The following is a 267983-nucleotide window of genomic DNA, read 5'->3' as shown; positions in this document are numbered from 1 at the left end:
ATAGGGCAGACTCTGTCCCAGCTGCTCCGAGCGGGGCTGGGACGGGAGGAGGGCAGAGCCTCCTGCTCACATCTGATTTCTGGGTGTCTGCCTCTTCCCAAGCCCCACATCCCTGAGGCAGCAGAACTTCTGTTCACTCCTGGCTGCCTTGAAGATGTTTTGCCTCCCTCCCTTTTAGAGGCAAATCCAAGTATAAATATGTTTATTTTAGAATTGTGCTGAATTTTTTTAACTGCTGAAGCCACGTGGCAATACTGAAGGGTTCCCACATGGTGTAAAGAGCTAGGAAATTCTTCCATTGTCTTTAGCTTCCATTGTCTTGTAGTGTACAAAAAGATGGTTGCTGAACTCTTTCAGTAAAGGCTTCTAAAGCTTTGGATGTAGTCAGGCAGTAAATTTCATATTATTTTTGTAATAATTACTTTGCATTACATGAGCAGTGAATTTAAATGAGTTCAGCTATAAAGACCTGATTAGGAGCACACATGAACAACATCATTTTATTAGTCCTGCCAGTCCCCCTGAAACACCTGCCCTTTATGTGCTCTACCATTATGAGGTGATGCTTAGGTCTTAAATTTTAATAACAGAATTTTCAGGGATTTCTGGCTTGGATTTTTAAGGAAAATCTGTTTGCTTGTTTGGCTTTTTAATTTTTTTTTTTTGTCTGATAATCTCTTAGCTAACAGGTGGGATAAAGGTGTCTGTATCTCAATCTGACAAAACCATTTATAGTCTCTCATCAATTTCATGGCAGAATGACAGGAATTGAAGCAGGCTGCATACTGGAAATGGTTGTACAGATTTCACTGACAGAATGAGTCTGATGAGGTGATCTGTGGCTGCCTTTACCACCCCATTTAGTGTTCAGAGCCCTGTGAAGTTTGTGGTGTTGTCCCTCACTCTTTACCCTGGCAGGGTGGCTCTGCAGGTGGGGTCTTTTTGGGAGGATTTGCAGGATCAAAGGGCCCAAAGGCTCAGAAATTGTGGCTCGGTGCCCACGGTGCCTCCTGGGGGGACAAACTGCAGCCTCGCAGGGAGGCTGGGGTGCCTTGGTCCATAAACCCTGCACGGCTGGAGGAGCTGCCAGGAAATCAGGGGGCAGTGCCTGGTGGAGAAGGGTCTGGAAACAGAGGTGGCATTTGTCACCTTGGTCATTCATACAGGCCAACTCACCTATTCAAGCATTTCCAAAGAACACTTGTAAAACTGTCAGATGTAAAATTTGTCTTCCAGCTGAGAGGAGAGAAATGTGTACTCTTTGTTCTGCAGGGTGCTCCCAGGAGTGGGATGCAAGAGCCTTCCCCAAATCCTGCAGATTTTATCAAAACACAGTGGTGACTTGAAGCTGCTTGCCAAAACTTCCCGTGAGTAAATGGCTGTAATTAAATGTATCCCCTGCCTTCCAAGCACTGTCTGTGCACTGCTCAGGCTGTTGGATAAGGCTGGGTTGAGCGCTGACACCTGGGCTATATATAGAAGGTGACAGCTTGCTGCTCCTGGAAACATTTGGGTTGTTGCACTCTGGTTTGTGACTTTCATGAAAGAATTGGAGGAAGAGGATAATAGCACAGCTCCAAAGGGCACTGCCTATTTGGAATTGTTTAACACTACCTTTTTAAAATCAGTTTTATCAACAGCAAAACACAATTTTTCTTTCTTTGGATGAGATACAGGGGTTCCTTGTCAGAGAGAATTTGAGAAAGAAACAAAGATGTATTGCTTTTGAGGCTTGAGGATGTTTGAACCTTTAGGAACAGTTTAGTTGAAAGGAAGTGAGGAGTTGTTAAAATACAAGCAGAAAAGAAGGACAGAGGGCTGAATCTGTGTGGATTTATAATCTGTGATCACAACAAATGGGAAAGCTGCCAAAACAGGGAAGGTTGGAATTGCTCTGTGTCTAGACAAAAAAAAAAAAAAAAAAATAGAGAAAAACATTTGAGGAGGGCAGAGAAAAGTGATGTTTAGAGCTTTTGGCAAAAGAAGCTAGAGCTGCAGAACCCAGCCCCAGGAAGGGCTGTGTGCTGAGCTGCTCTGTCAGACCAATATAGATCTGAGCTCTGAGGCAGCGTGAGCCAAATCAAAACTGTGTGTCCAGGCACTTGAGATTTTGGGTTCTTTGAAAACCAAGTCCCAGATAAATAACTGGTCTGCCTAAATCTCTTTGCAGGTTTATTCAGAAAAACATCTAAAATGTCATTGTCCAAACAGTTGCTTAATACCAAATGTTCTCTGAGAACAAAACCAGTAAGTACAAAACATGTATAAAATGATACTCTTTTGTTCCAGGGGAAGGAGAGGGGAAGTGGAGCCCTTCCTCTGGAAGGTGTGTGTTTGATTTGGTGCTGCTGGGATGCCATGGCTACAGGCACTGCAGAAAACAAACCCCAGCACCAGGGGCTCTCCCTCTGCTCAGTCTCCATCTCCTGCCCACTACTGACATTCCAGCAGGAGATGCAGCAGGGTTGAAGGCTCATGTGTTTCAGCATTAAAGAGGACCAGAGGTCAAAATCTTTTCATTTGGGCCAGAAAGCTGAATTTTCCCATCACGCTGTAGGACTCTGGTGCTTCTCTGGGGGATGCAGTGTGAGCAGCAGTTTTGGTTTGGTTTCTCACCAACAAGAAATGAAGGAAAGGTGAGGACAGCACACTCAGTGGAGACCTTCTCACAAACTGGGTTTTCTCAGCTGTGTGGGACAAGCTGGGATCCACAGCTAAACCCTCCTGCCTGGGCAGGCACTGCTGTGCTCTCGTGGTAAGGAGCTGGGTGTCACAGCTGGGTGTCACAGTGCCACAGCCGTGCTCAGTGCCTGTGGGTGCTGCACTGGAAAAGTGGCAGAGGCACTGCCACAGCAAAGAACCCACCTGTTTGTGTCCACAAGATCTGAAAGTCCCTGGCACGGGCTCCAGTGTGTTCAAGGAGGGAGGTAATACCCGAGAACTCCTGTGGTGCTGCCAGCACTGCAGGAATCCCTTTTCCCAGGGCAGGCAGCAGGGATGCAAGCATTCTGTTTGGGAGGGGAAGAACAAAAAACCCACGGCCAGACCAGAGAATGCTTGTATACATGTAACTTTTTTCTTTCCTGATCTACTTGTTTTGCATGACATGGATTACGTTTGCATATTTTATTTTCCATGTGGCCCATGTCATTTGCATCAGTTAATTTTAAATGCATGTGTGTGGCTAAGTTGGAGGGGTCATGGCTAGGCTGGCCAAGGAGAGCCCTTCCCTGAGTGCTCAGTGGGGCTTCACAAATTCATCTGGGTGACCAAAGGGGACAGAGAGAGTTTATGCATCCAGCATTCACCCATCAACACTTGCTCTTCATGTAAGACCTGGGTCTCATAACATGTGAATTATAGGAAACTTGAGAATGTAAAATTTGAGGAGGCTTTTTCAGCTGAATTGGCCAGTTAGGCAGGGAAACTCCTGCCTTGAGAAACACATGACCAGTTCTCCCCTAATGCAATTCTGGAGTTAAATTCACACTGCCTGAGTGCAGAATGGAGGGAGGAGTGTCTGGCAGCAGACTCCATCCTGAGAAACTCAGAAGATTCTGCTTGTTTTGAATGTACTTACTTGAATTTTACCTATGATACAAATTAAAGTGCAAGAAAACATTGGCTTGATTCAACAGCAATGACTGACAGCAAGAGCCCTGATTTAGGGAAGATTTGACAGTTCTGAGAGGTCAGCAGATGCTCTGGCCTCACAGTTTTGTTCTCCCTCGTAGCCTGAATAAGAGTTGTTTGGTCCCCTTCCCTCCTTCCTTTGGCCCTTGCCTCTCTGTACTATGAAATGAATGACTGCAAAAGCTGTAAATTGGTGTGTGACTGTATAAACCCACAAAAGACAGATGGAAGTTGTTGGTAAATTTTGCTTTTATCACCTTTCCCCCCAAGGAACCCCGAGAATACTTCTCCCTTATTTGTGTAGCTGTCTTAGGTTAGAAATAGGAATATTCCATTAACATCTGTCAGAGCTGGGCAGTTCTCTGCTGTCCATGGGGCAGTTTTCTTTATCTTTCCCACAGCCAATCCTCCCTCCAGCAGATCTCTGCTGTCCATGGCCACTGAGTGTCCCTGCAGGGCTGATCCAATTCCAGCATCCCATGGGGAGATGCTGTGCCCAGAGCAGGAGCCAAGCATTCCTACCTGGATACAATCTGAGCCTGGAACAGCACAGCAGCCTTTGCCCACTGCATTCCCAGAGGAGCAGCTTTCTCCTGCCCTGCATTCCCAGAGGAGAGCAGGCCCATCTCCAGCAGCCCTGGAGCTGCAGAGGAAAACTGCAGCCTTGTGCAGGATCCCTGCTCCAGCAGAAGCACAGCTGGCACTGCAGGAGGGCTGAGCCCCCATGGGATGGGACTGTGCCACCACCCTGACCCACAGGGGCCAGGGCATGTTCTGACTCTGGCAGTAATTGGTTTTTGGGTGTGGGGTTTTTTAAATTTTGTTTGTTTATTTGGGGGGTTTTTGTGTTTGTTTGTTTGTTTGGGGTTTTTTTGTTGTTTGTTTGTTTGGGGTTTTTTTACTATTACATTTGGGTTGTTTTATATTTCTTTGGTTTTGTTTGGTTGGTTGGTTTGGTTTGTTTTTTGTTTTTTGTTTTTTTTTTTTAGTTTTCCTAGTAAAGAACTGTTATTCCTATTCCCATATATTTGCCTGAGAGCCTTCTAATTTCAAAAATCATAATAATTCAGAGGGAGGGCGTTTACATTTTCCATTTCAGGGGAGGCTCCTGCCTTCCTCAGCAGACACCTGTCTGTTCAAACCAAGACTATAGCTCTTGATAGAACTAAACAAAACCAAACTGTTCTTGGCTGTCATTATAACAACTTGCACATCAGCATAATGTTTTTGTTGCATCTTTTAAAAAGCACAAATAAATCCCAAGGTGTTAAAGCAAGCAGGTACATATTGCTGCCTGTCCTCCCTGGCAATGCAGTTCTTCTAGCAAAAAAGCTGACCAGTAAGGATTTGCAGGGAGGAATGATGCATCTGATTCCATATTCTCAGAAGGCTAATTTATTGCTTGATGGTACTATATTATATTAAAGAATACTAAACTATACTATACTATAGTAAAGAATACAGAAAGGATTCTTTATACTCAATGCTAAGAAGATAATAATGAAAACTCGTGACTCTCTCCAGAGTCCTGACACAGCTTGGCCCCAATTGGCCAAAGAGTGAAAACAACTCCCAGCAGAATGCAATGGAACAATCACCCGTGGGTGAACAATCTCCAAACACATTCCACATGAGCACAACACAGGAGAAGCAAATGAGATAAGAATTGTTTTCCTTTTCTCTGAGGCTCCTCAGCTTCCCAGGAGAAAAATCCTGGACAAAGGGATTTTTCCGAGAATGTGAATGCCACAGACAGGTAATGATTTGGTTGGTGTTTTCTGTTTGCTTTTCTTTTTAAAGGGGTTTGGGGAGTAGGCTGTAATTTCAGCAGTAGAGGAGTGGTGCTGCAGGGGAGGGGCAGGGCTGGGAGCTGAGTCCTGAGTAAGCACGGAGCAGCTTTAGGGACTCAGGGGTTGCACTGTGATTTGCTTTGCCATGGGCTTTTGTGCCAGGGGTGACGCTGGCGCTGCCTGTGAGGATGTGAGTCACTGCTCTGCTCCCTGCAGCAGCAAAGGGCAGGGTGTCCTCTGCCCCTGAGCCAGCATGGTCCCTGGGGGTACCAGTGCAGCTGGGGGTGCCAGGCCCACTGAGGCCTCAGGATTTTAGCTTTTGTATTTTTCAGATCCTGTACTGCATTAGTGCATAACTCCATAGCCTGTCAGCTGCTGCTCTCCTGTTCTATTCAGAGAAAAAAATTCCTCTCTGGACCTGAAACTCAAGGACACCTCACTGCCTCAGGCACCAAGAGATGTGAAAAAGAATGAACTGGGGAGCAAACTTGGAGTAAATTACTTCATTGGCTGAAGCTGTAATTGTAGAATTAACCCCTGATATATGAATGGACCAAACTTATAATTGTCTGAAAAACTGGTGCCCATTGTCCAGCTTAGGTGCAGCCTCTGTGAGGCTGTGACTGCCCAAGGTGTGGCTGTTGAAGGCCTTCAATAAACACCCACTTTATTCTCTTGGTTTTATCTAGCCTCTGTTTTAGGTAGCCAGCCCAAGGCATCCCCACCAAGTGTGATGTGGGACTGCTTTGCCCTTTGGGTCCTAAAACCTTCTCTTGGAGACCAAGAACATTCAGGAACTTTCCAAATTCTGTCACTTTATGTAAAGCTTGCTGGGAAACGAAGGACACCCTGGGCACTCTGCAGAGGTACCCTGAGGCTCCTGAGGAGTCTTGGGCTTCACTGAGTGGAAGTGTTGGCTTAGTAAGAAATGCTGATTCAGCTGAGGGATTAATGAGTGGAGGCTTGCAGCTGCTCGGAGAGCAGCAGCTTCTCTTCTGGAATAGAGGTTTGCTCCAGAACCCTAGATTTTGGTCAAAAGCTGTGTTCTCACTCATTTTCTGACCAGTTAATCAACTTCTGTGAATGAAGAGAGAATCAGGACCGGGTTATGTGTGCAATGTAGTCTCAGGCTCCTGGTACTGTGCAGGCATCTGCTGAGGGTCTGTTGAGCAGGGAAAGAACCTGAGCATGTTTTTTGGAAAGTGGAAGTGTGTAGGCAGTGTGTGACCAGTGCTGGGGTCAGCCATGAGTGATGAGGCCTCCAAGGCTGGCTGTAAGCCCCAGGTGACATTGGCAGGCCCAAAGGAGGCCAGTTTTCTCAGCCTGTGTGATTCAGTTCCTGGTGAGATGTGTGGCTGCTGAGGACAGCCTCTCCCCACTGGTGGCAGAGTTTGGTGGGGCTGATGTGTCTCCTCTGGGCTTCCCCCCTTGCACACTCTGTGGAACATTAATTACAAAACCTGCTGCATGGTGACAGTGGAGGGGGTTTCATAGTGACTTTGCTCAGCACAGGCTGGTGAACTTATTTTAGGGTAGGAAGATTGAAAGTCTGAGGTTGTATTGGTGTGTGTGTCAGTCATGGATGGCACAAAGCCCAAAACACAGCCAGGCTTCCACAGGGGCCATGAGGAGCTGAAACCCACTCAGGCTCTGGGGGATGCCAGAAATGTCCTTCCCTCTCACTGGACCCAGGCACATGGTTTTAAAGATGCTTTAGGCTGTGTCTCTCTGGTGATGGTTTTAAATTCGGCTGCTGTGCCTTGTACTCAAACAGTGCAGGAGCTCTGCAGAGTTCAGCTGAGGTGCCTGAGTCTGTGCGGTTCCTGAATTGGCCTGGAATGCATGCTTGAAGATGCCTTGGGTCTGAGCTTTCTCAGATACAAAGAAACTGCTCTCCTTGCTTTCTGCTAATATTTTAGCCAGAGACCAATGCAAAAACTGTAAAACCACAAATTGAGTTAATTTTACACTTAAGAAATCCAAGGCCAGAAGGGATTACTTAATATAATTATTTGTATGTTGTTGTTTTACTAAGTAGCTTTTGTTTGTAACCAAAGCAACTTGTATTTGCTTCTGGAAATATATTCTGTCTCACTTGACATTAAAAGAAAGGAAATTAATTACTTCTTCTGGTGTCTAATTTCAATCCTTTTACTTCTCATGTCAAACAATCTGGACCTACTGCCTAGGTCTTGGCACTTAGGGCTCTACTTTATTGGATTAAAAGACTTCTTGAAGCCATGACTTCCTCAGCTAGTAAGTGAGCTATAGAACATCTGTGTAATGCAACATAGGCAGTGTAACTAATCAAATCACCCTCACTCATCATCTTGTTTAACTAATTTAACTCAAGGCCTCATGCTCTGAGATGTATTTTCATGTCTGAATGTTTTATGAACCAGCTTGGATATTTTTTAACCTCCTTAAAATGCAGTGCAATGAATTTCACTTGCTGAAAACTATAGTGAAATGCTAATGTTGTGTAGGGAGCTAAAATCTCCTGGAAGCAGAGAGACTCTTTTTCCCCTTTGCTTTTCCTTTAGCTTAGCTCATGCAGAAGCCTGAGAGGCCCAAAGTGGACAATGTAGAGACACTATCCATTTAGATGATTGTGAACTTGGGAATTTGCTAGAGGATGCAACTTGGAACTGGGCATCTCGTGCAGAAAGAAAAAGAAATCTCTTAGGAGGCAGAGGAAGGGTAGGCCTCTGGTTAAGACAGCTGGATTAGTTTGTGAATCCCTGCTTTTTCCATATGACCTTGGAACCATTGTGCTCCTCTCTGGAGCAAGATGATTTTCCCTCATGTCCTGGATTGAAAGGTAAGTGTGTGTTCTGTCAGAGCTGGGCAGTTCTCTGCTGTCCATGGGGCAGTTTTCTTTATCTCTCCCACAGCAAATCCTCCCTCCAGGAGATCTCTGCTGTCCATGGCCACTGAGTGTCCCTGCAGGGCTGATCCAATTCCAGCATCCCATGGGGAGATGCTCCGCCCAGGGCAGGAGCCAAGCATTCCTACCTGGATACAATCTGAGCCTGGAACAGCACAGCAGCCTTTGCTCACTGCATTCCCAGAGGAGCAGCTTTCTCCTGCCCTGCATTCCCAGAGGAAGAGCAGGCCCATCTCCAGCAGCCCTGGAGCTGCAGAGGAAAACTGCAGCCTTGTGCAGGATCCCTGCTCCAGCAGAAGCACAGCTGGCACTGCAGGAGGGCTGAGCCCCCATGGGATGGGACTGTGCCACCACCCTGACTCACAGGGGGACAGGGCATGTTCTGGCTCTGGCAGGGTTGTTTTGTATTACTGCATTGGTTTTGGGGGTTTTTTAAATTTTGTTACCTAGTTAGAACTGTTTTTCCCACTCCCATATCTTTGCCTGAGAGCCCCTTAATTTCAAAATTATAATAATTCGTAGGGAGGGGGTTTGCATTTTCCATTTCAGGGGAAGCTCCTGCCTTCCTTAGCAGACACCTGTCTGTTCAAACCAAGACAACTCCCAGTCCCATCCATACTGCCTTGTGTGTACCAGGTTAAGCAGGGATGGCCCAGACCATGGCCTAGGCACACCTGACAGGAGAGGTGCTGCTTGGCCCAGCTGTTTTCATCTCCAGAGAAAAGAGCAAGTTTGAGAGTGCTCCAGCAGCTGGACACAGATCTGTAAAACCTGTGTGTGTGCAGGGTGGGGAGCAGCCAGGACTGGAGAGCTGCTGCTGTGAGAGTGCGTGCAGAGCTGTGCTTGGACAAGGGGCCAAAAACTGGGAAATCCTGAAACTGGGCTCCAGCAGCTGGAGCTGCCAAGCGTGGATGGCCCCTTGGGGCTGTGGGGCTGTTATCTGAGGAGAGTTTATCATAATGTGGCAAGGCTCTGGGTGCCAGGATTCACCAACACTCACTCCAGCACTTCTCATAGGAATGAATCCTCCTTTTTTGAGACATTTTGATACCGTTCTGCTAACAGCAGCATCTTGGATGGATAAAAATGTAAGCTGTGTTACAGACAGGAACCAAGTGCCTGCTTAGCAGAGATCTCCTGTGTGGTGTCTGTGCACCCCCTGGACCTGCTGCTGAGGCCTGTGCCTTTAATTGGAATGGAGACTGAAACATTTCTTTGGAGAGGGAGAGGGCAGAGAGCTGCCGGATACTCGCCAGTGGGAGATGAAAGAAGATGCAAGTTGATTGGTGTGATTTAAAAGCTTGGTCTTGCCTCCTGGCCAGAGGCTCTGATAAAAGACCTGGGACATGTTGTCAAGAGGTTGGGAAGAGGTTTGAACTCCAAGTCCTCCCAGCTGACCTGGTCTGACAAGGAGCATTTTCCCCTGTAACAGGTGTGACTGACATGCAAAGAGACGGGAAAACGAGCCCTTCTTTCCATTATTCTCCACCTGAATATCAAACAAGAGGAGACCTGTTAGTGTGCTGCCTCTCTCTCCTGTTCCAAGGCAGTGCACTGTCAGATCAGATGGTCTGTTTGTGTTACTCTGGAATGGAAAAGAGTAAATGCAGTTTCTATAAAGAAGGACTTGAAAAGGCTTCCCTGGTTTTTCATCAGAGCTGTTGGAAACTTTCCTTCCCCACACTGCCCCTTCCCCAGTCCCACCCCCAAAATCCTCACCTCTTCCTGCCTTTGTCACGCAGGTGTCAGATTTGACACCTTTGCAGTAAGGTACAGAAATGCAAATGGACAAATCCAGCAACACCTAATCAGAGGATGTAAACTTTCTGTGAACCTAATTTGTGGATTAAAAAAAAAAAAGGCCTTATTGCTACCACATTTCTAAAATGCTTTTGACACTATTGAAAAATTCATCGTAGTGCTGCTCTGACCTGGCTTTTCTTTTCAGCCAGTACAGCACTGGCAAGTGCTCGGGGGAAAAGGGCTGGAACCCCTCTGCTCCTCCCAACCTCTCCACTCAGGACAGCAGCTGTCCAGGTGCCCTCCAGCCCTGCTGCCTGCTCTTCCCGCAGCAGAGGCCAGGGGCTGTGCCTGGGAAGGCTCCCCTGACTCTGGAAGGGCACAGCACAAGCAGGCCTGGGGAAGGCAGCAGGTCCCTGCTTTGGCTCCCACTCTGCGAGGGCAGTTGAGGGAAGCTGAGCACCATATCTGCAGGGCTGCTGGGCAGGGATGGCTCTGCTCGAGCTGCCCCCAGCCCCTGCTGAGCCAAAGCTGGCACTTGTATGTTGACTCTGGGCTGTGTTTTGCCACCAAAGCGTCAGGATTTGCACACAGGAGCATTACAGAGAGCCCTAACAGAGAGTCTTCAGCCCATGGAGATGAAGCCAAGCCAAGCTGCCTCTGGTGCTGCTGCAGCAGTGGAGAGGCTGCTGGGGCCAGGATCAGCCCTGCGTGGCACTGCTGAAGGCACTGAGCTCAGGCAGAGTCTGAGTGCTGCTGTCACGCTCAGGAGCTGGCCTGTTCCAGCCACTGGCCACGAGAGTCTCGGGCTGAGCAGGATCACCCCACGGTGAGGGGCTGTGTGTGCACTGCCCTTGGAGCGACAGGCAGCTGAGCCGAGAGGAGAGTGATGGATCAAGCGAGGTGTGAGACCTGAGAGAAACTGGTATAAATAAACCTGGACTGGGGCTGGGGCTAGAGAGGTGCAGCCTTGGTCCCAGAGGTCAGCAGGTGTGTGGGGTGTTAGTTTTAGTGCAAGTGACCCAGGCCCCATTTCCACTTCAAACCCCACCCTCCCTCCCTAAAGCAGAAAAGTCACTACAGACGGGCTCTCACCTCCTCTGGCTCAGCTGGGTTTTGCCCCTCTCCTCCAGCTCAAAGGGAATTGAGCACAACAGGGGCTGAGAAGGACCAAACATTGTGAAGGACAGCTTTGAACAAGAACACCCACCTCAGGTAAAGAAAATGACAAAGGAAAGGCCTTGCCAGTGCTTCAGTTTCTATTTTTATTATTCCGTGTGGTTATTAACAAAGGTACATGTCTGGTCCCCTGGTCGGTGGGTTGCTTCCTTTCTTGCTTGTTCTATGTTTGGGAACTTCCACGTATTAAGACACTTTACAATCCTTTTTTTCCTCTTCACAATGACAGCTCTCTGAAATGTATTGTATCACAGCAAAAATAACCTGGCATCTCCCCAAAGCAGGAACCAGGATAAGAATGCCAAGGGTCCCCCTCTGAGCCCCCAGAAACATTAAAGAACACCTTCCAAATAAACTGCACTCTCCATTCAATTGAGTCTTTTTTTGCTCTCCAACACCACACGCACAAAAAAAAAAAACAACCCAAAAACAAAAAAACCAAAAAACACCCAAAAACCAACCTAAAAAAACCCCTCCAAAAACAAAAACCAGAATGCAAACCAGCCTCCTGTGAAGTTATGCCCCAGGACAGGATTTGCCTAGCACGTCTGAAGTTGGGCTGTGCATGTGAGAGCACCGCCTTCAGATGGCAGATCAAGTAGAGCAGGCTGGAGGCTGGCATCCAGACCAACCTGCCTCAAACTCTGTGGCCCAGCACCAACCTCAGCAGTCTGACCTTGCTCATTCAATAAACTTAAGTGTCACTAGAATTAAACAAAAGAAATATTTGAATTCCAATAGCTAAGTTAACAATGCTTAGTACAAGAATTAAGTGCTTAATTACCAGCATTGTTTCCATGATATACACACACTGGTGTTAAGAGCCAACAAGAGGGAGCTGTATTTTTAATGTTTTTGAAGGGGTTAGAAACACACACGTTACACAATATATGCCACGTTGTGAATTCAGGTTTTTTTTATTAAAGATTAAAAATAAAAAAAACATTTGACACCCGAATATACATAAAGTCACAATAAACTCAAATGTGCTAAAAGCAAAATGTGCATAAAGACACTCATTTCTAAAAGGCACCCTGCCACCAACATCTTTTTAAAATGTTTGTCTAATTCCACCAGGTTTCTAGTTTTCTCTCCCTTCCCTAAAGGTGAGACTTTAGGCTGCTATCAGGTATAGACACCTTTCAGGGGTCTGTGCTATCACTAGAACACTTGAAACCGTGCATGCAGACTCAGCTCCAGCTTCTCCTGGAATTAACTATCGTGATTCAAAACGCACAAGGGCTTTTTCTTAAAAGGTAGCAGTGTTTGGGCCGCTTCTAAGGGCCAAGAAGAAAGAGACAGGGTTATAAAATAACTGCTGTGTCTCCACCAGAGAGCTTTGCTACTACAAACCACTTCCCTCCTCCCCCATCCTCTCGTAAGAGCAAACCCCAAAGTTACAAAATGCCACACACGCACGGGGATGAAATGTTTACGCGGTCGCTATTAGGCTGCCAGGGGGTGACAGCGACAGTGCCCGAGTCGGCAGTCACAGCGCTGCCAGCCGCGCACACAGACACCCACAGACAGACAGACGGACGGACACTCACACGCAGACAGACGGGCACTCACACGGGCACTCACGCTCAACACACGCGTGCGCGGGGCACCCCGCCCTCGGCACGGGCCGCTCTGCGCTGACTCCGCTCCGCCGTTACCAGGGTCTCCACATGGATCTGGGCGAGCCGGGCGAGGGCCGGCCCCGCGTCTGGGGCGCGTCCAGTCCGTCCGTGGGGGTCTGGCCCGGCCCGGCCTCCGCCTCGTCCGACTCGGAGCAGCTCTCTTCGCTGGGGGCGGGCAGGGCCGGGCCCGGGCGGGCTCCGGCGGGCCAGGGGCCGAGCGCCGGCTCCGCCACAACGTCCGTGACCGAGTCCGGGCAGCCGCCCTCGCTGAGGGGCATGGACTCCAGCAGGTGGTTGAGCAGCTCGGCGGCCGTGGTGGCGTCGATGCCGGGGCAGCTGGAGACGAAGGTGTGCACCTCGTGCATGCACTGGATGTAGCCGGCGGCGAAGCGCTCGCTGGCCTCCAGGAGCCGCCGCCCGCCCCCTGCGCGGCGGGGGACAGAGAGGGGCGCGGGTGAGGCGCGGGCCGGGCCGGGCGCCCCCCGCCCCCCGGGCCGGCACTCACCGCGGGCGCGGCGCTCCAGCGCGGCCCGCACCCGCCGCACCGTCCGCTCCAGCACCTCCGCGTTCTCCAGCTTCGCCTGAAACTGACCCGGGGCGCCGCGGCCGTCAGCGCGGCCCCGGGCCCCGCCGGCCCCCGCCCCGCCATGCCGCCGCCTCACCTCGCTGTCGGCCAGCAGCAGCCGCAGCTCCCGCAGGCTCTCGTTGATGCGCGCCCGGCGCTTCTTCTCCACCAGCGGCTTCCTCGTCTGCGGGGACAACAACGCCGTCAGCACCCCCCACCCCTCCGGGCCCGGCCGCCGCTGCCCCCGCCGCTCACCCTCCGGTCGCCGCGGGGCCCCGCGCAGCCCTCGCCGTGCGGCGAGCGCTCCCTGCCCGGCGCCATGGCCGCGCCGCTCCCTCCGCTCCCGCCCCGGGCCGCCCGCTTTATACCCCCTGATTTGCATGTCAATGAGCCCATTGGCCGCGCCGCGCGGGCAGCGCCGAGCGTTGGCCGAACGGGCCAATGGCGGCCGCGCGCTTTGTCTGCGGCGGGGCGGGGCGGGGCGGGGCGGGGCGGGCGGAGCGGCCCCGGCGCTGGGCCCGGCCCGGAGCGGGAGCGTGCCGGAGCGGGCCGGGCCGAGCCGAGCCGAGTCGAGCCGTGCTGTGCCGTGCCTTACCGAGCTGTTCCGGGCCGGGCCGGGCCCCCGCCGGCAGCGCGCGGCTCCGCGGGGCGGCTGCGCCGTCACTCAGCCCCAGTGACCCCAAGCCCCAGCGCCCGATACGGGCTCAGAGCCTCGCAATCCCCGTGCGTGCGGCTCGGGTGTTGCGGGAACGGAGGGCACAGTGCGGCCGGCCAGCTGCCGGCGGGGCGTCAGCACCGACCGTCCGTGCCCCTGAGCCGTGACCGGGAAGCCGCGGGGCGAAGCACGCACAGCAGGGCACGGATTCGCCCTTGTCCTGCCCCGTGCTGCGGGTGGGGCGGCTCTGGGCCGGGTCCGGCCCGGCAGGACGCGCTGGCCGTGCCCGTGGCTGTGCGGGCCCGGCGGTGCAGCGCATCCCCGGCCGCGGGCAGCTGGGCCCGCAGAGCTCGGTGCCGGCCCCGGCGCGTCCGCCTCCCCGGCTGAAAGAGCGGGCAGCTTTGTGCGGGTAACTTGATGCTGATGACAGTTGGCAGCTGCAGTTCCCCCGGCAGACCGAGGCAAATAAAAGCATTAGGGCTCGTCCCCGAGGAGAGCGACAGGTGTTCGCTCCCGCTCCTTTGTTTCGCTGCTTTTATTCTCCTCGCTAATGCATGTCATATTTTTGCCGCCCGAGGAAACGGGAGACGCGTTCCCCGCTGGAAGCGGCGCGGAGCCGCTCGCCCGCCTCCCTCCGTGTCCGGCAGAGCTCCCCCCTGCTCCGGCTCCCTCCCGGCTTGTCTCGCCACCGAAAGCCCTTTGGCCGCGGTGCTGCTGAGGTTTTCTTGCGGAGAGCTCTGGCGTGAGCCACAGCTGGGTCGGTGCCGGTCCCGTGCGGCCCAGGCTACCGGAACGGGCTCCGGGAAGGGCCGGGCTGGCTCTTGCTGTTGTTTAACGCTGCTTTTCACCCTCTGAGGGCCGTGCAGAGCCCCGTGCCTGCGCTGTGCTAACCCATGGGCGGCAGGAGGGCGGGCTGGCATGGAGAGGTTCGGCACTGCCTGCCCCAGGCCGTCACGGAGTGCAAAGCCGGTCCGTGGGGTGTCCTGGCTGGAGACCTCAGCTCAGGCCACCCTTCGCTTCGTATCGCAGCGGACAGCAGCTGTTATTTTCAGAAAAGTGTTTATGGTGTGTTTTTTCCTTTTATGTTGAAGCATCAGTGCTTGGGTTTTGTCAGTCTCTTCAGGTGTTGACAAGTTTCCCTGCAGCAGGCAGGAGCAGAGTGGGATGTACTGGGGGCTGGATGTCTAAATCTGTCCTTCTGCTTCTGATGCACTGAATTCTCCGTGTGACACAATGTGGCAAGCAGCTCATTCTTTTCAATGATATAATTAATGCTGGCTAAGCAGACATGCTGTGGACCAGGCCAGATACAGAACATTTTTGTATTTAAGTAGAGACAACAGTCACCATTCTGTGCCTGGTTGATGTGTACTTAGCCTACCTAAGTGGCAGGGGAAAACTATGATTGTATGCATGCAAACTGCAGCAAAGTATTGGGTGCAATTTTGAAGGACCATCTTCATTCTGAACCAAAACTAGGCACCTAAGGTCATCAGAGGTGTATAAAAACACACAAACGCACACACACATTTGGGAAATGTGCAGTAACGCACAATGTATGCAATTCTTGGTAAAATATGAACTCCAAGCCTTTGTGAGCTTGTTTTCTCTTCAGAGAAAGCTCAGCTTTTCCTAGAATGGGGATGTGGGCAAGTGGGTGCATATGGTTGCTGGCAGGGGTAAAACCAAATCACACAAATATTCATGTATTCGCTGCTCAGTGGGGTTAACACTGCTGTAAATCGTGTGCAGTCCCCAAAGCTGCCAGGCCTCTTCACTGCAGGTGTTTGTACCAGCTGTGTGTCAGAGCTAACTTGGGTTTGAGGTGCTGCTTTGTTCATGCAGGGAAATGAGAGGTGAAGGAGCTCCCAAATTCCCCCCAGCTGAGGTTCGGATGTGTCAGGACTTGGGTGGTGAAGCTCTGCTGGCTGCTGGACAGCAATGATCTCTCACAACCTCGATGTGAGTTCTTGAGCAGTGAGGAGCTGGAGGCACAAGGTGAGCACTTCAGGATGCACGAGGAGACTTGAGCAGCAAATCTTGGCTAAGAACGGCCAGAGAGAGCTGGCCATGGCTGGAACATCCTGCTTCTGTTCTGACTGGGCAGGTGCTGATGGCAAGGCATTGTACACATTGCTGGCTCTTGTTCTGCAGCATGTCTTTTTGTATTTTCTTTGAAAAGCTGCAGGTCAAATGAGTTGACAAATGCTGCAGCTGTTTGTGCAGGGCATTAAAAATGTATGTGCCATAAATATCAGGGCATCACTAGAGCTGCCATTCTGGAGGAGGAAGTCACTGCAGGCTATCTTCTTTAGCCCACAGGGACAATGTGACATTTTTGTGCTACTTTAAACAAGTTCCGTCACATCAGGTGAAGCGAATCATGGTAACCTCATGCATTTTAATGGAAATGTCAGCTGCAATCTAGTAACAGAAAACATTCCTTAGATACCTTGTCCAATACCTCGGTGCTTGTCCATGTGTGGTGGTTCCTGAAGATTTCACTGAACCCATCTACTCATCTGTATTTTATCCAGGTGAGGCCCATCCTGCTCCCTGCTGAGGGATGTGTACAGGCACTGCTTCCTCCTGCACGAAGGATGAGAGTTTAATCTTTGCTAGACTAGGGAGCTCTGTCCTGCCAGAGACAGGCTCCTACACAAGCTGTAAATGGCAGTTTGGCCAAGGAGCAGCATTTTAGCAGAGATAATGGCACCCTTGCTGCATGTGTGCTCCTGCAAGCCTGTGTGTAGAGCAGTATAACACAGCCTATAAAACAGGCCTTCATTCTTTCTAGATGCTGCATGAGCACTAATGCAGCTGTGGTGACAGTGGCAAAGGCAACTGTGGGAGGCCATCCTGCAGCCTGAGCTACGTGCCGTGTGTTTTGGAGGCCCAGGTAAGTGGCAAATCCTCATTTCTGACACGTCATGGCCTCACACGCTTCTGTGTGAGTTGGCAGGTGCATTTGGAAGGTCTCTGGCTCCCAGAAGAGCATTCACAGAGACATAATGAAGCTCAAAACATTTTTGAGTACTCTACAGGCAAGTGTGCTGCCATGCATGCCATTGGACTGGAGTCAGGAGGTGACCCAGGCTCAGCGTGGACAATACAATCAGGGCACGGGATAAAGACATGATGAGCATGCACAAGGTCCATTGGAAATGCTTGAGTAGTTTCTTTCATAAATGGTATAACATCTGTTGTCACTGGAGGCACAAGTTCCTGTCAAAAAGACACGTCACCCTTATAAATATTAATGGTGCATATAAATGGTGGTGGGTGTGAGCTGTGGATGCGAGGTTAATGGGTGAGCTGCTCTTTAGGCATCAGTTGGCTGCCATCAGACTTATTTCTGCACTAACAAAAACAAACTGTTTAGCTGGCAGAGCAAGCAAAAAGCTTTCTTCCCCCTCCTCCTCTCCCTGGGGTCCAGTCACAAATGAAATGTGTACTGTAATTAGTCTCTTGCCTTGTCACTGATGAAGATTAGTCCTGCTTGCAGAGCTGAGGAGCAGAAGAGCGGGGCTGGAGCTGGAAGAGCTGAGGCTGTAGGTGATAAATGGAGCAAATGAGGAAGGCTGTTGGGGGAAGGCTGCAGCATTCCCCATCAGCTTGATCCTAGCTGCCCCCAGTGCCATTGATTTCTCTGCTGTTAATAGCTGATGTTTAAGAGGAAAATAGGGTTGAATATCAGCACTGAGCTGCTCTTGGACTCCAGTCTGTTTGTTACTGCAAATTGTGTTTGCTGCCTTGAGCAGTGAGTTCCTGCTGCCCTTTTCAAAAACCATAAGGCTTTTGCTATCCTTATTTATTTATCAGCAGACTTGGCAGCAGTGCTAGTGTTCATCAGCTGGGGCACAGAGGAACAGTTCATGCCAGCCAAAACACTAATGAGTAGCATTCAAAAGGGTCTTATGTCCATTCACAGAAGAGCCCCAAGACTGTGTTTGTTCCTGTGAAAGCTGGGGGTCCCCTTTGCATGAGAAGATGGGCTCAGCCTTCTGTCAAAGGTACTTTGACTTTCTGCCATTTCAGAGGTGGTGATTTCCAAATGGAAAAATGGTGAGGGGGCTGTGCTGAGCAAGCAGAGAGGAGAGCAGAGCCTCTCCCCAGTGGTGAGGGATGGGTGGGTGCTGTGCACGGGAGGCACTGCCCCAGCAAAACCCCCTGTGCCACGTTTTTTACCTCGTCACCCTGTTGGGCTCCTGCAAAAAGAAGCCTGAACTCAGAAAGCTTCAGCTCCTGCCATTTAGCTGTGGTCTGTCATGACAGGATCCTGTACCCCCGAGGTTACAGAGAGTGTCACCTGGGGCACATTACATTTGTGGAAGGTATTTCAGGGAGGTGAGAATAATTGTCTGAAGCAAGTACAGAGGGGTTTTTTCAGCTGGATTAAAAAAACCCCAGAGTCTGCCTGTGTTGCTTCAGGGAGCAGTAACGTTGTGTTTCCAGGGAAGCCTCTTGCATTTGGTTTCTCTAATATTTTTGGTAATTGAAAGTTATCTTTATCATGGGGCTGTCTTCATCACAGGCTTTATGCTATGTTTGTAACAGGGCTGCATGTATCACAGTCCTCCTCTGCAAGATATTTATATTAGCTCCTAAATGCCTTACAGGCATCCTCATTAAAGTACATTTGCTTCAGAGAAGGCACTGAAGCTCTTAAACACAATCCTGATGAGGGCTGAGAGCTTTTAAAGGCTGTGCCCTTCAGAGAGTATTTCCTCTGACATGCAGTGTGTGCCCAGGGTAACTCCCAGCCTCCAGTGTCACTCTGGCTGTGACACTCCACATTTGTTGACAGGACACAGGTTTTATTTTTATCAGATTAACATGTACATAATCAGGCTCTGAACTTTGCTTCTGTGTGTTCTGTGAAATGCTCTGGAAAATGCCGCCTTTCACTGTCCCTCAGAGGTTTGCATTCACTTCACAAATTGCATAGCTGGAGGTGGGGAAAAGTCCTGCTCCCTAGGGGAAGTCTGTGAGATCCTTTTTGGCCACGACAGAATACACTTTATGGTCAATTTTGAGAAACACTGGTCTTTTCTAAGTCAAAATATTTTAGAAGCAGAGACCAACTGAGAGTCTTGGCACCCCATTTTGTGTTTTGCACAAATACTGTGTTTGATCCAGCTGCAGGGGAAGCCTCAGATGGAACAGATGTGTTTTCTGGAGATACCCATCAACAACCTGGGGCATGGCCACAGCAACAGATATTTGTGGATCTTGTCCTAACTGTGCCATACTCCAGCTCTAAGCTGGTATTTCTTCAAGGAGGTGACACTCTGTAACCCAGGGTCCTTTAAATGGTGTGGAAAAAGGAACCTGAGGGCTTGGTCTGCTGTGTACTATGGAAGAGGGTGTTTTTTAACCGCTCTGAGTTTAGAGTGGATTTTAGCCTTGCTGCCCAGCACAGCTCATCTATTTGGCATAGTGCTCACTGAATTTATGCTCGTGGTTGAGTCCCCTAAGCCTCTGCAAGAGCTCCTTGCACCCATTTTGGTGAGGACCATGGTTAAAGAGCTGCTGGAAGGCATGGAGAGGTGGTTGTGTGAGGGAAGCTTAGCAGGCAGCTTTGAGCCAGCAGGTGAGTGCTGCCATTCCCTCCTCTCCAGATGTATTTGTCCCTTCTGGAGGAGCTTAGCACACTTTAAGAGGAGATTATCTTTTTGAATACTTGCACTAAGAAACTGCTCTGGAGCTTGAGCATAGGGAAAGATGAGCTCTACAAGGTCTCAAGAACACAATGCAGGATTGCAGCTGGCAGAGGGGAACACAATTCTCCTGGACTGTCATTTTTCTGCCTGGATTCTCTTTTTTTTTCATGTCTTTTTTTAGTGGGACTCAGGTGTTTGCAGACAAATGAAAAATGTCCTCCTGCTGTTTTCCATGTGCTGGCTTTTGGTCCTGTGGGGCTGCTCAGTTCTTCCACTCACCTTTCTGCTGTCATGGAGTGCTGATGGAAGGGACCTTGTGAGGTGCTGTGCCTCCAAAATCTGTAAGGAATGAGGGCTGCTCCCATGACTCTGCCAGTGTCAGCAGGCACAGGGCATTGCAGCCAGCTCACCTGGCTAGTCACAAATCACGGATGCAAAAAGGCTCAGGAAAGAACAGTGCAACCATGGAGAGTCAGGAACACCATGTTAAGTCACTTTGCAGAGTGACTTAAAAAAGTGCTAGTTCATATTAAACCATGTTTTTTTAACAGAGAATTAAAAGTGCCTTTTTTTTTTTTAAAGTCTGGAGAAAGGGCAGCACTATCCCTGCAGCACACCTGGTTTAATGGGGCATGTTGGGAAGGGGTTCATTTATTGCATGAATTCAGGATCCAGTTTAACTGGACTCTGAAATGGCTAGTTTGGGGGGTGAAGCCATTTTATTGGCTTCTGGGGATTACTCAATGTTCTATAAACTCCAGTAAAAATTTCTTAGCACAGCCATAGCTTCTGTGTCCTTGTAATTAATAGAAAAGCAAACACCAAGTTTGCTCACATGAACAAACAGGGGGTTCTGAGCAGAGTGGTAGGACTAGATCCACTCAAGCCTGGTGCACATTGTGGGGCAAATCAAAATCCCAATGGTCCACGGGCTAAAACTGTGATTAGAGGGCAGGTCTGAAAAACAAGCTACGTGCTGAGAATGTGGGCAACTCTGCTGGGCTATTCTTTGCTTCCTTCCCTGCAGCCCTGCTGTGCAGTCTGCCAGGGCTGTGTGAGAGCTGGGGTGGCTTGTCCCCAGGGCTGCTGAACTGCCTGGATCCCCCAGCAAGCTCGTCTGACTGCTGTGCCCTCAGCTGGGAGCAAGAGCTCTGGGGCTGTGACCAGCAGCTGCTAAGGGGCACAAGGGGCACCTGCTAGAGGAGGTGCAGAAGGTGGCCCTGGCTCCAGGAGGTCTGTGAAATGCCCCTGGTCTATAGGGGTATAAACACAGTACAAACTTTGTTCGGAGTATTGTGTCAGGTCCTAAAGGGAAATCACTGAAGCTTGCCCTTAGAGACACCTCAGCTCCTGCCCTGCTGGCCATCCCCTCTGGCTCCTCCAGCTCCTGCCCTGCTGGCCGTCCCTTCTGACACCTCCTGCCCTGCTGGCCATCCCCTCTGGCTCCTCCAGCCCCTCCTGCCCTGCTGGCCATCCCCTCTGGCACCTCCAGCTCCTCCTGCCCTGCTGGCCATCCCCTCTGGCTCCTCCAGCCCCTCCTGCCCTGCTGGCCATCCCCTCTGACACCTCCAGCTCCTCCTGCCCTGCTGGCTGTCCCCTCTGGCACCTCAGCTCCTGCCCTGCTGGCCATCCCCTCTGACACCTCCATCTCCTCCTGCCCTGCTGGCCATCTCTGTGGATGGATGGAATGTAGGAGAATAGAGATAGTGATGAAGGTAATCTCACCCCTAAGGAGTTACAGCTGCACTAATTACCAAGAATTAGGAGCAGGCCTGCCCTTAATAGGCCACAGCTAGGTCCAATTAGGATGTGTATTATAAAAGAGTAGGTTGGCTCGTTGAGAAGTTAGAGTTTGTTGGCTGTGCTGTGAGGAAGAAGGAGTTAGTACTGTGAGGAGCTGCCCATGAGAAATCACCAAGAAGGAACGGAACTTTTCAGATAAGACAACAACACATCCCCTCTGGCACAGCTCCTCCTCCCCTGCTGGCTATCTCTGGCACTTTCCTGAGCACTGCTCTTCAAGGCTTTCTGGACAGACTTGAGGATCAGGGAATAAATCACCCTGTTAGTGCCACAGCTCTGTGCTGTCTGGGCTCAAGCCATCCCCTACAAGCCCGGCCCCAGCAGCTGGCCAGCACCAAACCCACATGGGCCTGGTGTGAACTGAGCTCTCTGCCTGTCTCCAACCTGTAATTACAGGCAGCCTGGGAGAAACAGGGCTGATTCCTTGAAGAGCTCCTCTGGAGGATCAGGAAGGATGGAGCAGATGGTTTCAAGCACAAGCTCTGAGGCAGGCTTAGGCTGGGTGGGGCCAGCCCTCAGGCCTGACCTGATGTCGATGTAAACAGATCCTCTGGGCACTCATTATGGAAAGCAAGGGCAGCGCTGCAAGTCCCCACCTGCCAGTGCCTGAGGTTCAGCCAGGCCAGGCAGGGCCGGGCTGCCTCCTGCAGCTCTCCGGGAGCAGCTGGGCCTGGCCTGCCATGAGGGCTGGCTTGTCCTGGGGCATGGCAGGGGCCTGGGGGCTGCAGGGTGAAATAAATGGGCAGGAGATCTTTCTCCTTTTTTAATGCCTTTATTAAGAAGAATCAGCTCAGGTGGGGAGAAATCGACGGGTCGCGCCCACACCGCCATTGCTCCCAGGCATGGCATGGAGGAGGAGGGTGATGCAGCTTTGTCCGCTGGTCTGCAGACAGAGCTGGGGACTCTGTCCTCACGGGAGAGTCGCAGATTCCTGCTTTTTTGTCTAACACCCCGGGGTGTCTCTTTAATCAGTATCTTTTCAGGTCAGGGTGAGAAACAAAAAGGTCCAAGCAGGTACGGGACTATGCTCCCATCCTTAGACGTCACTTAAGTCACTTGTTGGCTCGTGATTTTAGGGGTTTTTCTTGTAAAAACTGTAAAACTGTAAAAATTCAGGGCGCAATGCATTTCTCATCTGCATACTGGCTCTGATGTCACTGCCTATTCACTTTACCTTGGAGGGTCTGTCCTGGTGTCTTCTTGGCAAGCGGCCAGCATCAGGGAAACAATAGTTAATCACCGGCCATTAACAGGTATTTGAAGAGCTTTTCTTCGGCAGGGAAACCAAAGAGGCCTGACTTGTTTTTTAACTCTGAAACTCAAAAAAAATACAACTTTCTATTCATAACACAGGGTGGGACCCCAGCCCAGCCCCTGGGGCACAGAACGGCTGGGCTGGGCAGTGCAGGGCCCGTGTGCTCCTGCTGGGACACTTGAGCATCCTCTGGGAGGGCCCCACGGCGCTGGTGCTGCTCCCCATGCAGCACGAGACAGGACCTTTGGTCTGGTGTGGCACTGCCCCAGAGGAGAGCCCTTCTGCTGGGATGGGGTGTGCCTGCCCCACAGCCGCCCTCCTGTCCCTCTGTGAGGAGCAATCAGCCCAGGAGGGCAGGAGGTGACACATGGCAGTCAGTGGATGGCTTCTGAAGGTGTTTCTGCCTGGTAGCATCCTGAATGCCTTTGGATTTTCACCTTTCTTCCTCCCAAACAGCTCTGCACCCTCTGGAGTTGGCTCAGACAGATGCGTGGAGGTTCTAGTCCTGCTCTTTTGCTGCTTTTCCTCAATCATCTGACATTCACGTGTTCCTTAGTGTTCTCTATACTGCCAAAAGCGTGTGGTGCTTTTTGGGGAAACTCTCTGGTGATAAATATAGTCCAAAGTGCAGGTGGAAGAAGCTGTCATGAGTTTCTCTTGGCTCTCATGTGAGTAGTGTTTAGCAGGTCCTGCAAGTGCTGGAGCATGTGGTTTCCTTCAGCATCTCCCCACAGCTATGCTGACCCAGTCATCTCTCCTAGAATCCTTCCTGTTTTCTAGGATTTTTTCTTCTAGGTAAAATTCCTATATAATAATGACTCTTTGGTTTTTATGTGTTCATTTATTTCTTTTTGCTTTTTATAGGAGAGAAAGAGTTGAGCTCTGAGAAGGAGCCTAAACACCAACCATCTAAACACAGTGTGAGACAGCCAAGTCTCTTGAAAGAGACCTAGGAAATCCATATTTTTATCAATAAGCTATGTGGAAATTGTCAGAAGACCTTGTGTGGGTGTGTATGAAACAGTTCTAACCTCTGGAGCTGATTTAGGGCCTCAGACAGGTGCTCATGCACCCTGGACCTGGCCCACCTTGTGAGGGTGGGCAGGCACAGGGCTCCTGGGCAGCACTGCTTGTACCAGGACAGGGGCTGCCCTTGCTGTTGGGGTCTCTTGGCAAGATCTGTCTGGCATCAAGCATGAGACTTGCTGTCAATTTTTCCTTTTAGGCCAGACAAACTCACCTTTTGGGATTGTGAAAGAGAAAAGGGAAGGGGAGCGTGGGCTGTGGGTTAGGGGTTAAGAGAGGGGAACTCTGGTTTCGTGTCCTGGCTACAAGGCTGCTTTTATTCTGTTTGTGTTGGGTCCCAGGAAGAGGCTTTACAATGTTTGAGTTCAGGCCCATGTGGGGAGGGTACCTGAATGATTTACTGAGTGTGCTCTGCCTCTGTGCTGTGTCAATAATGGTGCTTGCACTGAATTCCTCTGAAGGAGGAAGCAATCTTGAAAGCTTCCAAATCAGAGTTTCCTGCTCCTTCTCCAGACAGAGGCACTACCTGAGGCCCCCCAAGGCAAGGCGAGCCCCATGGTAGTGTGGGGTGAGTCTCTGGGAAGGGCAGGACAAACCTCATTCAATGTTTGTAGCAGCAGCCTGAGCAGGGCTGGCACCCTGTGCCTGCTGTTTTACACTGAGCAGCTCACTACTGCAAGCTATTGAAAGGTCTCAGAAGTCTCTTTTCACCCTGAACTGCTCAGCAGGTCACTGCAACACCTCTTCCATGGTCCTGCTGCATGGAATTTATCCATGTCAGACTGCCTGGCACCAGGCTGCTTCACAGCTCCAGAAATGCTGAGTGCTGGGCTGGAGCAGGACTCCGGATCTGTGCAATGACAACTGCAGGAACGCCCAATCCTGGGAGCCCAGGGTGAGCAGGGTGGGAGGAGGAGGGGTCCAGGAGGGAACTGCCAACCTGGTCAGGACCTGGGGAAAGGCTGGTCAGGAGGAGGCTGAGGGGAATCTGCTGCTGGCAGTGCAGTTACAGAGCTGGTGGAGTCAGGCGCTTCCTTCCCGTCAGTGGCAGCTCCAAGGGGTCCCACAATGCAGCTTGCAAGGCTCAGATCAGGCATTGGAAACCCTCTCTCCCACAGGGCTGGTGCAGCACTGCCACAGGTTGCCCAGAGAGGTCAGGGAATCTCCCTCCTGTGTGGCCTTTGAGGCTCAGTCAGATAAAGCTGCAGATACCCTGACCTACTCCTGGCAGTGGCTGTGCTTCAAGGAGGTTTGGACTAGAGACCTCCACCTAGGTCCCTTCCAAAAGGCTTTTCAGGCACTCTGTTCACTCTGGCAAGACTACCAGCACGCTGTCAGAGTCTTCAAGAATTTTTGGATCAAAGTACCTGGTGATTTTCATTTGACACAGTAACCCAGATCCAGATGGAGGCTGTCTGCTCCAGTTTTCCAGGGCAGTATGATCTCCATATGAAGATTATTGGCCCAGGAAGGGGAATAGATGTGGAAAGGAATCACTTTTGCCCCCTGACCATGAGGTGGGTGTGAGGGAGAGAGCTATTCTGGCATGTCAAGATGGCTGGAATTTTGTTTGAACCCACTCAGGATTTTGGAATAGAAGCAAGACAAGGTTTTCTGGGCAGAAGCAGGCCTGGTGCAGTGTGTGTAGAAGACCCTGGGGCAGCAACAACACTGTCCTTAGCATTTGTGTGACACAAGTAGCCAGTGAAAGAGAGGAGGGGCGACATGAAACTACCTTTAATATATTTTGTGATGTACTGTGAGCATCCAGGAGAGAGTCTCCTCCTGCACTTGCCACCTAGGGAGCTTCTCTGGGAGTTGTGAATCCTGATTCCCTGGGGCTTTGTGCTGTCTGGTTGGGTCCTCTCTCCTTTGTGCCCATCCTTTGTGGCTCTGCATCGCAGCAAAAGGAAACCCCCCCTTGCAGGACCTCTCACTTCAGCCCAGATGCCCATGTTGACAGAATTTACATGAGCTTAATTTCCTCATAGTTTCTTTCCTTCCTTGTTCCTTTGTTAAATTTATCTGGGAAAGTTGAACATTACTGGGAGAGGGTTGACTGAGGCTTGTGGCAGGATTTTTTCCTCAGGGGAAGAGAGTGAAAAAGGGAGTCCAGGGAACCCAGCAGTTTATCCATGTCCTGTTATCTGCTGATCTTGAACTTAATCATCACAAATATGTCATCATTGCTGAAGTCATAATTAAGTTCAGCATTTTACTGTCAGCCTAATTGTAAGATCCATCTTTGTGTCTTGGTAAGTCTTGAAATACAGTCTCTTCTATGGGCTCTCTGCCAAGTTATTTAATTTTAATGCTTTGGAATCAAGTTTTTAAAATGCACCTCAAGCACAGCAAATACACTGCGTTCCCAGGGCCTGCCTTGTTTCTGTACATGAATGAGATCAGCTGAACAAGCCAAGCATGAAGATGTAGTGCAGCTGAGCCTTTCTGCAGGGCTGCACTCGGTGGCACTGAGCCACCTCACTGTCCCCTGGCTCTGCTGCAGACAGCTCATGACACTCCAACTTTTTTTACAGGAAGACCTGTAAAATTTCCACATTTCTTTCTTAAAATCCAGGTTGCCACAAGAGGTTTGTCCTCCAGTGAACTGCACTTCTCCAGCCTAAGTGTTTTCACAGCACGGCCTTTTCTTAGGGGGGTGAAGCAGAAGGGCAGCTGGCCCTGCAGGGTGCTGTGGAGAGTGTCCTGGGGGACAGCAGAGGGACACCCCAGGACAGCCCTCTTGGCCCTCTGCTGCTCGGGAGCTGCTGTGGGCTGTGATTTGTCCGGGCAGACTGGTGGCTGCCCTTGCCAGCAGGAGCTGTAGCTCAGCAGGGAGCTCTTCTGGCAAATGCTGTTCAGTGCTAATTAGCCCTGCTTGGCCTCCAGCCCTTGCTTGTTTGTTTGCTTGTTTGTTTTTCTTGCACTGGCTCATCTTACTCCTAAGATACAGCAAACACGTCATGAGCTGCCTGTTCCAGGCATCATCCATGTTGTTGCTGATATAACCATCCCATAAAGAAAAGAGATACAATTCTCACCTTCCCCATTGATGCCTATCTGCTTTCCAAATCCTTCAGGAGCTGGGTTTGTAATACAGCTCCCTCTGATTCCCCCTTTACCTCAGACAAGCACCCTGGTGTGTGGAGTGTGTAGAGGAGCTGAGGTGCCAAAGAAAACCCCTGGCTGTATTCCATCCCTGTGTGCTGGCACTGTGAGCAGGAGGGATGTGCTGCTCTTCTGGGCCTCAGACACCTGAGGAGCAGCGGTGGCAGAGTGCTGAGCGACCCGAGTGTGGTGTTTGCTGAGGGAGTGATGCTCCAAAGCTGTTCTGGCAGCAGCACCGGGCAGGGAGGTGAGGCTCAGAGCAGTGGGCAGTGCCAGCCCACTGCTGGCTGGTCCCGTGTGCTCCCCTTGCTGTGGCACTGCAGCACAATGGCCTCTTTTGTGTGACAGGCCCAGGAGGAGCTGCACTGTCAGCCCACAGGCTCTCAGAAACAGCATCTGTTGTTGCAGGAGATGACAAGAGGGAAAGAAAAGCAGAGGTAACCTGCACTTTCCAGAGACAGGACAACACCCCTGAACTACTCATGAGCCATGTGCTTGCATTGGCCATGTCCTGCACCGTGTGGGAACTCCTGGAGGTCACACCAAGCAGGTGACCTTTCAGAAATGTGATGTGAATTAATTGGGACACTGATCATCTGACTGAGTGGCCTTCTGCTTGCAAGTGTGTCAATGGTACCTGTGAAACCTTATTCTCTGCCAGGGCTTCTGTACAGCTTGATTGCTTTGTTAGAGCAGAGAGATGGCCCCTCTTCTGTCTCACAGCAGCCTTCTCTTCCATTGGGTGACCTGTCAGCTGCTGTCTGTCCATCCTGTCAGTCCATCCCCTCTGGAGAGCCACTGCATTCTTGTGGCAGTCACACCTCTGCATACACGATGCCACTGATAAATTCCAGTCTGGCTCAAGCAGGGGGCATGGTCTTTAGACAGCCCTTTTGAAGGTCTTCCACGATGTCTCCCTGGCAGCTGGCCCAGGGATATGCCCTGCATTAACAACCCTTGATCTGCCTGCTGCTTCTGACACTGCTGACCGCCGCGTCCTTGTGGAATGCTCTGAGCAGATGGTGCATCTGGCTGGGGCTGCTCCAGGTGGATTCAGATCATATCTTGGGGAAAGCTGCTCACTCACACACTCCATTCCTTTCAGCAGCTTTCTGTGTAGTGGGACCCTCCCATTTCAGTGCCCATTGATTTTGGCTGAGCTGCTTGCTCCTGGCTGCCTTCAGGCACCCCCTGCACTCCCTGCTGCTTACCCAGCCCTCATTCCAGCAGAGCAGGGACACATCTGCAGCTCTTCTGGGGCTTTGTCAGTGCAGGTGGTGTTGGCCTGGGTGGATCAGTGCCCTGAGAGACCCAGGCAATGCAGTCTGTCTCAGGAAGGGCTAGGTCTGAGTGTCCTCCCTGTGCTCATGGCTTCAGATGTGAACACCTGCCTGGTAGTGTCCCAGCTGCCATCTCACCACAGTGCCAGACCTGAGCTGGTGACTGATTTGTTGTGCCAGGGCCTGCCTCTGCTGCTGGAAAGCCTCCAGGGATGCCTGTCCCTAAGGTCACTGCCTGATAGAGACACAGCAGCAGCCAGGCTGTGTGACTGCTCACTGACCACCTGCTTGTTGGGGTAGCATGGGGGAGTTTTAGGCTCTCCATCCTATTTGGGTGCTGCTCTCTGCTACACCATATGCTTCACTTTAGGGTTAAGGTTAGGATTAGGTTTTCGGGTTAGGGTTAAGTAGTAAGTAGTAGTAGTAAGTAAGGTGATCACTGATCACCTGCTTGTTGAGGAGTTTTGATGTGAGGTAGTTTTAGGCTCTCCATCCTATTTGGGTGCTGTTCTCTGCCACACTGTACACATCAGTGGTGTGGTATTGACAGACCAATGCACACCTTTGTGCTTTACATGTGTGACAGCTGTGGCCAAAGGAAACTGTATTTTCTGAATACAGCACACACAGGTTACTTGGGCCTGAGTAGGCCTGTTATGTATAGGACTTTTGTTCTTTAGTTTGCAAACACTGTCATCTGAATTCTTGTTCAGACTGGAAGACTTAGGTGGAGAAATGACCCAGCTTCCTCTAAAGTCACACGGCCAACAGCTGGCAGATGTAGGAACAACCCAGCCCTGCTGGTGCCCTACCCACCAAAGTACACTGCTCCTGTCCTGTTCCTTCCACCATGTTCCTTCGTGTACATCCCCCTCCCTTGTCCTTTCCTTCCTTCCAGCCTCTGGGGTGAGGTGGAGCGGGGCTGGGTATGGAGAGTCTGGGTTGCTGAGCTCCATCTGGAAGGCAAAGCTGCACAACTCCCCTCCTTGCAATCAATACTTCATTCAAGGAGTGCAACAGCCAAGCCAGCTGGTGACAGGAATAAACTTGGCCAGTTTTTAGTAAATTTTTACCATCTCCAGATCTGGGCTAAAAATCCATCTTCTCCCCAAAGGGGACAAATGCTGCCAGTTGTCCCACCTTGTGTCTGCACCACCCAAACCCTGTGACTCAGCAGTGACCCCAGGCTGGAACTCCACAGGGTTCCTCATTGTGGGCTACACATTGCACCTGAACTTTACCACCAGCAAGGCACTCCTGGCCTGCCTGCTGTTACATTCCCCACCTGGAATTCACCACACAAGTCAGAGCAGCACAATAAAAGCCAACAGATGAGCTGCTTTCTTAGCTTGGCTTCAAAATGGGACCATTTGGTGCTTTGCTGTGCTCAGGTCAGAGCTCTGCTACCCATATTGGAGTTCCAGCTGCAGTGAACCCCACACCATTATGGGTGCCTGATGGTTTTACCCTTCATGGAACCCTTGTGTTGGCTTTTTTTCTTTCAGTTCATCCCAGTTTTTCTTGGTGAACTGTGTCTGCTGAAACTGCACTGCAGGTACACACTGAAATCAGCAGATCATCTTGGTATTTTTGTGCGAGAGTTCTGGCTTTAAATTAGCTGTTGTCCCATGGAAACCCAGGCAGTGTTGGTCATGCCTCCCAGGGGGATGTATTTTATCAGTTTTACCTGGCCTGAGTCTAGTTCACTAAATTTAGCAGGGCTTGTGTGGATTAAGTGCTGTGTGCTGTGACTTGGCAGAATCCATCTGCTCAGAGCAAACCTGGGCCATTTCTGTCTATTGCTCATTTTCTTTAAAGGTACCTGTGCTGCTGGCCCCTTGATCATCTGAAACCAGGAGAGGGCCTGGTGCTTGGCAGGCTTGCCTCTCACACCTGATGCAGGGTGCAAAGGAGGATGGGGGAGAAACTGATCATTGCTCTGTTCTTGAATTACTGTGTGTCTCCTTTCTCCAGATCAGACACCAGAATAACATCTGCATGCAACCCCTCCACCACAGCAGCTCCTGTTCTGTGCAGGCACCAGCCAGGGCTGTGTGTGCCCACACTGCCCCTGAGCAGCTCACCTGGGCTGGAATTTGGCTTTCCTCAGCCTGTTAGAGGCCTCCACTGCTCTTGCAATCAGTGTTTGTTTCTAAGTTGTGGCTTTGTTTCCTAGAGCTCGTTCAAGTGTGATTTCAGAGTTTCACTAGGCTTTTGCAGCAACACACTTGAAGGAAAGAAGGAAGGGATACAGCTTTCAGAAAAGAAAGTACTGTGGGCTTCAGTGTTTAGGAACCTGTTCCAAACCCCCGTGCCTGTCCTTTCCAGAGCCTGGCAATGGTACCGAGTGTGTGCTGAGAGTTTGGGGTTACCCTCCATCAGTCCATTTGCCTCCCAGGAGTTCTGGGGTTTGGGGGCACGCAGCAGCTGTTGAACTGTGGTGCTGTACAAACACAGGGCAGGTGCTGCTGGCATCATCTCACTCCTGTGTCGAGTGTCACTGCAGGAGCTGCCCCGTTTCCGCCAGCTGGGACAGTCCCCGATGCTCCTGGGGTATTGTGTTCCCATAAATATAGATTGTCACAGCAGCCTGGAATGCTGTCCCAGCAGCCGTGGCTGTGGTGAGCCCCTGGCTGCACTCTGCTTTCATACCCCAGCAGGGAGGTGTTGCACACCCTGCCCATGCTGCTCCCAGCGCATCCGTGTGGGCACGGGGAGCTGGAGCAGAGGGTTGCAGACTGGTTCCCCTCTCCAGTCCCAGTTTGGAAAGGGCTGCCTGTGCTCAGAACCTCGGCAGGTATCTCTGATTTCTGAGGTTGGGATGTGGAGTTACTCAGCAGGTTGTTTCCAAGTGGAGCGCAACCTGTCCAGGACAGTCTTTGTCGATGGCAGCTCATTCCTGTACCTGTTTTTCTCACAGGTGCGATGTACATGTATTATTTTTGGCCCCTCAGAGCAGGTTTGGTGGTCATCCATTCCAAAGTTACATGTGAAATGAGGTATTTCCAAGAGACCAACATGGAGTTTCTGCTCACCTGGCCTGCCTGTGCTGTGTCTCCTCCAGAGACACTTCACCTCTTTCTCTGCAGCTCTCTGTTCCCCTGACATGGATTTGGTACCACCCAGAAACGTGGGTTTCACCCACTGGCTGTGTTGTTGTAGGCAGTGGAGCAATTGTGACTCTGGTATAAAAGGATTGGTTGGGCAGACTTTGGAACCAGATCAGAACCCAAAATTCCCCTTGACTGGGGAAGGGGTGGGCTGCCAAAACAGCTCTGAAAACATCTTTTTTTCTCAATGAATAGCCACTGCTGCTCACTGCACTGTGAGCTGAGAAAAGCTGGCAGTCCCTGGGCAGACAAGGTGAGATGTGCTCGTCTGGGTCAGGTTTGCAATGGAGGATGGCATGTGGGAGCACGAGGTGTGGTGAAATTCCTGGAGAAAATGTTTTCCAGTAATCCAAGCAGGAGTTCCCGCTGCAGGCATCAAAGCAGCCCCCCTTGTGCAGGTGGGAGCCTGGGCTGGTCCCCGTGCCATCGCCAGACTCCACATGCCTCTGGTTTTGTTACTCACGCCTTAATCTTTTTGTTCCCTTGGGGAAACTCATAAAAGTAATTGTAAAATCTCTGGCAAGGCGATGGGAGGAGAGGGAAGCGCGGGGCGATCCCTGCCCCGGCTGCTCTCTGGGTGCTGCAGCCGCCTCGGGCTGAGCTCGCCCCTTCCCGGGGACACCCATGCAGGGACCCACCCGTCCCCTTCCCCTCTGGCCTGACCAAAACCCTCCCTGGAGAGCAGGGAACCACCGCAGTGCCCAGCACCTGCGGGGTCCCCAGCCCGGGCTGCTGAGTGACCAGCAGAGGACACCGGGCACGGGACCTGCTGGAGCGCATCTCCCGCACTGTGAGGCGGCTCCGCCCTCGGAAAATGGGATTAGGGCAAGTGTTTTGTTGTGTGCCGCAGACAAGGGCACGGAGCTGCTGGGTATCTGATACATCGGCGGGATCGCTCTCTGCCCGCCGCAGCCACGGGCAGCTAAGCCCCGGCGCTCAGCATCAGGAAATCCCTCACAGCACCGCAGCCTTTGAAGGCGACTGTGACCCTTTGATTGGCAGCCCTAAATCTGACTGGACTTAAAATAGAACCTCAACATCAGCTCTCTGAAATTCAGCTCTCCTCAAGCTTCATTTTTTTGGCCCTGCTTAATTCTGATTTCGACGTACAGGCATTATAATTAGGCAATTTGCAAATGGAAACCATAAAAAGAAAGCAAAATAAGGCTGTGCTATGGAGTGACAACCCTGTGCTTACCCTGTTAACTCTTCCCCTGGGCCATCAGAGATGGGATGCTGTGTTGGGTGGGCTCCTGCTCTCTTATGCTCTGGTTTTGTAACAGGAATTTTGAGCAATGGAGCAAACAGGGGAATTTCCAGTCTCTGACCTGGCTGACAGACACCAAACACTCCTGCCCAGGTGTGTCCCACAGCTCAGAGGGGTCTCCAGGCCAGAGGCCACTTACATCAGTCTGAGAGTAATGGTGGGTGAAGCCTCATTCTAAGAGCTCTCTTCTGCTCTTCTGCCCTCATTTCCAGCTGCCTACAGTATTTCTGATTGCTTACCCCAGCCAAAGAACAGTGAAATCCACATATACTTCACCCAGAGCTGGGAGTTTCTCACCAGTAATTAAACAGTCCTTTGTGCCTGCTTTGCAGAGCACCTCAAATGAGACACCTCACACTGCCAACAGCTGCACAGCACAGAACATTCATGACAAAGATTTGTTTCTTTGTTTGATTTTAATTATTCTGCTTCACTGCAGAATCCCTTCCAGTTATACCAGTATAAAAGCTCTGGGTAAACAAAGCTGATTTTGCTTGTCTGATGTGTTGATGCCACTGGTGGATTTTGCTGTGGTGGGGAGTTTTGCCAGTATAGCTGCACCAGCAGGACTGGGTAAGGGCAGCTGGCAGGAGCTGGATGAGTATCAATTGATTGGCAGCCAATACTCTGCATCTCCTGGCTCAGGAGCATGATGAGTGAGGGTGTTGCTGCCTAAGCCAGTATCCAGTGTGTTGTGAGCAGGGCATGGCTGATCCCTGCTCGTACTAGGAATGTGTGGTGGGCTTCCCACCCCTGCAGCAGAGCGTGCCAGGGAAGTGTGTGCATGTGCTGTGGGCCTGCGCCCACACTCCATCACACCTTGAGGCTGGGGGATTTTCCTCAGGGCACCCCAAAGTGAGATATTTCAGCACTCTCAGCCTGAGCTCTGTGTAAAACCCAGGTCCCCAGGCAGGCAGGGAGCCTCAGCTGGGGCTGTGCCCTGGAGGTCTGAACGGGCTGCTTGGAGGAAAACCTTCTGACCATTTCTGCCACCCTGACTTGCATTCAAACACTTGAGAGTCATCTGCTGAGGAGCTGCCAGTGGCACACTGCTGCTCTTTGGGTCTGGGTCATGCACAGACACGCAGGGGAAAGAATTCCTCCGCTCACCTCCTTATCTCCCCAGGAGGAATGCAGAGCAGCCTTCATTCAGTGTACACACACCATGCTGTCTCTAGGAATAACCTTCTGAAATTACCTTTTTGGAGCTTGGGAGAGGGGGATGCTAAAGAGGAGTGGATGGTTTTGAGGGAGCTAGAGAAAGAGAGGAGCATGGAAATAAGTAGCATTTCTATCCGTCTTTTTCCTGAAAGTGGTGGTTCTCTTGCTCTCACATCTCTGAAATATCCTTTCAAAAAAGGAGGCCCCTTCTCCACAGCAAACAAGCTGTATGATCTTGGAAACCATTTCATCCTGCTTGTGAGTGCAGTAACTCTTTGGAAGCCCAAGGTGAAGTTTCCTGTCTCTGCCCTGTGTCTGAGGGGCACACCAGGAGCTGAGCTGTGATTCCTTCACAATCCCTGGGAATCAGAACTCCCAAAAAGTGCCCAGCAGGACTCTGTTGGCAGTGTGTACAAGCCAATTTGCTGCTTGCCTTGTGCACTTCACTTCCCTGTCTGTGGTTGTTTGTCTCTGCTCTGCTGTTGCAGTTTCACTGCTGCTTTGGGCTGGTTCTTCTGCCTCAGTGGTGTTGACTTTATTGTGGAAAAATGTGGGGAGGTGCTCAGAGAAGCAATTATTTTGTGTACTGGCTTTAGGCTCCTCATGTTTTGCTGCCTCCTTATCTTTCTGTTTCCCAAGAAGTCTTACAGATATTTCTTTATGTGTATGTTTAAATGCATGCACACCCATATATATGTATATATATTTATGTATATACACATGCACATGTGGTGGGCCACAGAAACTGTTGTTGAATTACTGCAGCGTCCCTGAAAATGAGTGTGTATTCCCTTCACGTGTTTATTGAGAGGGGTTTTCACATATATCTGAAGGAATTTTTCCAGATGGCAGCAGGGTAAGCACAGTCACCAGGTACCACACAGCACTGAAGGTGTCTGGAACACAGTTCAGCCACAGATATTTCATGATCTGAGGCAGCAAGACTCCACTCCTCTTCAGCCTTTTACCTCCCTGTGGAGAGGTGACAAGGTTGAAAAGAGCATTGTTGAAGCCATGAAAGACCTCTGGGACAAGGACATCTTGCCTTTGAGGAGGTGGTTATTGTCCACTTTGCTGTGGTTTCTGTCCCAGCTGTGGAAGGACCTTTGGCTGGGGATGGCAGAGATTTGGTGCTGGAGTGGAGCTGCTCTTGTTGTAAAACACACAGCAGGTGTGCCTCTGTCCTGGCTGGTCATTTTCACTGATGGCAGCCACTAAAACCAGCATTTCCCATGTGACTGGAGGAGGTTCTTTCGAGCTGGCAGCAGCTGGTCTGTCTGAGGAGCAGCCCCCCTGTGCCAGGGGTGTTTTGCTGGTGGCTGTCTGGAGCTGTCCCTGCTCTCTGGGGATGCTCCCTGGCCACGGACACAGCCAGGGAGGGGCCCATGGGTCCCAGCCAGCTGCTGGCAGGTGGGCACTACCCAAAACCACCTCAGGAGTGTTTGCCAGTGGCCCTGCATGCAGGGGTGTGCCCTGGGCAGGCAGATCCCTCCTGCCCAGACCTGCCTCTGTGCCCAGGAGCGCTGCGGGCTGGAGCGCTGCCCACCCGGGTTCAGGGCAGGAGAGCTGTCTGCACGCTGGGCGAGGCCCTCTGATGTGCATGCCAGCAGCTGGAGACAGACACAGACAGCTGCATGAAAGGTGAAAGGTGTGTAAAGTCCCCCCTGGGGGCTAGGATTGAAGCTGTGAAACCAAAAGCTTATGGAAACACTTAAGGCTCCGTCTGGGGTAGCCATATTTCCCTCCAGAAGCAGTGGGAGTTAAGAGATCATAGGCTCTGACTCTACTGGTGTTTCATTTTGGAGCAGCCATGTGGTTTTGAAGCAAATTTTCTAATTGTCCTCACTCTCTGCATGCTCCGTGGGCTGGCGGTGCAGTTTTTTGCAGACAAACTGGGTTCATTCTGGTGGAAACCAGATCAGAAGTTCTGCCTGAGCTTGCACCAGATGTTCTCCAGCTGTGGAAGAGGATGTGGTGGATGAAAGCAGCAGCTGGTCCTCTGGGCAGCTGGGAAGGGCATGCATGTCTAGGGGCTTGCTCCAGGAGATTCAGCCCAGCTGGAAGTGCCATCCTCAGGCAGCACACACAAGAGGTGTAGGAGCCTCAGGACCAACTGCTTCAGCCAAGTGATCTCCTCTACCACACAGAATTCTCTGCTCTTGTAGGCACTGCCCTCGAGCCTATGTGACCTTGAGCCCCCGTGAGCAGTGGCCTCAAGTGGGTGTTGAAGTTTAGCTGCACAGGTCACCTCGCTCGTGTCCTGCAGCTGCAGCGTGGCCTGTGCTAGAGTGTTTGCAGCCTTTGCTCTGCCAAGGTGAGGGTGGAGTGTCCCCCTTTGTGGTGGGCCAGCATGGGCCATCAGGAGAACGCTGGCTGCTGTTTTACACAGTAGGTGTTTGACAGAATGGTTTTCTTCCTCCCCTTCTTCTTGCTGAGACCTCCATCAGAACAGATGCTGGATATTCCCTGGGGTCCCTGTGATCTGGAAAGTAATTGCAGCCACCCTGGGACACCTTGGGAAGGCCCCTGCTGCCTTCTGCAGCTGTAAAAGCACCTCTGCTGGAGGGGCCAGGGTGTGGGAGGCCCTGGGCTGGCAGCTGCAGCCTCCTCGCCCGCTGCTGTGCCCTGGCTGTGCTGCACTGCGCTGAGCAGCCCCAGGAGCACTCCCAAGCTCACCACCTTCAGGCTCTGTCCCCCAGCTGCCACTGGCCTGGGCAGGGCAGCAGAAGCAGCAGGTGAGGGCTCAGAGCAGGGCCAGTTTCCTGCAGCTGTTGGAGAACAGCTGGAACACACAGCGGCTCTTTCCAGGCTCAGTGCCAAAGCTTCCCGCTCCTCCTCGTCAAGCTGGGGCATCATCTCAGCCCACACTCTTCCTGCATGAATCACTGGGGCCTGCAGTGGCCAGGCACCACCTCCCAGGAGGGAGCAGAGCCTGCTGCTCTGATAGGGACATCCCCTCCCAGCCAGCTGGTAAGGGCCAGGATGGGGAAAAGCCTCTCATGAAAGCAACAGAGGGTCACTCCTCAAAAGCAAGTTATCTCCCAGCCACAAACTAATCTTCCCAAGCACAGCTTGGTGCTTGCACGATTCCTTTGTGTTTGCTGTTGGAGGATGAGCAGTGCCTGGTCTGGGGGGCACAGCCCCAGGTGGGGTGAGCTCAGGCTGTGCACAGAGTGAGCTGGCTGGGCGCTTTGGGTCAGGTAGGAGAGCTGGGCTGACAGCACACAAGGGCAGAATGGCAGGAAAGCAGCTGGGTGTCCCACGCCTGGTGGGGAATGAGCCTTGGAGGAGGCTGGGAGCAATGGGAAGGCTGGGCCAGGCACTGCCTGCCCTGGGGGAAAGGCTCCAAAGGAATGTTTGCACAGAGGGACAGGGAAGAGCCTGGTGCTGGAGTTGGGAATACAGTGGAGAAGTGATTCATGTGGCAGTGGCTTGGAGAGGTGCTTTTCAAGTCCTGCCTCATCTGTTTAATCTGCACAATCCCTGGCATCTTGCTGGTGCTTTTCATCTAGGGATCTCTGAGATGAATACAGTCATCACCCCAAGCAGGAGGCTGGAAAAATTCAGGTGCAGAGCAGGTGGAAGTGAGAGTCAGGACTGAAACAAGAGCAGCTGCCCCGCTGTGTGCTGCTGAAACTGAGCCTGCTCTGGAGAGCCACGAGGTTACTGACCAGCCCAAGGCTGTGGTGAGGTCAGCTGTGCTGCTGAGCTCAGGGCTCTCCTCTGGTGCCTTGGCTCTGTGCTGGAAAGTGCTCTCTCTCTTTCTGTGGGTTCTGATGGTGAAGGCAGGACAAAGCCCTGGGTCCTGCAGGGGTTTTCTAACAGGTGTGTTTGTGAGGGCAGTGCCAAACCATGGCAGATGCTGGGAGCCACTGGTCTGCTTTTGCCCAGAGTGTTTTGACAGCAGTGTGTCTGGTTTGGAGAACCTGTCTGTGCAGGTGTTGCCTTCGTTGTGTTCAGTGACCAGGCTGTTCTTCTATCACACCTATCACAATAACATCTCAGCACTTTTGAGGAGTACATGAGTGATGTGATTGCTATCCCGTGTGGAGTGCTTGTTCTCACAGCCTCTCCAGTGGGAACAGTACATATTTTAAAGTGCTTTGCTTTGTACTTTAATACCCACGTAGGCTGAGGAGGGCAGGGCAGGGGACAGAGAGGTTTGAGGTTATGTGGTTGTTCCTGAGTGGTTTCTTCCCACAGTCCAGAGGGACTCAGGAAAGTCCCAGCTCCTACACAGGGATACTCTGCGCTCGTTTTTGGGGCTGCTCTGTCCCAAAGGAGCTCAGCCATGGCTCCCCTGCCTCCCTTCACCATCCTGCCCAACATTTGCTCCTCTCAATGTGTGGAGGAGAAACAGCTTGAGCAGTGAGAGATGGTGCAGGCATGGGCAGGTGCTTCTGGAGCTGCCAATTAGCCACTCTCAGGTTATGTCAGTTGGAGTGAGAAATTGTCCTTCAGCAGACTCCTGATGCTGTGATGGAGGAGGAGGAGGTAGCTGGGAAGGGAGAGAGGCAGGGGTTTGGAAGAGTTCCTAGTAAAGGAAGAGCCAGCCTGGCTGTGGTTTCTCTTACCCCAGCAAGGCATTCTCTGCTGAGCAGCTTCCCAATAACCACCAAAGCCTCTGTGCTGCCATTTTCCCTTGCCTCTCTGGAAAGGATCCTGGAGAGGAGATATCATTCCTGTTTCTCCTCAATGGCATTCTGCAGAGCAGCATGGACAGTCCTTCAGCCCTGAAGAAGAGCCCTTTGAGCTGTTTCCAGAGGACCCAATCTCTTTGTGGCAGCAGATGTGGGATTGATTGAAGAAGTCCATTTGCTTGGTGGTGTTAGATGTGGAAAGCTTGATGGAAATGTTCTAATGCACTTTTCAATTCCAAATATGTGGTAGGATTTATGCAATTTATGCTACCTAATGCAGGAGCCATGGGAGAGCCTTGGAGCAAAGTGTTCCCAGGCTCTGGTAGGTCCGTGGTGATGCCTCCAGCCATGTTCTCACCAGGACTTTGACTTAGAGATTAAATATCTCAGCAGTGCAGAACAGATCCAAGGCTGGCTTCAGCTTCTGCTGCATTATTCATGAGTATGTGAAAGCTCTGGAAAGTGTGACAGGCTTTGGGTTAGGTCCTCAACACAGCATTGCTTCTCGTGAGATGAAATGTGAGCATGTCCCTCTGAGACAGGAATGCACACGTTGAAAGCTGTGGGAGAATGGCATATATAAAGGGAAGGTGAAGTCTTTGCTGTTCTGCTGGTGCTGGCTTTGTTTCCACTTTCCTCCCAAGAGCATCACTTCTTCCAGTGACCTGCAAGCACCCACAGCCATGGTTCAGAACAGTTTGAAAACATTTGAATTGCTTTTGCATGGGGTTCTGCAAGGCCAGGTTTTGTTGGGAGTGCAGAGGATCAGGAGCCCCTCCAGGCCCTCTGGAGAGGCCACACTGGCAGCACAGAGTCTCCTTTTTGCCAAGGTTCCTCAGCAAAGAGGTCAAGTGAAGACACAGCTCACATTCCCTTTTTCTGCCCTGTGCTCAGCCCACTGATGTGCAGGGGCTCAGCACCACTCCTAAATCTCTGAAACATTTTGGCCTTGTCACTGAGGGTGGCTGTGGGACCCTCAGAGTGGGAGGGGGAGCGAGGGAGAAGGCAGGGATGCTCAGAGGCCCCAGGGGTTGTGTGTGTCATGGGGAAGACAACATGGCAGGGCCCCAGTTTCTCTTAAATACTGATGAAGCTCTGGGCCCCAGTTTCTCTTCCCTACTCACAAAACTCTGCACTTTACCAGTGGGAAAGAGTTTGGTCCTGTTTCTGAGAAATAAGTGAGAGTTTTCCTCTTGGTTTGCATGAGAGCAGGTCTGGGAGTGAAGTTTCCATAAAGGGGACTGTTGTGCACATGTGGGTGTTTTGTCCACCTGGGCTGATGTTGCTATAAAAATCAGTAATTGCTTTGTACTGAAGGCTTGTGAGGGTCCTGAGGCTCAGGTCCAGCCTTCCCCACATCCCTGTGTACACAGCAACTGATCTCTGCTTTTTAATTCTCCATTCACAAACACATGCCTGGAACAGCACTTTGGCAAGGGACAAAGCTGCTGTCCCAGCCCTGTGTGTGTGCTGGGGAGATGTGCTGCATCCAGCAAACAGGTCTGTCTGGCCATGCCTGACCCAGGAATCTGGTCTGGGTGCTGGTGCTGGCTGTTTGTAGCCTGCATGTGAGGTGTGTGTGCCTCCAACCCCTGTCTGAGCCTTGGGAACACAGCCCCAGCTGGGAATGGGGTGCAGCCTGGAAGGGGCTGGGGATGCACCCCTGGGCTGTGTTCTGGCACCTCTGGCAGCCCAGGGTCACAGGCACTGCTGCCTGCTGCAGATGTGAGAGCAGCATCTGTCTGGGCTCTGCTGCTGTGTCCAGAGCCTGTGTGAGTGAGGGGCAGCTTCCACCAGCAGCTGCCAAGGACAGAATTCACAGAATCACAGAACCACCAGGCTGGAAGAGACCTTCAAGAACATCGAGTCCAACCCAGCCCCAACCCCTCAGCTAAACCCTGGCACCCAGTGCCACATCCAGGCTTTGTTAAACACACCCAAGGATGGTGACTCCACCACCTCCCTGGGCAGCCATTCCAGAACTTTATCACTCTTTCAGTAAAAAACTTTTTCCTGATATCCAACCTGTATTTCCCTTGGCACAGCTGGAGGCTGTGTGCTCTGGCTGTGTCAGTGCTGCTGGAGACAGAGTCCAGCCCAGCTGAGCACAGGCACCTTTCAGGAGCTGTGCAGAGTGATGAGGGCACCCCTGAGTCTCCTTTTCTCCAGGTGAGCACCCCCAGTTCCCTCAGTGGCTCCTCTCAGGGTTTGTGTTCCCAGCCCTTTGGTGCTCTCCACTCTGCACAGTCCAGCTGGCAGGAGGAGCTGCTCCCTTCCTTCTCCTGGGGAGAAGATGGGAGCAGTTGGCAATGCATTTTTGGGTTGTCAGTGGAGAGGTGCTTATATTGAAGAGCAAAATATTATTGCTCCTGTACAGTCCTGGCTTTGGTGAAACCAGATGGGTTTGAAATAAATATGAGTTCCTTTGTCAAATGTAATTAGAAGCTGGAATTCGTGTGTTTGAAGTGCTGTGAGTAATCCTCTGCTTTCGGAAGAAACTTCCTTTTTTTTTTTTTTTTTTTCTTTTTTTTTTTCTGAACACTAGTGACTCGCAATGGATTCTCACAGTACTGGTTGGATAGAGGACAAGGAGGTCATATAAAAAGTCACCATTGGTTTGAAATGAAGGTAATGAAAAATGAGTGCCTTGTACCCAAAGTGTTGCTGGATATTGTTGGGCAAGTATTGCAGTCTCACTTTCCTATTTTTAAAACTCTCACCAGCTGTGATGTGACCCTTCCCTCCACACCCACAAGAGAAAAAAAGCCCTTACTGATTAGAAACAGGAAATAATAAAACTCACTAACCACAAAGTATTTTCAAAGACACAAAATAAACAAGTAGAGATAGTGGGAAATAGATATTTCCCACTGATCTCCTTTCAGCACAGTAACCATAGCTAATAATTATAGTCACTGAAGATTTACAGATTTTAGAGGGAATGTATGCTTTTAAGATGATGCTGTCAAACTGCAGTAAAATATTCTCATTAGAGTCTTTCCCAGAATAGCAATAAGTGGCCACAAGTGTCATGAGATGCATTGCTGACATCTTTTAGAAGTACAAGAGCACTTCTGGGGTAGGGAGCTGCTCTCCTTGCTGGTCACACTGGGTGAAGTGGAGGTTCCCCTGGTGGGTGCAGCTGTGGGGGCTCTCATGGGATGGGTTTTTATCTGAACTCAGCTGTATTTGTGACAGTAAACTGGGAAGATCTTTAATGTCTTTTCTCTGGCAGGATTCTGCCGTTTTCTTTGCCAGATTGGTTTCTCTACCCATGAGTATTTTGTGTGCTTTGCTGACGTGGTTTGCTTGGGTTGGCTCCACCTCCTGCTCTCCTCTGCACCTTTGCAGTGCCATGAGGATGATGTGTATTTTTCACATTGGTGCTCATTCCAAAGGGCCCCATCAGGAAAGGGGGAAGTCTTCATTTTCAGCAGAGGGCAGGAGCTGAGGCTGATGTCTGTGCAGCTCTGTGTCTTCACCTGATGTCTGCCCTGCCCTGTCTCCTTGCAGCCAGGTGTAGGCCGGTTGTTTCTCCTGCCACCCTCATGCCACTGCTCCTAATGGCACTTGGAGAGGGCTGGATAAAAGGGAAGGCTTCCCGGGAAAAGACGCTGAACCCGGAGGTGCTGGCTTTCACTCCTGCAGCACCTCATCCAGTAGATCTCTGCATAACGAGCCCCTCGAACCGTTCATTAGTATGCTCCGTGTTTGTGTAAGAGCTCCCTGCTCTTTTATTGCTGCTGTGAGCAACCTCTGACTGCCTTGGAGATGAAAAACGGGCACCAAATGTTGCCAGCAAGTGAGCAGCTTTGTCCCAATCTCCTCGGTCCAGTTCGCAGGGAATTTCACCCTCTGCCCTCTGGATGATCTTTGTGACTCCGTTATCAGTAAAAGCTAAAGCATCTATCCAGGCTGATAAACCCAACTCCCTCTTTCCTTCATAACCTCTAAAGTGTTCCTGTGACCCAGGCAAGGCTGGCTGTGTGTGTGGGGAACGCCGCTTTCCTACAAAGTGTCAGGGGCAGCCCCAAACCAGCCCCTTCAACTGCATCGAGGAAAAACTGTTTGTGAAAGAAGCAAATAAAAGCAGATGCTCAAACACTCTTTATTCAGAGCACACAGGACAAGGCTGGGAGAAATGTCAGTCGTTATCTTCAAAAGGTTTATTTAGAACTTTTAGTTATGGAAACAAACAAAAAAAAATCCCTAAATATAACTATATGTAACATATATATATATATATATATATGTATATATATACACACATATGTACTCACAAGCTTGAGAGAAATGTCAGGCTGGGAACAGCAAAAGCAGAAAGCATTTCTAAACAGCCTAAAAAGTCCAGACCAAGTCTCTCCCTTTCTCTCTCTCTTTTTTTCCCTCCTCATAATTGCAGCATTTTAACAGGAATCTCCTACACTGCACAGGAATGACATTAAAAATAAAAAGCAGTTGCTTACCCTTTTATCCAACAAAGGGATCTCAATGGCTTATTTGAGATCTGAAGGTAAATTTGATGCCAGAGAAGTTTGTTGCTTGTTATCTTGTATTTTTATTAATAGAAAGTTAATTATTTTAGAATGCAAGACAAGAAAACTATATAATCATTATACACTAAAGAGCACGAGAGGATTCTAGACAATAATTTAGATGTATTAAATAAATAAAAAATAATAGCAGCCTTCTACAATGCAGGCTACACATAGGTTTACTTCGGCTTGAAGTACCCAGGTCTTTAGTACACCTACAGGAACAGATTTGCTCCACAAGTGTTTTAAAGAAACATATCTATAAGATACATACATAAGAGTGTCTAAGGTTAGGACAAAATTTGAAAACGCACTTTACCATGGTCTCCACATATCTAACGACCCCATTCTGGGGTTGTTATGGGAAAAATTTGGCTGCAGAACCTGTCTGGGAGGTGCAGCATCGCCCTGGTTGAAAAGCAACAGCGAGGGCAGCTGGAAGGAATTTTTGGAAGCTTGCTTGTTCTCCGCAGGGCAGAGGCGCTCCTGTGACGGGTTTGTGCCTCGAGCGCTGCCCTTAGGGCTCAGGGGGCCTTTCTGCGTCGGGAGAGGCTGCAGGGACGGGCTCGGGGGCCTGGGCGCTGCCTTGCTGCTGTCCTGCCCCGAGCGGGGCAGCGACTGGAGCAGGTGGTTCAAGAGGCGCGCCCCCAGGCTCTTGTCCATCCACTCGCAGGTGAGCAGCAGGTTGTGCACCTCGTGCATGCACTGGATGTAGCCGGTGCTGTACCTCTGCTGGGCCTCCAGACCCACCCTGGAGTCAGCTGTGCGGGACAGGAGACAAAGGGGGAGCGGGGGAGATCACCGGGCTGGTCACTGCCGAAGCCCCTGGGCTTTAGAGATGCTTTGTTTGAGGGGGAAGGTGAGCAGGGGGTGATCCTACTGCCCGGTGCCAAGGCAATACTGCACCAAAAGGCAGAAATCGGCTCTGGAAGGAAAAACGCCTTCCGTGGATTGAGCAGTGCCCGGCTCCATCTCCCCATCTAGTGGAGAGAGCCAAGGCCGGCGGCAGCCGGGGCCCGGGCGCTCTGAAAGGCGCTTGTGCCAGGGGATCAGACCCGCTGGCAGCGGGTAAGGGGCACAGGGCAAGGGACCGGGCACTCACCCATCATCTTGCTGCTCTGGATGTTCTGGAGGTGCTTCACTGTCATTTCCAGGATGTCTGCTTTTTCCAGTTTAGACTGCTGATAGGGAAAGAACGCAGCAGTTAGAGGCAAAGAAGAGTTTGCACCATGCCCAGTTTATCTAAAGATGAGGCATTTCCCTTCCTCCCCCCACAACTCAACTTCCCACCAGCAGAAGGACAAAAAGCAGCGTAAAACGAGCACTTACATCCAGGTGAAACGCACCCACAACAGTCTCCTTCAGCTGGTCTAAGCAGTTATTAATCCTTTCCCTTCGCTTCCGCTCAATGAGGGGTTTCCTTAACTGGCAAAGAGAAGGAGCAGGAAAAATCTCAGTTGATATTTTAATTTCCTCTCCCTGCTGCACTCCAGCAATGCCAGAGATCCCTTCCCTGTGTGAAGCCAGCACAGGGTGACACAGTGCTCAGCAGGGACAAAGTGTGGATGGAGTGTGTGCCCATCCCTGAGGTGGCATCACCTCTCCCTCCTCCCACTTCCAATCCTTTCAAACACAGAAACTCATTTCCCCCGTTAAAAATAGAGAGGAGGCCTAGAAAGGAAGCAGAAAACCACCCACAGGAGTTAAATTCAGAGAAAACATCTTTCTAATGGGAGAAAAAGCGTTGTCCCCTCCCCGTGTCCTGGCAGCAGTGGCCCGGCAGCCCTCATCGACATGCCCAGCTCAGGGACACTTACCTTCCTCTCCTCCTTGCTGCTGGCGACCTTGTGCGTGCCGGCGGTGGCTGTGGCCGTCATCCTGGTCCAGGACGGGATGGGAAGGGATGGGATGGAAGGGATGGGAAGGGAAGGAGGCGCTCGGGCAGTGGCTCGCTCCCCTTGCAGATGGGCTCTTTGCTGCTCGCTGCTCCTCGGCTGTATTTATAACCCCAAATTAGCATTTGAAAGGCAACTTTCCTTGGCGGGACTTCTTTTCCCACACGAGGGGTCGAGCCCGGAGGTTTGTGGCCATCAATCAAAGCTGACAGGTCACTGCTTCTTTTCAATGGCCACGCCGGCCCCCCCAAACGGCGACAGATGTCCGGCTCCGACGCTGGGCTTCGGAGGGATCCTTTGTTCGGGAAGCAGGGGAGGAAAATGGGCGCGCTCGGAGCAGCTTGCACGGCTCCTCGCTCAATTTGCACAGATTCCCAGGGAGGGACACAATAGCCGGGAAGCGGTTGAATTACACCTGGGAAAATGCCTCCTACACATCTTTTTCTCCTCTATCTCCTTGAAGAGATGCCTATTTTTACCTGCTAACCTGACCCCAGTCGTTTCACATCACTGTAACAGCCTCTTAATTTAATAATAGAGTACTTCAGCTAGGAGTCCCTGCTCCCAGGGATTCGTATTACAAGGAAATGATGATCGATTAAAAACTGTTGACAGCAGACACCCGAAGGAAGGTTGTTTCCATCACAGAAATCCTCTTGGGAAAACACGGGAGTTTTATTTACCTCCTGGGAACCTGAATTATCTGTTGCACCTGGGTGGACGTAGGTGTATGTAACTCTTCTAGTTTTTGGCTGCTCTGCAGAATTTAGTATCAAATTTACACGGTATTGAAGATGCTAACAAACCTAGAGGTGAGTTAGTCCTGTGGAAGCTTTACTTCTTTGGGTTTTTTTCCCCCAAAAAAGTGAGGAAGGGGGTTTGTCTGTCTGCTGCTCTGGAATGCTGGGGCAGGGGATGAGGGGCTTTTTGAGGAGGCTTGGTGTGGGGTGGGAACACACTTTTATACCTCCTCACTTCTGCCTGGCTTGGGGGAGAGCATGAAGGCGTTTTCATGACCTTGCATTTACTTTCTGAAGCTGCTTTGCTAATGAGCAGGATTTGGCAGTGTCCTGTTGAGTCCCACAGGTGAAGCCCTTTGGATTGGTGTCGAATGTGTCACCTTATTGAAGTGGAGAGGAAGCAGCTGCAGCAGTTCAGAAGCACTGTAAGCCTTCCCAACGCACTGGGGGGATTTCGCAGCTCCTGGGAAAAGAAATATTTTTATTCAAATAAATCAAAAATAACATCATTCTACAATGCAGGCTCCACATAAGTTTAATTTGGCTTGAAGTGCCCTGGTCTTTAGTACTCCCACAGGAACAGATTTGCTCCACAAGTGTTTTAAAGAAGCATGTCTGTAAGATGGATGGTGCTGTGGCTGCAGAGCCCTCTGCCCCTCCAGCTCTGGGTGGGGATGTTCCCAGTGACAGCAGTGAGGACATCACGCTGTTCCTTGCTCAAGCACCACGTGGGTGTGAGTGTGTTTGCTTGTGTGTCAATGCAAACATACCTGCAGCGTGTCTGCACGCGCTGCTGCCTGGGCTCATCACCAAAACATGTCCCCAGCCATGGGACCTGGCAGGCAGAGGCTGTTTGTCTGTCACATGCAGAGCTGGGTGCAGTTCCTTGGTTTTATAAGTGCCCTACTTTGGCAATGGCCTGGGACGAGCTGGGTGATGGTTGTGCTGGGAGGGGAAGGTTCATAACCTAGCCTTTGTGCCAGGTAAAGGGGTGGGATTTTATCTCTGGTGTGCTGTCTTCAGAGACAGCAAAAGGAGATCCCACCACCCCATGCAGGAGGGCCTCACATCAGCCAGCCCAGGCTCCTCACCCGTGAAGGCTCTTTTGGTTTTCCAAGCTTTTTCCAGTCCAAGGAGATGGATTGTTGCTGATATTTGTAAAAGGTGTAGCTGAGGCCACATGATTCCAGCAGCTCGGCCTGGAGGAGGCAGGGCTGGCCTGGGGCAGGGGGCACAGAGCACACTCTGTGTTTTGTGCCCAGGCTGGCAGTGCCTGCCCATCTCCCTCCACCTTGTGCAGAGAGCAGCACCTTCCAAGGCACTCAGGGCAGCAGTGAGAAGCTGAGATCACGTCAGCTCCTGGCCCAGCTGAGCACGGCAGGGGTGTCAGCAAATCCAAAAGCTCTGAAAAATGTGTCCCGTGCCTGCTGGCACTGCTGCAGGGTGCAGTGTGTGCCCTCCTTGTTGGTGGCACCGGAGGCTGGCCAGCCCCCGGTGCCTCCAGGAAAGCTCTCTGAGTGTCTGTGATGGCAGCACCTCCTTCCTCACCCTTTCTCCCTTCCTCGGTCCCTGCTCGTGGCTGCTGCCTTGCCCTCCCTCCTGCCCCTTTGCCCTGCGAGCTTCCCCGAGCTCCGGGGCTGTTCCCCGGGACCCCCGAGCGAGGCGGTGGCCCGGGGGACAGCGGGCTGGCAGGTGGCCCCGGGTGCCCAGCGCCAGCCCGTGCCCAGCCGGGCATCTGAGCCCCTTGGCTTGCTCACGGGCATCTGCTGCGGGCGAGCTCATTTCAAGGTTCATTTGTAAGACAGCGCCGCAGTGAAAAAGAAGAGCAGCTTTGGCTGTAAACAGTTATTTTACACCTCTCAGTCACGGCAGAAGCCTTTATTTCGGAGGCGGGGGAGCTGCCCTGGCTTTGGGCAAGGCTGACATCTGTGCTGGGGATTGCAGGGACCCAACAGCCCCATGCTAATGAGCATTACAGGAGCTTTCTGCGAATTCCCGCTCTCCTTTTGCGTTGCCACTGCCAGGTTTCACTGAAAAGAGGATTCTCCTTTGTAAACAAAGCCTCCTTTTTTTCCTGGGCTTTCAAAAAAAAAAAAAAAAAAAAAAAAAAAAAAAAAAAAAAGAAAGGAAGGAGAGGGGGCGAGCGCTCCTTAGAGTTTTCTCTTTTGCTATTTGTCTGCACTTCACACTCCGGAGAAAGAAAACAACTTTTAACATCTGTTCCTGCAGCATTTAAGAGGGAAAGAAAGGCTGCTGAAAAGGGGGAAAGTGTGGCAGATGTTGGCAGGTTCCCCCGGCGCAGATGTCCTGCTCCTGCAGGATTTCCAGGGGCTCCGCTGCGGCTCGGGACACGCGACTGCGGCCGGGCGGGGGACGTGGGAAAGCGCCGCCGAACAAAGGCGCTTATTCAAACAAACCCCAGAGCCGTGAACAATCGCATCACCAGCGGAGAAATGGTCAGCAGCCCCCGGCCCCGCCACCGAGGGCTTGGGGGCAGCCGGTGGCCACAGGCGAGGGAATTTGACCGGGCTGCAAGCGGAGCGTCCCTTCCTTGCCCCTGTGCTCCCTCGGGCATCCAGCACGGAGCTGTGGCAGGATCCATCCTTGCTGAGGTGCTCTGCAGCCCGGTGCCCCGCGCAGCAGCAGAGGGAGGGAGGGCAGGCACCTCTGGGCAGGCCAGGGCTGCCCCACACTCGGGACAGGGCAGCACCAGGGGAGGGACTGTGGGATATCTTTGATTAGGCTTTTGTAAAAGAGCTTCTACCAAGATAATAATAAGAGAAGAATAAGAGTAAGAATAAGAATAAGAATAAGAATAAGAATAAGAATAAGAATAAGAATAAGAATAAGAAGAAGAAGAAGGAGGAGGAGGAGAAGGAGAAGGAGAAGGAGAAGGAGAAGGAGAAGGAGAAGGAGAAGGAGAAGGAGAAGGAGAAGGAGAAGGAGCCTCCAATCCTATTGATTACATTTAGTTGAAATAGCCTTGTAAAGCTGACTTTGGTAAGGAAAAATGTTTATTTTAATGGAAGCAAAAATTTTGAGAGAACTTTTCATTCCCCTTCTTTCTGGCTGATAAAATAATTTAAAATAAGATTTTTCCATGAAAGCTGGTAATATTTCTGCTTAAGGACTTTGTAGGAAACAAGTGAGAAGCCCAAAGAAAAAGAAGCAGAGGCAAGCAAATTCACTTAAGAGAGTAATTAATTCCAGTTTGATGTTAAAGCTGAGGAGCTCTGTGATTGTTCCTCTAATTTCTGCGATTTTCAGCCTGCTTCATCTCCGCCCCACTCCATTTTCTCTGGGTTCTGGGCAGGGCAGAGCTGCTCCTGCCAGCAAGGCTGCCGTGTGCCAGGACAGCTCTTCCTCTTCCCTGCTCAGGGCTGGAGGGCAGAGCCAGGTGAGTTGAGCTGTGTTGCTTCTTTGGAGGCCAAGCATGGAGGCAAGGAGCCCAAACCCCTGCTGGGGGCATCAGCTGTGTCCCTGCTGCCAGCAGAGCCCTTTCTGCATGGCAGTTGGGAAGCAGGAGGCATCTCAGCTGGATGAGGAGCTCCACGCTGCAGGAAGGATGCTGCACGTCCCCAGAGACCGTGCACCCGCCCAGGCTGGTCCCTCCTGCCTCCTGCAGCTTGGGGTGGTACTGTGGGCACCGACTCAGAACCTGGCAGGGCTAGCAAGGAGGCTTGTGCAGTACTGAGGCAAGCCCAAGTCCAACCTTGACCCTGGCTGGTTAATGAATGGCCTCGTTAAGGCAGCTCAGCCTTTTGCTGGGATGGATTTGCTGTGGGAGAGTGGGAGGAGAGCCGGGCAGGTTCCTAAGCACTGCTCAGTCTGCAGTGTGGGTCGGAAGGACTGTTTGATCCCCCTCGTTTTCCAGGCTGGGTTTGTCCCCAGTTAAGAGACTGCTTGCAGCTGCTCTGGGGTGTGTCTGTGGGCTGGGTGTGTGGCTGTGGGTGCCTGGCCCCTGCAGTGCCCAGTCAGAGGCAGGGAAAGGGGTCCTGCTTCAGGGTCCTGCCCCACTCCCAGGTGTCTGTGGGTTTGTGGGGCTGGTTTCTGACAGCAGCTCTGGGCAGTGAGGAGCAAAGCGCAGGGCTGGCAGTGGCAGGGTAAGGTGGGACAGTGGCAGCTGCCAGCACAGGCTGTGGGTTGGCCCTGGTACCCTCTGCACCCTCCCTCCTCCCGGGCTCCAGCCTGCCCTGCCGTGAACAAACACTCTCCAAGGAGAGGCTGTTTACAGGGGCTTTACTCATGCCGAATAAAGAGGGTTTTGTCCAGCTTTTTCAGAAGGTTCTGCCTCGAGGTTGAGGTTTTAAAAGGACTAAAGCTCTCCTTCAAAACGTTTAAATCTGGATGTTTCTCAGTAGCCACAACCCCCAAGCAGCCTGTGCTGAAGCCCTGCTTCACCGGGGCTGTTTGGCCGCTGAGCTGTTCCACCGGGGAGGAATGTGAGGAGCAGCAGGACGTGCCAGCGCGGTGACTGGACACGCCGGGTCCGGAGGGTGCAGGCGGTGCCGGGGCTGGCTCCCGGCACTCGGGCACCTCGGCCGCAGTCTGCCGGGGATTACTCACTGCTGGATGGCCCGGGGGCACCCGGGCTGCCTCTCCTGGCTGGCCTCAGCTCAGGCTGTTGGACCTGCCATGGCCCATCTCAGCCCTGTGCAGCAGTGTTTGCAGGAGCAACACGCGTCCTGCAGCCCATCCAGGACAGGGTGGTGCTGGAAATGGGCTGGTCAGAAAAGCAAAGGATGATTTATCTGTTCTTGGGATGTGGAGAAGAGCATTTGCTGTGTTCAGAGCACAGTCCCAATGAGCAGACCCTACTCACAATGGGATATGGGTCCAAGATCACCATCAGAGCTTGCAGAGGGAGGCATGGCTGTGCTGGGGAAGGCTGCTCCAGACACTTCTGTGCTGGGATCCTTGGGATGGAGTGACACTGTGTGTACCAGGTCACAGTTACTGGCCGAGGGCTGAGAGCTGATGGGGTTTGTGGCTAGGTGAGCACTGTGTGGTGAGTGGGGAAGAGGCACAGGGCATCTGGCAGATGAGTTTGGTGTCTGTGGTGGCCTATCAAAGCCTCTGAGTTCACCACGGTGTGGGCAGGGGAGGAGCGCAGTTGGGAGCTCACCTGCTGCTCCTGCTACAGCTGAAGAGAGAGAGGTCATACCTGGCATTGGACAGTGCCACATGAAGTATTTTCATCACAGAGAAAGCCCAGCTACAAAAGTAGCACTGAACACCTGGAAATTCTGTTGACATCTCTAAATTCATCTCCTTTACCAAGGGCACCAAACCTCTCCAGCCCCAGCTCAGCCTCCTGGGTACCAGCTGGCTCTGCCATCTTTGGGAGTGAACTCCTGGGATAGGAAATAATTACAAGGCTGGTACCAGCTGAGTAATTCTCAGCTTTTCTTTCACACACCCCCATGCAGCCTTGGTGTTAAGGATCAGCTGATGCTCTTGCCATTGCTCAAGCTGTCTCCTGCCTGGCAGGTTAGCAGTGCTTCAGGCCCCACAGGAAATCTTATCTGCTGCTTCTCAGTCAGAGTGCTTGAAACACAGCTCCTGGGCCAAAAGCACCTTATAGGAAGCAGAAAATCTGATAAGCTGTGTGGGTGGTGGCAAGCTGTAAGAGTTAGCCCCTTGCCTGTGCTGAATTTTACATGGCCTTGTTATGGAGGAGCCAAAACAAGTTCAAACTTTACTTTTCTTCTTCCCAGACCAGCCCATGGAGCAGCACCCACCTTCTCACAGCTCCTGGTTGCTCTACATCTTGTCTGGGCCATGGTTTTTCTACCCCAAGGTGACTGTGCCCCAAGAACTAGCAGGACGTCCTACGCCTTTTGGTTCCTCCACAGGAATGAGAAATGCTCATCCCTGAAATAAAGGAGTGTCTCCTAGATATACCTGAAGAGGGGTGAAAAAGTGAAGAAATTCAAGAGGAGAGTTGGTTTAAAGCAGACAGTATTCATGAACAAAAACAAAATAGTATAAACCCTTTTGCTTTAATTGGTAAAAAATTAGTTACAAACATACAGATTAAAAAAAAAAAAATTAGAGGACATCATGAGTCTTTATCCATCATCCAGGATGGACTTGGCTCACACAGACCAGAGACCAGGCTGCAGAGCTCCCATAAGGTGGTACAAGGAAGAAGAGCCAAGCTTCACGAGGAGAGCATAGGGGACTTTGAGGGACCTTTCAAGGAGAATACTTGAACTTTGTTTATGCAGCATGCCTTGAGTTCTTTCATTCAGGAGAGCAGTGCTGGGTGTTCTCACACTCTGTGTGTGTGAGATGTTACCAGATATCACCTGATAACGAGCCTGATCTGTAATGGAATAAACCAAGTGCTTGGTTTATTCAGTAAGCTTCACTTTGACAGCGGCATGGATGCCTGACTCCCCCCACGCTGACCCCTGGGCTCAGCACCCTGCACACCCCACACTGCAGCCTCTGCACTTCCCACACTGCCTCTTTCTTCTCAGCTTCTCAGTTCTTGGGGCTGCAGAGTGATGTGGGTTAAGATTCATATTTGTAAGAAAAATATCTCTTCTGTGAGTAAATGTGGCTTTTGTGCCAGCCTGACCACACGCCAATGCCTGCTTTTTATAGTCCGTGTGTCTACGTGTGCTGCCACCACATCCTGAGCCCCTGGCACAGCACACCTTGTCAGCAGAACGGGGCAGCCAGGCCAGCCACAGACCTGTGTGCTGTCCTGGGCCCTGGCTCTTGGGCTGCCCAGGGGGCACTGCCCTTACCAGCAGCATTCCCAACCTGCTGCCCGCTCCTCTTGCTGCAGGGCTGGGATTGCAGCACCTGAGGAAGTGGGAAACACTCACTTGGTGTTTGGTGCTTTGTGGTTCTGTCTTGGCACAGCCTGGCTGCTGCTATGACAGTGGAACACAGGAGGGTTTATGAGGGGAAGGCATGAGCTGCAGGGTCTCTGGTCTGTGTGAGCCAAGTCCATCCTATTCTCTAAGATTTTTTTTTTAATCTGTATGTTTGTAACTAATTTTTTACCAATTAAAGCAAAAGGTTTTACACTATTTTGTTTTTGTTTATGAATACTGTCTGCTTTAAACCAACTCTCCTCTTGAATTTCTTCACTTTTTCACCCCTCTTCAGGTATATATATATATATACCTGTGATCAGCTGGGTGTCTTGTTGTGTTTCAAAGATGATGTTTCACCCCCTCTCCCCATTCCAGGTGTGTCTATACACACATGTGCAGACAGCAATGCCCTCTCACACCTGCACACAGACAATTTTCAGATGATACAATTTTGTAGCCCTTTTCCAAAGCAGTGCCTGCCTTTGAAGGTTGGGACAGCAGAGCTCTGGAGTTCTCTCCTCATTGGGAGCCAGGGGTCCCATCAGAGCAGGAGGAGAGGTGCAGAAAAGCTTTAGAGAGTCTCAGGAAAGGTCATGTATGTGTTTGCTGGAGTTGTCAAGGGGTGTGGTAAGGGCTCCTGTGCTAGCTGAGCCTGAATCCAGCTGAAGGGCAGCACTAAGCCCCTCAGAGGTTTCTGCTGTAAGAGCTAATCAATTCATTTCTGCAAAGCCCTTGGAAGGGGTAAAGGGGTAAGCAAGTGCACAGAAGTGTTATCCAGAGGCTGTGAGCTTCAGAGTTTAACAGGCACTACTTAAATATGAACCAAGTTAGTCACCTCGTAATTTCTTTAAAATGTAAAAGAAGAAGGAAAGCATCTAAAAAGAATAACCCAACAGTGATTTTCAGCAGTGTTCACAGCCTTGTGTCTTTCTGCATGATTTTGGATTCTTACTGTATTTTCTTCCAGTTATATTGAATTAATGGCTGTATTTGACTGGTTTTTTGTGTATGGTGTTTTGCTTTTTGTTTTTAGCTCAGGAAATACATTTTACACTAGTGCTATTTCTTGTGGTGACTTCTTTTACTTCTTTACAATTTTTACAATGCCGATAGAAACATGGTTTTGGCTTTAGCAGTAGATCCTCTGTGGAATGGATGCTGTGCTTTACAGATAACTTTCAATTGTTCCACAGTAATAAAAAGTTCATTAAAATTACTTGCTCTCCAGGAAAGGGATTTGCAAGAGATTTTTTTTTATGATTGTTCAGGTAATTGTTTTTTCTTTTCTGACAATGTTTACATGCTAACCCTTAGTACTTGTGGTTTGCTATAATGTTTTTAAAATGTGTTCTAATTCTGAAATGGAACCTTGAATTAAGGATAAATCATGGAATGTCCATGAGGAAAAAACTCCTAACTGATATGAAAGACAATTACATTTAATTTTCTACCGTAAATAAGATTTTGGGGGTATGAGTCTGCTTGTCTACTCATTTCTTTTTGAAAAGCTTTAGGAGTCTGCAGTGAATGTCTCCAGGCAGTAATGGGTGAAATGCAGTTTCAGGAGCTGTCACAGGCACTTGTGAAACCTGGTGATTAAATTCAGCCACTGCAGCTTGGTTCAAAGTCCACGGAAAGACTCAGGATTCTTCTTCTGACAAACTTTAAACAGAAGAAATTCAGCATAACTGCAGTTGTCCCTACTTCTAATATTCCCTCCCCGAAGCCTTTTCCCTGAAGCTCCTTGTGAGGAGCCAGGAACACAGGCTGTGCTCTGGGAATCACACCAGCCCATGCCCAGTTAAACATCACCTTATGTTGGTTCTGTTCTCCCCTCCTTGTGTGCTCCCCAGACAGCTGGCAAGAGACTCCAGGGTACATTTTGCGATGCTCTGTGCCAGAAGGCCATGGAGGTCCAGAGCCCCTCCATCCATCCCACGGCATGGGTGACACAGCCACAGCACAGAGTTACCTCAGGGCTCCCTGCCCTGCTCCCAGCACGGCTGGAGCTCTGGGGCTCCTGCTGGACGCCTGTGTGACACAGCTCCAGCTGTGACCCACCAGCAGAACGTTGGGCAGTGACACCCCAAAGGGCACGGCTGGCTGCAGGGGCTGGGGCTGTGAAGGACACCCGGGGCCTGGGGGGACGTGAGGGCACCCGGGGCCTGCTGCCTCGGCAGGAGACAGGGAACAGGAGGGGAACACGAGGGGAAAGGGCGTGTGTGTGTCATGGCAAAGAGAAGACAGAGCAGGCAGTGGCTACAGGGCCTTGTGGGGAGCTGGGCCAGCCGGCCCGGGAGCTGCCATGGCTCCCCAGGAGGGGACGGCCATCCTGCGTGAGCTGCGGGCTGAGGGGAGAAAGGAGGGCAGCTGCTTGAAGGAGGGTAATTTCACAGGCTGACATATTGTTTTTCCTCAGTTTTGCTATTTTTGCTGGATGGTGATGGGAGGAGTCAGAGGTGAGCTGTAGGATTCCCTGGGCCTCCCACCAGCAGCAGGAAGCCCCAGGATCCCATTCAGCTTTATCCTTCCTAAGCAAAGCACCTGCATGCTTGCCTTTCTAATACCTTTTCTTTCCCCCAGTGAAGTAACTTGGATTTTTTTAATGTTTACTCACTTCCTAATTTGCAAGGATTAATTAATTCACAATGGCTCTCTCAGTCATGGCTGTGAATTAGCAAATCATTAGTGTGCCAAGAGCCCTCTCACATGCTGTATTTAATCCGTGTGTCTAAGAGCTTAGGAAAATCCTGCTCCCTCTGCTCAGGGATTTCTCTGCAGTGTGCAGGGATGGTGATTGCACTGAACCCATTTCTGGCCTGGTCTCTTTTCCAATGGTCATTTGTAGAGCAGTAGTGTCTATCCTCCAGGAGCTGATATTGAATCCCCTTAACAGTGCTCGCCTTTAGCTCCTCCTCTTCTCTCCTCAGTACCCTGATTATTATGTTTAAACTTGAATGGTTTTAGCCTAAGTATGGGTTAACGATTTGAACTCAGATATACACACCCTTTCCATGTTGGCTTTGAAATCAACTATTCCCAGCTCACAAGTGGGATAAATGAGCTGCCAAAATTTTGCTGACCACATGCTGTGAGTCGAGGTCCCATCACCTCGCACAGGCACCACGACCTCTCCTGCTTCAGGTCCAGTGCTGCTGCATCTTGTACATCTTCCTACAAGAGCAAGTAAATATTTGAGGTAGCTATAAATAATATAGCAGGTAGAGATAATAAATATTAGGAATAAATGTAATAAATATTAGGAATAAATATAATAAATATAAATAAATATAATAAACATTAGGAGGTAGATATAAATAAATGCTATGCATGCACACACACTTGCTTATACCCCCATGTCCTGTCCCCTGGGGTGCTGAGCGTGGCAGGATTGGCTCCAGCGTGGTGCCAGGCTGGACCTGGAGCCCGTGGTACCTGTCTAGGGAGGTGTCCTGTGGAAGAAGTGCTGCTGCAGCTGCTCTGTCCCTCAGCCCAGTGCCAGCCCCTCTGCTCCCCTGCTGTTGGATGCTGGGGTGGCTGCAAGTGTGCTCAGATGCATTTTTCCCTGTCTGAGCTGTAGCACACAGCTGATGGAGACCCCCCAAGAGGTCAGAGGCAGCTCTGCCCCCCGACATCTGAGGGAACTGTGACGTGTGGAGCTCAGAGCAGCAACAGGCAGGAAAGCACCAAGAAACCCAACCCAAACCCTCCCCAGCAGCGAGACAGGGGGATGTGGAGACAGGTAATCAAGAAGAAGCTGAAGATAGAAGCTGTTGGCTCACGAGAAGCTTATGGACATTTTGGGAAAGCAGGTCCCACCTGGCTGCATGCCGGTGCTGCATCAGACCTCCTGGGGCAAGGTTTCACCTCGTGGCTTGTAAGAAATTCATGACCTATTCCATTAAAAATGTATTTTCTGCTTTAAATGTATTATATCTCACTAATGGACAATACCAACTTGATCTGTGCTGGGAGAGGTGTGGGCTTTTCTCCATCCAGGCTAACTTGCATTTGTCACAGGGCCAATAATAGATGAGTATTACATACAGGGATGGAAAACCAGTCTGGAGTGCTTCCATGCCACCTTGGGGACTGCAGGAAACCTCCAGGCTGTAAATCACCAGCACCTGATGCATCAGGACAATCAGACCATGTCCAAGGCATGATGCAGAGTTCCAACCCCACACTGGAGCCCTGAGGGTCCCGGCATGGAAAAGAAGTTTTGTGACACTACAGAGGGTGTAAAGGGTCTGCAAAAGGGCAGGCAGAGTGGGGGTAAAAACGATGAAAAGAATGGTAAGCACAAATAATAAATGAATAAATACCAATAAATGAAATTTAAATAGTAATTACAAAGGCAGTTAACTACTAATAAAGAATAAATGAATAGGTTGCACCTCGAGTTCTGCACGCAGTTTTGGGTCCCTCACTTTAAAAAGGACATTGAGGCGCTGGAGTGTGTCCAGCGAAGGGCACCAAGGCTCGTGAGAAGTTTAGAGCACGTCTGACGAGGGAGCCGGGGTGTTCAGTCTCCAGGAGCTCAGGAGGGACCTCCTCGCTCTGTACAACTCCCTGGCAGGAGGCTGTAGTGAGATGGGGCCAGTCTCTTCTGCCATGTCTGCAGTGAGGGGACCGGAGGAAATGGCTTTAAGCTGAGGCGGGACCATCAGATTAAATATTAAAGCATATTTTTCCCTGTTCGGGGGTTCAGGCATCAGGACAGGTTGCCAGGGAGGAGTGGTGGAGTCCCCACCCTGGAGGTGCTCGACAGACACCTACACTGGTGCTGGGTGATGGGTCTAGTGGCTTAGGGGTACAGTGGCAGTGTGCCATGGTTGGACCGGATGATCTGAAAGGTCTCTTCCAGCCTTGGTGGCTCTAACAATGACGAAAAGCACCGTGAACAATAAAACGAGGAAATAACAAAACACGCGGCGGGCTCTGCAGCGCCCCCGGTCCTCCGCGGCGGCAGGGGGCGCTGTGGCGCGGCGGCGCGGGCGGAAGCGCGGGCGGGAGGGCCGGGCCGGTGCGACGCCGTGAGCGCGGGGCGGGGGGGACGGGCCGGGCGAGCCGGGGCCGCGCCGCCTCTGCCGCAGCCGCAGCGCCGGAGCCGAGAGCCGCCAGCGGGCGGGCGGGGCCCGCCGGACGCACAGGTACCGGGGCGGCCGGGGCTGCGGGGGGCGAGGGCCGTGGGCATTGTCCGGCGCGGGGCCGGGCCGTGCCCTGAGGGCCGCGGGTGGCGCGGCCCGGCCGGTGCCCGCCGCGCTCCGGCCCGTTTGTCCGCCGGGCGCTGGGGCGGACCGGCCGAGTCTCACCGGCCTGGGCAGAGGGCAGGTCCGGGGATAGCAGCCGCTGCTCCGGGAGTGCCGTGCGGCACAGCCGGGCAGCCCGAGGGGAAGGGCACGGCCGGGGCTGCGCTTCCCGTGCGGCAGCGCCCCGGCCCCCGAGCTGCCCGAACGTCGAGCCGGGGAACGATCAACGTCCAGCCGCGCTCGGAGCGAAGCGCAGCGCCCGGGCCGCTGCCGAGGCGGGCGGAGGGGCAGCGGCCGGGCCGGGCCGGGCCGGCCGCCCCGCTCTTTGTTCGGCCCTGGCCGCACGGAGCGGCCGCAGGCGCGGGGCCGACACTGCCCTGCGCGGCCTCTCGGGGTCCCGCTCCGAGGCCTCTTCCTACAATTGTTGTTGCTGTGGGTAGCCCCGATAGGCCTCCGCAGCGGCGGCTGTGCGGGAGGGCTGCTCAGAGCCTGGTTTCTTTGCGGACTGCCCCGCAGACAGTGTGATCTCTGCTCCGCAGGATAAGAAAAGTTTTGTCATTGTTTTTTTTCTCTGCAAATCGGTTGAATGCTACCGGTACTGAAGCGAGGATGTATCCGGTTTTGGTGTTTTAATTTTTTTTTAAATTTTAATTTCTGGGGAGGGATCATGTAGGTGCCCAGGATTTATTTAAAACCTATATGCTGTCTTGTGGGACTGGTGTGATTTAATTTGCATGATGACTCAAAGATTAAATTACATGACCTAGGCTCTTCAGTTTCAGTGAGGCAAATAACAATGCATGGAAGAACAGTTTCAGTGTCGATCAGAAATGAAATTTGATTAACATAAAATTGTTGTAAAGTTTTGTCTGCACATGGGGTTTCTTTTTTAAAACGAACCTGTCAGAAACTCTTAATTTAATATCCTTAGCAGTGTGGTTTATCAGGAAGTGTGCCTTCCTTTTTAACACCTAGAGCTCGTGTAGTCAGAGGAAATTGAACGTCTGAGCTTGCACCTTGGTATCCAAAGTTTTACAGAATAGATTTTTACTGTTTAAAACACTGTGTACCTTTAATTAATAGCTGTTAACCTAATACCTGTTGATGTGGCACATGCCTTTAACTGCAGAAGAAAAAGGTCACAGAATATTTTATGAAGTGGAATAAGTAGAATAAGCTATTCTGGGCTCAGGAGTAAGTTGATTTTTTGTTGTTTTCAGTTGTCCTGTAGAAATTGGCAGCTAACCTGACCTGTAAGTGTCATGATGGTGCCTTGATTGGTTTCTGCCTGCCGTGGACTGGCTGCTGTAAGAATATTGTATTTCACAGTCAGCTTCATGGTTTTCACGTGCTGTGGGAAACTATTGGGTCAGCCAGCTAGGATGCCTTTGGCTTGAATTTATTTGTATTTTTTGTGGATCTCATTAGCAGTGTAACACAGCTGATGTTGGGGCTGCCCTTGGTCAGACAGAAGCACCTTGGAGGAGGTCGTGCCTGGTGGAGTTGGGACCCAGCAGGGCAGTCTTAGAGTGTGAGCTTGTACATGTGGGCTGGCATGCTGCTGAACTTTTCTGAATGCTGATAGCATTGATTTCTTTCTCAAAAGTTTAATGACATCCTCTTCTTTATGTTGACACAAAGTTGTGAAATTTTGATGTGTATTGTGTGCGTTGAATGCGCAGTTGTGTAAAACAGAATTTATATCTTTGAAAATATGTGTTTACAAATAAAAGCAGCGGTTGAGTAATACTTGGTGACAGTATGTCTTTGAGAGATAATTATACTCTTTGAGTATTATCAAGCCCAGAAAAATGTATATTCCCGGTGGGGTGTGATAATATTAAAACTGCACCTCTTGGAATTCCTTGATTGGCTTATTCAGGAGGGAATGGTATCTATTTTGCATTCTGTCATGTAGCTCTTATTAATTAATGGCTGGCAGTTGAATGAGACTTGACTGTTGCCCTGTATGTGCTGCACTTCCTAAGGTTTTTTATGGTATTTTGGTGGATATGGGAATTAATGGCCAGTGTCTTCCCTTCTGAATAATTTCTTTGTTCAGTTTTTGCAGATTTTTTTACATGAATTGTTTGCAGCCTATTTTTTTGTGTAAAATATTTCTGAAAGCTGATAATCTCTGTATGTGCTTTAGAGGCTTTAGACACTTGCTAAAACAATGATTTTTGGTTTTTTGTTGGAGTTTCAGAAAGGTGCTGTGATAGCTGGTGCTGCTTTGAAGCAGGGGGCAGGAAGAAGCCTGGTGGCCTTTTGAATTCCCTTCTGGCCCTGCTTTTCTGTACTTGTGACACTGTGTAATATGGTTTAATTACAAGAGCAGCTATTAAAGTATGATTATCTTAGTCTAATTGGAGGCATCTTGCAGTTACCTATCAAAAATAAGATTTGACTCATCTGCTCCTTCAAAATTAATAGTTCCATAACAGCCTGCAGCTATTTATGTAAATAATGTGTGAAGGAAAAATGTGAGTTGAATATTTTTCAACTATTACCACTTCTGCATTGTACAGTTGAAATTTTGTATGTTTAATTCTCTCTTTGCCCATGTTTTCTCTCGATACCGTGCTTCTGGCACCACGAGGTGCAGAGGTGTGAGCCAAAGGGAAGCTGAATGTCTGCAGTGAGAAGGTGAAACTTTATGCTGAAATCCCTCCCCGCCCCCCAAGTGCAAACACAAAGGTTAAATTAGAAGATGAGGCTGTCTTGAATTATTTTAAAGGGCTTGAGCTGGGCTGTTAAATGCACGCTCAGGAGTACCTAAGGCTTACACTGCTGTCATGTGAGTTTGGGCTTTCTTTAGCCCGAGCAGAGTTGTGTGCTTTCCTTATTGCACCTTGTGATAAAATAACACATTCATTTGCCCCTGTTTAAATACTCCTTATAAAGGCTTGAATTCAGGATTGATCCAAACCCGAAGCAGCCAAAATGCTGTGTGTTTACAGGAATAACTGTGGTCGTTCCTCAACAGCCTTTGTGGCCTCTTTTTTTCAGACAGTGTTAATTTAGGAAGTAAATGGCTTAGGTTTAAATAAACAACTGCAATTTGCTTTCTAACTCCCTTGGTCTGAGTATTCTAGCTATGCTTGATATAATCAAAAGACACTACAAAAGTTCCTGACTGTTGATTTCAAATTTGCTAAAAGGAAGCAAATATTAATAATATCCACAAGGGCATAAAATTCTGAGGGATATTACTGAATGTTGTAGCTAATCTTTCTGTTTATTGAAATTCTGCTACTTGTAGTTAAATTCAAAGTTCCTTTCTAAAGATCCATTTCCTCTGTAATCCTTCCCTCCTCTTCAAACACTCAGAGAATTCTTCACCAAAAAGTTAAATATAGCAGGACAGTTCAAAAACTGGCAAGTTATTATTAGTAGAGAACTGTAGTTTTAGTGTAAGATGTTTTTCTAAGTTCACAAACATCTTTGGATGAAGATATTTATGGGTTACTATATAGACGTTTAAAACAGTGGATATTTTAAAGCATTCAGGTATACTGCCAAGTGTGGGAAATGGCTGCATCAGTGAAAAATTATTCTGTGCTGCTTTTGATCCTTGCCCCGTTGTGTATTTTTTTAGTCAGTCTTTATTGATAACAAATTGTTTTTTCTTACTAAGAGAATGTAACAAATTGTTTTAACTGCAAACCCTGCAAGATTTGAAACATGAGACTTAAAAATAGCTAAGATAGAACTTGGCTATAAATTAAACAGAATTAATTTGTCAGCCTTTCAGGGAGTTGAATGTATGTGACTGTGAGAACAGTACTTATGTTCAGTCACTCATGTGTGAAATGCCTTATCTCCTTTGAAGTTTATCTGTGTTAAAACACAGAATGAAAAATGGAGAAGCGTTTCCAGAAATGTGGAATGCGTGATCTTTTTCTGGCTGCTAAAGCTGCCCAGGCAAACAGCTTGACATCTGAAGAAACACCTTTCTGAAAAGTTTTCATTGTTTTATTTACTGGCTTTGGAGTGAAGCATGGCAGTGCATAGATTTGGGAGGAGAGGCAGCTGCACAGAGTTGTAGAAGGTCCCTCTGACACCCCAGCTGGCTCTTGCAGCCAGCGTAGCTGCGACTGTGCAACTTCCTCTGTCATTTTCTCTTTCATTCCTGGCCAGGTACACCTGGGAAGCTCCTCATGGATGGATATATTTTTCCAAATATTCATTCACATAGCCACAGCAGTTTCTCAGCTCATCTGCTGAGGAGCTTGCTTTGAGAAAAAGTCTGTAGACACTGAGTTATGAGTGACAGCACGTATGGGGTGGTAGATGTGTGTGCTGATCACACCCATTCAGAGCATCCTGCTGCAGGGGAGCTCTGAGCCCTTCCCCTGCCTAAGCAGTTTCAGGTTTTGCTACACTTGTAGAAATGAGGCAGAAGTTATTGGTCATTATATTTTACTTTTGACTGTTACATGTGAAGTTACTGCTCTGGCAGATGATACTCCTTTTAATAGATGTCAGAAGATTTAATTTTTTTAATGTATTGCATAATTTATAAAATTAACCACTATATGAACAACCACATAACATTGACTTTATTGAATATCATGTACAGACAAAGAATAAGCAAAGTCTGTTCACAGAGACACAAAATTTTAGCAAAGAAAATGTGGAAAGTTTTATTGTAGAAGAGACCTTAGGGATGCAGACATGCACTATGTAAGACAGGGATGCCTGAGAAGTCTCTCCCACACGGTTTATGAATGCCTGGCTCTTCTAACCTGTCACACCTGCTCTTCAAGTCCTAAGTTTCTTGTGACTGGAGTTTGGTAGTGATGGAGAAACTTCTCAGGAGAATTTAAAGAGATAACCTTGGAAGAGGTCACTTGAGGCACAATTATTGATAAAGACTTTGTATATGCTTGGTACTATATTAGACAAATGTTGAGAAAGCAAAGTTAATCTCTCAAAAATTAAAAGAAATCAAATATCCTGAACCTTGCTTCACTTATACTGATTTGGTACAAAATCCTTATGTGATTGTTTCCAGGTTTTTTCAGCTCCCTGCTCATAACATCCTTTGAATGTACTTGTTTGGTTGCATTTGGTCTTTTGCTTTAATGCAAAAGAAGACAGGAGGGTCCAGGTCTTTGGGGGTTCTCACAGATACTCATGTCAGTACATTTCACAGTGTTCTTCAGCAGCATGGTGCTTCTCCCCCCTTTTTCCAGGGAATGATGCTTAAGCACAGAGAATTTCTTCCTCTCTTTGGGTGTGTGATGTGTGTTGTGCATGTTGTCTGGTGGAGCACTTGAGAAACACTTCCTAAACTTTTTTCAAGTGACATCCATTTGCAATGTGAAATACAGTTGCCTAAACATAGGTCTGGTTGTATTTTTGGTACTCCAAAGCACCTGCCCTGGAGGTTTGTGATTTTCTGAAAGGCCAGTTGAGACCAGCTGTGCTGTTTGAGAGCCTTCAGGTGGTGTTGGTCCATCAGGCACCTGAACTGGTGCTGTCATATTGCTTGTTAGCCTTGGAATGTCATTTTGGCCTTCCAGAAGAGAATGAACACTCAAGCAGTGACCATGTTATAGGCACCTGGGTTTTGTGCTGCTTAATGAGAAAGGAAGATTTGGGATCAAATTCTGCTGCCTAAGTCTTGTCCAAGAGACATGTTTTAGCTGCCCTCTGCCTTGTTGCCTGCTTTTCAGCTTTAAAAAAAAGTTCCTGTGGAAATTTTCATTTTATAGTCTAGTATAGTTTATCAGTGGAATGAGTGAAAGTTTCTCCTAAGAAAGTACAGCTGAGGAAAACTAAAATAATCAAGAGAATTGGAAAACCTCAAATCAAGCGTTGACTCTTGGATTTGAGGGTTCAAATCTGAACCTGAGAAGTTCAGTTTGTCTTAAAATATGGCTGAAAGCAAACACAAGCTCCAGTCACCAGGGCAAATAGTCTTTTTCCATGCATTGCAGAGGTAATGATTGACAGCAAAGACAGCTTCTTCAAAACAGTATATGTTGGCTAAACAGTGCTGTTCTGGAGGTGATTATTTAGATTTGTAATCTCTAAGAAAAGCAGTGGATTGACTCATCAGAATTGACTAACAGAGTTCCGTTTTATGTCTGTAATTGACATTGAGCAATACCCAGACTGTACTGACTCTGTAATAGGGTGGAGCTGGAGTAAACAGTTTTTCTCTGAGGAACTGCATCCATTCATGGAGCAAAATTTTGGGCAGAGTCCTGGCATAGCTGTGCTGTCTGACTGGTGTTGCCCTTAACTCGTGTTATGGTGACGGGTTTAACATCATTAGATCCAAAAGAGCCTCTTCATTACAGGGTTATGGAATATTTTCCCAGAAGGTCACAAAATCTTCAGGGCATTTGTGCATGCTGACAAACTTACGAATGTATTTAAGTTTTAAATTCTCTGAGAGAATTGCATGCCAGTTTTCTTCATTCTTTTACCCTGGAAAAACCAAACAGACTTCAAGTCCCCAGCTTCTTAATTTGTGATTGTAGTTATTACTTCCTGCCTGTATATAGATTTTTTTTTTTCTCTTGGAAAGAGAAATAAACTCTCTTTAGTGAAATTTCCTTCTTGCTTGGGAACTTGTGTGTGTGTAGATATGTAAAAATAAAGATAAACCTGTTAACAGCCATTTGGGGCTGGATTTATAGTTTACATCCAACAAAGATTGATTGGATTTTTGCTTTGAGGCCGGCCATGCAAGGCTCTTTGCCTCCCTTAGGATTGTACTGGGTTGGGTCTCAGAGTTGCTGCAGTAGGGTCTGAATAGATCTGCTCTCCCTTTAGCACTGGCAGTCACTCCTGGTGTTGATGCAGGTTGAGGGTTTAACACTATCAAATCTGGGAAGAAATGTCAAATCTGTGTTTCAGAAGTGGCTGTTCTTGAGCCCTTTAGTGAACAAGGAGAATGATTGTTGGCCAGAAATACAGAAGCTTTTCTCTCAAAATCAGCTGTTTTTAACTTTCAGAATTACTAGCAAACATTGAGAAATTTCAGTAAGCACAACAGAAGTTTCTACACCTTGTCTTGTATTCATTATGGTACTCTAATTTCAGTGCTGTGGATTGATGCTTCTGAGATTTATACCAAAACTCAGAAAATCCAGATTTTGAGCAAGTCCTTAAATTAGATAACCAAGCTAAACTAATTTTAAAATTACTGTGAAGGGAAAATTAAAATCTGTATTTTAGGAGCTAAAAGGGATAGTTTGAAAATCCATAAATTACAGGGTCTCTCACATTGTTTATTTAGATCTTCTTTGACTTAGTAGCAAATAATTATTTTAATAGATTTCAGTACATCTGAATTCTGTGCAATCCCCTTATTTACTTCTGTTTCTAATGGATGGTTGGTCACATTCCAAAACTGTCACTGCATGCCTTTTATTTTTGTAATTTCTGGGGAATGTAAAGGTTGCATTACAGTTTATGGGCTGCATCACAAGCAGTGAGGGCAGCAGGGCAAGGGAGGGAATTTTGATTTCTTGACCATTTCATTATTTGATTTAAGAGCTGTTGTTTGATTGAAGCCTCTTAGTGATATAGAAAGTGATGATATTGTACTGTTGTACTCCTACTTAAGTAATTTTTGTAATCCCTAATTAAATAAAATTGTGTTAAGCTGGTGCACCAGTTAATAATTTTAAGGGTTGTGGGGTTTTTATTTCGTTTTTCTACATAGTCCTAAGGATTCTGACGTAGCTGAAATAAGTAAAAATGCACAGTGTTAGGAGTATAGGTATCAGCTAAAATGCAAGTAGTTCCACCCAAGCTTGGTGTCAGCCCTTTAGAAGAGCTACTGTCCTGCAGAATGGTTTTTTCAGTCATTTCAGGTACAATGTGTGATCATTCCTTGGGTAAACTTGTAGAGATGGAAACTTCTTATCTAGTGGTCAAGTTTCTCTTGGTAGCATTGCACAGCAATTGCATTAGAGGAAAATTGGGAGTTCTTGTTTTAGTGTTGTGAAACAATTTGATAGTTCCCTTTTCCAGTCCAGCTCTTCTTAGCAGATGAATTAAGGGAACTGCCCCTCAGAGGTGCTTCCCACCATGTTAGCTGACCCAATATTAGTCCCATGAGTCCCATCTTGTTGCAGACCTTGTTTTTCGTGTGCTGTCTGCAGCCAGGTAGCTCTCAGGCAGTTTTTCATCCTTGGCCCTGTCCGTGTGTGTCAGGGGAGTGCTGCCTCCTGTATGGACAGATCAGCAGTGCTGGTTTGTCACATCTGTGAGCCCTCAGGGCTCTTCTGCCTTGGAGAGTCCTACCTACAGCAGCTGTTAGCTGCTTTGAAGTCCAATCAGTTGGGAATCACCTTTCCTTTGGAGGGGTGTCTTTCTGCTCTGTGATTCCCTCCAGGTTCCTTTTTCTTTAAATGCAAAGCTGCTTTTGGAAACTTTTGGTCAACAGCAAGCAGGAACTGTAAAGTACTATCTTGTGAGTTTTGGCTGGAATAAATTTAGATGTTAATCTTTTAATGAAGACTTTCAACCTGTCTGTTCCAAGGTTGGCATTTTCTTGTGTTTGTTGCTCTCATGGAAGCAGAGGTTTGCTCACCTTGATGTGGTCTACCTGGAAAGAGAACTCAAGTGTCCTCAGAAAGTGGAAGACCATGAAAAGTAGTATGTATCAGCACAGACATCTGACACATTGTTTATCTTCTGTTTTCATTAATATACAATAACTTTGAGTAACTGACACTCTCAGGTGGTGGCAGGAGGGAACAGGATTTTGACCTGGGTTTTTCAGGAATGGCTGGCTTTCCAGAGTGTGTATGCTGAAGTATCCTGCTGTAACACAGATCTTTGGACTGGTGTCTTGTGAGTCATCAGAAGGACTCTTAATTAGGTTGCCATGGCAAGAGCTTGAGCACATTTTGGGAGCAGTCTAGATCATTCCCCCTTTTTGATTCCTGAGCTGCAGAGGATTTCATAACATGGAGTTCATGCATTAGCTGAAACTCTTCTCCCTCTGCCTCAAAATCTATAAGAGTAAAATAACAATGACATGGTGTCAAATGTTGTGACTGTCACCTCATCTCTCCTGAAGGTTTGTGACTTGGATAGCTCTCTTAATCCTGGGATGCATTACCTCTGCCATTAAACATAACTTTCTATGCTCTGTGCTGCCCCTAAGAAGCACACCTATCTTGGCAGTTGAGATGTGGTGCAGTTCATGTATCAGGAATTGAATTCCATTAGTGACTTTGGAGATTTAGACCAAACATTTAAACTGGCAGGAGAAAGAGAGGTGATTTAGGGGAACTGTGTGAAGTACACTTTCCTACAGCCACTTAAGGTATATTGTGATGTTGAAATTATTTATGTGAAATTTCTGTATTGCAGTGGCTGGTTCTTTTCTTGGAAGAACAAAGTGAATTATCCTTTGAGGTCTAGTTTTCTTCCTTGCTTGTTTATTATCTTGGTACAAAATCTGGTCACTTATTCAGTAATGGTTTGTTGTTTAGTTTTAAACAACAGATATTGTTGTTTAAAACTAAATGGAGATAATGTTATGATAGAATCATTGAATTGTTTGGATTGGGAAAAGACCTTGAAGACTATCCAGCATGAGACAGCTTTCACCAGACCAGATTTCTCAGAGCCCCATCCTTCCTGGCCTTGGGAGTTCCAGGGATGGGGCATCCACAGCTTCTCTGGGCAACCTGTGTTGGGGCCTCTCCGCCCTCACAGGGAAGAATTAATTCCTAATATCTAATCCAATCCTGACTGCTCTCAGTTTGAAGCCAATCCCCCTTGTCAGAAGGCCTTGTCAGAAGGCCATCTGCAGCTCACTTGTAGTCTCCCAAGATCCTTCTTCTCTCCAGTCTGAACAACCTCAGCTCTCTCCTCCTGTCTCCATTGCAGAGGTGTTCAAGCCCTCTGATCATCATTTCAGCCTCCTCTGGACTCGCTGCAGCAGGTCGGTGTTCCTCATGTGCTGGGGGCCCAGATCTGGCTGCAGCGCTGCAGCTGGGGGCCCAGAGCTGGGTGCAGCTGGGGGCCCGGAGCTGGGTGCAGCGCTGCAGCTGGGGGCCCAGAGCTGGGTGCAGCTGGGGGCCCAGATCTGGCTGCAGCGCTGCAGCTGGGGGCCCAGAGCTGGGTGCAGCTGGGGGCCCAGAGCTGGGTGCAGCTGGGGGCCCAGAGCTGGGTGCAGTGCTGCAGCTGGGGGCCCAGAGCTGGGTGCAGTGCTGCAGCTGGGGGCCCAGAGCTGGCTGCAGTGCTGCAGCTGGGGGCTCAGCAGGGTGGAGCAGAGGGCAGAATGCCCTCCCTCGCCCTGCTGGCCACGCTGCCCCTGATGCAGCCCAGGACGTGGGTGGCTTTCTGGGCTACAGTGCACATTGCCATGGCACTGCCATGTCATGCTGAGCTTCTCACCAGTCCCCACCCCTGAATCCTTCTTGCCTAGTAGAGCAGGGGTGCTGTCAGTCCATTCTCTGCCCAGACTGTGTTTGTGCCTGGCATTGCCCTGTCCCACAGGCAGCCCTGCACTGCTGGGCTTGTTGAGCTCCATAAGGTCTGCATGAGCCAGGTGTCACCCTGTGCAGACCTGGGGGTGGTGTCCCTTCCCTGCAGCGGGCTGGCTGCAGCACACAGCCTGCTGTGACCAGCAGCCCTTGCTGAGGGTGTGCTCAGTCCCACACATCTGAACAGTCCAGTCCAGCTGTGACCCCTGGGGAGCACTACTCCTTGTGGGGCATAATACATTACCAAAGTGTTGTCTCTCTCCTGAGCCCTGGACATCAGGCTGGATTTTAGCCTGCTGCCTCTCATGAGTTCATTTCTCACTCTGGTGTCTTGGTAGCAATGAGAAGTGTGCACCTGAATATCACAGATGTATTGTGGCCTGTAATGCATTGATTTATTTTTTTTTCCCTTTTGTCTTTCAAGTGATGCCCATGAATTTAATTCTTGGTCACGAGTAATTAGAGGAAAATACCTCCTGGCTGTCCTCTGCTCTTGCTGCTCTTTGTGATGTGTTCCCCTTTACCACATTGTCCTTGGTACAGCATACCCAAGAGGAAGCAGGGAGTCCTGTCTGAGGATGAGCTGTGTGAGAGTTCTGTACCAAAAGGCACCTCCACGCAGCTAACTTGGGAAAATTGGACACTTGATTGATGGTGTACTGATTCTGGCTGGCAGTGTGAAGGAAGGAGCACTCTTTATAAAAGTACTTAAGCAGTAAAGCCCTGGCACAGTTGCAGTTATCACGGTCAGAGGTTGTGGTTTTTACTAATCTAAGCTGTATCTGCACTGGTAGGATTTGCTAGCAGAGCTGTGTCAGTAAACCCTTTGTACTGTCATCAAAACTGTCTTTTAAGTGCCAGGGACCATGGCAAAAAAATAGTGTGGCAGAAAGCAGATTTGTCAGATGGATAATGACATGTGGATCAGCACAGATACTGCCTGTGCTTAAGCTCCTACTACTAGGTAAGAGATAATTGAGGGAAAAAGCCCTGAACAACTCTTTTCCTTTACTGAATGAGGATGTAATGAACTAGAGGGAAAAGATTGCCAGTAGTGGTGGTGTCATGATTCTCAGTCATTTATTGATTGCCCTCCTGCTTTCTCTGTGAGTCAGTACGTAACTCCCATAGGTTATTTGTCAGGAACTCCCTTTTGTAGAGGAGATATGGATCATTGGATCGTGCACCAAATTGTCTTGGTTTTATGTAGCAAGAATCAGCTTGCATTCATGAGAATTGATCTCCCAGTGATTTACATTTTAATCTTTGTGTCACTCTATTGGGACCTCGCAGTTGAGGTGACAGTGGCAGAACTGAGGAGTCAGCTGTGGTCTCAGCCAGCCCTGTGGACTGTGACCAGCTCTTTGCAGTGCAGCTTGCTGTGCTTCTTGGGTTTCACTTTCAGCCCTACTTGTGCCCAGCTGAAGCACAGGAGTGAGCCCAAGTAGATAAGCTGTGCTTGATTGCCTGTCATCCCAGCTGGTTTGTTCCTCATGGAGCTGAGGTGAGCTCCACAGTAGTCTAACATAGAGTCTTATTGTGAGCTCCCAAATGGATTCTTTTGGAAGGGAAGATTCCTCAAGCAGAGATGGATGGAGTTCATTCCATGCTGCCTATGGTAGGGGCCAGTAGTAATCACTGTGGGAACAGGGATACTCCTTGGAGTGTCTTCCCAGTTCCTAAGTCAGTGTTTTTAGGATGCTCCTGAGCTATGTCTCGGTCACTGTTCTACTGCTCATACTGTTAGTGCTTTAATATTGTTTTTCTTTAAGTGATCTTATTTTGTAGGTTATGTTTGTTAAAAAATGTTGATCTTAAGGTAAATCAGATTAAGAGCTATGTTGTGTTAAACTGTAATATGGTCTCCAAAGGAAGTAAAGAAACCATGGGAAAAATACTGTTGAATTTCTTTAAAGGTAGTTTTAAAAGTGATGCACTTCTTATTGAAATTGTATTTGGGTAAATATTTTCATTATGATTTTTTTTCCCCTAGATTTGTTATTTCTACAACTCCCTGAAAGGTGGTTGTAGTGAGGTGGGGGTTGGTCTCTTTCTCCTGGCAGCAGCTGACAGAACCAGAGGACACAGTCTCAAGCTGCATCAAGGGAAATATAGGTTGGATATTAGGAAAATGTTTTTTACTGAAAGAATGATAAAGTTCTGGAATGGCTGCCCGGGGAGGTGTGGAGTCACCATCCTTGGGTGTGTTTAACAAAGCCTGGATGTGGCACTGGGTGCCAGGGTTTATTGAGGGGTTGGGGCTGGGTTGGACTCGATGAGCTTGAAGGTCTCTTCCAGCCTGGTTATTCTGTGTTTTCTGTGAATTTGTGCTACTAGAGAATGACTTTACTGAGTGTTGGTTTTTGTTTGAGAGAATATCCTCTAAAGAAAATTGTGCCTTAGAAGATTGTGGCTGGAGCAGCCCCAGACCCATTCTTGCAGTTTCATTGTTCTCAACTTCTGTTCAGAGCGTGCCAAAAGCACACATGCACCTCCCTTGTGCTGGTACTTGGGATTCTCACCCTCCTTCTTCATGTGACCAACTCATGTTTAAAGAGATGTTTTTCCCCTGCCCATTGCAGCAGCTTTCTGGTTTGGGCTCAGTGCTGATGTGATGTGGTTGGTGCTGATGCTGTGTGTGGTGCTGGTTTCCTGTCCTTCACCTGGGGGGTTTTTCACACGCAGCTGATTTGAGTTCTTGGAAGGTGTGAACTGCAGGCTGCATTTCACAATGTGAAATAAATCAGAAATGAAACTGCAGCATTCTTCTGCCTCCACTTTTGACACTGCTTCACTCTCAAAATTGACCCTTAGATCTATATCAGAAAATCTGGTACAAAGAGAACCTCTGGAAAGGAATGGAATAATATATGCAAAGGACTAGAAATAGTTACAGAGGCAATTCTTGCTTTGCATTTTTGCTTCCAAAGGTGAGTAGAATGGCACATACAGAATTGCAGCATTTTGTGTCATGTAACAAATATTCTGGGGTTTGTGATGATGCAGTATGGGCAACTGAGCCATGGGATTGACTGGATACCAGGTTAGGAGAAAATTGTTTCAGCTTCTGCCTGGGCAGAAGTGAGCATACTGTCTGACAGCTTTCCTTGAAGCTTCAGGTAAGTTCTTTGGTTTTTTGTGCACAGTGTGCCAGAGGTAGTAGTTGCTTTTTGTGATGGTAGAATTATTACTGTTTTTATGAATTTTAAAATGTACTTCCCAAGGAATGGGTGAGGTATTCACATGCCTGTCTGTATACCATATTGCAGTATAGCAGCAAGGTTTGTGGGGAAATGGATGGGTGGGGTAACTCTAAACAGCACACCAGGGAAAAAAGCTGAGTCATAAGATTGCCTTCAACATGGAGAGAGGCTGGGATCTCACATTTCTAAGCTTTGGTATTAACGAGCTTTTCTGCTTCTGCTGGATCTCTGAAGCCCCTTAGAAGCAGCAGTGCTATTTAAAATCAGTTTCTACTTAATGTTTCTGTAGCTTTGTGTTAAACTGCAGTTTCTGTAACAATGTCCAAGTCACAGAGTATAATGTGGTTTTAGGGGCTGCGGTGAGCCAGTGGAGCCAATGGCAGTGGCTGTCCTTTTCTTTTTCCTGCATGGTGCAGGTGTCTGCTGAGAAGGAGTCTCTGGGGGAGGCAGAAAGATCAGTAAATTAATTGAATGGCAAGAGGGAAGCCTGCTTAATGAAAGGAATTAGATGGCATTTGGTGCTAAAGAAACAAGCAGGACTATGAACTGCCAGGGTTTTAATTGTTTGGAAATATTCTGAAAGTAAGAAGCTACGTCACATTATTAATTTCATGTTTATGTAGAAATTTATTTTCCAGCGTTACCTTTTTTTTTAATCCATTGAATTAATTTTTTTTTTGTTCACTTCACTGTTCTTCTTTGTAACAGGAGGAAATTTTTTCTTTATGATTTTAATTTTCCCCTGAATTAAGTTGTCATTTTTAAAGAAGGAATTTTTTTCCATTTTAATCTTTAAGTGGGTCACACTACAAATAATTCTGTGATGCAAAGTTGTGAAACTGCTTTTGAATCACATTATAGCTTTTGTGTGCTGCAGACTTGAATAGTGAATTTTAAGAAAGATTATAGTGTTCTGTGCTGGGTGGGACATGCCAAATATGAGATGAACATGCCTGTCCTTCAAGAAAACTTGTATATGTGAAATATATTCCTCACAAAATCATCACAATAGATCCAAACAGATCATTGGTGTAATTCTTTTATCCACGTTTGAAAGTTATGTTGAAAGAAATACTGAAAAGGTGTGTGGAAGTATTTAGAGCATAGCAAAAATGCCTTAGACCTGGACTGTACTGTTAAATTTTGCCAGTAATTACCATTTACAAGCAGAGCCGTGCTCTGCCATGGAAAGCCATGGTTACACTGAACAGCTCCTGCTGGAGCCCTGAAATTGTGGTGTGGCTCCTGCTCTGGATCAATCTCATTTCCTTTGTGCCAGGAAGGTTTTGCAGGTGAGCCTGTATTACCGAACTCTGCTACTTAGACACTTGTTTTGGATGAGAGGCTGTTGAGTTTCAATTCATTGAACATACCCAAACAAAAGTAAAAAACTGCTTTGCTACAGTATTGAAGTTCTGGAAATCTTTTAATCTAGTGGGAACCATATATCCAGAATGAGAATACTGAAAGGTCTAGTAGAACCCAGCACGTGATAAATGTGCAAGAATGTTTTAATGAGGAATGTGAGTACTCATTAAATAACCTACTGAAGGAAGTGATGGATGCTGCCCTCGGTCACTGCACTGGTGCAGTCAGAAGTGCTAAGGCCTTTCAGGAATTGGTGCTGTAGGCAGGAATTTGCAGTGGTGAGCTGGCAGCAATATTCCAGATGCTTCCCATGGCACCTGGCTGCTGTCCTGCTGTCCGTGTCTGGGGCAAAGCACACTAACAGAAAGTACAGGCAGGAGCTTCAGCTGCCTGAATACTCTGATAGCTGCTGACATTTCATAATCTTGTACAAGAGGGTGAATAGCTAATAAGGTGTCACTTCTGGCTTTGAAGTACTCAATTTTTTTTCCCCCAAGGAGCATGGTAGCTTACATAAAAAATGGTTCTTGGATCAAAGGCATGGCTGTCAGTCTTCCTTTGGGATGCTGGGCATGTCTGAGAGTGAGACAGTGTTCTTAAAAATGCATAATTTCTCGATCTGTTCCTGGTTTTATCATTCCAACCAGACTTCACAGTGGTGAATTCTAGCTGAGCTAACAGCCCCTTGTAGCAATTACACCTCAAGAAAACTGATTTATGTTATTGTTTTCAATACTGACTTAATGATCCCTGTTAATCAAGAAGCATGCAGCAAAAGAGTGAGTTCTGAAGGAAATCAGGTCTATCAAGACAAACATGAGCTTGCTGCATTATATTTTTTTTATAACAGTGTGCCCCTTTTTAACAAGATGCAACATGTTGTGTCAGTACTAGGCTGATAAATTGTCAATTAAAAATCCACATGCAGTGCAACCCCAACTGTTTATTGTGAAAGTTGGTATTTTGCCTTTGTAGACTGATTAGTTTATTTAAGTGTGTTTGCTTAAGCCATTCTCCTGTGTGTTATTAGCACTGTGGAAGGTAATTGACACATGAGATGATTCCAGGATAGAAGTTGGCAGCTTCCCTCTACCAGGAGGCGGAGGAGAAGCTGCTGTGTCCTTCCCTCCTGCCTGCCTCAGCCCTCTCTCCTGCCTTCCTCTGGCTGGGTGTGGCTCGCAGCTCAGGGTGCCTTGTGCTGGTTTGTCTGTTTTATTTATTGCCTCTTGTTTTTGTTGGCTTTTTCTTCTGCCATTTTGGTCGGTTCGGTCAGCACGCTAGGCACCAGGACAAATATCAGGCTTCTCAAAATAACTGATGGAAAGTGACCTTGCCCCTCCAACCCTGCTGTTGATTTGGCTCCAGCCTCACCATGAAGTGCTCTTCTGGAGAGATCAGGAGCTGAGGGAGCTGATTGACAACCACTTGCTGCTCAAAAGGATGGTTTTTCTACATTCCCTATACTACTCATTGTTTATTTTCCTTTTACCTGTTAGTTTTTTGGTAGCTGGGTGAGTGGCTCAGCTCCTGGACGGCCAGCTGGCCCATAAGACAGGGGGAAGGGCTGTGGTGCTGAGGGCAGAGGGGAGTGCGACCTCCCCATCAGCAGGGGCAGCTCTGGGGTTGGCTCCTCTGCTCGGGGGAACCCTACTGGTAATTATTTGGCCTTACTAAAATTATGTTGGTATTGTTTGATCTGCAGCAGTTTTCTTCTTAATGTGCACATTAAATGGATGTTCCATGGGCTCTCTCACTAGGCTTGAATTTTTTTAACATGTGCAGTTACAGCCAGGAAGTAGTTGAAGGGTTTTTTCCTCATCTTTTCCTCATTAGGAGCTTGCAAAAGCAGTCACCTTAAACTCTTGGTGTGTATAAACAAGGCAGAAAGATGCAGCTGAGGAGTTAATATAGTGCAATTAAATGGTGAGGGCCATAAAAGAATAAGGATTGAGTTTATTGCACCTGTTTGTTTGACAAAATTGGAAATGTAGGGCTTTCGTACATTAGTGAAGTAGCATTTTGCATGGGTGTAGATGGTGGTTTGCTCTCTGGAGCTGGAATATGTGTGGATACTTAAATAATGCTTTATTAATGGATTATACTTTGTGCAGAGAACAAAAAAGTTTAAAATTTATGTTGTGGTAAATTAATAGTATTCTAAAGTAAAAAGACTTGATTGAGTTTGTGTCCTTGCTTATGGTGCTGGTATGGCTTTCCATTCAATTTAATCCCAATCCCTTCTTCCCTTTAAAAGTCCGTGCTGGTGGGACTTTGGTGCCACAAATTCATTTGTCTGTGGAGTAACTACACATGTTAGTGCAGTCAGGAGTGTAATTGTACCATTTCTTGTACCTATATTGTTCAGAAAATAGTAATACAGGCATCTCACAGTAACAAAAACGTACTACCTACAACAGAAAAAAACACTGTTCTAGTAAGTAATCAGGGTTTAAATGGTGGCTCACATTTCTGTTATATAGGTAGCATATTTTCTGACCCTTCAAACAAAGAAGCTCAGCTACATGACAGATCATAGTCCAGGCTAGTGTATCTGTTCTTTAGATCTTTAGAGAATTTAAATTAATTAAAGGAAAGGAATTTGTTTATCATGCTGTGTTTTGGTGTTTTTTTTTTTTTTTTTTTTTTTTTTTTACTCAGTAGACACTAAAATCTTATCTGTAGAATGCATTAGATTTAAATTGGACTTTATTGATTGTGTGGTCAATACAGTGAACAAAAAATTACAAATCCTTATAGATAAAGCAAACTGCGTGGATGCCTGGTGCATTGACAGAGCTGGAAGTTATATACTATCTCGAACAGTGGGGTACTATCTCTGGTTTTCACAAAAGCCCCAATGTCCCGGAGTGCCTGAGTGTGCCAGTGGAACTTCAGTCTCTGGGTGTCTGGCTGTGTGCCATGTTGTTTGATGGTCCACTGGCATTGATAGCATCACTTCAGATTTCTATTTGTGCTGTGACCCCAAGGCTTTGAGGACCTTACATTTTGCTACCTTTAACCTGCTTGAATATTGGTAAAATAAAATGCATGCCTGAGAAAAACTGAGGTTTGTATAATATTGTCCATGGTCTCTTTTAACAAATGGATGAACATGAAGTTTCTGGGAAGGGAGGATAAAGCAAAGCAGCCCAGCAGAGCACAGAGCTGTCCATGGACTGGTGGCAGTTGAACTCTTCAGGAATCCTATGATCCTTTGTTTAGCCACAGTCAGTGTTTTATCCTGAATTTGCAAGGCAACCAGGTGCTAGTATGGTGAATCAGTTATCATTTGACATGATGTAAGGCCTATTCTTATTTAGAGAAAATGTCATTTGATGTTGTTCCCTTTTTTTGTTGTGTTGCAGATGTGGTAGTGGCAGCTCTTTCCGATCCCACACAGATGTTGTCATTGTCTATTGTGCCCAGAGTGCTGCTGGGGGTAGTTTTGCTGGGCTGAAAAAGGAACAGCCTGTCTGTGTTCTCCTGCATGAAGTACAGCTTTGAGACAAAGCACTGCTCCTGCTTGCCTTTTTTTTTTTAATTTTTTTTTTTTTGGCAGGATGTGGCACAGGTTTTTCAGTAACAGAATTTTGCTTTGGGGTTTGTGGGATCTTCAGTCTTGAGGCCCCAAATGATTTTCCCAGCAGTGCCATTGCATTCCTTCCAGTAATAAAACTGAAGTGGCATAAACAGTGTATTTCCTCCATTTATATAATAAAAGAAATACCTTGAAGCAGAATGTCATTTTCAGTAATCAAGGATGTAGATTTTCCTTCTTAGTGGTACTGACAGTCATTCCTGATTTTTCTAAATTGCTTCTGAGAGGTTCATACAGGAAATTACCTGGATTGGGAGAAAATGTTTCATATGAATGCATGCTAGTGAGCTGTTATTAATTGATTATTTTCTACTGGGTATGCCAGTATATAGAGTGAAGCTTTTGCATGACTTGAGTATGCATGTGTGTGTATCTGATTTACACAGAAGCTGGAAGGTTTTAGGAATAAATCAAAGTTATAGACTGTTGTTAATTTAAAGAAAAAATTGGGCACTGTCTAGAAGCAAATCAAGTTTTGCAGACCTAGACCTTTGGCACACATGAGGGCAGTTGTTTATCAATATCCTATATCTCCATAGGTTTTATCCATTTCTCCATAGGTGCTATCCATGTAGTCTTTTAGACTTTGGGAGTAGCATAGTTTTGATCCAGAAATTGAGTGTGCAGGGTTGTTTTCTTTGGTTTGATTTATTTTATTTGTATATTGCTGTCATACCAGATTTTGTGGTTTCTTAAGTTTTTGTTCTCTCAGCTGTTTTGATTCCTAGTGGATTTGCTTCTGTTTTAATGCATAATCCAAGGAATTCAAACTGGCAATTTCTCTTTGGACTGGGATATATTTTATATATTTGTACATATGTTGTCTGATTGTTAGTTTCAATTTTGATCACAGGTTTTTGGATGAGCCAGTCCTTCTGTGTTACATGGGTATAGCCATCATCCAGAATGAATAGGCAGAGTAGTTGTAACTATCAGTGATGTTATGCAAACATGAGAGAATCCAGATTTGTTTTCAGGGCTCATCTTAATTTGGCAGAGTAGCAATCAAAAGGAGATACAAAGAGAACATTTAAAATGTTGCTGTGATGCTCGAGGTGTGTCATCTATGTTGTGGGGAAATTGTGCTTATTTTCACAATTTATCTTTCTAGGAAAAAAATCCTGTGTGAAAATACCATAATTTTCTTTAAATATAGTGTTAAATGTAATTGTATTTTCATTAAATAACAGTCAGTAGTGGTGCTTTTCATAGCTGTAGGTTTCTGTTCCACTAGATGTGATACAGTTTGAGGCATAAAATTCTCTTGTCAAAAGAAAGACCTGTGAGCACTTTTTGATCTCTTTTTATCTCCTGGTTTTGTAATTTCAGTGTTACAGACCCTTCTTTATGCAAATTGTGAATGAGAGATTACTATAATGAAACATACTAGAAAATAAATGCAACAAAAAGTCTTTGTGGTGTGTTAAAGAATGGAAATGGCTGGTGGAAGGTCTTGTTTCAGCCTTCCTGCTGACACTTCTATCTGGAAGCAATCTAATTAAAAACTACCTACCTTATGCTTTAAGTCAGTTCCAGGCATGGAACTGTGAGTGTAGGATCTCTGTCACTGCTAACCTGAAATCTCTGTCTATGGAAATGGATCTTTAGCCAAGTAAATTTCCCTAAGTTCTTCTGTTCTTACCCTTTAAATTGTTACCGTCGGGCCAGCCAAACTTACTTGTTTGAAAAATAAAAATAACTCAAATATAGCATTGCATTGGGATTTTTCATCCCTGATCAAAGCTGTTGAGGAAGATCAGGAGGAAGATTTTGGAGTTCCTGGTGGGTGAGCTGGTATTTTAATCAAGGAGCAAAGTGCATTGTGTCAGATAAGAAACTTTAACATGTACTGGTTAGAGTTGGCTTGTTACTCACTACACAGACACTGCGGAAGATAGAAATTGAACTTTCAGGGTGATACCCCTTCTTTGGAATGACAACGCAGGCTCTGCTCTGTTCTGCCAGCTTCAGCTGTCTTTTGTGTCTAGCAGAAGTAACACTGTCAGCATTTTTAATGGAGGATTTCCTGTTCTCTTCCGTCTAGATTCGAGTTGTAGAAGTATACTTCATGTAATTCACTTGTAAGAAGGTTTTATTATTGTTTAAATGTCAGTGTATGTGTTTAGTAATAAAAGCTTCAGTACACTCATTTATTCCAGTAGTACTTTTCTATTTTGTACACAGAAGAGAGTATATATATGTGTGTGTGTAAAAGTAAATATGTGTAAATATACAGAAGAATTTGGATTCAAGAGCCAGTTATTTTTAGGGAAGGAAACTTTCTTTTTTAAGATATATTTTATCTTTTTGAGAAAAATACACATCAAGTGTTGGTTTTAATGTTTTCAAGTGCTGTATGTATCTCTGCTAGGTGTCAAATTTTATTTCCCATAAAATGTGTGAGGGCAAGACTTTATTTCAATATGGTTACAGATCTGAGAATGCCCAGCCATGCCAGGTATGTTGACAAGAACAGGCTGCTGTCTGTAGCCTTGCCCACTTCGTGTTTGTGGGTCCTGCACTAAGGTGCAGATTTTGGGGTCTGCTTTGCATTTGCAGATTCATTATGGAATGAATCTGGGTAAAAGCATGTACATGTGCAGTCATTGCAGGGCGCTGAGACACGAGGAGCTGTGTGTCAAACACCTCATGTGAGAAGGCATTTGGCTTGACAGCGTTAATTGGAATAATTGATCCTTGTAAGTCTTGCCCATATGGGGCATGTGTGCAGTATGTGGCTTTGGATATAATTAATGTACTCTTTAATTTGCTCTTGAAGCATAAGATGATGATCTTAATGTGAGTTCTTTGATGCGTATCTTGTATTTTAAAAGAAATAGAAATACAAGAATTTGAGTTTGTCATGGCAAGCTCTAGTTCACCTGTCAAGGATCATTTGTTCCATGTATGAATACCTTTGCTGCTCTCTCCTGATCTTTGTGTGTGTTATGCAGAGCTCAAGTTTCTATTTTTGATGTACTTTCTTTCTCCTCCTTTTCCAGGTGAAGCAGGAGCCACAGAAAGAAGACCTTGTGGTTTGCAATCATGCCATTCCCCTTTGGCAAGTCCCACAAGTCTCCTGCAGACATAGTGAAGAACCTGAAGGAGAGCATGGCAGTTCTAGAAAAACAAGACATCTCTGACAAAAAGGCAGAAAAGGTACAGTTGTGATGTTCCAGTTGCTGAACTGTATTTGAAAGTGAGGGAAAGGGGGAATTTACAGCTGTTGAAACTGAAACAATTAGAAATTATTTTGGTTTATACTCTGATAAAGGGTAATTTATGTACCTTTGAACAGGTGTGTGTCTTATTGGATGGTTGGCTTACGCCACTGGCAGCTGATAATGATATTTAAACTATTTGGCACTATTTGACATTGCATTCTTTTAATAAACAGCTCTCAGCTGTACAGTGTGCTGGTCTTGTGACCACCACAGTGCTTTCACTACTGCACAAGTAGTTCTGTCTCTGCTTGTCCATGCAAATCTTTACAGAGCAGAGTGTCTCTCTTCCTGAAGCTGAAGAACTTTTTCTTCATGAATAGAGAATATATTTTGGCTTTCCTGTCTCTTCTTCAGCCTGCACAATGATGTGAGAAGTTCCTGTGCTGGTGCAGTTTCCTTTACATGGATGTCTTGTACTTCAGGCTGTGTACCTGTTCCCAGTCATTTACTTCTCAAATGGGACACTGGATTTTACAGCTTTACAGGGACTGACCTCAAAGTTCAGCGTGTGTGCAGCTGCATTCCACCTAGTGAATTGTGTGGCAGAGGTTTAGATGAGCACCTTCCTCGGAGCCTCTCCTAGCATTATTTCACTATTCTGCCATTCTTGGCATCCACTGAGTCCCACGTAGGAGTTAGTCACAGTCTTTTCATGTTCACCTATATTTTTAAACAGTGTGGCCAGCTCTTCTACATTCAGTTTCACTTAGATTTGGCACTTAATTAAATTGCCATCTTAGTTCTGGTGTTATTTAATAATTAGCATCTTCTACCACTTTGCCACCATGTGGTATGTTCTAGGTGTCTTGTAGTGTACCAAGACTGGTGCTTTTACTCTCCTGTTATAGAGAAAAATGTTACATTCTGTTCTGCAGGCTTGTGTGAAGGGTGGTAGGATTTTCATTTGCTGCTCCTTTTCTTCTGTCTCCAAAAGAGCTTTCTGTCAGAAGAGGAGGGATAGGTGCATTCTGAAGAGTCTGATGAGACGTGGCACTGCTTCCTTTATCTTGGCCTCATTATTAGTTCCTGGAGATGTGGCCTGGTCTTAAAATCTGTGTTCTTTTGTGTTCTCTTTTTGCTGGGACCCCTAATGGGGGACAGTCCAGCTCATCCCATGGTGTGTGGCTGTGTCCTATAGCACGTGCCTGTGTTCTGATGCTGCAGCTGAAGGTTGGTATTACCATTTCTACTTGCTGGCCTTTAGTCCCCCACCTCCCCCTTTTTGAAAGACCTCGTTTCTGTGAGGCTGCTGCTCTGACAAGAAGCAATATGCTAAGCCTGTGGAGTGGTTTTTGCAGTGTCAGACAGAAGGTAACACGTTGTTCTTGCAGGAGAACAAAGGCAGCCCATACTCACTAGGTTAAGTGTGAGGAGGGCTAAATCCTGACATCCAGGGGCTGTGGATACCTGGCTGTGGTACTGCTGTTCCCCATCATCCTTGCTGTTCACAAGGGAGCTGATGAATCCCAGCACTCACACCACCAGTGGCCACATCTCCATGCAGAGATTCTTCAGGAAGTGTTTCTTTCCATGGCAAACCAAGACTTCAGGAAGGTGACTCTGGTTGTCACTCTTTAGCTCAGGTGGTTTACTGGTTTGATGGAGAAAGTTCTTCAGTATATTATGGACTAGTCATCAGATCTTTGAGGGCACAGCTCTGTGCAGACACCCTGAATTTGTGTCCTCTTCCTGTCCAGTCTGTAGAAATTACTGGAGTGAATTTGGAGTTAAAAGAGAGGTCTGAGCAGTAGCCTCTATTAGAAAAGAACAAACACTTTCTTATGCCCATATCTCAGTATTTAAACATATTTTTCTCTTTCATTATCCCTTTTATTATGGTGATCCTTTCTGCTATATAACTTTTTGGCCTCCTTTGGAGAAGAATTCTGTGCTGGTGGCAGGGTGAGTTCTGTGGCTGGTAGTGGAACAGAAATAGAAAAAGTCACTCTACATGAAGCACAGAAATTGCTGCCTGGTATTAAAAGGGGAGAAGGATGCAAAAGTTGTTCTTGTTTGTATGACTTCACTTTATTAGTGATTGGATGTGTATAAAATACAGTGTGTCTCAGTAATTTTGTCATTGTTGCTGTTTGATCCAGGGGTATGCTTTTGCAGCCTGTCACGTATCAGTGGTGCAATTTCAGTGCTGGGTCAGCATGCTAAATGCTCAGTATTGGTTATGAAAGTATCCAGTTGGGTTAAGGAACTACCCACTTTTCTTACAGGCTTTCATTTTTCTATAATATTGAGTTTGCTACCACATGGAGAATGCTCTTTAACAATTTTGTTGCACAATTGGACAGATACAGATTGATAAGAAAATTTGACAAATAATTTTCCCTGGAAGTTATAAGTTTAATTATGCTTGAGCAGAAGTCCTCATTTTTTCTTCAGTGCTTAGGCTGAAATGTAAAACCATTAATGTTTTGTGAGTAGAAACAAAAAATCAAAGGCGGTAATAAAGATTTTTAAATCATGGACAGTGTGTGTCCATTCTTTATAATCAAAATGGAAGATATTCTTCAAAGTAAAAGATGTAAAACAATAGTAATATCTTGTTCAGTTATGAAACATTTTGCCCTGTAATACTGGAAAATTTATTTTATAATCAAAAATCTAAAATTCCAGTGTATCCTAGTTACATGTTAATCTAGCTTTTGAGCTCAGTGAAGACTGGAGAAAAATTAACCAGGTAGTTCTGCAGGTCATTTGAAATGTTCTTTAATCATGTGCTGCTCACTGGGGAGCTGGGCTGTGGCTCCCTTGTCCCACCTCCCTCTGTGCCCCAGCCCGGGTGCTTGCTGCTGCAGTGCTGTGCTTAGCAGTAGGCCATGGCTGTCTGTCAGTATGGGGAAGGGAAATGAGGTGGCAAGTGCTTTATAACTGAAGTGTGCTCATCATTTATGCTGTTTGTTCTCCACTGCCTGTGCTCTCTCAGAGGGGGAGCCTGAAGGGAGGGGAAAGGAAACCTGTTTTCCCATAAGCAGCACCTACCCATGGCCTACTCCATTAGTTAGTCTTTATTGACATCTCTTCCTCCTCTGGCTGATCCCAGCATTTTTCTCATTACAGTTCACTTGGTGTGTGGCACGCATTTACTGTCGTGCAGGTAAATATTTACTCGTGCAATCAAGTTGTTCTTCACTACTCTCTGACCTTGGCTTGACCTGGTCCCAGCAGCTCCCTTTGGGCTGCTGCTGGTTGTTGGAGCCCTGCTGTGATGCCAGGCAGGCTGGCCCTTGCAGGCATGGTTGGCCTCTCTCCTTGTGTCCCAGCTGTGTGATGGCAGCACCATGAGCTGCTTGGCTCAGCTGTGCCAGGGTGATGCTGTGCCATGCTGCCATAGGTCAGATTTCATTCAGGGAGTTAATGCTGTCATTCACAAAGCAGTAAAATCCTGGATTTGTTACGCATGTGTGTACAATTAATCTGTGGTGAAAGAAGGCTAAAGGTTAACTAATGTGCCTGGCCTGCAGTGTGGGGCTGTTACTCAAGGGGTAAAGATGAGCCTTTTTTAGGAAGCAGCAGGTGAGACAACATGCTTCTCTTCTAATTGAACTTAGCTCTTCTGTGCTGTCTCCTTGCTAAGTGTTCACTGGAAAATCATGCAATAAGTTTTGGCCTTTTGATGTGCTACTGCACTGATGTAGTTACTAATGCATTTATGGAATTGTGTGTTTTTGTAAGCGTTTTGAAATCCAGCCAATTTAAGTAGTTATTAAAGTGATGCTTTTCAGTTGTGATAGATACTGCTTTAGACTGCTGAAATTGTTCACCCAGTAGAGGTTCAAAGCTATATCTGGTTTATCTTTTTGATGGATGTTTTCATTAATAGTGTGGTCTCTGTAACTGCATTATCCCTGTGTAGAGAACCCCCAGGCACTGGGGTTCCATGGGTCTGGAGACTGCCAAGCTCACTGGAAATATTTCAGGACTGGCCATGTGTTCTTTATCTTTTTCTACTGTTCATAAGCCCCAAATAATCCAGCTGTACAGCTCTAGATAGAATATTTGGGGTTTGCACTGCTTACCATTTAAGGAAATACTAAATTTTAGGGTATTTCACTGATCTTTCCAGAGACTGCAATAAACCATAGCTATAAAGACGTGTAGCTATTCTGGTGTAACAGTCATATGTGTGACTTCATGGTGTCTGCTTTTATTTTTAAATAATATCTTTCCGTCCTTCATAAACATAGAGAAGTAAGTACTTTATTTTTCTTGCTTTACATTTAACTTTTATAGTGTGGCTTGTCCTCAGAGGGTAATAATTTTCTGGCACCATTAAATTTCAAATATGACTTGCCGTGAAATTTTTCTCTAAAATTCAGGTTGCTCCTAATCAGTGTTGAGAGCATATAAATACAGATGTTAATACTTAAAAACTAAAAATCTTAACGTATAAAATATATTCTGTTTTATATATTCTTATATAAAATATATCTTCTGCTCTCTATAAAATACATGGAGAGTATAGATGTTCTGTATGTATAAAGTACATCCTGGTCATATATTGTACTGGAGTATATTTTATATATTTGTACATATGTTGTCCGATTGTTCCACTTTTGATCGTGGATTTTTGGATGAGCCTCATTGTGTATTTTGATCTTTGTCTAGAGATTTTTTTCCCCTCTTAAAAGAGAGCAGTGCATTAGGCAGTTTAGATCTCAGTATCTTAGAAAAATCTTGCTAGTAATGCTAGCCAAGCTTCTCTTATTTTCCTTGATTTTATTTGTTTTTAGTGTTTTTTTAAACTTGGCTCTTCACACCAATATTTAAAGTAGCATTATATTTTTCAGTGTAACTATCTAAATTCCATTCTGCATCTGAAATGGCAAAAATAGGTCTGCACATCTTGTATTTGGAATATGTCTGAGAGTTCATGGAATGTGCAGGAGTAAGGAGGTTCTAGAAATTTGTCCCAGTTCATTTCTAGTCCTTTGGATGTTGAATTTTAGAGCAGAAGTGTAAGGATATTCTATTTTATGGAAGTGTAGTGCATTGATAGACATTGATTACTGATAAAATACTTCCAGAAAACCTTAGTTTCCAGAAGATACCCAGAAATGAGGCCGGAGTGATGCAAGGCAGGTGCTTTGGTGCGTGGTGGTCATACTCTGGTACAGGTTGCCTGGAGAGGTGCTGGAGTGTCCATCCACGGGGCTGTTGGAGCATGGCTGGCCATCAGCCCAGTCAGCTTGGCAGGGCTGAGGTGGCTCTGCCTCCAGCATCCTGATGGCCTCCTGAGGTACCTTCCAGCCTAAGCTGTGCTGCTTCTTAGGGATGTGGTTTAGTGCAGCCTGAGCTTAAGGGACTTTCCCAACTTCAGTGATTCAATGGTTTTGTGTCTCTAAGTGCTGCTTCCCACTAAATCTTCGTGCCATGCCAAGTTCCAGTGAAGCACATGCAGGTGGTCTTGACAGCTGCGAAGAGCACTGAGGTACTCCTGTCTCTTACTGAAGTTCCCCAGCTCTATGTTCATGTTGGACTAGAAGGCTTTTTGGTTTTTTTAAGTGCTCAGTGTTTGGAAACACAGCATTATTTTCTGCCTGGTTTGCAAGCCTTCCCATTGCTGGTGTCTGTCTTGGGCTGGTGGTGAGGGAGAGCTCTAGTGTGATTATTAAAGTTTTGGGGTTGGGAGGCTTGTCCTCTTCCCTGGCATTTTGCTAGGACAAATTCTCCACTCGCCTTCTTAATTACAGGCATGCCCTCAATACTGCCATGGTTTTAGCTGAAATAGGCAGTTACTTGAGCTGCCTTTCTTCCTCTTTCATCTTGCTTTCTACATTAGTATGCAGGGACAGACTTTGCTTCCTCTTCCCTTGGTAGCCATCCTTCAAAGATATCTCTTCATATCTCCATGTCTGACAGATGTCCCTGTTCTTCTGCAACAGAGCTGTTTCCTCTGAATTTCAGAGAACAATTGTGTGGTGAGCTGCTGTTCCCATTTCACCTCTTCAGGAGCTGGTGTGAATCAAAGTGGTCTTAACTGAGCACGTGCTTCTTGCTGACTTACCAGCAGTGCACAGAAAATCCCCTGGGATTTCGATTGAGGAGGAGACAACTATGACTAGGAACTGAAGTAACAGGAAGAGGGAGGCAGCAGGGAGTGGAAAGTTGTGGAGGAGCTAAAAATGATACAGAGCCTCCTTAAAGGTCATGGAATCCTTGCTTGCATACCTAGCAAAGCTGGAATGGCTTTAGCTTGAATAGTGCATGGGTCATGCTGATCCCAAGCCTCTGGATAAAAAGCACAAATGAGAAATCTTTTCACACAGCCTTTACAAGACTGGCAATATCCAGAAAGTGGTAATTTTTCCACTTTATTAATTTTCCGTGAGCTATCAATCATGAATACTTTACATTAAAGTGTATGCATACTTTGTTGGCAAGTTCATCTAATTACTAAAAATCAGTGCACTTACAAACCATTCAGACTTTTTAGGCATGTGAAGAACCATTATAATTAAACCAGCTATTTATGCATTTTCAGCATTTTGCCCCCAAGCTTAGTAAACATACATATTGAAAGGAGTAGTCCTTTTTTTGGTCCAATACAACTACGTTTTAAGATTCAGACGTGGGTGCTTAGAAGTATTCTTGTTGATTTGTGTTTTATTTGGTTGTGAGATAACTGTGTTTCCACTGCTAAATGCTGCTCTAACTCATCCTGGCTGCTTAGGAATTCCTCACAAGTGACAAGTCAGACCTGTCTGGCTTCTGTAAAGTGGGCTTCAAGCAGGGAAGGATTTTAGATGTTTAATTGTGTCCTTTTGAATGGATCTCTTTCTGGGTCTGTTGGCCAGGTTGTTCTTGTGTGCTGAGATAACCTGAAAGTTGGAGCTGGTTCCCCTTGAGGTTTTGTTTGTTGGAAAGACTTCACCCACAGTAACTAGAATGGGAGCCTAGTATTTGGCAAAACCTGATGTGTGCAAAATCTGCAGGAGGGATGTGTTTGGTGTCTCTGAGCAGTTCCCTAGGCACAGGCATAAGGCTCCATGTCATGTTTTCCACTCTGATCCTACACAACTGTTTTACTGAATGGAGATTTTGTCAGATTCTTTTCATTCTATTGCTGTTCTTTAGGGGATTTTTGAATGGGAAGTTAAAAGGCAGTAAAAAGGAAGAGATTTTTACCTTTGGTAACTAAATTGTGTATGTCTTGCCTGTGCTTTTTATTGTTTGGTTTGGTTTTTTTTAATACCAGTCTCATAACAGTCTTATTTGCAGAAAGAATATCTATTGTTTTTTTACCAGATTGTCATTTCCTGATTATTCCTCCCCCCAATGGAAGTTTGCAGATGTTAAGAATAAAGGAGTGTGCAGTCAGACAAATGACATTGTTCTCTAACTGTATTGTTTTCCCATTTTCTTTAGGCGACGGAGGAGGTCTCAAAAAACCTTGTTGCCATGAAAGAAATCTTGTATGGCACAAATGAAAAGGAACCCCAAACAGAAGCTGTGGCACAGCTTGCTCAGGAGCTATACAACAGTGGTCTTCTTAGTACCCTAGTAGCTGACTTGCAGCTCATTGATTTTGAGGTAAGAGAGAAGGTTTGACACTTCTTACATTCTTTGTGTTAAAATGAACATATCTGAATTCCTGCCACTTTAATTGATTAAGATATTTCAGTCTTCAGCCTTTATTCTGTGGTTATGAAACATCCATTAGAGACTGTTCCAAACTGCACAGCAGATTGAGCAGTTATGGAAGATGAAGTCTGTCAATTTAGACATATAAACAACACAGATTTGAAGCAGATAAACTTTCAATCTGGTGGTACAGTTCTGTTAAAATTATGGAATAATTCTGAATTGTTGTGTACACAGAAGGGTTAATCTCTTAGTAGTAATCCCATAGCAAACACAAACCTTAATACTGCAAGATGTATCTATATGTTCATCTTGCTGCATCAAATTGCTAGGAAAAGTAACAGAATTATTGTAACATTTATAAGAAGTTTAAATACATAATTTAAAGCTGTTAATTTTATTAATAGTCCAGTATTTCTCTCTCTTTGTTAGAAACAAGTGGTGCAACCTTTTTGGTTTCCTTGTCTTTTTTTCTGTTTATTAAAAAAACAAACCCAAGTTTTTATTGATCAATTCAAAATAGCAATACTTGCTTGTATTTAAAGGTATCTCTCCACAAGCCTCTGTGGCATTTGTCACCACATCACATGGAATAATTTAGCACCATGGAGAAAAATCTTATTTAGGTATGAGATGTTGCAGTACAATTGGATTTTTCTCTTTTCCCTGAGGTCTCTCAAGAGGCATGTGGTTGTCTAGGAAAGGAGCCAAATCCATGCATCTCACTCACAGCCTCAACCATAAAGATCATCCCTCTTAAGATTGCATAAAAATGGGATTGTTCATAAACAAGTTGCTCACAATATAAACACAACAGTTTAAAGTCCTATTGTAATTTGACATTCCAAAAACAATGGCTTTCTTCCCTGTTCTTTCTTCTCTCCCCTCCACCCCACCCATAACTCCCTCTGATTTGTGTTTAATTGTAATACAGTGGTATTTTTTCCCTACCCACACAAGTGTTTATACCATACATAAAACATTCAGGTTGTTAAATAAGCAAGGAAACCTGGGAAAGCTGAGAGAGAATGCTCAACTGGGATGGCCTTTAATTGCTGAAGAAAGGAAATCATGAAACGTCATCTGGATTCTGCTGACCTCTAGATTGGTATCAGCCTGGTGTTTACTGAGCCCAGTTATTAGCAAAGGAAACCTTCATTATCTTCTGGTAATGAAGAATGGGAAGGATTTGCACAGGCTTGCTCTCATTAGGGAGAGCTGTGCTTTTCATTAAGAGGACATGGAAAGATTGTGAGTTGTTTCCTGCCTGTGGCTCTTGTGCTGCTTTGTTTCAGGAGGATGTGATGGTTCCCCTTGGAGGGAGAACGAGTCATTCACTGCTTTCTAGGCTGGACCACATCTGCTTTTTATGGCTCGCAGCTGGCACTGTCCAGCTATTGCTGTTACCTAGAGTTAATGTCAACACACCTGTGCTCCAGATGTGCTCCAGATGTGCTCCAGCTTCCCAGCTGTTACAAAGCCACTCAGATGTTGCCTTTGATATCCCAGATGTCTGTATGGGTTTACTGCATTTGAAGCAATTATTCCATTACTGATCAAGATACATATTTGATTTTCTGGTGGTTTTTAAACTTGAAGAGTGGGTCTGGAATTTTTTCTTTCTGGTTTCCCACCACAGCTGAAGGTTATTCAGTGACAACCTAAACTTTTTTCCCTTTCAGTCTCACTTCTGAAGAAGGTTTCCTTGTAGAACAGGAATAGACAGGGATTGTTCGTTGTGTCTTTAACTGTCTCAAATCTTGTGCTTGAATCTGAATTGCTGTGGTGAAAACAACCCATAGAAAAGTAAGAAGTAAAAGCTAGAAAAATGACAAATTGGATGTTTAAATGAAGAAAACTGTAATTGCCCAGTTCTTTCCTTGTGCCCAGGCCTGTTTAAAGTGTTGTCCTTCCCTGGAAGCTTGCTTTCCATTAAAGCAGTCAACACAACCATCTCCTTACCAGTCCTAACGCTTACCAGTTATCTCCTTGCTGGTTTGCACTGATAGAGATGGTGCCCCTGGTGAAACTGCGTGTCTTGTTCTGTTGTTTTGGGATTCTTTAAATGCAGAATTAAAAACCCACCCAGAACAAAACTGCCTTTTGCCCAGGGGAGCTGAATCCTTCTGCTGAGAGGACAATACAAGCACAGTGTGCCTCTCACCTCTGGCTGTTGTGACTGTTGGCCTTGTTGGGCCATGAGGTCACTTGGCAAGGCACAAGAAAGTGACAAAACCTGGCTGTGGGGTTGCAGTGTGCCGCAGGCAGCTCAGGGAGGGATAAGAAGGAAATGCTGTTCTTGCTGGGACTGCGAGGCAAACGCAGCGCTGGTGAATGGGAGTTGATGATTATATTATGTGGAGTTTGAGTCAAGCAATTCCTGCAAACAGTGCTCTACTCATTTCAGAACAAAGAGTTCTGGTGTTGTTTTGGGCTGGCTTTCAATGGAATTGTAATTGAGAAAACAAGGGTTTACAAACAATCTCTTATATCCTGAAAACAACACTCCAGCAAAACTGTCCATGGTAATTCACAAACATGCCATTTGCAAAACTCCAGTCCTCCTACGTTTTCATAAACACTTCATTTTTTCTCATGCAGTCTTTTTTACACTGATTAGAAAACTGAAAGGATTTTAAATAATTGATGATGTTTTTAAAATTCTTGCTAGTTAAATAAGCCCTGCATTTTACTCAAAAGCTTCCTGGTGTTACTCAGGAGATTTACAGCACAGCTAGAGCCTGTCAAGAAACATTATATACATCTAGGTTTGGTGTAGAACATTCAGGGAACCTGTAGGTGGAGTTGCTTAACAGGCCTTTATTTGCAGGTCCAAGTTTAGTACAAGCTGGCCTGGTCTTTTTCTGGAGTAGATCTGATAACACATAATCCTGAAGGTCTCTTTGTGCAGTCCAGAGTGGACAGCAGTTAATTGCAGAAATTTGGCTTTTAAATGGTGCATGTGAATGAGAGTGGAAGTTGTTCATGTTTATAACCACCTTTTTGTTAGATGTCTACCAGTTTGTCATCTTCAGAGGAAATAAACAGGAGATGTGTATTTATTCAACAAAAAACATTTCCAGTTCCTTTGACGCTGTCTGGCGCTATGCTTGTGAATTTTTTTGTGTATAATTTGTGCTGAATTCCAGCATCCTGGTCTTATTTATACTGCTGCTGTGAATTGAAAAATGTGAGACTTGCATTTTAGGTCAGTGGATGATTTCTGTGTATATTATTCACTCATTTATTTATTCCACTTCCATAAGTTGCAGTTCTAAGTTGGATGTTAACACTGCAGTTGGAAGCGCTCTGCACACTCTTAATGGTGGCATTGTGTGTCCCTAGACAAGGGGAGAGGATAATGGAATGTTGAAGAATACACTTCCAGGCAAGAGCACAGTTAAAAACTGTCATGCTGTTAGCAAAATCAAATATCAAATAAGCCCAGGAGATTGATGCTACATCAGCTGGCTTTACTTCTGAATGTAAATTCCCCGTGATCTGCCTGCAACATGGTGTCATGTTTTGAGTGCTTTGGCATATTTGAAATGGGCATAAAGAAAAAGAATCTGGTCAAGATCAGAGTATGGAGGCTGCCTGAACTGCAGAACCCCCAGTACAGCTGCACGAGGTGATGATAATGTTTCATTGTTAACTTGCCTGTGGACTTCCATATTTTGTGTTTAACTGCTGATGTTTTTGACAGGGCAAGAAAGATGTTGCGCAAATTTTCAACAACATTCTCAGAAGACAAATTGGTACAAGAACTCCCACAGTTGAATACATCTGCACTCAACAGAATATCTTATTCATGCTATTAAAAGGGTATGTGCACTGTGAAGCATAAATGTGCTTTTACATGAAATAAGGGCTTTTTAAATGCACAGAGAAGCAGTGAGTTCTGACATGTTTGCTCTTCCTTTGCTATATGCTTAGTTTTGTTTTCTTTTTCTTTGGTTTTGGGGTCTGTAATTTCCCTAAGTAAAGGAAAATTTAAGTAACAGAACCCCAGCCATCTACTTTTGCATGAAATACAACTGAAAATTCTGAACTGTTAGTACTCTGAAGTGCTCTTACTGGGCTAGTAAGATGTTTTCCTTTCTGTATGCTATTTGAACCTTTTTAAACTATTCTCCTGTGATCTTACTCATTAACAGTTGAAGGCTGTTCTTTTTCCTTTTAACCACAATAATTTCCAGTTTGCTGGCCTGTCTTAGACTTCTTATTCGTAGTGATTTATATTGCTGTATTGACACAAACACACCACCACAAACCTGACCAAAAAAAGAATGATCCATGGCATATTGTGTCAGACAATTGTTTATTCCTCTCTTCTTGGAATATCTGGAGTGCTGGATATTGGAGAGTCCTGCCATACTGAACATATGTAGAACTGCAGCTCCCAAACATGAAAGCAGAAAATAATTGCTTGCATTTCTAATAACTTTAATTAAGAAAGTTCTGAAAATTGCAATTCCACTTGGATATTTTGGGATAGACAAGCTCATCAAACATTAATAAACAATTTTAAAAAATGCAGCTATTAATAAATCTGACTACTTCTGGGTAAGCTTGCTGTAGTTGAGGAGCACTTATTCCACTTACTGGGATAACTCAAGGGTTTATGAAAGGGCCACTCATCTCAGTGGGATATGCCTGTTGGTGGCATTACTTGCCTGTAATGTCATTTAAATGTCAGAGGGACAAAAGAAAATATTAGTTGTGACATAATGCAGAAGAAATTATTGATTCAGTGTGCCTTCAAAATAATTTACAAAAGAAGGCAAAGATACTTGAGGTGCAGAGAGAGAAAACTGCTTTTTCAGCATGTTCTCATTGGTAAGTGGTTGAATGGGGGCTGCCACAGATTGGTGCTCACTTTTAGTCTGTGTTGTCACACTTCAGAGAGCTATATCCTCACAGGGGTTATTGAAACTCATATAAGTCAGGATGTTTGAAATGGGCATTTAGCAACTTGCATGTTACATCTGATATCCAACTGAGACAAATTTAAGTGAATTAAATCTGTGGCATGAATTGCAAAATGTTCAGTAGATTTTCAAATCTCCATGACAGGATGAATGGGAGAGTATTGCAGGATTTAATGAAAATTATTTCAGGGTTTTTTTTAATAGGGTAATGTAGTTAATGCTCAGTATGCACAATGATACTTTTCTCCTCAAATTGTGGGGAATTTGAATTAGCTTCCACTGGTTTAGGAGGCAGGATTCTGGAGGTGTGAGGCAGGAAGGCATGTGAGAGGCTGTGACTGCTCCAGAAGCTGGAACCCATGATGTGCAGAGCAGCAACTGGCGCTGAAAAATGGTTTAATGGAAGAGGAGATCTGAATTTATGTCCAGTGTTGTTAACCCCTCATGCTCACATGGAAGGTTTTGTGTAAATTGCTGTCATGTTTAAGCATGCAGCTTTCAAGGCAAATCATTTACTGCTTTTCCAGATGTCTGCAATCCCACCAATGTGGAACAAGAAAACTGATTTTGAGAGCAAAAAAAGTATTTTTATTTAGTTGTGTAAACAAAAAAGTACATGTATTATTTATAATAATATAAAGTATAAAATATAGTATGATATAAAAAGTATAAAATATTTTATAATAATATAAAATACAATTACTTAAAAAAATTATTTAGTTTGTGAAAATTCTTTGAATTTGCTACAATTGTAACCGGCAGCTATTTCAGCAGTATTTAGTTGAAATATTTTAAAATGGAGTTTAATGCAGGAATAAGTACCTCTCATTTTTATGGGTTTGTTTACTTGATAGTACTGAACACTCTAATTAACAATGTGGTGCTGCAGTGCTTACTTGTGAAAGTTTATAAATTTAATTAAATGTAAATTTTTTAAATTTATAAATTCATAAAGAATCTTTGCTGGGTTTTGTGACTAGGTACGAATCTCCAGAAATTGCTCTGAACTGTGGGATAATGCTTAGGGAATGCATCCGGCACGAGCCACTAGCTAAAATCATCTTGTGGTCAGAGCAGTTCTACGACTTCTTCAGATACGTGGAGATGTCGACGTTTGACATCGCGTCCGATGCATTCGCCACCTTCAAGGTAACGTCCTCAGCCTTGGAACTGGTGCTTCTGGCTTGATTTTTTAAAGATTTTCTAGGCCTGTTTTACGTTCTTGTAAAATTCTTTTATGGAGGAGGAGGAATTTGATGGACTGTTGGTTTGTCCAGTGTCATTGGAGAGGTGGCACTTTCACCCTCCAATCTACTGTCACTTCTAGAAATACAATAAATGCTAGAGTCAGAAAATAAAAAGCCTTTTTTACCTTAGAGCAGCGAGTCCATGTTGTGTTGTTTCGTGTCCTATAGTGACACTTCTGTGTTTCTCTGCCTTTTGCACCCAGCGCTGTGGGTGGTGTTCTTGGCAAAATAAGCCTTGACAGGGGGGAAGAAAATAGGTGTGATGTGGATGGGTGAGCTGGACACTGTTCTTCCTTATTTCTCAGAATGCAAAGCACACCTGTGCATACACACAGTACCTCTGATCCCCAAAATCTTGTTCTGGAGAGTAAGCTGTATCATGCATTACCTGAATGCAGGTGTGCTCCCAGTCTGTGTCTTCAGCTCCTGTGCTCCTCCTGAGGATATCTGATGCTGTTGCTTTGTCTGGGGAAATTTTCTGTGGCCCAATTTTTGTGTCCCTAAAATAATCAGTTGTGGGGACAATAAGCATAATATTAATCAAGATTAAATGGTGGGTCTTAACCTCAGTTGTGTGTAGTTGTGTGCAGAGTGTGGTCTTGATCCATAAATAGCTCCCTTCAGTGATAATTTCACAGGCTGTCTCTCTGAGAATGAAAGTAACTCATCACAGATCTTTCCTAAGCAATGCCAAGATCCTGAGCAGCGTCCAGGTAACCAGCAGTCAGGTCCTAAAATAGCGTGTTTAATGAAATAGCAGAGTTTTGGATTGAATGTCTTACGTGTGTGAGAATGTCTGTGTGCTGTTTAAATACTTTTAGTGACAGTACTGGGTTTGTGCTTTCTTACAGGATTTGCTTACAAGACACAAGTTGTTAAGTGCAGAATTTTTGGAACAACATTACGATAGGGTGAGCAGACACCTTTTCATATTTAGAGCTCTCTGGTGCTGTGTATTTTATTTGAAGAAATCTGTTTTATTCCTTGTTTAGCTCTGGTTTTGGGGATTTCCACACAATATTAAATCAACTGAACTTGGGGTTCAGTTCCCCCCTGCTAAAGCCAAAACAAATAATGTTAGAGAGTTTCATTTATCCTGACATTTTCAGCTACATGACTTAAATCCTTTTTGCCTTTCAACAGATTATTTGGAACCAGTTCGACATTTAAGTGTTTAAATCTTACTCTGGTTTTAAAACTCACAGACTTCACAAGCAATTAAAAAAAAAAACAAAACAAAACAAAAACAAACCTGACAAACTTGGAATCACATTGATTTTTAAAGGTTTGTCTCCAGGCATGTTCACTAAATCACAAATACCTCCTCTGAGTGACTCAGCTTTAAACAGGAGACAAAATTATTCTCTTTTTGACTACTTGCTTTAGCCCTGGAATATCTACTTAATAATGCTTTAGGCACTGTTGGGAAACCAGTTAAGAGGCTCTGAGAAATTAGATGTGCAGAGTTGATACTTAGCTCACCTCTTCATCTACATTGAAGCAAATTTCTTCTTGCTGTGAAATCATATCTGAAACTTTTAAGAGATTTTGATAAATGTATTTCTAAAAAGTCAAACTGTATTTAACAGTGTTACTGCCATGAAACTTAGACTACTCATGAATAGTAAAACTTGACAATATTAAAAAACCCTAAAGAGTGTGCAAGGTAAATGTTTATTTTAGTCCTGCCTGACTCGGTGATGTCCTCACATTTTGACACACTGAATGGCAACTCCACTTGGTCACTTGGGCATTTGTAAAAAACCCTGCACAAACTGAAAAATCAATTTGCTCTGGTGAGTGCAAGACATCAGTCTTACTCTGAATGTGGTTCTGTGGGAGCCAGCCTGGCTTCTCCTCCAGAGGGAGCCCGTGCTGTGCTTTCCAGGGTGTCCCTGGGAATTGGGAATTGGGAGCTGTCCCCTCAAACACTCCCTGGTCCCACCCCCTGCCACGGCACCGACAGCAGATTGCTCACAGCTCCATCCAGCCTGGCCTGGGACACCTCAGGGATGGCTGTCTCCCTGATTTAAGTTTTTCTAAGCCTTCTGATGTTTACATTCTTGCAATGAACTTTCTCACACACTTTCTGTAAATAACTTATTGTTTTGCATTCTTTTATGGAGGAGGAGAAATTTGATGGACTGTTGGTTTGTCCAGTGTCATTGGAGAGGTGGCACTTTCACCCTCCAATCCACTGTCACTTTTGGAAATCTATAAATGTTGGAGTCAGAAAATAAACTTCCCTTTTTTACCTTGAGAAGGCAAAAAGCGTGTCCGCATCGTGTTATTTCATGTCTTATAGTGACAGATGGGGCAGCCACAGCTGCTCTGGGCAGCCTGTTTTGGTAGTAAATAATGAAGAAACTCCTTCCACTGCCCTGTGGTCTAAACATTAAAGTCTCTTGAAAGAGTAAATACATATTTTTTTAAAGCTTATTCAGTGTTTAACTTTGTATGTGCTTTAAAAGCCTAAGTAGTGACAACGTAGTGACTTACAGGAACCTACTGAGGTTTCAGATTCTGTTTGGTTTTGTTAGGGATTTGTCTCTTCTCCACTTTGTTGCAGTAATTTGGAAGAAGATGCCTATGATGCTTGAAAAAGTCCTAACCCTTCTCTTTATTCTGTGTTTAGTTCTTCAGTGAATATGAGAAGTTACTTCATTCAGAAAATTATGTGACAAAGAGACAGTCACTTAAGGTAAGGCAATTTTATTTTCTTCTTAAATGCAGAGAGATTCCCTGTATTTTCAAGGTGAGTTAACTTTATTTGAAATGGCTTCTGTAACATCCTTGAATAGTATTTGTTTTCATTCTTCAGACATTTTAATTCTTGGGATCAGCTTACTTCTTTTGTCCAGTTCTTATATATTTTAATGTCCAACACAGACCAAAGTAATTTCTCTCCCTATGAAAAATTGGCTCCTCAAATTTCTTTATTTTTGTTGATTTTTTTCCCTTCAGCAAGTCTGGTTACATTTAAATAATTTAACAAAGGTACACATGATGTGCCTAAAGCCATGATTCAAGTAGGTAAGAAATAGTGAACATTAATGTAATGCAGAGCTTGAAGTAAAGGTGGTATTTGTGAGCAAAATCCTTCTAAACCCTTTAAGTAGCAAAAGACCAGTCAATATTTCATTTGATGTACTAACCTGTTTTATTGGGGTTTTGGTTTTTATTTAAAAGTCATTCTTTCTATGCTGAATAGCTTCTGTATAAGTGGAAAAAATAATGAAGTAATGGGGGAAAAAAGGAAAGACTTTCCAATTCATTACAAGGGGGAATAAGTGTGATTTTTCACTTTCTGAGGAAAAGGAGAAACTGTGTCGTTGAAATAAGGGGAAAATCCACCTGCACATGGAAATTTAGGGCACTTAGTACTGTTGCTGCTTTATCTCCTGACCACTGTGCTGCATTCACAGAGCACCACACCACTTCAGGGGGTCTGAAAGCATTCACATACAAGTTCAATCTTCTGTTAGTAGTTTTTTCATTTTTCATTCTTTTCTGCCTTCAGCTTCTCGGTGAATTGTTACTGGACAGACACAACTTCACAATTATGACAAAGTACATCAGTAAACCTGAGAACCTCAAACTAATGATGAACCTTCTACGAGACAAGAGTCGTAACATTCAGTTTGAGGCCTTCCATGTGTTCAAGGTATGTTACAAAAGCCCACCATGGAACAGAAGGAATCTGACCAGGAGTTGTTTAATTGAGTAAACTGCTTAGCTGAGCCTAAGTGGAGCTTACCTTAGTGTCTGCTAAGTGATTAAATAAAGGGAGCACTGATGTTTGCTTGATTATGATCCATCTTTACAAATAGATATCTTGGTTATCTTTTGAAAACCGTTCAGAAATCACTTAGGGACTTCCATGTGATTGTCAGAGTAACATCTCGCAGAAACTTTTGGAATTGAATGCATGAAGATAAGGAGGAATGCATGAAGATAAGGAGGAATGCATGATTCCTTACAAAATCCTGGCATTCTCAAGTGGTTTTGTCACACTGCATGATCTCTGAAGGACAGCACTATTTCAGTCAGGTCACCTGAACTGTAATTTGAACATTATGACAGATGGCTTCTGACTTTGCAGCAGACAGGCAGCTAAGAGTTATACCTTGAGGTCTGAAACTTTGCAGTGAAGTGTGAGATTCCCATCAGATGCTGCACATGATACGAAACCATGCATTTGCCATAGAATTTAACCATAAAGTGTCTTCAGTGCTTTCTGCAGAGGCTGTTGAGGCTGGTCACCTCCCACAGACTAGATTTACTTTGGTGCTGATGTTCAGCTTATGCCCTGATTTTAAAAAAAAGTAATTTTATTAAAAAACTTGCAGTTTTTTGGTGGGATACTGGAATAATTAAAACATAGTTTTAATTTATCATCATCAGTATTTTGTTAGGTAATATTTTTTAACTTAATCTTTGTTTCTCACTGTTGTGCTCAATGTCTTTTATTTTCTTGCAGGTGTTTGTAGCCAATCCTAACAAGACACAGCCTATATTAGACATCCTTCTAAAGAACCAGACCAAACTTATTGAGTTCCTCAGCAAGTTTCAGAATGACAGGACCGAGGATGAACAATTTAATGATGAGAAGACCTATTTAGTTAAACAGATCAGGGATTTGAAGAGACCAGCACAGCAAGAAGCTTAAACTCCAATAAACCTTTAAAATATTAAACCCAAATTCAGCATTTGCTGTTAGATATTCAGCATCAGGCACTCTTATCGATTCATGAGGAACATTACTGCTAATCTGCTGTTCAGTGAACGGTTTTTGTTTTTCTCTTTTCATTTTTAGTCCAAGTTGAGAAACATAGCTGCTGCTTTCTTGCACAATGTGGACTTTCTTGATATTTGTGTCATTTCAGAATTCAAAGACACTGCTTGTTTTAGGAGTCCTGAAAAGAAAGATTCTAGGTTCGTGAAAGCAAACATATAGATACTAGTTTGGTCTAGGAGAGAAGGTATTCATGTAGTTATGTAACAGGTTGCATGCTTGCAAATCTGAATAAATCTGTATGTTTGCACTTAACCTTGTTTGAGATAATGAGCACAATGTGACCTGTGCATACCTGACACCATAGTATAAGATTATATGCCTTGATTTAAAACAAAAAAATGTGCAGTGCTTTATTTGTAATCAAAGGGGAAATGTATCTAAGATGTGAGCTTATTGGGATAAACAGTTGTCTTGCAAATAAACTGATATTGAAACTTAGCAACTTTTAAAAGAGTGAAATCTCAAGGTTGATAAGGAAAATGTATATATGCCTTTCACCGCTTTATAGAATTTTTTTGGACATGATTTGATTTTTCTGAGACTTGACTTGTAAACTTGGAAATATGTTCTAAGGGTTTTTGTTAATTTTTCTTTAAAGGTATTTCAGACAGTAGACCTAGCAGTGACATTTTGCATTTCATTTCAACAATGCTTGCTGGTTTCTTTTGTATATAACTCCTAGGCTGCTCATTTCTTTAAAATATGATTTAATTTGTACAGCAGAGGAATGTTATTGTATTAGTCTGTAACTATTACCTAATATTGAGTTTTGCAAAATGAATGCTCATATGTAATTGAATACTTCAGATCACATGGAAATGCTGATTTAACAATCTTAAGTACTGCAGCATTTAAAAGGAAACAAACACCCAAACCCAAACAAATTCTTTGTATTCACGTATCTAATGGGGTGCCATCAATTAGGGTAGACTGAAACAGAGAACTGGAACCCTTTCTGCTATGTTCTTAGCAGGTAATATTGGCCTTATTTAATTACACTAGCATTGTGCTCACCAGCTCTGCAAATGGCAAGGATTATGCTAAATTAATATTGATTCCTCTGACTTGTGGGGGAGCCTGCAGTGCGTCATTTCTTACAGTAAATAACTCAGTACAATAGTTGTTTGAGTGATTTCATTCCCTCCGACCTCGAGAAGCAATTTCATAGGTGTCCTAGGATAACAAAATGATCTCATTTTTGTTGATTTTGTTCTTCATTGCTGCAAACTATCAGTATTTATAAAAACAGAAAACCCAACTGATTTTGCACCATGTTTTTGTTACTGTGACCATACAAAAGGAATCTACTAAATATAGCTAAATGATGTTATTAAAATTGTATCTGTTCATCATATAGTAACGCTGAGATCACAACCAAGCAAAAACTCATGGACTGGGGTCTGGAAGTTCCAATTCTGCATGACTGAATGATTGTGAATGCTACAGAAAATGTTTCTTGCTTCCTGTCCTCTTCCCATTTGAAATATTTCACAATCAGTGATGTTTGAACTGATTTGAAAGCCTTCACAAGGAAAATCCCAGAGCTCCAGAAAATTGAGTGTTTTCACTCGGTTGGTTAAAACTGCTCTTAACGTTAGAATTGATCTTTTAAAGGTTCTTAACGTGTCCTTTGCAAACAGAATCACTTTGCTTACAGGAAAGAAAATAGCTGACTCTTCCCAGAGATGCCAGGCAGAGCTGGCATGAGGTGGTGTTGTAGCTCAGTACTAACTGTCTGTTATATTTTGGTTTATCATAGCTGAGTGGAGGAAACATTATTTGTCAAGTTACTCACCATAACATGTAAGGCTTCCTCTTCAGAAAGATGTAGACGTGCTAAAGATTTCTATGTGTAAAGAAGTGAAAACATTTGGACTGGGATAGAGGTTTCTCTATATTAGGCCTTGGAATCAATGGCTATGGTGACTTTTTTAATATGTGGAAACATTTGAATGTTGGCTTTCGAAAAGAAGTTGTATTTAAATTAAAGCTCCTTCGATGTGCTGTTCATATTAAAAAACTTGTTCTGGAAGTGGTTTCTTATCTGCTTGAAGGCTTAAGGTATTACCAAAACATATTTAAATGCAAGCTTTTTTTTTTTCTTTTTTTCTTTTTTTTTTTCTTTTTTCTTTTTTCTTTTTTTTTTTAATAATAAGAGATGTATACAATTGTAATTCTGTTTCCGTGGTAGCATTTCATTTCTCCTGAGGAAAATGTTTCGTACCCAAAAAATCTGGCTGGCCCCATAATTTAAATTAAAATAAAATTTTGAAGAAAAATGTGTGTTCTTTACTGTATTACTGTAGAGGATCATTTTCTTGTGGATGTGTATCAGGTCTCCCTTATTGCCTTAGAATGGCTCAGCTTTCTTCCTTTTAAATATGAAATAATTTTAAGTCATGAGAAACTCTGGCTCGCACAAACATTTTAAAAGAATTAAGATAAAGTGCGGTATTAAAGATGCAATCAATTTTAATTCATTGTTGGTAGCCTCCCTTGCTTTGTTGTATTATTGCTGATTCTATTTCTTATTGGCTATGGCAAAGAGGAGGTGCTGTTTCCTGCATTGTGGCTGGAGGCAGGATCTGATAGGGTTGGTTGATAAATTTTTGGTCCTTCCCTTTTCTCTGATTTTCAGGAGCTGAGTCTGTAATTGGTCGCCGGTGTCTCCTCACTGCCTCTGGAGCTGCTCTCACAGGTAATGTGTTTGTCCCAGCTGATGCAGGTGGCAAACATCAGGAGAGAGTTGTGTTCTGAACAACATTCAGGAGCTTTTGGTGCAGGTGGTTTTGTTCAGCAACATTCCTGAACAAGAAGTTGCCCTTCAGGAACATAATTACTTTGCAGACAGAAATATTTGGTCTTTGATAGCCCCCACTAGAGACCCCACCAGTATGAGCCTCTGTAGAAAATGTTGGCATTTCTCTTCCTCACAGACAGGAAGATCCCAGATTGCAGGAGGAAGGGGTAATTAGTACAGATAGTCAGACAAATGGCAAATTTTGAGTGGACAAGTCGGGCACTTGACAAGATGTTTGAAACAGCCCCGGTGGGAGGAAGCGCACCAAATGCAAGGAGGTGTTTCCCTGACTTGTTACAATTTGCTTTCTCCACAGAGCTGATGAGCAGGACCTGTCCTCTGAGCTGGCACCTCCAGGACCCTGAGCAGGAGCTGTCCCAGGAGCTTGGGACAAAGCTGCTGTCAGTAAGTCTCCCTCTGTTCATGGCCTGCAGGCAACTTCATCAGCTTTCCTTCTGCTTCTTCCCCTTTTCCCCCCTTTGTTTTAGACTTTTGCTGGTAGCTGTGTTGAATTTTTTCCCTGTCTGTGCTGCTTTTCTTCCCATGGCTGTTTGCTGGTGCCATCTCTTTGGTGCAGTGCCTTTATTTTCTGTCACCTTTGTGGTTATTTCTCTGATACATCTGTATTCCTTTCTCCAAAGGTTTTGGCCTTTGTCAGGCAGTTTTAAGTGCTGTTTCTTTTAGCTTTCCAGCACAGAAAAAAGCTGAAAGGAGGGAGCAGTGGTATACATCAATATCTCATTCTTTCAAGGAAATTGACTGTTTCCTGAGAGAAGAATAATGGAGAGGGACACTAGCAAGAGCATGGAGTGACAGGGTAAAGGGGAGTAGCTTTAAACTGAAAGAGGGCAGGTTTGGATTAGATAGTAGGAAGAAATTTTTACTGTAAGGGTGGTGAGGCAGTGGTACAGGTTGCCCAGATAAGTTGTGGATGCCCCATCCCTGGATGGAGCCCTGAGCAGCCTGGACTAATGGAATGAGTCCCTGCCCATGTGGGCGTTGGAATGAGATGATCTTCAAAGTCCCTTCCAACCCAGACCATTCTGTGGTCCTGTGTTCTGCTTCCTGTTTTGAAATATCTGTTGATGCACCACCACAAAACCCAAGTTTTACAGCCAGCTTAGATTTTTGGTGAGTGTTTTGTGTTCAGAACAAAGAATAAAGGCAAGCTCTTTTTCAGAGGGCTCCTGGTGGAGATTCTGATTTGCGCAAGTAAGGATATTTTGTTTCTTTGTTCAGAAGCACCCTGGCCAGAACTGACACCCTCACTTTCCATAAAGGGACCCTTAAGGCTAAAGGTTTTCCATTGCAGGAGAGTTTTCCGGCTGTGCTGTGTGGGGCTGTGTAATTCCAGTGTACAGGATTATGTGCACCAAAGGAGGGTGTTCCACAGCTGGAGGTGACAGCACCTGGGTGACACTGGCCTTAGGTGTTCCTAATGCTGGCAGCACTGCAGAACTTACCAAGAGGGCGTGTTTGGAATGAGGGAACATAAACAGTGTGCAGTAATATAAAGATACAATTTAGATATGTTTTAGTGGGATATGTTTAGAAAAAAACAAGATAAATGACTGCAGTTGTCTGATTCTCCTTGCCTGAAATTAAATCATCAATAGGTGTTTTCCCACTTCTTCCCTAGCAAATTCCTTGCACTGAGCTGTCATGGAGGATCCCATTAAGAGTTCTTGTTTCTTCCTCTTGTGGCAGCCTTTGGGAATGTGCTTCACATCCCACCAAGGAGAAACTCAGGCTAATAAAAATGTGAGTGTTGCTTAACAAGGTTCTACAATTCAGAGATGTTGAACTGAATTTAATGTGCTTAGTGTTGTTCAGAGACTTGTAGGAATGATCAGCTTTGCATTTATTTCAGCATAAAACAAGAACAAAAGCTGTATAGGTTTCCTAGACCTGTTTTAAGCTTAAGAATGTTCTGTATTGCAACATTAATAAATAAACCTTTGTAACTATAATTCAGGGCATCTAAATAAGGCATGCAGTGTTGAACAGTTTAAACAATTGAGATACGAGCCAGCCAAGCTCTTGGCCTCAGGTCTTTAACAGCATCTTCAGATTGTATGGAATTAAAAGAAAAAGTGACAGTTTGAGAAATCAGACTGTAATTCAGGTTTCTGGACACCTAGACAGATTGAGAAATACAGTCTGGAGAGAGTAAAAGGTGAAAAGATTCACCTGGCTGTAAAATTTCAGATTGCAGCTGCTGAATTTCCTCACATTCCATCTCTGGAATTACAGAGTGCTGGGTTGTGCCAGCTAATATCCAAATTATGTGGAAACAGCATTTAAGGAGTGACAGTAATAATACTCCTTTTCTGAAACATACTTTTCCCTAGCAATTGTATTTTGAATTAGGAGAACAGTCCCACAAACCCAGTGGATGGGCAGAGCAGGGTTTTCATGTTTCTTCAGGGGGCAAATCCTTTGGGCTGAAGTTGGTGATGCTGCACATGCTGCAGGTTTGAGGAACCCTTACAACACACAGAGCTGCAGATGAGGGCTGAGTCTTGGCTGTAAATCATCTCAGAGGGATGTTCTAGAAGGACAGAAAGCACAGATAAAGCAAACATAGCAGAGATAGTTACAGACCTGTGGAAAAGTGTAAGATGAGTACACTGGAGCTTGTCAATAGCTTGAAAATCTCTATCACATAATTTAAAAGGTGATTTTTCTTGCCATCCTAGATTCGAGGCCATCAGAATGCAATATATGTAATATGCTACACACTATACAGGCGGGCTTGGAATTTTGGCTTCAGTTTATCTGACATAAAAACCAGGTACTTGACAGGGACCAAAATGTGAAAAAGCTGTGATGGGCCAATGCTGAAAGTGTTCTTGCTTCTTGGTGTTATTTGGGAAGCAGGAACCTAGCTCACACATTTCTAATGCTGGTCTTTGGCTTGTTTGTTCACAAAGTTTGGGTGAAACGGGAGAGACATGGTGACAAAAATGAAAATATTAAAATACTACATAACTCGTTCCTTACTGCTGCTTTGCAATTTTAAAAGGTTTTCCCCTTATGTCTCTGATACAAGAGTAACCTGAAACTAACATTGGGATAATTTAAATTTTTGTGCAGAAACTTCTAAGACAGCATTAAGTTATGAGTTATTTCTTCTAGCTGAATGTTTCTTCTGAGCAATGCTATTTCTGTCAGCCTTGACTGGTGTAAATTAAATTTCCCTTGACTGTGCATGGCAGGTTGGTAATTAGTAACACATGACTGCAATGCACATTTGGTGTCACGTTTGTGGGGTGCTCTGCTCTAGGGTTCCTATGGGAAAATTCAGGTGGACTAAATTCATGGCTACAGTGAGTTATTGTCAATTTTAGACATTCCAGTTTCAAAAGGAAGGTCTTATTTTACTAATAAAGGTGTGCCAAACCTTGGCATTGATAATGGTTGCACTGATCAGTGGCCTGATGGTTTTCCACAATGAGCAGTAGACTCTAGTCTAGTTTTGAAAAACCAGGTAAGGTAAGGTCAGGCAGGTAAGAGCCCAGGTGCCACATGATGGTGTGGCCTGTGGGTTTGGCTCATCCCACCAGCTGTGGAGGCTCTGCCAGCCCCCAGGAGGAGGAGGAGTTGTGCTCCAGCTGCCCTGTGCTGTGCAGGCTGCTGGCTGACCTGATGGCTTTTGTCTCATGCCACAGATCAGCTTAAAACCTGCAGGAAAAAGCCTGGAGCAGGACAGGCCAAAGAGCACAGGTTGAGGAAGGATGCAGCTCTGCAGCAGAGCAGCAGCTGTGTGTTACCTGTCCTGGACTCAGGTGTGTGCTCAGCCTCATAAGCTGTTTCTGCTCTGGGGATGTAGGAGGGTTTAAATGTTCTTTAGCTCTTTTGATGCTCCCACTCCTTGCTTCTCAGCTTCCAAGTCCATAAAGGATATTTTCTGCACTTCTGTTTTCTGTTAGTTAATCTCTCTCTTACTGAGTCTGATTCTACACTTAGAAAATCCCAATCCTCTTGGCAAATCACATCTTTCACTCTTGCCCTTCCCTTCTGATTTCTGCCACTTGTCTTTTCAGCTCATTTTTCACGGCGCTCTTTGTATTTTTGAGGAACTATTCTGTAATTGCAGGTAAGAAATATAGTCATTTGCCTGATCATTTTTATTCTGGGTGTAAAGAGTTCACCATCCAGTATCATTGCTGCAGTTAACATGATCTCCTATAGGAAATACTATTTGTATATTATCAGAAAATAGAGACTAGAGTGAGAGTAGATCCCAGGTCTGCACATGTGGGGCTCAGCACTGGCTGGTACATGGGGATGTGGAGAGGGATGGGAGCAGCAGTGGCACAGAGTGACCCTTGCTTTGAGGCCTTTGGTGTGTGGTTGGTGGGCAGCCAGTGTTGGGAAGCCAGGTGCTCTCCACAGCCCCACACAGCTGTACCTGCAGCTGGTTACAGATTTGTAAAGCAGCCTGTGCTTTCAGGATGCTGCCCTGTTTGTATGAACACTCAGCTCTGGGTGTGTGGGGGCAGGGATGGGCTCTGTCAGTGAGATTTGCAGCCTGCCCTGTCCCTCCTGGGCTGGAGGTGGTGGCTGGGACAGTCTCCCCCGATGTCAGACCAGCTGGCAGGGTCAGCCACTGTCACCCTGTGACACTGCGTGCAGCAGAGATGCATCACTGCTTCCTCTGCTCTCAGCCATTAGTTCTAAGAGACTTTGTGCTGCAGCTGTTGGATGCCTCGTGCTGCCACCAGGAGTGACAGTGTCAGAGTGACCTCTGCCCCTCGTGGGAGTCCCGCTGTTCATGCTGACCCTTGCAGGTTCCATGCAGCCAGACCTTGCTTCCCTGCAGTGCTGTCTGCCTGATTGTCAGCACTCTCAGGGAGAGAAAAGGCAATGGCAAATCCAAGAGTGTTTGAGCTGGTACAGCAGAGGGACAAAGGTGCTCCAAGAGTTCCCCAAGCAGTGGCTTCGTGGCCTGGCACAAGGGCTGTTCTCAGGCCTGCCCTGCAGCCTCCCTTGGAGAGCACTGGGGGGTGACAGCTGTGTCCCTGTTACCTGCTGCTTGACAGAGGCTGGTTTGCTGCCAATATGTGCACACCTCTCCAGCCTTACCCTCTGGCACAGTTCAGAGCTGTCTGTCTGAAGGCTGCAGATAACAAGTGCTGCCCAAAAGCTCTGCTTCCTTCAGGTCCTTCCACATGCTGCACATGTGTGGTCTGCTTCTGAGGGCTCTGCAGTGTCTGCAGGGCTACATTCATGGTACAGGGAGGTTTTGCTTTATTTGAAGGGAATGAAAAAAGGAGTTCATAGGCCAAGAGACAAATGTCTGGTGACAGCCAAGAAGATATTAATTTGAATGTCCTTGTCTTGGTGTGTGGCCTTTAACTTCTGGAGGCAGAAGGTAAGTGAGAAGGTCTCTACCCAGACAGAGTGCTGGTAGCTCTCATCTGAGGTTCTCCACATTTCAGAGAAGACTCCAAAGTGGGCAGTTTTCCATTCCTTTTTGCCCCTACAGCAGCAAAGTCCACGCACTTGTTGTTCATGGTGACATCAGGTTTGGGATCTGTTTCCTTGGTGTTTATCTGCATATTGTGGCCTGAGCCAGAGCACATTGAAACAGGAAAAGAAGATTACTGCTGGCTTGACAGTCCAGAGACTCCAGATCTCAGGACATTCCTGATGGGTACTGTGAGGGTAGACGGGCCTCCTTTTACACAAGTATGAGAGGTTGTGTGGTTTTGTTTTAAAACAAAAATAAATGAAAACCAAGCTTTGGGAGCATTTTCAGCTGTAGGAGAAACTTCTGCTAAAGGGGCAAAAGACTGGAGAGCATCAATGGATTTGTCTCCCATTGAAGTTCCTGGTGGGAAGCAGCGTGGAGGACTCCACACATGTGATGGGCAGTTTGTGCCTGTGTGTGGTGAGGGCAGCCAGGCAGGGAGGTGGCAGTGCCAGTGACTGCCAGTGTGGAGCTGCTGAGGGGCAGCAGCTGTGGCACTGAGGAGTGGCACCTGGGATGTGAGGGGTGAGGACGGAGAATGGGAGCTGGTAGGGACCAGGGATGGAAGAGTGGAGGACATGGTTTCAGCAGAGAAGAAAGGATGTGGAGGTGGAAATGCTGGCTCAGAAAGCATCTGGGAGTTACTGGGAAGTGCCTCCTCCCTCACTGGAGAACCTGTCTGGGTCTGTGTCTCACTGCTGGAGAGCCTGCATGGGGCTGCTGTGACCCTGCTGTGTAACTGGGGGATTGTGATCCCCTGCCCTGCCCTGCCCTGCCCAGCAGGCACCTGTGACACTCGTGGCTGTCAGAAATCCACAGCCACACGGGGCCATCTGAAAGTTGCAGTCACAGCCCCCTCTTTGTCTGAGGCTGGGCTCTGGCTGGACTGTCTCCACCAGAAAGTATCCAAAATTCATGTGGATCACCTGGGGCATTGAGCAGTTTGGTTAGTCCAAGTCAATTCAAAATGAAATGCTATCTTTTGATCCTCTTTGCAAACAAATATTTTCAAATGTTTTTGGCAGAAGCAACTTTTTTTTTTCCCCCTCATGGAAAATTCCTGTTTTCTCAGAAACAGAAAATCTCCGCTGTGGAAAATTTCCAATGAGCTCCAATTCTAAACCTTGATGCCAGAAAACATCTAGCAGGCATTAGCAGAGGGTGACTCAGGGTGTAATGTATCATTTAATTCTGACTAGGGCAACATAGCCACAGGAATTGGAGAACACAAGCAGGCTCTCAGCATCCCTAACTCAATATTCAGCAAGCAATCCACCAAAACCACATGCAGAACAGGGAAAAAGTCTTACAATAACACTTCAGTTTGGAAAGCTCAGATCTACCCTGAGAAAGAAACTGGGAAAATGTCTTCAGATGCACCATCTCTGCTTCCTCTAGCTGACTTCCAAATCCAACGTGTTTGTGTTACAAGATGCTTTTATTTTGTATTTTTGTTTTTAGCAGATAGTTTCACCACCCAAGGGTCTTAGAGGTTTCTTGCTCCTACAAGCAATGGAGAAAATCATCTGGCATTTTGTAGGTACAACAGCCTTGGAGTTTGTCCTGTTGTTGCACAAGAAATAATCTCCAGTCCTTCTCTAACAGCTCTGCTGCTGCTTTCCTACTCAGAAAAGAGGCCAGCTGGCTGAGAAAGCATTTTTCCCTTCAGCAGAAAAGGGGTGTGAGATACAAGTCTGTTTCAGAAGGTAACTTAGACCCTATTCACCACCACACAAAGGCAGTGAAAAGGCACTTCATTTATCATTATTTTTATTTATCACTAATTTCACTTTGAGTATGAAGGACAGGTTTCTTCTGCCCAAACAACTGTGAATTTTTGGGGGCACATTATTTTTTTTAAGCTAAACCATTAGTAATTTAAAGATGTTAATTTTTTACTATTCTAAAAGTATTTGTTGCAGCTGAACTAAATTTGGGTTGGTTTTTGAATCTTCAAATTTATTGACTTTTATCTGTTACCTTAAAGTCCAGTGCAAGATGGGCACTAATCAAACGTCCTTACCAATGTACTTGATCCTGACTTGTGCGTGTCTTTGATGCTGTTTGCCTCAGAGCCTTCTATTCAAGGCAAGACTTGAATTTTTAATGTAAAACAGAAGCAGGAACCAAAAAAAAAATCCTTTTGGAATAAGAAAGAAATACTGAAAAACCTCTTTCATGTCCTCTATGCATTTTAAAAAGGGAAGAAAGTAATCCAAAGGTTCTTTGCCCCCTGCCTGTGAAGGTCTCCTTTCATGATCTCTTCAAGCAGTTCTCTCCTGGTTTTTTGGGTTTTCTCTAGTGTGAGCCTTCCCTACACAGAAACAGATTAATAACATCATTTCTCTTGTTTGTCATGATACAAAAGAGGAAGCTTTACATTCCTGCCTCTCAGGTGCCATTTTGGGCTGCTCTTTGCACTTTGCAACAACAGACAAAATCCTACTGCCTTCTCCTGCTGCACTCTTGGTTTGAGAGTGATAAAAGTGAAAGTCGAAATGGGATTACAGCATTTAGGACCCATTAGGTTTCTGAGAGGCATTGAGTGGAAACAATTGAGCATTCCATTGCTCCTGCAGGAAAGACCAAGATGTTTTGTGAAGGAACTTTTCTTTCTGCACAGTTGAGCATGCTTGCAACCTCATCATGGCAAGATTTCCACCTGAGCAGCTGCTGGCACTTCTGCAAAGTTCACATAGCCTGTTATCTTTTCTAAATATATAAATGTAACTAGGAATTGAGAAATAAAAAAGGTAAAAAGTAATAGGAAGTTAAGTCATGCAGGATGATAGGCAAGGTTGGAGTGTTCCTTGTTTATCTTGTATCTCTACACTGAGTGCACTATTGCACAGTGTCACAAGGGCTGGATATTTTCTCCAGTGTAGTGATGCATTTTAATTAAATTCACTGCTTAAAGTGCAGTTATTCATTAAAGGTACCCAGTTGTCCTGAAAGGCATCCTGACCTTGCCTGATCCTCTGAAGAGGACTGCTAAGGATATGAACTAAAGAAACATTATTTAATATAATTCACAGACAAAAAACAGGGAGAGCTTCTTGAGCAGTTGACTGCATCCATGTGTTCTGTTCACCTTGCTAGTCCCCCTGCAAGCTTCCAGGTCACACTGTTCCTATCTGACATCAGCAAATGAAGGCAGGTATGTCCTCCTCTCACAGAGTCTGGGCTTTGGCTCCTGTACTGAGGCTGAGCCTCAGCCCCCCAGGCAGCTCCAGCCTCTGCAGGGACAGGGTGGGAGCCCCGGGCACTCCTGGATCACCTCTGGAGGGCATTTCATGAGGGAAGCAAGCAGATACAAAAGCTCTGCAAAATTCAAGCTGCATCTGTCAACAACAAAGAATGTACAGTTCTCAGCTAACAATAAAACATTTATTCGTTTCCATGCTCCTACTTTTTTGTTTTCCACTGCTCAAGTGTTCTCTGTGTTGAGGTTGAATCTTTCAGGCCCCAGTAGATGTCTTCCATGGAACACAGAGGCCCTGTTTTTCCCTAGAATCTTCTGCCCTTGTCTAGCCTCAGTGTAAAATATCCTTTGCTGCAGAAATGCATTTCTTATTTCTCTCATCTGCCCAATGTTCCTTTCTTTCTGAAATTTTTTCTTTTATCTTCTCAGATCCAGCACTATGGCTTTGATCTTGTTTTCCTTTGCTGGTGTTATCCCATCATCAGCCAGCGAGAGACAGAGAAGAAAACTGGCTTTATCAGGAAGACAGTTATTCTTTTGTTCTGCAGGACTACAAAGGGCTTGGCTTCTAATGGTCTTTACTCAACCTGTGCATGGATAAGCAGGTAAAGACACCACTGTCTTTACTGAGCAAAAGGAACAGGGGGCAATAGGCAGTGAAAGATGGGCAAAAGACAAGGATTAGGTTTCAAACAAATAAATTTGATTGAAGAAATTTCCCCACCTCCTGAAGTGTCAATGAATCTGTAACAACTCAGTCTATTCAAAAATTTAAACTGCAGCCCCAAATCTGAGTGTGCTTCAGTGAGGGTAAAGGCTTGGAAAGGTATTATGTTTTTTTGGCTTTGCCAAGATAATGTAGTCTCCTGATGTCTAGGAAGTGGTGATCAAAGAAAAGCTGTCTTGGGGGGTGCAAGTGCCTGCTGGGTAAGTAAAGTGAGGGATGTGTAAAGGTCAGAGTGCTCTGTTGATAAGGGGATGCACTGAAAGGGCACAAGAACCACAGAAGACTTCCTGTGTCATTACAGCAGGTGCTGTATGAAGCTGAGAGAATAGCTGAACAAAGCAAACCACAAGGATGGCAGGATATTTAAAGCAAAATGGGGAAATAATGAGTCATCCCTATTTATGAAAGTGCAGGAAAAGAGATTTCTGTCTCAGGTAATTTCTCGGTGGGATATAAAAGCAGCCTTTAACAAAAGGGGGAAAAAAATCTTAATTCCATTTAATTTCCTTTAGCCCAAGCAACCAAAATCCCTTTAGACTACAGAAGCTACCAATTATGTAACATTGTTAGGGAAAAAAGTGAGTATTTTCCAGGAGTCTGGAGTTGAATCTATCCCTGTAATCAGTGATGTGCTGCTTGGTTGTAAACAAACATGTCTCTACTCAGGAGTGTTCCTCAGATACCCAGAGTTAAACAGCATCAGTGGAACATTAGAGAAACGTCTTGTTTGGCCTCATTTGGAACAGATAATTCCCATGGAAGAGGTAAGGTATTGACTTGGGAATTTATTGGATTTGGTATTCCTTGTTGAAAGTTTGGCTTCCCAAAAGTCATGGTTCTTTGGGGGAAGACCTTGCCAATGCTTCCAGACATTCTCTCTGTTTTGGCTGGATTTATGCTTCAGACCCTTTGCTACATTCAGTGGACTCTTTGGCCATCAGAAGCTTTCCAAAGAGCTTTCAGGCAAGTTGCTACTTATTATTCTGGTAGTAAATCAGGTTACACATGTTGGTTGCCTTAAGTGCCCAGCACTACCACAGGTGGTGCTGTCAGAAATAATCCTCCTTAGCAAGGCAGGCTGGTGCTGTGAGGAGAGCTCACCCCTCCTGCAGACTGTCCGTATGCTCTGCTGCTGTCCATCTGTTGGTATGAAGAGAAACTTCCAAGAAATGGAAGGCTGCTAACGTGCACAGTGTGAGGTTGTGTGTGGGGATAGGTTAATGTTGATATCATTGGTGCTTGGTCACCTAGGTGATGGATCTGGCTGCTATAGTAACCTGCAGGCTGCATTGCTCATAAAATACAAATTTTTACAAATTGGATTGCTTTAAGGTGCTGTTGCCCTTTTAAAATTTTTACATGAGTTGTGAGATGAGACTTTGGGGTACAGGTTTTATTGCCTGTTTTTTCCTTGAAATTTTGTCCTGGAAAACACATGATGTTTATGCCCAAACATTGAACTTAGGATAGAGATGGCTGAAAAAATAAATACATGCTATTGCTCTTCACCTTCTTGCCTCTTAGGCCCATCCTTCACTATGGAAGATGATGTTTCAGAGGAGTTTGAGCCAATTCAATGTGTATATATATATGTATATAGATATAGGTATGCTTGACATCCACGAGGACTTCTCACATTCTTTTGCCATCATGCAAACCTGCAGCCATGTGCCATGCCAGGGTCATGTGTGGAATGTGGATATTCTGTGTATGGCTTGTGCTGCCTTGTGGGGCATTGCAGCGTCTCTCTTGACCCAGAAAAGAAGGAATTTTAATCCATACAGTGCTTTCAGCTCATGAATAGTGCAGTATGTTCATCCAGGGAGCCACCTGATATGCTGCTGGCTGGGAGATGTTAATGGGTTCATATTATGGGGTGTCTCACTGAGTTCTGTGAGAGATGGGACAGCAGCTCCTAACAAGAGTATGGATTTTTTTTTTTATCACTATGAAGGAGTTGGCTGTGTGTTTTCAGGAGTCCCACAGTGTATTATCTTTTCCTCTTGGACAATATTGGTAGTAGGAGATTTTAAAATTCCTATATATTTTTAAGTATAGGAATTAAAAAATATGTATTTATTATATATATTTAATTCCTCTCTATTTTTAATTCCTTAAATCAAGAGATTCTTGAGTTCCTTTTGGCAGAGAAGAATGGGACAAGGGGGAGTATGTCATGATGACTTGTGGAAGGACAAACTGGCATATTCTTCACAATGTGACCTGACTGAACAGATTTTCTGCTTTCTGGAAAATTTTACAAGGCATAAATAAAAATCTGGAAAAACACTGATGAAATCAAACCCAAAAGTGATTTAAAATGAGGCTGCCAACTTTCTGTCTCACACAGGGCACTGCAGGTTTATTGTGAAGGCAGAGCAGGGGCAACATGTGCACCCCAGGATTACACCAAGGCAAATCTAAATATAAATGGGGAGCCACAGCATAAAGCAGCCCATCTCTTAGAAGCAAATTTTAGAAGCAAAAACTCTTTGGCAATACCCCAAAGAGTTACCCCAGTCATGCTTGAAACATTCAGGAGAGTGTTCTGGTGTCCCACCCTGCAGTATTGAAACTGCTTTGCCTGCCCTTGGCACAACCAACTGTGCAGCTGTTGATGCAGCTGTGTTGGGTGTTTTGAAAAAGCACAGGAGGAATATCTGTTCATGGCACTCCAGCTGTAATATCAACCTGACAATATTGCCTCTGGGCAGTGACAAGAATTTAGCTGCTCTGCAGACCAGTGTCTTTGCTGCAGAGCAGGCACAAGCTGTGTCCATATGATCTGCCAGCTGATGGCTTCTCACGTGTGGGATGGAAGTGGAATACACATTCCCAGGAACAGGGGTGGCTGGTGGGCAGGGATGCAGTTTGGTAGGCCTTGAAGATAAAAACCCAGGGTAATAGAAGCTGCCACTAAAGGATGCTCTGTGCATGAAGTCATCTGGATTTGCTATGCCCACGCTTCAAACAGAGGGTGGCTGGAGAAAGATTGCGCTGTACTTCGGGCATTTGCTGGTGAACTGGGGCATCTACTGATTTGGGTTGCCCTCATTCCTGGGCAGAAAGGTGTCAGGCAGTGTAGGGGACAAGAAGAGAGTGTGAGGAGCTTGTTTCAGCTGTGTGAATATTGCACCCATGTAATCAGCTGCATTAGAACTAATCCAAGTGTATTTTTCATTGCTTATCCATTCACTAAATGCTAAATGTGCTGGAGTCTACTTGACCCCATGAGCCTCTTCTAATCAATGGGCAGCTCTCCTCCATGTCACATGCCAGTTTTCAAAGAAACATCACTGAACATCATCATAGGTGTCATCTTCATTCCCTTGTCCCTGGACCTTCTGAACAGGAGCATGGCAGTTACTGGATGTAGTTTAATTTGCTTGCTTTGGCTTTTGTTTCATTTGGGCTGTGAAGCAGAGGATTCTTGCATAGCAAGGTTAGATCAATTCTGCTGACTGCAAGCTTGCTTGAATTTGTGTAACATGTCCTGATGCTGTAAACAGGTTCTGTCTCTCAGTGCAAACTCTGTCAGCTGTGCAAAACTGAGATTTGTTTGGTATTAACTCAGTTATGGGTATGATAGGATGTCACACACTGCTGAGGGGGTGGCAGCTTCCTTTCATGCCACCTGATCTGCAGCAGTTTGGGGTGTGACAAACCAGGTGTGTGAACAAAAGGATTGTTCACCCTCCCAAAGCAGAAGCCAAAACTGAGGATGTCCAAGCAGGTGTTTCCCTTGGGTCCCCAGGTGCACACTCCAATCTGTGCCTCTGTTTAACATGCTGGCTGTGCGTTTGCTGTTCTTGTTTTTTCTCATCTTCTTGGTGTGCATTTTCAGGAGTGCATTCAAGCAAGGCACTGAAGTACCAAATCTAAGGAACTAGGGAAAGCAGGAGCGTGCCTGCTGTGCAAATATTTTGGGCAGTGATGGGGCATCAGACAGAAATTTCAACAGAGACAGAAGAAGTGAAAGAGGGCGGAGGAGATTCAGGCTCTTCCTTTTACAGTCCTGCACCTGGTTAACATGAAAGTCTCCATCTCCTAGGGATTATTAGTTTTGTTACACTGTCCTGTGATACTTCATCCCTCTTGGGTTCAAGGCAATGATGGTTCTCTAGGAGTGTAACATAAAATCCTGAGATGTTCATGGAGACGTGCTGATTAAAAGAGACAGCAGACTCACTCAGAGGCTGTGGCTGTCCCAGAACACCACAGTTACTATAGCTGAGCTTTCAGAGCAGCTCTTCAACAGTCAAGCTGCCAGCAGATGACACTTTCCTCCTTCCCAGCCTAAACTCTGCTGGAGAACTGGTGCTGATTTCCAGTGTCATGTTCCTTTCCCTTCAGTGTATTCTGCTCTTGCCATAAAGCATTTTATTCAGGCTGAGTGTGGTCACTCACTCTTAATAAATCCTGAATCATAGGGTGGTGTGGGTTGGAAGGGATCTCATTCCAATCCCCTTGCCATGGCAGGGCCACCTCCCACTGGACCAGAGCTTCATCCAGCCTGGCCTTAAACACTGCCAGGGATGGGTTGTCCAGAGTTTCTCTGAGCACTCTGTTCCAATGCCTTACCATCCTCACAGTAAAGAATTTCTTCCTAATGCCAAGACCCTCTGCCCGTCTGAAGCCATTGTCCCATGTCCTGTCACTCCTTACACTTGTAAACAGTCCCTGTTGAAGAAGAGGAACTTTCGGAAATAAAAAGGTGGAGCCTTTGCTCACAGTAGGTTACTTGCATGATGGATGGGCTTGAGCTGGTGAAAACTAATACCTCCTTCAACTCCCTGGCTTTTCTGCAGCTGACTAAAACATGCTTTGTGCTCAGAACTGATATTGTGCAGGCATGTTTTCCTGGGGTTGGGCACCTGGCACCACAGAAACTGGAGCCAGTGGTGCTTCGCTTCTCTCATCTGAGGCTGGTACTGTGCTGCATCTGCACTAGGCAGCCTCCCACAATGGTTCTGTTGGCTCAGACGCTGCTCTGGCAGAGCTCATGGTGAGGGATCACTTGCCTGCACCTGCCAGATGATGAGTTTTGCCAGGCCTAATGACTTGGAGATAACAGTCCTTGTGGTGGGGGCACACAAGGCAGCCTCCCCAAATCCCCTCCCCACTTCTGGTCTGAGAGCCCTGGCAGGCAGGATGGGGGCTTTGGCTCAGTCTGTGGTTTTCCACATCCTTTGGCCTCTTTCAATGCCAGACAAGAATATTTCCAGGTTGGTGCAGGTACAGCAAAGAGCCCAGGTGTTGAGTACAGAATAGAAATGAGGTGACAGAAGGGAAGGGGGCAGGGAGAGCTCAGGTTACATCTTCTCTTGTACCTGGGGCTCTCGGGGCATGGGACAGGAATGCAGCTGAGCTCCGTGGGGCTGACACCTCACACCCACTGTCTCCAGCAACTACTTCAATCTAGCCCCAGCCTTTGATCCTAAACCAACATCTCCCCTACATTCCCTTTCTCCCCTGGTGCCTTAACACTTGCATTCATATGTAAAGGTAGGAAATAGGGCCCTTCCCACTTCCTGGGCTTTCTTGGCTTTAGGCTTGGATCCTGTTTTTTTCACTAGTGCTTCCCCACCAGCTCGAATTCTCTGCTGGTTCCAGAAATTATATAAAGTTGAAGTAATTTGATTTATGGAACACCTGTCAAGTTTCCAGGTAAATTGTGGATACTTCAATGGAAAATCTCCATCTAAATCATAGAAAGTATAAACTATACAACAGTCCTGGCAATTTTGCTGTCTTGGGTATGCTCCCTGCTTATCCCATGTCATAAAAATACAGCTTGGGTATTTTGGGTGCTGTCTCCAAACCACATTTTCCCTTCCTGTTCTCACCATCCCTCCCCACTTTTTGGCACATTGTGTGAAGGGGTTTTGGTGCCACAACAGGCAGCCAAATGTTAACAAGCCCCTGGCTCTGGCTTTCAGCAGTGCTGCCAGCCGTGGTTAACTGAGCATTGTTCAGGTCAAAGCCATTGTGCATCTGGTCTGTGCACACCTTTTGAAATGAGAATACTTTTTTTCAGCTACTGATTGAAGGATGCTAAGTATTGGCCTTTATACACAAGAGTTTGTAAAAGAGAGAAAGCCAAGATACCTGGAGCTTGCTAGTTTCCAGGAGGGAGACTAATCCAGGATAATTTCTACTATTAGGAGAAAATTACTCTCTTGTTATTTTGGAAGTACATAATGGTAATAGTTTTCCATTTACCCTCCTAGGTAGCCCAAGGCTTCCTGATGCTGCTGAATCATCAGGGTTTTTTTTCAAAGAAAAGAAGGACAAAGGATGATAGCTGTCCCAGGGATTGACACATTGCCCCGGCTGGTGGGGCAGGTTCCCAGGAGCGACAAGAAATTCAGCTCAGTTCAGCTGCAGATGAAAGCTGTAGCTTTCCATGGAAACCACTGGATTCATTCTTTACCTTTGGCTACAGGTAATTGCTTTACCTCATGCAATTATGTGTGATAATTAGAAGTAGATTGTGCAAGGAAAAACAAAAAAACATTAACACATCCTTTGTATTTGTGGTCTGCTCCTTTAAGAATGATTATGATTTCTTTAACAGTTTATTTTTTTTTAGACCAACCTAAACCTTTCTGTTTAGTTGATCAAGCACAAGAAGGGAAAAGAAAAGTATATTTTCAGCACATTACAGAGTTCTGTTCATTTTTAGGCATGCTCTCTAGGACAAGCCCTTATTGGAACTGCAGTGGAAAACCTGAATGATTTAAGGACTCTAAAATTCTCATTTCCTTCCAGTCTGATACAATGAGGGATGACAGCTAAGACACCAGGCAGACCTCAGAAATAGATGCAGATCAATACACTACAAACATTTTGGTTTGCTCAAAATATATTAAAGCACTTATCTTGTGCTCTCTCTGTTGTATTGGTTTGTTTGGCGTTCTTTTACATAAGTTCTTTTTTGAAAAGTGAGAAGTGGCAAGGTAGAGGACAGTTTAATAAAGGTTTCTAAAGGTCCCAATTCTTCATTTCTTGAGTACCAGGCTGCTATTCTTAATGAAAGGTCAGGCAACTGAATTGTCCCTGGGATTTCACTTAATTATATTCAGAGATGGAAACTTTGTTGTCACAGACTAATAAACCAGCAGATGGCTTTAAGGAAGTCGGTAAGGTGGCAGTTTTAAATAGAAACCTGCTTGCTTAAAAATAGAAAAGACAGTAGATTTGAGGGAGATGTTCTGTAACAGCATGTCACTTCTCCACTGCAGGCCAAGAGACATGGTTTTCAGCAGTGTTAGGAACGCTGAGTTCATTGTTAGTGTTATCCTCTGAGCCTCCAGCTGAAGGGCCTGTAGCTGGAGATTTCTTACTGACAAACCTTTTAGTCTGAAACTTGGCCTGTGATAACATGTGTGATTTTTCTTAATTCTTGCAAAGCCATTTATCCAGGGATGTAATTGAAATCTGGAGATGCCACAGGATGCTGTGGTTGTACTGAGACCCAGTCTTGAAATGTTAAGTAAGTAAAGATGCTTAACGGTTTACACCCTTAATGTTGACCCATTTTATAATTATTTTGACATTTTCCTTTACTTGTTTTGGGTTCATCGTTTTCCTGAGAATAATTTGCCTCCCTTGTCAGTCCTGCAGTTTTTTATGGTACAGCAGAAGTGATATTCCAGTATTCCAGCTATGTTCACAAACACTGCAAACTCAAGGATTGTTTGAGGCACTTGTGCATATTACCATGTATAAAAGAAAAAATAATTTAAAAGAACACATGAACATGAACAGCGTCCTGCAGGTTCTGTGACTCCCCAGGAGCAGTTCTTGCTCTGGATGTCCTTCTGGGGGCCAGTTCGTGCTGTACAGGGTGCTGCAGGCCAGGCTAGCCCCGGCTGTGCACAGGGGACACCCCAACACCTGCACTCCACTGTCAGTCTCACACAGGCGATCAATGCTTCTCCCACTTGAAGCAGGAAATCAGTTGTGCTCTGGAGAGGACCCAGGCTGATGCAAGGAAGGGCAGAGTCACACTGTCACTGCTGCCTGGTGCTGCGCTGCTGGCTTGGCCGTGGTGTGATGCTGCATTTCCATTTGTTTGCCTCTCAGAAAATCAATAGACTAGCTCTGTCAGGAGCCCTGGTGAACATCAAGAGCCTTGTGCCTCTTTCTTTCAGTATTGGACACAAATGACCTAAATATTAGAAGAGGATCCTTTACTCTCCTGACTGCAGACTTGTCCCAGCAGTCCTGCAGACTGACTGGGGGTGGGGGTCCAGAGTCACCTTAGACATAAATGGAAAGAACAAACCCTAACTTTCTTTATCTTCTGCCTTTAAACTGAAGATTTTAGTGTCAGGCTTTCTCTGGTTTTACCAGATGTACGACTTTGTAATCACTTTTTCTCAGCTGCATCCTGGCTTTAGGTTTCTCCTCTGAGACAAGAGCTGCCCAGTGGAGCACCCGGCTGGAGGAGAGGAGGTGAGGCAGCCTTTGTCACACAGAGGGCTCTCCCTGAGGAAGAGTGGGCTAAACAACCTAAAAGAGGGACACAAGCGGATTTCTGCCCCGTTCTGGACATTTCCTTGCTCCAAGGCTACACGTGGTACAGCACAGATGTAATTAGAAGAGTTATCATTTGTCTGACACCTTTAGTCAGGGAACATGGGCTGTCGCCCGGTTTGCATGGTGAGTGTGAGATATTTGGATCTGGCTGTAAACACTCCCATTTCCATAAACTCAAGACCATCTTGTCTCAGTATGAGCTCCTGAAATTAGAGGCTGTTGTGAAAATGCAGCCTCTTATCTCTGTGTGAGATAAAACTTGTAATCCCCTTGTAACTTTTACCCACAGGGTGGGATGCTGGGAGGACTAAACAGCTCCAAATATTGAACAATGCGAGTCAGCACTATGAGCAATTGTTGTTGTGAGTCAATGTTGAATCCTTGCCAAAGATGCCTTTTACAAATAAAATTTAGCACTAATTTATCAATGGCTTAGTTCAAAACATGATGTAAAGCACTCAGTACATAATGAACCCATCTGGATCAAAAGAAAATGCTCATAACAACTTTATTATAAATAAATACTATGTTTAAGTGGACCAAATCAATGTAAGGGTAGTGCTGTGTTTATCCACTGACAATTTCCTACTTTCCTTATTACCTGTAACTGGCAGAGAGGTTTTTGTTAATGGGCTTTTTCCATTTTTTTACTTAACAAAACTGTCAACATGTGTTCTTTACTCCTTGCGGTGCTCCCTGCTGCTCCCCAGCCATCATCTGGTGACAAAAGCAACCCAACCCTCCCCCAGTTCTCTTCTGCATGCCACGCTCTGCTTCTGGAAGACAGGGCATTTAGTGGATCACTGTCCCCACGATGAAGGGAATCCATCTGCTGTGCTCCCGGAGCTGAGCCTGGGGGAAAGGCCACCCTAGTTCCTGCACGGATCCTGTTCTGTGGCTCCAAGTGAGGAGCGGCTGGGTGCTCCAGCTTTCCCAGACCAACCCCTGCTCTCTGTGTACGGCTGCTGCAGCTTCAGCCTCGGGGGTACTTTGGTTTGGTTTTGCTTTTTCCCCTTTGCTGACCCGATGTCAGCAGTGCCGTGCCCCAAGATCCCGAGGGTGCCGCTGCACCCGCTCCATGTCGGGGGGCCCGGGGCTGCTGCCGGGGGTGCTGGGGCAGCCGGGTCTCCGCGGGCAGACAGGGCCCGGGGGCGGCTGTGAGGGCTCGGTGCCCGCCCTGTGCCCGCCCGGGGCTGTGAGGGCTCGGTGCCCGCCCGGTGCCGGGGGCGGCGGTGAGGGCCCGGTGCCCGCCCGGTGCCCGTGCCGGGCCCGGCGCTGAGGGCGGGCGCGGCGCGGCCCCTCCCCGGGGCGGTGCCGGGGCCGGCTGTGGCGGCGGAGCGGGGCCATGGTGAAGATCGGTGTCCAGCAGCCGCCCGCGGCGCTCAAGCCGCACAAGGAGAAGGAGAAGGCGGCGGGGGGCGATGGCGTGGCGGGCGCCGTGCTGCTGCCCCCGGGCGCCGTGAGTGGGGCGGGGGCCAGGGGCGGCGGGGGTCGAGGGGTGCCGGTGGTGTGGTGCTGCTTCGGACGGGCACCGGCAGCTTTACCGACGGCTTCGGGGGCTCGGTGGGCGCCCGAAGTTGAGAGGAGCGGGGCAGGGTAGCGGCGGCGTGGCGCGGGCAGCCGTCCCCGGGCGCGGGAGTGAATGCCCAGCGCACACTGTGGCAGCGGAACTCGTCCCTTCGGGCGGTTTAGCCTGCGGGAATGTAATTTCGGATTGGTCATACATGGGTGGATTTCAAATCCTAGCATCTTTTTTGAGGGCTTTGGGTTGGCACGGGGAAGAGGCAGGAGGAAGAAAGCAGATGGTGCTGGAGAAGGATGGGAAGCAGGGGGCTAAGAGCACAGACCTCTAGATGCTTTGCCGATGGGAGTTGACCCGGTGATGTGGAGCCGCTCTGCTGGCTTCAGGTGATGGGGAGGAGAGGGGAGCCATGCTCGTGCCTGCAGGGTTGGTATCCCTTCAGGCACCAGGGGAGCGAAGGCACTGGAACATCCGTAGCAGGGGCGGACCATGGGCTGGGTAGAGCTGTGTGGGTCGCTCCCGGGCCGTGTGGGCCAGGCGCTGTCAGGCAGTGCCCCTCTCCAGCACGGACAGTGAACCAGGCACGGTTGTGTTTGGCAGGAGCTGGGTCTTTGTGAAGTCTCTGATGCTGGAGAGCCCCACTTGCCAGCCCTGCTGCGAGGGTGGACCTGCTGGGTGGATTCCACACTGAGTGGTGTGAGGGTGTCCTGAGCTGGGCCTGACCCCGGCATCCCCTGTGCCTTGTTACAGCACTCCTGCTTCAGAGGAGTCCTAAATGGTATTTCTGTATTCCTCACAAATCCCTAGGCTCTGCATGTGGTCTGATCATTTATTGAACCCTAGTCTCTCTCTGACTCAAAAACCGATATGGGAGCTGTGGTTTTGCTCTGTTCCTGCAGCAGTGCAGAGTGTTCCTCCTCGTGCCTCACCAGACAAGTGGGAATTGGGAGAAGTGCTTTGCAGCAGGGGCTACAGGAGACTGCTGTGCTCTGCAGAGTTCAGAGAGTCACTTAGACCATGATGATCTCTCCCATCACACACGATGTGCTCGCAGGTCTCGGCTCTGCTGCCAGGGTCTGGCTGTTCTTGGTGTGTCATGATTGCATCTGTTAATCTCACGCCAGGGAGCTCTGCAGAGACCTGGGGGAACGTGGCTGACTGTGACCTCTTGGTGATTTCCTGACTGTATTTCCTAATTACAAACTAAGGTGCTGGTTTTCCTCCTGCTTCTGATGTCCAGCCCTGGAAGCTGACTGTCACGCTGGGCTTCCAGCTCATCCTGCCATTAAACCAGCTTTCCACAGCCAGAAACTCAGTTCTTCTGTTGATCCTGCCCGAGTTCAGGCAGGATCTGTCTATTTCTCATGAACACTGTGAGAAAAACAGTTTAAAAAGTAATAAAGTAACAGAAGCTTGTTTCTATCATTAGTGCTGCCAGATCCCAGCAATCAAAATTATTCTGATTCAGGTCCTGCCAGATGTATGAAATTGGCTTAGGTAGCAAATAATAAATTTTGAGGGTTTTATATTGCCTTGGGCTTTTCTCTGACTCTTGGGAGGCATGGTGGTGTTCTTTTAAGCCCACCTCTGTGAGCTACAAAGGAACCTAAAAACACGAATTTAGAACAAAGACTCCTCAAGAGTCTCTTGATTCCAGCAGACAGACATGTAAGAACATCCACATAAGACCCATGAAACAAGGGCAGGAGTGGGTTACAGTGAGTCTGTGCAGTGTGAGGATGTCCAGGGAGCAGCACATCCACTGACATCAGGTGGCCTCTTCCTGATGATGTTTTTCAGACCATGACAGTGGATTCTTTGTTGTGCTTGGGCTTAGCTGGACCTTTACCTTTGTAAAACACCAGCCTGTGGTGTTGGTCCTTCCATAGCCAGGCTTTCTTGCCATACTCCTGCTGCCAATAATTTCTGTCTGTGTATGTCTTTCTCAAGCTGCCTCACAGCAAAATGGCATTGGTGACATGCAAACAAGATGCTCTGCATTCCTTTCCTCTTTGATCTCATAACTTCAATCCCAGTGATAGGAGCCAGAGCTGGGAAATGATTCAGCGTCAGCTTCTGCAGCCTGGGAATGGCAGGTGCTCGGTGAATGCAAAGATGCAGCAGGCAGGAAGATGTCTGTAATGCTAATGTGTCCTGAAAAGTGGTAGGTGAGGAGTCGTGACAGCAAGCTTGCATGTGCTGAGCCTTGTTTCTCCCCTGCGCAGCTTGGCTTGAATCAGCAAGAATATGCAGTTTAAACTCCTGTCAGAAAAATCCACATAATTTTGAGACTGTTGCAAGACTTTAGGAGATTATAGAAGAAACAATCTTGTCATTAAGTAGGAACTGTGGGGATGTAGCAGCCTTGAGCAGAAGGCAGCTTGAGGTTATGCAGCCAGTAAAATAATCCCTTGTGTTCATTGGAAAATATTTGTTCAGATGCAAAATAGTATTCCGTAAGTTTTAATTGAACTCCATATTTGCAGTCTAAAATGGAAATAGACACATAGGCTGTGTCTGTAACTGCCCTGGGAAATATGCTCCTTGTGATTGTGATGAATGTTGAAATCCACAGGAACCAAATAAAACTGATAGCTGGAGCTCTCTGGTCAAAATTTGGGTTGGGTTTTTTGGGGCTTTTTTTGATCCCTTGTGCACCCCTCTAATAATTGCTTGTTATTTGGCAGAGGCAGTGCAAGAGCCAGAGGAGAAGGGGTTTCATTAACAGCTGCTGCCTGACCTGGTGCAGATGAAAGTACTGGAGGGCACCTCTCAGCCCTCTCTCTGTCCAGAGTGGGCTCTGGCTGCCCCAGTGGCCTGGCTGAGGGCTGTGCCCAGCACTCAGTGCTGCTGGGTGGGGGAAATGGGATGGGGGGAACACATCTGTGTGAGCCAGGGGCTGCTCTCACAGGAGCCTCTTGTCCTGCCTCTGGAAAAGGACTGTTTGTCTCTGGAAGGATGAGTGTCCAAGGCAGGGCAGTGTTTGCTCAGGCCTGGCTGGTGGAGAGAAGGATTTTACAGTCCAAGCAGGACTGGGAGAGCTCTCTCCATATCCACAGCCTGGTGAGCCTGCTGGAAACACCTTGGCAGTGGCTCACAGCCCCGGGGGCTGTGAGGGGCTTTCCAGGGTACACACAATGCTGTCTGCAGGCTGTGACTGATGGTTTTTGCTCTTGGCTGGTTGCAGTAATACCAGGCTTTGATTTGATGTCTTTCATCCTGTCTGCATTCCCAAAGTCTTGACTAGACTCAGTGGTCTTTGGATCACACCTTTCCTGGTTGTGTGGAGAAGTTTTTCACAAGGAGCTGCTTGCTGCCTGGTGCTGGATCCACCCAACCCTTCTGTGTCCGTGTGGTCTCTCTGTAGCTGCACCTCAGGACCTGTGTCTGCTGGGTGCCTCAGCTCCTGCCTGAGCTGTCCCAGCCTCCTCTTTGTTGCCACGTCTCCCACACCCAGCATGGTTGCCCTGCTTGGCAGAAATTGCAGCGCAAAGCCTGAAAACCACGAGGAACACATTCCCTGAGGACCCCTCTGGTGCCCAGGAAGCTCTGTTCCCTGTGACTGCACATCTCCCCGGTGAGGAGCAGGCCTGCTGTGGATGTGGAGCTCCTAAGCAGGCAGACAGTGCCTCAGTGTTGGGGCTGGTGCTGTGTCCCTGCTCCCCTGCCTTTCCTGATGCCCAGCTGGCCATGGAGAGCTGGGAATGCTTTGCATTTGCCCGAGCAAGCCCAAGAGGATCAGAGCTTTGTGGTGGCAGCAGGACAGCAGTGCCGCTTCTGGCTCTCCCAGGGGTTTGGTGCACCTTGAGCAGTGATGCTCCAGAGCTGGGTTCCAGCTCAGGGGGCAGGTGGAGGAGCAGTGGCTCTTTGGGCACATGAAGCAGAGTCACACCCACCTGTGGATGCTGCTGTGCCAATGCAGTGTTGGGTTTTGTGAGGGACTTCTTTGCAGAATATTGTGAGGTGGGAGACAGATGGTGAGGGAAGGGGATGTGAGGAAGAGTCTTCTTTTAAAAAGAGGCTTTTTCACAAAGCAAGCTGTAAATTCAGAGAGAGGAAGGAAAAGCTTGCTGGCAGCAGTGTGGATTGATTGTGCTCATTGACATGTTTGCAGGCTTGAGTCCAGGCTTGAGGCTCTTGAGCTGCGGGGGTTCTCACCATGTTCAGGCTTAGGGAGTTGAATATGGTAGATCCTAATTTTAAGAAGCAGCCTCCTGTGACAGAAGGTTATTCCTGGTCTTTGCCCAACCCTCCTATAACCACATGGGCTGAAATGGTGATTTCAAATGGAGTTGTTTGCTTAAAGAGAAGCACTGTCATTTGATTTTGGTTCTCTGTGGTTTGGGGATGCTTTGGAACCAGAGAAAAAGGTCTGAATTGGAAAAAGAAGGATGTCTCTGGACCCCTTGCAGGATCTGCTCTAGTGAAGTACTAGACTTCAGTGTCTTACTGGACTCCAGACATGAATATTTGATATTCCAGCTGAGCATGACAAAGGATCTGGCTAAAACTGGCAGAGGGATTAGGACAGAGAATATCTATTCCAAGCAGAAACATTATAAATGCAACCGAATTTTGAAACATGTAGCTGTCTTTCACCAAAGAGATGTAGACTGAAGAGCTGGAGAGTGAGGAACTGGAAATAGCTGTCCAGGGGTTTGTGTTCTCTCAAAGCTGGGGGAGAGCTGGAGCCAGCCCAGCTTTGCATGGAGGAGCTCTTCACATGGGAAGAACCTATTGCATTTACCTGCTTTGGGCACAGCGGCTTTCGTGAGGTTCTTTTTGGCAAAACACATAAAACCAAGAAATAGTTTAAAAAAAATAATTTCAAAGGGTGCAAATGAACCAAAAGTAAGTACGGGACAGAAGCCCAGAGAAGGGAGCTGCATCCAGCAGGGCACTGCAGGCAGGTCTGGAGAGATGGAGGGTGAGGTGTTCCCATGCGCCGCTCTGCAGTTCCTGATCTTGTGCTGTGAAATGTTTGCTCATTACCAGGATTACAGGAGATGGAAAAGGCATCTTCACTTGTAGGTACATATTTTCTTCCCAAGTGATGTGTGAGAACCTAGGAATGTTTGGGGTTTTTTTTAATGCCAGTGTTACCATTTGAAGGAGGACAGTGTGAGTGTTCTGGTTTTTTTCACTTATCTCTCTGCACTTGCTTTTCAGAGTTGTTTTCCTTGGTGCCATGCACTACCTTTGAAGTCAGTTTGAACAACAAAGAGAAGGGTAAATTTGCCTCCTCTCCCTTGCTGTTGTTAAACTAGACACCTTTTCTTTGTGGTAAATTTTCAAGTGTAGGATTGACTGTCAGAGTTTTCCTATACTGTTGCTGGGAGAAGAGATAATAGCTGTCAGTGTTCCAGAAGGGAGCAGTGACTTCATTTTATGGTGTGACACTGTGCAAGTCCTGATTTTCAGGGAAGAAGCAAATGCTGTAACCTGAAGTCTGGTTCCTTGAAGATGATTGAACTTGTCCTCCAGGAGATGCTGGACTCTGCCCCTCTGCTCGGAGTGATCAGTGCAGGTTTCTGGCTGGGACTTGTCCCTCTTGTGTGCAGAACCAGCAGAAGGCAGGATGTTCTTGGGCATCTTGGGCATGGCTGTGTCCTTTCTTCCAGCTTTTGGGAATCAATCACATCTAGAGGAAGAGTGAGGAGGACATGCTGGCTTCATTGACCATAGCCAGATCAGCAGTGCTTGGCTTGCTCTTGGTGAGATCCAGAATGCCTGATTTGACCATCTCTGCCTGCCTTGACTGTGCCAGCTCCGAGGTCGGTGCTGTGATTTTAAATTGTACACCCCCCAAAGCTCTCCAGACATGGAGCTTTTGAGGGAAGCAGTGTGAGAGCCCAGTGGCAGTGTCCAGGTGAGTCCTGGGCCCAGCTGTTGCTCTGCTCTGGTGCTTCATTAGCATCCAAAGGCATCACTAGAGGTGAAAAACTTCAGGTGAAATAGTGTGAAACCTTTTGATGTGTTTTTTCCCTGTCACATTTTCTTCTTTCAGATGTGCTGCCGCAGCACCCAATCCTTCACACCTCTTGCAAAATCAGCCTCTGTCTCCCTTGCCTTGTGCCAGGGCCCCCTGCATGGGCTGCTAGCTTGGTTTGTTTTACAGGAGAGCAGTTGTACAGTTGCAGTCTGGGACAAGGGGAGTGTGTCCCGAGGGACAGCTCAGCATTTTGGCTCATGAAGCAGGCTCATGGCTTGCTTCTTCCAAGCCCTGCATGATGGTTTTGGTAGCAGCTTCTCTTCCCTTCACCTGGGAGGAGAAGGAAGGCTGAGCTACACCAAGAGCAAGCTGAAAGCTGTTGGCATTTCCTTACCTCAGTTTTGCAGTGTTCTTGAATATTTTTGGCATTTGTGAGAGGTCTTTTAAGGAGTCAGGTGTCTGCCCACCTGCATATGTCTTTACTTTTGAGTCAAGGCTCTCTTTAAATTTGCCAGCCTCTCAGTTTAAGACCTTCCCCTATTCCCTGAACAGCTGCTCTGCTCCACTCTTGCTTGAGCTGCCTTTTGCCTATCATTGCTCTAGAGAGATTTTGAGGCTTAGTGCCAAAGCTTAACCTCCATTCTACTCCTGGGGAAGATTCCCATTCTTTTAATGCCGCCTCCCACTTCAGGGAGTCTTTTGTAAAAAACCCCTAAACAACCCATGGCCTTCACATGGCTGTGCTGGCTCCTTCCCTCTCCCAGGTGAGGTCTGCCCAGGTGCTCCAGAGCCTTTGAGCTGTGGTCTTGGAGCTGCTCCATGGCAGGGACTGATTTTCCCCATTATTGCAGTGAGTGGCCTGGAAATCAGGCTGTGTTTATCTGAATCAGTATTTTGGCAGTCAGGCTGTTAAATGCCCAGGTTGGGATTTTTTTTGCCACTTTGTCACAGCTGTTTATTTTCTCTCTGCCTGCCTCTCTGTTCAACATGATGCTCAGGGCTTCAGCTGTGAGCGTGGTAAGAACAGTCTTGTTTTTACCAGGGGCTTTGTTAGCTCTGCTAATGCTCTGAATGGTTGTACTCCTGGGAGAAGGAGAGGGAGGCTGGAATCATTCCAGCTGGAAGTTGTTGTGCTTCTGCCAAAAAAACAAAACAAAACAAAAATATGGAAATTAATTCCTCACCCCTGTGCAAAGAGGGAGGAGAAACAGCCCCTTAGTTCCATCAAGGGATGAAAAAAGCAGAAAAGAGGGGGATTTATATCTCTCTTGCCAGTGAGGGAGAAGGAAAATATGATCACTGAGTGCTTAGGAGCTCCCACATGCTAGGCTGCATTTTTAACATCCTGCTGTCTTTGTCGTATAGCAACAATGCTGGGGGTTTTAATTAGCCAGTGGTTGTTTTTGATATTCTAATTTCCAGCACTGTGAAGTGACTCCTGAGGCAGGTGGCTTTGTTGCTAGTCACATGCTGTGGTGTCACTCAAAGGTGTGAGTAGATTCATTTATTGCAACTTTTTTCCTTTAGCTGTGATGGTCTCTTAATTACCAGCTAGCTTTTGGGTTTTGGTTTTTTTTTTTTTTTTTTTTTTTTTTTTTTTTTGTGGTTTTTTTTTTTTTTTTTTGCTTCCAGGCATCTTTGAGTCCAAAAGTTGTTTTCTCTGTGGAAATGCTGTCGGGTGGCCAGTGCAAGCACTGCTCAAGCAAGGACTGTGAGCAGGGCTTTGGTTGCCTTGGAAACCTTGTGCCATATATATATGTGTGTGTGTGTGTGTGTGTGTATGTGTTTTCCTCTCTGTGCATGCACATGTTTCCTTTTCTGACCTAGAGCATCAGAAATGCCCTCCAGCCTGGAAGGACTCTCCTCCCATGTGTGGGCTCCTTGAGAGGCCTCTCATTGCCAGTGCAGAGCTCTGACCCCTCTCAGCCAGGGCAGTTCCTCAGCCAGTCTTCCCGCACGGGCTCACCCAGTATTCTCCTCATTTTGCTTCCTCTCCTCTCTCCAAGCATAACTGCTCTTGAACACAGGACTCATTTTTAGTTCATCTGGCACAGGAGCCTTCTTTGGAGTGCTGGGGGTGCTTTGATGGATGCCAGGATGCCTTTGCTGTGATATTTTATCTCTGTTCCTCTCCCTCTTCTTGTCTTCCCGTGTCTGCCTGTTCCCTGTGTGTAGTCTCTCACCTCCCTTGTGCAGAGCTTGGCAGGTGCTCCAGCCTGGAGCCTGCCTGCCCACCCAGCTCGCTCTGGTCATCCCTGGGGGCTCTGCACCACTGAGCTCCCCTGTGCTGGAATTCCTGAGTACAGACATGGATGGCTGTCTTTGGGAGGCAGCTCTGGATTTCTCCACCTTACAGTGTATCCCTCGAGCTCTGCAGTGCCTCTCCTGGAGCAGGGAGCAGCAGGGAGTGCCCAGCCCCTGCGGGAAGCAGGGGTGTGGGTGGGTGGGGGCTTTGCTTCACAAGGAGAAAGAGCAGGTTCTGGGTACAGGCACGGGGGTCACCTCCCCAAGAGGGGACACTGGCTAAGCCATCACATCAGAGGAGAGCTCAGTCCCTTCCAGCTTACACCTGCTGTAAGTGGCAGCACTGCAGTTTTCCAGCAATCAGCTGTGGTGGTTTTCCACTTGAAGTCAGTGGAGGTGCCACTATTGCAAGTGCTTATGTATTGTAAAGCAGTTACTGATTTTGCTGTGAATATGGGACTTGATGTGCTGGAGGTAGCGACCTTGACCTGCTATTTTTTGTTTTCCCATAGTCCATATTGGCCTTTGGCTACCAGAAATGAGTGAACTGCAAGGTAAGTTAGATAGTTCTGATGAGGGTTCCTTAAGTTTGGAGCCTGCATCCTTTGAGGAAGCCATGGCAGTGTCTGCAGTTATGTCAGTGCATCAAACACTGAGAGCTCAGGCTGCTGCTCCCTTGAACAGTGTCCCATAGAGTGATGACATGTTTTACATGGCACTGCTCTCCAAACTGCATCCCTTTGCGTTGCATTTCTCTCCTCACTTGTCAGTCATCAAAATCACATCTACTATTTTTAGTCACCCCACGCTTCTTTTCCTGTTGGGGGTGTATATTTAGACACTTGCCAATCTCTGTCACCAGTCTGTCAGGCCTTGCTACACCTAAAATGAAAGATTTCAAGGCTGTGTGTTTCAGAAATGCAGGAACCAGGGTTTGTGGAGGCCTGCTCTGTTTCTGAAGCTGCAGCAGCAGAAAAGGGCCACGAGCTGAGCCCATCTCTGCTGAGACAATGTGTGACTTGGGAAGGGATTGAGGCGTGACACGACACTTCTAATTTTCTCACTTCTGTCATCTTCAGCAAGACATGGGTGATGAAGGAGCAATAATGTCACATTTCTATTTTTATAACCTTCTCCTGTATTAATGAGAAATTCCAAAGGCAGCATCTCACCAGTTATGGTTCTTGTTAGCAGCTCCTCCAGCGCTGTGTCCAAAGGCTCAGCACTGTGAAGCTGGGGGAGCTGGCTCAGCCACAGGTGTCTGGGAGGTTTCCCTCCTCTGACTCACTGTGGCCTTTGAACTTGATTTCCAAACCTTGGACCAGACATTGTGCCCAGCCAGGTTTTTGTCCCCCACCCCCTTGTGGGAGAACTGCTCCTTAACCATTCAGTACCAAACAGGGATAACAAGACACCAGCCATTTTCATAATGCCCTCAGCAAGACCTGAAATTCCAAAGAAAATCCACAAAGACCGAATTAGGATTTTTCCCCACCCCTCAGGCTACTTTCAAGCCTCCTCTACCCCATGGTCTGTATGATGCCTCCATCCTTTCCCCTCTGTGTATTTGTTGCCTGTACTCTGTTGCTGTGCTGGCCCTGTGAGCTGGCAGGGCACTGAGTCATAGTGAAGAGCCTGTTTTATCTGAGGAAAGGAATTCCTTTTTATATTCCAATATCCTGTCTGCTGCGGGTGCTGGGCTGAATGGCTGACAGCAGTCAGAGTCAGCATGTCTGGGAGCTCAGGCTTCTGTGTGGAGCTGCCTCTGACTGTCCCAGGAATGAAGGATTATCAGAACAATGCCAGGCAAAAAAGCAACATGTGCAGGTGCTTTTTGTGACAGGTGGGTGCTTTTTCCCCCATTGTCCATGCAGGGGAAGAGCGAGCTGTGGCTTCCCCTTGGGTTGCAGAGCATAAGGAACTCTACCCAGTGCCTGTTCTGAAATGGTCCCCTGGAAAGGGAGCTGGCCCAGCCCTTTCTGTAGGGTCAGCAAAGTGGCACTGCCAAGGAAAATGGAGCAAAGAAGGGATCACTGCGTGGAGAGGCTGTGGGATGCTCTGCAGAGCTTTGGGTGTGTCTGTGCATCTTCCACACATACACATCTCTAGTGCCTGGACTGTGCATGTGCTGCCCTTCTGCCACTGCTCTTGCTTTTCCTTCTGTTCTTTCATGGAGAAACAAATAAATGTTTGTCCTCTGCTCAGCCAGGGAGGGGAGGAAGGGCCGTATGTTCATTTTTGTGTAAAATACATCCAGCTCTTGGAATATTGTGTTTAAAACAATGAAAAGAGGAAAGCCAGTTTACTCAGCTGAAATACCTGTCCCTGCCTCTGCCCAGGGACGGTTTTGAGCCCAACCTTTCCCATTCCTCTTGGCCAAAAAAACCCAACCTTGATCAAGGCAGGAAATTAATAGGATGGCTTTTTGCAAGGAGTGCATCTGGTTAATGAATTTTCTGGAATATTGTTAAATATCTGGTGAATGTACAGCTTTCTTGTGTGTTAATATTTTGATTTTTGTCCTTTGGAAATGCACACCTTGAGGGCATGAACTGCTCTTCAGAAAACCCTGCTGCCAAGTTTTATTCTCCCCTTGCTGGGGAGCCAGGCATTCCTAGGCAAGAAGAGATGGAAATAATCTGTGATGGATTTTCTGGTTTTTAGAGTACCCTGTTTGTACTGCAGGGAGTGGGGGTCCTCTGGGGAAGGTGGTGTGTAGTGTGTAGTGGCATGAGCAGGGCAGCAGCCTGTGTAACAAGCTTGGATTTTCCAGGCTGGTGCAGATGGGGTATCCTGGGTGAAGAGCTGTGCCCTGCTCCATCCATGGGCTCTCCGTGCTGGGGATGCCTCCAGCCCCAAGCCGAGGTGCAGACTGCCTTAGCTGCATTTAATTGTGATTTATTCACAGTGATAAAGGCTGGAGTCCTTTCCATCTGTAGGGCTGGGGGATGGAGACACACATTTTTAGTCAGGTTTTCCAGGTGATTTTTATGCAGTATTTTGCAGGACTGTGTTAATTGTTCCCCTTGGCATGGCTGGCTGCAGAAACCACTGCCTAAACTGCTGCTCCATCAGAATGGTTGCTGTTGATTTTTTTCTTTCTTCCCTGAAAATTTGGGGGCTTGTTTAATAACTTCTTCCAGATAAAAGCTCTGCTTTGCTTCTCCGACGTTCTTCCACAGCGCAAAGCTCTGGCATTTTTCCTGAAGCCAGGAATGTTTTGTAGGGAGCAGAACCCATCTTTGGCAGCGAGAGGTCAGATGTCTCACAGTGTCTTTGGTCATGCAAAGAGCTGCCCTAGCAAGTAGCAAACCATTGTGGGCTTATTTCCCCTCTCTACCATTATTCAAGCACAGCTTTTCTCTTATTGGGAGTATTTTTTTCGCTTTGAGTGGCTGTGTCCTCATGAAGCCTCTCTCCAGCCCACCACAGGAACAGCGGTGCATTAACTGCCACAGCAGCCTGGCACCCTTGGGATATGGTTCACTTGCAGAGCATTAAACGTTTTCTCAGCCTTACTTCAGTGTCAGGAGATCGTCTCATTCCTCTTCATCCCCACTGTCTGCACTTTTTCTGTGGTGACAAGTGTCTGGGGAAAGCTGGTTTTGTGAAACACTTGACATCCAGCATGACTTCCTTGTCCTAGTAGTTCATGTCAGAGAGCCTTTAAACTTCCTCTAGTAATGTGATTTTTTTATTTCTTTCTGTTCTTTATGGTTGTTAGAGTTGCTGCCCATTGTCTGCAGTAGGAGAGGAAAAATGTAATAGTTTTCAGCTTGCTCATCCCTTTTATTTGCTGGAGGAGCAGCAGCAAACTGATTGCAGTGATCCTTCAGTGCAGGGAGCTGGAGGTGAATCCAGGTGCCGTGGGTCTTTCAGCAGCTGGGATGAAGGAGAAATAAATGTAGATTAATTTCTCCTGGAGATGTGCTGGAATTGTAGCTCTCCCAAAGCAATTTGGTCTTGGCAGTTACCAGGCTGAATGTGGCTTGGAATAAAAAGTCAGTGGGTGGGAGAGGGGCTGCAGGCTCCTGGCTCTGGCCCTGTTCCTGCATCTCAGTGGAGCTCAGGCGCAGGGCAGGAGCAGGGAATCCCCACCTGGCAGGGTCCCCACAGGTGCCTCAGTGATGCTGGGGTGTCCCAGTCTGGGACAGGAATGATGCCTCTGAGCCTGGCACTGAACTGCTGCCCTTGCAAGGGCTGCTCCATGGTAGGGAAAGGGGAAAGAGGGGTTTGCTGCCAGCTGGGCTGGGCAGAGCTGGGCAGATGCCACCAGAGGGTGGCAGGGGCGCAGGGCCCTGTCCTGTTGGGGCTTCAGCCCTGGCAGCACCCTGTGGGTCTTGAACACATTATTCTGGAGAAACATCTCCTCCTTTAAGAACTGATGAACCTTAGAAATGAGAGGCTGATGTTTGCTTTCCAGCCTGTTCCTCCCGTTCGTAGCAGTCTCCAAGTAGCTGTGGAGAGTGTCTGTGGTCAAACACATCAGATCTCAGACTGCACAGAGGGAGTTAATCTGCAAGAGCCCTCCCTGGTGCCTCTCTCCCCGGCCTGCCTGCTCAGCTGAGGGCAGCTTTCAGCTCTTCTCTGTGGAAACTGGGGCATCTCTCAACCAGCTTCTTTCATCTGCTTCTGAAAGGCCTTACATCATTCTGCTTAACATTTGAAGGGTTATTTTGGTAGTAAAAACAAGAGCATCAGGGGTTGGGATGAGCTGTCTCCAGGAGGTAACCCTGCCTTTGCGCTGCCCTCTGTTTTCAGGGCTGTGACAAGGTGAGCTGGCTACTGTCTGTGTAGATTGGGCAGCACTCTGAAGAGGACAGGTCTGTTTTCTTTTGATGTTCTGTCCATTTTCCTGGGAGCTGTGCTGCAATGTGCTTGAAAATGAAGTTGAGATCAGTGCATCTGTTTGTGTCAGCTCACCCCAGCAGGGCCAGGAGGTACCTCTCTGGGACCAGTAATTCCCATGACAAAAATTTCCAATTAGAAATTCTGCCGTGAGTGGCAGCATTTAAACTAAAATTTTTGACTATAAATACATAAATGCTGTTACATTCAGTAACCAGGAACTAAGAGTTCCTGATTTTATTTTTTATTTTTGGTCAGTCTTTACATCCCACTGAAACAAAGCTTGTCTTTGTTCTGAACAATTGGTGAGAAGCTGATGATACATATGTCTGTGTATGTTCACACAGACACACATTGTTTTTCAATACCTACAAATATATAGGTATATAATGTATATTGTGTGTGTGTCTGGGGTAAGGGAGGCAAAATGCACAAGTGTTTTACTGTTGCCGGGTTGAAGTAGCTGTGCAGGGCAGTGCCTGCCCTGTTCATTGCACAATACAACTTCTTTGGATAGGACAGCAGGTTTCTGATGCCCCAGAGCACCCTTTGGGTGGAAGAGCAGGTTGCTGGTGCCCTGCAGCACCCTTGGATGGAACAGTGCATTGCTGGTGCCCTGTGAGCACCCTTGGAGCATACAGCAGGTTGCTGGTACCCCAGAGCACCCTTGGAGGGGCCAGCAGGCTGCTGGTGCCCTGGAGCACCCTTTGGGTGGAAGAGCGGCTTGCTGGTGCCCTGGGAGCACCCTTGGGGGGGCCAGCAGGCTGCTGGTACCCCAGAGCACCCTTGGAGCAGACAGCAGGTTGCTGGTGCCTTGGGAGCACCCTTGGGGGGGGCAGCAGGCTGCTGGTGACCCAGAGCACCCTTGGGGGGCAGCAGGCTGCTGGTGCCCTGGAGCACCCTTGGGGGGCAGCAGGCTGCTGGTACCCCAGAGCACCCTTGGGGGGGCCAGCAGGTTGCTGGTGGCCCAGAGCACCCTTGGGGGGGCCAGCAGGCTGCTGGTACCCCAGAGCACCCTTGGGGGCCCAGCAGGCTGCTCGTGGCCCAGAGCACCCTTGGGGGCCCAGCAGGCTGCTTGTGGCCCAGAGCACCCTTGGAGGGCCCAGCAGGTTGCTGGTACCCCAGAGCACCCTTGGGGGCCAGCAGGCTGCTGGTGGCCCAGCAGCAGCTGAGGGCCGGTGTTGTGTCCCCAGGAGGAGCCGGGCCCCGCGGCGCAGGGCCGCCGCTCGTCGCTCAGTGGGGTGTGCTACCTGACCATGGGCCTGCTGGTGCTGCTGCTGGGGCTGGTCTTCGCATCGATGTACGTCTACAGATACTTCTTCATCACCCAGGTAGGAGACACGTGGGAAGCACTTCTGGCTCCATCAGTGCGAGCAGCCAGGCCACCTTTGAGAGAGGTGCTGCTGGGTTTTGTTGCCCGCGCTGTGCTAACTCAGGAGCCAGGTTGCTGGGCACTGCAGATGAGCATTTCTTAAGGTGGTAGGCTCAGGCTGACCTCCATTCCCAGTGCCAGGAAGGGCCTTCCAGAAATCCTCCCTTATGGCTTTGTTTTGCTTTCTTTTCAACTGCATAAAAATATCCTGCCAGTTGTACCTTCTAAACCCCACATCACTGCTGTCTGGGGTACAGCAGTCTGAAAGCATGGCTTGTAAGGGGAGAGCAAACCTGGAGAGAACAGGGGAGTACAGGCAAGGGAACAGCTTTTTGCAGTGGGTTTGGTAGGCTCTAGCACAGAAAAACTCTGTGGGTGTGACAAAAATAGGTGCTGCTATTAATAAAGTAAGCAGAGAAGTAAGAACTAAGTGGGAGATGATGTAGAAAGGGAGCCCTCAACCTCCATTAAATTCAGCACCTTTTCTTCCATAGTCTTTGCAAAGCCTGGCCTGGCCTGCCCAAGGCACTGGGCTGGAAGCACTGTGGAGGGTCAGAACACAGGGAATGAGACAAGGCAGAGTTGCTTTTTGAGGAGGAAACTGCTGAGCTCTGGCTTGCTGAGTGTTTAGCCAAGAAACCCCAGAGCACTGATTTGCGCTGGAGCCCTCGTTGTGCTGTGGAGTGGCTATTAGTGAATGAGTTCTCCCAGGACTGCTGCTGCCTCCATCTCTGCAGCCAGCACTTATCCACTCAGCAGAAGAGTTTTTTTATATACTCCTTTTCTCCATAAATTTCCTTGCTGTAAAATTAATTTGCAGTCTTTGTTTCAAGAAATCATCAGTGCTTTACTACCCGTTCACATTTACATCTCATCTGGAAATACTGTGACAGCCCCAGGGCTGCTCTCCCCTCACACACAGCCCTGTCCCAGGTGAGGACACCTGTCCCTGGGCTTTTGGTGGAGGCACTTCCCTAGGAGAAGCAGTCCTGGCCCCAAGGGAGGCCCTGGCAGGGACACCTTCCAGGCTGCTCAGAGAACAGCAGCTCCTGTTTTGCTGTGAGGTGGATCCACTTTGTTTTGCTGCATTTGCCACTCCAAGCTACAAAGGCCTCTGGAAATGATTCTCTACTTGGCCCAAGCTTCTATGCCTCCTAGAAAATAGGCAGTTTTTTCTATGCCTCCTGTAGAAAAATGCAGTTACTGGAAGCCATGGCCATGGAGGGATGTGAACAGCCTGGTGAGGAAATAGAAGAGCTTGCAGGCAGTCAGTTTGCCTTTCTGAATTACTCCTCATGAAAGCTGTCAGGGATTTCTTTATTCTGTTTGGACCTGGCTAGCATGAAGTGAGATGTGATCATTTCACAAGGGTCATTTGCACTGGGTTCACCAAGAATGTTGTCTGGTAAAAAGCTTGATCTTAAAATATCTTCAAGCATCTGAGGAGTGTTACCCAGCAGGGGTATACTCCTGCCCACGCTTGCTGTAGCTGTTGGGGGGTTGTGTTGTACCCTGCCTGGATCTGTCCCCACAGCTGCCCCGTGAGAGCGTGTTCCACTGCGGGGTCCTGTACGAAGACTCGCTGTACTCGCCCTTCAAAGGGCAGCTGGAGCTGCACGAGGATGTCAAGATCTACATTGAAGAGAACTACGAGCAAATCAACGTCCCAGTGCCCCAGTTTGGAGGGAGCGACCCTGCAGACATCATCCACGATTTCCAGCGAGTAAGGAGCTCCTGGGGCCTGTGGGGGCCCAGCATGGGGCCAGCTCTGTGTTCATGGCCTAGCACTGTCACTGTTGTCACATAATCTATTCTGAGGTGTCCTCCTGCCCAAGGCCCTCCCCAGGTTTTTCCAACCCGCTCTGCTTGCTTGGTAGGGAGGTTTGTTTAACACAGTGTCCTGTGTTCCCTGAATTCCCTCTTCTCACCCATTTTCCCAGCCAGAGTTCTTTGCAGAGGCTCAGTGTCGTTCCTGTGCTTGCGTGCAGGGTCTGACAGCATATCATGACATAACACTGGACAAGTGCTACGTCATCGAGCTCAACACCACCATCGTGATGCCTCCGCGCAACCTGTGGGAGCTGCTGGTCAACGTGAAGGTACAGCTGCAGCCCTGCTCCTGCATGATTTCCTTCAGTGGGCTCCTGGCTGCCAGCTGGCAGCTCCTGGGAAATCAGAGCTGCTGTGTCTGGGGAAGTGAGCCTTGGCCCTGAGTCTCATGGAGAGTGAAGGCTTCAGCAGGTCTAGCTGAAGTAGTGATTGTGCAGACAGCACAGTGATGCTGGCATGATGATCAGCCTGACCAGGGAGACACAGAGAAGCAGCAGGTTCCTTCCCTCTGGTGTTTACTGATTGTAGGAATCAAGAGGAAAAAAGAAAAAATTCCTTCCTTTCACCCTCCTGTGTTTTGCACTGTGGTTTGTCAATTGCAGAGCTCTCAGTGTTCCTTGGGGAGGAACAGGCCTTCAACACTCACCTTTTGGGGGGAATCTGTGCTGCCCTCCCTTCTGGGCTGCAGCACCAGGCTTGGGCTCATGCAGTTATGCTCACAGCCAGCATTAATTTGGTTTAGTACCAGCGATTTTGTTCAGTTCAGAAGCCTGTGCTGCTGAAAGCAGCCATCTTAAAATAGAATACTATTTAATCTTCACAGTAGGAAAAAAGCACAGGATTTTTCAGACTGCAAAAGGTCCATATCTGTCTCAGTCTTCTGCAGGTAAATCAAGGCACTGAGCCTGGGTCTTTTATCACTCGTGTGAGGGTTTGTTTAAAAGAAAGGGGGGGGAAAAAAGACAATTGAATTCTTACTCTTTCTTAAATTCTCTTTGCTCACTTCCTGCTGTGTGCAGTATGGTGAACTTTGCAGTGTGAGCTCAGAGACAAACAGTTATGCCCGGAGAGAGCCTGATCTCCAGTCCCTGTCAGACTCCCAGTTTGTTTCCTAGCAGTCCTCACAATTTCATGCACTGTGACTGTCTGGCAAATGTGCTGGGAACCCCGCTGGGGTACAACACACATTTACTTACAGCTCACTCCAGACCTGTCACAGCTTTTGACCCTGGCAGGTGACCAGTCCCTGGGGCAGAGGGAAACGGAAAAGGCAGGATTGCACAAGCTGAGGGAAAACAGCTGAGAGATTGGGAATGTTGGTCACATCCTAAAATAACAGATATGAACTCTCGGTCAGTAAAAATAATGCATTGTCATTTAATTTAAAAAGAGGATAACAATACAATTAAAGTGGTCTTATGTGCTTGAAGAGCCCAAAGCAGGTGTGAATTTAAGTAACCTCCTGATTATTGAGATAGGTGCTCAGTAGTGTCCAGTCTGTTTCTGGAGGCTTTAACCTTAGAGACATTCTTTTAAAGTGGTTAGCTTGGTTTTGGGCTCAGAAAAAGTTTTTCACCATGAGGGCAGTGAAGCAGTGGAACAGGGTATCCAGGAAGGTTGTACTGCCTCCATGAAATTCTTGAAGGTTTTCAAGACCAGGTGAGATAAAGTCCTGAGGTCCTTCCCCTGCTGAATTAGCTGTGATCCTATGGGCCTGTCATCTTCATGGCCACATGTGGGAGGGGTGGCCTTGCTGGTCAGGCAGAAAGCTCAAGTTTATTCCTGTTGCAGGAAGAATCTTTATGCCCTTATGACTTGTCCTGCTGCTCAAAAGTGCTGCCTTTTGGATGCTGAGTGAGCTTTGTTGGTCCTTGGACTTGGAGATTTTTGCCTTCTCTGCATTTCTGAATGCAGTCAAGTCCTTAATGAATGAGACTAATTCCCAGCAGAAAGTTTAGTTTTGGACCTGTTCAGTGGCTGCATTCCTGTTTCTGGAATCAAATCACAGTCCAGCAATTAACTCCAGCAGACTAGGGCAGCACAGGGAGTTGGGGAACCTCTTTTGCTCTTTCATCCCAGCCAGCCTGGTGCTAGGGTGCCCCTTTGCAGAGTGGCTGCCACATGCCCTGTGCCTGCTTCTTTCAGGCTTTATTCTGCACAGGTGTGACAGTTCAGTGACCAGGGCTGCATCAGTGTCTGACATAAAAGGATGCTCCCCCCGTGCAGCAGCAGGAGACTGGAGGTGACCCAGTTAAATGGTGGATGATCCACATCTCTTGCAGGACACAAGATGCTCAGAGCTTTAGCTTGCTGAAGGTTCTTGGCAGAGACTTGAAGGTACTGTCCTTGTTACACAGTCCTGCCATGGGGGAATGGTGATTCCCCCTTCACCTGCCACAGCTCTTTCAGCCTGAGACAGTGGAGAAACTGGCTGGTGTGCTCATGTCTGTCTCTCTGAGCCCTCTGTCCAGGCCAAGGGTGTGGCACATCCCGAGTTCCCACCTTGGCTGTTCCTGTGACAGCCCCTGCCAGGAACTGCTTGTATCTCACAGCCCCTCTGCCTTCTCCCCCTGAGAATCAATAATGGAATTCCCTGCAGAACTGTAGTGTTAGTGTAGTACAAACTGGCACTAATTCTCTAATCCAGCAGTGTTAGAGGACAGCCTTATTGATCTACCTGGCTGTGCCAGCCCAGCAGCACAACACTGAGCTAAGGTAGTGTGTTTCCAGGTATGTCTCTGTGGAGATAACCAGTCCTGGGAAACAGAAGAGGTGATACCTGAAATAATGCTGCTATTGCTTGCTTTTCACCTTGGTTATTGCCTTGGTTTGAAAAGCCAGGTGTCTGCTGAGGAAGGCAGGAGCCTCCCTTGAAATGAAAAATGCAAACCCCCTCCCTCTGAATTATTATAATTTTGAAATTAAGAGGCTCTCAGGCAAAGGTATGGGAATAGGAATAACAGTTCTTTACTAGGAAAATTAAAAATACAAATGCAGTAGTACAAAAAACCCCAACCCTGCCAGAGCCAGAACATGCCCTGTCCCCCTGTGGGTCAGGGTGGTGGCACAGTCTCATCCCATGGGGGCTCAGCCCTCCTGCAGTGCCAGCTGTGCTTCTGCTGGAGCAGGGATCCTGCACAAGGCTGGAGTTTTCCTCTGGAGCTCCAGGGCTGCTGGAGATGGGCCTGCTCTTCCTCTGGGAATGCAGGGCAGGAGAAAGCTGCTCCTCTGGGAATGCAGTGGGCAAAGGCTGCTGTGCTGTTCCAGGCTCAGATTGTATCCAGGTAGGAATGCTTGGCTCCTGCCCTGGGCGGAGCATCTCCCCATGGGATGCTGGAATTGGATCAGCCCTGCAGGGACACTCAGTGGCCATGGACAGCAGAGATCTGCTGGAGGGAGGATTGGCTGTGGGAGAGATAAAGAAAACTTCCCCATGAACAGCAGAGAACTGCCCAGCTCTGCAGATGGGGATAGAACACACACCCAGCTATACCTTTCAACTTGAAACAGTTATGCTTACCTTGGCCCCAGGGTCTGACAGTTCTTTTATTTCTTTGACTCTTGTTAAGGGAAAGGGACCAGAGGTGATTCTTTGCTTCATGATCTAGTTAGCATGTACTCACAAGTGCCTCCTGGCCCAGGCTGCACTTGTTACACAGCTGTTTGTTCCTACAGCAATGTCCAAACATGAAAGATGCCCTGAGCACCTGGGAATGAGCTTGCAGAGAGTCTCCAGTGCTGAGCTGAACTCCTTCCTGCAGGGGAAGATGTGACCTCCATCTCTGGGGGACACACAGAAACCCCTTTTTTTTCCATGCCCTGGTAGCTTTCTGCCATGACACTTCACTCATCAGCCTGGCCTTCATAGTAGCCTCTACCCCAACAGCAGGGATGTCACTGTGCCAGATGTTCCTGGGGCACTGAAGGTGTGTGGAGAGCTCAGTTCTTCTCTGAATGTGGTGCCATGGCCCATCTCTAGTCCCCATTCCTGTGGGCAGGACATCATTGTGGCTCTGCTGAATGGACCAGAGAGGAGAGGAGAATGTTGAAATCTGGGCTGGGCTGGTGGTATTGGGTTTTTTCTCTTTTGAAGTAAATGTAGAGTGCACATTTCATGGGAGTTCTTGGAATTTTGGTTAAGCTTTTATTTCTCTCCAGATGGCTTTGTTGTACTCTCAGAATTACAGTTTTGGGCATCCTGCTCTAAAATTTGGGTCAGTTTATAATAGGGTTGATCCTACACTGACTTCACCCCTTATGTGATCATTCCATTTTTGGATCTCATCTGTTTTGTGTGCACTGTGCTAGTAGCAAGGGACAGTTTCTTGCAAGGACAAGGTCACATGTTAACTGGCCTCAGTAAGTGGAGCTTGAGCCTCAGCAGCGAATGAATTTTCTACAGTTTGGTTGTCCATGGTGCTCTGCATGAAACAGTTGAGTTCAGGGAGTGTTTGTGCCTTATTTCAGTGGAAACCCTGTCGTTTCAGAAAGGGACATACCTGCCTCAGACGTACATAATCCAGGAGGAGATGATCGCCACGGAGCACGTCAGTGACATGGAGCAGCTGGGCTCCTTCATCTACCGCCTGTGCAGCGGCAAGGAGACGTACCGGCTGCGGCGGCGCGGCGCCCGCCGGCGTGAGAGCCTGCCCTGTCCTCTCCACAGCCTGCCCCTGTCCTCAGCCTCACCACAGCCTGCCCTGTCATCACCACAGCCTGCCCCTGTCCTCAGCCTCACCACAGCCTGCCCCTGTCCTCACCACAGCCTGCCCCTGTCCTCAGCCTCACCACAGCCTGCCCTGTCATCACCACAGCCTGCCCCTGTCCTCAGCCTCACCACAGCCTGCCCCTGTCCTCACCACAGCCTGCCCCTGTCCTCAGCCTCACCACAGCCTGCCCTGTCATCACCACAGCCTGCCCCTGTCCTCAGCCTCACCACAGCCTGCCCCTGTCCTCACCACAGCCTGCCCCTGTCCTCACCACATCAGAATGCTGTCCCATCCTCCTCACTCACATCACAGCCCTGTCCCATCCTCCTCACCCTCATCACAGTCCTGCCCTGTTCTCCTTACCCATGTCACAGTCCTGCCCCTGTCCTCACCCTCATCACAGCCCTGCCCCTGCTCCTCACCCCATGTCCCAGCCCCACTGTGGCTGGTGCAGCCATGCTGGCCTCTTCATGGTCACAGCTGGGTTTCCCTCTGGGGGTTTGTCTTGAGGCATTTCCCATCCAGTTAATCCAAGCCCAACTTCAGGATGCTGCTGCAAACGGGTGCTGGCTACTGTGTTTGTGTCATCCATCAGCCCAATACAAATCCTGCAAAAATGATTGCAGGAGCCAGCAATTCGTTTACACGTGGGCTCCTGGGGCTGCACTAATAGCAGTGCTGTTGGGAATTGTTTGGAAAATTTCCCTAATGAAGGCACCCGATTCAGTGGCAGCTATTCAGAGCAGATTCGGTCTGCAAATTGCCTTTAATTAATTAAGTTCATAATAGTATGGAAAGCATTGTGAAGAGGGAACATCGGACTGTGTAAAAATGATTTCATGGAAATTAGCAATATGTACCTTATATTGAAATGGTAACATTGCTGCAAAATACTCTTTAATAGCAGTATTTGTATTAAGTTGCTTTTAAGGTATGCTTAAAGGCTCACCTGGAACATGGACCTACAGTCAGTGGGGTTTGGATCTCTGGGGAAGCTGCAGGGTGCAGAGGTTCCCATGGCTGTAGCTGATGGTGCTTTCCCAGTGGGAGCTGCAATGACATGGAGGAGCTGCTGGCACACATTGGTTTGCTCCCATGGAGCCCTGGCACGGTCCTGCTTGTCACTGGGGCACCATGGGTTTGCTGTAAGGGGGGAGGAGCTGCCAGCAGAGCTGCCCAGAGCTGAGGACCTGCATTTGGAGGGCATGGGGAAGTATTACCCAGGGGGAAGCATTAGCCCAGGCTGGGGCCACAGCAGGATCAGGCATGCAGGGATACAAAGGAGCAGGTGTTTTAAACACTTCTTGGCTGTGCTCTGTACCAGCCTGTGACTTCTGCTGGTTTCTTGGGGCTTTCTGGTCTCTGAGATAACACTGAGAGGCTGTCAGCTGAAACCAGCTGTTGGCAGATGGCTCCTTCAGCCCATAGCAGCTCTTACTGCAGGACTGTATCCTAGAGAAGATTGTTAATTCTTCCATAGAACAGATAATGCTGCTTTCCGTATGGGCTATGTTGTCCCCCCGTTTCAGTGTTTGGAAGTTGCATCTCATCTGCTCTCCTTCCCCTCGCTTTGGTTTTTACAGATTATAATTTGTTGATTCACCTCTCTCCTCTCTTTAAATCACTTCTAGGTATCAGTCGACGTGAGGCTGGAAACTGTCATCGCATTCGTCACTTTGAAAACACTTTTGTGGTCGAAACTGTTATCTGCCAAAAGTCATAAAGCCACTCTCCAGATGTAACCTTCCTTGGCTTTGCTTGCACACACATGCTCTCAGCCCTCTCTTTAGACATGGTAATCTGGCTACTTTTTATACTGCCCCCAGCTTGTGCAGCTCTAACCTCTGGGGTCCTTTGTGACCCTTTCTTCCCTGCTACCTACCCAAGATATTGGCTGGGCTTAAATTTACACAGTGCTCCAAGATAGCTGGGGGTAGATGCAGCTTCTTCCACACCACAGGATGGGAATCTCTTTTGGGAGCAGGTTTGGGTAGAAGAGATGGCTGAGAAAAAGGAATGCTGGCAATAGGTGCTCTTTTCCTGGCTGAGCAATTTCAGGCTGGGATATTGCTCTGAGGCTGCCATGGCACTGGGACAGAGGGTGTATGCACAAGGGGAGGATTTCCATTTTGGGGCTGATATAATGACCTAAACCAGGTGCACTTTGGAAAGGAGTAGTTGTGAAGCTACAGACAGGGCAGTTTGAGAGCTCAGCAGAGGGAAGGTGGTGTCAGCAGCAGAACTGATAGTTACTGGCAAGTCAAGAAGCAGATTTTTCAAATCTTTTAACAGTGTGTATTCTTGTGTAACTCCTCCAGTGAAAGCTGTTTTGATAGTAATCACTGTAGTCCAGCTGTGTATCACATTATCTGCAGGCACCAGTGGAGTACAGATACGGACACAAGGCAAGATTCAGCTGATCAATATACTGCAGAGAAATTGTTTGAACAAAACTGCATTTCTATTGATCATCAGGCAGAAGAATTGCAGAGTAATTAAATATTCTTCCTTCCATTCCATAAATGTAGTTCAAACTAATTAGGTTCTTGAAATGCAGGCAGTTTTTTGGCTTCAGAGAATGGGGTGAGTTTCAACTTGGCACATTCTTCTTAATTGGTTTCCAGCAAATCTGGACCTGTTCACCATCTGTTGAAATGAGCTTGTTGTTTTGGAAGAGGAAGGATAAAGTAAATGCAAGTACAATCATTAACTCAGCAGAACCAAAATGCAAGTTAATATATTTTAAACTTCTGAGTGTTAATTTTATGAGTTAATTCTATGAAAACAAAACAGGATCTCAGGATGGTCATGTATTGCAATAGGAATTAGTATATCATTAGAGGCTGAGTATTTATTATTTTACATAAACATAGCTATAAATATTAATTTCTGTCAAGTAGAGGAGGGAACTTTGGTTTCATTCTGCTTTAAGCTTGATGTAAAATGAAGAATTATGTGCACTTCTTGCAGGTTGGTGTGGAAAGTTTCCCACTGCCAGATGGGCATTTATTTTTCTAGCATTGTGTTTTCCCAGCAATAACTTGCTGCTAGCCCCAGCCTTTAATTGCCAAGAGGATGACAAGAAGTGGGTCAGAGAATTGGTTCACTTAATGGCAGTAACTGGTAAATTTAAGCCCTGCGTTCCTCTTCATTTCTAGAAGCCTGAGCCTGCACTCAGGTGCCATACAGGCCTCCTGCCCTCCCCTCTGGTTCTGCATGATGTAACTGGTCATTGGATGTGCTAACTGTGCAGTCCCGCAGCTGTCAGGACAAACCTTGGTTCTTTGGGGTCAGCTCATGTGGTCACTGTTCCATAGGATGAGAATGCAGTTGTAGAAAGAAAACATAAGATGCTTTGTATATTTTGTCTGGTGGGAATCTTACTTCTTAGGAAAAACCCATGGGATAATAAAGTCTTTTACCTCTGATCTGTGAAGTGTGTGTGTTTCTCTGGAATGGGAAGCACTTGCCCCCCACAAAGCTGTTGCTGGTGGGAGGCAGCTGCTGGGGTGTCCAGCCCAGTGGGATGGAGGAGCTGGGCAGTGGGAGGATGCTGCAGTGGGGAGGCCCTTCCCGAGGGGATGGAAAGCTGTGGGGATGTGGCTGACCCACTGGGGAGCTGCTCATGCCTGCAGGCTCTGGAGGGCCCTTCCCCTCTCCCATCCCTGGGACACCTAAGTGTGGCATTCACATTCTCTGAACATGATTCCTTCGCCCAGGGTTTTTCTCCTGGGAAGCTGAAAGGCAGCGAGAGGCCTCAGAGAAAAGAAAAACAATTCCTATCTCATTTGCTTCTCCTGTGTTTTGCTGCTTTGGCATGTGGTTGGAGATTGTTTACCCACAGGTGATTGTTTCACTGGATTATGTTGTGAGTTGTTTTCACTCTTTGGCCAATCAGGGCCAAGCTGCATTGGGACTCTGGACAGAGCCATGAGTTTTCATTATCATCTTTTTATCATTCAGTAAGTATCCTTTCTGCATTCTTTAGTATAGTATAGTATTCTTTAATATAATACAGTATCATAAAGTAATAAATTAACCTTCTGACAACATGGAGTCAGATGCATCATTCTTCCCTGCCACAGGGCTCGCCGTGCATTTACAATATCCAAGGGCAGCCTGTGTGGGGAAGTAGCCCAGCTCAGGTCTCTGAAGCAGACAGATACCTCTGCTGCTTGGGTGGCTCGTGGCCACTGCATCTTTGTGCTCAGCCCTGCTCCTCCAGCTGTTTGATTTCTACAAAAATGTGTCCATTGTACCTAAGCTGCAGTTGCCTTCTGGCTGGCTCTGCAGGGCCAGCCTTTGGGGTTTTTCCTTTCCTCACTACACACAGCAGTGGGGGGTCCCTTAGTGCCCTCCCAGGCTTTCTCCCCCTGTTTCATCCTTCTGGTTGGAAAGTGTCAGAATATTTTTCCTGAACTTGACTGTTCTTTTTACAGTTAGTCTCTGGTCAGTCAGGGAGGAACTTCATGTTTCACTCATTACAGTCATTTTTGCTGAATTTTGCATTTAACTCTTCAGTGTATGGGTGCTTTTTCCATCCTGGGTTCTGAGGGGAGCTGCACCTTACAGTAACTGTATTTGCCAAAGCCTCTTCTCCCAGGCTGGCCTAGTTGGCTCTGCCTGGCTGCCCTCTTATTCCATCAGCTCTGGGCTGAGGAAGCAACTCTGCACCACTCTGTGGGAAACCTGAACCTTTCAGACATGCCTCTTGAAGGCTGAAATGCTGATACTGAGAATCCAGTAAATCCAGATAGCAGTGAGTCAGCCAACTGAGACTTGTCCACTCCAGAGAAAACTAGCTTGTGCTGTGAAACTGTGTTTTCAAAATTTCCTTCATGGTTCAGATTTTTATTTTCTGAGGTTGCATTTGTTGCCCCTTGTTCTTAAGAGCCCTTAAATCAGTTCTACTTCTTAATCTTGCTCACCCTGTGGCAGAAGGCTGCTTTATTTGATTGAACGGTGGCACGTATACAAGCTTGGCAATAAAACCTGCTTTAGGAAGACTGGCAGAGATGCAGTTGAAACCCTAAAATATGGGTCACTGTAATAATGGCTGGCATCGAATATAATTTACTTTCTAATACTTGCATATTGCAGCATGGCTCAGGCAGTTGTTTAGCTCTGCCAGACAGTGCACAGCAAGTCAAAGTTGGTCAAGCTCTAGGAGCATCCTCCTCCAAGCTCTGTTTTGTTTTGTTTTGTTTTGTTTTTAAAAAGAAGTGTTGGCAAACTATTAACTTAGCAGTCGAGGGGAGGTACCTCAGTGTCTCCTATAAAACATAAATGAATTTTTAATTTATTACAAGCTCTCTGCAGTTACATTTCCAGTCCAGTCCCATCCCATGATGTGCAGCCCTTGGGGATCTCTGCAGCCTTGGGACAAGGAGTGTTCAGGCACTGATGGAGAATGAAGGGCCTGGCTTTCTACCAGCAGGATGGGGAGCCCTTTTTGGTGGGGGCATGGCTGCATCCTGCTCATGTGTCACACCAGGATCTGGGCAGGCAGCAGCTGCCAGATGTCCCTGCTGGGGATGGACTGCTCCCAACAGGAGCAGCTCTCTGGGGTATTATGATGCCAATCTAAGGAAGGCTGTTCTCTCTCCTGTACGTGCTCATGTATGTGCCTTAGGATGTGCAGGTTGTTCCCAAAGGATTTTGCTGCTCTCATTCTGAATCCCACCCGGAATGTTATTGGAACAAGTATTATGGATGTTGTCACAGCTTCCCAGAGAGAAAAAGGCATGTTTGGACAGCTATGTGATCAACAAAAATAGCTTCCCAGGTCACTTGCTCTTTTGGTAATTAGAATTCCAGATGTCCCAGTGAAATCATTGCAGCTCCATCACAGGGAATGTTTTCTGGATTAAATGAAAAAAAAAAGCAGAGTGTGAGGGAACAGAGTCTCTTATACATATGTGTTGAGCTTTAGTGAATATTTCCAGCTTAAAAAAAAAAAAGTAATAGTATAAAAAGGGGTGGAAGCAGCTAAACTTCCTGATGTTAAACTAAAGCATTTGTTTTTGACATTTTAGTAGCTAAATTATTATTTCTTGTTTCAAAACAATTTTTATCAAAAAATCCTGAATTAAAATGGTGAAGTAGCATGTGAATAAATGAAACACTGTTCATTTTGTGTTAAAAGAAACATTTATGTTGACCAAAATATCTACAAAACAGTGTCCAGCCTTACTTGCCAGCAGGGCCCTATGAGACTGGGAAGAGAAGTGAAGCTTGAAGCAGCATTTGGACCATCCAACTTGTCATATTTAATTTAGGAGTCTTTGTTTCTGAAGAGTAAGGACATCTCTTAGAGGATGCCTTTGGCTGCTCAGCTGAGGAGTTCCTGCATCTCTGAGTCTCTTTAGTTAGACAATGTGAAGACCCTTGTGTGTCAGATGCTTCTGATGAGTGGCATTTTTTAGCACACAACTGACTTTAGGACAGGGTGACGCTCACTGGCTGTTGCTTTTCCTGGCTGCTGTGTACATGACCCCGTGTGTTTCTCTGCTTCCTCAGGAGCTCAGCTGGCTCTGACTTGCTGTGTCTGCAGGTAAGGAGGGAAGTGCTGAGCAGTCATGGTTGTCCCTGTGTGGCTGCTGCTTTTGGTGTCTATTGAATGAAAGGAAAATCTCTTTATTTAGGTTGGAGTTACCTCCACAGCAGTGATCACTTCCCCATCATCTCCTTTCAGTTTTCCATGGGGTGCTCCCAGGTGGTCTCACACGGCAGAGCTCACCCTACAGGCCCCAGTCGAGGGGAAGATCCGGAGCAGACCTGAGTGGTGCAGCACATCCCAGAGCCCCAGCCCCTGCCCTGAGCCCATCTGTCACTGGCTGATGTCCTGCTGGAGGCAGCAGAAGGATGCTGCAGAGGTGGCACAACGTGCAGGGCAGCCTTGGCACTGGGACTGATCATACAGGCTCAGGCACCTCTGGTGTTGGCAGCTCACATCAGAGGAGGGGCTGGAGCTGGTGCAGGAAGAGCACAGGGGCTGCTCGTCAATTAACTCCTTCTCTCTATTTAAAATCTTTGAAGAAGTGGGTGGGCTGAAGAATCAAGAATCGGCTGTTTCCTCAAGTTTGCTGAGAAAATTTGCTCTGGGAATATTATTATTCATGCTGGATATGGAAGGTGTTTGTGCCAGCTCTAATTAACTGTTCTCACTAGCACAAAGATGTTCTCCAGTGAAAGCCAGTGTGTTACTCTACTGATTTGGATTAATTAATGTGAAAAGGCCAAGTATGTAATTTCGTACTTGAACTTTTAGATCTGTATTTGAATTGAAATCACATTATGCAATGATTGAATATTCTCCTAGTCTGAGTGGGAAAGAAGTTTCCAAAAAGAAGACAACTTTATGTTGAAGAAAACCTCTGAAATTAAAATTTGTTTTCTTTTCAAGAGGTTTTTCTGGAATGTCACTCCGTTGTCCCAATTGTTATTCATGGAGTAACTTGTTTTCCCTGAAGTAAGAGGAAAGGCTTTGGATCCGGCCCCATCTCATTTCTCCCCTTTTTCAGATGGTCATTATGTCCTTGCCACTGCCAGAAAGACAGTCAATCCCCTAAGTCATTCTCCCTTCTCCAAAAATTGTTGCAAGTAAAACTCAGAGAAGCATCTGTAGACTGACATTGTCTGGTACTGTGGATACCCAGAGCTGCCATCTGAAAATGTCCCAGTGTCAGCAGTGTCATCAGAGCAATACCTTCTGCAGAGGTTTTGGGAGCTGCAGCTGTCCCTGGCCCTTGGGTACCTTCTCCTGCCCTTGTGCCAGGGTCTGGTGGAACTGAGGAGGCCTGGGAAGCACCTGTGGGCAAATGGGCAGTGGCTTTGCAATGCACAAGGAAATTTGGCAAGCTGGATTTGAGAAATGAAGGATTTACAGCTCAGTGGTTTTGAATGTACAGGAGTCTTTGTGGCAATTAAACCAGCAGCACATGTTAATGGCCTCTGGGGGATGTGTAGGAAAATGCAGGCCAATGCAGTTACCCTTTGGAGAAAGGCTTGAGCCTGACACAGCTGTGGGGTTAGGTTTTAAGGGCTGCAAGTAGTAAGGTGAGGCAGCATTTTATGACTTGGCTGAGTTCAGCTTGGTCTCCAGATTAGACTGATCATTTTGTAGGTCAAATATTTGGGAGCAGCCTAGTAAGCTGCTGCATTGTTGTTATACAAGCTAAGAATAAGCACAGGAGGTCACTGCATAAACATTCAGGAAAAAGAAAAGCTCAGGATGGAATAAACCATGCACAGACACCCACATCTACAGGCTGAATTTGCATGGCCATCTGCAGCCCCAGCTCCTGGGGAGGGGAGCAGGGGAGGCTGTGTGGGCTGGCAGCCCCACGTGCCAGGTTGTGCTGCTGCTTGCTTTTGGCTTTGTAATGACTTCAGCAAGACCTCGGAGCAAGATCAGGCTGTCAGACCACCTGTGGGGACAGGGAGCAGGAGGGGGGCTCAGTGTGTGGGCTGGATGCTGACTCCAGATTTCTGAAAGCACTCCCCATGCCTGGCCTTCTCCAATGCCACTGAGGAGTCCCTGGATTATAAGGAGCTTTATACATATCCCAGATGGCCCTTTGGCTGTGGCACAGTCTGCACACGCTTGCCACAGGGCACACACCCTGAAGGGCTGCAGCAGCACCTGCCTCTGAGGCTGCTCACTGAGGTATGAGAGCCTAACACAACATCCTCCTTAAAAACCAACAGCACGCCCAGTTATTGAGCAATGCTGGAAACATCCCATGGCACCACACGCAGCCCCTGCGGTGTGAATGTGGCAGACAATGCACGGCAGGCAACGAATGTGGCTGGGGACAGCAAACAGGTGATTTCCCACCCCACCGCTGGCAGGAACTGTTTAAACATGCTGTGTTTCCCTTTGTGGGCAGGGTGGTTGTGAAACTGCCTCACGTCGAGGTCAGGGGAGATGTGGTTAGCCCCAGGCAGGGACCTGCTTGCATGGCCAGGAGAATGGGAGCTGTTGGGATGGCCAGGAGAATGGGAGCTGTTGGGATGGCCAGGACAATGGGAGCTGCTTGGATGGCCAGGAGAATGGGAGCTGTTGGGATGGCCAGGAGAATGGGAGCTGTTGGGATGGCCAGGGGAATGGGAGCTGTTGGGATGGCCAGGAGAATGGGAGCTGTTGGGATGGCCAGGGGAATGGGAGCTGTTGGGATGGCCAGGAGAATGGGAGCTGTTGGGATGGCCAGGGGAATGGGAGCTGTTGGGATGGCCAGGAGAATGGGAGCTGTTGGGATGGCCAGGGGAATGGGAGCTGTTGGGATGGCCAAGGGAATGGGAGCTGTTGGGATGGCCAAGGGAATGGGAGCTGTTCTGGGTCACATTTGCCTTTGTCATGCGGGATGGCATTGGGATTGTTGGGAATGAGCACTGAGCTCCATCCCAAGCCCCAGGCCTTGGCTGCCTCTGTGCTACCTCCCTGGCCTGCCAGCCACAGACACTGCCCTAAGTAGGTCCTTATCAAGCTCTTTGTTGTATTTTGGGGACAGCTGCCTGTTTGAAGGGTCACAGCTGTCAGTCTTGCCTCGGCTTGAGCCCAGGACTTGGGAAGGAAATGAAGGCCAATTAAGCATATTCTGCCTGCTGCCCTATTTTGGTCTCAGTTCCCCATTCATTTGAAGACATCCAGATCCCCAGCACTGCAAGGAGGGGCTCCTCTCCTGGCAGCAGCAGGCTGAGGAAAAAGAGTTGCCTGATCAAAGCGCTTTGAGAAGCATTTTGCTGTATTTGGAAAGGAGGTGCTTAGAGCTGACACTCACACCCCTCTCCAAGACAAATGAATGCTGCAGAAGTACAGACAGTTGCAATGTAGCTTGAGCCCCTCTGAAGCATGAAGCAGGTTTGCATTAAGCCTTTTGGACCTTTTATTTCTGTGCTTTATAACAGCTTTAAGAAAAGTTTCAGTTAAGATGTCATGAATAGAAATGCTCACTCTTTCTCCCTGACCCAGTATTTTAGTGTTAGCCCATGAAATGCATGAGCCAACAATAAACAAACTCAAACCAAGTTGCCTTTATAACAGCAGCTACCAAATATCAAATGGCTGGCTAAAATCTTAAGTGGGAAGAGGAAAGCATGACAATTCTCTAAAAAAGTTTGCAAAGGAAATGCACTTTGCTTTCATTCAGTGCTTTTGATGAAATTGCTTAATTGCCCTAGGAGGTGAATATTTGGTGTTAATCTCCTTGGCAATTTGAGTTCATCTGCTGTAGCTGTTCCTGAAGCACCACCTCTGCCAGAGCAGCGTGTTGTGCTCATCCATACAGGGAGCTGGTGGGGCTTTACATGTTCAGTTTGCTTCTTTCCCTAGACTTTTCATAAACAGCCACTGTTCTTACATTCTGCTGGAAGGGCAGAAGTGTGCAGGGCTGTGTGCAGGAGCTGTAAAACTGATGAAGGCCTTCTAATATTTGTGTGTTTCAGCCTGTTCAGTTGTGTGCTGTGACACGTGTGGGCTGGGTAATCCTAGCCCCACGCAGCTGTGGTGGGGTATCCTGGCACTGCTCACATCCCCCTGCGTGGCCAAAAAGAGTGGTTTTACCGGGGAGGAGAGGGTTCTGTGTCTGCTTGATGCCTTGGAGGGGCTACCTAGAACAGAGGCTAGACAAGATTAAGAGAATGCAGTGGGTGTTTATTGAAGGCCTTCAACAGCCACACCTTGGGCAGTGCAAAATGCTCACAGAGGCTACGCCCAAGATGGACAATGGGCACCAGTTTTTCAGACAATTACGATTTTAGTCCATTTACATATCAGGTATTAATCCTCCAATTACAGCTTCAGCTAATGAAGTCATTTACCCCCAGTTTGCTCCCCCCAATTCACTTTTGTTTGTACTTTTTGGGGCCTGAAGCTTGTCCTTGGATCTCAGGCCCAGAGGAATTGTTTTGTCTGACCAAAACGTGAAGACACTAGTTAACACTTTATATGAAGCTTAGAGTTATGCACTAATGCAGCACAGGATTTGAAAACTATAAAGGCTAAAACCTTGAGTCGTCATGCTGCCAGCTCCTGAGGCCGTGGTGGCTGCCGCCATGGTGGCTCCAGGCCTCCTCAGCCAGTGGGGCCAGGGCTGCCCAGCGCCTGTGCCAGAGAATCTCCTGCTGGAATTACCATGTTGCTATCTCATCAAGGGACCCCCTCACGGCAGGTTTTGTGGCCCTGCTGCTGCCACCCGCCCCAGCTGGGCAATGGAGGCGCTGGGGGTGGCTGAGGCTGGCAGTGCTGAGGGGAGGCAGGAGCAGGCTGGGACCTGCACGCCCTCCCTCCCCTCACACAGGGCTTGTCCTCACTTGTGGCCGTGTCCTGGCACTCCCCCAAACACACAGGAAGTGTCAAAAGCTTAAATTAATATTTTAATGTCCAAACCCGTGGTTTTCCTTCACTGAGATGAGGCGCCAGAGGCAGCACTTGGTCTCCAGAGCTGTGAGGGTTTCTGTGCAAAATCCTCCCTGGGCACAGGGGGTGTTTAAAAGTAACACTGCTTTTCTGACCAAAACTGTTCCTGAATTTGGCAAATGGCTTTGAGGAAAAAGAAGTTAAATATCCTTTGCTGTCCACGTTTAAAATAGACTTTCATGCTGCTGCATTGAGGCATAGTGTGCAAGCAGCTGGGAGTGCCTCCACGTCCCCTGGGCTGCTGGGTCACTGCAAAACAGGACCCTGGGACACCTTGTGGAAGCAGAATGCTGCACGTGGTGGTGTATTTAGGAAAGTATTTGAGGGCAGTTTGTTTTGTTTCATTTTGTTTCGTTTCTTAAATGTTGTTTTGGTTCGTTTTTCAATCCAAACAAACAGCTGTTTGTGATGACCCACCCTCACGGGGAGGGTGCACCTTCAGGGGGGTTGTCAGACCATGGTGGCAGGAGCAGGAGAAGAAAGGGCTGAGGCTGCAGATTGAACTCAGGGATGTGTGGCACCATGAAGGGTGGCATTGTAATTGCTTTGTCATTTCAAAAAATGTGCTAAAAGTGACTGGCATGGTTGGAGTCAAATGCTGGGCAGCAGTGAGCCCTTCATGTGTTGTGTGTGATATTCTCTTGGTGTGCTTTGGTGTCAGTGGAGCAAGAAAACAACAACAAACCAATATGTAAACAAACAAACAAAAATATGTCCTCTGTCACCAGAGCTTAGCATGGAAAAATTTGCAAAGCAATACATGATTTATCATGATTTATTCTAAGAACTATCACTGTATATACATTTTCCTGGCATTTTCCCTCTGTGACAGTTGATGACTGGAGTTTTCCCCAGGGATGTAGCAGTGCTGCAAGTGTCAGCCCTTGCTGTCCCACTGCTTGTCAGCTCTCTGTGCCTGTGCTGAGGGGCTCTCTCAGCCCTCCCTTGTCTCCCACTGCCCCTTTTCCTGGCACTTACTCATCTTGGGCCCGGGGTGCTGCTGCCAACATCTTCCAAAGGAGACCCTTTCACAGCCAGAGCCTGCCAAGGAGAGCTGTTGGCATTACCACCCTTCTGCTTTTTATGGCATTTTTCTTTCCTTCTTTTATTTTCTTTCTTTTTTTAAAAATTCTTTCTTCCTCCTTCAGAAACTGGGTAACAGATGTTGAAATTTGAGGGTGTGAATAGGACCTAAGTGACAAAAACAAAATTAAAGAAAATTGGACACTTGTTTTTGGTTGCAACTATGAACTCCCACCCAGGGATGCAAAAGGAAATACAAAACCCCTCTGAAATCTTGTTAATAGTTTAAGGAGCAGCTGATACCTCCTAAAACCCTTCAGACCATAAGGATTCTGTTGCTTTGTCTGACTTTTCTTTACTTGTCCTTCATTTTCTTCTTAGTGAATGCTATTTGCATGAAAATGGGACCTTTTGTTTCTGAAGAACTGATCCATCCCTGCTACTTATTCCTCATTTGGACACTGACCATAGGAGCCTGAGTCTGCCCAGTGAGTGCAATTAACTCGGATCCTCTGGACTGTAATCCTCTGGGATACTGGGCTCACTTCCACAGCATCTGAGTGTGACAGAAAGGGTTTCTCACTTCAGGTGGATTAAGTATGCAGCAGAGGCTGAGCGAACGTGGCTGTAATGGAGAGTGGGGTGCAGTAATACCACAAGTGTAAGTTCCATCAGTGGAAGTTATACCCTTCTGACAGTAATTTCCCCAGAGTCCAAGGGCCAAATGTAGCTGTTAAATAAATGAAATTTTCATGTGTTGTTTCCAGCTGTGTTTGAAACCCCACTCCTTCCCTGGGGGCTGAGAATCCTGGAGCTGCAGGCGCCTGATCTGCTGTCCCTTTGTTCCAGTGGGCCACCTGCAATGCGGCTCCATGGCTGGTTTGTCACTTGCAATTGGCTTGTGGTGCTGCTGCTTCATCTTGTTTGATTGGGGAAACTTGCCTGATGGTTCTTTGTGCTGTCTTCATTAACCCTCAAAACATCACCAGATCTCCAGGTGTCCTTGAGCTGGCCAGAAAAGTCCTTCCTTCTTCTTGGCTCCCTGACAGAAAGACAGCTTTGTTGTTTTGATATTTTGTGTACAACAAAAAAAAATATTTTGTATCCTGAGCAATTTTGCCAAAACTTTGATAAGAGAGATTGTTATCTATGTGGTTCTCTTTGCATCTGTGTTTTAAGCACATTAGGTGGGAGCTGGATTGTAAACCTGTAATGTGACTAGGGAGAATGTTAGGAATAAAATTCTTGAGCACATGCAGTGGAGTTCTAGAAAAACAAATGCTTCATCTAATGCAAACAAAATAGTTTTCAGTATGGGAGTCTGGCTGCTGTGGTGTTCAAGTTAAACAATCTGATAGCCTGAGAGTTAGAATGGGTGTATTTACCCACAGGATTGGATTTTTGATTGGCAAAAAGTGGGAGAGAGATTTGGGACATCTTCTAAAGATGTTTTGTGACAGGTGTATGTGGGCATCCCAAGGCAAATGACACAGGCTAATTTGAGAGAGCAATAACCCATAATAGCGTAGAGCATAAAAAATATCTGAATGGTGTGATTATGTGCAGAAATGAAAGCTGGGATAAGAGTCAGTGATACTGCTTGGTTCGTGCCCAGTTGCTCCAGACCAAGGTAACATATTATTCCAGCCTCAGTATTTTGTGTTCCAAAGGAACAGATTAAAGATCTCGCTGTTGCTACTGAGTGTGTTGGGTTTTTCTTACCATTATAGCATGGAGTGTGTTACAAATGCAAATGTGGCCATGGTATTGCTTTACCTCCTCCCTTTCCTGAATATGTGGTTTTTCTGAGGAATCATAAGGCAATGTGTGTCAGGCTGTGGGTTTGAATTAGGGGTGATCTGGCTCCTTTTTGTGTTTTTTGCCGTGACAGATGGGCAGAAGTGAGATGGACCAGGAATACCCCATCCCTGCTGGATTCCTCACTGGGGGCTGGGTGGGATACCACAGGGCAGCTCAAAAGGGAACAAACACCTCTCATGACGCAACACGGTACTACCCCAAGGTATTTGTGCAGTCACAGTCAGGAGCAGCAGCAAGAGCTGAGCTCAGAGTGAAACAGAGGGTTTTATACCTCAGTTACTGCTCAAACAAAAAACTCTAAACAGCATGTTTAGTATTAATACCAAGTTATTTTGCTCTGCATGAGGGAAACAAACCCACATGCAGGGTTTTTACTGCTATGCTGAGCTGGGTCTGGCAAAAGTCACAGTCCTTTGTTTCTGCCCCGTTCCAGCTGCAACCTTTTCAAACCACACCACTTCCTATCAGTATGAATGAAGTCAGGTCTCTGCTGTCTGCAGCTTCTTGTGTTTTCTTTCCTAAGCTCTTCTTTAAACTGATAAAAGCTGTGTCAGACAGTGTCCTTCACTCTCAATAGTGATGGCTGGCCAAGTAGGCCCAGGTTAAATGCTGGGCTCTTGGAGGTGGCTTTCCTTGTAGTCACAAAGTTAATATTTAGCCAGGAATGGTTGGGATTCTTGTGGTGTACTCCAAAATGTAATCTAAACTGGATTTCCTGGGTTTGTAATGCTTAGTTTTGGATTAACAATTGCCCACCAGTGTTTATAGCTCTAAACTGCTGATGCTTGCTCTCAAATATAGTCCCAGTGTAATGCCCTTTTTGTCTTGGAATAGAGAGGAGGATTAATAGGAATCTGTAGCACACAGCAGATGTGAGGGTTTACATCGTTTGATGTCTGCAAATGGCACTGATTCAGCTCTTCTTCCAGGGACACATTTCTGATTCCTCGTAGATTTTTCATTTTAACACTGTCCCACAGCAACATTAGAAAACGTGATAAATGCCATTCTTACAAAGTGACAGTGCATCAAATCAGAATAATAAGAATAAAGGAGGTTGTAGGCGTCCTTTGCATTTCCCAGCAGCTAAAGGCACTGATTCATTAGTTTGTTGCTATGGTAGACCTTCCTCAGTAGCAAGAAACTCAAAGGAGGGAGAAGTGTCAGCTTTGCTAAAGGGTTCAGTGCCTCCAAAAGCTGAAGGCAGAGGTTTGTGAAAGGGAAGGAAAGATGAGGACAGGGATGAATAAGGCAAGCTGGAGCCCCTGACTGAGGTGTGGCTCTGTACTGGCCATCTGCAGATCGAGGAGCAAACTGCCCCTCATGTGGGAGATCAGTGTCCCACCCCACAACGGGAGCCACGTCTGCGTGTCCCTGGCACTCCAAGGTCAGCTGTGTGAATTCTCCATCGCTTTGTGGTCTTAGGACATTTTACTTCTTTGTGAGACTTCCACCAGTAAATGCAGCAGATGGAAAGAGCATGCAAACAGCTTTGCTCTGTGGGAAAATAGCTGTGAAGGGAGCTGGGGTGTGATTTCTGCCTCTGCCTGGCTGCAGCACTTCACTTTCACAGCAAAATTAACTATTTCACTTCTCAGAGGGCTTCTGCCAAGCATCTACAGCACTACAAATTCATCTTTAGATCATGTTGCTGTCCTTCTGCAGAGAGAACAAAGGGCTAGCAGTAGCAAAATGCTAAAACATTTTGAGAGAAGTGAAGCATAAGAAAATCTCCATGAAACCCTTTTTCTTTCTGTTGAGAATTATTTTTCTGAAGCTTTTTCTCATTACTGCTGATCACACATATGATATTGTTCATGGTAAATACTTTTCTCTGTTCATTGTATGTGAACATCTATCACAAATATATAAAGTGATTTTTCTTTTTTTTTTTTTACTTTTTCATTTCCAAATTAGTGAAAACTCTGTAGAATTATCTGCATGCCTGGTATCTGTGTTGATTCTTTCCATTTGGGACATGAATGCTTTGGTTGGAATTTCCGTGGTTATTTGTAAATATCATTGGTGATGTTTTCTTTTAAACCTTTTATCCTTTCCAAGCCAAACAGATACTTCCTGAGCCTGACACATAAGATAATAGTTGTACTAGAAGACAAGAAATTTGGAAAGCAAAGGACAGATGTGCAGAGTTGATCTAAGTCCGAGCCTCACTGCTTTCCCAGGTGAGTGAGGCTGCAGGGAATAGAACATTTGCTGCTGAAGCACATGCCCAGTCTCTCAGTGAAACCTGCAAAGAAGTGAGTGGGAAAATTGCTTATGTGAACAGGATACAGGCTTGAAGGTCTGCAACACTTGGCAAGAAATCTGGCAGCCTCAGGGTACGTTTTTGAAAGGCCTCTCAATTGAAATGCCTTGCTTGGCCCAAAGGATGAAGTTCCCCAGCAATGCAGCTTCATCAGCTCTCATGACCCGCTGTGCTTTCAGTGCTGATTCAAATCTTCTGCCTTTCACTATCCAAATGCAAAGCCAAGTGCAAGTAAAGAACATACTCTATAGCAGCTCTCTAGCCCCCACTGCATTCATTTAGAATAAACTGATGATTTTAAGCTAAGAGCTGTATGTGTTAGAAATGAGTCCTCGGTTCCTGGGGGCAAATTGTTTCCAAACAAATCCTTGGGTTTGCTTTGTTATTCTTCATATGAATTTCAGATTTTCTTCTCCTTTTATTTCTTAGCACTCTACAGCTTTTAATATTCTCTTGGTGATACCCTGTGTCATGGTTTAGATATAAATGCCTGCCAATGAGCATGTTGCTGCAGTCACCCATCTGAGCAAAGAAAGGATCAGACAACACTGCATTTGACCTGGACAGTCAATATTCAGAGGCCCAGAAAAAGTATGATCCATCAGGGAAGGTTTTAGTAGAGAGTGTTGCCTTTACAAAACTATTTTCTCCCAGGAATGTAGAATGAGTCGTTACTGTGCCCTGATCATGGGTGCTCTCAGAGCTGGCAGAGGCACTGCGAGCCATGTGCACAGGCAGGGAGCTCAGACTGTGCCTGGCTGTACCCCGTCCATGCACAGGTACCTGCTTTTCCACACCTCAGCCTGTTTGTTTCTAGAAAAATCATTGGCCAGATTCACTGGAGAAATGCAGAGGAGATGCTGTAGTGAAGAAGAAATGCCTCAAGCATTTTTAACTTTCCTTTGTTCAGTGTTAACAATGCTTAATCTGGTCAACATCCCAGCCCTTTCTAAGCAGTATTGCTGAGGAAGGTAGCCTAGAAGCCAAAAATTCTTAAATTTAATGTTAATCTCCCTGCTGTCTACCAGCACTCTAAATTAAATTACAGTGCAAGTCACTTTACGATCTGTGGGACCAAGGACAGCAGGGTAAAAAACCAAAGAACAGGCAGACTTGGAAAAAAGCTGAGCAACAGAGGAAGCATAAAACTACAGGTGAGCTTCCAGTCCCAGTTATTGCAGTGTAAGCCCAAAGTCGTGTCAGTGAAACTAATGGAGCTGCCTCAGGCTACAGAAGAGCAATTGAGATCAGTTTTCTCATACACTTTGGCATTTTGTGCCTCCCCAGGTACTGACGCAATCCCTGTTCCCTCTGTTCAGGCATTGTCAGTTAAGCTGGAGGCCCTCTTGGCATGGCCCACTGCTTTGAGATGGAAAATGACTCTTTTGCCTCAGCACTATTTTCTTCTATGATTTGTTAACTCTTTTTCCAAAAGGAGCCTGGAATCGCAATGGTAAAATTTTTGTGTCTGCTGAAGTGTAGTTAGTTAAAAGGTAGATTATGAGCAAGGACCTGATGAGCATTCCTTGTCTGCTGGCAGGGATATGCAATCAGATATTCTGAAGGTACTGAGGGAATCAATGGAAATGGCCATTGCTATGGAGAAGGAATTCTTGCTGGAATATCCTGGTGAGTTTTATTTTCAGGCATTTTTCATAACCAGGACATAAGGTAAATACACAGTCCATGTCTTCTCAGAAGCACAATTCATCACCTGAGCACCAAAAGGACTTTGTCAACAGCAGCACATGCTGTTGGGTCTGTGTTCCCAACTGGAACTGGGTTTCTTTGGTACAATCTCATACATAGATTCACTCAAAAACATTCCCTTTGACAGACTGGAGCCCCCCCCATGTAAATCTCCAGCTCAGGGGAGAAATCAGTACACAGTTTGTGCATTATCCTTGTCAAAACTGTGTGGAAAAGAGACAGTTCAAAGGCTGGGATTAGTGTTCCTGCCTCGAAGAGGTACTGCAAGGATCCAGCTCAGCAGGAATATGAGAACTCTTTGGCTTTGACTGCTAAATCAGCCTCATCCCTCAGGAAGGTGGCAGCTGATGGCTGCAGACAGCAGTGGGGGTGGCCCAGAGCACTGGGCTGCCTCTCTGCAGGCTGAATGCTCCTTGTCTTTGGGTTTATCTGTGCCTGTGAGCGCTGATAAGTAACTGACTGGCATGTCAGGCTCTTGCTGCTTGATTATTTTTTATTGCCTTGTTTGCTTGGGGAATGGGAGTGCTTAGCTTGCTCTGAGGTCCAAAAGGTTGCTTTCCCCCAGGGTTCTGTGTGTTTCTGGCTACTGCTTTAGGGATCAGGGCTGCTCTTATCTTATCCCCCCATAAGGTGGGGGTGGTTCCTTCAGGTTCATGTGTTTGCCACTGCATTGGACAAGGGGATTTTATTTCATGCTCTTGTTTGGTTTGGCTCTGTTCATGAAACTATGTTTGTAACCAAGCAGGAAGGAACAGATGTGAAAAGCCTGCAAGTAGGAGAGGAGCTGGTGAGGAGGCCTGGAACTGGGGGAGTCAATTAATGTGTGCTGTGTGGGGATTGGAGCCAGTGGCAGCATTAGTTAGGTGTGTGATGAGCTCTCACAACAGCTGTCACTAAAACAAGTGCTACACCTTGAAGTCCAGCAGTGCAGGAATGATGTGGAGGTCTTGCTATAACCATGTGAACCTAAAGCTGCCTTTGCATTTAGAGTTACAATCATTATTTTCTTTTTTGAATAGCATGTGCAAGTCTAAACCCGACAGGCACATGTGTATGAGGACAAGCATACATGACCAGGACAGGGGAGGCAACAGAATTTAGTCTGAAGCTTTTTACCATAAACTTTAGGTCTTTGTTTCTCGACAGACCAAGCCTGTAGTGACTAAAGTTTTAAGGAAGGTTTACAAGTACAGTGTGGACAGGGAAGCTAAAATATGCTACCACATACAAGTGAACATTTTTTTCTTTTCGAAGTAAAGAAGAATCACATCCAAAGAAATATGCATCATTATTCAAATGAATAATTAAATATCTTTTTACACATAAATAATAACAGGAAACATTATGGAAAGAAATAAAAAAAGTTAGGAAGTCTCCAGGAAATGGACTTAGTTCTGGTTTTTAGGAAATATTTTCAGCTGTAACTATTTAAAACAAACTGCTTAGGCAAGTTCAGAACCCTGTACTTTCCACAAAAGCCTCTCCACACATCATCCCAAGTAATGAACATGCAGTACATAAATCAAGGCTTTTGCGTGGCTCTTTTTTCACTGTTTTGCAATGGGTCTTCCAAGGACTCCTTTAAAACAAAATAATAGCACACCCCATCGAGACAGCAGTTCAGGTTTGCCCAGCAAAGGGTGACCTGCACAGTGTCTCGTAGCACTTGTTGAAAACTGATGTGGATGATGTTGTTCTTCACCAAAAAGTACATGAAGTACGCCACGTGGTAAGGTGTGAAACACACCAGGAAGGCGAGCAGGTTTGTCACCAGGATCCTCTCTGCTCTGCTGCTGTGTGTTTGGGGGTTGTCTGGGTTTCTGTGCCTTCTCAGGCACCGGACAGTTTGGGCAGTGCAGAATGTCATGGCTGCCATGCTGCCAAAGAAGATGATCTCCAGGGTGCCTAACAGGCCTGCGTTCTCCCACGTGCTCTTGGAGAAGTTATGGAAGCAGGACGAGATGTTGTGGCCCTTTCCATGCAGCTGGAAAGTAGAGAGTGTCCCCACAGAGGTGCCCAGGCAGATGAGAGCACAGACCATGGCAGCTTTCTTGATGGACCTGAGGGTGAGGGCCGCGAAGGGGTACCGGATAGCAATGTAGCGGTCCACGCAGATGCACAGGGAGATGAGGATGCTGCCGTACATGTTCACAAAGTAAAGACTCTCCAAGGTGGAGCAAAACACAGACCCCAAGTTCCAGTGGTCCTGAAGGTGGTAGGAAATTATTTTAAAAGGAAGAGTAAACAACAGCAAAGTATCCAGGAATATAAGGGCTATCATGTAGATTGTAGATTCTGACAGCTTTTTAACCTTAAAAAACAGGAATGACAGAGCCATTATGTTGAACAGCAATCCCAGGATAAAAGTGGGGGTGTACACGACGAGCTGGAACAGTTCCACAGCAGCACTGATATTGCCCTTGCCATGGGTGTCATTCATATCTCCAGGCATGCTGGAAGAGAAGAAAATCACCACAAGGAGGGATGAAGATCATGTAGAAGACATAGAACAAAGGCTAATGAGGTCTCTATGTGTCCACAGCTTTGGAAATACTTTTTTGCCCTCTTGGACTGCTGTGTGCTGAATTGCAGCTCCTGGTAGCACGGAGCTGCTCAGTACCAGTGATTTTGGGGCAAGGTTGTACTTCAAGGGGCGATGGGGCTTTCTGGTGCCCACCCTCCCTTGCACTGTCAGCTGTAACCCCAGACTGTGCTGTCCTGTAATTCCGGCTGGGCAGAGCACGACTGCACCATCCCCTTGGAGAGATTCAATCTCCCTGCAGAACCAAGGTAGCAGACCCTGATTTTAGGGGTTCTTGGATCATGAGCGTGGAAACAATTAGCTGGATCCTGTTTTCTGCATCAAGCTATCACATGAGATCTCAGGGAGCCAAGAACAGAAGGGCCCCCCACATCTATTAATGGGAAGATCCCATGCCATCACTGCCATCCTGCACCCTCTCCCACCACCCAGGGCAAAGAGGGACTGTGAGTACCTCTGGCTCTTCTAAAAGCTGTCTGAAAGCTGCAGGCAGAAATATTCCAATGGGCTATTTCTGGCAGAGGTTAAGGCTTTGGTAGAAAGATGAGATTTTGCCTAAATCAGTCAGACTTACCACAGCAGAGACAGGGGGTACAGGAAACATGCAGCTGGATTCGCCTCTGCAAAGAGGGGACTGAAGGAGGCAGGCAGGCACCCTTTGAGCTGAGCTGGGGTCACGAAGTAATTATCTTCTTCAGAGGAAGGGTTCTGGCTTGATCCTGCCCTCAGACTCTCCTGATAAGGACTAGGAAGGTGCTCATTGGTTTCTGCAGGGCTGTAGTCACTTAAAAATGCAAACGGCCAGCAATACCAGGTCCTTTCCTCCAGCCAGTTCCGTGATAGCAAATGGAGCCTGCATATAAAGTCTGTCAGAGATCTTTCTGTCAGCACCCAGAAATTAATTTCTCCTGCAGTTCTCTAGTTTTTACTTCAAAGCAGTGTCTTTCCTACATGAGTTGCTGATTTTGATGTTGTTCCATTTTAGATTTGCCAACTCTTTGTCAACTGAGCAGTCAAAGTTTCTGTCCTGCAGATCAAGTCACCCCTCTGAGTATTTCACAGGTAAACTCTCCCTCCCTGTGGTTTGAGAGATTAAGATCTCTTCGAGTGAGATTAAGATCAGCAAAAAAGGAAATTTAGTTCTTTGCTCCTTAAAGACACAGTAATAGCAGGTAAGTGAGACTCTGTAAGTTACTGGTTTAGACAGAAGTAAGAAAAGCAGCATGAAGCACTGTGAGTCTGATGCTGGGAGGGAGCCCGTTACTGAGAGCCAAAGGAAGGAAAAATTAATTAAGGAATTTCTGAAAAGTAATAAATACTGACAAAATTCTTTACTTCAATGCCTCTGTAGGAGATTTCATTACTACTTTCCTCTTTCTTCGGTCTTGTTTTTAATTTTTTTGATAGTGTGTCTAAGAAATTCTGGGTCTAAAGAAATAGAATTTCAGCTTCTCACCAAGACGTTTAACTAAGAAAATTCTCACTATGATTAAAAGATGTTTCAGATTAGGATCTGTTGTGCAGATTTATTAAAAAATAAATGGAAAAATATTATATAAAGCATAAATGCAAAGGGAAGTTTTGTTCAGTCATTAAAAAGTTAGCTATGCTGTGAGCAATGCAAGTTATGTAAAATATAATTTGTTTTTGGCTCTCGTGACAAAAGGAAAGCTTTTAAGGCAAGGTTTTCTTATTTGTCATCTTACCTTTGGCTGCCTCGTACTCTGGTTGTTGACTTTTTCTCCTTCTCAGCTTGTAGAATTCTGCAATCTTGTGTTTTCTTTTAAGGCAGCAGAGTGAGCTGCATGCAAAGCAGCTGCTGGTCAGAATGTCAGAAAGGACCAAGTGCTGCTGCTTTTTGTTCCATCACAGATTTCCATGACAGCATGGGCCTCCCCACACCTGTCTGCATGCAGGCTCTGTGTACACAGAGTCACACAGCTCATTTAAGGATGTAAATCTGCGGCACTCACACCTCTGAGTCACCCTTTAAAACCAGGTTCTGATAACACGGAAAGAAATCTGGCTCTACAGACCTCTGTTTGTTTTTTCTTTGTTTGCCTTTTTTTTTTTTTCTTTTTTGTGGCTTTTTTGGTGTTGGGTTTTTTTGTGGGTTTTTTGGTCCGTTGTTGGTTGGTTTTTTTCTTGGTATTGTTTTTTGTTTTCTTCCAATAAAGGATTTTATTTTTGGTACATAGCATCCACAGGTAGAGTGTTAGTTGTCAAAATGTGCTTTGAACTAAATCCTGACATTGTTTCCCTTACTTTTCATGATATCAGAAAGAAGAAGAGATTGCTGCTTTTCAGTGGTGATCTGGTATGTTCACTTCAGCTTGGTGTTTCAAAAGAGTCAAGGGTTACTCTCACATCTGTTTATACTCCTAGGGAGCAGGGAATGTAGAGAGTGTCAGGTGATGATTTGGTTCAGGTAGAAAGGGGAAAAACGTGGGGTTTTTGGCTGTTTTACTGCGTGTTTGCCTGTGTTCTTTCCAAAAAGGGAAGGAAATGCCACAGATGTAGTTTTGCTTGGTGTTCTGCATGCTCCTTACATTTCAAAACTGAGGATTATATTGGCTAAATTAAAACTGTGCAGCCGTGAAAGAGATGGGGGATAGGAGATGAGAGAAGAAACAGTCCCTTGGGGTTTCCCCAGGGTATTTTAGTTGAAATTACTCTATTTAAGGAAAAAAAAGGCAACACCACCAAAGGAAAAAAACAATCCAAGTTTGAATGAATAGTACCTTATCTCGTTTGTCAGCCAGGCTGCACTTGTGAGTATCCTGGGTGGTCTTGTGACCGTGGCTGTGCTTTGGAAGTGAACAAAACCCAGCACAGGCACCAGCACCACCAAGAGATCCCTGGGGCTGGGATGTGCTCACTTTGGCAGCACAGACGCCAAAATTCAACACCTGCTGAATTCTGTTTCGTAATGATAGGAAGAGTTGATATTAAAGGATTAAAAAGTGATGTTGGTATGAATGGTTGTTACGAGTTAATTATTTTTGTGGTAATTTTTTTTATATTTCTTGTTTAAAATTTAAAAAGAAGGGCTGTGAAGTTTTGTTTTTATGGTTTGTATTTATATTGAAAATTAAGTGAGTTTTTGGCTTTTTTGTTTAGTGGGAGGTTTTTGGGTTTTTTGTTTGTTTTAGGATATTTGTGTTATGTTTCCATAGGTGTATTATTTTAGTTAAATTTTTTATTTGTTGTTATTTAGGGTTCTATTGGAAAATGGTTTTTTGGTAGGTGATTAGGTAGAGAGGGTTTACAATTTGGTTGTGTTTGGGAATGTGTATTTTTTAGAAGTTTATGATGTTTAGGAAAGTTTGTGGGTTTTTTTTTTGTGCTTGGTTAATGGAGATATTTTTGTAATTTTGATGATGTGGGGATTTAATGTTTGTTTTGTTATTTATTTTTAGGAATTGGTTTTTTTAATTTTGGATTTTAGGGGTTTTAATTTTTTTTATTTTGGGTGTTTTTAGGAATTAGGTTTTTTAATTTTGGGGTTTTTTGATAGTGAAAAATTTAGATTGGTTTTTAGGAGAATTTGGATGATTTTTTAAAAAATACTTTCACTGTTGTGTTTTTTACACAATGATGTTATTAATATATTGTAGATGTTTTGGAGTTTGTTGGTTTTTTTTTTTTAAGTGTAGTTTGGATTAGTGGTGGAGTTTCTTCAGTATGTGTTGTTTCTTGTTCCTCTTCATCAGCGAGACCAAAGTTTTCATTTTTAACTTAGTGCTCCCCCACTTCTGCCCTGCTCTGGGGTTTGCCGATGCCAGTTCTGAAAGTGTCACCAGCGCTCACGGCGGGGGCTCTCTCTTCCCACTCGAGGTTTTCCCCTCACACGCTCGGTGTTTTTTCCTCTGTCTCATTTCCTCCTGACCCTCATGTTCTGAGCACTGCCCGCCTTGCTGGAGGCTGTCCCCAGCCAGGTGTCCTGGGCAAGGTGTCCCCTGGCTGTACAGAGCTCCTGAGGCTCCACATCTGGAGAGAGACACTGTGGGAAAGGCAGGATGAGGACAGCAGTGGCAGGGGTACTTCAGCCACCTCAGTGAGTGATCTGCTTTTCCCCAGCAGTGTCCTTGTGAGTTCTTCAGGGAAATGTGGCCAGGAAGGTGCCGGGGTCGGCTGTCACTTGTCTCTGCCCCAGCACAGGAAAAGGTGGCTCTGGGCAGGCCACGCTTTCGAAGGAGTCTGGACTCCTGCTTTTGGTCTTCAGTTGAGTTTATTGTTCCTTATCTACAAAGTTTTTCTGTCTGTCCAGCCGAGGTCTGACCAGCAGGACAGCCAAGGGCACTCTCTCCCGCCCACGGGGCGGTTGTCTCTTTTATAGTGAAAACCACGTATTAGATATTTACCTTCTATTTCCAATACTTTTCACCTTTGTTGGCAAGTGCACCTTCACCATGAACCAATCCACACGTGCCAACGTCATCCTGAACATGGATGCCAAGGAGAAGAAAGAAGAAGGACAGGGCACGCCCAAATCCCTCCATCTTGGGACTCCCGACCCATGTACAGAATTTCAAACCCCCCTGTACAACATACAAAACCCCCCTGTACAGTGCTCCAAAAGTTTTTCCCTTCACCCTGTGATTTCTACTACTATGCTACTTAAACTTTTGTGGCCTGTAATTCTTCATATCAGGTTGGCAATTTGCTCCATGAATTAAGATCGAATTTCCAGGTGTCTTTGGCTTCCTGCCAGGGTCTCCGAGCCCCTGCCAGGGCTTTGAGACATCCAGGGCATCCAGAGAGATGTCCTGGGTTCCGACAGGAAGGCGTGGACAGGGGTACCAACACACCTGGGACAAGGTGTGAAGGCTGCTCTCCCTTCCAGTGGAATGGATGGAAAGGTGTGGTGCTGAGGGCTGATGGAGAGGGTAACGTGAATCCCAGTGAGCAGCACAATGGAAAGGCTGGCACAGCCCAGGAAGGGCTCCCACAGTGTTCATTACTTGGGATGCAGCGGGGAAAGCAGTGGGCAGCAAGGAACCTCTCTGTTCTCAGCACAGGCTCTGCTCTCTGCTAAGGGGATGTGTCTCTTCACAAAGTCCCCAAGTCCAAGTGTGGGTCCCTTTCCTTGGAGACTTGGGAGAAGAGGGCCACCTCTGCACATTCTCTTCTGTCCTTGACAGCTCCGTGTGTGTCACCAATGCCACCAGTGTGTGAAGCACCTCCTGTTTCACGTGATTTTGGATGCTGAATGCATTATCTTGTGCCTTTTTCCTCATGAAGGAGCTGCTTCACATGCATTTTTTTGTTGGTATTGAGGACTTTGCCGTATCACTGCTGCCACTCAGACCTCACCTTCAGAACACACATATGTCACCTTCAGGCCACACACATATGTCACCTTCAGGACACACAGACCTCACCTTCAGAACACACATGTGTCATCTTCAGGCCACACACATATGTCACCTTCAGGCCACACACATATGTCATCTTCAGGCTACACACATATCTCACCTTCAAGACACACAGACCTCACCTTCAGGACGCACACATGTCTCATCTTCAGGACACACACAGGTCCCTCAGTGGCAACCAGAGAAGTTCTGCTGATTCCCTTGCTTGCCCTTAAGGCCATCCTTCTCCTTGCAGTGCTGGGCTGTGCCAGCCAAGGTCCTGGCTCTCCTGCTGTCAGTCCTGGCTCTTGGGAAGTGTCAGCATGGGGCTGATGCTGCTCTCAGCCTTCCAGTTTATGACAAGTCAGTAACCACAGAGGGCTGTGCAATGAAGACATGGTGAGGTTTTTTTCTCGATTTAAACAATAGCCTAATCAGTGAGAAAAGCATTTGTCCTACTTGAGAAGAGGGAGCATCCACTGCTGTGATGCAGAGCTGCCTGCAGCATCTGTGTGAGCCAGAAGTGGGAAGAAATATTCCATCACCTTCGTCTGGTGGCTCTGCAGAGCAGTTTGTAACTGAGTTGCTCCATCTCGTGGCTACAGGAGAGTAGCGTTTCGGTTGCCAGTTTGGGATTTCGCGGCTAATGCACCACTGAGTGCGGTGGGTTCGGTGTCGGCTCATCACCTGCGCGCTCCTTTCGTGCTGGAGGTGGGAGAGGAGAAAGGCACAGCAGGCTCACAGCTCGCCTTTCCGCAAGGCATTGCGGAATGCCAATCCTCCACGGGAATGAGGAGCTCAGCCCTGCCATCTGTCTGTCTGTCTGTCTGTGGTGTGCCACCGGGAGGAGCAGCTCACCGTGGAGCTCAGACAGTTTAAACCAACCTGTCCCCACCAGCCGAGTCCGCTCCTTGTCCTCCCTGGCCCTGTTTGCCCCCGCAGCCTGGGATGAAGAGCAAGGGAGAGCCAAAGCTCTGATGGCTCTGGGCGGGGAGGACCAAGGCACAGAGCAGCTGAAATGAAGCTTTTCTGGGGAGGAAGTGGCCACAGGGGCTGACTGTGTGTGGGGCCGAGGGGCCAGGGCCAGGAAGCTGCTGAGCCGAATCAGCGCTCTGACCACAGCACTGTGTTTGTCACGGTGTTTGGGGTCCTCGGGAAAGACTGAGGGAGGCACCAGCCAACCTTGGCTGTGCAAGAGTGCCCCAAGGGTCCTTCAGTGCTGGGGGAGCTGAATCTGCTGCTTGGGAGAGCAGGTGAGCTGCTCTGGCTCTTTGAGCCTTGGCACGTTTAGTGTTGAACTGATCTGATATCTTTGGAGAGACATGTTTCAGTTTCCACAGAGAAGTCAGCTGGGGATGCTCTTGTGGGACTTGTGAGTCCAAATCAGCAGGATAGGTATTTTCCATCTCAGTGCCCTGAGAGTGGTGAAATTTGAAGCTGGTGGAGATGTGTCTCTGGTGTTGCAGATTTTGCACTTTCGGTTGTTCCCTGGCTCCGCAGAGCAGGCGTTAGAGGAGGCTCATGCACCCCAGCTATGGGCCCTGCATAACACATCACAGCCTATGTGTCTCTTCTGCCTAATGGCTGAGTCATTTTGACACTGCTAAGGTATTTTTTTCTGTTTAAACCATTAGCTACACTGGTCTTCAAATTATCATTACCCTTGAAAGGCTTGAGACAGCATTTTCGCAAATCTAATATTTCCTGAGCGATCATACAAACTTCCAAACCATACGACTGACCTGATCATACAAACTTCCAAACCATATGGCAAGCTCAGAGAGGTACTTTGGCTGGAATTCTGCAAGGTGGGGGAAAAAAAATAAATCAGTTGCTGAAGATGGTCAAGATCTCATTTTATTTTTCACAGTTGTGAATTGCACGTACAGCTCTAGGAAAATAACTGCACAACTGGAGCTCCTTTCCAAAAGGCACTTGCACTCAATTTTGAGCCAGCTGGGCTGCTTAGATGGCTGAGGTACTGTGTGCACCCTTGGTGACCAAAGAGTCTGAGTCAGACCCCACATCTCATGGTTCCATTTTTTCTTAATGGGAATAGTCATTTTCCTTGCCTCGTTTCTGGGTGTGTTCTGTGCCTGTGAGAAACTGCCAGCGGTATTTACAGCAGGGGGGGAAGGTATCTGAATGTTAATTCATTACAAAAAAATAATGAACGGAAGAAGAACCCAAGAGTCATTTTAGGCAAGAGAAAAAGTGTGGTAATAGGTGGTTCAAGTGATCAGAGCCAGCAGTGGATGTTTAGGGGAAGAGTTGAAAAACTGTGTGAAGAGAAAAACTCGGGCTGGCAGCTGAATCATGATTTCCAGTGTTCCTATGGTAGCAGAAATGGAAAGACAGCAAACCTCCAAGTTTAGATAATTGGCATTAAGAGATTAAATAGTTAGGAATGCAGTGACATCAGTGAGAAGCTGAAAAATCTACATTTTCCTGAATTTCTATAGATAAAATATTCCTCAAAGAAAATATTCTTACAAAATTGTATGTTTGCAAAAGACCTGCTTGCAGGGGAAAAAGGGAAACTTTAAAAAATATTTTTACTAGAATTCATTTTGCTTTCTCTGTTTTCTGCTCTATTACTTTATTATGTAAACCGTGTGTACCATTGTTGTGCCAAATATCAACTCACAGTCTATTTTAATGTTAACAGACCAGCAGCAATGCATGTATTTATGATATCATGACGTACCAGTAAAATGTAACTTTTTAGCACCAGAGGTAGAGCACACAGAGGATTTGGCTGCTAATGAAAATCTCTTTCCTCCTGCTGCTGCACAGTTGGACACATCAGTTTGGTGCTTTGCTAATGTTACAACCTGTTTGTCAAATCCTGTCCCTGCTGAACACTGCGCTGATCAGGTGTGGTGTTTGTGCCTGGACAAACCACTTTTAGGGTGATTTAGGTTTCTGCACAGGACATCTCAGTGCACCATGCATCTCAATTCTTTGCCTGCTGGGCACAGCCAAGGTTGGGCTTTTTTGTCCTCTTCTCGATGTACCTGTTCTGACCTTGTCCTGCTGGCATAGATAGGGTCTGGGATTTGGGGTTTTTTTCCATTTGATGTGTGGGAAATCAAAGCAGAGATAATAAGAAAGATTTCCCAAAGGTTATACAAGATGCCTGCAATGGAGTGCAGTTTCCTAGATCCAGATGTCCAAGACCAAGACACAATATTTCACCTGTTCCTTCCTGGGGCCCAGGAGGGACAACAGTCCATCAATTATGGCTGGATGTTCACACCCTTCTAGAAGTCCTACATTCTTCCAATAAACCTTGTCTGTCTGCCCATTCCTATTCAGAATTAACTATTCTTGGGTGGGAAGTGTTGAAACTGTGTTGATAGTATGTAGTAACAAGCAAAAGAAGTATTAAATGACATTGTTTTATTTCCTTTCAGGTTTCATATGTATGTGATCACCTAATTAATTTGAATCTTTCAGCCTTTCTGATCAATTTCAATAACATTTCAGTTGGGGTGAGGCTGTGTGAAGGAGGGCAGGGAGAGCTTTGTGCCAACCTCTGTGTCTAGAAGATGCTGTGTATGCAAAGTTAGAGATGTGGTCCCCAGAGAAAGGGGCCCAGTGGCTCCACAAAAAAACCCAAACCTGGGTTTCAACCAAAAGAAGGAAGAGCTGCTGCTCCTGCCCTCTCCCTGCTGCATTTCCCCCTCCTCTTCCCACTGCTTTGCTTCCCTCAGAGCTGGTGTGCACAGACTGAGCCCACACCATTCTCTGCCATTTTTGAATGCCCCTTCAGTGAAAGGTTTAAAAGGTTTTTAGTGGACAACATCCACTGTGAGTTTAAAAATGTCCATCTTCCTTCCTGGAAATGGAGCATGTTATCTGCTCATTTGGTATTGTGACACGCCTGCGCTTCAGACTTCTCACACTTATTAATTTCAGTGAAATCAAATTCAAATGAATAAATATATGACACTGATGAAGATGTAACATGCATTTATCAGGCCACATCCTTTTCCTGTTGTTTTCCTGGTATGTGTTTCTAAAGTCAAGTATTAAAATATTTTAGCATAAAAATTTCTCTGGTCTTGAGCATTTTTTTGTAAATAACCACAACCACTGAAGCAACACTAAATAGGGCTATAAGTGCTGATTTAGCAGTCTGGCTTTTGATCTGAATTAAGTGGGGTGCTGGAGAAAGTGGTTAGAGTATATTTTTCTTTAACTACAAGATCTTTATTTTTTTTAATATTCTTACCGTAATCTGGTTTTTGCAGAGATGATGCTTGGGTCATGTTTTTCAGTGTTGACACCTGGTTCTTGGGAGGAAATTGTTCCAGCATCCAGAATATTGTTTCTTCCATTCTTTTTGATCTCATAAACTTGTGAAAAGTCAGATCAAATTTGAGATGAAGATGAGTCCAAGCTTCTAGAACTGCAGTTTAATGACATCTACATAGCCTGCTGCATTTCGCCAAATCTCTACCTGAAACTGTAACTGGTGATTTAAAAATTGTTCCTCTCGAGTTGTTAAAAAGAGTAACTATTTTTTGTGCTTATTTTCTTCTTCTTTTAACCTGACGTGGTTTGCCAAACTGAGAAATACTGACCATTTCTGTATAGGAAAGCTCTTATGATTCTGGATTGAGGAGAAGATATATGTTTGGAGGGACACCCATAAATATTAATTTAATTGGAATTCTCCCCCAAACAAATGGATGTACTGTGTAATTATGGCTTATTCCTCTTCTGCTCAATAGCAGCTCCCACACCAATGTCCAAGGGACTCCAGGTAGGGGCAGCTGCTATTCAGCAGGACAGAGATTTTCTAAGAGCCAGGTCTTACAGCATGTAAGCAACAAGGCGGGGGGGAAAGGGTATGTGATGCTGTTCTATTTGTTAATTGACACTAGTTACACCAAGACAATTTTTATTGTACATGCTGGAACCACAGAGTGCTGGGTTTTGGTTTGCATCCAGCTGGGTTTTCACAGCCAGCTCAAGCAGTGCTGGGGTGCACAGGCACTGAGGGGGCCCAGCTTGCCTTCAGCCTCATTCCAGCTGCCAGGGGCTCCAGGGCTGCCTGCTGCCAGCAGGGAAGGGGCTCTGGCTCTGTGGGAGCCTCCCTGCCACCCTGTGCCCTGCTCCTCGTGAGCCGTGCTCAGAGAGGGGTGATCTCCACTTCAGAACCTGCCTGCGGTGCAGGGCTGTGCTCCAAGGTGCTCTCTGTATTTAAAGGGCTTTTGTTTCATACAGGTCTGTCTTCTCTAAAGTTCAGCAGGCTGCTGCTGAAGGCAGACCAAAGGGTCTGGCTGCTGTGAGTGAAGCTCTCAGCCAGAAGGAAACCCAGGCAGGGCTTTCATGTTTGTGCTCTCCTCGTGTTGCATGTCAGTCATTTCAGAACCCCCAGCTCTCCCCCTTCAGACGAGCACCCTGTGCACCAGATGTACATGAGACCTTCGGGTCTCTCAGCTCTCTGACATGAGAAGCAAGGTGACTCAATCCCACAGCTTTCAGTGTACAGGAAAAAGCAGCCTTTTCTCACTGCTGAGGGAAATCTGGGGCAGATTCTCAGAAGAGTCCCAGCTGTGGCTTGCTGGCAAGCACCAAACCTGGGAAAGGAGCTCTGTGGACAGGTGACTGCCAGGGAGGGTGATAACCCCAGTGAGAGAGGACAGAGCATGCTGCAGGGCAGGAGGGGGGATGGCTCAGGAATGGCTCTCCTTTCCCTACCTGGGCATAACTTCCTCTACTTTAGGTGGAGGTAAGAGGACAAGCAAAGTGGAAAGTTTTGTAAGGAACCTTTTTCAGTTAAAGCAAGTGAGCCACAAACCAGTTTTGAGAACTGAAAGGTAAGGCTGAGGAGCCAAAATTTAGGTGCAAAGTTCAGGAATGGAAGAGGGTTTGAATTTCAGCCGAGGCCATCATCAGGGACAAAAAACACATTGCCCAGAATGTTAAAATTTAGAGTAATTGCTATTATTTTAGGATCTGGAGAGGGATTGTGATGTATATGGCACTTTAGATGGTACAGCCACTTGGAAAATTGAAGATTTTGTTGAAGGGCAGAACAAAGAGCCCAAAATTTGGACTTGCTGAGAGACTGAAAGTTCTCTGGATCACTCCCAGTGTGTGTTGGTCCTCAGCTGCCTGTGGTGATGGGGAACAGAGAGTGGTTTATTTATATTGCTTTCCAATATGTGTCTTTTTCTGACTTTCCAACCTTTGCAAAGGGATTAGTTTGAAGCTGTGTGCCAGGTCTTGTCTATGCAGTGTGTGTGTGGTTGTATTAGAGAAATTTGCAGCCATAGAACAGAGTGGAGTTAAAATCTTTAAAAATTTGAAGAAATGTCAGCACCTGATGATTCATAACAGCCTGCTGGTAGGTTTAAACTGGCAGGCATGTTTGAAAGGACCACAGCTCAGCTGTGAGTGTCACTGTCATGGCCCAAGGGGCTCTGCAACATCTTCCTCATCCCCAACCCTCTGGCTGCCTCCCTGCAGACCTGCCCAGGCTCCCCAGGCTGGGGCACAGCTGGGTGTGGGAAGGGAACGGCCACTGAGGCTCCCAGCCTGCCCCAAAGGACCTGTCCATTTAATGGAAATGCCTAAAATTTGGCTGTGACTTCATGTCTGGGTGGTAAAAAGGCTGAGTGACACCTCTGATCTTGGCAGAGGATGTTTGTAGATCTTTGGGCTTTTAGACTTTTGTTTTCTAGTTACTTTTGAATTCTAGTTACAGTAAGAAAAAGCAAAAAAAGCCCAACTCTGCAGATACCCACTTAAAAAAAAATAAATTATTTTAGAAATAATTTGCAAATTACAATAATCTGAAATAATTTTAAAACCGAGGTGCCTCTTGGTAATGTAACTGACCTTTTGGCACTTACAGATCTCACTGAAGCCCATGGGTGCCCTCTTCTCCTTCCAGTCAGAGAAACTGAGAAACCATCTGACTGCTCCTTTTACAGCCACAACTGAAAAAGCAAGGTCTCCTAAACCAGACTGATGATGCTGAGAGCCTGGTGTGGGTGTAACTCTGACATTGGCAGAGTGGTGATGGAATCAGCCACATGGAGCTCTGATTAATTTTTAAAGCATTAGGTGTTGGCATGGAAAAAAGTTTCCATCCGTGGGTAAACTGGGCACAAACAGGATGAAAGGTTTATCTGGTGATACTTCTGGATTTTTACAAGGGTCAAAGTGCAGGAAGAACGCAGCAGAAAGTAAGAGACAGCAGCTTAAATGTGGGTGGCAGGAAAACCAAACCATGGCTCGTGTGGCCAAGGGTGTTTCAGGGGCAGAAGGCTGAAGACAAGCTGCAAGACAGTGCATGTGTATGTTCTTTGCTGAAAAATTCAATGTTCAATCTTGTCAGCTTTCCACAGGGGAGAACTCTCGCTGGTTGGTTTGCTGGAGTGAGGCTTCTTAGGTCTTCTGTCCTAAAAATCACCATGGATGCATTTTTATATAATGGACGTGGTGCTTGGTGCAGCTAGGAGACAGCAGAATGTGTTTATTTATTTATTTTTGCTTCTCTTTGTCCTGCCTGCAGTATTGAGCCAGCACAGAGGCAATTCCTGCTGAGCTGGACCGAAATCTGCCAGTGATGACACCTGAGGCATTAGGCTGAGCTCGGATTGAATAATGGTCCAAGAGAGAGCAGCATTTTCATTCCAGCATGAGCAGGGAAAGGGAGCATGTGCTTGTTTTCACACTCAGCATCCCTGCTGGGGGGCTCTGGCTGTGCCTCTGGTCCCTCTTCTGTCTGTGTGCTGCCAGAACACACCTGAGAAACTCGGATTTACTGGAACAGAATTTGTTTGACAGAGTTTCATAAATGAGAGATGATCCAGCTGAATTCCCCAAGCTGAATTTCTAGTGCTGGAAGTCAAAAAAGAAGAAAGAACAGAAGGGTTTGCTGCGTAAATTCAGCAAATGTGGTTTGGAGTAATTTAGAGAAGTGTGTGACTCAAAACAAATCATGCTGTCTACTTTCAAGAGAAAGATTTAGTTCTCAGGATATCTTTGTGTTTCTACTACTATAGCCTGAATAGAATCAGGTTTTAAACGTGATACTTTTTCTAACAATTTTACTGTCTTTATTACACTTAGGGCTTGTTGTTACATTGAAAAAGAAACAACAAAAAAACCCTAGAAGAATCACACTACAGTTCAGATTTCAGCATTTTATGCTGCCAAGGGATCTATGGTTTCAAGGCAATTATGTCACAGGGTCTGGCTTTTCAGTGTGGTCTCATACATGGGAAGGAGAGAGCTGGAAACATGCAGAGATCTCTGATTTTATTGGAACTGCTGCATGCAGGGCACACCTAAGACAATTCAGTGCAGTGGGAAGAGAAGGACAAACATTTGCAAGAATTCAGTGCAGTTTTTGTTGACTTTGCAGTGTTTCAGCAACTATTTCAGCTGCTGTAGGAATGGAGAGCAAATCTTGGTTTCACTGGGTTGGAACTGCTTGCCTTTGGATAAGATTTGGTGTAGTAGCAGAGAAAAGGCACTGTCTGAAAAAGGTTCAAAGTGGAGGTATTAGGCTCTTTTAAAAGACATGGCATATTCTTTTTTTTTTTTTTTTTTTTTTTGTATGATGAAATATTGAGAAAAATTACCCAGCCAGTGTCAACCTGAGTGAAGGGGAAATGAACCATAGTAACACAGCAAATAAACAGATCAAAGGTACCAGAAAAACACCAACAACTTCTTTTTTTTTTCAGTAACACCAGGCAATTAGTTGATTAATACAGATACTAATGGTTGTCTCATTAACCTACAAGGGCAGTCATGTGTGGTCTCCTTTCCAGAGCTCAGCTAGCATCTGGCATAATTATTGGCTGCATCTCTTTCAGTAATGAGTTGATTGGGGTGGCAGAGATGCTTAATAAGCATCTGTATGGTTTCATCTGCAGGATGCAGATATCCAAGTCCACAGAGAGCTGATCTGAGAGCCCAGCTGTCCAAGCACCCTGCTGCCCTTGGGGATGGCAGGCTGCTGCTTGTTGAGGGCAAACCAGAAGGTAAAATATTGAGTTTTTAGCTAGAGATGCCAGAAGCTCTTCAGGGGCTGCTGAGGGACCCTCACTTGTGTCTGGATTTGACCTTGCAGGATGGGGCATTGCTTGTTTCCCTCTTCAGAGTGTGGCAAAAGGCAGCTGTGAAGTCGAGCTGCTGAGAGCACCTCCGGGAAACTGGAGAGGGGCACTGAGCACTGGCACTGCTGTGCCAAAATGAAACTCGAGTTTCATTTCAGCGCATTGCACAAAAGGTAAAATATATACATTTTTAATATATACCTTGTGGGACCAGACAACCTGCAGAGTTTTTCTGTTCTCTCTGTTAGCTTTCACATGAATGTCTCATGGGTTTATTTGAAGTCACACTTTTAACAAGGGAAAACAGTGGATTTGGATTGTGATCTTGATGTGGTGATCGTGGGCATCCGTGGTGTTTGCAGTTCCCAGAACTACAACTGGACCTCACCCACGTGAATTTACCCACTGAACTGGGTAAATTCCATCTTGGTTGGAATGAAGATTAACTGTGGAACAACGTTTGTCATTCACAGGTGTGATTTTCCAGGTGTCAGAAATATGAAAATGCAATGAGTATACTACAGCCTTAATGTGAGCAAAAAAAGGTGTTTTCCCCTATTTTTTTTAATGGAAATCCAGCTGTCCTTAAAGCTGCCATGCTTTAGCAAGTGGGGGAAAACCAACTTTTTCAAATCTCCACAGAGGTAATGGCTCACCAGCAGCTGCCTGCCCTGGGCAGCACCTCTGTGTGCCATGGAGCAGACTGCAAGGTGGCTGCATGGATGGGATTTCTCATGGGAAATCTCATTCTCATACCTCTGGGACATTCTTTGCCCCAGGAATCTGGCCACTGTGTATCTCCACAATTGGGGCTTGAAAACCTGGCTAGAGCCTGGAAGACTTGCAGAAGCACCAAGCTGGGCTGAGGAGAAGATAAAGAGCAGGATGTGTTTGTTTCAAAACACCTGCACCATGGGCAAGCTTTGAGACTTGTCATGAGGTGTGCCAGCGTGCCCTGCCTCCCCTCAGCTCTGCCCTTCATGCTTTAAACGAGTGAGCACTGAGACCTGCAGTGCAGCAGCGTGGACAAGGACAGTGGGCATGGGGAGGAAAGGCTGCCAGGGGCTGCCTGAGGGGCTCTTTGCAGTGAAGGGTGTCAGGTGGTGTAAATGAGGCAATGTGGATGTCATCCTGGTGTCCCTTTACAGATGTACAGCAGGTCTGACTCGGTTACTGAGCTCACTCTTGGCAGGATGAGTCCTCACCTTGGAGCAATGGGTGCTGGAGAAAGCAGTGCCATTCCTAGGGCCTCTTGGTGAGGCAGAAATGACAGTGATTAAAGAAAGAATGAATTAAAAAGCCACAGTCCAGCATGAATTTGGCTCTGGTGAGCCCTCTGTCATGCCATATGCTGCAGTGAGTACTGCCAGCATTTCTTTTTTTTAATATATATATATATTTAAAATGAAATAAATGAAAGCAAAACTTTTGATAGGGCGAAAGGCAATAAATTGTGCCACTCCAGGAACACAGAATGTACTTCTTGCAGGGCCTGAAGTACACCAGCTGCTTGGCTGCTGCCCACCTGGCTCACCTTTTGCTTCCCGTGTAGGGATCGTATCTCGCTCTCAGTCATTCTGACTTCCTCACATGAAAGGCACTCTAGAAATGCAGCTATTCTTAGTCTTTTCAGGTGTGCTCCAGTGCTAACACTTGCTTTAGTCTCCGTGCTGGCCTGATGTTCAAAAGATAGAAGATTGCTTGTGTGAGCCTGACGTATCCATGGGGAAGGGGTGAACTTGGTTTCTCTGGACTTTTCGAGCTAACACTGAGGTTACAGAGCTGTGGAAGCTCATTGCATAGTGCTATTTTGTGGCAATCAGTTCCTAGGAGTGATTTTCCAATGCAAATAGCTTTCTTGCAGACAGAAAATCATTTAATTATGTGTTCAGAAGCAGCACGGGAGCCTTCACCTAATGTTCTCCATAGTCTAATGTTATATAACTTTAAAGAAATAGGTGGGTTTTGGTTTTGCTTTCTTCTGTTTCCCACGCACATTTACAGGAGAAATGGTTTTAGCTGCTTACAAAAGGAGTATACAAAAGCAGCTGAAGAAAGCCACAATGTGAGATGCAGTGACAAAAGGCACAACTTTTAAGAGTGCTGGGCAGGCACACACCCAGAGCAGCTTGGGGACACCTCTGGGGAGACATCCAAAATCTGGCCTTGAGCAAGAAGAGGGGTCAAAGAGGGGATTCTGTGCCTCATGTGACCTTTATGCTGGGAGCAGGTTTGTGCCCACCTCGGGCTGCCCAGGCAGATCTTTCCCTGCCAGCAGGCTCAGCTCACCCTCTGTGCTCTGCTGTGGCCCCCTCTGCTCCTCTTCCTCTGCCTTCCTCCCCCCTGCACACACAGCAGCTGAACAGCAAGAGAAGTTGCTGTGCCTTTTGGTAAGTGAGCCTTTGGCTGTTCTCTGCAGCTCTGAATTTGGCAGTGCCAGGAGAGCAGCCAGAGCAGTGTGTGGGGTTTGTGTTTCCCTACATGTTGAGCAAGCACACTGATTTGAAAGCCAGCCGAGCCAGCTCTCCCATTTGTAATGTTCTGTAAATAACAGGCAGGTTTCTTTCAGTCTGCTCAGGCAAGCACATTTCTGCCCCTGTTCCCCCGTGGCAAGTCCTTTTGGTGCATGGCAGCCAAAGTGTCTCAGTCCCCCATGCCCCACAGAGGGATTGTTCAGGCTGCTGGCATCTGCCACTGTGGTGCTGAGCAGGTCCCTGCAGGCTCCCAGGGCAGGTGACAGTCCCCTCAGGGGCTGGGTGGGCTCTTTTCCCCTGCTGGACTTGCCAGTGCCTCAGAGCACACTGCCTCTGCTCGGCTCCTCTCCTGGTGTTTGGGTGGGAGGATGGAGAGCGTGCCCAAGACTCAGAGAAAGCAATTAGTCTGAAGTGGAAAATTAATGTGAGGGGGAAAACCTCAGCAAAACCACTTTGGTGAGACAGACAGAAGTCTGTACCTTTGAGTAGCCTGGGTTTGTCTCTCGTTACATGTGTTTGAGGCACGCTAAGTTGTGGTGTTGCAGAATAACCCCCGAGTGACACCCTGGGAGCTCTGGGTCTCTCTGAAGATCAGTTTCAATCTTCCAGCCCATTTCAGCTTCTTGCCATGATCTGGAGGCTGCCTCAGGCACTGAGATGGCTGCTCTTCTCACTTGGAAGTTTCCTGAAAACTTGAAATCACTTGATGTGACAAACTACTAGAGTCACATTTATCAGGTTTTCTTTCTGTTCATCCTCACATGGAAAACTGTCTGGTTTATATTTTTAACTAATGTATTTCATCAGAGTGAAAAGTTGTTGGACTGACTCTCCAGGGCCCATCTGTGCTCACTGTGGCCCCTTGTGAGAAGGCAGGACACTAACAGTGCTTGGATCTGGGCTTTGATCCTCCCCACGTGCCTATGAGCTCACAAATCATGCATCATAAAAGCAGTGTATGAAGGCTGGAAAGGTTCGTATATCAGGTCCTCCACTTGCTATTAAACCAGTTGAATTTCCTTTTTTTGATGTCGTTGTTGAAAATCTTTCAGAAGGAACTTCTTGGGCAATAGAACTTTTCAAAAATTCTGGTATTGTTTTGATGGTAGTCTTATAATATTAGAAATTAGTGGAGTGTCACTGAGTTCTGTGCTCAAGCAGGGAAATGAAGATGATATAACCCAGCAGGCAAAGGGACAGGAAAAGAATTTGGGGAACAAATCCTGCATGGTTTTGTCTGTTGGGAGTTTTTGTTTGCTTGTTTAAATTGGGGGTTGGGGTTTTTTTGTCCTAACTACTTTCATGTTCTTCTGTCTTTCAGTTGTGTGAGTCTATAAAATACAGCTTGGGGAATCACAGTGATGGTTGAACAAGTGCTAATTGTAGATGTTGGAGTAATCTGCCATTGATAAAAATGCCCTCAGGAAAAATCAGCTCTCTTCTATGTTGATGAGACCTGTGGGGTTTGGCCCAGTTAGGGAAGTTTAATGGGATGAAAACAAAATATTGTGTTGAGAATATTCTCACCTGTGGCCTGAAACAGCCATGTCCAGAAGAATTAATGTTAAACACACCTCCTCTGTAGGGTCTGTGGTTAATTGTGCAATTGTGGTTTTGTCCAATCCACAGAAGAGGGCAGAACTGAAAATGTAATTTTTAAAGGCATTGTTTTTGGTGTTTCTGGTTAGCACTTGATTTTTATTTTTTTTCCACTAAGACAGTGCTTCTTTCACTTTATAGTACAGCTGAGGCAGTGGAGAAGACCTGAGTACGTGAGAGGTTCACATTCAGGTTTCCATCACTTTTCTGTGTATTAAAACTAACACCAAGAGAGAAGAAACTGCTTCTGTTGCACCGAACCTGTGTATCAGCTCAGGAAGATCTGGGTTTTTAAAATGTCAAATGCATTTCAGTTTTATTCATCATCAAAATTGCTGTGTATCTTCCCAAGCTGCAGAAAGATTTTTATTGCTTTGTCCTGGTATAAAAATACAACCAGCTGGAGATGCTCCAGAGTTTACCACAGGAGCCTGTGTGTAAAATCCTGATTTAGAAAGAACTGTATTCTTAGCTGCAGGTCAAAGGCAGGACTTAAGTGTATTATTTGAATGTAAGTTCATCTTGAAAAGCAGTGAATTGAAAGTGACACCTTCTTGCTCAAAAGATGTGTGCTTTTATGTGCTAAAAAATAGGACTACTGTAACAGCCTGTGAAATCAACACAGCTGGGCTCCCTTCTTTCTCTTAATTTCATTTTCATTTCATTTCTCAAATTTCAAGCAGGATTAGCGAGGCTGCTCACATTTACTTATACGACAGGCAAAATTCAGACCAATGAAATTATATACAAAAACACTTTAGGCCAACAAAGAAGTGGCACTGGTGGCAATAAATGGGAAGAAAATAGTCCAGTTTAACTTCCAGATTTTGTAGTCTGGGTTTGCAGCCAGGAGCACACTGGGCCTTGAGAGCAGTGGCTCACTGTGTCTCCTACCACTGCCCATTATTGCAGCTTAATTAGCCCTGACTTTAATAATCCCAGCCTTGTGTGATGGGTCACAGTTGCTGCTGCTGAGTAATTTTTTAGGCAGCTAGTGCAGGCAGAGGAGAATTACATACGACTGTCAAATTAGGAAATTAAAATGTATTTTCACATCAAACACTTCACATGTACAGTTTATTTAGTAAAACCACTTCTTTCTCACACACGTATTTTGTATGCAAAGTAATGTGAAAGGTGCAAAGAAGAAAGGTTGACCCATATTGAAAATCTGTAAGTTTCTGAGTGATGGAGGCACTCAACAATGTTTAGAAAATCTATTCTTCTGGAAAGCTCTTCCTCTTGCTCCTTTACAGAAAGCAGTGAAGATGATAGTAAAAATATTTTTTCACCTCAGCTGTGGTCATAGTTTTAGTACTAACAAGTTTTAAAATGTTCATATATTAGGCCTACTATAAGATATGTGCAGCTGTCTACTTGCACAGTCAATAATTTCTATGGAAATCGATGGACAGCAAACTGTATTTTCAAAACTGGACCCTTTCTTTTTAATTTGCTACAGAGAGAGGGTAATTTCTTTTCACATTTTGAATAAATAAAATGGCTGCCCCAGAAACTTGACTACCAGCAGTCTTAGACTATTTTCACAGCTGTTTAGAAAGGCAAAGAAAATTATTTCTTTTTGTGAAAGTGTTTCTGGCTACAAGCACCAACCATGCCCAGATAGGAGTTCAAGAAATGCTTGGCTTAAATTGCAGCAAAGAAACCCTTAGATCAGAGTCAGAGCCAAACTCGCAAATGGAAATGGGGTGGTGACAACCCGGAAGTGCTGACCCAAACAGTTCAGGCAAGCCCAGAGACATTTGGAGAAGTGCACAGTGCAAGCTGGAAGGACTTCCCTAAGGAATGAGCTGGACAGAGCTGGTCCAGTCTTCTAGCTGGGAGAGAGGAGATTATCAATCACCCCCTCATCTTCTGTGATGCAGAGCTTGCTTTCTTAATTCCCCTGCTCTAAAAAAGAATGAGAAGAGAGGCAGAAGAATTTCATAAATGTGTTATGGTATATCTTTGACAGAAAGGCACTGATGTACATATTCAGCCTTTCTCTAAATCTCGTGTTTGAAGGGGTTATTTGGATTTACATGGGCAAAACCTGATTTAAAATTGCAGGAGAAAGCCACGATGATCCCTCAGCACAGGTGATCAGGAAAGCTGTTGCTCAGGAATGGCTGGTACCCTAAGGTTGTCCCTTGGATTTCTATTCTGGGCAGCATGGCCCCCATGAAAAGCAAAAACTGCTGTCCCTCCTAGCAGCCCTGAGCAGTCCATGATGCTTCCAGGAGGGAGGATTCCCTGCTGTCCCAGGCTGGCCAAGCTGTCCAAAGCAGAGGAGCTCCAGCAGTGACCTTCTGCAGAGTCAGACTTCTGGCTGGATATTTAGATACATTCTAAATTAGAATGGTTATGAAGAGTTATTTATGGTTTTGCTCTTAGCAACAGCTTTCTGACCACGTATGTAAGGGAAAACTGGTGCAGCTATGACCAAAGCTGACATTAAAAGGCATTCCCATGATCGGGCTCGTTTTCTGGCAAGCTTTTCACATTTGGTAGATACTGTCAAGGCTAATGCTTCTTTTGGTGTCAGTCTGTCACTCTGTTAATGCTGGTTCCTTAATCTAACTTTTTTCCTCCTTCATCTTTAAAAGGAAGAAAAATATGGAATGAGTTTGCAGTCACTGGGAAAACATTGTCCTTCTCCCTATGGCATGGTCCCTGCCACGTCGGGCACAACACTGTCAGTGTCCTGGCAAGGGGCATTCTCCCACTGCTGGCAGTGCCATCGCATGGCACAAGGGTTAAAGAGGGGACACAGCTCCATCACCCTCCTCAGCTGTGCTTTCTTACAGAATTCCTTTGCAGCAAAATAGTAGAAGATGGCATCGAGGCAGCAGTTCAGGTTGGCAAATGTCATGGACACCTGGAGGAAGAGGCTGATGGTCTGCTTCATCCTGCAGCCCAGGATCACGTGCTGCCTCACCAGGCACTGCAGGAGGATGCCAAGGTGGACGGGTGTGAAGCACACCAGGAACACCACCAGGTTGATGACGATTACTCGCAATGAGCCGCTCTCTTCTACGCTCTTTTTGTCATGAGTTTTGTGATTCAGGAGGATCCAGATGGTTTGAGCAGAGCAGAAAACCATCACAGCAAGCGGGATGAGAAACCCAAATATTTCCACAGAAACAATGAAGGAGACGTTCCATGTCTGATCTGACATGTTGTGAAAGCATTTAATAGGTTCCTTCTTCTGAAACACAAAAATTGGGATGCTGCAGATCCAAGCTGCTGCCCAGATGAAGCAGCAAATCACCACAGCCCACCTGGGGGATTGCTTAGCTCGACCCTCAAAGGGGTGCCTTATGCAGATGTACCTGTCCACGGTGATGCAGACGATGATGAAGATGCTGATGTAGGTGTTGACGAAGTAAGGAGCCTGTATGAAGGAGCACAGCAGCCCAGGCACCTTGGTGACAGAGTAGTACAGCTTTGGTGGCAGCGAGAGGAGCAGCAGGACGTCTGCCAGCACCAGGCTGATCATGTACACAGAGGTCTTGGTCTGCTTTCTCCAAAAGCAGCAGAACACAGACAGGGCCAGGCTGTTGAGCACCAGCCCGAGGATGAAGGTGGGGATGGAGAGCCCCAGCTGCACGCTCCGTGCCAAGCTGTCAATGGCTGTAAAACTGCAATTCTCGCTGCTGTTGGTCATTTCTGCCCTGAAATGACAGAGTGGGTTGGGAAGGTGTAACACTCACAGCTAATGCCATGATAAAGCCAAACCAAAATCCTTTCAAACGCAGTTCTAGAAATTTTTTGTTTTGAGCTGGACACTTGGTCAGCCTTTGCCTGTTACAGAAAGTGAAACCTTTCAAGCACAGAGCTTTCTATTTCCAATTTGACTGGCTTGGTGTGTTACAAGGGAGTCTGATTCTCAGGGGAAAGTAGTCAACATCCACTGATTTCCATCTCATGTACGAGAGTCCCATTCAGATATTGAAGAGACTGACTCCTTCAAACAAAATATTTTCAAAACCTCTAAAGACTACTGGCTATCTTTAATAATTTGTACACCTGTTGAAGTTTCCCTACACTTATGCTTAGTTTTGTTGCTACACAGGAATAAATGAAATTACTATTCCATATTAAGGTATGTTGATCTGATAGCTGGGATTTTGCTCTTACATCTAAATCCCTTTGCTGATGTGCTTTTACTGCACCCACATTTATATGATATTTTTGTTTCATACAGTGCTTATATCCAATGGAGTATATTAAAAGGTCAACTTAAGAAGACTGATCTTTTATCTAGGTGCAAAATGAGTAAGCGTGTTTTTTCACTTGTGCTTAACTTTCAGCATTGTTTAAATTTGGGGTTTGCAGTTTAAACTTTAACTGCTTATCTTAGACAATCCAGCAGAGATTAGCAAGTGGAAGCCATGACATCTTCATAATGCAATTCTTAAAAAAAAAACCTCATTTGTCTTGAATGTTATAACTGTTTTTAAAAATATACATATGCTTTAACAAACTATGCCTTAAAAGTGCTTTTTATAAGTGCTCTTTAAATCAAAACCACAAAAAGTCCCAATAAAGCAGAGGAAATTGGTAGTTGAAGTTCCCAGTCCAGTTCAGCCAACCAAGTAGCTCAAAAGAAATTTTAGGAGTAAGTGAAGGTGTTTTAAGAAAAGTTTCATCAAGAGGAGAATCTTTGCTTTGGAGGATGAACAGTGACAGCTCTTAAGCACTGCCAAATAGAGCTAAACTTTGCTAAAGAAACCAAAACCTACTAGTGAAACATTTTTTTGTGTGTGTGACAAAAATAAAATATTTTTAAAAATATAGAGAATCAGAGAACAGCTGAGGAGACAGCCTTGCATTTTGCCAACTCTTATACCATTAATTTCATAGGAATGCTGACATTGTGCTGGAGGTCAGATGTGGGATGGCTTGTGGGAATCAGTGAGTGATAATGGAAATAACTGTCTGAACATGGACTGCACTCAGAGCTCACCATGCTCCTGCTAGTGAAACATTAATTTCCAGCTCACACTACAGAAAGGACAGGCACATGGAGCTGAAGGTCCAGCCCAGTAGCTGTTATGAGATGTGGATGTTATTAGTGTGGCTGGAAAAGGTTCAGTCTAGTCTATCTGTTGTAGGAAAAAGTGTCAAGTGTGATTAGAGCAGTTCTGTAACTGATGAGCCTAAGCTTCACACGGATTTATAAAGAAAAATGCTAAATAAGTCTTTGAGAGCCCTTACCAGACCCTTATCTTTGATGAAGTATTTGCTTTTTCATATAAGGGAAAGGCTGAGGATTTCAGGCACTTTCATTTCAGCAAAGTGTACTAGAAACAAGTGGTTAGCACCAGAAAAAGCAGGGTTTAGAACAAGGGCTGTTCAGTAGGTAGGGAAATGTTTGTCTGAAGCTGGTGAGGGTTACAAACAGAGTGGGTGGGGGTTACTAAGGGGGTGCACAATACTGAGACTGTCCTTGGCTGTGTGACCCCACTGTAGGAGTGAGGGTGGCCTCTGGGGAGGGGCTGGGTGCCACTGCCACCTGCAGAGAGCTGGGCAGAGCCACCTGGGCTGGGCAGAGACACCTGGGCTGGGCAGTCACAGCAGCGGCAACTTAGGAAACAGCAAAAGGAAAGCTGGATGTTATCACTGGATTTATCTGTCAGAAACGAGAGCAAAAGGGAAAAGCTTGGTTTGGTCATCAAGGTGAGGTTAAATCACTTATTTGAGCCAGCAATATGTGGCAGCTACTTGGAAAATGACGTGTTTGTGGTGTATAGAAGCGAGAAAAATCACACAGAACATGGAGCTGAGTTGGTGCAGTGTGTGCAAGGGCTCACTCTGGGGAGATGCTGCTGTCACTGAGGGGCAGGACAGGGAAGGGGACACGAGAACATGAGCTTTAGTGTGAGTACAGGTGTCCTGTGGCCAAGGGCACCCATCCACCTGGGGAGAAAACCAGGCAACATGAAACATTTTGGGGTAGGGAGAACACCTGTCAACCCAGCACTTGGTGTGCTTTGTAAATGTATCAGAAAACCATGCATGATGACTCCTCAAAGTCTGAGGTTTGATGTAGGTGTAGGAGGAGGGATTAGAAGTGACCTCACCCCTGATAAATCACAGTTGTACTAATTACCAAAGAACAGCCTTGCCCTTGATGGGTCACAGCTGTGACTAAAAAAGATAAGTGTGATAAAAGGGGTGGGTGGGCCAGTCAGGGGGAGCCCTGAGGGAGAAGGCAGGATCCAGAGAGACACAAAGAAGAATGAAACAAAGAAAAGAGTTGCTGCTGCAGGAGATCTGCTGTGAGATGAGCCTGGGTCTGATGGAGTTGGAGCCTGCAGTGATACTCCTAGGTGTGACTTGCAGTCACATTCCAGCAGGAATAGCCAGCAGTCAGAGAAGCCAGCAGCAGGAGCTTGCTGTAGTAGTCAGGACGGCTGAGCTGTAAAGAAGAATAAACCAGGACCCTTTCCATGTTGTTATATGAGGATCTGTGTCTTGGCTCATGTCTACCCCTGACAAGATGTCTGCTGCAACACTTTGGTGCATCACTAGCTCACTGAATGCCTTTTCTTTAGAATTCATTAGCACCAAATTACGTGTAGCATTACTCCAGAAAATTACTAATTTCAAGAAAAGAGCCTTTGAATTGATAGTTGTCTGATTGTCAAAAACATGGGGGTTTTTTAATCATTTTAGTGTCTCAAATTTAAAATTTACATCTTGAGTAATCCGTGGGAATTGTTTGCAACTGTTCCAGACTAAGTAACATTTGCTTAGGGTTCATTTTCATTGACAAATAACCTTGCAGTCATTTCATAAGCATCATCTTTACTGCATTGTCCAAATTATTAGTAAAAATACTGCTAATACTCATCCTGAAAGATACTGAACTGTACCAGAGACATCTTTCCTACAGATCAGACACTGATTAGAATCTCAGTGGGTACCACGAATCATAGAGAAGTTTCATACTGCTCATGTTTCCTTTGCTTATGAGAAGTTTTTAGAGGTAGTGTGTGAAGCCTGTTTCCCCCTCCTACAGCCCCATCTCCCTTTGCTGACGGGTTCACAGAGGAAGTCAAATTACTTCTATTTCAGTCATTCTCAGATTAATCTGTGCAGATTTTTACTTACCACTGACTTGAGTTCTGCATCCTTACAAGCAGATTCTTTGGTGGGTGATTCCAATAGTTCTTTCAAATACTAAAGCCAGGATTACAGGTCTAGTTTTTCCAACTCCTTCCTCTCCACCTTCTCAAGAGAGGTACCACGTTTGCTCTTTTCCAGTCTTCCAAGGAAAATTTCTGTCCTCAACAGGTTTTTTGAAGGAATCTCCTGTGGCTTTAGGATTGTTTCAGACAACTCCTAGAAACCAAAAGATAATACAAGAACCTGTAATAAACAGTACTGAAGAGAGTGTGCCTTAGCTGGCCCAGTCTCTGTGTCATCACTGCTGCATTTGTTTTTCTCCTGCTGAGGATTTTCCTGTTCCTTTGAACTCATTAAACATTAATTGGGTTTGGCCATAGCAGGAGCTCGTGGTTTAGTGAGCAGCAAAGGTGTTCTGACCTAGGAAATGAACAGCAAGGTTTTACAGTAATAGCTCCACTCGTTTTTTGATTTTTTTGGGTTTTTTTGCAATAGGACAGAATTAATGAATGGTTTCCTCTTTGCAGCTTGGGCCTGAATTCATCTGGGATTCACACAAATCTGTATGAGAGCCCAGCTTAGAGATGTTACACTAAGGGTATTCTTGGCCATGAAAGCTTCATTAGCAGAAACATGCTTTGTTTATATCTATTTCCTAGAACATTATTCATGTTAGATGTAAATTATTCTCTTGTGGATGTACTGGAGAAGAGCAAGATTGCTCAGTGCAATGAGCAGCAGTTCCCACTCCTGCCATGTATTTTATCTGTGGCTGGATAATTTCTTACCAATTTTTTCCTGAAGTATTTTGATTATAACAGAATAGACTTATGTTTATCACTAAAGCAGAAGTCTTTCTTTCTGCTCGAAGCTAAACAACACCACATTTGATCTTATTGTTGGAATTATATAAATAACAATCATCTAACCAGCTTAGAAAATGTCTACAATCAATGCTGCTACTAAATTGTTGGAAAAAGTAAAAGTCAGAAACTAAAACAGGAATTACTTTACCTGAACCCTGGCAAGCAGATCAGCAGCATTGCTTCAGCCCAGGCTGTTCTACAGAGCATGAAAGCGTTTTCTGACAGCCCGTGCCTTACAGTTTTCTAAGCGGCACAACCAACCACATCCTTCTTTTCTTCTCTTTTTTTCCCCCCCCCCGTCTCAAAATACACTCTGTGCCTACTTACATAGGCAAGTGAAGGTGGAAAAAGTGTAAAAATTTGAATCCTCAGCTGTTTCCAGTCAGCAGTCAAAACAGGGTGGGGAGCAGCTCTGGCCTTTACCTGGTGTGGTGCAGATCAGAGCTTCTGTGAGCTTGTGCTGGCTACCTCCAAATTCCCAGTTATTCCTTGAGCTGGGGAGGAGCTTGAAAGTGGAAAGTTGTAGGAGAGGTTGTAATAAAAATAGGGTTTCTTCCCCCAGTTTCTGCTCCATTTGCATACTGGGGATCAGCAGTGAAGCACTCAGAGGTTTCTGAGAGGTACAGCTACTTCCACACCTGCAGCTGTTGAACTATTTCAGGGGTTTGTGCCACTTTTAGCCAGCTCAGGTGTGTGATTCATAACTGCAGGCTGGCAAACAAGTATTTATCTGTGAGAAGACTGAGGTGCACAGAGCAGCAAACGAGTGCCTTACACGTGTGAGTCACACAGGAGCCAAAACACAGTGCTCTTGAGATGAGCTTCCAGGGCTTTCTGGAACCTCTCTGCTGAAGTGTGAAACTCACTCACTCAGCCCCTCTCCTGACTTGTGGACATGCTGCAACACTTCGCAGAAAAATACAGGAAGAAGCACAGCTCTAAGTCACAGTTTTCAAATTGCAACCTGGCTTTGGAGGTAATTTCATCTTTCTGGAGAAAAAGTAGCATCAGCATTCATACCACAGGAGTAGGAGAAGAAAAAAACCTGCCATTTTCTTCCTGTCTCACTTAAAAATGGGATTTGGAAAGAAGAAAAAGCAGAACCCCAAACAAAGTTTATGTAAACCTCCTCAGAAAATTGTGTGGCAGAGGAAATGAATGCAATGTGATTCATAGCATTTGGGAAACCCATTCTGGAATTGGAAGGTTTCGAGGGCTTTGCAACTTCTGTCTTCTCAGAGATGTGGTCTGCCTCCAACTCAGCAACAGACTGAAATGAATCTGGAGTCACGGAAAGAAACTTAGGAGTGCAACTAAATATTAGCAAAAAAGCAAACAACCTACAATCCCAAGTGACTTTTGAACAAGTCATTCTGTGCCATGTTGCAGCTGAAATGGGGTTGCTTCTTTAATCTTCTGGCCACAGACAGCCTCCATTAAAAATGAATTTTTATACTTTGAGCTGCCTTCACTCCCAGCACTAGCTTCATTCCTTGTGGCTCTGTGAACTTCCCTCTTAGAATCACTTGATGCATCAGACCTAGACAAAAAAAATCAGCATTTCTGCATGCAACAAATACATGTTTGCTGAGCTGGCAATTTTTTTGTGATTCGTGGTGGGTTCACCACGCATAGGTGAGCACATAAAGCATCTTTTTGCAGATCATCCTTTTTGGCTTAAACGAGGACAGCTTCCATCTAGAGCATATTTAATGAGGGCAAGTTCTGAATGACTCAGTCCCAGGCTGGCAGATACATTACTGGCTGAGAAATTAGGGCTTGTTTCCCCCATCTCTGGTGAGTGCTTTTGGAGTTTCTCAGGTGCTGGACATGAATATGCTCAGCAGGAATTATTTCAGTGAGTCCTTTGTGCTCCAGAGCCTTTTCACCCAGCACTGCTGCTTGATAAATGCTGTATTTTGGGCATCCAGGTGGCTGCATGGCTCTGAAGTTTTCAATGGGAAGGAGAAGGGCTTCAGGTTTATTTAAATTAACCAATAAAATGCACTGGGTATGTAGGTTTTGTGCTACCTAGAGACATGAATCTTAACAACGTTATCTGTTTACCACTGTTGTGTTCCAGTTAATAAATGAATAGTGGTTGGAGGAACCATAATCCAACTGAAAGGAAGGGTATGGCCAAAAAATTCATGATTGTGGCAAAGGTGAGTAGGGTTTGTTGGTTGGTTGGTTTGTTGTTTTTTTTTTTTAAGTTTGCTGAACTTTCTCTACTTTTATCATCTTGGTGCCATAAGTGCTACTCTTGCTAAGTCAGGCACCAGCATTTGCTGTATTCAAGGAACAAAAAATCTCTTTCAGAGGAAACATGTTCATACAGTGCAAAACCACATTCATTTGCATTACACCAACATGAATTCTTCTGCTCTTTTTAAGTGGAAAATATATTGTAGCAGCTTTGAGTTCCAACTTTCACAAGTGTCTGAATTATGTGTTTGCTGGTACTTAATGGCCAGAATGGAATGAGTTGGGTCTCAGAACTAGAATTAGGATTAGATGCTCAAATGCAAATGAATCAAAATTCAAAGGAATGGTCCCTGTGTTTCTGGGCCACTCTGAATGAATGTGGGATTTGTTCTCCCAGACAGATGTAAAATATCATCTCAGATAACAAGACTTAAATACCCAGAGTAAAATGAGTCAGGAAAAGACATTGCTCAGCAGAGAGCTAGGAGGTAACAAACTGTCCTTGTCCTTGGGAAGAATGCTGCAGGCAGTGGGGAATTGGGAAGCTGATGAACTTAGACTCCTGACTCTGAGGTGTCTTTTCTGCTGTGCTGTGAATGGTTTCTGATATTTTGGTGTGTTTTTAAAGGCTTCAAAGACTGGATAGCCATAGTGAGCTAAGCCAGGTTTTGTTCTGAGCAGGCTACTGCAGCTTGCTAACCCAAAAGGGATTTGCTGCCTTCTTTTGAGAGGGGAGATCCTGGAGACTTCATCTAACCCCAGCTGAGCAGCAGCAAAGCCCTGGGAAGGAAAATGCCAAGAGCTTGTGCTGCTCTCACCTCCCTGAAGACACACTGTGATGCTCTTTCTGTCTAAGGAACAAGTAAATGAAAGAACAAGCTTAATTTTCATTGATGGCTTAAAAATTGTTGTTTGCACTTGGGTTGGAGTACAGAGTTTTGTTTATCTGGAAACCTTCCACTCCACACTCTTCATCCTCACCTTCCCAAGCAGCCAATGCCTAACAAACAGTGAGCTATCTTAACTGTGCAGCTGGGAGCTCTGAGTAGCTCAGGGGTTCTGGTTTTTCTCATGGAGCCAGTTTTTGTTGAGTTCAGGAGACTGCAAAACTTGAAACCAGAAAACCTGGGAGCTGCTGGTTTTTATAAGGAGCAACCACACTCAGCCTCTTCAAGATAAGGCAAGGACTTATAGGCAACCCAGATGGAGCAAAAGGTACAGTTTTTGGAGCTGTCCAGCTGTGAGGGTGGGTTTGTTTCTACATTTGAGAAACCTTACAAAGGCTTGTCAGGGTTGTGTGATGTGAGGAAAGGAACTGGGCACTCTGGTGAGCAGCCAGACTCACACTAATATGGTTGAGTGAGCAAAATCATGGTCCAGAATATCTTCAGCTGTGTCTGACTCAAAAGTTCACCATCAGAAAACCAATCTTGCATGGTGCCATCTCCTCAGTCACTTCAGATACCCACAGTCCACAGCTGATGGTCCCATTTTCCAGTTCAGTTTTGTCTTCCAGAGGCCAAAACACCAGCTGGACATGGCCAGTGGGCACTCATGCTTCATGGCCAGTCCATTCCTCCTCTAGGCAGGGACAGAATAGCTTGAGATGGCCAAAGCAATTCTGGCTGGGGGGCTGAGCACTAGGCTAGAAATTGTTCTTGGGTGCTTGTAGGAAGAAGCAGGCAGTAAAGCTGCAAGTTCAGCTTTAGTGAAACTGTGTAAGAATGGACCCAGAGCTTCCTGCCCCCACGAGCTCTGCAGCCTGCCAGCACAGGCACCTGTGGCTGCTCAGCAGAGCTGAAGGTGCCATGCTCTCTGAGCCCTGGCACTGCCAGGGAGACAGGAGCTGTGCACCAGCCCCAGGCTTCGGATGAAACTGCCAGTGAGTTTCACAACCAGCCTGCAGGAGGAACTGATGGCAGGATGGTATGGAACAAACCCAGCACCTGTGCAGAAGCCCACCCAGCTCCCAGCAGCCTCCTGAGCACTCAGGCTTCTGTGGGAGCAGTTAAATAGGACATTTCTCTGCTCTGCCTCACCACTCCAGTGCCAGTGTGTGGTTATTGCACACTATTATTCTTCCTGACACAGGCAGTGATCAGATCAGAGCTGTGTAATGCTCACCCATCTTCACCATATAAACTCTGATAAGTGATGCTATCTAGATTTTTTTCCCATAGAAAACATTTTCTTCTCAGCCTTTGCAGTGCTCTATGGAAACACAAAATGAAAATGATTTCCTGTGCATTTTCATTCCACCATGCTGTGACAGCTGGCACAGAGGGATGTCAGTGCAGGAAAGCAGCAGCAGCTGCAGGGCACACTTGCCTTGCACAGTCATTCCTGTACTTCCCACAGCCAGTCTGGCACCAGGGCTGGAGCTGCCTCACCTGCAGGGTTTATGCACTCTTGATGCTAGAACTTTCTGAAAGACTCAGTTCTGCTGAATGGCTTGCTTTGAAAAGGAGCTGACTTGTGTGGAAAGCACATTTTTTCCATTTCCTTCAGCTTTTCCTCATCCATCCCTCCTCAGTGTATGGACTGGCTTTTCTGGAAAGAAAGCCCTACCCACTCAAGCCTGTAATTGCAATGGATAAGCATCAAATGACAATCATGCACTGGCTTAAAAGGAACATTTTCCAGAGCTGAGCTGTGCCCTGTTTCATTAATGCATGTCATCTTTGCACTTGGGTGTTGGTTTTGTAGAGCTCTTTTTGCAAAAGCGTGGGTTTTGTTATGTTATAGATCCCCTCTGTTGGAGTTTCAACAAAAAAAAACCCTTTTTATTAAAGGTCAAAAAGCAGTTTTTATATTGATATATATAGGAACATCTTTTGCCAAAAATTAACTCATGAAAAGGATGAAGTGAAATTGAATGTTATGCTGTGTTGGTTGGTTTGAATTGTTTCTTGTAGTGCAGATTTGCCTGTGGAACAACCAAAAATAAATGTTTGGGTGGGCTAAGGCAGCAGGCTCAGACACCATATGTTTGTCTAACTCAGAACCAGAAAAGCCTTTCTCAACCTGTCTAGTCAGTGTGCCAGTAAAGGAATTGCCCTTGACCAAAAAGCAATTAATAGTAAGCCTGGTGAAATTGACAGTGGGAGCAATCCTGTATTGAATTGGAACATTGAGGCCAAAGAACTTCCCAAAGCAGTATCTGAGCCCCAAGAACTAGAAATCCTAGGTTCTTTAACCTTTCCCATTTTAGCTGTGTGCTGCCAGCTGTTTTTAGAGCAGCGCACCAATCAGGCACCTCTCAAAGAGGTCCCAAAGGACTGCAGAGAAGTGGGACCAGTTCTGGTCCCTCCCAAGTGGTTGCTGTGCCAGGGCTGAGGCAGCTTGGGCTGCCAGCTGAGGGCTGTGTCTCACCTGGATGGCAGCCACCACAGCCACAGCTCTCCCCTTTGCCTGGCCTGCTTTCCCTTGTGGCTCCTGCAGGTGTGGCATTCCCAGTGCACTGCCAGGTGTGCCAGTCGATGTCCCCAGCCGTGTCCCCTGCCCTGGCTCTGGGATCTGCTGCCAGCAGCGCTGCTGTCCCCTGCAGACAGGTCCCACCAAAGCCCCACCTTGCACCACTGAGAGACTTATCGTGGAGATGCAGTGGGGGTGGCTGAGAAAGAGGGAAAAACAGGTGGAGAAAAAAAAGTTGAATCAGAGGGATCCCCACCTCTACTTCAGTGTCTCAGTTTCGGGGGTGCCGGTGCTGGCGGGGAACTGCTGCTCGACAGTGCCATCTTTGGGTACTTCATCTCCAGGAGATGCCATGATGGGCTTTTGCCTTCTCTTTTGTATACCTTTTGTGTATTCTCAGTGCTCTCTGGCATGCATACTTGTAATTCCTTAACTCTGATAACTCAGCATAATCCTGGTATTCAGTTAGGCCAGGAGACCAAACATCCTAAAGGCACCTGGAGGCTGGAAAATCCTGTGCTGTCTAGAGAAACCAAGGTCCCCCCTGAAATACATCCTGTAAACTAGAATTAGGCCCATCCAGGGAAGAATACTTTGGGATGGAAGGATATCATGCTATTCATCAAGCCTCTCATTAAGGTATCTTTGTTAGAAATGCTAATTTGTAGGGTCTACAAAATTGTACAATCTATCGAGTGTGTGCATTTCAGTGTGCTCCACTTTACAAAGTGCTGCACCATAAGGATCCTCATTAAATACCAAGATAAAACCCCTGTATCCCTTAACCATGCCTGGCTCTTGATTTTAAGACCAAAGAAAAGGCATCTCATGAGTTGGACAAGAGGCATCAGAGTGGAACTTGGCTTCTCCTTGGTGTGGTGCCCTCTCTTCCCATGTGTATATATGAAAAAATACATGTGTGTGTATTTGTGTAAGCATCTATATCATACTGACTGAGTAGCAGTTGTTACATTGCTCATGTGGGTTACTTTATGAGCTTCATTTCATTCTCATCTCTCCTAATCTGTCCTGGCTTTGTAAATAAATAAAGAATAAACATTCTTAATTTCAGTAAGATAGCCAGCCTTTGAGACCTTTGAGAACTTTGTTTTATGCTGCTGAAGAAAATGTCCCTTTGTGAAGACATGGCTTTGTCTGTCCTCTGGACAAAGCAACTGAGCAAACTTCCCTATTTATTCCACTGCACAAGTGGTCTTTGCCTCAAAGAGAATTGGCACCCCTGAACCTGGCATCAGAAGAGAGCAGCAATGGGGCTGAGTCCAGCCAGCTGCAGCTTGCTTCCCCTTGCATGTGGGTTATCTGCCCTTGCTGTCAGCATGTGATTAATATTTAAAATATAACCAATTTATCCTGGTCTCAGGCCTTGGCTGCTGCAGAAGGTGGGGATGCTGCAAGGTGCTGCCAGCCCAGCTTGCTCCCCAGGGAGAAAAGCACTCTGGCTTGTTCCTCTGAGAGCAGAATCCATCCTCCTTTGTGTGCAGAGAGGTCGTGGTGCTGGAGCCTAATGGGGGTGAGATATTTAACTCCTTTTGCTCTGTACTGTTGGTCTAGCTGAGTGTGGCTGGCTTTGTTCTGGCTGCCTGGCATAGCCCAGTGCCTCCACACTTGATAAGAGAGGCTTTGGAAATAAAAACTGCACTTCATTTGCATATAATCATACCACTTACATTGATAATCTTCTAGCTTTGCACTTCAAACTGAGTGCTAGACATTTATTTGAAATACTGGAAAGTTCTCTTCCCTTTAGCACAGGTGCATTCCTATAAATAGCCTGCAGAGAAAAAAGCCACATAACATAAAAGGGCTCAAAAAACCAATTTGCAGGAAAGTAAAAAACCTCAAACAGATGAAAACCTCTTGAATGAACTACAGGTAGAGTGGCAGTAGCTATCACATAATTAGTACAAACTTTTTTTTAAACAAAATAAAGCTAAGATTTAAAAAACAAATTAAAGGATAGAAGTTTTTGTTACTGAATGTTTTGGTTTGAAAAGCCAGGTGTCTGCTAAGGAAGGCAAGAGCCTCCCCTGAAATGGAAAATGCAAACTCCCTCCCTCTGAATTATTATAATTTTGAAAATAAAAGGCTCTCAGGCAAAGATATGGGAATAAGAATAACAGTTCTTTACTAGCAAAATTAAAAATACAAATGTAATAGTACAAGAAAAGAAAACAAACCACTGCCAGAGCCAGAACGTGCCCTGGCCCCTGTGGGTCAGGGTGGTGGCACAGTCCCATCCCATGGGGGCTCAGCCCTCCTGCAGTGCCAGCTGTGCTTCTGCTGGAGCAGGGATCCTGCACAAGGCTGCAGTTTTCCTCTGCAGCTCCAGGGCTGCTGGAGATGGGCCTGCTCTTCCTCTGGGAATGCAGGGCAGGAGAAAGCTGCTCCTCTGGGAATGCAGGGGGCAAAGGCTGCTGTGCTGTTCCAGGCTCAGATTGTATCCAGGTAGGAATGCTTGGCTCCTGCCCTGGGCGGAGCATCTCCCCATGGGATGCTGGAATTGGATCAGCCCTGCAGGGACACTCAGTGGCCATGGACAGCAGAGATCTCCTGGAGGGAGGATTGGCTGTGGGGGAGAGAAAGAAAACTGCCCCATGAACAGCAGAGAACTGCCCAGCTCTGACAGATGGGGACAGAACACACACCCCAGCCACATCTTCCAACCTAAGACACTGAAATAGCAGCCTGAGATGACAACTTTTGAATTTCAGTGACACAGCCTCCAGAGAGAAGCCCAGAATGCGTGCTGGCTAGCCAGCTCTCCCCAGGATGGATTGCCTTCAGTCCTTGTGCCACAAATCAGGGCTGTCCTAGGAGTCTGACTGCCTCACCTGTTTGGGCTAGGATAAAGACGTGTGAGCAGCTGCTAAAAACCCACTGTGCTGTTCTGTTAGGCTGCTCTGAATAAACCCCATTTCTGCCTGTGCTGGTGGGAAGGGTGATTGCTGAGCCCAGGGTGGTTGTACAGGGACTGTGAAATCTGTGAAGGTAGGTTGTGCTGTAGGAATCAAGTGGTAACATTGCCTTGAAGTCTTGTGTTGTTGGAGTCCTGACTGACGCCAGGAAACATCTCACACACATGCACCAAGCATGTCTTGTTCCTTTTGTTCCTGCTGGCCTTAAATTTCCTGGGCCAGAAGAAAATAATTTCACTGAGCCTAAATCTCCACTCAGGATTGTTCTGGATCACCCAGGTAAACAATGGCAACTGGCCAGATGTGTGGGTATTTCTCCAATTCCCCCCAAACATGCAGTATTCCTCAATCAGCAAGCCTTTGCCACCCCTGATCACAGAGGGACGGGCACCTCCCAGCCTGAAAGAGCAAAGGTTCCCCACAGGTGTGGAGTGGGATCACCCTGGATGGATTTTTGGAACCCACCAGAGCCTCTCTCACTCCCCTCTGCAGCTGCACAGGGGAGAGAAAAAACAACAAAGGGTTCATGGGCTGAGATAAAGACACAGAGAGAGGTCCCTCACCAGATACCATCATGGGCAAAACAGGCTCTGATTAGAGATATTAATTTACTTTATTGCTAACAAAACAGAGCAGGACAATGAGAAGCAAAACTTCTTGAAAATACCTTCCTCCCACCCCTCCCTCCCTGCTCTACCTGCTGCCCCCCATGGTGCAAGGAGACAGGGATGGGGGTTATGGTCAGCTCCTCACCCCGGCTTCTCCTGCTGCTCACGGAGAGGAATCCTTCCCCTGCTGCACGTGAGTCCATCCCACAGAAGACAGTCCTCTATGAACTTCAACTTCTCCAACGTGAGTCCATCCCACAGGCTCACAGCCCTCCCAAAACTGCTGCAGTGTGGGTCACCTTCCACGGGTCAGTTCTCCAAGGACAGGCTGCTCCAGCCTGGGAGCAGGGCCCCTCTCACACAGGCCTCCCATGGGGTCACAGCTTCCTCCAGGATTCCCCTGCTCCAGCCTGAGCTCCTACATGGGCTGCAGGTGGATCTCTGCATCCCTATGGATCCCCATGGGCTGCAGGTGGATCTCTGCATCCCTATGGATCCCCATGGGCTGCAGGTGGATCTCTGCATCCCTATGGATCCCCATGGGCTGCAGGTGGATCTCTGCATCACTATGGATCTTCCTCCATGAGCTGCAGGTGGAGTTCTGAATCCCCTGTGGATCCCTGAGAGCTGCAGGTGGAGTTCTGAATCCCTGTGGATCTCCATGGGCTGCAGGTGGATCCCCACGGGCTGTGGCTGGATCTCCATCAGCTGCAGGTGGATCTCTGCATCCCTGTGGATCTCCATGGGCTGCAGGTGGATCCCATGGGCTGCAGGTGGATCCCATGGGCTGTGGCTGGATCCCCATGGGCTGTGGCTGGATCCCCATGGGCTGCAGGTGGATCCCCATGGGCTGTGGCTGGATCCCCATGGGCTGTGGCTGGATCCCCACGGGCTGCAGGTGGATCCCATGGGCTGTGGGTGGATCCCATGGGCTGTGGGTGGATCTCCATCAGCTGCAGGTGGATCCCATGGGCTGTGGGTGGATCCCCATGGGCTGTGGCTGGATCCCCATGGGCTGCAGGTGGATCCCATGGGCTGTGGCTGGATCTCCATCAGCTGCAGGTGGATCCCATGGGCTGTGGCTGGATCCCCATGGGCTGCAGGTGGATCCCATGGGCTGTGGCTGGATCCCCACCAGCTGCAGGTGGATCCCATGGGCTGTGGCTGGATCCCCATGGGCTGTGGCTGGATCCCCACGGGCTGCAGGTGGATCCCTGCCTCCCCCATGCCTCCGTGGGCTGCAGGGGCACAGCTGCCTCACCTCGGGCTGCAGAGGAATCCCAGCTCTGGTCCTGGAGCACTCCTGCCCCCCTTCCTCACTGCCCTTGCTGAGCTGTTCCTCTCACACGTTCTCACCCCACTCTGGCCACAAAAAGGCAACTCTGCCTTTTTCTCTCTTCTCAGATCTGTTCTCCCAGAACGCCACCAATCCCCACTGACCAGCCCTGGCCAGCAGCACGTCCTTCTCTGGAGCTGCCAGGATTGGCTCTGCTGGACACAGAGGAAACTTCCAGCAGCTGCTCACAGAAGCCACCCCTGGAGCTCCACCCTGCCAAAGCTTGCCCATGCAAACCCAATATTTGAGCTGGTGAGAGACTCATAACCTGCCTGAGTTTCTTTATCCAGACAACAACTGACAGGAGAGGACACAGTCTTAAACTGTGCCAAGAGAAATTTGGGTTAGAAAAAGGCTTTCTGCTGAAAGAGTGATAAAGTTCTGGAATGGCTGCCCAGGGAGGTGGTGGAGTCACCATCCCTGGGTGTGTTTAACAAAGCCTGGATGTGGCACTGGGTGCCAGGGTTTAGTGGAGGGGTTGGGGCTGGGTTGGACTCGGTGATCTCGAAGGTCTCCCCCAGCCTGGTGGTTCTGTGTGACTCAGAGCCCAGCCCCAGCCCAGGGCTCCAGAACGGAGCGGGAGCGCTCCCAGGGCATTCCCAGGCTCCAGGGATGGAGCTGAGCCCTGCTCAGGGCAGGACAGGGTCAGGGCCCTCGGGCTGAGCAGCAGAGGGAGCTGCAGCCCGGGCAATGTGTGAGTCGGGTCCTGGTGGAACCCAGGGGCACAGTGGGGTCACCTCAGCCCAACAGAGCCAGCCTGTCCCGCACCAGGTGTCCCTGTCACCTCTCACAGGGGTGGTGACAGCACCAGCTCTGCCTTCATACATCTCTGACAACTTACAGGCAAGAAATTGATGAAAAAAAGGATTTTTTTTTTTTTCATAGAAAACAGTAGTCTTTCCAGTTATTTGTGTAGGCTGAACAGGGAATAGAGTAATTAACAAGGGTATAAAGAAAATGGCTGTAGTTTATGACTACTTTATGTATGAACAGACTCTTTTAGAATGATATTTCCCTATATTATTATAAATGTTATGAAAAGTGCCTCTCTGGTTGTGGTGTAACTAAGACTTACCTTTATATACAATGTGATTAGTTTTTTCATGAATGAGAGAGTCTACAAGAGAGTGGAAGCAAAATTAGTGTTTCAAATGGTGTTGACAAGCTGGGTAAATGATTTGGAAAAAAAGGAATTCAACAAGGCAGAAAGACACATGCAGAGTTTTACACACATCTAGAACTAGTTGTGAGCACAAATGTGAGATATGGGTGAGCTTGATATGCTGCAGATGTGAAAAAGGGGATCTGCAGCTTAGAACAGATCGTGAATGGAGCATGACTGGAAATTAAATAGAAGATTATGCTGTTGTAGGAAAACTGTCAATGTGATTATGTGATATTGATTTTTTGAGATTGTAGGAAGAACCTCATTCAGTCTTGGGTACCAAGAGAGAAAGACAAAAAGCAAGAAAGAAAGGGAGAAAGAGAAAAAGAGAGGGGGAAAGAAGAAAGAAAAAGAAAGACCCAGCTCAGTTCAAGAGAGAGCCTAGAAAACAGAGGCAAACATAGCAAGCAACACAGAAGTAGCTGAGAGGATTTAGAGCACAGATGTTGGGGTAGGGAGGGCACAAACAGGTCTTCAAACACATAAATGGTAGCTGTGAAGGGGAAGGAAATAAATACTCTGCTATATCCACTGCAAATGGGAAAAGAAATCATGGATTTACACTGCAGCTGGAAATACTCTGCCTGGAAATTGAAATGAACCTTTGTAATGCTGAAGACAGATGAAACCAGCAATATCCCTCTCTGGGAGGTTTTATCCACAGCAGGTGAGACAAAATTCTGCTAGCCATGGCAGTGCTTGGGCTGGCCCTTTGTTAGATGGTCTCTTGAAGCCTTTCCCACAAGTCTGTGCTCTCACATGCAGAGACTGAGGGAATTATAAATCACATTATTTCCTTGGCTGACATGCCAGCTGGGTGTGCTCTGGGGGGCAAAGCAGTGTGCTGCCACACTTGGAGCACAGATCAGTGTAACCCCACAAACTCACCTTGGCACGAGTCCTCCCCTCCCTCTGCACGTGGAGAGGAGCCCCTCTCCAGAGGTGGAAGCCCAGATTTTGTTACTCCCTGCCCACTTTGGCACAGTTTGTTCCCTGGTCTCACCAGTGGCTATGGCTGACTGAAGCCAGGAGTTTCCCCACACATCACTGCACTCTATAAAGAGAAATCCAGCAAGAGAGAGCAACAAAAAAATGAGGAAAAGAAAAAAGAGATGTGAAAAGAATTAATGTAGCTTTCTTCAGATGCTTCTTTGTCATCTGGAGACCACAGTAAGCTGTGCTGAAGCAGTTCTTTCTGGGTTATTGGCTTATCACCAGGGCTGGCCAATGCCTATGAGAATTGTTCTTTTTTTAGATTAGCCCTCTGAAGCAGAGTGGGAATTTGACATTTCTTGGTTAAGGTTAGACCCTGCTTCCCATCCCTTCTCCCATGGGAGGGGCAGAGTGAGAGCACGAGCATAAAGGCATTTCAGAGCAGCTGAATGCATTTCAGATGTGTCAAAACTGACACTAATGCATAGTTTGCTTCACACTTGTGTTTCCTTTCCACCTCTCTCGCATTTAATCCCAACTTTGGTTCCCACCTTCCCCAAATCCCTTTTGCTTGGCTTTGGGGTGAGCTGAGGTCTCCCAGGCTACCTGCACAAATGACTTTGGGAGGAAAGGAACAAGCTAAAGGAGGATAAGGAAAAAACTGATTTAGGAAATCAGTTTTTAGGTTATTTTTCTCTTCCAAATGTGTTAACATACTGTGAATTAGTCCTTTTAAATGTCTTTGTAGACATCCAAGCAAAGGTGTAAATTCCCAGGCTCCCTCCTTTAGGAAGGCCAGCAGAAATCTGCCCCCAAAATATTTTTCTGCTTTCTAAGTCCCCCTTCTTCCCTTCCTCTCCCAGGCATGCTGGAGTTAGTTTCAGACAGGAGGTGAGGTTCCCCTTTAGTGGTTTAACACTTTGTTCAACCCTGCAGTGCAGCAGCACAGCTTGGGCTTTGTGAAGAGCATTTCCAGCTTGGGCAGCTCTGGGTGTGTGCAGATGTTTTCCATCTCAGGATCCAGCTCAGGACTTACCTGGGGGGCTCTGGCTGCAGTCTGTGCCTGCTGTGATGCTGCACCAAGCCCTGGCAGGTGCAGGGACGTGCTGAGGAGCCAGATGTGGACAGCGTGGTTGATTTGACACATTTCTGTGTGCTCATGGAGAGCAGAAATGTCCCTGGTGGGCCATTTTACATCAAGAAGCACTCTCTGGTGTGGGAGGCCCCTCAGCTCCATCTGGGAGGCTCCTCAGCTCCAGGCTGCAGCCTGGGCCAGCACGGGTGGTTTTGCAGCCTGCCATGGCGAGGATGGTGCTGCAGCCCTGCAGGGCAGGTTCCCTGCAGCCCCAGGGCTCCCTGGGCTCAGGTGCTGTGGACAGCCAGCACTGCAGCCCAGGGACTGGGACAGGGTGGGCTGGGCTGGATTTCTGCTCCCTGTCAGCCTGAACTGGGGAAAACCCTGCTGGGGAGCAGAGCTGTAGGGGGAGAGGCTGATTTCTGTGCAAGGCTCTTGCTCAGGAGAGGGCAGTGGGTCATGCACTTGCACTTTTTCTCTGGCTGCCCAAAAAGAGGAGCTCTGTGCTGAGAGGGGGGTCCAGGGGCTCACAGAAGTTGCTAAGGCAGGGTGGCAGAGCCAGATCTGAGCTCTGGCTAGCAGTGAGGGAAGATGGTTGAGATCAAAAGAGCCAGAGAGAAGTTTCTTCAGACACTTGAAAAGGCAGCTTGGCACTGAGTCACCACCCCTGGATGTGGCACCAGGTGCCAGGGTTTAGCTGAGGGGTTGGGGCTGGGTTGGACTCAATGATCTTGAAGGTCTCTTCCAGCCTGATCATTCTGTGATTCTGTAATCACTGTATTGGGAAAAAAAAGGAAAAGGAAAAGGAAAAGGAAAAGGAAAAGGAAAAGGAAAAGGAAAAGGAAAAGGAAAAGGAAAAGGAAAAGGAAAAGGAAAAGGAAAAGGAAAGGGAAGGGAAGGGAAGGGAAGGGAAGGAAAGGAAAGGAAAGGAAAGGAAAGGAAAGGAAAGGAAAGGAAAGGAAAGGAAAGGAAAGGAAAGGAAAGGAAAGGAAAGGAAAGGAAAGGAAAGGAAAGGAAAGGAAAGGAAAGGAAAGGAAAGGAAAGGAAAGGAAAGGAAAGGAAAGGAAAGGAAAGGAAAGGAAAGGAAAGGAAAGGAAAGGAAAGGAAAGGAAGCCTACTTTTAGTCTGGAAGTCCCATGTGGAGAACATTACTAAACCTTTGAGTTCATGCAGAACATCTTTGATTTGGGACTTCAAGAAAAAAGAGTTTATTTAAAAAAAGTATCTATAGTCAACTACCCATGCTATCTGCTGAGAAATACTAGTCATGGGGAATTCCTCATGGTTTTACAAGCTTAATGCATCAGGACATAACCGTATTTTGTTTTCCCTGCCTGCATGCTGCAGCCACTGCCATCTCTGCTATGTCTCTCCTCGATGTGTGCATGCTTTCTGTTCCTCTTATGTCACACCACTACTTTTTGTCACCAGCACAAGAGAAAAGGCAGAAAAAGGAGTTATTTTCTCTTTATTCTGACTGATGCATTATTTATTCTCCACTGGAGAATGAGGTTGGTGGCCACAATATTTCTTCCCAAACCAGTATTTTAGAAATTATAGAGGATCACTCATGAGAGTTTGTTCTTTAACCGTTATCTTAAAATGAAACCTCAAATATTTTTTTCTTTTTTTTGTGACAGCTTTCTGGTTGATTGAACTTCCTGAATTTACTGACATCTATGCTTATTTGCTCGTGTATGTGTCATTTATTGAGGCAGACATGCTGGAAACAAACCATTTAGTGGCTTAGGCTTTGTTGATCAGAGGCAAGCTACTCTGGCACAAGGGAGAGAAGCAAAAGATGAAGAAGGTTGAGAGGTGGTTCCTCCTGCATTTTGCAGGTTGGTGGTTGGTAATTTGTCTGTGGAGGTTGGTAAAAAAAATAATTTAGTGGGGGATGCTGGTGCAGAAGGAGGGGCCTGGGACTTTGCCCTGCTGGGTGTTTCATTCCCACAGGGATGGGATGGAGGGACAGATTTTGAATAATTCACTGCTCCATGTGAGGATTGCTGGCTGGGGTTTATTGGCTACTCACCTTCCTCTCTCCCTTCTTTCCTCCTCTTCAGCTGAGGGCTGTTCTGTCAAGCTGTGACAGTGAAGGGACTTCAGGGAGCACCAGGACGCTCTGAATTCCCAGTGCCTGCTTGAGCAGAGGGGGATTCATGGTCTTGTGAGACCCCCTGGCCCTGCACTGGGAGGGGTCAGACTGGGCTTTGCTGTCACTGGGAAGGTGGGTGAGGCTGCACCAGAATGAGCTGTGAATGCTTTAGAGAAAACAATGGATTCTCAAGAAACCAGGGCCCTAGCCACCTGTATCAGCATTGCTTAGGAACATCTTTAATGACAAGAGGGAGAACACAGGCCTGAGGAAGAGCTCTGGCACCTCCTGCCCTTATCTTCACCCTGTTGAGAACAAAGAGCCTATTTCTACCCTGCAGGCCAAAATGCTGCTGTTTGCCAGCAGCAAACCTTCTTATCCTTCACCATGCCCCTGCCCCACAGCAGTGCCACGATCTGCAGCACCAGGGAGCACCTGGTGCAGGGCAGCACAGCCTGCAGCAGGAGGGAAGGGACTTGCACAGCTCAAGCTCACTGGTGAAAAGAAATGTCCTGCCGTTGTGGTTTCCACTTCTGCCATGGCAGAGTCAGGCTGTCAGCATGCTCACACCCCCAGTGTGACAGCTGGGGCTGTAGGGACACAGAGCAGCCTGGACAGACCCCTGAATTTGTTGGTCCTGTTTGTAATAAACACATTCTGACCATTCTGACCATCTCATCTTGGCCTTAGGTCAGGAACGGTTACTTTTAAAAAAGGAAAGGGAAAGGAGTGTGATACAGTGCCAAAGGGACAGATAAAAGCTGTGTGCTTCTTGCAGAAAAGTGGTTTTGAGCTTTTGTTTGTTTGCTTGCTTGCTTTTAGTGGTTTTTTTTGGCTTTCTATCAGATCAGTTTTGCTGTAGTTGACACCAAAAATGCCCTGGGCTGGGTGAGTGATCTGTGCTGGGGCAGAATGATTAGCACTGCTCAGGATAACTCAGTGGCAGCAACCATTTCTGACCACCAAAATCTGCCTCTGAGTGCTGCAAAGTCTGAGCTGCTTCTGGGATCATTTAAAGAGGAGGATGATGATGATGAGAATGATGATGATGATGACAAAAAAAGGGAAAAAAGATCCCCCAGACTTGGAAAGGGCAAGTCCAAATGGCTGATGGAAATAGCAATAGTTTTCCAAGGAACCTCTCATTTCCCTGTTTAGTGGAAATGAGTGGAAATCTCTGCACACCCAAGAATTTGTCACGAGTCACCTTTTCCATAATCAGTAGATAGATCAGTTTTCTTGTTGCTGAGATTGCTTTGGTTTTGTGTGCTGTTTTGACTCTTGTTTCCTAGGTGAGGTTTTTTGGGTTATTTTTTGTTTTCTTTCTCTTTCTTTTGCCTGCATTGATGGAAATTCTGGTGGTGCATGTGCTGCCTCACTGGGAGCTGCACTGGGCACCTTGGGCTGGGTTGGGAATGTCCCAGGGCTACTGCACTAAACTTGCCCTGCAGGGGGAACCTCCCTCCCTCTGCTCCCAAAGCCTCACCCTGCTCACACCCAGCTGTTCCCAGGGCAGGGGAAGCTGCTGCAGCTGCAGCTGGGGCAGAGGAGCAAGGGGGGCTCAGCTGAGCAGCTGGACCCTGTGGGACACTTTGCTGGCAGTGCTGTGCTGACTTGGCAAGCACTGGCTTCTGATGAAACAACACCCTGAAGAAGGAAAGGCTCTGAAAGAGAACACTGCTGCAGTTTGCTCTCTAGAAAGTGTCATCACTGAAACAGCAATTTCTAGAGCTTGCTTTTTCTCTGGACCTCGTTCCCCCATTTCCCTCCTCTGTCACAGCACAAAGAGACAAAAGGAGTTTCCAGTTGTGGCAGGACCTTGGGCTTGGCTGGGCATGAAGAGGGGCACTGGTTGGTGCTTCCCATGACACAGTCTGGAGGAGGAAGGGCAGGTGAATGCACACCTGGAGCCCAGGGAGGGCATTCATTGCATCAGGGATGAGCCTGAAAGTCTACCAGAGCTTCCCCATGCATCCCTCCACGGAGGAGAGGTTTGTGGGGTGCCTCCAGTGCAGATCCAGGAATGAGCCACGCAGGGGGAGAGGCCAGGCCAGTGCCTGTGCTGGGGACAGCCCGTGCAGACCGGCACCACCAGAGCCAAAGCAAGGACAAGGGGAGTGTGCTGCACTGGGAGCTGCGTGTCCCCTGTGCCCCTCCTCTGGCTGAGACCTCTGCACTGGCAGGGTCTTTGCCAGCACTAGGGGGGAAGTTTGAACTGCACAAAAATCAGCTTTTGTGATTTCTTTCTTCTGTCTGTGCCACCTGACGTGCTGTGCCTTTGTGCAGCAGGAAACCTTGGCCCAGAAGTGACTCACACTCTTCAACCTCTGCCTAACACAGCCCCAGGTGAAAGCAGAAGGTCAAGCCCTCCTTGCATCACTTTTACCAGGAAAATAAAGATGTTAAAATGCTAAACAGGGAAATGTATCAAGGGAAGGTAAAGGGAGAAGTGAGGATGTGTGTTTATGAGGAAGAGGAAGGTGTTGAAATACACCAGTGAAAAGAAGTCAGCCTGGCATTTATTGGTGAACAAAAGCCCATGTGAATTGATTAAAAAACCCCAAAGCAACCAGAAATGGGTTGGAAATCATGACTGGTCTCAGTGTTTTCACCTGAAATCTGCTTCACAATGATCGTGTAGATAAATTGTCATCAGCAGCATAGTCCAAACCTGGGGTGAGACTTTAAATGTAAACTCTGGGAAACCTTTACCTCTTCAAAAGAGAGGGATTTTTCTGCTGTGCCTACATCTTTGTGGGAGGCCTTTTCTCTCTCTATTTTTAATTTATTTTTTTTTTTAACCATTGGGGAATGGTGACAGGTTATGGTCCCTGTCCCAGGCAGGCAGGTGATGGAACCCCCTTCCCTTTCACTGGGAAAGGCAGTGGGTGTCCAGGTGGTCTTCCCTTGGGCAGTCCAGCAGGAGCTAAACATCTGAAAACAGGGGAGCTCATTCCATTTCCTACACTGGGCTCTGCCTAGCAAGGGACTTGGTAAAGGCTCTGCTCTGCCTCTACTGAAACTCCCTGCTGTGACTGAAATAGATCTGGGGTCCCTGATGTGACAGGTGAGAACTGAAGAATCTTAAAAAGCAAAAGAAAATGCCCGCCAGACCCCAAATGTGAGTATCTGGAGCAATTTTGTTGTATTTGTTGTATTTGAGCTGGGAGTGCTGCAGAGCATCCACCCCCCAGGAGCAGGGGGTGAAATCATCCCTGCTGAAAATATCATCTGCTCTTCCCAAAGGGGCAAAACTCACCATTTGAGTCCAGCCAAGTGGCAAAAGAGAGAATTCCAGTCATGTTATTAAAGGCATTTATCTTTGATTGTTACCCAGTTTATTTCACCTTTAACATGCTTCAGTGTTCTGTTTCTTTCAAAACAAAACCGAAGCCCCTCTAAAATCACAAAAGCCCTGTGAGTGTAACCATGAATTGAGGTGGAACCTGTAACTGCAGTGGCAGAGAGCAGAGGTGCAGTGGTGGGTGTGCTCCTGCCAGGCACAGAGCCTGCCCTGGCCCCTGGGCCTGGCAGAGGGGACAGGGAGCAGCTCCCAGGGCACTCCAGCCTGGCATGGTCAGTGTCCAGAGCATGGCAGGAAGCAGCCTTGGAGAGGTAAAATAAAGGACTCAAATCTTCATGACTGCTCAGTTGTCAGTGGGGAGTAGAAAGGTAGGGCACTGGCTGCATTCTTCCATTCAGCAGAATAATCAGCAAGGAAAGGACGTGAGCAGCAGTGAAAGATGTTACTGTTAAATGACAGCTTAAACAAGAATCTCTTCCTTCCTGCCCCAAGATCACTCCTGGCTTTCTGCCCGCACTGGCTGGTGAGAAAATGCCAATTGCTGCCTCTCTGCCACAGAACCAGATCAGATCAGGCAGCTCCTTCTGCCACTGAGGGCTCTTCTCAGGAAAAACAGGAAATAAATAACCTTTGTGCCAGGCAGAAGTGTAAGTGCAGGGAAGCCATGAAGCAGGTGCAGCAATGCAGAGGAGCTGTGTGAGCTGTGTGGGGTGTGCAGGATGGTGTGCTGGGGACACGGGGCACAGCCTCTGCTGTGGCACTGAGAACAGCTGGTCCTTTGGGATCCAGGCAGGGCAAGGTGACTTTTGGGGGAAATGTGGTGCTTCTGGAGCCTGTTTTTATACAGCAACACAGAGCAAGGGTTTAAGTGTGGGCTGTGGTACCACCAGGGGCTAAACACTTAGAAAGTTGCTCTTGCAGTTTTGAGGCTGATGGAAGTCAGGCCTGATATATCTGTGCCAGATTTTTACTGAACCAAAGCAGGGAACCTGGCTGGAGAGCCAAGGGCCAGAAAGGTAGAATTAGAGAGTGCTTGCCTTGGTAGGAAAATGTTAGCAGGCAGAAATGGAATTTAGAAGTTAACAAAGCAAAGCTGCTGGCAGACTGTGCCAGGGTTTCTGGTGGACAGAGCTGCAGATGCTGCAGCCTTTCAGCACGCTGAGGAGTGAGCAGTGCCTGGTGTCAGACACTGCTCCTGGCTGGGACAGGCACTGCCCACAGGGGACAGCTCATCCCCTTGGAGTGACACGGTGATGGCTCTGGCCTTCATTCAGGAACTGAGAGATTGCTTCTGCTTCAAGCTGACGATAATGAGCCAGCCCAATTTTCACTTCCCCAGCAGCGCCCTCTTTTTCTGTCTTAGATAAAAATGTTTTTGAAGTATGTCACAGTTTTTTGGTAGCAGCTTTCACACTTTCCCCCCACACTTGACATTCAGCTGAACTCTCATTTTTCAGTCAGCCGCCCCGGCTGACACAGGGTTCGTTGTTAAAATGTGACAACAAAAGCAAATGGAAAGCCCCAAGCAAAAATCTGCTGTGAGATGTTACCAGACCTTGTGAGCACCAACATGAAAGCCAGAGGGAGGCTGGGATGTGTACCTGCACCCTGTGTGTGTGTCCTCCCTGGGCAGCCACCTCCAGTGCTGAGCTGCTCTACTTCCACATGGTTGTGTAACATATCCATTTGGGGTTTTTGACAGCTATGACACTGGCTGCATCCAGCTTTGTCATCAATTCATAGAATCGTAGAATTATTGTCATGTAGGAGCTGCCAGTGCAAGATGTTTGTGTTGCCTGCATCCTGCAGCTGCTGGAGGCTGACCAGGGCAGGGTGAATTCATGCAGGATGGGAGTCTGAGAGGTGAAGGTTCCATCCCTTCTCACACCTGTGCCCTCCTCACCTGGCAAGCACAGTGTTGGTGCTGTCCAGCCTTGGCTCCAGAAAAATCTGGGAAATCTGAAAGGCACAGTGCATCCCATGCTATGAAGGTTAAATTGCACATACTCGAAAGCTGGCGGATGTGGTGAGAGGTTTTTGCAGCAAGATAAAAGCAAGCCAGGCAAGGCCTGCACTGCCTGGATAGTTATGGTCTGCCTTCCAGGCAGTGGTGCAAGAATCAGTACCTTGTAGGCAAGTCCTCGGATCCCCATTGTCTCCCAGAGCTGCTGAGCCCACCACAAATACCTGTATACCACTGAAATACCTGTATACCACTGAAATATCTGTATACCACTGAAATGCCTGTATACCACTGAAATATCTGTATACCACTGGAATATCTGTATATCACTGAAATACCTGTATACCACTGAAATACCTGTATACCACTGAAATACCTGTATACCACTGAAATATCTGTATACCACTGGAATATCTGTATATCACTGAAATACCTGTATACCACTGAAATATCTGTATATCACTGAAGTACCTGTATATCACTGAAATACCTGTATTTCACTGAAATACCTGTATATCACTGCTGCCTCCTCACTGCTAAATTCTTCTCTTACCTCTTCTCTGCATGGGCAGGAGAGCTTGGCAAGGTGGGTCATGAATTTGGAGGACACTCTTTCTACTAAATCAGCCTGAAAGCTGCAGATGGCAAAATCAAAAGACAGTGAATAAACAGAACAGTAAAAACCAGTTTTCTACCTGGGGAACTTGAGGGGGTTTCTTGGTCCTTGTGCTGCACTTCAGTCCCAGCACTCCTGAATCCCTGCCTGCCCTGCCTGAATGGTGAAGAACAGAAATTTTGGAGGCTCTGCAGGGAGGAATTTTGGCTGCCTCAGGCCAGGCACTGGCGGTGTGCATCTCTGGGCTGCCAGAGGAAGAGGCGTGCTGGAAGCTGGGTGGGTGAGCAGAGTGTGCTCAGAAGTGCATTGTTTACAGGCTGCTTTGCATCTCCCCCACCCTTTTTGTCAGCGGTTGGTGGAGTAGAAGTGGTTTTTGTTGCCCATCTAAAACAACAGTTTGGTTTGTGCAGAGCTTTCGCAGCTCACATTGGAGCTCACATCCATGCTGGTGAGACCAGAGGTGTGGAAAAACACACTGGCAGTCAGGCCATCGCTCACATCACAGTGCTCACCCCACAGATCCTGTACTGGGGGGAGGATGGTAAAGGTCTCTTAGCTTTACTGGGGAACAATCCAGCAGATCCCAGAGGTGCAGATGTCATTCAGCAGTGCAGGAGATGCAGCAGCAGGGCTGGGGAAGCAGGGTGTGACCCTGGGGCTGAGCCAGCAGCAGATAATCCATCTCTGCATGCACTGCACCCCTCGTTTGTGCTTTCATCTGTTCAAAGAAAATGCAAGAGTAGAAAAGGGGAGATGAACCAACCTCCTTAGGAGGGCTTTGCAGCCAGAGCCTCTCCTCCTTTCCCTCCCCATTGTGTAGTAAGCAAAGGAAAGATTCTGCTTTCAGATTTCGGTGATTACAGAGCAGATATCCCCATTTCTGTCTGAATCTCTGGAAGCATGCTGGGAAGCCTGCATCCCCGGGGAAGCTGGCAGGGTTTTGCTGCTGTCCTGTGCACTGCCCGGGTGGATGGAGGACTCTGCTCAACCACTGTCTGCAGCAGGGGGTTCCTCCTTTGGCCTTGCCTTCAATAGGAGACACAAAGGCAGGGCTGGCTGTGAGAACTGTGAGGATGTTTTTGTGGCAGCAGGGCTGGGCCCAGCACCTGCAGGTGGACAGCAGTTGCTCTAGGGTGACTTCATGATGCTTGTATCCCCAGTCGTCTGTCCTGTTTAGGCAGGATATTAAGTTCTGCACCTCTAAGACTGGTTCTGAAAGTGAAGGGGAATAAAAAAATGTGCAGTTTGTTTGCAGAAACTGCACTTGTTGCTCTGCATTCCTTCTCAAAGACTGTGTTGTCTGCAGCACAGACAGAAAAAAGAGCTCTCCTTTGCTTCTCAGAGAGTTTTTTTTTTAGCTAACTGAAGCAGAGAAATTCCCCAGACTGTGATTTTTCTTTTTCTTGAAATTGATTAGCCTGTTGTGGACTGCACACCCAGAACACTGGGAGCTCACACCTGTGGCCCACCAGGGCTGGGACACTGCATTTCCAGCACAGAAGGGACAGACGAGAGACTGAATGAGCCAAGTTACACCCCACCAAAAAAACTTCCTGAATTTGCCATCTCTTCAAAACAAGGAGAAATTTTATTGTGTAATATTTACTTTTTAAAAATATATATACTTATGGACACTTTCCTTGTTACATAAACAGGTTTTTTCCACTTTTCTCCAAAGAAATATTTTCCCAAACCAACTGGGAAAAGGGCCACTTACATCTGCTTTCTAGAAAAACCCCATTGGAAGTTTCATACCAAATTTGCACTAAACTAAAAGAAATCCAGCAGCCCAGCCTGGGGCTGGGAGGTGTGAGTGGAGGTGTGTGCCCAGCTCAGGGTGTGTGGTCTGAAGCTGCTGAGTGGTTTCATCTACTTTTTTAGGTGTTTGTGGTAAAATTACCACAGGGTGGGACGCTGCTGTGCCTTAAAAAATCCCAGTCCCAGTTAGAGCTCATACCCACTACCCCTGGCTTGGACAACAGGGAGCTGTCCCTCCTCCACAGGCAGCACAGCAGGTCCTCTACCACCCCATCTCCCTCCTTTTCCATTTAACTCATTAAGAAACTGAATTTCATGCTAGAGACACAACTTTATTTAGGTTGATTTCTTTGGAACAGCTTTGCTACCACTTTAGACAGTCCTTTACATTATAAGATTGAATAGAGTCCTAATACAGAGTCCTTGTTCCCACTGCCCTGTACCAACTCTTTTATTTAATTTTAATGCCATTTGACTCAAACATTTTGACTCACACAAGTTTTTCCGCAATACAAGCAATTGCAATTTCTTCTGACCTTGTGTTGTAATGATGACCATTTTGTAGCTGTTACATTGCTGTAAAGTTATTTAAAGCAAGCTAAATATTCCTGTTATGGGATTGTACATTGTTAGCAACTAAAATCCAGTAAGATTGTGACTTACAGAAACACCATCCTCTCTTTTTCTGCATGCTTTCACTCTGATTTTTTAAAAATTTGTTAACATTTGGAATAGACTATTTCTTTGTCACAGCTGCACAAACACTGATCCAAGGTGGGGATGGGAGACAAAACCCAATCCTTTACCAGTCCCTGTGCTTCTTTTGGGTTTTGTGGGAAAATGAAGGATGGGGATTTTTGGCAGGGGAAATCTACCATTTTATGCAAATTTGCATTAAGGCAGAGAATTGTCAGCAGCAATCTAGATCATTAGATCAGGACCTGGACTGCTGTGGTTGTCTGATTCAGAGCTGAATCATGTATCTGAATGTTTCTCATTAGTAGAATGTCCCTCCGTCCCACTCTTAAAAAAGCAAGTGTGAAACCCTGCCAGTGAGTCCCAGTTGAACACAGCAAATATAAAATGCGTGCTGTATGTGTTCTGCCTTAATGTGTTACATGTGGGAGCTGAATTGCAGCTTCTTCACTGGACTCAGATTTGGACTTTGCTAGCTTGGAAGATGCTTCCTTAAATTCCTTGTTGACAAAGTAGTAACAAATGGCATCCAGGCAGCAGTTTGTGTTGGCGAGGATGGAGGCAAAGTGAACGAAGTTGTTGATGCTCTGTATTGCCGAGCAGTCGGAGCTGACGGAGTCCAGGACGAAGCGGAGGAGATGCCCGAGGTAAAGAGGTAAAAAGCAGATGATGAACACAGTCATGTTTGCAGACACAATGTAGACAGCTTTCCTGGTCAGCATTTCATTGCAAGGGTTGTCAGTCTTCTTTTTCCTGAGCTCTGCAATGACCTGTATGGAGCAGTAAGTCAAGATGAGCAGCGGTATGAAAAACCCTGCAATAATGGCACACAGGGTGATCACCGAGGGTGTCACTGAAGATTTTTCAAAGCAAAAGTCATTCTCTCTTCGGTCCTCAAAGCTTTTAATGAGGGAAGTTTCACAGATGATGAATATCCAGAGGAATCCAGAGGCAAAAGCTGCCTTCAGCGGTGACCTGAGTGCCTTGGATCTCAAAGGGTACTTGATTGCAAGGTACCTGTCAGCAGCAATGAGGGTGATGATACCGATGCTCATAAAGCGGTTTGTGAAATAGCCACCTTCCAGAACCAGGCACCACCCGTCCACCTTCAGGTGCTGGAACTGGGACAGAGTTTTGAACGGCAAGGTGAAGAGCAGCAAACAGTCAGCCACAGCCAGGTTCACCATGTATACTCTGGTTTCTGTCCATTTGCCAAGTTTGCAACAGAACACGCACAGTGCCAACATATTCAGCACGATGCCCAAAACCAAAACTGGGATGTAAACACACAGCTGGAAAACTGAAAATATTTCATAGGCTGTGATATTGCAGCTGCTGTTGTTCATTTTGGGAGTATCAAAGTGTACAGTTCCTGCAAAAGTAAATTAAGCTTTTTACAAGAGAGGTTCTGGACTGAATCAGTGATTAATTCTAATTGAGAGAGTTCGGGGCTTTGCCAGCCATGAAAACCTGATGTAGGGTACCTAGTGGGAAGAAGATGGGTACCTGTGGGACAGGAACACAAGCCTGATCAGTTGTGAAGGAGAGAAAAATGTAGATTCTCCCTGGGTCCTGTGCGGGGAAGACTGCTCCTGGAGGGTGGCAGAGAAAAGGGCTTGGGCCCCTGTTTTGGGCCCTGTTTTTGCTTTGATCCAGACTTGGATCAGGCAGCAGCAGATATGCTGCAGCAAGGAGTTATGTGAGCCATTGCAAATATTTGACAGTGGGATAGGGGATCCCTAAACCCAACTTTCATCCCTTCCCTTATAGCAGGGCTCAGTGGAAGCCAGCCAGTGACCTTGCAGCTTAAAATGTCCCAGATGTGCAGCAGAAGGACAGCTGTCTTTTCCCTCAGTGCTGAGATGTCTCTGTGTCACTTCTCATTAGTGACATGAGCAATTATTAGGGTATCTCTTATTAGTGTATCTCTCACTGGTTTCAGCTGCCATCAAATTCTGTACTCAGAGGGCTGCACTGAGAATCGGGGTGCTGGGTCTGCTCACTGCCTTTCAAGGATTGTCAAAGCTGCTCTTTATCTTAGAAGCCTTACAGCAAACTGCCACAATTCCAAGACAATAGAAACTCACCTATGCCATGGCAGGAATGTGATATGGAAGAGGTGAGCTATGTTTGGTCTAGTATGTGGTTTTATCACCTTGGATCTAAGGGCAATATTGCTGTTTTCCCTCCAGCTTTGGAGGAGTTAATGCAGCACGTTCCAGGTGCAACTGTTCACGGACAGAAAGAGCCAGGATGTCTTTAGGTTTTCCCTGCAGGGGGAACGTGGCTCCATGGGGGAAGGTTCATGGGTCTCAAAAGCATCTCCAGCGAGCAAACCGTAAGGCAGTGCTGCAACATTTGTATGCATCTGTGGGTCTTGGTTAGCTCTGAAAATCATGCAGCAGAGGAATCACACCAGGAGACCTCTGAAGAGGTGAGGGAATGTGGTACAGCAGATACCTGCAGCAGCTCTGTCCTCTGGACATGAGAAATGCGTTACGAGCCCATAAGATAAAAGGGAAGATCTTAACAGGGAGACCTAGAAAAGATATAGCAAAGGCTGAGATAGCCCTCAAGCACCCCAAAACATGACAGATGGGGTCAGTATCAAAATGAACCTTTGAAAATATATTGGCTCCAGCCCTCTCTCTCCATCTCTATTCTGGTGTCCCACTACTGCTGGAGAAAGGCGAAGCCTTGCAGAATGCAAATAACCGTGCCAGTAAATAGCCAAGAGAAATTACCTGTTCTCTTGCTGTCCTTGGAGAGAGTGAGTTCCTCCAGCCCAGATGTGGAGTGCTGTGCAGGCACGACGAGCAGTGCTCCTTGCACATGACCAGTGAGGTGTCCTCTGATCACAATTTCTGGTGGCTGTGAGAGGCAGCAACACTGGCCGAGAAAGCACCCGCACTCTTGCTGAACAAAGGGCAGAGCTTCCTCTGTCATCACCATTGGTGTGGCTTGTACCACCTCCTGCTGACTGAGGAGCCTGCAGTAGTCCTGCAGGGAGGTGAAAGGCTTGTCTGCCCTGCATCCCTGCAGCAGTTCCTCTGGAGGTGGAATAGCTTTGGCTTTTTCCTTTGCTTTACCTTCCACTGCCTGATGTCTCACTGAGCAATGCTTGTTGATCCTCCTCGCCCAACAGACTGTGCTTGAGGGGACCCATTGCCCTGGAATGTCCTGAGGTCTTCTCTCTGCCTTCCAGAGTGCCACCCCTGCTGGGATTGGAGTAGGAGTGGTTTCTGTTGTCACACTGCCTGAGGCCTGGGACAGAACAGCCCCAACAGTCCTGCAGCTGTTGGAGAGGTGAGAGCAGTGGTTTGCAGGAAGTTTTGTGATTATTATAAAGCGTTTCACTCTGAATCATAGTAGTTCTCTTGTCTTCCATAGCTCTTCTCAGCCAGCAATTCCGAGAAAACGTGGCGCCGTGACCCTGTGACCTGCTGGCTCTGTGACGGCTCAGTGGTTGCAGGTGCCTGCGCCCCAGGGCTGCTCTTGGGCTCCCCATGACAGCCTGTTTACCAGAAAAGCTCAGACAAGTTGATCAATGAGCTTAAAGGTGCTGATATTAGCACCTTGAATTGCTGTCTTGGCCAAATGTATTTCCCCTTTCCACTTTGCTCTAAGGTCACCTTAGGGCAGCTTTTGGAGTATTTCTGCATTGTCTGTCTGCACATCACAAAACAGCCCTTGAAAATATTCATGCCAGTGTACAATTACAATATTTTACAAACTTCTAAATTTCCAGGGACTGCTTTATCCTTTCTCGGGGCTGCTCCTTGGTGGATGCTTACAAGTAGTTTACTGACATATTAGGGTGCCCAGCTCACTGATCCCCAGCCAACAATATCTTTATGTCATGGTCCTTGTTGGTACTTTAGTCTTCAAAGTCATCCAGCTTCTGGGTTGTCATGGTTTCATCACTGTACAGAAAATCTTGCATCATCCTCAAGTGTTGTTCCCAGCCTCCTCTTGGCTGTGTCCAGGCAATCAATAGTGGTATAAACCATGAGAAGTCAAAGTCATGCCTGGAGGAGCTCAGCTCATAGAACCTCTCCAATCTGATGCTTCCCATCCACAGCTTGGTGCTGTGGTTGCTAGATGAGGGTCTCATCAGCCCAGGGAGGTCTCAAGAGGGGGAGAAGCCATGTCACTAGGCACAAAGCACCTGGCTGTGAGCAGCAGGTTCACCAGCATGTGTCAAAGCAAACTCAACACAAGCTACCAGTAGGCAAAGCTAGGATAAAGTGCTGTCTGTGGAGAACTTACATGGCTCCTGCTGAGGCTCTTGGGTCTGTGCCTGATTCCTGGCCACTGCAGCATGAGGATCCCCATCCTTCTCTCCACCTCGCCTCCACATCAGCCACCCTCATCTGCAGCTGTTCATGGTCCCCTCCTTCCGCGCAGTCACAGGTTTTATCACCCCTGCCATGGACCATTGACGCTGACCTGGTATTTCCCCTCATCTGCAGCTCCCAGCTTGTCTCAGTCCTGTGAGTGCTGTCCCCGTGTGGCGCAGTGGAGGTGACACTTGTGCTGTGTCCCTGCTGGCAGCTCCGGGGCAGGGTATTCCAGGGCCCAGCAGCACTGCAGAGCACTGGTGCCTGTACAGCCTGCGCTGGTGCCTGCAGTGAGCCCCAAAGAACCTTGCACTGACACCAGCATCCACCACATTGTGCCTGGAAAAGTGATTTTCTTCATGAAAGTAGCCAGTGGGACAAAATATTCCTGCAAGGTAAAGAACCACTGGTGTGGCCTGCTGTCAGACAGATTGATGGGCTCCTGCCTCCCTTCCCTGCCAGGGAAAATCTCCATCTCCCCTGCATCCCTGTGTCCTGCTGGCTGCAGCTGCAGGAATGGCAGGGTGGGACAGAGCCTCTGGTAGGATAGGAGGGGTGCTGGTACCATCTCCACACACAGAGAGGGACACAGGGCTCTGGGCTGCCCTGCAGTGCCTCTGCCCCACGGGGTTTCTTTCCTGCCTTTCTCACGGCCAGAAGGGATGGTGCAACAGCAGATCTTGACCAAAAGAGAACTGTGGAGTTGAGAGCAAAACATATCAGTCTTATTTTTAGCATGTCAAATGACAGTTTGAGGCTAAGTGCAGCAATCCCACACAATGACCAGACCTGGCTGTTGGGGCTATTTCCCCTTTCCCCTTCCCCAGCACTGCACAGAATTCTGCCTGTGGCACAAAATGCTGTCAGGGCTCCTGTGCTGCAACCCTCCCCACACTCCTGCAGTGACGCCTTTTGGGGCTACCTAAAACCAGAGGTCAGACAAAGGTAAGGGAATAAAAAGCAGTTATATGTATTGAAGGGCCTTCAGGTACATTTAGGGCAGATGAAGCCCCCCAGGATCTATACCCAAAAATGGATGATGGGTCACGGGTTTCCGTACTTTTATAAGTTTGGTTCATTTGCATATTGGGGGTTAATCTTCTAAGTACAGCTTCAGGTAATGAAGCCATGTACCCCAAGTTTGCCCCCCCAACTCACTTTTGTTTCCATCTCTGGGGCCTGAGGCAGTGAGGTGTCCTTGATTGCCAGGCCTGGAGAGGAATTGTTGTGTCTGCCCCAAATGGGAAAGCAGCAGCTCACACTGTGTGTGGAGTTTAGAGTTATACACTAAAGAACTGCAGGATTACAAATACATGAAAAACACAAAAGCCAAAGTTCTAAGGCATCAGCAGCACCAGGGACCAGCTGAGTATCTGTGCCCACACACTGGAAAAGCCTGTGCTTCCCAAGAGCCTGATGCTGCTTCAGGGCTTGTGGAGTTCTCTGGAGGCTGCTGGGCAGCGCTCACCCCTGGAAACACTTGCTGTGCCAAGGAAACAAAATCAGAGATGCCTCCAGCACCTGAAAGCAGCACCCAGCCCACAGCTCCCCAGTATGTGTCCTTCAGCCCCCTGGAGCTCAAACCTCTGGTAAGAACTCAGGTTTCAGGCCTGCTGAAATGCCACCAAACAGCAAAATACTGTCTAATGCCAGGCCCTGCCTTCCATGCATAGGAGGGCTAAAAATGCTTCATCCGGTGGCTACTCACTCACTCACTCACTCATAAAAGCTAAGAGCAAGATTCTGAATTACTTTGTAGGCTTTTCCTTGTGTTCTTTGCTGTTTGTTTTTGTTTGTTTGTTTGTTTATTTGTTTTGGGTTTTTTTGGGGGGGGGGGTTTGTTTGGTTTGTTTATTTGTTTGGGGGGTTTTTTGTTTTGGTTTGGTTTGGTTTTTTGTTGTTTTTTTTTTCCTTACAAGCCTGAAGGGGAAACCATTATTAGCAATTTTTTCTTTTAAGGGACAGGAAAGTTACATCTTGCAGAAATGTTGGTAAAATGCAGTGGTTCAGCCTTGCTGTTTGGGGCAGCTGATGGACTCTGGCAGCTGTGGCTGGTCCCTGCTATCACTTCCCAGACTCCTGTGCTAGGAAATGGAAGAGATTGGGGGTTAAGGGTGTCGCCATCCCCCTGGATTGCTATTGCAGTGCTGGATGCTGGCCAGCAGTTTGTTGTGGCCCAGGGTCTGATAACTCATCTGTTTCATTTACTGGGAGCACTCAGGGAGCTGAGGCTTTGTTCAGACTGAAGCAGGATGCCAGAAACCCATCCTAAACTTGACATATAAACCAGATAATAATTTTTGTCCAAGGTAGAACATCAATCTTCAGATAATCAGAAAATTCCTTGCTCATCTTCGGTTTCACTGTTAAATACCCTGCTGTAAGGCAGATCTTATATCTCAGTAGCAAAGGCTTTTCTCCCAATCTCCACTACAGGTTTAGCATTAAGAGTAGAGGACTCTGGTGTATAATGGTAATAAATGAATATTTATTTATAGATATATTACTATGACTTTTATTTGCACTTGCAAAAGTATAGATTTTTTGTTTGTTTGTTTGTTTTCATAGCATTCAGTGGAAACAGCAAAAAAATTATGACAGAGATTGTGAAGTCAACTGATTTCCCCTTTACAATGAGAAAAAGGAACACTTATGAGACGTATACGTGAGGCCACATGTATAAAAAGCATTGCTGTTCTGTATTTCAGGGTAGATGACCTGTCTGGAGCCCATTGGAAATTGAACAAGTTCTCCACATTAACCAGGAGAAAACATGAGCATGACTGAATCTGCAAAAATAAGCAAGTTGTTTTCTTTCTGGATTAACAGTAGGTTAACAGGTTGATATGAATCTTCATCTCTTTTTTCAAAATAATAAAAAAAATCGTAATAATGTTTTTGGAACAGGCATTCATTATAAGCAATGAGATGCAAGGTCTCAGAAGGGAATCCTAGGTCCAAAAATGTTTTTGAAGGCCCTCTGTGCTGTTCCTGAAGTAGCAGTTTTTCCTTGCTGAACACCACTTGCCTGGATTTTAAGAGATGTCTGCCAAAAGCCTCTTGCTTTGTGAGGGTAGTTAATTGCAGCATATTTGTTGGTGGGTGACAACACTCACACATCTCCTTAAGCAATAGATGGTTGATAAGATCAGGCACTGTCTCCCATATCTTTTCCTGCCTTTGAAAAGATAATTTAGAAGGCAGAACGAGGAATAAACAGTGTGCAATGGCTAAACTGGTCACATACACACACAGGCTACTTGCTCTGCTTGCAGTGAAACACCAGTAATGCCAGAGCATTAGAAAATACACCAGGGAAGAAAACTGGGACATGAGTTATCAGCTGAAAGACCTGAGTGGTTTCATCTGGTTTTATGGCACCGTTGCTCACTGCAGCTTCTGCCGTGTTGTTGCCCAAGAATTGAGACAAAGCAGGTGGATCTAATGCCTGGATGTGGGACACTTTCCATGCTGGGAACAGTCCTTTGCGTGTTTATTGCACCAAGGTCTAGTCAGTGGTTTCAGACTGTGGTCTGAACCAGTGTCACTGCTGTGTGGTGACAGACTTGTACGGGAACTATATGTCAGTTGTCACTAAGGAAATTAAATGCCTCTAAGTACAACAGCAGAATATGAGCTTGCAGTCCCAGGAGGAAATTTTTTAGAGGTTTACAAGTCAGAAGACACTGAAAGTGAAGGACCATGAAGCCAACCAAGACAAGCTGTCACCAGGAGGTGCCTGGAGCTGTGATGCAAGACTACAAGACAGTAGTCAGAGCTGGAGTCAAGTCACAGAGGACAGCAGGACAAAATTCAAGTTAACATCAGACCCTTTGGAGGGGTTTGCCCCTTTTTGTCCATATGCCTCTGCCTACAATGATTGCAAAAGCTGTATGTGGTTCCATTGCCTGTGCCTCAAAACTTGAGCAGCTTTGTGGCACTCAACACTGCTGTGCACTACACCTTGTTCATAGAATCACTTGATCCGTGGGTGGCTGTGACTCCTCACTTTTGTTCATCTTGGACCTGATAAATATACACTTGGGGAACATAGAAGAAAACTCTGGAAATTCCTTGGCTGCAAAATAATAACAAAATGCATCCAGACAGCAGTTACAATTTGCTAAGCATGCAGAGACCTTAATAGAGGTTACAACTCCTGGCATCAGAGAATGAGCTCCAGCAACTTCCACTGCAAACCGCAAGAGCAGTGAGATGTGGAAAGGTGAGAAACATATAGCAAACACACACAAATTCACAGAAACTATCTGCACAGCCTTCTGGAATAATTTTGTCTCATGAGGACCTGTGGCCATCTTCTGTTTTAGACATCTGATGACTTGTACTGAGCAGAACATCACAATCCCTAAGGGAATAAAATACCCACAGATACTGTAGAATAAAGAGGAATAGCTAGGTTCAACAGATTGTTTCCGAAAGCAAAAACCTTCCCTGCTACTTTGACGTATGCGATGCAAACTGGAATAAATTATCATTGCTATCCAAAGAAAGCCACAGATAGAAGCTGATTTCAGTGGGGATCGAAGGATCTTTGCTTTTAGAGGGAACTTGATTGCAACGTATCGATCAATCGCAATCAGGGTGATGATAAAGATGCTCATAGGCATGTTTGTAAAATAGATGTTTTGTATGGCTAAACACAGCTGGTCTATGGGATGTTTGTACTTGGTGAAATACAGCAGGAAGGGCAGGGTGAAGAGCAGGGAAGTGTCTGCCACGATGAGGTTGATCATGTACACCTTGGTCTCGGTCCACCTCTTGATTTTGCAGCAGAAGACCCAGAAGGCAATTGCGTTCAGTGGGATCCCCAGAGCGAGCACTGGGATGTACACAACCAGCTGAAGCACCACAATGCTACCATGGGCACCTCTCTCAGTGCAGTTCTCCATGGTGGGCTGTCTCTGCAAGGAAAGAGTGCAGGCATGAGACTGAGCTCACTGGCAGTGTCCTGTGGCTGTGCCCTCCTGTCATGGCCCTGCAGCTCCTCATGTCCCTGCACCGCTCATGTGGGCAGCCTCAAAAACCTGAACTGGTTTTTGTTCAGTCCACAAAACCTCCGAGACTGCCCTCTCTTGCTGCTGGTGCAGGGTTAAGCCCACCTCACTGTCCCTCCGGTCCTGGTATGAACAGTTTGGGTCACAGCAAAGCAGAATAATATTTTTTGTTGTTACCTTTGCCTCTGCTGTGGTTGTCGGAGCCAGTGGCTTTAGGACAGCCCACACCAGAGCTGGGCAGCATTCCCCATTTGCCCTGAGCAGCATTCCCCATTTGCCCTGGGCAGCATTCCCCATTTGCCCTGGGCAGCATTCCCCATTTGCTCTCCACAGCCCTTGGTTTGCTGCTGAAGCCACCCCATGGGTTTGCTCTGGGTCTTGCCAGACCTGAGAACATCCTCAGGGCTTGAGCCCTTCCAACCCAGTGGCTTTTCTCCCAGGGGCAGTGGGAATGCTGCTGCAGGCTGCTGGGTGGGTGGGTGCCTGCTGTGGGCAGGATTTGTGCCCCCAAACACAAATCCATTCCTCTGGTGGGGAGGAACAGCTCAGCAGGGGTACTGGCAGCCCTAGCAGATAACGGGCCTCCAGAGAAAGAAGGGAAAGTGAGCAAATGAGCACGTGTCTGATCTCAGCCTTCAAAGGTAGGAAGAAAAAATTTTGCTAGGGCAGAAAACATGAATCTGAGAATTTAGACTATCTCCTGCTCTTCCTTTAAATATCTCAGGTCATTTGCCACCAGCAAAGAGGATGAATCAGACTTTCAGCTCATATAGGAAGTGTTTGCAATGAGCCAGGCTCGGAAAGTGTCCAGGTTCCTACAATCTCTTACTAATACATTGCCTTATAGTTCAGCAGCTTCTAAACATCAACATGCAAATTGTAGTGAAAATAGATGATTGCATTAAGTAAGTGAAATGTTTCTAGTGTCCAAGACTGTCCAGATCTGGCAACCCGAGAGGAAGGCACAACACCTGTCCTAGCACCAGAACTGGTACAGCAGTACTGAACCCCAGGCGTACAGTCATTTTTAGGGTGGATTCGTGGAGGAACTAACATCCAGCCTGTGTCCTAGTGCTCTTGGGCTTTCAGCCTCAGCTCTTGGCTACTCCGTGGTTTCAGCCTGTGCTGCAGCTGTTCCCTGGCAGCCTGTTGTGGTCACCTTGCAGTGAAAAAGCCACTCTGCCTGCATATCAGTGGCCTGAGGAGCAGCTGAGCCCTCTGGGCTGGACATGCCAGCCCCACCGAGCCCCGACACAAGCACAGAGCTGGTGGCAGCTCCAAGGCCGTGTCCCCACACCTGAGGGAGCACTAATGGGAACTGCAGCGGGACGGAGCTGCAGAACAGAGGCAGAGAGCTGTCGAAGCAGCAGGAAACGCTGACTGCTGGCGAGCAGGGGCTGAGAAGGGCCGGGCAGGGCACAGTGCCCGCACGCTGTGGGACAGGGAAGGAAGGGCTTTACCTGCTCCGCTGAGGCCGCAGGCGGGCTGGCTCCTCAGAGAGGCCGCAGGCGTCCCGGCAGGGAAGGGGATCCGTGCTGTCAGTGCTGCCCCGGGGCTGTCACAGCCCGGCAGGGCTGAGCCCAGCAGTGAACTCGTGCAAACAGCAGCTCTTCGTTTGTGCCCCGATTTCCTCGGGCTGGGGCCTCTGGTGCCCTCTGTTGTCCCGCTGCCGGCAGCTCTAAGCTCCACCGCCAGCCCTCCCGCCCATCCCCGCCTCGCCTCACGCAGGCCGGCAATTAACATTTCATCTCTCCAGTCGCGGGGAAACAATTTCTGAGATAAAACCCGTAATGGCTGCAAATGGCGCGTCTGGCAGAGCAGGTTCCCCGGGGAGGCTGGGCAGCCTGTGCTGCGGTGGCAGAGGGTGCCCCAGGACCTTTCCGAGGGGACAGGCGGGACAGCCAGCCCAGGGAGCGGTGCTGCTGTCGCCTGCACGGTGACAGGTGTAACGGGCTGGCTCGGCCTCTGCTCAGCAGCCAGCAGCGTGACTCTGCCCGTCGGCACCGCTGGGAAGCCGGGTAAGGCAGGCACTGCCACCAGGGTGGCACTGAGGGGCTGGAATCTCTGGGAGCACGGTCAGGAGCTGCCCAGTGGTGTTCCACAGACAGCTGGATGGGTTTTGCTGCCCACCGGGTAGAGCAGTTGCAATCCCGTCTCTGTGAGCCAGTTTACAGGAGCCAGGCTGACTCCCTCAGGATTTGTCCCATTAATTCTTGTCTTTGGCGCTGTCATGGTTTGACACTGGCCAAATGCCAGGCACCCATGAGAGCTGCCCACTCGCCCTCCCCTGCCACAGCTGGGCAGAGGAGAGGAACATTTGACAAAGGGTTCCTAAGTTGAGATAAGGACTGGGAGAAAACACTCCAAGGGCAACAGGTTCATCTTAGAGATACAAAGTGAGTTTATTACTAACAAAATCCGAGAATGATAATAAGTAAAGTAAGCCCTTAAAACACCTTTTCTTCTCCCAACCCCTCCCTCATTTCCACTGACAGCACAGGGAGACAGGCCGTGGGGGTTTTGGTCAGTTCATCACCAAGATTTTCTTCTGCTGGTTAAAACCTCTTATTTAAACTCTCTCTCTCTCTGTGAGACCATGGGAGAGACAGTTCTCTGTGAACTTCTCCAGAATTGAGTCCACTTTCGAGCAGCATCCTCCCAAAATTCCTGCTATGTGAGTCCCTCCCAAAACTGCTGCATGGGGTGCAGTCCTCCGAGGACAGGCTGCTCCAGCCTGGGAGCAGGGCCTCCTCTCCTCTGAGTCTTCCACTGGAGCACAGCCTCCTCCAGGCATCCACCCGCTCCGGCATGGGCTGTGGGTGGATCTCTGCATCCCCCGTGGATTCCCAGGGGCTGCAGGTGGATCTCTGCATCCCCCGTAGGTCCCCAGGGGCTGCAGGGGCACAGCTCTCTCACCATGTTCTTACCACAGCTGCAGAGGAATCTTAGCTCTGGCCCCTGGAGCATCTCCTGCCCCTCCTTCTCCACTGACCTTGATGTCTCCATGTTGTTTCCTTCACATGTTCTCACCTTCTCCTTTTCTCTGGCTGGAAAAAGCTGTGTCCCCCTTTATTATGATTTTCTTCTTAAATCTGTTACCACAGAGGTGTTACCAACGTCCCTCATTGGCCCAGCCTTGGCCAGCAGCACATCCATCCTCAGAGCCGTCAGGCACTGGCTCTGCCAGACACGGTGGAAGCTTCCAGCAGCTTCTCACAGGAGCCACCTTTGTGGACCCCCTGCTACCAAAAGCCAGGCCCTGTAAAACCAACACAGGAGCTCATGCTCTCAAAGGTGACAGCAGCAGGTGGGGCATCAGCTGTGGGCTGGCTGAGGGCAGGTGTAGGTCACAGGGGAAGATGTGTTTGTGGGCAGGAAAGACTCCCCCACACTGTCTGACGGAACACTCTGAGCATTGCTGGGCAAAGCTCAGCGTCATTTTGGAGGTTTTTCAGCATTCAGAAAGAAAGAAGCCCAGTTCTAGGCAGCATTTATCCACTTCCTCTCTCCCCTGACTTTTCTAGGCTGCTGATTAATGGAAAACCACACATCTGTGATGGAAATGTTAGGGGTGTCTGTGTGGGCAGGCTGTGGAAACCCAGCAGGAGTGGGCTACTGTGAGCCCGAGCTGTGGTGGCCCTGGGGGTCGGCCTGGTGCCACAGCACAAACAGGGCAGGGCAGGACAGTGCGAGGGTGACAAGAGCCAGGGCAGCAGTGAAAGGCTTTCAGTGTGTGGGAGGAACAGCCCTGCAGGGATGGCTGCTCTAAGGAGCTGCCTCTGGGCCAGGGCTCAGCAGGCAGCTGGAGGGCAGCTGGCAGGAGGACTCAGCTCTGCAATCTGGACTTTGTGCCTTTATGGCATTGAACAAGTATTGCTTTCATCCCAAAAGTGTTCCTTCACACCTGTCTGACCTGTTGAGTTGAAGGGGAAGGAGGTCAGGACAGCCCAGGCTGTTTTGTAGGGACATGTATTTAATATGCCAGAACCATCTGAACAGCCACCCAGCCCAGACTGCCAAAGGAATGGGATGAATATAAACTGAATTAGTTTAATAATGGAAACAACCTGAAATACACCATGAGGTATAATATGATATACACATTTGTACATGTTGGCAAGAAGGATCAATAGATTTTAGCTGCAGAAGGAACTAAAAGAGGTACATGGCTCACCTGTCTTCCTGTAATAGTAACAAGTAGGTGCTGCAGGGTGGAATGGAGGCATGTTAACAACAACTGATTACAAAGAAACACTTTTACACATCTCTGTGACCTGTTTGTTTAATGGGAACATAGAGTATAAATTTCTAAACCTAAAAAAGAACTTGCTAGATAAAAAGAGAAATATTTATCCCAATAGCCCTGAAGCTGTATTTCCTCTTTGTGTTGCAGATGTTGGGTTTTGTTCCCCTTTTTCCTTTAGCATGTCTGTGTCTGCAAGGGGTGGGTTGCCTCTGCTTGTTGAGTGCTGGCTTTGGGCTGTAGAAAGGCTTCCTGGAATTCCCTGGTGACAAAGTAGTAGCAGACACTATCGAGGCAGCAGTTGGATGTGGCAATGCACCTCATCATGGAGGAGAAGTTCTTCATGACACGGAGCAGGAAACAGGGAGCTCCAACGCTCTCCATGATGAACCTGGCAAGCAGCCCGAGGTAGGCTGGCAGAAAGCATATCAGAAATACAATCAGATTTGCATAAATAATGTGTACGGCTTTCTGGATCGATTTCTCCTCCGGTGAATTCGTGTTCAGATGTTTTTTGAGGTTCCTGATGACTTCTGTGGAGCAAAAGGTCAAGATTGCTAATGGGAGAGTGAAAACAAAGAAAATGGCCAGTAGGCTGAGGGCAGCAGGCATGGGGGTGTAGGTCTGCAAGCAGAGAGCTGCGTGTCTGTGCCAGAGCTGGATGGTGGCACTGGCTACCACCAAGGCCCACAGGAGCCCGCAGAGGAGGGCAGCCTTTGATGGGGACCTGAAGGCCCTGGCTTTCAGAGGGTGCTTTATGGCAATGTATCGATCAATGGAGATGAATGAAATGATGTAGATGCTCACTAACATGTTGATAAAATACATTGTCTCTGTAAACTGGCAGAGTTTCCCTTGGGCTGACTTATTCCAGAGCAAATAAACCATGGAAGGCAAGGTGCAGATGACAGAGAAATCTGCAAAGACTAAATTCATTACATACACCCTGGTTTCTGTCCACTTCTTCATCTTGCAGGAGAACACCCAGAAGGCAAGGACATTAAATAGTGCTCCAAAAAAGAAAATGAGGCTATACAGAGCAAATTCAATGAGGCGAACATGGGGATGCAGTTCTAGATTTGTGGTGTTGCAGTTGTTGGACACATTCATTTTCCTGATGTACAGATGTTCTATGATGTTCTGAGACCTGAAATAGGAAAAGACATGGTAAGACCTCTTGGTAGCTATTAAAAAAAGCACATATAAGTACATATGTCCTTGGTTAAAAATTTGAACTTTACAGAGCTGTCTTTCTCAGTCAGCCTGTGTCATCCTTTGGCATCCTTTGTCAAGCTTTGCTTATGTCCACTCAGTTTATGAGTGTCTCAGGGTACATTTCCAGGAGGACATGGCAGACAGCCTTTATTAAATAGGGAGATCTTGAAGTGTGTGAGGGCAGGAGGCAACATTGCACTCAGAAGAGCCCCACAGGTAGAGGGCACATCCTATGGCTATGTGAACACTAATTCCTTAAGCCAGGCTGAGCAGATGATGTAAAATTACTCTTAGCTTGGTGTTGAGCTAGGCAGGGATTGCAGCAACCAAAACTAAAGCTCAGCACAACCCGTGAGCAAAAGGTGTTCTGTCAATTCTACTGGTTTTGGCTTCAGGTTGGAAGGGTGAAGGAGTGGGAGTGTGTAGCAAATGTCACTTCATAGAAAGCCTTGTGCTCTGGCTCTAGCTGGGAAGTTTCTGAGCCTTTGCACTGCCTTGTGAACCTGGAGCAGCTCCTGGAAGCTGAGGAAAACAGCTGCATCTGCATTCCTGCACTCCCAAGGAGACCCTAAAGGAGAGAGTGAGGTATGCTGCTCTCCACCTCGCCAGGAGGGGAATGGGGGATGGAAGGATTAACCTGATTTTAAGTCCATTCGTTCCAGGAGAGAATAGGAGATGCAAAGCAGAAGGCCACACCTGGAAGAGGGAATCCCTGCAGAGCAGGGAGCTTGCTGTTAAGGGCTGAAATCAGATCGCTCCTGCTCCAGGTAGGCAGGCAGCCACCCTCAGAAATCCATCTTGTGAGGAGTAGCTGCTGAGCCTCTGTCACACTAGCTGCAAGATGCTTTGCAGGAGTATTAGTTGTGTGAAGAGTGTGAGTTCATGGGCTGATAAAAATCATCTTTCAGCAGAGCCCTTCCTGTGCAAAGTGGTTTCATGTGACAAGCACATGGAAAAATTCTCTGAACGGTGATTCTCAGTATCTGTCACTTCTGCTTGCATCTAAATTCACTTCAGAAAAAAAAACAAACAAACAAACCCCTTTCAATGTAAAATAAGCTTTTTACCGAGTGAAGTGGGGAGGGATCTGGTGAAATCTCGCAGCTTTCAGAGTCCTGGGAAGGGACACCACCTCTGCCTTGGTTAAGCAGTTATTTGCCCCCACCAGCAATTCAGACCTTGTGGCCAGTGGGTGAGGGCACTGCCTGCAAATCAGAATTCAGACCTGAAGTGACTGAAAAATACACAAATAACTCAGTTTCTGGAGGGATGTGTAAGTGTCTTGGACAATAGCAGACACTAATGGAATGCAGGCACTGCTGCACAGTTCTTGTATGCTCAGGCCTGGCTTTCCCAACAGAGGCTTGCTGCTCACTGCCTGCGTCCTTCAGAAAAGGGGACACTTGTCCCCTGAGGAAAACCCCTCTGCACTATGGACAGTACCAGCAGGGAACTGTCCCTGATTATGGCTGAAGTCTGACAGCTGCCCAGGTTTCTTTTCACTGCCATGGGGTGCAGTGCCTGCAGCAGTGCTGGTCTGCAGTGCCTGCAGCAGCCTCTGCAGAGGTGCAGCACAGGCAAACCACACTGCTGGGCTCTGCAGCAGCAAAGGGCTCTGGCCAGCGCTGCCTTTGGAGCTGCAGACCTGGCCCAGGGCAGTCCCCAGCAGCAGGACTCACAAGTGCTCCAGTCCACAGGGCAGTCCAGAGCTGGGAGGAGGATGGAGGAAACGAGTAGAGGGTTTAAAGCAGTCCAAAAAGCACTGATATGGTATGAGTGAGGAAAAAAAATTTTTAAAGAGGTTCAGCTTGACTAGCTAGCATATCCTGTGGCTGCTGAAAATGCTTCATGTGGGGCAGATGGAATGTCTGCAGCATCAGAGGGGCTAGACAGCAACTTACAGCTGTGACAAAAGGATGGAGACAGCTGTGAAACAGCATCTTGCTGCTGCTGGGAGACCAGCAATAGGCTGGGGCTTAACAGACAAGGTCACCAGTACTGTATAGTCCTGCTGTCCCTACCACAGGCTGGGGAGAGCTGGTCAGCAGCTGTCCCCCAGCCCAGAGGCTGGTGACCATCTGGGGAGGAAGGCCTGGGCTGGATTTGTTTCCTCCAGCAGCTCAAGAAGCAGGAGGCTTCTGCCAGACCCTGAACAGAGAGGCTGGAGGAAGAGATGCAAGGCAGAGGCTGAAGGCACAGGGGATATTGTAGCAGCACTGTGGTGGCTGCATCCAATGTTTTTTTTCCAGCAGAAAAGCAGCTGCACTGAAGGGGAAGTCTTGCATGAAAAATTCTTCTCCTTCCTTCTGGGAGAGCTTAAAAGTGGGGAGCCTGTGTGTGGGCAAGAGGCAACACGGCACTCAGAAGACCCCCACAGGCACATCCTGTGACAATGTGAACACTAATTCCTTAAGCCAGGCTGAGCAGATGATGTAAAATTACCCTTAGCTTGGTGTTGAGCTAGGCAGGGATTGCAGCAACCAAAACTAAAGCTCAGCACAACCCGTGAGCAAAAGGTGTTCTGTCAGTTCTACTGGTTTTGGCTTCAGGTTGGAAGGGTGAAGGAGTGGGAGTGCTGAGGGGTGAATAAGGTGGGTGAAATAAAGGGTGAATATGGTGGGTGAAATAAAGGGTGAATATGGTGGATGAAGTGGCTAAGGACAACATGGGAGCCCTGGTGGGTGAGGGAAGGAACCTGGAACTGAGCAGAGGGAGAGCAAGAAGGAAAATGGGGGTGAAGTCAGGTACAGCACCGCATCTTGTGCATCAGCTGCCCTCAGACCTGCCACCTCCATGGCCACAGCCCTGACTGTCACCAGCACTCCTACAAATGGAATGGGTGGCTCCCAGCAAATACCCAGTGATGATGCAGCACGGGTGTGAGAGCAGACCTGGGCAGGGCAGTACCTCCCAGAGGTTTTAATGTACCCACAGCACTGCTGGCCTGCCCTGGGCAGGAGCTGGGCTGAGGGGAGGCATGGCCAGAAAGAGTGAGCAGCAAACTGTCCCCATGGCAGAGGAGACCCAGGTGAGGGCCCTGCCATGGTACTGAAGTGAGGAGCTGTTCCTCTCTGTTTCCAAATAACATAAAGAAAACTGCAAACTGCCTGCTCCACCCTTGCTGCTGCTGTTCACACCTCTCTCAAATGCAAGGATCTAAGGCATAGCAGTTTGTTCTCTTCTTTTTTGAAACGTGTGTTCTTTCAGGCTCATCTATCACTGCATCCCTTGAAAACTGTAATATGGTCATCCTAACCATGATCTGCTTTGATGGATGCTGGAAGGAGTTCTCTTAGACAAAAAAAAATCTCTTAGAATCACTCGTTTCCCATATTGGGATGAATTAACTTCCAGTTCTCAGCTGCTGTGATATTCCAGGTAAAGTACCCAGAGAATACCTTGGAGTAAGAAACAGAAACTGGAAGGCTCAGAGATCACAGCCCACCCCAGGGACTCCTGCCTGGCAGGGCCCTCGCTGCCCAGCAGAAACCACACTCAAAGCCTCCTCTGCCTCCCCCCAGGCACAGCAGGACCACGCTCAGCAGTTCTCAGCCAGCAAGAGAGGAGGAAACAGTGATGTTACCTGCAGATTTAACGTGCCAAAGTCAGCAGCAGGTGCCACCCGAGGCAGGGCACGCGGGCTCTGTGCAGCCACACAGCCCCAGGCTGCCTGAGCAGGGCAGGGGCCCGGCACCAGCAGCTCCCTGGTACTTGAGGGTTTCCATAGCACCTCCTCCTGCCGCGTAAGAGCAGATTTCACATCAGTTAGGTTTCAAATGCCAACCTTCTGGCCAAATCAATGGTAGCACTACTTTACAGTGAGCTCTGGCACCTCACCACTCTGCAGTTGCTGGAAGGGGGTGTTCTATGGCTAAGAGGTGGTCAGCAAGTGGGGATTTGAAATGCCCACTAGTGCTGAAGTCTAAGATAAGTAAAGCCAGGAACATGCAATAGCTGTCTGGATGGCCCCATGCAGCTCATGGTACACCTGAGTGTTGAGTTGTGCTTGCACAGCTCTGGACATGGAGGTGGGCACAGGGATCAGCTTGGCACCCAGTGTAGGAAAGCCTTCCCAGCCTCCTCAAAGCTGCACTCAAATGGTGGGGTTTGGTGCCTGGGGCATGGATGGAGCAGGAGAGGGTCATGATGGGGGCAGCATTAGGGCTCTGGCCTGCAGCCCTGTTTGAGCACAGGTACAGCCAAACCATCGGGGAGCTTCATCTGCCACCTAAGCCAAGGCCTCAGCATCTCACATGGGTGGCAAAGAGCCTCGCTTGTCCGTCTGCATTAACAGAAGTGGAGGGGACAGGCAGAGCTGTAAGTCCCAAAGGGCTCAGTAATGGGCTGTTAATTGGTGTCAGTAATTAGCTGCTAGTGGGGGCTGCTTCACTGCACTCAGCCTTGGCACCTGGCCAGCTGCTGCACTGCTGTGTTGCAGGGATGCACTGGTGGTTGGCTGCTCTTTAGTCAGCACGATGTGCTCCGTGCTGGCTGGGGGAGCTGTGAGAGACAGGAGGAAGCTGGCTGGAGCTCGGGCACTGCCGAGGTGAGTGAAGGGTGGCAGGATGCCCGCAGGTGCCTGGCTCAGGAGCACTGGGTGGCACCGGGCAAAGGAAGCGCTGCAGCCCAGCTGCCAAACGGGGCTGTGCAGGGCAGAGCTCCAGGCACAGGATCCTGAAGATAAGGCCCACTCTGTGTCCCACCACAAGGCTTCTGCAGCTCGCAGCCATCCCATAACCACAGAGATGTGCGTGCTGATCACAGCCCTCAGGAGGCAAACAGGCATCCAGAGTCCTGGGTGTGCCTGTCACGGGAGGAACAGCCAGTGTGCAAGGCAGGAGCCACGTCAGATACCTCAGAACCACAGGCTGATAAGACCCTTGGATAGCATCTGGCACTTGAGAGGTGCTGTGGAGGAGGGGGGCAGGGAAGCAGGGTGACATGAAATGCTGCAATGGCTCTTTGGATCACAGTGTGAAAGAGGGGCAGGAGGGTCACTGCAGATGTTTAGGGACAGGAAAGACCTGTGTGAAGAGAGACACAAAGAAAAGGTGGGAGCTGTTTGCCTGTGTAGGTGCAGCTGCATTCCCCAGACAGACTGATGCTTGAGTTATTTTTGAGTTAGAGCCCACGGTGATGGCCTTGTTCACAACCACTGGGGCTGGAAGGAACCTCCTTCCATCAAAAAGGTTTCCACCAACCCTTTGCTCAGAGCCATTGTCTGAGGCTGTGTCCAGTTTGGTTCTGAATAATTTGAGGGGTAGCTCCACACATTCTCTGGGCAACCTGTTCTAGTGCTTGATCATTCTGAGCCTAATTTTTTTTATGTTTTAACAGACTTTCCTATATTTCAGTCTGTGCCTTTTGCCTCTTGCCCTCTCAGCAGTGTCAGGGAGAGGGCAGGAGGCAAAAGGTACAAACTGAAATAAATATAGGAAAGTCTGTTTAAATATAAAAAAAGTTTACTCCCTGCCACTAGGTGTTTATATACATGGATCAGATCCTTGAGAGACTTGTCCAGGCTGAATAATCCCAGCTCTTTCAGCCTCTCCTCATACAAGAGATATTCCAGTAACTTAGTCATCTTTGTGGCCTTTCTCTAGACCTGCTCCAGTAAGTCCAGCTCTTTCTGGTACTGGGTACAGTCTCAGCAGTGCTGGGCAGAGGGGCAGAATTCACCTCCCCTGAGCTGCTGGCAGTGGTCCTTCCCAGGCAGCCCCAGCTGCTGTTCCCTCTCCCTGCTGCTGTGCACACTGCTGGCTCTCCATCAGCTTTATTTCCTCCTGGAGCCCAGGGTCTCCTCTGCCAGGCTGCTTTTCCAAGGGTATGGAGTCATTCCTCCTCAGCTGAAGGAATCGCAGGGACTGACTGTGCTGCAGCTCTCTGGGTGCTCTTTCCTGCCTTTCCTGGAGGGTGACATTTGAGGGACACAGCAGTGTTGAAGGGAAGAGCACAGCACAAGTGTCAGCTCACGGCAGGCCGGGCTGTAAAATGTGAGGAGATGAGCAGCACTGGAAAATTACTTTGTGCCACCACGATCTGCAGGGGCTGCAGTTGATGGTGGGGACTAAAAACTGCCGGTGTCAGAAGGAGATGGAACACAGGCTGTGGAGTTCCAGCTGATTTGGAGGTGGTGATCTAGGAAAGAGCCCCAAAGAGGGATGTAAGCTAGGAGGGTGAGGTGGCTGGGGAGAGAAGACCATGGATGTGGGACAGGGATGGATACAGGCTGGCCAGACTGTCTGGACTGATGAGCTCCACCACTGGAAAGGGCCAGGGAACACAGAGACAGGGAGCAGAGGACCTCTGGGATGGTGGCAGCCAAGCAGCACTGGGGAAATCAGGCTGTGACAGTGGCACCTGCCTGCAGCAGTGTCCAGCGGGACAGGAGGATTCATCCCCCATGGAAGACAGGAGAAGGCTGCTCATGCTGGGTCTGCCTGAGCACCTGGCATTTCTTACCTCTCTTCTACCAAATCTCAAGATTCTAAACTGGTACAGATTACATCTGTTTGTGTTTGCTAAGATACAGTATACTAAGCAGGACTAAACAAAGTGGGTTTGGTTGTGGTGTGAAACAGGGGCAACACCTACATGGGATGCCTCAAACCTTCACAAGCCAGCCTGGGCAACCTTTGAAGGTACCACCTTTGCCATGACAGCAAGGCAAAAACATTCTTAAACTTGGTTTGGGGTTTTTTCCCCTTCCCCTCCCTCAGTCATCTCTTTCTTATATAATCAGTTTGAAAGGTCACTTCATTATGCAATCATTTGGGTTTGGAAGGTCTTCACCTTCATTCATATTCTAAATTCAAAGCTTAATTTATTTACAGTTTACTTTCATATGTCCAAGAAGGAGGAAAACAAAGATGGGCTAAGGATGGCAGTGTTTGCACAGCCATCCATGCTTTGTTCAGGGTGGGCTGCAGCAATACCCACCTGTGCAATGCTGTACAAATACATCTCAGGTTTGGAATTATTTTATATATGACCAGGCCATAATGGACCAAATCCTCAGTGCTCTTCAGGCTGCACTCCAGCCTATCCAGACTCGTTATGTTGATGCTAAAGACTCTTATCATTGATTTCCTGAGATGAAAAACTCCCTTTTGCTCTCTCTCTCTCTCCCCTCTCTAAGAATAATTTTGTTTCTGAGTGCCCTGTGTTTGAGTGAAGACATCTAATGCTTCAAGAGCTCCACCAGCTTTTTTTATTACTCTCCCTCAACCATAAAACACTAAAAAAAAAGAAAAAAGAAAAAGGGTTTGCTAATGGAAAGCAACAGAGGAGAGTGGAAGTAGGTCTAGTAATTGTAACCCATGCTCTGACCTTGTCTGGTCCCAGGAGAGCAAATCAATTTATCCTTGGCTTTCACCAGAAGTCTGTAATTTGCTTGTAGTTATCCTCCCCACTTCTGCATTTGGACAGAGGCACTGTCAGCCTGCAGAAGCATCACTTCTGCAATGTAGTACTTATGAGTGTTAGAGGCTTTTGCTTATACTTTTGGACTTGCCTATAGAACTGCTTTGCTCTCAGTATTCTAGGCATTACTAGCACAGGCTAGGCTGAAATGTGTGTATGCTGGTTTCCTGAAATAAAAATGTTCCTAAAACTCACTGGATTCATCACCCTTCTTCCTCCTGCTTATTTTTCCACTTGCCTTCTAAACCCCATTCCATTTGGTTTCTCATAAATGTGGATGAAGACAAGCAGTTTAGCTCAGAGGTTTTTAAACTGGGAAACTTTTGCTGCAGGAGGCAGGACAGCCATCAGAGGGTACAGGGAGGGAGAGTGCTCCATAAACATCCACTTTTCAGAAGGAAAATTACCCCATCAGTTAAAAACTAGAAATAACCTGGCAGAGGAGAGGTGATAAATTAGATTCAAGTAGGTCTCACCTAATTTGAAAAGGTGATGATGAGTCTGTACCAAAAATTCCCAGTTACATCAGACTCTTTCCGTTTCCTGAAACTAATGCAAATTTAGAAATTTAATAATAACTTTAATAAATGGAAATTAAAAATTTCCATTTTAATAATAACTTTCATAAATGGAAATTTAGCAATAGTGATTTTGACAAGATCTGTCAATAGCACCAAAGGACTGGGGACAGAGGGCAACCAGCTCACGATAACAAATGGGTTTTGCCTTCCTGTGCAAGCTACAGAGCATCAGCATAATAACATTGTGCCACTGGAGTGACAGGGCTGAAAGCAATGACACCACCCTGATCCTGCCGGGTGGTGTGAGCCACAGATCTGCCTGTGCAGTTGTAGAAAATGTAAAATGTCAGTGATGGGATGGAGTGGTAACCTTTGCAAGGCTGCCTTGTGGAGTAAAACAGTAAGTTGGTCACATTTGCTTTGCTTTTCAGGCCAGGGAGGCATATAAGCATATCTATAGATATCTATAAAAAATACATCTATCTTAACCTTTCCTTTGCAGGGCTGTGCTGACACACTGTGCTCAGAGAATAAAACAGAAGAGCAAAGAACATGAACTTGGCTGAAGAACATGTGTGTGAGATGTGCATATTTCTCACTTGCATGGACAGGAAGCAGGGAAAATGTGGTTTGGTAAGGTCAGCTCCAGCTTCTGACACTGGAATTTAATTTTGAGCTTGGAAATCTTGGCTTTCGGCATCTCACAGTTAAAACTTGTGTGAAGTTGTGCACCAGTGGAGAGCCACTGATTTACATCAAGGCATTTTTACTCTTACTTAATCACTCTGTTATCAAACCACTCATCAAAGGTAAGGAACTGACATAGCACGACACTTCCACTCCCTGGCCTCGTGCCAGACACACCCTTTTGCCCAGAACCCTGACAGCTCTGCCAGCAAATACAGGCTTCCCATGGGCCTCCCACTTCCAGACCTCCCTGCTGCCTAGGAAAATAAAACCCCAACATTTGGGTGGGAAAATTGGCCCAAGAAGACCCCATGTGGCGGCAGTGGCTGCTCCCCTTCCCAGCAGTGAGTGAGCAGGGGCTGTGCAGGACAGTGAGCTCATCAGGGAGCACATGAGGAAGGGAAAACAAGAACCCCATAAAGCTGTGCTGGACCCCATTTCACTGCCAAGTTCATTTGGTGCCTGGCTCTGTGTCTGCTTTGCTCCAGTACTCTTCTCCTGTGTGATAGCCTTTATCACCACAGCCTGATAGCAAATTTCCCCACAGCCCCTTTGTACAAATATCTGACTGCAGTACAGATTCCAGGTGTCACTGATAGGGCCCCTGAGCCTGCACATAAATAACCCTGCACCTTCTCGTGCCTCTTTAGGGCAGGGCTTCCCTTGGTGCTGGTCAGGGACACCTAAACCTGCCCAAGCTTTGTGGCTGCAATAGTGACAGCAGCCCCTTTACTCTTATCTAGGTCCCTGCCCTTTACCTCTCCCTAGCTTCAGTGGCTGAAATACTTGCAGTGGTTTAAAATACTCATTTATGGCAGTATTGGTTGTTTTGGAGAAGAAAAGACCTCCTGTGGGAGGTTGGTCCTTAAGGAGCAGCACAGGTATCTCCTGACCTGGAGCACAGTGATGGGACCAACTTGTGCAGCTACTTCCAGAGCCCTGGGATGGGTTAGAGCACTGAGCCCCTATCATTGCCACTGCTTTTTAATGAAGGGGTGGGATCATTTTTGGGCTGAGAACGATTTATGGCTCAGATAAACATCAGTCTCAGAGGCCATGAGATTTATGAGAGCAAGCAGTCAGCCACAGCTCGAAGTAGTCACAAGTTCTTTGTTACAAGGCAATATAGAACTGTCTGATCCAATGGACAGTTGCCACAGGGTTATTTTGCATTTCTAACCCATCACCTTTACTCACTTCTACTGCACTGTGGATACTGTTATCCAATGGGCTGTTAGTACACGTACACACAAATGCTGCTATTATAACATCAAAACTCTTGCTCTATACAACCACACCCCTACACTGTAAATCCTTCACCATCTCATCAATGCAGTTTCTCACTTAGTTAAGGCATATTCTTACTTACAACTGTAGAAACATAAATTTATGATTTTTGTGCTTAATGTCTTTGTACTTTATTTTTACATCAATCCAAGCTTCTTCCAAGTCTACAGATCAAACCCTCCTGTGTCTGTGGAAGTTTCTATCTTTCCATTTCCCACAAGCCCCTCTCCCAGCACACCAATGCTCCCCACCTGAGAGAAATTGTTTTGGGGTTATGTGCTGGGAGTCTCCATCTGCTGTGCCTGGCACCACTGCTGCACACAGAGCAGGCTCTGAGAAAGCCCCACCTGGACCCTGAGGCTCCTGAGTGAATCTGCTGCTGGTGCTGCCTGAAATACACTGCCCAAAGTCACCCTCCAATGCAATGAGAGCAGGCTGTGACCCTTTGGGCCACGCTGGGCAGGAGCCTCTGGGGACACGTGTGCTGCTCTAAGTTGCTTATGTGACTTCAGGCTATTGCTTCATCCCAGCAGCTCCTAAAATGAGCATTATTTCTCTCACTGCATCAGTATCTTTTTGGCATTTCAACTGAGATGTCAGTGACTCTACTCACCATGGCCTTGAGCACAGTATGGTGTGTCCCACACACAGAGGAAACCTCTCATCTGGTAGTTCTCCTTTCCTCCTTGAAGTAAAAGGTCAGGGGAAAATCAGCCTCTTCTGCTGGTATTACCAGAAGCCATAGGACACAAATGAGATGTTGCTCCTAGACCCCTAGGTTTAAAAAACTTGCAAGCACAGGAAGTAACCTTCCATGACTTATTTCCATTACATTTGAAAGCAATTTCCCAGTTTGCTGCAAGGTGACAGAGTTCTCTGTTGGTTTGTTGAAGTGCTGGGGTGCCTGAACACCGTTCCCATTAACCCTTCGGTGCCACAGCAAGGAGGATGCTGTGAGCACACAACTACCCACCTCAGCCCTGTGTGTGTTCAGGGATCCCCACCAGCACACAGGGGGAATTTCCTTCTGTCCCCTGTGCTGAGGGGCTGGAGCAGTGAATGAGCTGGGGTGAGAACAGAGGGGGGCTCTGGGCACAGCAGGATGGGGAGCTGGGCCAGGCACCTGCAGCACCCACCCTGCCCAAGCCTTCCTGCCCCCACACCCCCACCTGTGAGCTGCTGCCCCATGGCTGTGTTCTGGTCCCTCTCACACCAACATAAACCCTCAGTGACAATTTATCAGCCAGACAGATGTAGATCCTCAAACAGAAATACCCAGGACCAGTAAATCCAAGCAAAACCATGTCCTCTCAGAGAAAGAAACAGGGAGCAAGGAAGAAATTATTTGCTCACCTTGCTTATGTGTTTAATGAAACCAGTCATGGTTCCTCCTTTCTCTTCCATTCAGTTACATCAATTTCACTGTAAGCCTTTTATCTCAGGAAATCTCTACTTGATTTGCTTTCCTGATTGCAGATCACTGTGTTGCTTTTTCTCTAAACAGTGATCAATCTCCATTTTGCTCACAGCCAATTTGCAGTGGCTCTGCCAGGACTTAATACTATTTTTCTTATCACCCTGCTGGATGCTATAACACCCGAGGTGACCAGAATGTTATAGTCAGGGGGAAATGGTGTCTGAACTAGGTGTCTAAAGGTCATTTTTAAACTTTGTAGCATCATTTCCAGATAAGACAGTTTGGAAGTGCAAGAGCTTGCACTCCAAAATTCAGATTAGCCCCACACCGTGTGGGCAGATGTTCATGACAGTGATATTTCCTCTTGACATTTGAGCACTTGCAGCTCTCACAGCCTCAAGCCTCCAGGCAGGCCCCTGTTCCAGTGCAGGAGCACCTCAAGTCCTAAGCAAGTTCCAGGCTGCTTTTAGGTGCTCCACCTGCATAGTAAAAGTAATTCCTGCCTGAAACAACTTGGGGTTTGAAATTGCCAGTTCTGAAGACACTGGCATCACCAAGGTAAGCCAGAACAGAGCCCAAGCAGCCCCCTGTGAGCAAGGCTGTGTCTGCTGGCGCTGATCCTCGGCTTTGGTACCTTCAGTTAGACTGCTTTGCTGACACCAGTGTTAAATTTGGCTGGGAAAACTGATGCTCAAATTATTTTTAATGCAGACAAAGAGAGGAAATGGGTTTATTTGTGGTGTTAAGGTCTGTTTGGCAGATGGCCCCTCAATACCACAAGAATCAGGTGTGAATAACACCAAGCTGTGGCGTAATTCAGGCTTCTATTTTGACCATTTGAGCTGATTATTTAGAAAGCAGTGAGGATGGCATCTCAAATTCAGGCTGCTCTGGTGGCAGCAGGACCCACGGTGCAGCAGGGACCTGGGACTGGGACATCACTTAGAACTGCTGAGGACATTTTAAGTACTTGCAGCTGGGCAAAACAAAGCTGAATAATCCAGGAGGTCCAGAATTATTCTGGGGGTCTGGCTGTGTGCAGCTGAATATCCCAGGACACCCTGGTTGTTCATCCCTCCCTCATGGCCTTTGCTGTGGCACTTGTGCACCCTTCAGAGGGGACAGGGGTAGCGGACACCAGGCTCAGCTTGTTCACCTGGGTTTTGGAGCCAGGAGTGCAGAGAGGTGAGTGGGGGATCTGGTAATCTGCTAAACCTTGGGCAGCTGGCAGCTGGGGGGCTTTTTAGGGAATCACTCCACAGGCAGTGGCCAGGAGCCAGCTGTGCTCTCTCAGGGCACCCACAGCTGTGGCAGCAGGGCAGCTTCTGATGGCTGAGAGACTCCCCTGCATTTCCTCTTGCCCAGTTCTGGAAAAAAAAAAAAAAAAAAAAAAAAAAAAAAAAAAAAAAGAAAAAGAAAATTCTGGGAATGTCTGTTAAAGTGCAGAGCACAGGGACCTCTCTGGCTTTTAGCACATCCCAGGAGCCTTAACAGGCCTTGAAAACAGAGATGAGAAAAAGTCATTAAGCTTTTTCCTCGTTTCCAGAGCTTATTATCTACCTTCTTCTTTGACAGCCTTTTTTGTGATTCAGCATAGGGCAAGTAGTGCTTGTATGCTTATGCCTCACAGCTCCTGCTGTGAGAAATGTATCCTAGGAAATTGGTCACTGATACATCTGTTCAGAATTATTGTTGTCTTGAATGTTAAAAGAGTTAAATCTTATTTTCTCCTGGGTGTTTTTTTTTTAATCTTTGTTTGGTTGTGGGGTTTTTTTTTTGGTTTTTTTTTTGGTTTTTTTTGGTTTTTTTTTTGTTTTGGTTTTTTTTTTTTTTTTTTTTTGTTTTTCTTTTCTGCTGTGAGCAGAGGCTCTATTTCATAGCACCTCTGTAGCCTTCGAGCTCTGCTCCAGGAGCTTTACCTGCCATGCACCCACCTGCCTGAGCCACAGGGAGAGGGAAGAGGCCGGTGAGGACTCCAACGAGCCAAAGCCCTTCCCTTATTGCTCTGGAGATTTTCACACAGGGAACACCCTGTTTCTGTACCAGGCTGTCTTTCACACAGACATTACTGACTTCAACATCCCAAGCAATACATTTGTTTTGCTTTTTCTTTGCCTTTTGGGTATCTATTTGCCCCCAGTGCTAAATTAAAGTCTTTTTTTACAGTTTGATGTCCATTTTATTTAATTTCCAGGTTCTCTGAGACACACAGACCTCTCCCCTGGCATGGAGGACATGTCACCCCGCAGGTCTCCTGGCTCCACAAGGACCACAGTGCTGTGCTCACCTGCTCCACCACACCATCTTTTGGGGAAGCTGAAAGGCTGGAGAGGAGCAGAGACCTCAGATCTGCACTAACAAACACCACAAGAACAACAGAGAGATCTGAAACCCGTGTCAGCAGCGTGATCCAGGCTGGGAGACCCAAGGCTGCAGCTCAGGGCCAGTACATCTCTGAGACACTCTGGGGCTTACAGCCCTACAAGGACGTGAGGATTTATAAAGATCTCTATTTTTTTAAAAGAATCTTTAAGAAATAAAAAACACAACCCCAAAACTCAAACAAGAATTACACTGATTTCTGAGAGCAGCAAGAGGAGCTGGCAGTGGGAAGGAGAGCTGTCACCTCCTTTGGGACAGATGACCCAAGCTTATTTTGAGTCAAAACCAACCAGAGTTTTTCTTCTACTAAATTTTCCAGTCTTTGTCCTGCAATATTTAATCCTCTGTGATTAATTACACCCTGATTTACTGCGATCAGAGTAGATGGGGCCACAGAGAGCCATGTACAAAATAGAATAATTATTTACATAAGCCTCTTAGTTCATGTAAATTGTAACTTTTCGAATGCTGGCAAAGGGAGCTCTTTTCATTACCACAATTTCTGTGGCTGTAATTAGTCCTGTAGGAGGATTATTACTTCTCTTATCATTAGTAAGAGAGTTTAGATAATTTGCCACAACACTGTTGACTTCAGTGCCACTGGTGGCTGTGGCTGGTGGGATTTCCTCATCGAGACAAGGGATTTACAGGACAGCACAACCCATGGAGTGCTGCGGGCCAGAGGGAATTATCCGTGTCTCTTTCCTGCCCCTTTCCAGCCGTTATGGAAATCTTCGTGCGGGAAATGAGTTTGGACGCTGGCACTCGGTAGCCAGCAGCGAGGCACAGCAGCAAAGCTGCGGGCACCGCGCCCAGCGCTGCCCCTGCCAGGAGCGCCCGTCCTGTCCTGCCCTGGGCTCCGCACCGAGCCCCGCAGCGCCCTGCTGCTGCCAGCCCCAGCACAGCCCTGCCCTGTCCCCGCCTGTGCCGTCCCCTGCACCCCCGGGACAGCGCGGGCAGCGCCCGGCCCGGCAGGGAATTCGCTCATCCCGGCAGGGAATTCGCCCAGTCCGGCAGGGAATTCACTCATCCCGGCAGGGAATGCCCCCGGCCCGGCAGGGAATTCACCCGGCCCGGCAGGGAATTCTCCCAGCCCGGCAGGGAGCTGGGCCGCCACACCAGAGCCCTTGGACAAGGCGTTTGTTTCTCTGGAGATCAGCTCCTGCCAGAGTCCCGGCACCGAGCTGCTCTGGCAGCTCTGCCCCAGGCCACACGGGTCACCTGTCACTGTGGTATTTTCTGAAAAATCCCTTCGCCAGGATTTCATCTCCCGGGAAGCTGAGAAGCCTCAGAAAAGAATGAAAAACAGTATTATGTTATTTGCTTCTCCTGTTTTGCTGCTTTGAAATGTGCTAGGTGATTGTTTGATTGGTTCCATAGGAATTGTGTTTTCTTAATGAGCAATCACAGCCAGCTGTGTCAGACTCTGAGGAGTCAGTCGCGGGTTTTTATTATTCATTCTTGTTAGGCCTTCTGATGTATCCTTTCTCTTTAGTGTAGTTTTAGTATAGCATATATAATATAATATAATATAATATAATATAATATAATATAATATAATATAATATAATATAATATAATATAATATAATATAATATAATATAGCAGCCTTCTGAGAACATGGAGGCAGATTCATCTCTTCCCTCGTCCTGGGACCCTCACAAACACACAGGTGACCCTGGGTCCGGCTGTCGCACACGCGGTTTGAGGGCACGGCTCACGGGCATCGCGTGCCCGCGGCTCATTTCCAGCGCTGAGCCCAGCCATTGCTCCAGGCGCCCTGGAAAACCCTTTTCCCCAGGGATCCAAGTCCCATCCTGCTCGGAGCGGCCCTGTGCCATCTTGTGGCCGTTGCTAAAATCGAGGGAAACGTAACTAAATCGCTTCGGATTCTACATTTGGGTTTAGGCAATTCCTATCCCTTTTTTTCACAGGAGAAATCAGTTTCAGCAGCAGCTGGGCAATTCCAGCCAAGTTCCCAGATGATCAAGAAGACAGAGGTACTACACTGTAGCACCTTTCCCCCAAATGAGTTGGCAAGTCCTTTTGCCACCACAACAAATAGTAAGTGATACGATTTTCCAAGTGATCAAACCAATTTTGCCTTATCAAAACGACTTCTTGACACATTTTCAGTAAATGGTCTGAAACATCCCACAGCGTTCTGCTGGGAAAACTGGCAGCCCGCAGCTTGGACAGGCACATTCTTCGCTGCGTTAAAAACTACCTGGATGGATGCACCTCAAATCCTGTGTCAGTTTTGGGCCCCTCACTAAATCCTGTGTCACTTCTGGGCCCCTCACTCCATGAAAGACATTGAAGGGCACGTCCAGAGCAGTGCAGCAAAGTTGGTGAAGGGTCTGTTTTTCCATCCTGATTTTTTACCTAAAGTGCAGAGTTTCAGGTGACTGACCTCTTGAGATACCCTGCCCAGCTACATTCTTAGTCTTCAGAAATGTTGATAAATAACAGCATCATACTGAACCCTGTCCATCCCCTTAGCAGCCCAGAGGGAAGGCAAGAAACAGCCAGATTTCCCAAAGTGCAGGGGTTTTGTTTTTTTTAAAAAAAATATCTTGAAGTTCATTACAGGCAGAAATACTCTGAACTGCCTCCTCCTCATAATGAACAACTGATAAAAAGAGAGGGGATGCCAGGCTTCACACTCACCTTTTCAGCACTAATTGCTCATAGCAACCATGCTGCAGGAAACTGGACAAATTCACTTTTTATTTGCAAACACAGAGAAAAATTCCCTTGTGAGTAGAACAGTGTGGGTGGGTTTTTTCCCTCTTAGGTCAGCGCATCAATACATTAAAATGTCTGAGAGTGCTCTCCTTGCTGGAGGGTGGGATATAACCAGAACTTAGATTTTAAGGCACTTCAGAGGGGATGGGACAGCGCCGGGAGGGGACGGGACAATCCTGGCAGCTCAAGGGAGAGAATGGAAGAGCCTCGGCAGCTCCGGGGAGCAAACGGGACAGCCTCGGCAGCGCCGGGGGACAGGGGAGGGAGGGCAGGGACCCCCGCAGGGGCGGTGGGTTCGGGTCCGGGGGTTGCGATGGAGCTCGGGCTGCGCCTGGGGAGGGGACACCGGGCACGCCAGGAGCACAGCGCTGGGGGCAGGCTTCCCCAGCTGTGGTGGGAAACTTCCCCAGCTTTGTGGTTGTTCTGCTGGGAAAAGCCCAGGCAGCGATAGGTGTGAGTCCTCATTCAGGCTCCACAGCGTGTTTCCAGCGGATGAGGAAGAGCTTTATAAACTTTAAAGGATGAAAACGGGGCAGAATCAGCCTCGTTTAGTTTATAAAAGACCTTTTAGCTCATCGAGTTTAATTGCTGCCGCAGCACTGCCAAGCCCACCACTAAACCTGTCCCTGAGTGCCCCATCTCAGCGCGGGCAGCCCTGAGCCCCCACAGCCACGATTCCTTGGAAATCTGCTGGCTTCCAGCCCTGAGCCCAGCTCCCAGCGGGAGGACAGGCTGGCAGAAAGAGCAGCCCTGGCACCTTTAGCCAGCCCTGTCCGCAGCTGGCAGCCGGGCACGCATGGGGGCTGTGGGGCCGGCAGGTGCAGTGTGCATCGTGTTACACAGAACAGCAGCTCGTGTTCTCAGCCTTCCCAGCGCTGACAATCTCTCCCAGCCTGCTGTACCACTGCACACGCATCGGTGGGGCTCTCCCCAGCCAGCATTCACATGGAGCAGAGGCTGTGCCAGCAGAGCATCCCTCTGATCCCAGGAACACAGCTTAGCCTGGCATCCAGGCTTCCCACAGCCACTTAGGAGACACTGACACTGCTTATGCACACTCTGAAGAGATATTTGCAGCAGCTGTTTGCTGCCATCTCTTTCCCTCATGAAGTTACACAGGGTAAAAAGCCAAATTTGTGCGTGTAAAACCTTTACTTGGCAAGGAAAGTTTAGCAGGAGTGTGTCAGCATCCAGCAACATCCCCTTGTACTGCCAGCATCGCTTCCACAATGCAGCCTGGGAGGTGTGTGGAGGGAAATTGAAAACTCTTGTAGCAGCTTTAGAAATTACCTCCTCTCCAGCATTTCTGCATGCTAAAGAAGCCTTTGATTTGCTGCTGGTGGTTTTATTGCCCCCTTGGTGTCTGCTGGCAGTACCCCAATTGCAGGAGACCCAGCACTGTCCCTGCAAAGGCTCACGAGCTGCCTGCTCCCCAAGGGGGCACTTGCTGGCACGGGGGCTTCAGGACATGGGTTTGATCTACAGCTCTTCATTATGCACAGCATGAAATCCTTATGAAACCCTGTGGGGCTGCACTTTGCCAAGAAGGGCTCAGAAGGCTGCAGAGCTGGCAGAGGAGCACCAGATCAGCTCCACACTTTGGGCAAGTCTAGATATTAATCTCGAATTTTACAGGTGCAGCAAGAACCAAATCTGATGGAGAAGGCAGGATTTTGCTGCAGGTCACACACACAGATATCCATTCAGACAGGTGTGCTCAAGTATTGATGAGCATTTATTAGTGACTGGCTTTGGCTGGACACGTGTTTAAGCACCCCCAGCTCTTGGTGAGTGGGGCCAGGCTCTCAGCACTTCTCACCCTCAGGGGGACACCTCCAGTCCCAGTCCTTGCCTGCCTTGTTTCCAAAGCCAGTGCCATCAGTCTCATCCACAGCTTGCAATATTTTTTGGGAGGCAGAGCAAAGCCTTCACTCATTCACTTTTTGCTGATACGAGGGTCTGGTTTGACACAGGCATCATCTCCCTCATGTCCCTGGCTGTGCCCTCGTACGAGCGCTGCTGCACCGTGACGAGGACAGCAGAGCCTGACACCACCAACTACAGGAAAGCATGGGCAGCCATCCTCCTGTCCTGGACTTACTCCCTGCTCTGGACTGTTCCTCCTCTTCTTGGCTGGAGCAGCTACGGGCCAGAAGGAGCAGGGACAACCTGCTCTGTGAACTGGCATTCCAAGGATGCCAACAACACCTCCTACATCATCTGTCTTTTCATCTTTTGCCTCGTAATCCCGTTTGCCATCATTGTCTGTTCCTATGGGAAGCTGCTCTGTGCTGTCAGACAGGTAAGTTGATCCCTCAGCTGCCTTTTGGCTGTGACCCCAAACCAGGCAGAACCCCATGATCCCCATTTTCCACCTTTAGAACTCCTCTGCTGTCAGATGTGCTGCCTCCCCTGGAAATGCCTCTCCTGTGGCTGTCCTGGTGACAGGCTCCAGCCTACCAGGGCTTTGAAAGTCATCCTCAGGTGTGCACAGCTGGAGGGGATGCCTTGGAGGGGCTGCCTAGAACAGAGGCTAGACAAGAGAATAAAGTGGGTATTTATTAAAGGCCTTCCACAGCCTCACCTTGGGCAGTCACACCTCCCAGGGGCTGCACCCAAGGTGGACAATGGGCACCAGTTTTTCAGACAATTCTAAGTTTGGTCCATTTACACATCAGGGGTTAATTCTCCAATTACAGCTTCAGCTAATGAAGTCATTTACCCCCAGTTTGCTCCCCCCAATTCACTTTTTAAAAATACTTTTCAGAGCCTGAGGCTGTAGGGTGTCCTTGGGTTCCCAGGCCCAGAAGAATTGTTTTGTCTGACTAAAATGTGAAGACAGTTACATAACACTTTATATGGAGTTTGGAGTTATGCACTAATGTAGTACAGGATCTGAAAAATAAAAGCTAAAATCCTGAGGCATCAGAGGCTCCTATGGCAGCATCACAGATGAGGGAAGTTTGCCAGAGCACTCTAGATACTTCAAATTACCCCTAACTAAAACTAGGAAAGATTTACCTACCTCGATGAGATTGGTCCTAGGATTTAAATCTGCAGGAATGTTGTGGAGAGAGGTGAGCATTATCAGCAGGTCCAGCAGCTGCATGGCCAGTGCAGAGTGTGGGAGCAGTGACTTCTGAAGATCAGTGCTTCTCTTGTGAGAGCAGGAGAGTGAAGCCTGCAAAAAAGGCTGCTAAGAAAATAGTCACATGTAACCAAGCTGCTGGTGGGATCAGGCAAAGCAGGAACTTAACAAATACAAACTGCAAGACAGACCCGTGACATGAGGGAGGTAACCCTGGACACAAAGCAAAGCCAGTCCATAAATGATCATCGTTGAGTCTTAACTTATTTTCTGCCAAGGTCAGGATTAAATGTGTGAGATGGAATTTATTGTTTGGACTCGGATGTTTATTTGTTCTTATCTATGTTACAGTCTCACAAACCCTGAGTTCTGCAGCACTTCACTCTAACAAACTAAAAATGGAGCCCCATCTCTCTCTCTGTAAGGTCTTTTAAGGATAAAGTGTCCAATTATGAAATGACACCTACATTATTTTTACTTCTAACCTAATAACCAACCACCTGTGCCTGCAATGTGGATTTTTCTGTCCAGTTACACAAAAACACCCAAACCCATGGAGAAGAAGGTGAAGAAGAAGGAGCAGCCTCCACCCTTGAACCTCCATCTTGCTTTATCTGTATTACTATATTCTAAACCCTTAAACTCTGAGTTTTCCACCCTGTGATATCACACACTTCTATTCAAACTCCACACCCATAATCCCAGTTCTGTCATTGCATTTTGGAAGCTTCTCCACGGCCTCAGGTCAATGCAGTGTTCTCCTGGGGGTCAGTGCTTGGCAGCACAGAAAATCTAAAATTCTCAGTGACCAGGGTTCCAACAGGCCATGAGCTTTTTTTTGCCAAGATAAGGAACAGTAGCTCTAAATATTGCTATCCCAGTGGAACATTTGGTACCAAACACCATCAGGGCAGCACTGTCAGGCAGCTGGAAGTGCCAGTGCAGAGGTTTTTCCTCCTGTGTGAAGAAATCTGACTTTAGCCACGAGTGATGGACCAGCACTGGCTGCTCATGGCACGGAGATGCTGGGAGACACTGAGAGCATGGCAGCCCCCTTGGGGACCTGTCTGTGACAGGCAAGGACTCTCCCAGCACAAAGGGATCATTCACCCCCTTAACACCTCCACACTGGGTCCCTGCACCCTGGGAGCCACCCCAGGCTGGCTCCAGCTCCATCATTTTTCCAAACCTCATGCAGGGAGCACCTGAAAGATAAGATGGAATTAGATAAAGATCACTCTGTGAGCCACATTTGCAGATGTAAACTTTAATTTAAGCCTATTGTTGCTCAGGGACTTTAGGGAGAAGCAAATTAAATCAGTGGAGATGTTTAAATTAATCCTCATACACCCCCAGCCCATTGTCCTGTTACAAACACCTTTCTTTTCCCACAAAAGCCAGCTCACCCTGTGCTGGGAACAGCTGCTTCTCCTGCACCACCATGGGCCAGTCTCCTGAGCACAGGCAAGGGCTGCATTTCACAGGACTTCAGTGGTTTTGCATCTTTTAAGGCTAAAAATACTGTTTGAGAGGCGCTGCTTGTTGCAAGGTGTTCACAGCAGCTGGGGCTGGAGCAGGTCCTGCCTGCAAGAGAGGCTCTTCCTCTCCAAAGTTCCTCCAAGGGCAAGAAACAGCAGCAAACCTGCTTTCCTGTCAGAATGTTCTGTCTGATGTGTCAGAGTGATCCCCAGAGCTGGGACAAGCTCTGCTCTGCCCTCTCCAGCGCCAGCAGAACATTTATTTCTGCTGGAGCTGCAGCAGCACTGCAGGCCGGAGGTTTTTACATTAAACCCTCTTCCCACCGATGCAGCCATCACATGAAATGCTGCATTTGGCCTCAGGAGAGTTGCCTGTCCTCAGCAAAGCTGTGGACATGGAGCAGGGTGGGTGGCAGCACAGAGCCCTGCAGTGACAAATGGGATCTCTGCAGGGAAGGGAACTGCTCCACCAGGGACCACAGTGGCATGGAAGAGGGACAGGGTGGTGGCAGGGGCTCTCACCCTCCCTGTCAGATGCGTGACAACTCTAAAGGTCAGGAGCTGTCTTTCCTGTGCTCCCTGGTCCTGCAGAAACCCCAAAACATGGGAAAATAATATGAAAATTTTTCAGTCTGGATCGAAATTATCCTTCCAGGAAGGGGGATTTTTCACAAAGAGGAAAAGTTAGAACTGGATGGTCCTGTGGATGCACCTGGGCTCTTTTGGGAAGCCAGGAGGGAGGGGAGGTGCAGGGGCAGAAGCCCCAAAACCTCTCTGCTGCCTCCCATGCCCAGTGCTGTGCCTGTTCCTGACCCAGGCTGCTGCCAGGGTCCCCAGGGCAGCAAGGTGCAGAAGCAGCAAAATCCCTGGGGTGTGTGGGAGAGAGAGAAAAAAAAATGAACAAAAATAAGCTTCACATGCCAGCTTAATATTTAAGGAACTGAACGACAGATGTTTATGCTTTTAGTGGACCCTAAATTGTAGGCAACACTGTGTGAGCCTTTAATGGTGCTTTCAGCTCCTGCCATGGATATCTGCCTGTGAGATTATCTGCACCACTTACAGGAGTAAAACTGCTGGGAGATCAGGGTGCTTGGTTTCAGCCAGGCATGAAAAATTGTATCCTTTCACTTGACATTTGTATTTTCATGCTCTGATTTCTGACCTGATTGTCACCATGGGAGATTTGCAGGGGTGCCTGAACTCTGGCAAGTCAGTCCAGGCTCCATTCCCACTGTATTGCTTCAAGGTCACAGTTTCCTTAAATTTGAAGAGAATTTTCAGCTCTAGGAGCAGATCTGCTTTTCCTCCCATGTCTTGTTTGAGGCTGGCAGGGAATGGCCAGAGGGAAGGGCTTGCTCTGAGCAGTTTAAAATGAGCAGCACAGGAGCTGGGATGTATTACAGCACACTGCCAACGAGGAATCTGAATTCTGAAAACAACTATTAGAAAATGAGGACTATCTACGTTTCCAATCACACTGAGCTTTAGTCTTAATCATCTCATTTCTGAGAAGTCCTCCTGCTCTGACACAGGTTTCAGAGCTCTCCAGGCAGAAGCCAAAAGGAGGCTGCAGCTTTCCTGGGGAAGCAGGGGCACGATGCAGCTGTGCCCTGGCTGACAGCTGGCCCAGGGGCTTCATCTCTGCTGCCTTGGCTTCACCACAGTGCCCCAGGCATGGCAGGATGAGGCTGTGCCCCCCGTGCCCAGTCCCACTCCTGAAAGGCAGGAATCTGCCAGCTGGGTTTGCTGCAGGGAGCAGGGATGCTTTGGGATGCCTTGGCTTTGTTAGCAGGGCTGGAGAGCGTGCTGCTGCTCCTGCAGCTGAGGGTGCAGCTCCAGAGGGGCTCACAGCACCTTGCTCTGTGCCACAGCAGAGGAGCTGGCATCCCTCAGCTCAGATCACTGCGGGACAATGACAGAATCCATGAAGGTTTGGAAATGACAGAGGGAAGCAGAGCCTGGGAGGCCAGGCTGGGCAAGCTGTGAGGAGCAGAACAGCAAATCTGCCTCTGGCTCTGCAGGGCCCAGAGCCCTTGGAGGGCCTGGCAGCCAGAGCAGGGGCAGAGGCTGTCAGGGTACCTGTTCCAGTGCTGCTTGCCCAGGGCAAACCCCTGGAGCGTGCAGCTGGCAGTGCAGGGAGGCTGGATTCATCCTCATCCAAAGCTCCTGGCTGCTTTGAGAAGCTCGGTGGTGTCTGTAACTTCTGCAAACCCCCCAGCCATGTCCTGAAGAATGAAGGGCTCTCCCTGGCCCTTCCTGTGTTTCAGCACCTTGCACAGCCCCAGGGGTGCTGTGGGAAGATGCCCTGTAAGGACCTGTCTATTGGCAATGAAGAGAGAGAGATGGGGACTCGGTGTGATGGTCAAAAAATCTGAATTTATTGTGAAGTACAACTGCTTATATAGTATTTTAGGGAGAGTAGTAATGTTTTGCTACAATGATTGGGTTAAAAATCACATTAGCACACTTATACATTCTAAATATTTCTTGCTTGCAGAAGTCTGACGTAATCTTTTTCCAGTAAACCTGTCTGATTGGATCTTCTTGCAAGCTTGATTTAATCCTCAAAGTTCTGTTTGCTCTTGCCAAGGCATCCTGCTATCAAATCTCTTATGCTAACCAGGTCCAAAGTCCATCATGTGTCTTGTGCATCCCAGTGCCTGTCTGGGCAAACCAGCTGGTCAGACACGGTCAGCATCCCAGACTGCAGCTGGAAACAGCCAGCACACAGGCACAGTCATGCACCCTGCAGCAGACAACCATTCTGCTCCCAGGTTTTGGAACAGCATGTGCAACCTTAAAAATGCTTGCTGGAAACAGATAAATCATTTTGTGAGCACAAGGGTTAGATGGTCATTAGTTAGAGTCATTGACAAGGCTGGCTGAGCCCGCTCACATGACTTGGCACAGTGCAAACACAATTGATCCCAGCTGTTGTGTCACTGTATTACACTGTGGTTGGGGATTTGTCCCTTTAATTCACAGACAACCTACTCTTCTATTATCTCCTTGACAAATGAATCTGAGGGCCTGCCTTCAAATTATTCAGCCAAGCAGATCAGTGCAAGGCTCAACATTCTGCTTTTCTGCACAGACTCCTGCCCTGGGTTGAGTCACATCAGGGTGAATCTACCTGGAGCAGTAATCACAGCAGGGCAGGAAAAGCCAACACCTTGGCATGGTTTCAGCAGCCCTCTGCCCCCTTGGTCCCTCATGTGTTATGGAAAAGGAAAAAAATGTGCAGCAAGGAGGCCTTTGATGTGTTCCATGTTAATTTCCTTACATCAATTAGCAAGTGCAGGAAACAGCTTCGTCCAGCATGGGCAGGAGAAACTGGGGGAGGACAGCTCTGTGTTCCAGCAATTCCCTTCTGGGCAGGAAGGGGAAGGGGTGATTACACTGCTCCTCCAGCACTAATCTGGACAGCCTGAATAGCCACCACCACCTGAGGCTGGGCATGTGAGACAGACACATTCCCAAAGGCAGGAATCATGACAACTGGAACACCTCAGCCACCAGGGAAGAGAAAATCAGTCCTGAGACAGCTGAGCCCAGAAGAGCAGCAGAGGCCATGCAGGTCAGTGAGCAAAGAGGGAAATCACCTCGGGTCACTCCACCCACGCTCAGGAAAACCAAGGAATTGGCTTTCCTGGCTTCAGCTGAGTTCAGTCCCAGTGAAAATGCGCTGGGGATGTTTCTGTATTTCCCCTCTTGGACGGCAGCAGGAGCTCTGCCCATTCAGGATGCTCGTGGCTCTCTCTGCTGCAGCTCCCTGCTCAGAGCTGCAGGAAGGACTCTTCCCTCTGTGGAAGATCTGATCCCTACGTGTGATGCCTTGTGGGGACTACCTGGAAACACAGGCCAGACAAAATTAAGGGAATAAAAAGCAGTTGAATGGCCTTCAGGTATATTTAGGGCAGACAAAGCCCCCCAGATCTACACCCAAAAATGGATGATGGATCAAGGGGTTTCACACTTTTATAAATTTGGGCCATTTGCATATTGGGGGTTCATCTTTCAATTACAGCTTCAGGTAATGAAGTCATGTACCCCAAGTTTGCCCCCCCAACTCACTTTTGATTCCATCTCTGGGGGTCTGTAGTGAGGTGTCCTTGATTGCCAGGCCTGGAGAGGAATTGTTGTGTCTGCCCAAAAGGGGAAAGCAGCAGCTCACACTGTGTATGGAGTTTAGAGTTATACACTAAAAACTGCAGGATTACAAATATATGAAAAACATACAAGCTAAAACCCTAAGACATGTCATGAATACAAAGCACATGTGAAGGAGGGCCAGAGCCCAGGTGCTGCCTCTGGAACAATGGGTGACACTTCCCCTCTTTGGGATACTGGGATTCCCTGGAGGATTTGCTCAAAGAGGGGCACTGCCTGTCCAGAGAGCTGCAGGGTTGGTGTCCTTGGGCTGGGTGTGCCACAGCATGATTTGTCCAACAGCACTCACCCACCTGATGAGCACACTGAGGATTTTTCTGGTTGAAAACAAGGCAGCTGTGATATTTTTTTTCTCCTGTAGTGCCAATATTTCCCCGCAGGTGCTCCCAAACCTTGGAAGTGTCCAAGCACAGGCAGTGAGGGAGGCAGAGCCTGGCAGGGACACCAGGGAGCAGCTGTGCCCTCCAGGCTGAGCTCCACTGTCCTTCTCCCCCGGCTCTCCCTGGTGCTCCCTTGTGTGCATTCCCAGATAAGAATAACTGAGAAGAGCTCCACCCTCAGTGAGAAGAACACACTCTCACCACAGTCATTACTGATTAAAGAAGCAGTGCAAGGTGCAGAAGGAGGGGAACCAGTGTGGCCATCAGTGGTGCTGAGATGCTGTAATGACCATTCTCACTGACAGATGGGCTGTGCAGATTCAGAACCCCCGAGGACATCCCTGCACAGGGAGCCCCCAGGCCTGGAAGCACCCTGGCTGTGTTGCAGGGAACTCAGGGTGTCTTGGTTTGAACAGACACGTGTCTGCTGAGGAAGGCAGGAGACTCCCTTGAAAAGGAAAATGTAAACCCCCTCCCTCTGAATTGTTACAATTTTGAAATTAAGAGGCTCTCAGGCAAAGGTATGGGACTAGGAATAACAGTTCTTTATTAAGAAAAAAATAATTAAAAGAAAATATAAAAATAAAAATGCAGTAATACAAAACCCCACTGCCAGAGTCAGAACATGCCCTGTCCCCCTGTGGGTCAGGGTGCTGGCACAGTCCCATCCCATGGGGGCTCAGCCCTCCTGCAGTGCCAGCTGTGCTTCTGCTGGAGCAGGGATCCTGCACAAGGCTGCAGTTTTCCTCTGCAGCTCCAGGGCTGCTGGAGATGGGCCTGCTCTCCTCTGGGAATGCAGGGCAGGAGAAAGCTGCTCCTCTGGGAATGCAGTGGGCAAAGGCTGCTGTGCTGTTCCAGGCTCAGATTGTATCCAGGTAGGAATGCTTGGCTCCTGCCCTGGGCACAGCATCTCCCCATGGGATGCTGGAATTGGATCAGCCCTGCAGGGACACTCAGTGGCCATGGAGAGCAGAGATCTCCTGGAGGGAGGATTGGCTGTGGGAGAGATAAAGAAAACTGCCCCATGAACAGCAGAGAACTGCCCAGCTCTGACAGATGGGGACAGAACACACACCCCAGCCACATCTTCCAACCTCAGACACAGGGACTGAGAAGAATGAGGCCAGACCTAGAACCCAGCAGTGCTGCATCGTGCCTGCACTCGGTGCTCCAGCCTTTGCAAACAACCAGGATGAATTATTTTAATATTCTGGCATTTGAGATTAAGCATTAACCCCTTTTCGTGACTTCAAGACCTTTCCTTACAATCCTCTATGTCTATAAGAGCAAGTGAGGGACTGAACTGAGATTTAAATTTTGATCTTAAATCATGAGGTTCACCCTTGAGAGGACGCTCTGGGCACTTCAAAGGGTATCTGAGCCAGGGAGCTCCTCCCTTGCATCTCACAAGGTCCTCACTGACTCCTCTAGCACCTTCCAGGTCCTCTTAGAAATGAGAAAAATTACTGCTGCAGAGGTGAAAGACATCAGCACAGCAGATGGAAATGGATTTCTTCTCTCTTTCCTCTCACCTCTCTACAAGCTCTGGCAGAGGTCTGTGTTAATACTGGAAACAGCAGCAGCCATCAGGAGTGGATGATCCCTGCATGGGCTGTGATCCCCTGCCAGCCTGAGACCCCTGCCTTTGCTCAGAGCCAGCTTTAAGGGCTTTTGGCCAAATTTCCACAGCACCAATCTTGTTAATTCACCTACCACAGGAGATTTTCCACAGCCTCCATTTACAGGAAAAGAAAAGATGATTTCCAGAGGCAAATCCTCCCCCAGCTGAGTGCTGGGCAGCACCAGGAGCACAGCCCCAGGGTCAGAAGTTTTGTTTGGACCCCCCAAACTGGTGGGTGTCCTTTCTGTATGAGCAGGCAAACTTGGGGTGTTTTGGTGCAAACCCATCTCATTAAGGCACATGATCACACCCAGTATTTAGGTTTGAAGCTGAGGCAGAAGCATCAGTGGGATTTGGAGCACATTTTGTACACCATGAATGGTCACATTTGTCATCTGGTTCCCTTTCACAGCACAGCCAAGTGAGGTGGAGCTCTCCACAGCATTCCAAAAGCAAGGAGATGCTCAGGGCAACTGTGTGTCAGTAACTGAGGGAGCCAAAGGTAAAACAGCACAGGAAAAAGGCAGGGGGAAAGGAAATGTGTGACTAGAAAAATCAGTAATTTATGTGGACTTGTGAAGCTTCAGTGATCCAAATGTCCTGATGTGGCTGAGGATTCCTCTGCCTTTCCACAGGCCCTCAGAAGAGAGGGGGGCCACATATTGTATTTGCAGGGATCCCCATGGCAGGGAGGAATGATGCATCTGACTCCATGTTCTCAGAAGGCTAATTTATTACTTTATTATACTATATTATATTAAAGAATACTGTACTATACTAAAGAATACAGAAAGCATACTTACTCAAGGCTAAAACGATAATAATGAAAACTCGTGACTCTCTCCAGAGTCCTGACACAGCCTGGCCCCGATTGGCCAAAGAGTGAAAACAACTCCCAGCAGAATCCAATGGAACAATCACCTGTGGGTAAACAATCTCCAAACACATTCCACATGAGCACAACACAGGAGAAGCAAATGAGATAAGAATTGTTTTCCTTTTCTCTGAGGCTCCTCAGCTTCCCAGGAGAAAAATCCTGGACAAAGGGATTTTTCAGAGAATGTGAATGCCACAGGCAGCCCCTCGGCTGTGCAGGTCACAGACATCTGCTCTTGAATCTCTGCTTGGGCATGGGGCAGGGCAGGGGAGCCCAGAAACCTCCAAACACCTCCTGAGTGCAGCCCAACTCCAGGCTCAGCTCCCCCAGCCAACACCTCTTCTGCAAAAGAAGCATGGGATTCTGGTTTAAAATATTCAGCAGCTGTAAGAGCCTAAATGAGAGATGCGGGACTCCAGGCGGCTCTTCCAAAACCCAGTTTATTACATGCAAGATGTTAGAGCAGTCCAGGGTCGTGGGCGACAGAGCCTGAGCCTACAGCTGTCAGCTGCAGCTGCAGGCAGGCCTGGAGACCCTTAGTTTGGGTTACAAATGCATTATATACTTTTCTTTGCCGAGCATCTTAATACAGTAGAACCAATCTATACCTTAACTTTTATCTATAGCCTATCATAACTAATACAATTACCATATTCATGTTAGTATTCTCCAATCACTAAAGGTTAGTACATTACAGTTTAAGCTAGAAGTTGTTCTTCAGTTTTCTTGCAGTGGAAAATTCTGAGACCTTTTTTCTACTTGCAACATTTGCTGACTTGTTTGCCTGTGCTATCTTTCTGCTTGGTAAAAACATCTTCTTGTTTGAGGTGGGTTTATCCTTTGTTCTGAGTCATAAAAACCCCCTTCTAACTAACATACCATTTGTTTCTTTGGTTATCCAGTAAGACTGGCTCAGCAATTCTTTTCTTCTGTATCAAAACTTGCTTCCATCTCTATTCCTTCCTCAGCTTCTACATTCAAAGATCTTTCTGCTAAGCATACATATCTGTGAGACTTTCTTGTCAAACTTTCATCCTTCCCAACAAGCAGCTGGAGGCAAAAGGAATTTCTTACAGATGTTTTATTCCTTCCTGTGTGTAAGGTGTTCCAATATCCATAAAAAATACCCTTAGTGCCAGGCAAGAAACCCAGAGTCAGGAATGCTGTGGTTGGAAGGAAGGCTCTGCCCAGCCCACAGACAGGCTTGCTTCTCATCCTGAGCAAGGGTTCCAGCCCTGAGAATAATTGTGGGGGGTGGCCTTGACACTGACACCCACTGTTTGAAACCAGTTTCCATCTCCAGTCTCCCTGCCAGCTCAGCTTTGCTGGGTGTGCAGCTGGGGCTGGCAGAGCCCCCAGCTTCAGCCCAGGCAGAGCAGGAAGCTCCTCTGTCCCTGCAGGAAAAGGTGCTGCATTTTCTGTCACTTTCAGAGCACTGACAAATCCTTTCCATTCCACATCTTGCACAAAACATCACCCCCACCTCACATTCCTTCATTTCCCTCAAAGCATGCAGAAATATTTATATCTAAATAAATCAGAGGGGCTTCTAATTGTCCTCTTTCATGTAGGAAAGGCCTGGGCCCCAGCCAGGAGGGACAGGGCTTAGCTGGTGTTGCACAAAGGGCACTACAAAAGGTTTGTCTTTCACTCAGACAAATGAATTTGGGTTTTGTCATCAATGATGCAGCTTAGCCTGGTGAAATGTCAGTTTTCCAGAGCCAGTCCAGGTAGTTAACACGCTGGGGTTCTGGGAGGCAGAAGTTCCCAGAGACAAACCAGCAGTGCAGCTGCTCTCTGCCTCGTGTCACCTTGGGTCTCCAGCTTTGCTCTTCCCCATCTGTCCCTGTGCTGCCCTGCAGAGTGCTCTGCTGGCTCAAGGCTGTTCCATCAATGTTTGGTGGGGTAAAAGCCCCAGGTCTGTCAGGAGCAGAGCTCTCCTCTCACAGACAAGCATTAAAACAGACCTGGGACAGAGCTGGCACTTGCTCTCCCCACTCTCATCTCCATGGCAAGGCACTGAGTGGATGGGACTTTGAGAAAGGCAGTGCTTCACTGTAAGTGCAGGTAACGAGTTTCTGGCTTTTATGACTGTATTTTCAGGTTTTTAAGCATAATTGAAAGGTTTGAATATTAGCAGGGATAGAAAAAAAACTTCCTTAAAAATAAAATCTAACTTGTTCTTGCAACATTTCTGCATGGGAGTGTCAGCCATTTATTTATTCTCCAATATATTATTCTTTTTAAAATTAGTATTAGGACAGATCATAAAATATTGTTAAACCAGCACTGAATGGATGCCCACTTCTTCAGAACTTCAAGGAAATTCTCAATAATCATAGAATCATCAGATGGGTTGTGTTGGGTTTGAAAGGACCTTAAAGATGCTCTAAATCCCAGCCCCAAAGGGTTGAGGGTTTCCCCTGAAGCATCCAATTCAGCTACCTACATTCATCCATTCTTAGAAGCAGGGCAGGAGCTCTCACATTCTCCTCAGCAGGAACCAGACTGACCTTCAGTGCCCAGGCTGTGCAGCTGAATTCCATCTCCCCTGGGTCACAGTCTGGTTCCTCAGCCCACGCTCAAACAGCCCCAGCCATGAGCTCTCCAGGGCAGAGTCTCTGATTTCACAGCTCTTGGGCTCCTGAGGAGCAGGCAGGAATGTCTGAGGTGCCCAGCTGCTGCCACAGCCCAGGGCTGCCTGTGCTGCCCCTTCTCTCTCTGCTTTGTCCCCAGGGCTCAGCTGGCACCTTCAGACAGCACATGCACATTTTGGTTGAGGTTTTTTCCCCTTTATCTCCCTTATTCTGATGATTCTCAAGAACCATCCTCTTAGTCCCATGAGTGCTGCTGTCAATTCTCCAAGCTCTAATTAGTATGGTGGTTTCACAAGAAGGCAAGAGCAGACACAGTCCCTCAGCTGAGATTCTCAGGTAACCCTGGCATCCAGGAGTTCTTCACAGGGAGGTTTCATGGCTGAGCTCCCCAGGTGGCTCAGCTGTGCTGAAAACACAGATTTTACTTTCCTGGTGAAGTGATGACTGTTATTTCTGCACAGAGTCAGCAGCACCAACCAGGGATTTGCTGTGTCCACAGTGACCTCTGTTTAAACCTGTCCTTATTGTGTTTTGCATTAGTCCCATGCCACTCCACCATTTGTGAGCATTTCTGCTCCTGCACTGGGAGGATGGCTGTGCACAATCCCAGTTATGGTCAGTGAGATTTAAAAAAAAGGCAAATTAATCACTTCTGCAGGATGAATCACCACCTTGAGGTGCTTCTCTGCAGGAGAAAACACAAAGAAACCTAGCCAGTAAAAAATCAACAGTCATGGGAAGCAAGAGGAAAAAAAACACTGGAGGAGCAAGATGGGGCTAGGGCTGCAGGTCCCCAGTCCTGCTAACTCAGTACACTGGGCCACACATTCAACATTGCAGGTGTGATACAGAGACAAAATAAATTCTAGGAAACTGAAAAGATAATTTTAGAAGGAACAGAGACCAATTTCCAGTGAAAAAAAAACAAAGGCTATAAAAACACATATTTCATGGCTCTTTTCTATACCAAAACCTACAGAAATAATGAGATTTTAAAAACAAATTTCTTGCACAGCAGACTGAAGTTTCAATTTGTGACCAAGCCAGAAGCAGAGGACAGCGCAGGCCAGGGTTCCCCTGTGCTGAGCTCCTGCTGCTGCCACCCCTGAGCCTGGAGCTGCCTGCACTGACTGCCCAGCCTCATGGGCCAGCAACCAAAGGCAAGCACAGGCCAGACCTGTGCTCTTGGCTCTCCTGGAAGTTACCAAGACTGTGGGAAATGGAAAGGTAGAAATGTCCACAGACACAGGAGGGTTTGATCTGCAGCCTTGGAAGAAGATTGGATTGATGCAAAAATACAATGCACAGACATGAGGCAGAAAAATCATGAACTTATGTTTCTGTAGTTGTAAGTAAGAATATGCCTTAAGTAAGTAAAAAATTGTATTAATAAGATGTGAAGGGTTTAGAATGTAGGGGTATAATTGTATAGAGTAGCTAAAAGTTTAGATGTTATAATAAAAGCAACTGTGTGTATGTGTGCTAACAGCCCATTGGATAACAGTATCCACAGTGCAGCAGGAGTGAGTAAAGGTGATGGGTTAGAAATGCAAAATAAACCTTGTGGTCCATTGGATCAAGAGGGTCTATATTGTCTTGTAATGAAGAACTTGTGACTATTTTGAGCTATGGCTGACTGCTTGCTCCTCTAAAATCTGACAGCCTCTGAGACTGATGTTTATCTGAGCAATAAGTCATTCTCAGCCCCAAAATAGTCCCATCCCCTTAATGAATGCAGTGCTAATAATAAAGACAAAATTAAACTAAAAGCCCACAGCATCATTCATCACTCTTACAGAGCTCTTTGCTTTGCCCACCTCCAGAGGGTGATCTGATGCCAGCCCACAGTACATGGTGCAGCCAAGTCACCATCTGCTGATGGGGTGCAGCAACATTTCAAGGTTCATGGGTTGATTTAGTTTTGCAGAAGTTTTCTGCATGTGTGCCAGATATGAATATCTCAGCTTTCCTTGACTGACGTGGGGAGCCTTGTAGTTGAAAGCAAAAAATGCTTCAAGGACAGCTACAGAAGTGGGAGGACATTCAAAATTTCTGGCCTCATAGGATGAAAATAATAATATCCTGCTGCTGGCAAGGAAATTGAAACCTTTCCTTGCTTACCCATGAAGCCATTCCCTGGCATCAGCAGTCTGAAAACTGCAAGCTTTGCTCTTTTTCCCAGGAAAGGATAAAACACTTCAAACATCAGGAGGGTGATACCTGAGCAGGGAGCAGTGCCCAGGTGGCACAGGCAGCAGCAGCAGTCCCCCAGGGCCTCTGAGCTGAAGCAGTGGCCCAGAGCAGCTGTTCCTGCCCCTGCAGCAGGGTTTGCAGATGTGGAGAGCATTGCACAGCTCCCTGGGACCCCAGCCCTGTGCTGTTTGTGAGGGTCCCAGGGTGCAGAGCCCTGGCAGCTGGTGCTTGTGCCTTCCAGTGCCTCTCGTCAGGAGCCTCAAACACCAACACACAGGTGCAAAATGCAGCCCCTCTCTGGCCTCCAGCCTTGCCTCCACCCCAGTCCAGCTCTCTGGACTTCCTCACACAGCCTGAGTGAAGTTTTATACCAAGATGTGGCAGACTATAAAAAAATCCACACTCAGAGAATGTGCAAAATTCTTAACAACAATGGAAGAAGATAAATGTGAGCTCTCTGTCTGAGATGGCTGTGAATAAATCTGAGCTACTGATGCCTGTGGGTGGCTCTGAGTGAAATATTCACTTCTTGCTAATGGAAATATTTTGATTAACAACTTTATTTGCCTAGTGGCAAATATCACTTTTTTCCTTTTAAATCACAGACAAGTGTCATAAAAGATTTCATTTGCACATTAACAAGATATTTATAAAGTACTTGGTATTTGAGTTCCCTCAGCAGGCAATTACAGATATGTTCTATTTTTTGAACAGTTTTGGTTAGGTTTTTTAATTAGTCTCAAGGTGACTTCCAACACTCAAATACTCCTCACGGATTCCCCATAAAACTGCTTGTAATAATTAGTTCCTCGTGCTTCCTGCAGCACTCCCCAGTGCAGGCACGACACAGCAGCCACTGGAAGGTCTGGTTTTCAAAACACACTGACAGCAAACCAGCTGAGGCACAGGCAGCAGTGTTTAATGCACTGGGATTTGCTCTCAGGTGAGCCCACGGTCCAGAGGAGGAGCCTGTTGTAAATCACTTTGATTCAATGCTGCCTTTGCCTTGGGCGCAGGGAGGGAAGCTCTCTCAGCCCCCATCATTCATTGCCCCAGGGCTGGTGGGTACAGCACATCCCATCCTGGCTGGGGACCCTCCTGGCAGGACTGGGGCCACGGGGCTCTGGGAGCTGCTGCCCTCGGGCACACCAGGGCACATTCCCTCCTTGCCTCCTGCCCAGGACACTCCTGTGGGATCTGGGGTTTGCAGTAAGCTGGAGGAGGCTGTTGTAGATGCAGAGCACTTTTGCTGGTCCTGCTGATGCCTTAGGATTTTAGCTTGTATATTTTCCATATATTTGTAACCCTTCAGTTCTTTAGTGTATAACTCTAAACTCCATACACAGTGTGAGCTGCTGCTTTCCCATTGTGGGCAGACACAACAATTCCTCTCCAGGCCTGGCAATCAAGGACACCTCACTGCCTCAGGCCCCAGAGATGGAAACAAAAGTGAGTTGGGGGGGCAAACCTGGGGTACATGACTTCATTAGCTGAAGCTGTAATTGGAAGATTAACCCCCAACATGCAAATGGCACAAACTTATAAAAGTGTGAAACCCCTTGATCCATCATCCATTTTGGGTGTAGCCCCTGGGGACCTTTGTCTGCCCTGAAGGCCCTTCAATAAATATAACTGCTTTTTATTCCTTTAATTCTGTCTGGCCTCTGTTTTTAGGTAGGCACACTTTTAAAAGGCATCACAGCCCCAGCAGTCAGGGGCACACTCAGCACTCACCACCCCAGCCCTGCCCAGCTCCTCTGCAGCCACAGCTGTTCAGTGACACTGCCAGCCCTGCCCTTAGTGCAGCCACCCCGGGAGCTCCCAGGTGTGGGAAATAGTAAAGGTAAGAAGAGTTTCAGAAAGTTGGGAAAGAAAACCTTAGAAAGAGCAGAGAAACATAGGATCAGCTGAGCTGCACATCTGGAGGTAGAAAAATTTACAATAGTACAGCAAGCAAAGACATGAAACAATAGTTTGAGTCTTAGGCTTGGCCAAGATAGACCTTAAGACTGCAGGAAAATGTGCTTAGCAAGATAGTAGAAGGTTTAAACTTAATAATGTTTTATTGTATATTGTTAATATAAAGATGACAAGCAAGCACCGTGTGAAGTAGGTGTACATGTGCTTTTAGTGATTATCTAAAACAGCTGTCTGTAAGCTTTAGCAATGTGTTTTTTGCTGGAAAGCTTTTAAGATGCTCTGTAACAAAGAAATCTTTGGCTGCTGCTGGCTGGGCTTTGCCATCTTCCCATTGCCTCAACCATGTCACGAGGCTGATGCTGCAGTAAGGCTCAGGGAAGGTGCCCCAGCAGTCCTGTTTGTGAAACAACCAGTGCCAGCAGGGCTGACCTCTGTGCTGTGCTCTGTCCCCCAGGGGAGCAGCAGGGGCCGCGAGCAGTGTGTGCAGCTGATGGTGCAGCTGATGGTGCTGCTGATGGTGCTGATGGTGCTGCTGATGGTGCAGCTGCTGGTGCAGCTGATGGTGCAGCTGATGGTGCAGCTGATGGTGCAGCTGATGGTGCAGCTGATGGTGCTGCTGCTGGTGCTGTGCTTCCTCCTCTGCTGGCTGCCCTACGCAGCTGTGGCACTGCTGGCCACCTTTGGGCAGCCTGGGCTCATCACCCCTGCAGCCAGCATCGTCCCAGCCATCCTGGCCAAGAGCAGCACTGTCTACAACCCCGTCATCTACATGTTTCTGAACAAACAGGTCAGTGGAATGCTCTCCTTCATCCGTCTGGATTCCATCTGTGCAAGGAGTGACAAAATGGCAAAGGGAGATAGGGAGAGCATCAGTGACATCACCCAGATCCGTGAGAGGGAAGCTCTGGAAAAGGGCTCCAAGGAGCAAACCTATTCAACAAATCTGCATTTTTGGCAGTTGGACAACCAGCTCCCCACATGTGCAAATAGCAAATGATTGGTCCTTCTTTTCCATTGCCCAATTCAGCAAAAAGAGAAGAAATTCGTGTGCTGGCGAGAGTGGAAGCACCAGAAATTGTCTGAGGTGACTCAGATACGTGAAGTGTTGTGAGGATGTGAGCCCCAGCACAGCACATTGCCCATAGCAACTCCTCCTCCTCACAACACCAGCTCTCTGATTTACTCCCTGATTTACTCTTTTAAGCCCCTCAAATCCTGCAGTCACCCTTTTGTCCTGCTCTCCCCTCCTGAGGATCTGCCAGAAGGCAGTGCCAGAGGAGCTGCAGCAGGGGAAGCACACAGCAGGCAGGAGCTGGGGTAGCCCCTGGCACAGGGACTGACAATAAAAGTGAAGATGAGCAGAGATGTACAGAGAAAAGCAGAGAGCATCTGAGCTCCTCCAGTCCCTCAGCCAGGTCCAGCTCCACCAGCCCGTGTGCTCAGCACATTCACTGAGCTTTGCATTGCTGGCATTACAGCAGGTTCATCATTTGTTCAAGTCCAGCAAATCCTCCACTTGAAATGATTTTTGGAAGCTGTTAGGAAGCACAGATAGTAAATTGCTCACTCTCTCTTGGAAACAAATGATGATGGTAAAAGATTGATTTAAGTCTGGCTTAAATTAGCTGTGGGTGTTTTTACTGGGACATGAGGAATTGCCAGGGAGTGAAAGTTCCCATGACACCATCCATCATCTCCTTACCATCCATCATCTCCTCAGCATCCATCATCTCCTCAGCATCCATCAGCTCCACTCAGTGCCACAAACAGCCCCGGGGGTGCAGTCCCTTCTCTGCAGAATTCCCTGACATCTTCCCTGGGAAAGGAGCCCTTCTTTCCCTTCTCCTCTATAATTTAGCTTTTGAATAAACTCTCTGATGAAACCTCCTGAGGTGTTGCCATCCCCCACTAGGGAAAAGCCCAGCACACAAAGGGTAGCTCTGCCTCAGTCCAAACACATCCAGCCCTGGCTGCATCCAGAGAGGCAGCTCAGAAATCCCAGGCTGATCTGAACGTGTGCATGGCTGCAAAGAGCACTCCAAAACAACACAGACTGTGCAGAGGAGTTTTCCACAGACAATTCTAAATTAATCCTTTTACTAAGTAGCTTGCTGACACAAACAGCAGCTAGACATAAATTAAACTGGGTTTATCCATGTCAGGCTCCTGAAGTTCACCATTAAATTTTACTCCTAGTGCTCCATACACACTTAATTTTTTTTTTATGGAGAGCTTTTGGTAGTGTTTTTTAACACTTTTTCTTAAATTCTACTTGGTTTGCATTGCTCAGTTGGTATTTTAGCAGCAATCACTGCTCAGGGTTCTATACTCAGTGCAGAATGAGAAGTCAATAGTCTGGGTTTCTCTGCACTCAGGAGAGAACCTCGGGCCTGAAGATGCTGCAGCCACCCAGAAGTGCCAAGCGTGTGAAAGCAGGAGGTGTTGGTCACCCAGAAAACCACCTTCAACACCAACAGCATTCCTGAGGCTGTGGAAAGCTGTAGCAGATGCCTTGACAGCTCACACAGCTGACACTGCCTCTAATTCTGGGCTATTCCTAAAACAATTCTGTGTCCTAGCTCCCTGGTAAATGCTCAGAAATCTCTAATCAGGCTGGATAAAATCTGAGAACAGGCCACATAAAATAACATTCACATGCAGAAAATACATCCAGGCAAAGTTAAACAGATTGAGGAGACTCTCCAGTGTAACAGGAATTCCCTGGGGATTGAACAGCTGCAGAAGGGTACCTGGGAAGAGCCATGTCAGCTTGAACACGAGGGGAGGGGACAAAGCAAAAACTAGAAAATAGATAGTATTGCCCAGGAGTTTTGAAGCTGCTTAATTTTTCAATGCTCAGTGGTGAGAGGCTGATGAAAAATTTATGATTATTACAAAGTAAGGTTTTAATCCTGAGAAAATGCAGTTTCTCATTGAGAAAAAGGAACCTCAGCTGATGCAAAAATTGTGTAAAACTTTAGAAAAGCCACTTTCCCCAGCAAGCAAGGCTGCTGATGAAAGACCAGCATGATTTTTTCCCTGTGTCCCAGCACTGTTTGCAGCAGCTCAGTCAGGGCACAGATCCTACAGGCTGGAGAAGCTTTAGTCCCTTTTATTCTCTGCATTGCACAAACTCAGTAATTTTGTGATCAGTAAAACACAGGACAGCTGTTGGAGGCCTGTAACCTGTCCCAGAATTTTGCTCATGGCTCTCTCCCCTCTCTACTACTCTGCTGAGCTCAAGGTCTCTTGGCACAAGGACAGGTGTGGCATTCACATTCTCTGAACAGAGAGAGACATAATTCTCTCTCCCAGGATTTTTCCTGTAGAAGCACAGAGAGAAGAAGAGAAAATAATTCTTATCTCTGTTCTCTGCTCCTGTTGTTTTTGCACATGTGGAATGTGTTAAGGAGATTGTTTAACTGAAGGGATTTGTCAATTGGATTCTGCTGAGGATTGTTTTGATTCCTTGGCCAATTGGGTCAAAGCTGTGCCCTGGCTGTCTCAGACAGTCATGGGTTTTTCTTTAGTATTCTTTAGTATCTTTTGTAGAGCATAATAATAATATAGCATTAATGTAATATAGCATAGCTTAATAAAGCAATTGTTCAGCATTCTGAATCATGGAGTCAGATGTCAATCACTCCCTGCATTTGACAGACATGTTTTATTTGACAAAACATTTCAACCTCCAGTACAAAATATTATGACACCCATGTTGTTCCAGAGCTATCCCAGGAACTTAATTAATTAATCATGAGATAAAGTCTGTCTTATAAAACCTGAGCTGAAGGAAACTCCAGCTGACTTGCTGTTCTCTTTGTGTGACAGTTTTACAGGTGCTTTGTGGCACTCCTGAGGTGCAACAAACCCCCCCAAAGCTCCTTGCCCAGGCTGAAAAAGCAACAACAAAACCCAGGTTCTGAAGAGCTCCTGCCAAAGCCCCGCCAAGCCCAAAAGAGAGATCCAGAGTGTGCTGCTGTAGGAGGGCTCCAGGAAACAAGCTGCATGTGAGCAGAGGAGGCAAAAGGCTCTCCAGGAGGGAATGGTCAGCCTGCAGCTGGTCCCTCTCTCCCTGCCTTGGATTGTGCTCCTCCAAAAATCTCATGTTGCTTTTCGATACAAACCTGAACAGACCATGATGAGCTATGCAGTTACAGGGTAAAGCTCTACTAAAATTTAAAGTGCATGTATTGGTTATGTTTCAAACTTTAGAAATTGCAGCTGAAGTTCAGGAAAATATGTATTTTAGGGACTTTTTAACTGTCAGCTTAGAAAGTTAGTGTATTGTATTTGCAGGGTGCCCTGAGGAAGGCAGGAATGATGAATCTGACTCCATGCTCTCAGAAGGCTAATTTATTATTTTATAATATTGTATTAAAGAATACTATACTATACTAAAGAATGCAGAGAGGATACTTACAGAATGCTAAAAAGATAATAATGAAAACTCGTGACTCTTTCCAGAGTCCTGACACAGCCTGGCCCTGATTGGCCAAAGAGTGAAAACAACTCCCAGCAGAATCCAATGGAACAATCACCTGTGGGTAAACAATCTCCAAACACATTCCACATGAGCACAACACAGGAGAAACAAATGAGATAAGAATTGTTTTCCTTTTCTCTGAGGCTCCTCAGCTTCCCAGGAGAAAAATCCTGGGTGAAGAGATTTTTCAGAGAATGTGACATTAGTGCACCAAAAGATAAATTCCTCCCAGCACTCAGGGAAGAAGCAGCTGTGAATGCACAGCACTCAGCTGGGTGAAGCCCCTGTCTCTGGGAATCTCTGGAAAATGCCAGTTTTTGAGCATTAGGAACACAGCAGAGGGATTGCTGCCCTTCGGGCAGGGTGGCTCTGAGGGATCTGGGGCCCAAGGGCCAGGCCAGCCAGGGGGGCTGTGAGCTGCAGGGCAGCAGTGGGAACAATTCTGCTTTCACCCACAACTGTCCCCACCAGGAAAACTGGGGGAAACCTTCTGCAGGATCTTCCCCCTGGGCATCTTTGGGAAGGGAGGGATGGGTGGTGCCTCCTACAAACAGAAAAGCATTGGAAAGCCCCCAGTGCAGCAGGAGGAAGAATTATAAACAAACAGGGAATAACCTTCTCCCTCATCAACTCTGAGCACAATCTCAATATTTTGACAATATTTTCATCCCAAACAGGAAGGAAAACATGAAATGGCACCATTCTGTGGAGAATTACTCCTCCAGTCCCAAACTAGATGGGAAAACCTTCTTTCAAAGGAGTTTCACACAGAAGCAAATCCACAGCCCTGCCAACAAAGGTGCCAAAAACTTGTAGCACAGTGCTGTAATTATCATAATTAGCCAACACAGGGGTCTGGGGGAGTGAGCCCTCCATGCATATCATTACCAGGGTACCTGTTCCGAAAGGGTATTTTGATTTTTCAGATTATTAAAGCTGTCTTTTTCTTCCAGGGATGTGGGTTTATTTTTTCTTTGCAATATTAACTAAATTAATTAAAAGCTTCCTTGTTGTCACAACATTATTTTACAACCTATTTCTTTTTTTATCCCTAAACCACAATTGTTCCAATAACCTAAATAACACCAAATGTTTCAAAATACAGAAGCAGAAGTCATGAATTGAGGTTTTTACTGAGGTTATATTACTGGATGAAATCTAAGCAATAGATGCACTTACTGCTAAGCAATACTAATCAATTATTTATTCC

At 47.1% G+C, this 267983-nt stretch overlaps 9 protein-coding genes and 7 long non-coding RNA genes across 26 annotated transcripts; 7 read left to right on the top strand and 9 right to left on the bottom strand.

Annotated features, from left to right (window-relative positions):
• Positions 1-12120: 12120 nt before the first annotated feature.
• On the bottom strand, positions 12121-13808 carry LOC135309676 (transcription cofactor HES-6-like). Of its 3 annotated transcripts, none has more exons than XM_064435879.1 (4): positions 13672-13808; positions 13514-13600; positions 13357-13438; positions 12121-13187 (listed from the first exon to the last, which is right to left on the bottom strand). In XM_064435879.1, exons 1-4 carry the CDS (start codon positions 13735-13737, stop codon positions 12676-12678), a joined length of 747 nt encoding a protein of 248 aa, XP_064291949.1. In that variant the 5' UTR covers positions 13738-13808; the 3' UTR covers positions 12121-12675. The 3 variants fall into 3 exon arrangements, with proteins under 3 accessions (XP_064291949.1, XP_064291952.1, XP_064291950.1); XM_064435882.1 differs by having other exon boundaries at positions 12742-13275; XM_064435880.1 differs by having other exon boundaries at positions 12742-13438.
• A 29279-nt stretch (positions 13809-43087) lies between these two features.
• Positions 43088-44928, bottom strand: LOC135309675 (transcription cofactor HES-6-like). Of its 2 annotated transcripts, none has more exons than XM_064435878.1 (4): positions 44737-44928; positions 44249-44344; positions 44022-44097; positions 43088-43680 (listed from the first exon to the last, which is right to left on the bottom strand). In XM_064435878.1, the coding sequence occupies exons 1-4, from the start codon at positions 44794-44796 to the stop codon at positions 43235-43237; spliced, it is 678 nt and encodes a 225-aa protein (XP_064291948.1). In that variant the 5' UTR covers positions 44797-44928; the 3' UTR covers positions 43088-43234. The 2 variants fall into 2 exon arrangements, with proteins under 2 accessions (XP_064291948.1, XP_064291947.1); XM_064435877.1 differs by having other exon boundaries at positions 44022-44100; positions 44737-44927.
• A 9626-nt stretch (positions 44929-54554) lies between these two features.
• Positions 54555-56313, top strand: LOC135278446 (uncharacterized). Of its 2 annotated transcripts, none has more exons than XR_010345967.1 (2): positions 54555-54771; positions 55968-56313. It is a non-coding gene; the product is annotated as an uncharacterized LOC135278446 (long non-coding RNA). The 2 variants fall into 2 exon arrangements; XR_010345968.1 differs by having other exon boundaries at positions 54555-55573.
• Positions 56314-57405: 1092 nt separating this feature from the next.
• CAB39 (calcium binding protein 39) lies at positions 57406-98508 on the top strand. Its single transcript, XM_064435876.1, has 9 exons — positions 57406-57540; positions 79277-79433; positions 86879-87043; positions 90801-90919; positions 93006-93174; positions 94124-94183; positions 95908-95973; positions 96793-96936; positions 97753-98508. The coding sequence occupies exons 2-9, from the start codon at positions 79320-79322 to the stop codon at positions 97939-97941; spliced, it is 1026 nt and encodes a 341-aa protein (XP_064291946.1). The 5' UTR covers positions 57406-57540; positions 79277-79319; the 3' UTR covers positions 97942-98508.
• Positions 98509-100930: 2422 nt separating this feature from the next.
• LOC135309674 (uncharacterized) lies at positions 100931-119353 on the top strand. 3 transcript variants are annotated; one of them, XR_010369853.1, is made up of 6 exons: positions 100931-101275; positions 104917-104969; positions 106134-106529; positions 107815-108052; positions 109978-111039; positions 116506-119353. It is a non-coding gene; the product is annotated as an uncharacterized LOC135309674 (long non-coding RNA). The 3 variants fall into 3 exon arrangements; XR_010369855.1 differs by lacking the exons at positions 100931-101275; positions 104917-104969 and having other exon boundaries at positions 105714-106247; positions 106365-106529; XR_010369854.1 differs by lacking the exons at positions 100931-101275; positions 104917-104969 and having other exon boundaries at positions 105714-106247; positions 106362-106529.
• A 761-nt stretch (positions 119354-120114) lies between these two features.
• On the top strand, positions 120115-143892 carry ITM2C (integral membrane protein 2C). The gene is made up of 6 exons (XM_064435875.1): positions 120115-120278; positions 134559-134696; positions 136272-136460; positions 136726-136836; positions 141055-141205; positions 142908-143892. Exons 1-6 carry the CDS (start codon positions 120165-120167, stop codon positions 142997-142999), a joined length of 795 nt encoding a protein of 264 aa, XP_064291945.1. The 5' UTR covers positions 120115-120164; the 3' UTR covers positions 143000-143892.
• Positions 143893-151752: 7860 nt separating this feature from the next.
• On the top strand, positions 151753-155420 carry LOC135309671 (uncharacterized). Of its 2 annotated transcripts, XR_010369852.1 has the most exons (4): positions 151753-152053; positions 154100-154206; positions 154307-154379; positions 154486-155420. It is a non-coding gene; the product is annotated as an uncharacterized LOC135309671 (long non-coding RNA). The 2 variants fall into 2 exon arrangements; XR_010369851.1 differs by having other exon boundaries at positions 154100-154379.
• Positions 154365-155717, bottom strand: LOC135309670 (uncharacterized). Its single transcript, XR_010369850.1, has 3 exons — positions 155495-155717; positions 154661-154760; positions 154365-154575 (listed from the first exon to the last, which is right to left on the bottom strand). It is a non-coding gene; the product is annotated as an uncharacterized LOC135309670 (long non-coding RNA).
• A 4941-nt stretch (positions 155718-160658) lies between these two features.
• LOC135309669 (G-protein coupled receptor 55-like) lies at positions 160659-163915 on the bottom strand. Its single transcript, XM_064435873.1, has 3 exons — positions 163764-163915; positions 162632-162923; positions 160659-161968 (listed from the first exon to the last, which is right to left on the bottom strand). Exon 3 carries the CDS (start codon positions 161965-161967, stop codon positions 161038-161040), a length of 930 nt encoding a protein of 309 aa, XP_064291943.1. The 5' UTR covers position 161968; positions 162632-162923; positions 163764-163915; the 3' UTR covers positions 160659-161037.
• Positions 163916-175839: 11924 nt separating this feature from the next.
• On the bottom strand, positions 175840-179844 carry LOC135278656 (uncharacterized). The gene is made up of 3 exons (XR_010346106.1): positions 179457-179844; positions 178038-178178; positions 175840-175918 (listed from the first exon to the last, which is right to left on the bottom strand). It is a non-coding gene; the product is annotated as an uncharacterized LOC135278656 (long non-coding RNA).
• A 1229-nt stretch (positions 179845-181073) lies between these two features.
• GPR55 (G protein-coupled receptor 55) lies at positions 181074-189339 on the bottom strand. Of its 3 annotated transcripts, none has more exons than XM_064435872.1 (3): positions 189000-189339; positions 187696-187926; positions 181074-184250 (listed from the first exon to the last, which is right to left on the bottom strand). In XM_064435872.1, the coding sequence occupies exons 2-3, from the start codon at positions 187713-187715 to the stop codon at positions 183236-183238; spliced, it is 1035 nt and encodes a 344-aa protein (XP_064291942.1). In that variant the 5' UTR covers positions 187716-187926; positions 189000-189339; the 3' UTR covers positions 181074-183235. The 3 variants fall into 3 exon arrangements, 2 of the variants coding, with proteins under 2 accessions (XP_064291942.1, XP_064291941.1); XM_064435871.1 differs by lacking the exon at positions 189000-189339 and adding an exon at positions 188725-188987; XR_010369849.1 differs by lacking the exons at positions 181074-184250; positions 189000-189339 and adding exons at positions 185892-187000; positions 188725-188986.
• A 22459-nt stretch (positions 189340-211798) lies between these two features.
• LOC135309663 (G-protein coupled receptor 35-like) lies at positions 211799-219344 on the bottom strand. 2 transcript variants are annotated; one of them, XM_064435869.1, is made up of 3 exons: positions 218182-219344; positions 215428-217718; positions 211799-214055 (listed from the first exon to the last, which is right to left on the bottom strand). In XM_064435869.1, the coding sequence occupies exons 2-3, from the start codon at positions 215633-215635 to the stop codon at positions 213094-213096; spliced, it is 1170 nt and encodes a 389-aa protein (XP_064291939.1). In that variant the 5' UTR covers positions 215636-217718; positions 218182-219344; the 3' UTR covers positions 211799-213093. The 2 variants fall into 2 exon arrangements, with proteins under 2 accessions (XP_064291939.1, XP_064291938.1); XM_064435868.1 differs by having other exon boundaries at positions 215428-219344.
• Positions 219345-219522: 178 nt separating this feature from the next.
• On the bottom strand, positions 219523-223851 carry LOC135309664 (G-protein coupled receptor 35-like). Its single transcript, XM_064435870.1, has 2 exons — positions 223499-223851; positions 219523-221945 (listed from the first exon to the last, which is right to left on the bottom strand). The coding sequence occupies exon 2, from the start codon at positions 221931-221933 to the stop codon at positions 220992-220994; it is 942 nt and encodes a 313-aa protein (XP_064291940.1). The 5' UTR covers positions 221934-221945; positions 223499-223851; the 3' UTR covers positions 219523-220991.
• A 106-nt stretch (positions 223852-223957) lies between these two features.
• LOC135309665 (uncharacterized) lies at positions 223958-241920 on the top strand. The gene is made up of 3 exons (XR_010369847.1): positions 223958-224056; positions 235942-236072; positions 241025-241920. It is a non-coding gene; the product is annotated as an uncharacterized LOC135309665 (long non-coding RNA).
• On the bottom strand, positions 226069-228171 carry LOC135309666 (uncharacterized). Its single transcript, XR_010369848.1, has 2 exons — positions 228134-228171; positions 226069-227428 (listed from the first exon to the last, which is right to left on the bottom strand). It is a non-coding gene; the product is annotated as an uncharacterized LOC135309666 (long non-coding RNA).
• Positions 241921-243194: 1274 nt separating the features above from the next.
• On the top strand, positions 243195-263284 carry LOC135278596 (uncharacterized). The gene is made up of 4 exons (XM_064385163.1): positions 243195-243212; positions 245786-246262; positions 248859-248931; positions 262554-263284. The coding sequence occupies exons 1-4, from the start codon at positions 243195-243197 to the stop codon at positions 263282-263284; spliced, it is 1299 nt and encodes a 432-aa protein (XP_064241233.1).
• The last annotated feature ends 4699 nt before the right edge of the window (positions 263285-267983 follow it).

This window comes from Passer domesticus, chromosome 11 (genome assembly GCF_036417665.1).
Source record: "Passer domesticus isolate bPasDom1 chromosome 11, bPasDom1.hap1, whole genome shotgun sequence".
Taxonomy (NCBI): domain Eukaryota; kingdom Metazoa; phylum Chordata; class Aves; order Passeriformes; family Passeridae; genus Passer; species Passer domesticus.
Note: the sequence above shows the minus strand (reverse complement) of the source record. Positions and strands in the feature narration are given on the sequence as shown.

Excerpts from the sequence above, each read along its gene's own strand:
- LOC135309676 (XM_064435879.1), bottom strand. The coding sequence starts at position 13,737 with ATGGCGCCGGGCAGGGAGCGCTCGCCGCACGGCGAGGGCTGCGCGGGG. Across the intron at positions 13,601-13,671 it reads GGCCCCGCGGCGACCGGAGG|ACGAGGAAGCCGCTGGTGGA; the intron begins GTGAGCGGCGGG and ends TTGTCCCCGCAG. Across the intron at positions 13,439-13,513 it reads TGCTGCTGGCCGACAGCGAG|TTTCAGGCGAAGCTGGAGAA; the intron begins GTGAGGCGGCGG and ends GCCCCGGGTCAG.
- LOC135309675 (XM_064435877.1), bottom strand. The coding sequence starts at position 44,796 with ATGACGGCCACAGCCACCGCCGGCACGCACAAGGTCGCCAGCAGCAAG. Across the intron at positions 44,345-44,736 it reads GCAGCAAGGAGGAGAGGAAG|TTAAGGAAACCCCTCATTGA; the intron begins GTAAGTGTCCCT and ends TCTCTTTGCCAG. Across the intron at positions 44,101-44,248 it reads TGGGTGCGTTTCACCTGGAT|CAGTCTAAACTGGAAAAAGC; the intron begins GTAAGTGCTCGT and ends TTTCCCTATCAG.
- CAB39 (XM_064435876.1), top strand. The coding sequence starts at position 79,320 with ATGCCATTCCCCTTTGGCAAGTCCCACAAGTCTCCTGCAGACATAGTG. Across the intron at positions 90,920-93,005 it reads TTATTCATGCTATTAAAAGG|GTACGAATCTCCAGAAATTG; the intron begins GTATGTGCACTG and ends TTTTGTGACTAG. Across the intron at positions 93,175-94,123 it reads ATGCATTCGCCACCTTCAAG|GATTTGCTTACAAGACACAA; the intron begins GTAACGTCCTCA and ends GCTTTCTTACAG.
- ITM2C (XM_064435875.1), top strand. The coding sequence starts at position 120,165 with ATGGTGAAGATCGGTGTCCAGCAGCCGCCCGCGGCGCTCAAGCCGCAC. Across the intron at positions 134,697-136,271 it reads GATACTTCTTCATCACCCAG|CTGCCCCGTGAGAGCGTGTT; the intron begins GTAGGAGACACG and ends CTGTCCCCACAG. Across the intron at positions 141,206-142,907 it reads GCGGCGCGGCGCCCGCCGGC|GTATCAGTCGACGTGAGGCT; the intron begins GTGAGAGCCTGC and ends AATCACTTCTAG.
- LOC135309669 (XM_064435873.1), bottom strand. The coding sequence starts at position 161,967 with ATGCCTGGAGATATGAATGACACCCATGGCAAGGGCAATATCAGTGCT.
- GPR55 (XM_064435872.1), bottom strand. The coding sequence starts at position 187,715 with ATGCAGAACTCAAGTCAGTG. Across the intron at positions 184,251-187,695 it reads ATGCAGAACTCAAGTCAGTG|GGCAGAAATGACCAACAGCA; the intron begins GTAAGTAAAAAT and ends CTGTCATTTCAG.
- LOC135309663 (XM_064435868.1), bottom strand. The coding sequence starts at position 215,635 with ATGGTGATGACAGAGGAAGCTCTGCCCTTTGTTCAGCAAGAGTGCGGG. Across the intron at positions 214,056-215,427 it reads CAAGGACAGCAAGAGAACAG|GAACTGTACACTTTGATACT; the intron begins GTAATTTCTCTT and ends TTACTTTTGCAG.
- LOC135309664 (XM_064435870.1), bottom strand. The coding sequence starts at position 221,933 with ATGGAGAACTGCACTGAGAGAGGTGCCCATGGTAGCATTGTGGTGCTT.
- LOC135278596 (XM_064385163.1), top strand. Across the intron at positions 246,263-248,858 it reads TGCTCTGTGCTGTCAGACAG|CCATCACATGAAATGCTGCA; the intron begins GTAAGTTGATCC and ends CCACCGATGCAG. Across the intron at positions 248,932-262,553 it reads AGCTGTGGACATGGAGCAGG|CTTTTAAGATGCTCTGTAAC; the intron begins GTGGGTGGCAGC and ends TTTGCTGGAAAG.